Source organism: Amaranthus tricolor, chromosome 6 (assembly GCF_026212465.1).
Source record: "Amaranthus tricolor cultivar Red isolate AtriRed21 chromosome 6, ASM2621246v1, whole genome shotgun sequence".
Taxonomy (NCBI): domain Eukaryota; kingdom Viridiplantae; phylum Streptophyta; class Magnoliopsida; order Caryophyllales; family Amaranthaceae; genus Amaranthus; species Amaranthus tricolor.
This window is the reverse complement of record NC_080052.1, coordinates 28,859,897-29,140,817: the sequence shown is the minus strand read 5'-3', so window position 1 is coordinate 29,140,817 and position 280,921 is coordinate 28,859,897. Positions and strand designations below refer to the sequence as shown.

General features: G+C 32.1%; 28 protein-coding genes, 1 long non-coding RNA gene, 2 other non-coding genes and 3 pseudogenes across 49 annotated transcripts; 17 read left to right on the top strand and 17 right to left on the bottom strand.

The window, feature by feature from the left end:
- Positions 1–9,893: 9,893 nt before the first annotated feature.
- On the bottom strand, positions 9,894–16,050 carry LOC130814644 (ankyrin repeat-containing protein ITN1-like). Of its 2 annotated transcripts, XM_057680775.1 has the most exons (6): positions 15,591–15,971; positions 13,877–14,212; positions 13,727–13,771; positions 12,986–13,132; positions 11,504–11,931; positions 9,894–10,928 (listed from the first exon to the last, which is right to left on the bottom strand). In XM_057680775.1, the coding sequence occupies exons 1-6, from the start codon at positions 15,715–15,717 to the stop codon at positions 10,566–10,568; spliced, it is 1,446 nt and encodes a 481-aa protein (XP_057536758.1). In that variant the 5' UTR covers positions 15,718–15,971; the 3' UTR covers positions 9,894–10,565. The 2 variants fall into 2 exon arrangements, with proteins under 2 accessions (XP_057536758.1, XP_057536757.1); XM_057680774.1 differs by having other exon boundaries at positions 13,727–14,212; positions 15,591–16,050.
- A 709-nt stretch (positions 16,051–16,759) lies between these two features.
- LOC130814646 (uncharacterized) lies at positions 16,760–18,714 on the bottom strand. The gene is made up of 4 exons (XM_057680776.1): positions 18,621–18,714; positions 18,412–18,529; positions 17,249–17,340; positions 16,760–17,090 (listed from the first exon to the last, which is right to left on the bottom strand). Exons 1-4 carry the CDS (start codon positions 18,634–18,636, stop codon positions 17,026–17,028), a joined length of 291 nt encoding a protein of 96 aa, XP_057536759.1. The 5' UTR covers positions 18,637–18,714; the 3' UTR covers positions 16,760–17,025.
- Positions 18,715–22,580: 3,866 nt separating this feature from the next.
- On the top strand, positions 22,581–22,660 carry TRNAL-UAG (transfer RNA leucine (anticodon UAG)). The gene has a single exon. It is a non-coding gene; the product is annotated as a tRNA-Leu (tRNA).
- Positions 22,661–22,707: 47 nt separating this feature from the next.
- Positions 22,708–25,694, top strand: LOC130814642 (pentatricopeptide repeat-containing protein At4g21170). The gene is made up of 2 exons (XM_057680772.1): positions 22,708–24,487; positions 24,613–25,694. The coding sequence occupies exon 1, from the start codon at positions 22,729–22,731 to the stop codon at positions 24,472–24,474; it is 1,746 nt and encodes a 581-aa protein (XP_057536755.1). The 5' UTR covers positions 22,708–22,728; the 3' UTR covers positions 24,475–24,487; positions 24,613–25,694.
- Positions 25,695–25,934: 240 nt separating this feature from the next.
- On the top strand, positions 25,935–31,012 carry LOC130814643 (probable dolichyl-diphosphooligosaccharide--protein glycosyltransferase subunit 3B). Its single transcript, XM_057680773.1, has one exon. The coding sequence runs from the start codon at positions 26,072–26,074 to the stop codon at positions 27,092–27,094; it is 1,023 nt and encodes a 340-aa protein (XP_057536756.1). The 5' UTR covers positions 25,935–26,071; the 3' UTR covers positions 27,095–31,012.
- Positions 31,013–31,882: 870 nt separating this feature from the next.
- Positions 31,883–33,301, top strand: LOC130814641 (nuclear transport factor 2B). Its single transcript, XM_057680771.1, has 2 exons — positions 31,883–32,266; positions 33,124–33,301. The coding sequence occupies exons 1-2, from the start codon at positions 31,964–31,966 to the stop codon at positions 33,196–33,198; spliced, it is 378 nt and encodes a 125-aa protein (XP_057536754.1). The 5' UTR covers positions 31,883–31,963; the 3' UTR covers positions 33,199–33,301.
- Positions 33,302–34,078: 777 nt separating this feature from the next.
- LOC130814640 (syntaxin-125-like) lies at positions 34,079–36,116 on the top strand. The gene is made up of 2 exons (XM_057680770.1): positions 34,079–34,844; positions 35,599–36,116. Exons 1-2 carry the CDS (start codon positions 34,582–34,584, stop codon positions 36,035–36,037), a joined length of 702 nt encoding a protein of 233 aa, XP_057536753.1. The 5' UTR covers positions 34,079–34,581; the 3' UTR covers positions 36,038–36,116.
- An 8,691-nt stretch (positions 36,117–44,807) lies between these two features.
- Positions 44,808–49,098, top strand: LOC130814639 (CRIB domain-containing protein RIC10-like). Of its 2 annotated transcripts, none has more exons than XM_057680769.1 (5): positions 44,808–45,220; positions 45,667–45,729; positions 45,996–46,093; positions 46,224–46,311; positions 48,700–49,098. In XM_057680769.1, exons 2-5 carry the CDS (start codon positions 45,669–45,671, stop codon positions 48,921–48,923), a joined length of 471 nt encoding a protein of 156 aa, XP_057536752.1. In that variant the 5' UTR covers positions 44,808–45,220; positions 45,667–45,668; the 3' UTR covers positions 48,924–49,098. The 2 variants fall into 2 exon arrangements, with proteins under 2 accessions (XP_057536752.1, XP_057536751.1); XM_057680768.1 differs by having other exon boundaries at positions 48,691–49,098.
- Positions 49,099–52,866: 3,768 nt separating this feature from the next.
- On the top strand, positions 52,867–59,887 carry LOC130815759 (lectin-like; annotated as a pseudogene).
- Positions 59,888–85,499: 25,612 nt separating this feature from the next.
- Positions 85,500–96,689, top strand: LOC130814638 (homeobox-leucine zipper protein MERISTEM L1-like). Of its 2 annotated transcripts, XM_057680765.1 has the most exons (13): positions 85,500–85,751; positions 87,343–87,386; positions 87,685–88,005; positions 88,714–88,831; positions 89,704–89,892; positions 90,740–91,192; positions 91,682–91,783; positions 92,209–92,409; positions 92,661–92,835; positions 93,209–93,480; positions 93,631–93,726; positions 94,368–94,762; positions 96,108–96,689. In XM_057680765.1, exons 3-12 carry the CDS (start codon positions 87,776–87,778, stop codon positions 94,719–94,721), a joined length of 2,190 nt encoding a protein of 729 aa, XP_057536748.1. In that variant the 5' UTR covers positions 85,500–85,751; positions 87,343–87,386; positions 87,685–87,775; the 3' UTR covers positions 94,722–94,762; positions 96,108–96,689. The 2 variants fall into 2 exon arrangements, with proteins under 2 accessions (XP_057536748.1, XP_057536749.1); XM_057680766.1 differs by lacking the exon at positions 87,343–87,386.
- A 7,288-nt stretch (positions 96,690–103,977) lies between these two features.
- LOC130814637 (tryptophan synthase beta chain 1-like) lies at positions 103,978–109,071 on the top strand. Its single transcript, XM_057680764.1, has 5 exons — positions 103,978–104,344; positions 104,906–105,262; positions 106,752–107,185; positions 107,703–107,797; positions 108,533–109,071. Exons 1-5 carry the CDS (start codon positions 104,042–104,044, stop codon positions 108,778–108,780), a joined length of 1,437 nt encoding a protein of 478 aa, XP_057536747.1. The 5' UTR covers positions 103,978–104,041; the 3' UTR covers positions 108,781–109,071.
- Positions 109,072–117,745: 8,674 nt separating this feature from the next.
- Positions 117,746–120,539, top strand: LOC130815758 (tryptophan synthase beta chain 2, chloroplastic-like; the record flags this gene model as incomplete). The annotated part of the gene is made up of 3 exons (XM_057682240.1): positions 117,746–118,182; positions 118,698–118,792; positions 119,575–120,539. Coding segments are annotated over 3 exons (780 nt in total), but the record flags the coding sequence as incomplete, so codon positions are not given.
- A 2,101-nt stretch (positions 120,540–122,640) lies between these two features.
- On the bottom strand, positions 122,641–125,331 carry LOC130814635 (uncharacterized). 3 transcript variants are annotated; one of them, XM_057680763.1, is made up of 4 exons: positions 124,348–125,330; positions 123,566–123,911; positions 123,179–123,218; positions 122,895–123,035 (listed from the first exon to the last, which is right to left on the bottom strand). In XM_057680763.1, exons 1-3 carry the CDS (start codon positions 124,771–124,773, stop codon positions 123,208–123,210), a joined length of 783 nt encoding a protein of 260 aa, XP_057536746.1. In that variant the 5' UTR covers positions 124,774–125,330; the 3' UTR covers positions 122,895–123,035; positions 123,179–123,207. The 3 variants fall into 3 exon arrangements, 2 of the variants coding, with proteins under 2 accessions (XP_057536745.1, XP_057536746.1); XM_057680762.1 differs by lacking the exon at positions 123,179–123,218 and having other exon boundaries at positions 122,641–123,035; positions 124,348–125,331; XR_009042467.1 differs by having other exon boundaries at positions 123,179–123,911; positions 124,348–125,331.
- A 3,504-nt stretch (positions 125,332–128,835) lies between these two features.
- Positions 128,836–130,277, bottom strand: LOC130814634 (uncharacterized). The gene is made up of 2 exons (XM_057680761.1): positions 130,118–130,277; positions 128,836–129,283 (listed from the first exon to the last, which is right to left on the bottom strand). The coding sequence occupies exons 1-2, from the start codon at positions 130,218–130,220 to the stop codon at positions 129,081–129,083; spliced, it is 306 nt and encodes a 101-aa protein (XP_057536744.1). The 5' UTR covers positions 130,221–130,277; the 3' UTR covers positions 128,836–129,080.
- Positions 130,278–132,214: 1,937 nt separating this feature from the next.
- On the bottom strand, positions 132,215–132,556 carry LOC130815757 (uncharacterized). The gene has a single exon (XM_057682239.1). It carries the CDS (start codon positions 132,554–132,556, stop codon positions 132,215–132,217), a length of 342 nt encoding a protein of 113 aa, XP_057538222.1.
- Positions 132,557–139,281: 6,725 nt separating this feature from the next.
- On the bottom strand, positions 139,282–147,576 carry LOC130814633 (polyadenylation and cleavage factor homolog 4). Of its 2 annotated transcripts, XR_009042466.1 has the most exons (8): positions 147,045–147,576; positions 146,568–146,669; positions 145,728–145,985; positions 143,117–143,881; positions 141,780–142,679; positions 140,869–141,404; positions 139,704–140,054; positions 139,282–139,588 (listed from the first exon to the last, which is right to left on the bottom strand). XR_009042466.1 is itself a non-coding variant. In XM_057680760.1 (7 exons), the coding sequence occupies exons 1-6, from the start codon at positions 147,330–147,332 to the stop codon at positions 140,877–140,879; spliced, it is 2,841 nt and encodes a 946-aa protein (XP_057536743.1). In that variant the 5' UTR covers positions 147,333–147,576; the 3' UTR covers positions 139,282–140,054; positions 140,869–140,876. The 2 variants fall into 2 exon arrangements, 1 of the variants encoding a protein (XP_057536743.1); XM_057680760.1 differs by having other exon boundaries at positions 139,282–140,054.
- Positions 147,577–155,240: 7,664 nt separating this feature from the next.
- On the top strand, positions 155,241–159,577 carry LOC130814632 (glucose-6-phosphate/phosphate translocator 2, chloroplastic-like). Of its 2 annotated transcripts, XM_057680759.1 has the most exons (5): positions 155,241–156,118; positions 156,999–157,224; positions 157,809–158,031; positions 158,892–159,105; positions 159,260–159,577. In XM_057680759.1, exons 1-5 carry the CDS (start codon positions 155,627–155,629, stop codon positions 159,269–159,271), a joined length of 1,167 nt encoding a protein of 388 aa, XP_057536742.1. In that variant the 5' UTR covers positions 155,241–155,626; the 3' UTR covers positions 159,272–159,577. The 2 variants fall into 2 exon arrangements, with proteins under 2 accessions (XP_057536742.1, XP_057536741.1); XM_057680758.1 differs by having other exon boundaries at positions 158,892–159,577.
- A 7,000-nt stretch (positions 159,578–166,577) lies between these two features.
- LOC130814628 (beta-glucosidase 18-like) lies at positions 166,578–174,833 on the top strand. Its single transcript, XM_057680753.1, has 12 exons — positions 166,578–166,935; positions 167,482–167,548; positions 168,338–168,402; positions 170,484–170,559; positions 170,677–170,751; positions 170,859–170,946; positions 171,332–171,584; positions 171,738–171,853; positions 172,058–172,313; positions 172,785–172,887; positions 172,983–173,088; positions 173,722–174,833. The coding sequence occupies exons 1-12, from the start codon at positions 166,768–166,770 to the stop codon at positions 173,951–173,953; spliced, it is 1,605 nt and encodes a 534-aa protein (XP_057536736.1). The 5' UTR covers positions 166,578–166,767; the 3' UTR covers positions 173,954–174,833.
- On the bottom strand, positions 170,836–181,979 carry LOC130814630 (RNA pseudouridine synthase 6, chloroplastic). Of its 3 annotated transcripts, XM_057680755.1 has the most exons (12): positions 181,426–181,979; positions 180,489–180,617; positions 180,110–180,364; positions 179,954–180,035; positions 179,416–179,531; positions 179,279–179,333; positions 178,869–178,980; positions 177,243–177,412; positions 176,714–177,055; positions 174,830–175,037; positions 171,290–171,563; positions 170,836–171,200 (listed from the first exon to the last, which is right to left on the bottom strand). In XM_057680755.1, the coding sequence occupies exons 1-9, from the start codon at positions 181,677–181,679 to the stop codon at positions 176,783–176,785; spliced, it is 1,446 nt and encodes a 481-aa protein (XP_057536738.1). In that variant the 5' UTR covers positions 181,680–181,979; the 3' UTR covers positions 170,836–171,200; positions 171,290–171,563; positions 174,830–175,037; positions 176,714–176,782. The 3 variants fall into 3 exon arrangements, with proteins under 3 accessions (XP_057536738.1, XP_057536737.1, XP_057536739.1); XM_057680754.1 differs by having other exon boundaries at positions 170,836–171,563; XM_057680756.1 differs by lacking the exon at positions 181,426–181,979 and adding an exon at positions 180,691–181,395 and having other exon boundaries at positions 170,836–171,563.
- A 1,507-nt stretch (positions 181,980–183,486) lies between these two features.
- LOC130814631 (RNA pseudouridine synthase 6, chloroplastic-like) lies at positions 183,487–191,437 on the bottom strand (annotated as a pseudogene).
- Positions 191,438–198,126: 6,689 nt separating this feature from the next.
- LOC130814627 (cytochrome P450 77A3) lies at positions 198,127–203,363 on the top strand. Its single transcript, XM_057680752.1, has 2 exons — positions 198,127–199,128; positions 202,827–203,363. Exons 1-2 carry the CDS (start codon positions 198,127–198,129, stop codon positions 203,361–203,363), a joined length of 1,539 nt encoding a protein of 512 aa, XP_057536735.1.
- Positions 203,364–204,300: 937 nt separating this feature from the next.
- On the bottom strand, positions 204,301–211,818 carry LOC130814626 (uncharacterized). 9 transcript variants are annotated; one of them, XR_009042464.1, is made up of 9 exons: positions 211,271–211,818; positions 210,396–210,517; positions 210,236–210,301; positions 209,210–209,331; positions 208,675–208,853; positions 207,083–207,306; positions 205,434–205,943; positions 204,707–205,094; positions 204,301–204,586 (listed from the first exon to the last, which is right to left on the bottom strand). XR_009042464.1 is itself a non-coding variant. In XM_057680745.1 (9 exons), exons 7-9 carry the CDS (start codon positions 205,903–205,905, stop codon positions 204,498–204,500), a joined length of 594 nt encoding a protein of 197 aa, XP_057536728.1. In that variant the 5' UTR covers positions 205,906–205,943; positions 207,083–207,306; positions 208,675–208,853; positions 209,210–209,331; positions 210,236–210,301; positions 210,396–210,517; positions 211,271–211,637; the 3' UTR covers positions 204,301–204,497. The 9 variants fall into 9 exon arrangements, 7 of the variants coding, with proteins under 7 accessions (XP_057536728.1, XP_057536729.1, XP_057536730.1 ...); XM_057680745.1 differs by having other exon boundaries at positions 205,789–205,943; positions 211,271–211,637; XR_009042465.1 differs by lacking the exon at positions 205,434–205,943 and having other exon boundaries at positions 204,707–204,957.
- A 627-nt stretch (positions 211,819–212,445) lies between these two features.
- LOC130814625 (probable serine/threonine-protein kinase PBL23) lies at positions 212,446–215,038 on the top strand. Its single transcript, XM_057680743.1, has 5 exons — positions 212,446–212,669; positions 213,242–213,420; positions 213,522–213,711; positions 213,987–214,378; positions 214,646–215,038. The coding sequence occupies exons 1-5, from the start codon at positions 212,447–212,449 to the stop codon at positions 215,015–215,017; spliced, it is 1,356 nt and encodes a 451-aa protein (XP_057536726.1). The 5' UTR covers position 212,446; the 3' UTR covers positions 215,018–215,038.
- A 1,158-nt stretch (positions 215,039–216,196) lies between these two features.
- LOC130815756 (uncharacterized) lies at positions 216,197–216,589 on the bottom strand. The gene has a single exon (XM_057682238.1). The coding sequence runs from the start codon at positions 216,587–216,589 to the stop codon at positions 216,197–216,199; it is 393 nt and encodes a 130-aa protein (XP_057538221.1).
- Positions 216,590–218,452: 1,863 nt separating this feature from the next.
- Positions 218,453–228,629, bottom strand: LOC130814624 (phospholipase A I-like). The gene is made up of 18 exons (XM_057680742.1): positions 227,982–228,629; positions 225,423–225,570; positions 225,175–225,253; positions 224,903–225,056; positions 224,600–224,809; positions 224,279–224,524; positions 224,041–224,203; positions 223,703–223,963; positions 223,441–223,562; positions 223,177–223,338; positions 222,598–222,790; positions 222,368–222,504; positions 222,056–222,194; positions 221,633–221,836; positions 220,960–221,431; positions 220,626–220,836; positions 220,456–220,545; positions 218,453–219,145 (listed from the first exon to the last, which is right to left on the bottom strand). Exons 1-18 carry the CDS (start codon positions 228,453–228,455, stop codon positions 218,696–218,698), a joined length of 3,915 nt encoding a protein of 1,304 aa, XP_057536725.1. The 5' UTR covers positions 228,456–228,629; the 3' UTR covers positions 218,453–218,695.
- Positions 228,630–230,743: 2,114 nt separating this feature from the next.
- Positions 230,744–230,815, bottom strand: TRNAW-CCA (transfer RNA tryptophan (anticodon CCA)). Its single transcript has one exon. It is a non-coding gene; the product is annotated as a tRNA-Trp (tRNA).
- A 1,038-nt stretch (positions 230,816–231,853) lies between these two features.
- LOC130814621 (tobamovirus multiplication protein 1) lies at positions 231,854–237,555 on the top strand. Its single transcript, XM_057680740.1, has 11 exons — positions 231,854–232,332; positions 233,203–233,293; positions 233,376–233,428; positions 234,861–234,953; positions 235,090–235,161; positions 235,582–235,654; positions 235,738–235,783; positions 235,935–235,998; positions 236,450–236,503; positions 236,666–236,743; positions 237,027–237,555. Exons 1-11 carry the CDS (start codon positions 232,171–232,173, stop codon positions 237,117–237,119), a joined length of 879 nt encoding a protein of 292 aa, XP_057536723.1. The 5' UTR covers positions 231,854–232,170; the 3' UTR covers positions 237,120–237,555.
- A 146-nt stretch (positions 237,556–237,701) lies between these two features.
- On the bottom strand, positions 237,702–242,749 carry LOC130814623 (derlin-2.2). Its single transcript, XM_057680741.1, has 6 exons — positions 242,487–242,749; positions 240,958–241,057; positions 239,874–240,088; positions 239,711–239,794; positions 239,072–239,125; positions 237,702–238,204 (listed from the first exon to the last, which is right to left on the bottom strand). Exons 1-6 carry the CDS (start codon positions 242,583–242,585, stop codon positions 238,022–238,024), a joined length of 735 nt encoding a protein of 244 aa, XP_057536724.1. The 5' UTR covers positions 242,586–242,749; the 3' UTR covers positions 237,702–238,021.
- A 1,916-nt stretch (positions 242,750–244,665) lies between these two features.
- LOC130814619 (uncharacterized) lies at positions 244,666–252,788 on the top strand. Its single transcript, XM_057680739.1, has 19 exons — positions 244,666–245,516; positions 246,756–247,224; positions 247,317–247,402; positions 247,560–247,673; positions 247,743–247,931; positions 248,111–248,176; positions 248,275–248,331; positions 248,812–248,934; positions 249,029–249,142; positions 249,505–249,612; positions 249,687–249,801; positions 250,076–250,216; positions 250,520–250,896; positions 251,133–251,310; positions 251,429–251,664; positions 251,751–251,940; positions 252,024–252,249; positions 252,361–252,516; positions 252,608–252,788. Exons 1-19 carry the CDS (start codon positions 244,821–244,823, stop codon positions 252,693–252,695), a joined length of 3,729 nt encoding a protein of 1,242 aa, XP_057536722.1. The 5' UTR covers positions 244,666–244,820; the 3' UTR covers positions 252,696–252,788.
- LOC130814620 (uncharacterized) lies at positions 251,309–252,060 on the bottom strand. Of its 2 annotated transcripts, none has more exons than XR_009042463.1 (3): positions 251,920–252,060; positions 251,709–251,804; positions 251,309–251,466 (listed from the first exon to the last, which is right to left on the bottom strand). It is a non-coding gene; the product is annotated as an uncharacterized LOC130814620 (long non-coding RNA). The 2 variants fall into 2 exon arrangements; XR_009042462.1 differs by having other exon boundaries at positions 251,309–251,452.
- A 1,749-nt stretch (positions 252,789–254,537) lies between the features above and the next one.
- Positions 254,538–255,827, bottom strand: LOC130814618 (15.4 kDa class V heat shock protein). The gene is made up of 2 exons (XM_057680738.1): positions 255,257–255,827; positions 254,538–255,109 (listed from the first exon to the last, which is right to left on the bottom strand). The coding sequence occupies exons 1-2, from the start codon at positions 255,396–255,398 to the stop codon at positions 254,847–254,849; spliced, it is 405 nt and encodes a 134-aa protein (XP_057536721.1). The 5' UTR covers positions 255,399–255,827; the 3' UTR covers positions 254,538–254,846.
- A 1,707-nt stretch (positions 255,828–257,534) lies between these two features.
- On the bottom strand, positions 257,535–260,636 carry LOC130814617 (uncharacterized). Its single transcript, XM_057680737.1, has 2 exons — positions 260,368–260,636; positions 257,535–259,867 (listed from the first exon to the last, which is right to left on the bottom strand). Exon 2 carries the CDS (start codon positions 259,815–259,817, stop codon positions 257,922–257,924), a length of 1,896 nt encoding a protein of 631 aa, XP_057536720.1. The 5' UTR covers positions 259,818–259,867; positions 260,368–260,636; the 3' UTR covers positions 257,535–257,921.
- A 1,522-nt stretch (positions 260,637–262,158) lies between these two features.
- Positions 262,159–269,088, top strand: LOC130814460 (polyadenylate-binding protein RBP45-like; annotated as a pseudogene).
- Positions 267,530–271,480, bottom strand: LOC130814461 (mediator of RNA polymerase II transcription subunit 21-like). The gene is made up of 5 exons (XM_057680528.1): positions 271,285–271,480; positions 270,839–271,185; positions 269,059–269,136; positions 268,925–268,976; positions 267,530–268,060 (listed from the first exon to the last, which is right to left on the bottom strand). Exons 2-5 carry the CDS (start codon positions 271,169–271,171, stop codon positions 267,984–267,986), a joined length of 540 nt encoding a protein of 179 aa, XP_057536511.1. The 5' UTR covers positions 271,172–271,185; positions 271,285–271,480; the 3' UTR covers positions 267,530–267,983.
- Between the last annotated feature and the right edge of the window lie 9,441 nt (positions 271,481–280,921).

The following is a 280,921-nucleotide window of genomic DNA, read 5'->3' as shown; positions in this document are numbered from 1 at the left end:
TCAGCTAACAAATAATAAGTCATTTTAAACCAATTTGTTTAAAATTCTAACCCAATCAAAACCTATATTAATAAATATACGGTCGACACATAATTTTCTTTTTGTGCTAAAAAAGTCAAGGTGTAATCTTCAATTTGTAATGTTCGGCCCATTGCACAAGTCTAGTCATGATAAATAAAACCCGAACTAAAGCTCCAAACTAAGCAAGATAGCGACCAACCAAAAGTCCCAAGTCATGCCATCAAAAATAGGCGCCATTGCACTACAAAAATCTTCCAAGCTGATCTTACCATCACCATCCTTGTCGAGCTTCCGAGTAGCGCTATCAACGGCTTCGTCTGTCGGGGATCGGTCGAAGATGGCAGCAAAACTACGGAGATCCGCCGAGGAAAGGAACCCATCTTCGTCTTTATTCATTAATATGAAGAACATTGATGGGTTTTGTTGGCTTAGAGTGTCAGTGATTTGATCAATTCTCTGTTTTCCTGTTAAATTTGGAGAGTATAGTAAATTGTAGAATTCCTTGCAAGAAATATGTCCGTTGTAATCATCACTGATCAATGTTATTAATTGTTGGGCTTCTTTTGGATTCCGTATTGACCATAGATGTGTGAAGGTTTTCACGTCTTTAGTTCTAAGTAAACGGTTGGAGGAACCTCGTAAAACTCCGAGTATGCTATCCATTCCTAGCATCATAAATGGGGCTCCTTGTCCTGATTCAAATATGCAACACATTTTAATATTTCCGGATTTAATTAATTTCGCATCTAATTAATTTCATTTTTTTAGGTAAGATCGGACAATTTCCTATCTGCAATAGAGGATGAAAATCGAAATTTTGTCCTAAGGAAAAAAAAAAAGGAGTCTTTGACCACTAAGTCATATTATATCTATAATTCTGAATCTTATAATCTGTAGTTATATATATTGCACAATTCACCTTAGGAAAATTTTTAAAAGAAAACAATTTAATTATTGTCCATAGTGTAAAATGAAATCAAATATTGTAATTAATTAATCTCAACATAAGTCTTGATCCACTATATTTTTAGCCTGTTTAATTTATACATTAGCATTAAAAGTTATCGATTGCACGGCCCATTTCCAATTTCGCCTTGTATATAAATAAAAAGTAAAACCATAAAAACTACAAATTAAAAGATCCATATTTGTCTATAGATATAGAAGTACATAAACAAACCTAAAAATGAGGCAGTAAGTGGTTGAGAAATGTAGGCAGCAAAATGGAGAGGTGAAAGTAAGCTATCCTGAAAGCACCTGCTTGCATGCCTTAAATTACTTAAAGGATCCTTCATATCACAGAATTTGATAGTTGAGGCTAACAGAATCTTGTTGTTCTGAGAGTTTATTTTGAATGTCCCACTTCTTGTTGGGTCTATTTTATTAACAATCTCCAAAGCACTATCGTTCACAACTCCATAGATGTACAATGTACATGATTACCTCTATATCAGCCACTGCCAGACGTTGGCCTATGTGTTAAATTAGGCTGGACTTATTGTGAATGCCAACACGTTAACGGGGAGACACAAGTGCACACACTTCATAAGCCAAGAAGATATATACCATCCCAAAACCATATGGCGATGGGAAGAAGGTCTCTAATAGCTTATAAAGCGTGCACACCATTTTCAATTTATCGATGTGGGATAACTCATCCTAACACTATGTGCTTTAAAAATATATAATTGATGTTGCCAACATAAAATTTTTGCTTCGATTCTACAACATCAAATAACTTGATATGAGTTTTATTCACTAAATTAAGTTTTTATGCATAACGTACAAAAAGAGCCTACTTGGTACTTCGCTTTTAAATTGATTTTTGGAAAAATCATCTAGAATAATTCAACACTTTTATGATTTCTTATAATAATCTCACTTATTGATTAATCATGAATAATCTCAATTTTATAGGGTATTTGCCTAGAGTAAACTCGGATAACCGGATGACTTACTATAGTAGATTATTTACCACAAAAGTAAATTGAAATTAATATAAAATTAGAGAAAAATCTTGAAAATTTACATAAAAAATTCGACATTTTATTTTAATTTATTTTTAAAAAATAAAACTTGCAATAGCAAGTCATCCGGTTAACCGAGTTTGCTTTAAGCAAATACCATAAAATTGAGATTATTTATAATTAATCAATAGGTGATTTTTCTTTTGACTTTTTGAATATTGTTTTTTTGTGTGGTAAAAAAAGACAAAAATATTAGAAATGCTTAAGTTGGAATTTGAAACAATATTTAAAATCCTGCTCTAATTGGATTTTTTCATTACATATTGATTTGTTAAATCACTTTTTTAATTTAATAAACAATCAACAATAACTCACTAATAGTTAATTTATTTAGGTAGTTTAAAAGATCATAAAAACAAACTGGACTTTTAGCTTGTCAAAAAGTCAACTACATTAAAAATCAACTATAAAAACCAACTAATAATTAATAGTTATTTACCAAGACACCCCAACATATAATAGAATATTGTTTGAATACTATATATTCCCTCGGTGCTATTTAATTTGCAGTATTTTTTATTTTATTCCGTCTCACTTAATTTGCATTATTTCTATTTTTGGAATATGACCTAACACTTTCTTTTAATCTCATCCATACATTTTAACTTTCTTTTAGTTTCATTCACATAATCTTTTCTCTCTTTTTATTTATTATCATTATCCATCTTTTTCTTAAAAAATAACACTTTTTTCTTTAATGCAAATTATTCAGGACAGAGCGTGTACGTAATACTGCCTAGCTACAAGTGGATAATAGTTAGTTATCAGAATTGAAAATAAAGAAAAGGTTGGCCCACCACAAATTGGATCAAGCAGAATGTTATGAAAGACATCCCAGTGTAGCAGACTGTACAAATCTGTAGGCCTCCATCCAGCTTTGCTCCACATACATTACAATAATCACTTCATTATATACTGCTTCAGTTTACATTCAATAAATACTCCCGAACTATATAAATCCTATAATTTGGTCGTTCTTGGAGTATATTTAATATTCTTCCAATGCAATGTTATTGCGTGTTATCATATTCATAATACACATTATGTATTTTAATTTTTTTAATAATTAAGAGTTTAGACTAGAAACAAATAATTATCCCTTTCAATTTCTTATGTCTCATTTGAATTGTATTTATTCTAAGAAAAAAAACCACAAAAGAGAAGCGAGTAAAAGAAAAAATAATAATTTAATGTTAATTGTGTATAAAGATTGATTCCGTGAAAGCATAAGTAAGGAAAACAAGGTTAGCCAATAAGTAAAGAGACATTTAATATAGATATGTCAGAAGAGATTGTGAGTGATTATTTTGAAATTACAAGTGATCAACACATTAAACGTAAATTAGATCAGCCAAAAAAAAAAATTATCTCATTATAAAACCGTCATATTTGAGAATTTGTGATAAAAAATTAGTTCCATATTATAAAGCAAGTTTACCAACCAATTTTAGCATAAAAATTGAAGCCCAACAAAATTAACTATCCAAACTAGAAGTTAATTAAGAAAATGTAGGTTACCTGAGGTCATAATTAGAGCCCTAGTAGGAGGTACAGGGGTAAAACCAGAAGTCGTCATGCCCATGGCTTTGTTGTTTGGGACCCAAGTGGACGCCTTTCGAGCAGCAATGTTTTCGTAGTCGGAATCATGGGACGTCGTAGAAGTAGAAAAACAACTGTTTACAGATGCTATCCTACCAGCAATGTCGGACGCAACTGGATAAATCCCAATAGAAGACCTTAGAATAGAGTCCCACATCGAAGCATTTCGAGGTGCCGGGGAGGTTGATGATCTATACAAGTGATTCGTGTTGGTGTTGTCGATCATGGAAGAGGACCATGTACTACTAAATGCAGGTTGTGGAGGATCGATTGTTGGTGTTTTTGGGAGAAAATGTTGTGTTTTGGAGTTGTAGGAGGTTTGTCGTTGGTAGAGTTTGCGGGTGATACAATTATGAATTTGTACAAGGATAATTATTTGAGCTTAGTATACTTTCTCCTCGCTTCGTGTTTATAATGCTCGCTATAGTACGTTTGATTTTTGTTCTAAACGAGGTTAATAATGCTCGCTATAGTACGTTTGATTTTTGTTCTAAACGAGGTTAATGACTACCGAAAATGATTTGTAAAAATTTTATTAAATGTATCGCATGATAATGAAATACTTTAATCATAAAAAAGTTTATAATATTTTATAATTTTAATATATTTTATCATAATTTTGTATATATATTTTTGATCTTTGAATTCCTTATGTAACTTTAGTGCTTTACTATTATTCAACTCAATGTATATTTTCAAAATTAAATTTGTGATAAACAGTCCCTCTTATTTGAGATCGTCTCACTGTAAGATGATCTTAAAACACAAAGCTTATAAGTTAAAAATTTTTAGTATTAGACTATTTAATCCAAGTATTAAATATGTGTCACTAACGATGATAGTAACGCAACTTAGATTCGTAGTAAGTGTAATAGTCAAAAGTCATCACCATTACGCTCAACTAATCAAGTCTTCACCATCCACCGGCCAAAAAGAGAATTTTGTGGGTGCAAGCGGGAAAATGCAGAATTTTGGGTCAAGATATAAAAGTAACATCATTTTAATTTCTAATTATTAATCAACTCATAAGTCGTCGTGACTATGGATATGATTAATATTTTACATTTTACATATTTCATTTCCAACATTTTACTTTTTATATAATTTAATATTTTATTAAATTATGCATAATTAAAAATTATAAAAGTTAATATCATGAAAAAATTTACGATTAGCCAATTCAAACAAAATCCTACTTAAATGTATTTTTTTTCTTTATAAATTAGCCGCAACATATAAAATAAATTTAAAGCCTTAAATGAAAAATAGTGTCAATAATCGCAATGTAGTAAATATTTCAAAACGAAGGAATTATTATTGATGTTTTTAGATATTTCTTGTTCAACATATTTGTTGCCTCAGAAGTTGTATTCAAGTATGTTTATTTAGTTCATTAATCAATGTGTATTAAGAGAATAAAATAAAAATCAAGTGAGTTAAAAAAACATATAAATGAATTTAAAAAAGGAAATAAGTTGGTGAATGACATTTGGAAGAGTAATATATAAAAGTAAATAAGACCAAAGCCAAAATAACAAAATAAAATATAGCATGAGTTTCTAGCAAAATGAAAGGACAAAAAGTATATAATTTTACCATTATAAATTTGAAATTAACAAACTTTGAAATGTCCATGTTACCCAAAACGAAAAATAATATGTTACATTAAACCATTTTACAAGTCTAAAGAGTCTTCTAATAGAGTATAATACATAAAATGCATTAACTTTTAATTGAATTAGTTTATTAACATTGTATTAAAAACTAACCTCACATCAAGGTTATGATGAGGGCATATGTTGCATCCACAATTCCAACACAAAATACTGCCGTATAAAGAGGTGTGATAAAATATATAAGATCCAACATGAAGTGATCAGGATTAAACAAAAATATCATCCGCTTCTTTTTAATAATGTAACACTCCCATAATTAGGTCAAATTTTTTAAAGGATTTTTGAGGAAAACATAAACCAAACCTAATCATGGGAGTGTTATCGCCAAATCTATTTCTAATAAGGAATAAATGTAAGGCTAAACAACTATAAAATAATTCTATACAATTTAACAACTAAACAACTTTTACAACTGAAAGTGATATTTTAACTTGAACATAATTACTAATAAAAATTAATTTTCTAGGTAAACCTCACTCTTACGATTCACTGCGTGATCAATCACCTGCAAAATAAGAATACAAGAAAAACAAGGGAAAAACTTCCAAAATCAGAAAATTGAGTAATTCCAACTCCATCCCGTAAAACAGTTTAGTGTGAAAATAATTTAAGAAAATAAAATATAATCTAATTGAAAATAATTTTAGAAAATAATATATAGCTGAGTTTTGAAAAAAAAAATTGTTAAAACTATATATATATATATAATATCACATAAACCAATTTATTAATTTGATATTTAATAATGACAAAACACATAATCAATTTTTAATTTGAGGGAACGAGAACGCTAGTAAGCCGAGGCTTCACCCCTATACCTACTTCATCAAGACGTCGTCACCCCAAATAATTCATCAAGGCCAGCAGAGTAGTCTCAGGTAACCCTAGTGTGCACACCCCTTCTACTTAGATCACAAAAAATATAAGGAAGACCAAACATCGTATCAAATAGCAAAAATAATAATACCTGTCGGCAGCTATACTAACCAAACAGGGCAACCTATTCATCACCCTTATACTTGAATCACAACAAATATAAGAGCTTCATTTCTCTCGTGTTACACTTTACGTGATTTAATATATTTTAATAATCAGTCGTGAGCACGCAAAACATTTAATCAAACATACATTATTTATTTTATTTTAGAATCATAATTTTTCCCAAGAACAATATATCTCAAGAATATCCAACTGAAATCTTATTTAACAAATCACCATGTTAACATCGATCAGTGACAACAACAATAAATATCATAAATATTTATCTTTCCAATTATAAATTAACAAATCACCGTGTTACAATAAATATCAAAATAATAATATTATAAATTAATTATGTAACAAAATAGTAGTAAATATCTTTTTGAGAATAAAATATAAAAAGTATAATATCATACAAAATAATATCATATAAATTCATGCATCCCATTTAAACACATTAACTATCACTTATCACACTATACTAATGAGATAACCCTAATTGGATAGACATTGAGAATTACCTTGTAAAACAGCACTAGAATATAAATTTATGCTCCTATCAACTGTAACACCCCGAGATTTTCTGACGTCATTAATTAATATTTTAATAACTTTTAGGGATTTTATAATTATGTTAAATTAATTTAAAAGTAGTTTTAATAAACTCCTTTTATATACGAATTTAAATATTAACATATATTTATATTAAAAATACAATTACGATTTCTAAATAAAGATGTTCGAATCAAAATAATTATTTTATTAAAATGTGTGAGTACTCGATGGTGAGTTTTCTTAGTTAGGCCTTTCAAGAGGGTGAACCTAGAAAATAAATAAATAATAATAATAATAATAATAATAATAATAATAATAATAATAATAATAATAACCATGATAAAAGGGCATGAAACCCTTGTGCAAACCACCAGCCGCCACTCCCTCTCCTCTCCTCTCCTCTTACCTTGCTCTCTTCCTCACTCCTCACGACACCACCCTTTTAGCAGCAGCCGTGACTTCCTCCCACAGCAGCAGCCGCACTTCTCCCTCACCCACGTGCAACCGCATCGAGCTAGCCTTCCCACGTGCTGCTGCCTGCAGCAAGGCTGCAGACCACTCCAGCCGCCAGCATCAGAGGCTGGGACAGCCGGTTTTGGTCCCTCCCTCCAGCCAGTTTTGGTCCTTTGCACCACCACCACAACCTTCATACACCTCTTCACCATTTTTTTTTTGGTAGTTTTAAACCTTGGAAGCCATCTACTCTTCTTCCATTTGATTCTTCTTGTTTCAATTAAAAGTTTTTATAAAGTTTATGTCTGTGATGTTGATTTTTGTGTTGTATTCATTGGATCTTTTTATAGGTAAGAGTTTGATTGATGAATTGAACATATTTATGATTTAGGGTTTGAAGTGTGATTAGAAATTATGGGTTGTGTTGATTGTGTATTAGTTTCTTTGAATTTTACTATGAGTAACAATTAAAGGTGTTATCATTGAAATTAGTAAAAGTGTGGGCTTTCATGTACATTATGATGGTGTATTAGTTTATTAAATCTTGCTATGGGTAATGGTTAAAAGTATTATCTTTGAGCATGAAATGACTAGGGTTTGAATTTAGAAATGAAATTACTAATGATGTGTGTTTTATGCTATATTTTGGTGATAATTGATTAAATAACCTTTAAAGTTGTTTTAAGACTTAGTCGATTGGTTATTGTTGTGATAATAAGTAATGGTGATGATTTTAGTTGACTATGGAAGTGATCTTTGGTTGTTAAATTGGGAATAATAGTTAATAATTGTTGTGGTTTGATTGTTGCGAATTACAACTACTCTTATTAGGTTGTTATTGAAGTCATGATGCATAATGTTAGTAAGCCAAGAGCATAATGTCAACTTATCGTCGATGGTTGCTAAAGTTACTTGTCGTGTTTTGATTATAATTCTTTCTAGCTTTGGAGAATGTAACAAATGATATCGCGATTCGATAACTCTAAAATTTGCCTTATTGTTGTATAAGTGTTATATTAAAATTGTAAGGCTTAGTTGTGATTAGTTATTTATGGGTAACAAGAACCGATATACTCAAAATTAGTTGATAAAAAGGAACAATTCACATATGCTTTTACTTTTAAATTGGTGAAAAGACTTATGTTGTGTTGAGTTATTGATTTTGACTAGTATTGAATGAATTGTGTACGTGCTAGAGTAGTCAAAAAACTCATGTTGAATAGGTGATAGTGGTTACTTTGGTATTTAGTTGGTATGACAAAGTAGTTAAGGGGATTTATTAGTTTTATTCCTAACTTGTATATGTTTCCAATTCATAAGAGGAAAATAGAACCTTAGTTGGGTGAATTTTGTAACTTTTGGTCGTGTAGTGACGCTTACAGGTACGTACACGCAGTAACTAACCCTTATATGCAATTTGCTTTAAGATATTATTGTTTATTGTGATAATATGCATTGTATGGAAACTATGAGGTATTAGTGAATACACTTTATACGAAGAGCTATCGACTATGAAATCCTTGCGCTTAGAATAGTTATAGAGAATGAGAGTGTTAGTAGAAGGCGGGGACCACCCCCTTATTTATTTAAGAATTGGATTATGCCTTACTTGGAGTTAGAATGACTCCTTTATAGGTGAATTTCATATTTTGTTGAATACCTCAGTGGGTTTTGGCGTGCTGCTATCCCAGGGCGCTCATTAATAGTCGAAAGTGGGAGTTATTCCCATCTGATAAAGTATTAGATTATGATTAGCTGGCATGACTCAACTGGATTATGTCCGGTTGATTTAGTAGTCCCCTAGGTGAGATCCGACGGGATCACCGTAAGAGGGGAGAGTGATGAGGGCGAAGCATAACCTGTGTCATACCGTTATCTTTCGATTTTGTAGCTCTTGTTATCTTTTGTAAACTTTGGTTGTATATGTTTTGTAATGGGGCCTTGTGTCCTCCCTTGTATATTTGTATTTCCGCTGCGTAGTTTATAACTCCGTATGGTTTGAGGAGTTAAGTCATTTTAAAACACAAGCGTCGACACTGGAACTACGATCCATACTTGGCATGTTGATTTGAGACGTCGGCGACGTATCATTCCACCGTGGTGTGAGATTTTAAAGGCAATGATGCCTTAGATTAATTTAATGTTTTTATTGTGCTAATTGCTCTACCACATGTTCGACTTTTAGAAGAGATGCTGCCGAAATTCCCACTCACCTTTTTAAAGTTAATATTTAACATTTATCCAAATTCTTTTCCGTTTCTTTTATGTAACACCCGAATTTTCTCCCATCCTTTACGGTTTTTGGTTTCGTACAAGGGGTCGAAAATTCTGGAGTGTTACATCAACTTTCATTTACGAACTTAACGTTTGAAGTATAATTGTTGTTTGTAATTTGTAGATAGAAAATGTCTAAAGATTGAAAAATAATATCAAAAAATGATTTAAGCTAATTTGGAACAATGATTGAGAGCATTTGATAGCGTTGATAAATTAAATGGTGAATTAAACATTTGAGAGAATAAAAATAGTTTAGGGCAAATTATAAAAATAAGAACACTTAATAAGGGTAGAAACGTCAAAATAGTGAATTAAACGGAAATTTAAATGAATTTAACGGAAAATGCTACGACAGTTAGATAAGACATAAATTAGATGCTACCATGTGGAAAAATCTTACAAAAGTGCTACCACCGGCGTTTCATAAAAGTTCGATGCTACCAAGTGGAATTTCCGTAAAATAAAAATAGAAACACAAATTCAAAAGTCACAAGCCATCACTTTGTTGTCCTAACTGCCAAGAGTTAAATGAAGGTGGACCGGATGCTTCAGGGTTTACAATGAATGAAGCTGCTCTATGCCAAGAGAAAGAGTTCCTTGTATACTTCCATACTTTAGAAGCTTCTGGAATCAAAATCGTAAACGGAATATCAATCCTCCGGGAAGTACTCGAATCAACGTTCCGCCCATGAGAAGAAATCGTGCTAGGTTGAGGTGAAAGTTTAAACAATTTTGGTTTATAAGGTTGGAAAATAGACTGAGAATGATAAGTTGCATAATAAATATCAACCAAGAGGGGAAATTGTTGGCAAGCAAAGAGCATAACAGGTAAAGATGCAATAAAAGCAACAGGAATTGGAGCCCATTTTGCACCCTTACCCTGTTGAAATGTTATGAAAAATGTAGCAGTAAAGGCTAAAATCATGGTTGTTATTGAAATAAGAAGCAAGATTACTCCCCTCATAAGCTTTAAAGGTTAAGACATAAGAAAATCTCGCTCAGAATAGCGTGAAGTTAAGATTGACAGGAACATTAAGATTGAAGCGGTTGAGGAGAACAATGATATTGCATTTGCCATGGCGAAAACCATAAATGATGGTTTGTTTACTAAGACGGGACTTCCATTGTCGTTGAGACCTCCTGGAAGTTGAAAAGCTGCGGAGAAAACGACTGTAGCGATTAGAGTTGCTACTAGAGCGCATGATTCGGATGTCTTTTTCATCCATTGTTCCCCTTTTACTCTTAGTCCTTCGTGTTCCTCTGTGAATAAAGCTTGAGGGGTTTTATTGTCTTTGTTTTGAGCTTCAGCGTACTCTGGCCTCACTATCTTTTTGACCGTCTATACAAATTCCCAAACAACGACAATGGATTAACATTTTATAACAATAATGTATTTCAATCAAGAAAAAATATATACTGATTGAATTTCTGATATGGAGCAAGTGCAAGATGAGTTTTTGAATTTTTACAAAGGTTCACTTGGTTCCATGTTTGTCCTTTCTCGATGCTATAAATTTATAGTTCTTTTGTTATGGGTTATAACGGAATATAATAAAATGGGTTATCAAATTATGTACATTTCGTATTTATATGCAACTATATGAAGTTGCAGATGATGTTTACTATCAAGTATTAATCAGAAACAACCTATTAGTTGGAGCAAATCTTTTGGGATTACATCTTTGGCATTGTTGGTGTAGGCTAATTATGCCCTGCAAAGGCGAATCAAGGATCCTAGTATAGGGTGGGTGGATTGATCTATACACATGTGTTGAACAAACTCGACTATCATTCTTCTGATTTATGTTACACAATTCAATATTAACATGGATTTCAATCAAATAACCCAAGGGATTGCTTAGGCGGGTCTGAGCCTAGATGAATCAAAATGAGGAATTAAAAAAGGACACTAACCTCGAACCAGAGTAACTCGCGTTGCATCTGTAAAGCAGCTCCTGATATAGAATTAAGTCGACTAGGAGAGGCCAACTTGCTGGCCAAATGGAGCATGTTATTTCCACGACCATCTTTGTAAGTAGCTATTAAATCCTTGATCGCTCCTATTTCATATATTAGCTTAAAGATTTCTTCATGACGATGAATTACAGCAATGTGAAAAATGCTGTATCGATTTTCATCTACTTTCCAAAGTATATCAGGGTAAGATTTGATGAGCACCATCAGAAATTCAACTTTTCCTAATTGTGCTGCAACAAATAATAATCTCCATGGGAAACAAATCAGTTTTGAAATTTCCTGGTGCTTCAATTTTATGATTTCGCCCCATAGTGTTTCTGTTAGTTCCAACGCTACTTGATGCTCCACGTGATTTATGCTACAACCTGCACGGGAATTTACTCGTTAGCCAATCTAAAAATATGTTGTGATCAGGGGCGAAACTTAGGCTGGGTAGGGTTTCCCCCACCCCCATATTTTCGGCAAATTTTTTTTAATAAACAACTGTCAATTTATATATAGTTTTTTTTATAATATTAGTCCAATAAATAAAAGCAACATAATTAAAGTAAGAGGATAACTGAAACAATAAAAATGAATCTTATAAGTAATATAATGGGCTTTATCATATTTTAACAACTGAAAAAATGAAAAAAAAAAAAAGAAAGCGATTGGGAGAAATCGACAAAATTAAAAAATAAGCTTACTATCTACAATTGAAGGATATAAGTTTGTTTTATATTTTTAATTAATTAAATTTTCTTATTTATTAGTTTGAATAACTGAATACTTGAATCAATAAAAAGTCATACAATAAAATAATCTATTATGAAGATAGTAAAGACAAGACTTCATAACAAAATGGACAATGATTTTCTTGTTAATAATTTAGTAATATATATTTAGAGACAAATAGCAAAGACATACAGTGTCAATGAGATTATAAATAATTTTAAAGTGCTAAAAGATCGTCGAGCTTTATTTTGATTCAAAATGTACATTATAATTTTTGGTTGTATTGATTGGCTATATTTTAATCGAATTCAATTTTTTGTTAACCCCGCCCCTCCAAACATTTTGTTCAAGTTTCGCCACTGGTTGTGATATATAAATGAAAAGGCTTACATCTAGTTAGTGGTGAAGCTAGAGTGGTGTAACATAATTTGCTAGCTAATTGTTTTTTGGATTCAAGATTCACTTAAATTTGCCCAAGAATAGCCCAAAACCGAACATAAACCGCTTTTTTCGATTTGTGATTCGTGAGGAGCTTAGCGAATCATGTGACACTGAGCCAGACTTCTAGGTTGAGGGGAGGGGGAGAAAAATCCTACCATAGTTGTTGAAGGGGACATAATCCATTTATAATCGATAAGGAAAATTCAAAAGTTGAGGGAAGGCATGCATTGATGCATATTTAGATGTAAGATTCAATGAACAAACCTTGCATTTTAAACCTTTGCCACATGCTTAGCTCATATCTATCGTTTTTCGGAGGCTTTCGGGCCAATGCATGCAATGCCGTCTCCTTCTTTCTACCCCGAAAAACAGCCAAATTTTTATTGCACCGTAGAATATGCAATGCTACTTCTGCAGAGCATGAAAATTGTTTGTTAACTAGTTATTGAACCTGTACGATGCATACTTTACAATATAGATTAATAAATGATCTTGTAGGAATTCTTGATTAATTCATATTAGATTGATTTAATAAAAATCCCTCATGTTCCTAAAAACAAGACCCCAAAACTACTCTTAACAATGATCCATTGATATATGGCTTACTTTTGAGTCTTGAGAGTTGAGACATGCTCCTTTGTCCTTTCAAATTTGTTACATTATGGTTTTCAATGTAAGTTATTTTCCTATGATAGCTTATTCGAAAAGATAGAGTACTTATATAATTCACCTACGAGTAAACTCAACTAATAGTAATGGCAAAGAAATATATAACAACGACATAGGACTTCATTCATCGCATTTAGCATCGGTCCTTGTAGGCGTGTAGCTTAATCAAAACACAAACAACATCGCACTATCTTAATGTCAGTAAGTGGCTTCCATCTAGACAGGGTTATTTCCCACCTTGTAAGAGCAACAAAGAGGTTATTTCCGATTGGCCTCCACATAATTTGAAACGTACGTGATTTAATAAATCGAAAAAAGAAGGCTTGAAATACTTACCAAATAAATCAGTATCAATCGCACCGGTGAGTAGCTCAATGCCATCTTCAACCGTCAATAAATTATAGTCAGTGACAGACATAAGGTACCATACCATATCCTGATGACCCAATAAAACAGCCATAAGAAGGGGGATCATTCCTTGACTACCTCTAATATTTGGCAATGTTCTGCATTTATCCACCATTACTCTTGCTATCTCGACAACCCCAGAAACTGCAGCAAAGCAAAGTGCAGTATTTCCAACTCTGTTTACCAAAGTCAGAGATTCATCATCCATAACATTAACCACTTCTTTAACTAAATTAATATGTTTAGCTGCTGCTGCTATGTGAAGAACTGTTTCCCCTCCTTTTGTAATCCTTGTGCTAATCCATCCATTATCTTCTCTGTAAATTGCATTCACAGTTTCCCAGTCACCCATCAATGCGGCTTGGTACAGTTTTATTGTTTCATTTGATTGTTTAAATTCATCTCCAAGAACATCTATAAAATTTAATGAATTAATGCTCCATTAGATTATGATTAACAAGGCATATTCTAAGAGGCAGCCATAAGTATGAAAAACAGTGAAAAGGATCTTAAAATACAGGAATATAATCCCTTCCACCATATATAATCTTGAAGAGAATACAATGGAGAGAATTCTAAGATCTAGGAGAGGTTATGTGTTAATTCTAAGGGTTTAAAAAGCATACATAAGGCTTAACATATAAGCCATTAAACAACAAGAGAAAAAAAAGCAGGCTGTAGCAAAGCAATAGATAGCAATAGAGGATATATGCTCGTTTGAACACACCATTACTCATTCGAGCAGCAGGAAGACAGAAGCTACTGTCTCAAGTTTGAAGGGGCGCTCGCTCGAGCATTTCATGGCTGGGCAGCTAATGATGCATTGGCCATTGTGCATGTTGATGATTGGTGACTCGAATCGAGTATTGATGGTTGTTGCAGATGAATTTAAGAAGGACGAGTGAAGATATGGGTCAGAGGCTAGGCGACGACTCGTCACTTCTAGAGTAGAGAAAGTGACGAGTCGTGGCTTCCTCTCTGAAGTCGCATTTTTGGTTTAGAAACTTTGTCACGAGTCTTGGTTTTTGGAGACGACTCGTCGCTTTTTGCAACGAGTCGTTGCTCACTAGAGACGACTTGTCGCTTTTGATGGTTACGCATTTTGTCTTATTTTCACGTGGGTTTTTGACGGTTATTTGAGTTTCTTGGAGTCCAAGTACCTTTAGTTAGGTTTTAGTATATATATCTCCTTCTATTAGTGCTAGGGTTTGATGATTCACAAATTGAGAGAGATCACAAGAGAGAAAAGAACGAAAAGGAATGGAAGGGAGGGAAGGGAAAAGAAGGGAAGGGAACCGAAGGAAAGTAACACTTATTTGTTTAGAAGGAAAGGAAAAGAAAATGAAAGAAGATAAAGCTTTTCCTTCAAATCTTTTAACTTTGGAAAGATTAATAGCTTAACAAAAATCCTCTATCCAATACCCTCCAAATCCCTTCCCTTCCCTTTTTTTATCCAAAGGATCTCTCATTCCTTCAAATTCATGCCTTTTCTTTCCCTCCAAATCCTTCCATCCAAACACATCCTGAGACTATCTTTATTGGACCGACTCAATATACACTTTTAATCTTAAATTGATCATTTATAATCTTTATAATCTAAGTGACCAAAACCTTAAATTGATCACTAATCTTTTTATGATAGTCTTATATTCCAAATTAAACTGAAGATTCAATGATTAAAAGTGAAAGGTCAAGAGAAAGATCTTACTTAGACTTGGCATAAACATAATAAAATTTAACTATATACTAATAATATAATAATTATACCAACTGTAAGACAGTAAAAACTTGCCAAGCTCTTCTTCTGAAGTCTGAGAATCGTGCAATGGTGATTTTGGGTCGTCTGGAGGTGGATACAGAAAACGATCACTGTTCAAGCTCAACTCCCGATGATGAAGAGCTATGTTTTCTGCTGACATATTTCTGTACTGTTTGTTTTCAATTTCTGAGGTTGTGTTTTTCTAGCTGATAAATCTCTTACATCTTCTTGTTTTCTGGTAACAATATTAAATAACAAACACAAATTAGTTTATGAATTAGTAGTTGACTGAAGGAGTTTTACTTGGAACTGTTTTCTGGGTTGATGTATGACTTTTAGACTACTAATAAATGAGTTGAATAATTGATGATTGCAGAGAATTTCAATTGCTTAAGTTATTCTCTTGTGTGGTCTTTAACAAATAGATTTTCAACAACATGCTTTAGCTTTGAGAGATTGTTATCTAGAGTGTGACTAAGGTATAGGAAAACTTGTGGGGTCAAACAAGTAGAATTATGACAAAAAAAAAAAAGAAAAAAAAGTGTTACAAATTTTATTGGACTTTAAATTCAGTAACACTATCATTAGATAACTTTTCTAAGGAAAAAAAGAGAAGGTATGAAATATCATTGTTGGAAGAATTTATTTTGTCTAAAAAATGAACGAGCTTCTCTTTTCAATTCTTTTTCTTCCATTTTCTTATAGTGTAAATATTATATTACAAGATAAAAAAGACAAAGAAAATATAATGCAAAGAAAACATATACGCGTTGACTGGTCGATTGAAAAAAAAAGTTTGAAATCACATCATAAAATTCATTAAACAGTATCACCGACGCAGAAGCCCACCAATGAGTGCATGATGCTTTGTGAACTCATATATTGATACTCTTGTGCAACTACAAAACAAACTCAACTAAAACTTTTATCACGAAATAAATAAGTTTGCATTACAAAGTTGCTATATTAGTTTATTAAACATTATTTTAACAAGCCATTCATGTTTGTTTACAATTTACAAGAATAAAACCAACTATTTTTTAAAATCTTATTAGGACAAATAAAATTCAAAAACTGCTTGGAGAAAATCTCGCTCATCATTGTCTTTGATGAATTCAGCATTACATCAACAGGCACTAATCGATTAACAAACATATAGAAGTATTCAACATCATTTATATGCAAATACCAGATATCCTTTTGTACTACAATTGATTAAACTGAGAAGTGAATATGTCAGTGAGATCTCTTGAGTCATATTATTCCAATTTCAAAAACTAATATTTTCAGATCTGGAATGTTATCCTCAACCAACGTTCACATAACACAAACCTAGTTAATAGTACATATACACATACAGTTTTCTCCATCAAAGCTCAAATTAACAGAGATGACAGAACAAAGATCCGAATCAGGAAATATATGGTCTGGGATTGAAACTATCGTTCCAGGATAAATCCAATTAGCATTATACATTACTTTGCTTGTAAAACTTGGTATCCAGCACCTGTTTTCCGCACATTGCACATACACCTGGAAACGAACAGCACTTATAAATAAGAACAATTCCTTGCAACAATAAAACATAGTCGTCACCAGAAAAAGATTGTCAAACAATTTTAAAAAACCCAAATGAGTGAGGCTTTTTTGAAGAGGGTATAGAAGTGCACATTAATACAGAGCAAACACACCTTTGCTATATGCACAAGTATGACAATATTTGGCATCCTGGTGCACTTGCTGCTTGCAGATGGTGCATTTCGTGTTTCCATAAGGAGTCCATCTGCAAAAATAGAAAATATATTTTAAATTTTAACGCAGAATGCATAGTAGGGGAGAAAAAGAATGTAATCAATACATCACAAGCCTATTGCAAGCGAAAGTGATTGGTTGTGATATCTATATTAGAAAATAAGGCAAATTAAATCAACAGCATCACCATTACTGCAAGCTTCCAAATGCAATGTAGAGACTGAATTTCATCTAGTATCCAGGGGAAGATGATGTGCAGGCACAGAAGACTGTTATAACGCTGGCCATATGAAGCATAGCCAAGGGAATTTGACATTATTAAGACACTTTTCATGGAAGTATTAGCCCCCACTTGAAACTAGTAATATCAAACCTCTGAGAAAATTTTCCTCCAGAACATCTACTCATACTTTAATACTTCTAAAATCTCAAAGCTCCAGCTTCAAAATATGACATTTCTGACAGCACCTTTGCATACTAAATTTGAAAAATAATTCTTAAGGAAACTAAAATTACCATGATTTAGCTGTAGTTGAGTATACAAAAATATCATCACACTTATAACTCAAGTTATGACATTGTTCCCCAGCTATTACTGTATAAAATATTAAAATTGGACATAATTTACCTTAGATCCATTTCCAACGATTTATGATGGCTCTAACTAAACTATTTCTTTTATGCTCTAATAATGAAGTAGTAGCAACTCAAGCCGCAAGCATCTTGCACAAAGAATCACAAATCTCTGAGTAATGGCCAAGAAGTTACTCAATATCCCATGTAATAAATAAATCAACCATCAACTTTTGGTGGCTATTACAAGCATAAACTAAAGGTCAAATGATATAACAGAGGGAGGAAAAGCTACTCTTACAAAATTCCAAGCCCTAAATTATTAACTTTTAACAAAATAATCTCAAAAACCTCAACTAATCAATCAAAAACATTCATTCAATAAAATGTGAAGTTCCTAAATTTAAAATCAAACAAATATCACCATTGCAGCATCTACTATTTGATTCTACAATAATTCCAAGCATGAATTACTTTAATTTACAAATAGTGTAAATAGAAAAAACAAAAAAAAAAAAAAAAAAGAAACCTGTTTTTCTTGGAAAGAAGTTTGTTTTCATTGATCTTACGACCACCGCTTTCAGTGGTGTTACTAGCACCTGCTTTCCATTTATCTGGAACAATCACCTTCGCTAATTTCTTCTCACCTACAAAATTTATCAAACAAAAAATGAGATTTGATTCACAATAAATAACTTGCAGTTGAGCAAAACGAATGTAGAATAGAGAAGAGCTTACACTTGTCGCACACCATTGAGAGCTTGGTAGGATTAAATTATGACGTTTGTGCTTTTGCTATGGGTCTTTATTTGTTTTTTTTACTGAATTGAACGACACAACGGAACCCTAGAAATTATAGAAAATTAAAAAATTATAAGAGTATTATTAAATTTCGTCATTTTTTTTATTTTGTCCTCACTCTTTATATGTTAAACTTTTAAGATTGCCTTTCGTTACTTTTCAAATCTTCATTCTCTAACATCTCTCTAAAAACTCTCTCCAAATACTCATTGAACTAAAACAAGCTAAAACTAAAAATCGAATTACAATGGCCTACGAAAATGAGCATCAATAGATTGCGAAATCAATATGATTGTGTTAAAATTTGATACATGTTCACTCTTTTGGCTATAACTTTAAATAGAAAAATCATATAATCAATGTTTGCGGCTTAGAACCTAAACTTCAAGATCTTTCCAATGATATATTTTATACTCAATTTCGATAACCGAGCGAGAAATGATGATCGTTTAAAGTTTGTTTGCACTAAAATTTGATATATGTTCAATCTTTTGGGCATAACTTTTTATAGAAATATTGTATTGATACAAGGTTTACGTCATTAAAAACTAGACTTTAGGAGCTTTCCAACGATATACTATATGCCCGATTCCAACAACTAAGCGAGAAATGACGACCATTTAAAGTTTACAAGGATTTTTAACATCTAATCACACTTGACCGGACCGCGGTATGATCGCGTAAAACGCGTGACCGGCCCGCGGTATGGTCGCGTAAAACGCGACTCCACCGTGGTCCGATTGTGAGTTTTACGCGACAATACCACGTTCCGGTCGCACGCGACTAAATGTTTAAAAATCACTGCAAACTTTAAACGGTCGTCATTTCTCGTTCGATTGTCAGAATTGGGCATATAATATGTCGTTCAAAAACTCTTGAAGTGTAGTTTATAATAATAAAAACCTTGCATTAATAATTTTTTTCTATAAACATTTATACCTAAAAGATTGAACATATATCAAATTTTAACACAAGCAAATTTTAAACAATCATCATTTTCGTTTAATTATCGGAATTGGGCATGTAATATATCATTGGAAAGATCTTGAAGTCTAGACTCTAATGCTACAAATATTGCACTAATGTGATTTCCCTATCAAAAGTTTCAGCCAAAAGAGTGATTATGTATCAAATTTCAACACAAAACATGTGATTAGGTTTATTTTCCGATTTGAAAAAATTATTTTCTTTTTTAAAATTAATAATTTTTATTTTAATTTAATTATTATTAATAAATTTAGTTTAGTAATAATATGGTCGCGTAAAACACACGACTCTACCGCGGTCCGGTCGCGCGCGACTAAATGTTAGAAATCACTGCAAACTTTAAACAATCGTCATTTCTCGCTCAATTGTCAGAATTGGAAAGCTCTTGAAGTCTACTTTCTAATGCTACAAACCTTGAATTAATACGATTTTTCTATTAAAATTTATGCCCAAGAGATTGAACATGTATCAAATTTTAACACAAGCAAATATTAAACGATCATCATTTTTCGCTCGATTATCGAGATTGGGCATGTAATATATCATTGGAAAGATCTTGAAGTCTAGATTCTAATGCTGTAAATATTGAAGTAATATGATTTTCCTATCAAAAGTTTTGACCAAAAGAGTGATTATGTATCAAATTTCAACACAAAACGTGTGATTAGGTTTATTTTTCGATTTTAAAAAATTATTTTCTTTTTTAAAATTATTTTATTTTAATTTAATTATTATTAATAAATTTAGTTTTGTAATAACAATGGTTGATTTTATAATTAAATTAGATTTAAGGGCACTTTAGTAATTTTATTAAAAAGGGTGGCGATATAATAAAAAGGGTTGCGAAGTTTAAGAATTGGGTAAAATTATTCGATAGCAGAAGTAATTGAAACTTGATCAATTTGAGTTAGGGTTAGGACTTAGGGCTGGGAGTTAGGGATTTAGAGCAACCTTTAAATTTTCAACTAGTCTCTTGAGAGACTGTCTCTTTGAGAAACGTATCTCAAGTCCAACCCATTAAAGATTAATGTTTACCTACCGTATTCTTAATGCCTACTTATATTATCCTTAATACTTACTTACCGTATCCTTAATGCCTATTTTAAATATCTTAAATGTCTACTTATATTATTCTTGATCCCTACTTACAATATTTTAAAAAATATATAATGAGTCAGCCCAATTAGAGATGGTCTTTCAAAAAGACCGTCTCTCACAAGAATTTGTGTTAAATTTTATGCTTCTTCTCGCTCATTTCATGCTCAAAGTATTTTTTATAAAATAATATTTTTAGAATAATTTACTGATTATAGTTTTAAAGTTTACAATTTTGGAAATTACCGTGTCAATATTTACCTTTTGTGAATTACAGCCACCAAAGTATAAAGGAAAATGGCGAATATTTATAAGCTTTAGCAACTAACTTAAGCTTTTTATAATCAATTTTCAAACTATACTAATCAAAGTTGTTAAAATCGGAATTGTATTAGAATCGTTTAGAGAAGTAGAACCGAATCGTAGGATCGTAAGATTCTACAATAAACCTAAATTTACTATTTAGTCATAATTATTCATCTCAAAAGTTTAAGTTTATGAATTAAAGATTTAATCCATTCATTTTTAAGAATGAAATGGAAAAACAATTAATAATTATTTTTAAAAGTTAGGATGTATAAATTTTATTGCAATTAAAATTGTAAAATTCTACCGACTTACAATTTTACCTACGATTCAAATCTAACCATGATACTAATGTAATATTCAGTTTTAACAACTGATTCAACTAAAAAAATTGTAAGCTTTTATCAAATCGCTTGTGCATTTCTTTGGTATATTGTATTTAATTGTTTAACTTCATCATGCATGACAAGTGGGAAGTAGTAAACAACTTATAATAATTAAGATTTTGTGTTACTTCTTGAAAAAAAAAAACAAAAGAAAGTGATAGGTGAAATGAAAGATATTAGGAGTTCATTAACAGTTAAAAAAAAAAAGAAAAACAATGAAAAAAATAGAGTACAATAAAAAAGCAACAAAATGATTTAATTGTGTCTTGGACATCTCTCCCTCAAATGTATTTCATTAATGATTGAATAATACTATAATGAAATAAAACTCATAAGGCTTGAACAAACACTTCACGCTTAAAGTTTTCACCTTTAATGAAAATACTCACACTAATACATGAAGACACTCAAGCTTCTCTAACCCTATTTTCTTCCTATGTATTAACCTCACTATGTTTAAAGCTTATTAAGGCCCTTTATATAGCCCGATAAAACAGTTGAATAATCCTAGACATAGTACAATACGTGCCCACCAAGAAAAACATCAAACGAAGAAACGCGTACAGTAGGCCCCTGATAAACATGCTCGTTCAAGCATAGTGCAGCAGAATGTTACTATTTGTTGTTGCACGTTGCCTTGTTTAAGGCACTTAACGCCTTGTTCAAAGGGCCTGTTATAACTCCCTCTTTGCTTCTATCAATCCCTTAATCAAGATACCAAACATCAAATTCTCGTGCCTCATTGGTATGGTATCCATTATTCTCATCCAATATACAAGATATGAAGTGAGTAATGAGATAAACAAATCATCTTCTTCATTTTAAAATTATAACTTTTTGATTAAACTTTTAATTTGCTTGCTATCACTAACATGAGCAAATATTTTATTGACATTTTTGATTAAGTAATGCATTGCTTGATGTTGCTAACATTGAGCTAAGCTAAACGAGAGACTTTGAACAAAAAGCCGTCTATTTTGCCAATTAGTTTTAAGAGAATTAAGTTTTCTTATTCAAAAATTTGTTTATTTGTGGGTCTTCATTAATTTCAATATATGGGCCTTGATCATTAGCAATTTTTTTTGATAACAAAAAAGTTTGAGTAGAATAAGCACCAACTGATGACGGTTTGGCCGAGTGGTCTAAGGCGCCAGATTTAGGCTCTGGTCCGAAAGGGCGTGGGTTCAAATCCCACAGCCGTCAATTTTATTTATTTTTTTTAAAAAATTTTTCTTATAATTCGCCATTAACCAACTCAACTTTTCACGAAAATGCCTTCCACTCAAACCCGACATTGCTACCATTTCATCAAAAAATTCACCTCAAATTCATCATCTTCGTCAACAATTTCTTTATCTTGGAGAGTTCGAGCTCAACAAAACCAACTCATTTCACAAATCTCAAATATTCTTCTTCAAAGACACAATTGGGCACCCCTTCTTAAAACCCTTAATCTTTCTCATACACTAACTCCATCAATTTTCCTTCAAATCCTCTACAAAACCCAGGAAAGCCCGCAAATTTCCCTCAATTTTTTCAACTGGGGAAAAACTAATCTTATTGGGTTTCAAGCAGATCTCAAAATTAACTGTAAAATCTTCCAAATTTTAATTGGGTCGGGTCAAATAACCCATTTAAGTAAACCCTTTTTGGAATCATTTATTGGGGTGGATTCACCAACCCATATTGTTTCTTCCATGTGCCAAGCTTGTAAAGGTACAGACTTGCACTCTATTGCTTTTTCCTCAATAATAGAATGCTATGCTCAAAAAGGTTTTTATTTAGATGGTTTACAAGTGTATAAGAAAATTATATCATATGGTTATTTGCCTAAAATTAGATGCTTGAATGTTGTTCTTGATGTTTTAGACCATGCTGGTGAGTTCAGATTGGCTTATTGTTTGTATGGTTCAATGATTCGAAATGGGATTCTTTTAGATATGAATACTTGGACTGTTATTGCTAGAATCTTTTGTAAAAATGGGAAATTTGAGAACATTGTCAAGTTATTGGATTTAGGTGTATGTAATTTGGTGATTTTTGACTTAGTTATTGATGGTTATAGTAGAAATAGACATTTTGAGGCTGCAATTGATCAAGTTAATGAGATGTGCAAAAGAAATGTCCAACCGGGTTTTTCGACTTATGGCTCCATTCTTGATGCAGCCTGTAATTTAGGGAACACAAAGGTCATAGAAATAGTTACATGTGCAATGAGAGAGTCAAGGTTGCTTCCTGAAAACTTGTTTTTGGAGTATAATGATGTTATCAGGAAGTTTTGTGATATGGGAAAGTCGTATGCAGCCGAGTTTTTGTTTAGTAGAGCACAAGTTGAAGGAGTTGAATTGGGAGTTTCAACGTTCGAGGCTATGTTGAGAGCATTTTGTAGAGGAGGAAGAGTAAATGAAGCAATTGGGATGTATAAGATCATTACAAAGGAGAAGGCTATGATGAAGAAGATTTGTTATGAAGAATTGGCGGAATGTCTTTGTAATGGTACTCCATCGGAGAATGTGAATCAATTATTGATTCGTTTGATCATGAAAGGGTTTTGTCCTTCTGTTTCGGGAATTTCCAAGTTTATGATGAAGCTAGGTGGGAAAGATGAATGGAGCGTAGCCGAAGCTTTATTGAATGTAATGTTGCAAGAAGATATATTACCCGATTCTGGTTGTTGTCATTTATTGGTAAAGCATTACTGCTCTATAAGTCAGGTTGATTCGGCACTTTTGTTGCACAATAAGGTCGAAAAATCAGATACACGATGGGATGTCACAACTTATAACGTACTCCTTCGACAACTCCTTACTGAAAAGAGAATTGATGATGCACTCTGCATATTCAAGTGCATGAGGAGGAATAATGTAGTGAATAGGGCGAGCTTTTTAGTCATGATTAGTGGATTGGCTCAAGTTAAGGAAATGCGAAAAGCTATGCAAGTTCATGATGATATGCTGAAAATGGGACTCAAGCCAAGTTCAAAAACCTACAAAAGCCTGATATCTGTTTTTAAATGATGCCTTGAACTAGGTAGTTTAGTTGCTACATTGGTTAAGCGTTGACTATCATGCCTAATATTCATTGATTCATTCTTCTGTAAGCTCTTCCAGGAGAGTTCTTGCTGATTGAGATCTTTATGAAATTTTGAGTTTCAGGTTTACGAGTATTTCTTTTCGACCTTGCTCGACCATTTGTTTAGTGAATTTCATTTTCTGATCGAGGTTATCAATGAAGGTCTTTGTGTTGCGTGAAACAGTAAAAGTATTTAGTGGTAACACTAGAATGTTCTATGAGGAGGATATACCGGATATGATGATGATGATGTAAAGTGTAGAATGGTGGATGAGAAAGTAATACTCGTGTCTCACTCTTTTAAGTAAATGTGTTTGATAACACATATGAGGTTGAGCCGAGGGTCCAACTAGCCCAACTACGTATATCCTTTGATAAGGGTATGGTTTGCTGTATTCCAACCTTCTCCATACCCTGATTATAGCTTCTATGAGAGGGCTATATGGGTATGATGGTGATGGTGATGGTGATGGTGATGGTGATGATGATGATGATGATGATGATGATGATGTTGAGGTTGAGGCAATTAGGATACTGCTTTCATACTAGAACAGAGACTGAAAATGAAGAACTACTTCTATTTGCATTCTGCATACCAGTGCAGTAATCTGTATTGTGCTTATTGTACTATGAGTAGTTGTATACTGCTGATTACAACTGGTAATGGAAAATTTTGATCTGAAACTCTTATTTGGATGAAAGCAGTCTTATTGTAGCCAAATCTTTCTTTGTTATAACCAATGACCATCAATCATAGTAAAAAAGATGGTTTTGGTCATGTTTGAACGTTCATGAAACGGATATTGCAGATGATTTTGCAGTCTGCTCGACCTATATTTCAGTATAAGCTTTATCAGTGCAAATGTACACCCAACATTTAGAGGCCTTTTATGACATGCTTATTTCCATAAACTTTATTAGTGTTAATTTCTAGCTTTGTTTAGTTCACCATTGATGAATTACCAATTATGTACGTGTTTGATAAATGATTTTTTTACCCGACATTTTGATTTATTGACTTTTGGCTATCAACTTGTTGGTTGGTTAAAAAGCCAAAAAAATGTTTGGTAAATGGTTTGTAGTGAGCTAATAAACTAAAATGAAAAGACTAATCTGGTCAGCTTTTTCTTTTTTTTATTAGCGTTGGCCACTTTTTTATAATAAATATACAATATTCAACAATCACTATCTAATTGTACTAAATATTTTCCCAAGTAGTCAACCGATAGTAAAAATTACTATTGTCTCTAAAACTTGTAGTACTATTCCCGTCTCTATGACAAAGTCCCTCGTTCTCTCTGTATTTTAACACTCGTCATTCTTATTATATTTTGACTTGTTTTACTATTATAAATTAGTTTTTAATAAGATTTTGGGTAGAATTTAAAGGTTTAAACCCAAACAATGGCTTTAGTCAACCCACATCCACGACTTCGACCGTGTTGCATACTCCACCTTCCGCGAAACCCATCTATTTTTTTCCAAACCTCCATCTACTAGACTACTAACCCCATCCAGATCTCCAATTGAAGCTCCTCAACAATGGCTTTTCCATCTCACCTCACCACCATTTTCCTCCTCCTTCTCACAATCACCTTCACATTCCCATCCTTCATAATCTCCTCCCCAACCTCAGACCTAATCTCCGAACTCCAACACCTCCAATCTCAATCCTCAACCGGCGTAATCCGTCTCACGGACCATCTCCTTGGCCGCATCAATTCCCTCCCTCGTCCTCGCCCTTTCTCCTTTATCATCTTCTTTGACGCTGTTCAACTCCACGACAAATCTGAACTCCAACTCCCTACCCTCAAATCTGAATATAACATTCTAGCTACCTCGTTTTACCGTAACAATGAAAACTCCCAAAAACTCTTCTTTTTCGATATCGAATTCAAGGATTCTCAACGATCTTTCTCCCTTTTTGGGGTCAATTCTCTTCCCCACATTCGTCTCGTTAAACCCCATGTTGACAATTTGAAAAACTCGGATCATATGGATCAAAGTGATTTCTCTCGACTCGCGGATTCAATGGCGGAATTTGTCGAGTCAAGGACTAAACTCACTATTGGTCCATTGCAAAGACCACCCATGTTTTCTGGTAAGCAAATTGTCTTCTTTTTGATAGTTTTGATGATATGGGCACCGTTTGCTTTCAAGAAGATTATTGCTGGTCAGACATTGTTACATGATTATAAGTTCTGGTTGTTTGGTGCAATTTTTGTTTACTTCTTTAGTGTTTCTGGGACTATGCATAATATCATAAGGAAAATGCCAATGTTTATAAATGATAGGAATGATCCTTCTCAATTGGTGTTTTTTTACCAAGGTTCTGGGATGCAATTGGGTGCTGAGGGTTTTGCTGTTGGGTTTTTGTATACTATTGTTGGTTTACTTCTTGGGTTCCTTACTCATGGACTTGTTAAGATTAAGAATCTCACTTTTCAGAGGATTGTTATGGCTTTGGCTTTGATCATTTCGTTTTGGGCTGTTAAGAAGGTTGTTTATCTTGATAATTGGAAGACTGGCTATGGAATTCATGGTTACTGGCCTTCAAGCTGGTGATTAGATATGAGGGGTTGCAGTTTTTAATGTTGAGTTTGGGTGTATGAATTAGAAAATATTGGATGCAAGAACTATTTGGCTAGATTGTAACCGTGATGTTGTTGTTATTGCCCATAGAATGAAAAGTTTGAGTTTTAGTTTCCTCAGTTTTGTGCTCTATTGATGATTATGAGAGGTATGTTTTCTTGTTGTTAGTTTTGTTTTCAGCTTATTTCCTTTATGTGTTATAGATGTAATGTTGAATATGGTTTCGGGTTATAATGAACAATAGTAAAATAACTCATTAAATTAGGTGTACTCATTCATGTGAAGTAGCACATGAAGTTTGCTACAAAAGGTCTATCGGAATCAATTTCTTTGCTAGTGTTATTAACAAGGGTAAGATTGCGTGGGAGTTTAATGTTGTTGTAGATGCTTGTGATTTTTGTATGTCATCATGTTGAAAGAAATGGATATCCTTGATGAGGTTGGGTTTATGGAAGGGAGCATGTAATATTTTGGTACTCTAAAATTATATAGAGTAGCTGTCCATGATGTGTTGCATATCAAATTTTAACAAGAACACAACCTATCTAGTACACAGGTTTTTCATTTAGTGATGGATTTATGAGAAATTGCGAATGAGTAGTATATATATTTCGTTAGTGTATGATTAGTATATCTATGGCTAATTGTAGTTGACAGAGTGCTGAAGAAATGATATGCAGTGAATTCATATGGTATTTATAAGATTGTATTAATACTTGTCAAACTATGAATAATGTGCTAATATAGGGATGATTATAGATGTGTAATCAGCAAAATAGCTGCTGATATCTGGGAACTGTATCGTTTCATTTACATTTTGATTATGATCCCTTGAATTTGAGGAGGTGTAGAATAGGGAAATTGATGAATTTGATTGTCAATGGGAAAATATCTTTGTGGGGACGGAAACTTGTAAAGGACTTGTAATTAGTACATTTGATCAGACTATTGCACTTGATGGGCTTGTTTGCCAACTGGCTCGGGCATGATGAACCGAACACTTTCAGTGCCATTATCTGTAATGACAAGTGAAAGTAGCTAATCCTTGCTAAAATACCTATACAAAGTGAGTAATCAATTTGAATAGGTTTCTTGAGATCTCTTAAACAACATTCTCGACTTCGCTCTGCATAGTTCTCAGAGTAAGATAGCGAAATATTTGTCTGCTTTCTTTGTTCTGTAGCTCTTGCCATGTTGTAGAATCGAAGCACATTTTGTCTTTGTGGCATTTCAAAAGAGGATTTGGAGTGTCTAAGTCTACCCCTCTAGTTTCGAAATTCTTTTTATTGGGTTAGGTTATGTAAGTTGATGGACTGAAGCTTTGGGATGTTTTCTCATAAGAGATTTAAAGTATCACCTTTGTTGCACAAACACTTGTAAAATTGCTCATATTTACTCACTTCATTAACACATTGTCTAAGATACTCTAAGGAAACACGACACTTATTCTAATTTATCAGTCTATCTCAAGGTGTTTGTTACTCTCTTCTTTTTCCGGTTGTATAGATTGATTATAAGATTGAATATCAACCAAACCAGAAGTTAGCCTTCCTTATTAAACATTAGCATTCTTAAAATGAAGACTTCAATATTAGTCTGTCTGGCTGAATCTTTATCTTTTAAGCCCATTGAGCATACCAAGTGACTGCCACCCATTGAGGTTTCCATGCCTACCCTAGTGAACATTTGAATGTTAAGAGGGCAAATGATATCTGTTTGTTGCCATGAAATTATACGTAAGGGTTTCAAGGACCTAAGGATCAACATGGCATTGTCATGGCTTGGTAAAGTTCGAGATGACTCAAAATGGCTTGGGAGTTGCCTTAGAAAACATAGTGTGGCCGTTGGCCTAGAATACTCTAGATTGTGTCTAGAGTCATTTTAAATCATGTATATACTTCTTATGTAGTCTAGATTAATTTAGAGAACTCTTATGGTCTTGCACCAAAACGAGTTGTATGTGAAAAAGAAGTGTTTATTTGCCCAGGAAGAAGTGTCGTTCCTGGGTCTTCGTATCAAGGATGGCCACATGATGATGGAACATGATCAAAGGAAGCCCATTGATGATCGGTAAGCACTAAAAAATGTGTCGATGATGCGATATTTTCTTGGCATTGCCAATCACTATCAGAGATTTATTTTTGGATGTTTTGCAAAAGCGACGCCACTTATGGACTTAAACAAGAAGGTGTCGTAGCGTTGGGATTGGACCTGCCATCAAGAGTTTGACGTGCTTTAGAAGGTCATCACGAAGGAACTTTGTTCTTGCCTAATTACTTACCTTAAAACCTTTAAGGTTTATGTCGATGCATCCAACTTTAGTCTCAATGGGATTCTGATGCAAGACGGTCATTCGGTTGCATTTGAGTTTCACAAGCTTTGTTACATTGTCCATGACAAAGAGATGATCGCAATTATTCATTGCTTACAAATCTAGAGGCGCTATATGCTAGAGAGCAAGTTTGGCATCTAGATGGATGATGCGGCTAGAGTTACTTTCGAAACTAGAAGAATCTAAGCCATAAGCAACCTGGTTGGCATATTTCTTAGTCGAGTTTGACTATGTGATGGTGTATAAGCCATGACAAAACAAAATAGTCATTGATGCCTTATGTCGAAAATTAACGCTTGCAACATCTAGCTTTGTCACCAACAACTAGCTTGTTTTATCAAGGAGGGCCTTCCTTGGAAGATTATAAATGATTGTGATTCAAGGATCACACAAATTTTGGACGGAGCTATTCAAGATGCTTGGGTCTAGACTCTAAATTACATTTCTCGACTAGTTTACTTCCCAAATTGATGAACATATAGAGGGTGAATCGGGCCAAGATCATGGACATGACTCAATTCTTTTATTGCGTACAACATTTTGAGGCTACTCTCAACAATTCAAGGTTTTTCGTATGGTGCACAAGGGTCTGGTAAGCAAGTATGAGAGGTCATTTAGGGTCCTAGACAAGGTGGACAAGGTGTCCTACAAGCTGTAATTGCCCGGCAAACTTAAATTCCACTAGGTGTGTTATATATGTCAAAACCCTTACATGTAGACGAGGATGATCCAAATAGGGGCGAGTCACAACAACCACCCACAACGGTGGTGGCATCTTTTGATAGGGATATCAGAGAGATTTTTAGCCAACCAAACCATTCGAAAGAGGGATGTCTACAAAAAGTACTTAAAAAAAAGAGTACTTTGTATCAATTGCCTTGCACACCAACGATCAAAGAACCAATTTGTTAACTATTACTCTTTTTCAATTTAAGTGTGTCACCAAAACTTAGTACGCCATTTTTTAGCGTCTAAATTAAGAAGCTTCTAGAAACTAAGTATCATCATGTAATAGCATGACTAAAAATCATTAAATATCAAGCTACACTCTTTCAAGTTAGGTAAAGGTAAATACTAAATAGTGGTAGTTATTAATGAGAAATGGACGGATAAAGTTGGTTGAAGCAGGAATAAAACAAAAACACGAATGAGCATTACAGAATGCAAAAATAAATAAATAAATAAATAAATAAAATAAATACATAAAAGAGATGCCTTGTTCCCTCAACATATAGTCGCTTTTTTCTTTTTTCAGAGTTCCACCATTGCGTAGAACCACAGCAAACAATTTTAGATAGCCTTTCAAGATTAAATCCCATTTAAAAGAATTGAATTAATTAAACCGTATGGAATATAATTCAATTTAATTAATTATATATTAAATTCATCAATGAAATGGAATAAATGGAAAGAGTAGTGAAAATGTTTAGAGTTAAAGTGATTTTTGAAATTGACCAAAGCTAAACTAAATTGCCCAAATAGATAATGAGTTGGGTTCAACCAAGCCAATCAAAAGTTAAGAGAGTTAAATTCCAAAATATTGCATTAAATATATAAGAAAAAGTGTCAAAAAGCACCCGATAATTTTTTTTTTTCAAAGAGTACCTAATAAAAAAAATTTTGTCAAAAAATACCTAATAAAACTTTTTCTTTTCCAAAAAGTACCATTTAACATTTTCCTTCAGTTGACCTTTAAATATATTGGTTGAATGGTCAATATCGAAAATTCTTCTTCCTCATGTTTAATTTTTCTCCAATTCAATTTTTTCACTATTTTCTTTCTCTACTTTTTACTCAAAATTGAAATTAGATTGGAAAAAAAATTAAAAATGAGGAAGAAGAATTTTCGATTTTGACCAGTCAACCGTTATATTTAACGGTCAATTGCAGGAAAACGTTACTTGGAACTCTTTGGACAAGAAAAAGTTTTATTAGGTATTTTTTGGCAAAACTTTTTTTATTAGGTACTTTTTGACAATTTTTTCTTAATATATATATATATAAATGTATATTTTGCCTTCAATACCATGTAAAGAAATTCAACTGAGTTGATTAAAATAACTAGAAATTAATAGTATATAATATATTTTGGAGTCATAATCATGAATTTAATCTTTCAATGGTGTTAGTTTCTTGTTAGTGCAAATATAAGGGACATTTGTGTTGTTGCATCCACATTTTTAATTCAAGTGAAGGGGTATACATGATACTAGAACAGAAACTAATACTTTTTTAATTCACTCATTTTGAAAAAAATTTCACATTATAATTAGAAATAATACAAAATTAAAAATAATACAAAATGAATGAGATATAAGAGTAAAAAATGTTTTTATATTGAAAGATAAAGTTGATGCTCCCATGCACTTTACACTATCTTTTAATTTATATGCCACATTTTATAAATTTTATTCCTTGCTTAATCTTCATGGCAAACGATGTTATTCCTCTATATATAATAATCCCCAAAAATTAAATTTAGGGGCAAAAAAATTCGTAGAGAGGAAAAAATGGAAAATGAATATGAAGGGGTAGGAAATGCATTTGTGAATCATTACTATAATTTATTTGATAATGATCGGGCATCCCTATTTTCTCTTTATCAGCCAACATCTTTGCTTAGTTTCGAAGGGCAAAAGTTTGAAGGGGTAGAAGAAATTGTTAGTAAGATTAATAGTCTACCGTTTGATCAATGTCGTCATTCGATCAGCACCATTGATTCTCAACCCTCGTCTATTAATGGGGGTGTTATTGTCTTTGTAAGTGGTAGCTTGCAGTTGGCTGAGGAGGAGCATCAGCTTAGATTTAGCCAGGTACTACTATTTTATTTTATTTTATTTTTTTAGTATGATCAAGGGAATTTAGGCTTGGACGGAGCGAACATAAACGAGACCCTGTTTTGTTTTTCATGTATTTTTAAATCACAAATTCTCATGAGAGACGGTCTTTTTGAGAGACCATATTTAATTAAACAAATTCATTATATATTTTTTAAAATATTGTAAGTAGACATTAAGAATGATATAAGTAGACATATAAGATATTAAAAGTAGGCATTAATGATACGGTAAGTAAGCATTAATGATAAAGTAAGTAGACATTAAGAGTACGGTAAGTATGTAATAATTTTTAATGGATTGGGTTTGAGATCATCTCTTAAAGATACGAATTCTCAAGAGATTAGTTGTTTTTAAATTGAGTTCGTTCATTAATTACAAAAAGGGTGATTTTTTTAACTGTAATTAAAACTCTACAGATTTCAAATTTTTAAGTTCTAGAAAGAAGAGAATGAGAATCAATTCTTATTTCAATTAGAACGTGTACTACCTTTTAGATCAAATCACGAGTTCGATTCTTAAATAGTCATTCCCTCGCTCAGCCTATATAAGAAAAAATGAATTAATGACTAATAACAAAAATTTAAAAGTTTTAAGAATTGAAAAGTTAAGAGGAGACAATGGTGATTAATGATTAATGATCATTATAGTTTTTAATGACAATTATCGTTAGGTGCACTTCTAAGTTCTAAGTGCCCAAAAAAAGATGAATATATAATAACATATAAATAATAGCACTTAATATAATTATTTAAGCTTTGTTATACATTCTATTAGATTAGAAAGCATAATTTTAATATTATTTTAATTTATGGTGTTTAATTTCGGTGCAGATGTTCCATTTGATTCCAACAACGCAGGGAAGCTACTTCGTGCAAAATGATATATTCCGACTTAATTACTGTTGATTTACTAATATGTCTTTCCACAAATAAACTTTCATTGTAATTGCAAACAGCAAAATCTTTATCTTTGTTATATAAAAGCAAAAAGAATGTTGTGATCTTAAAACGAAGCTTTTATCATGTTTATGTGAATTTGAGAGTCATAATTGTAAATTCATGAAAAAAAAAGTATCATAAGTTGAAATAATATGAATATTGCATAGTATTTCAGAAAAACTAATTAAAAGAAACAAAGTCAAATACAGATTTAGAGTACAATAATTTATTGCGTTCTATTTTTTTTACTCTAGACTCTATTTATTTGCACTCTTTATGTTTCACACTACTAATTCACATTTTTACTCTTCACTTTAGTACTTCACTAATTAAATTTAGAATTAGTGCATGTAATTTCAGTATGAACTAAGTTCATAAAAAATTTCTTTATATAATATATTTTGATATCTCAATTATGAGCTTTAGTATTTAGTTGATTTGATTTTTTAACATAGTATTAGAGGTCAACGTGACAAGAATTTGTGCGCGAAATTCCAACAAGTTGTAGGTATGTTGTAGATAAATGCCAATATAGTTGGTACTTAATAGGAAACTTGTTAGTAAATACAACAATGAAAAATTTTGTGGGGGAATTTAGTGGCGTTTTCCAACAACAATTACTTGTAAATAAAAACTTAATGGTAGATAACATTTTTTGGGTGTAAGATGCACAATTCTCAAAATGAAGGTGAAGGCAATAAAGATCCTACAATTAGCTGTATGACTGAGAAATATAAGCAATCTAATATTGGATTATTGTCTCACTTTAAACCATTCCATATGTTTTTTTTTTTTTGTAAATTTTGAATGGTTGTAAACAATAAACTCAAAAAAAAAAAAAAAAAAAACACACTTACTATATTGAGAGATAAATAAATTATTTTGATTTTTTTTTTAGTAACAAAAGTTTATTTTTACCGTCTTCAATCCCTCTTGTTATCTAGTAAACTTATGATGAAAAATTAAATTTACTAGTGATTTCAAATCCACGTTTCTTTTTTTCATTACACTAAAACGAAAAGATAAAATAAAAACCATTTGAAACCCATAAAACAAACACGCTATAATATAATATTAGGACTTTATCGTGATATTTTTCATCATCCAACATAATATCGAATATATTATTAAAAAATGAATGATTTATTATCGAACTCATTTAAAAAGTACTCAGATACAGAGTTCAAACAAGGATTCCATGGTGTAGAAGCAGGAACAGAAGGGATGAACCTTGATAAGTTCTTTGAAGATGTAGAGAAGGTAAAAGATGACATGAAAGATGTTGAGAAGATTTATAAGAGGCTTCAAGATTGTAATGAAGAGTCTAAGGTTGTTCAAAATGCTTAGACCATGAAACAGCTTAGAGGTCGAATGGATTCGGATGTGTCCCTTGTTCTTAAGAAGGTTAAGGCTATTAAGGCTAAACTTGAAGCCTTAGATAAGTCTAATGCACAAGCTCGTAATGTGCCGGGTTGTGGGCCGGGCTCATCGGCTGATCGGACTCGGACGTCGATTGTAAGTGGTCTAGGGAAGAAGCTTAAGGACTTGATGTATAATTTTCAAGCTTTGCGAGGCAAGATGCAATCTGAATATAAGGAAACTATGGAGAGAAGGTATTGAAGATTGTTGATAAATTTGTTAAAGAATTTGTGCAATTGATTTGTCAATTTTTAATTTCGGATAAGGAGAATCCTCTAGGGACAATTACAAGGATGAACGAAAATCTTCCACCAATCAATAATTTTCGATCAAAAATTTTGGTAGGTCTAATTAAACTTGAGTAATGGGTCAGGCGTATTGAAAGTCTGAATTTAAACTTTAAAATTTGTGGGTCTTAAACGGGCAGACATTAAATGGATTGGGCTTAAACAAATATTTATTATTTTTGTTGCTTGAACTATGATATGTTTTAATTTATAATAGTCAATAATCTAATTATTATAATTGACTAAAGCAGTTAATTTAATTATAAGACATTCTGATGGAAATTTAGAATAACAAAATTATAAATGACTAGGATGAAGATTGATTTAATTTTTACTTGAGCTCGATCGATTTTATCTGACCCGTTGCATATATCTAGTCATAACCTAAAACATTGACTTGTGACTGGAAATACCAGACCAACTAGATAATTCCACTAAATTTTATGTCTCGGATTAATATTTAAATTTAAAGATTTAGAAGTTGTATATTGATCTACTTCTACAAATAATTAATTTTATATTACAAATAAATACTTCATAAATGGTCCTTTGAGAAATAATTTAATAAAAAGAAGTTGAAGTCTACCTATTACCTACAATGCATACATATACTTTGGAGAACATTACACATCTAAACATAAAAGAAATTAACGTTTATTAGGTGCTTCACAATTACCGGAGAGAAGGCGGATGAGAAGAAGATAGAGAATCTAATAGCAAGTGGAGAGAATGAAAATTTGTTGCAAAAGGCAATACAAGATCAAGGAAGAGGCCAAATATTAGACACAATATCTAAGTTACAAGAAAGATATGATGCAGTCAAAGAGATTGAGAAGAATTTGATTGAACTTCATCAAGTTTTTCTTGATATGGCTGCATTAGTTGAAGCTCAAGGCCAACAACTAAACGATATCGAAAGCCATGTAGCTCATGCAAGTTCCTTCGTCAGACGAGGAACTGAACAGCTTGGTGAGGCAAGAGATCATCAAAAGAACTCTAGGAAATGGTATTGTTATGCTATTTTAGCTGCCATTGTGCTTATTTTTGTTCTTTTCTTCCCTGTTTTTATCAATCTTATTTTGCCTCACGTGTTTTATTGAATTCTGATAGAATTATCGTGAATTACACTCTTAAAGTTTAGACTATTGGTGAATTACAACTTTAATGTTTTTTTTTCAAATTGCTGCCGTTAAAGTATCAATATCTACAACATTTAGGCCAAATCGTAGGATTTCGACAATTTTATTAGTCGAAACCCTCTGACTTGTCATAAGTGTTGTAGACATTGATACTTTAGTAGCTGTAATTCGTAAGAAAAAAAATAATATTAGGATTGTAATTCACAGATTGCCTGAATTTTATGGTTGCAATTCACAAATTATTCATCGTGATATAATATACAACATAATTTGAGGTTTCCACCCTCCACTAGGATTAATATAAAAATTTTGAGTTGAGGTTTTAAAAATGTTATATACTCTATTGAGAGACAAATGTAAGAAAATAGAAGCTTATTTGGTTCGGTTTGAATTTTGAGAATTAGTGAGGAAAGACAAAGAGTAAAAGGTCAGTGGGAAAAGACTTTTTGCTTTATTTCCATATTAAATGTTTGAAATTTTGGTTTTAGAACTAAATTTTAGAGAGATTTCGTAGACACTTTTTGGAGTTGTAACTTTTTTTTTTAACTTTTTATTAATTTTTAAGTATTTGAAATCTTATGTACAGTATATATCTATGTATAAAATATGATTTTATAATTACTTTTCTACCACTTGTACAAAGTTACTAGATAAAGTAGTAAGCAAAATTATTGCAAGGATTCTATTAACTTTTAATTGGCAAACCATTTTTATGATGGCTTGCTTGGTTTAGCACTTGTAACACAAATATGTATAAAGCTCATTTGTTTCTATGAGTTAGCTTCGTTCTAACAAATATAATAATAATAATAATAATAATAATAATAATAATAATAATAATAATAATAATAATAATAATAATAATAATTATTATTATTATTATTATTATTATTATTATTATTATTATTATTATTATTATTATATGTAATAATTGTCGGCAAATATAATTAAAACATGAAACTAATTCATTTGTTTCTATGAGTTAGCTTCGTTTTAGCATTGGATCAAATTTAGTATTTGGCAAATAATAAACTTTAAATTTGAATTTAAATCAATTTCAACTTTGTTTTCAAAGTAGTTAAAATTAAGAATTTGAGAATGACTTGCTAAACCTTGTCATTCTCAAATTCCTCATTTATGATTTCATAATTGACATTATGTAGTGTTTGAGAACATATATTTCATTTCAAATTATGGATTTCAATTATAAAATCATTCTTCATTTTGAGAATGACAAGGTCTGGGTAGTCATTCTCAAATTTTCAACTTTAACGACTTTAAAAACAATGGTGGAATTTGATCCAAATCTAAAGTCTAAATTTAAAAAATTTTGATTTGTCAAACAATAAATTTGAGCCAATTTCAAATTTCAAATAAAATTATAATTCTCAAACATGGCATTTGAAGTGAAATATATATTTCCAAACATAACCTAAGTTTATTTGAGTGATTCTAAATCATATCTATATGAGATGATAAAAATGAAATCGCAATTACAATTGATGAGCGGATATTAGAGACCAAAATATACTTGTTGGTGGCACAAAGCAATAAAATTATACACTTAAAAAATGTATATTCCTGGCATAACAATTAAAACGTTACACCTTAACTCTCAATAAGTTTGTCAAATTTTTTTTTAAGTCGCTCTGCATACTTTGTAAAATTTCTATTTTAAATGATATTTCTATTACTTTTATTTTTATTAAAACATTTTTTTAATTTAATTTTTTTCAAGCTTTTCCATTATTTTTAAATTTTTGTGTGATTTTCCATATAAAATTTGAAATTCCATGTTTTTATTTTCTGTGAATTTTCTGGATACTAGCTTAGTTGGAGCGTTTATTTTATAATTGACCAAGAAAGAAAGGGAAAAGTAGCATCATGGGAAGCTGCAAGCATATTGCAAAATACGCGCTTTTGAAATTGTAAGCAAAAATTGGTGGATAATGGTAAACCATATTATCGAAATTAAATGGCCATGTCTTGTTTTCCATGCATGCACTTGAGCTGCTAGAATGCCAGCCTTAGGTTTTTAGTGGCTCGGGGCGAAAGATTATTTTTAGGTCCCTAAACCATTGTATATATAGAAAAGTTTAAATCTTAGTACTAGTTGAAAACTAATATTTTTTAGAGGGTCCTGGCCGTAGGCACGTTTTGCACTTGCTAGCCGGCCCTGGCTGCTAGCTGCTACGTTATATGAACACCTTAGTTTATAAAAGTACAACCATACATGGTGCAAAAGGTGTAAAGTTTAAGCGCAACGCATAAGATGAAGGCGCGAGCTTTCGCTAGATGAAACATAAATTTTTGCTCAAAACTTGTCAAACAATTTTGGCAAATAATTATTTGTTGGATCTGTTGACTAATACTTTGATCAGCTGTAAGTATCAAGTGATCGATTTGCTCATAAGAAATCATTTATAACAACTTGTTTAAAGAAAAGTAATCTATAAAATAACCTTGATTCATATTGACGACTCTTTAGTTTGTTTTAGTTTTTTAGGGAAATTGTACTTGATTATTTACATAAGTGACTCATTCAATAATTCTTTTGGAAATGAAGCAATATATTGTAAAGCGGAAAAATATTATTTAAGGTTCATCAAAAGTGAAAATAGCGTTTTCATGCTCCTCGGGACCTCAAGCACATAGGGAGCAGAGGCAACATGAGCGAATAAAAGTCAAAAGTAACATCATTACAAACCAATTAGTTCCTAAAACTAAAGATAATAACATCATTTACACAAGACAGAGAGAACGGAAGTCTAAAAAATGTAGGAAAAATTTAGATGGTAAAATAGTTAATGGATTTATTTGGAGAGGAAGATGAGTGAATATGTAGAATGAATATTGTTCTTCATTGCACAAAAAATTGATTACATCAATGGGTATTTATAGTGCAAGTTTACTAAAATATCTTAGATATTTTTAATTTTTTAATTACTTTTCTAGGATCTTCCATTATATTATCTTAGATATTTTTATTTTTTAATTCTTTAGTTTAGATATTTTTAAAAATCCTAGATTTTTCTAGATTATTTTAACACTCCCCCTAATCTGAAAAATCTTGAACTCTAAGTCGTCTTCTGAAATCGATAAATCTATCAGTTGATATGGGTTTTGTGAAAATGTCTGCGAGCTGCTCCTCCGTCTTGTAGAATTGTAGTTCAATCTCTTTCTTATCTACTAACTCACGAATGTAGTGATGTCGTATCTCAATGTGCTTTGATCTGCTATGAAACACTGGATTCTTCGTCATTGCTATTGTTGACATGTTGTCGCAGAACATTGTAGTTGGTGTCTCTTGCTTATGTTGTAGATCGATTAATATCCTTCTCAGCCAGACTGCTTCACATGCTGCACTTGTTGCTGCAATGTACTCTCCTTCTGCTGATGATAAAGCTACTGTCGCCTGTTTTTTTGATGACCATGAAACCACTTTGTTTCCAAGCTGAAATACGTACCCGCTTGTACTTTTTCTATCATCCACGCTTCCAGCCCAGTCGCTATCGGTGTATCCTGTGAGCTTGAAATCTTTTTCAGTTTCGTACATGATCCCATAGCTTTTTGTTCCCTTAATGTATTTGAGAATCCTCTTTGCTGCTGTTAGATGATCCTTGCTCGGTTCACTCATGAACCTGGATACGATGCTGACAGCGTTGACTATATCTGGTCTTGTATGTGTGAGATAGATAAAAGAGCCGACCAAGCTTTGATACATTGCTCCGTCGACTTTTGGTTTGCCATCGTACTTTGATAACTTCTCATTGATTGCCATTGGTGTAGCCAGCGGTTTACATTCACCCATGTTGAATTTCTTGAGAAGGTCTTCTGCATATTTCTCTTGTGATAGAAATATTTTTCCTGGGCTTTGTTTGATTTGTATGCCAAGGAAGTATTTCATTGTACCAAGGTCTGTCATCTCGTACTCCTTCATCATAGCCTTTTTAAATTCTGCGATCATCGTTGGGTGTGTGCCTGTATAGATTAGATCATCCACGTACAAGCATAAAATGAGAAAGTTATTACCTTGTGTCTTGATGTATAGTGAAGGTTCACTCGGACTCTTGATGAAACCATGCTGGAGAAGATAATTGTCGATGTTGCTGTTCCACGCTCGGGGTGCTTGTATGAGTCCGTACAGAGCTTTTCGAAGGCGGTATACTTTGTCTTCTTGGCCTTTGATGACGTATCCCTGCGGTTGCTCGACGTACACTTCTTCTTCAAGTTCTCCATTTAGAAATGCTGATTTGACATCGAGTTGAAAGACTGGTAGCTGATGCTGTGCTGCTAATGCCAGGACTGTTCTGATTGTCTCCATGCGAACAACTGGTGCATATGTTTCGTTGAAGTCGATTCCTGGTTGTTGCGCATATCCCTTTGCTACGAGCCTTGCTTTGTACTTGTTGATGGAGCCATCATCATTATGTTTCACCTTGTAGACCCACTTGAGTCCGATGACTTCCTTGTCTTGTGGTTTGTCTACAAGTTTCCATGTGTGATTCTTCTCGATCATTTCCATTTCTTCGTTCATAGCCTCAATCCAGGTTTCTTCTTGTGCTGCTTCTTGAAATGTTTGTGGATCACTAGAGAAGAGAGCCATCATTGCTTGGTCACAATGGTAATCTTGTAACCATGATGGCGGTTGTCGATCTCGTGTTGATCTTCGGGCTTCTTGAGGTTGAGGAGTTGAACGTGATGTTTGGCTTCTTGAGCTTGGGAATGATCTTGTACTTTCAGGTGTACTTGGACTCGGAGATGATGTGTTTGTTGGTTGGTCTGCTCCGTCTTCTTCACTTGGATCTCTTAGGAGAGTATCTCCTTCGCGAGCTTCAGTTTCTTTTTCTTTCCACGTCCATTCGGCTGCTTCGTCGAAAATTACGTCTCTAGAGATGATTAATTGTTTAGATTCAGGCTTGTAAAGGCGATATCCTTTTGTTTCGTGACTGTATCCAATGAATATGCATTTTTCTCCCTTCTCGTCGAGCTTTTCCCGATTCTCCTTTGGGATGTGGGCATAAGCTACGCATCCGAACACTTTGAGGTGTTCTACTCTTGGCTTTCTCTTGTGCTAGGCTTCATATGGCGTTAAATCTCTAACTGCTTTTGTCGGAGATCTATTGAGGATATATACTGCCGTGTGAACAGCTTCGGCCCAGTATCCTTTGGGTAGATGTTTACCCTGCATCATGCTGCGGGCCATCTCTGCTATAGTGCGGTTTTTCCTTTCCGCGACACCATTTTGTTGTGGTGTACGCCTTGCTGTAAGTTCTCTTTTAGTCCCATGCTTCTTACAGAAGTTGTTGAATTCGTTGCTTGTAAATTCTCCGCCACGATCTGTTCTAAGAATCTTAAGAGAATGCCCACTTTGATTTTCTGTGAGGGCTTCGAATTCCATGAAGTGGGAAAAAGCTTCTGATTTTTTCTCCAGGAAATATACCCACATCATGCGGGAGTAGTCATCTACGAACAGAAGAAAATATCTTTTTCCGCCAAGAGACGGATTCTTGGTAGGACCCCAGATATCTGCATGAACAAGCTCTAGAGGAGCCTTGGCCCTCCAAGGTGCGGTAGGAAATGGCAATCTGTGCATCTTGCCATATATACAGCCTTCACAAATTTTTCTTTCATTTTTTATTGATGGTAGTCCAATTACCATTTCTTTTTGTTTTAATAGTTTTAGACTGTTAAAATTTAGATGCCCGAATCTCAAATGCCATAAGGTGGATTCATCATTTATTGAGCTTAAAGCCAATTTTTCTTCAAATGGCAATTTTAATGGGAATATTTTGTTAGGAGCCATTTCAACAGTTGTTATTATCTGACCCTTATTTTTATCATAGATTTGACATTTGTTATTCTCAAATTTAACCATATATCCTTTTTTAATTAATTGACCTATGCTTAATAAATTTTGTGCAAGTCCGGGAACATAAAAAACTTCATGAATTAATTTTGATGATCCATTTTTTGTTTTAACGGCAATTGTTCCTTTTCCGGCGACATCTTCTTTTTTACCGTCGCCAAGTGTGATGTGTGTTTTAACATTTTCGTCAAGAGTGACAAAATAATTTTTATTGCCGGTCATGTGGTTTGAACAACCACTATCAATATACCATATGTCACTTACTTTTTCTTGTGCATTTAATCCAGTGTAAAATATTTGCTCTCCGGAATTATTATTTTCGGAATAGTTTGCTTCTTTTTGTCGATACCAACAATCTTTTTCGAGGTGAGAGTGTTTTTTACACCTCTTACATTTGTACCGACAATCATTAGTATTGTGGTTAGTTTTCTTACATAATTTACAATAAAGGTCAGTTTGATTATTTAATCGACTCCTTTGATTTTTAAAATTTCCTCTCCCCTTGCTACAATTAGTTGATGTTTGTCCTTTTTCATAATTTTTACAATGACTATTTTTATTTTCACCATTAGAAAATTTTAATTTAGCTTGAAATGCTTGTTCTAGTGGTTCTTCGTTAAATCTTTTTAATCTATTTTCATGTGCAAGTAGTGATCCCATTAATTCGGGCATACTTAATTGAGATAAATTTTTCTTGTTAACTTCTTCTATTGTTGTGGCAATAATGTTATATTTTTGTGAAAGACTCCTTAATATTTTTCGAATCACATTTTCATCTTCTATTTTACCACCATTTGATCTTATTTGATAAACTATATTAGTGACTCGGTCAAAAAATGAATGTATTGTTTCATTTTCTGCCATTAATAGATTATCAAATTCTCTCCATAGTGATTGGAGTTTAAAAAGAATTACCTCTTCGGAACCTTTGTATTTTGTCTCCAGGATCCTCCAAGCCTCCGTAGCTATTTTTGCAGACATGATCGTTGTAAGTATTGCCTCGTCGACTCCACGATATAATAGAGATAGGGCATAGTTATCCCTTATCCTATTTTGTTTATATTGTTTTATTTTTGTTTCATCCCAAGATGACTCTTTAGTGTCATCTTTGGGTGGTTGCTCGTAACATTCTTGTACTAATTCCCATAAATCTTGGGAGATAAATATTGACCTCATTTGCATAGCCCATTGTTCATATTTTTCTCCCTTAAATGTGGGAACCCAATTAACTTGGGGGTAATTAGTGGTTGAGGTCATTTTTTATTTTGTGGTTAGAGGTTTATTTTATTGTGGAGTATGTTGGTTAATGTGTTTAGGTTGTTTGGAGGTCTTGGTTTTAATTAGCTCTTGATACCAAATGTAGGAAAAATTTAGATGGTAAAATAGTGAATGGATTTATTTGGAGAGGAAGATGAGTGAATATGTAGAATGCATATTGTTCTTCATTGCACAAAAAATTGATTACATCAATGGCTATTTATAGTGCAAGTTTACTAAAATATCTTAGATATTTTTAATTTTTTAATTACTTTTCTAGGATCTTCCATTATATTATCTTAGATATTTTTATTTTTTAATTCTTTAGTTTAGATATTTTTAAAAATCCTAGATTTTTCTAGATTATTTTAACAGTCTAAGTTGTTAAGGGATTTCAGATCGAGCTTGGTGGGAGCGACAATTAGCAATGTGAACTTCTAGCCTAGTACATGACGCACTTGCTTCTTCGGGTCGCCTTGGGAGATCCCTGCAATATGTACAAAGTAAAGCATAAATGTCACCGATAGGCGGACAACTTGTCAAACTTTTTATGGATATTTTGGAATCCAAAGCAATAGTAAACTCAGTCCACGAGATAAGGTCGGGTACCATTAAGCCAATATAATTGCAAGGAGTTCGGACATGTTCGCATTTACAGCCAGAGCAGAAAGAACAAAGGAATGCCAATAGTCTGGCCGGGAGAAGTGCAAAGGTTAATTGAAAAAAGGAAAGAGGCATTAATTAAGTTTTACGAAGAAGGAATAGAATAAAGAAAACCGGGCTCATTGGAGGCAGGATGCCCCAAATGGGGTTGAGAGTAAAAGAATTTTAAAGCACGAGACTCTGTAAGGTTGAAGGAACAGAATGTTGGGGGGTTAAGGTCTAAGGAAGACTCTATTATTTCGATTAGTCCATATAATCTAAAGAGCAAAACTAAACCAAATTGACCAAGGAGTGAATTTATAGGAGGATTAGAGCATTCATATTGATGATTTTAATTGAGGGTCATATGACCAAATTAGAGGAAAAGTACTATTAATTATGATCTAATATTAGGTGGGTTGGAAAAAATATTGGTAAAATTGGTTATCATGTAACTCATTCTAAGATTTATTAAAAAAATATTAGCTTCTTTAAAAGATTAATATGATTTTAATTAATAAGAAATTAAATTTATTATAATTAAATAAAAAATTATATTAAGTTTGTATATGAGAATGTAATTATGAAAAAAAATAAAGATAAATATTAGATAAATTAAGGGAGAGTTAAATACGATGGAGTAGAGAAAAAATATGAGGAGAAAAGATGATGACCTTTTTAAAGAGGTTATTGTTAATAAGAGTAAGTTGAAAGATAAACTTTTAGGAAAGAGAATTATTATAAAATAGTAGGATGACATTTTTTTTAGGTCACCAAAACAGATGCTTATCTAAGATTTGAAGTGAGCCGGGCAAAAGAATCCTTTCATTAATTTACTTTTTTTTTTTTTGAAAAATCTTTCATTAATTTACATGTTGCAAGGGTAATGATAAACATTGTACTTATACTTTGTCTAAATCCTATGGGGATCAAAATCATTGTCAAAATTTTTTAATTAATAATTTAAATATACCAAAAACATTTTTAAAACAGCTGGAATTTTTTTTTTTTTATATTTTGACTAGTTTCTAATTTCCACCAACTTCAAATTCTCCTCATACCCTGATCCCCTCCTTGTTGACTTCCATTTAAGAAATTATGTTTCTTCACCATTTTCTCTGAACCTGCCTCTTCTAAACTCCCCCCTTTCCCATTCCCCCATTATCCAAACACCAAAAAACACCTGATAAAACCCCCCAAATTCTTCCTTCCAACCCTAAATTTGCCAACATTTCATCACATTTTTTACTCTTTCTTTCTCAAACATACTGAACAAGTTGTTTTGTCTTTTCATGTATCAGAGTTTCAGATTCAGAAGAAAATAGAAAGCAAAGAGAAAGAATTTTTTACCGTTGAATCTCCAACTTTTATAAAAGGTAAATATTAAGTTATTTTAACGACTGTACTAATCTTTTAGAATTAAGGATTTGACAATATGGTAATCACCTTACCAAGTCTTTTTTCATAATAAAGTAAATGTTCCAATAAAGAGAGAATAAGGTGAATTTTAGTTTGAGTCGAATGTTGAACCGCTCTATACTAATATGCTGGATTCGGTCTTGAGAGAGTGATACCAAACCTAATTCATAAAGGAAATCAGTGAGCACTTTTCTGGAACCTTCTACATCACATATTACCTTTTTGAGTGATCAATCTTTTCTTTTGGGTTTGCATCATTTGTATTTAATCACCAAAAATACAATGTTATTAAACAATTATCTAGTTTTTGCCCTGTTTTCTGCAGGACAAAAATGAATTTCCTTTTGTTTGTTTGTTTGTTTGCTACTTTCTCTCTTTAAACCCAATTTTCAATCTTTTTCAGCAATGTCAACCAAGATTAAAGGGATATGCAAAGGATCATTCAAATACATCTCACAAATATTTGGTAAATTTCTCGCTTTTTATCTTTTGATTTTTTTTTTCTGTTTATAGATAGTTTCAACAATTTAATTCCTAGTTAGGATCCTCTCGTATTTAAAATGTAATGGAGAGTCTATTACTCAATTTAAAGATTAAAATTGCTTAATAGAGAGAAATATAAAAATTTAAGATTTTATTTTTTATTTTAAAATAAATGTAAAAATTTTAAGAAAGATAATAGAAAAAAAATAATAAATAGAATACTGATACATTAATTATGTGTAATGACAGTGGTGAAAGAGCGTGAGATGCAAATTGGACACCCAACAGATGTAAAACATGTGGCTCATATTGGTTGGGATGGTCCAGATGGTACAACTCCAAGTTGGGTATGTAATATGTTTGTATTAATTAATTTCTATACTACTAGTATTATATTGTATTATTATTTATGTAAGTAATTAAAGATAATTCAGAGTATAATAAATTCTAAAATTAGAAGTATATTGAACAATGCAGATGAGTGAATTTGGAACAGGTTCAGACTTGACTGTTGGATCAATGGGTAGTGTGGGTGGTTCCAGAGAACAGACGTGGACATCTCAAGGTATACTCTTTAGTCTTTACTACCTCTTGTGCAATTAATTTTCCCACCCACCCTTAAATTGCTTTGTCATTAAGGTAATTTCCCTTAAGATAAGGCGTAAAAGATTCTTAATTTGGTACATCTTAGACAAATACATAAATTAAGCATGCAATGACATGTTAATAGCCATTTGTTTTACTCATTTTGCATCGTTTAAGTGAAAAACTCTTATATAGTAATTTATAGTTTTTGTTGGATGACCTGGTAGGCATAGCATATATGGCTACCAGCCTAAGATTTTAACCTGATAGGCATAGCATATATGGCTACCAGCCTAAGATTTTAACGCTCATAAGTTAATTAATTGTTTTTCTCTTTATTTGCAATAATATAGTGATGTAAATCAATTATATTCTTTTAGCCTCGTATATTATCGTTTTTGTTCTATTTTGATCATACTTTAGTTATTGCAACTACAAATTTAGAGAATATTTGTTCTTTTTACATATTTGTAAAATAATACAGTATATGAAAAAATTTAAATCAACATTATATAAAAACTGATTATACGAATGTAAAATAGTCCTTTTCTATAGTACCAAATTTTGACAAAACAAAACCCATGTGCAGTAAATTAGGACGTGCAATATTTTTATACCAGTCTAAATGCAAAACATAAAAAGGTTGGATAGAACATTTATGAACTTGCTAATGACATTTTCCTAGTGAATGATCTACCACTTCACATGGGTAAGGTGCATCAAATATTTTGTGGCATCTAGATCAGACAGACTTTCAAAGATTCGTTGCCTTGAATTGGAGGCAAATTGGCTTTGGCTTACATGTCACGAGAGATATACAAAGGGACCAACCTATTTTGTCCATGTCAATGCAATTATTGACTTTATATTTTGGATTGATTACCTTTTAAGAAAGTGATATCCATAAATATATAAAACAATACGATCTAGTTATGATACTAGTTATGATACAAGTTGCTAGTATATGAGGATCAAGTCTTATATCAGTTTTAATATATATATATATATATATATATATATATATATATATATATATATATATTATTTTTTTCGATTAAGATTTTGATTTGATTTTCGTTGTCTCATCAGCATATTCATACTTAAAATAAATAAATAAATAAATTGCCACTATATTCTTGCTAGAGTCGTGCCATAGTGGAGGATAGTTTATGAGCTGTTTCCCTTCACATAATTCTAAAATATTGGTCAACTTTGTTTGTTTAGGTCATATGTGGGTCAAAATCATGTTTGATAATCTTTTACGAGCTTATTAAATCAAATTATATTAGACTTAAGTTGGTTTATAAGTCGAATCATGTGATTTGGGTACGATTTTGGCTAATAAAGATTTGTGTAGTTGGTGAAGAAGTATGGGTATTTGGTGGGAAACAAGTCTACCTTGTGACTTTGAGATCATAGGATCCTAACTACAGAATTTGAGGTTAAGATTCCCTCATCTTTTTTCTTATTTTCAAGTGTTTGACATGCTAAGTTGGATTAGGAGAGTTTGTTAATTGATTTCTACTTATTATAATTTAAAATATAAGTCTAACAATCCAAAAAAAAAAAAGAAATTAGTCATTTACAAGTTTGAAGTGTATTTACTATAAAAATCAATTAGAAATAATAGGACGAAGTGATTCACTCTCTTCTCTTTCTTAAATGTGGAACAATACATAGTTATGTTATTTCATATGTGAGACAAGATCCCACACGATAAAATAGTGGGTTGTGGGCTTGCATATATTCAGGGTGAGCTAAACCTTCTAGTACCATATTGTTTTGAGAAATAATGAAACACACCAAATGTACGTGCAATTCAACGCTTTTTGACCTGTAGGTTTGATGTGCTCGAGCCCACGAGTGTCCACACGAGTGGGCCATGGTGAAATTATGTGACAAATTGTTACGGCCTAATAAGTTAGATACTTCAACATGAAAAATATTCGAAGAATTTTAAGCTCACCCGAATTACAAAAATCTCAATAAAAATGAACATTTGATTAAAAGGTCTATGAACTATCAGTTTGGTTAGATAGACAACCAAAATAAGGAGGAGATTAGGAAACCCAATCACTAATTCAAAAGGGTCTATTATTAAAATAAACTAATTTCTAGTAGTATAAGCTACGAATTTTTTTCTCTTTTTCTAATTTAGAACGACTTAGATGTGGATAACAATAAATACTTTAATACTATTTTGTACAAAAGGGTTATATATATAATATATGATCGAAGACTTCAACATGTGAATATTCATAGAATTTTAAGTTGACCCGTAATGTGGTATGTTCTATGTTGGTACTAGGCATGTATAATACACCTTGACTATTACTGATTCATGTTATTTTCTTGTAAGACGTTACAGATTTTGAGCGGGCCTTTGGGAGACAAACATCTACTGCTAAATTAAGCAACTTTCCTCCAACAAATATTCCTACAAATCCAAAGAAAACAAGGAGGAAGAAGACCAAGTCATCAAATTCCACCCCAAAATCAGGCTCAGCAAGATCATCACGATCATCCAAGTCTCGGTTTATGGTAGGGGAGAGCGAAGAAGGAGACAGCAGGCGAAGCAGTGTCAACCTGTAAAGTTTATGGCCGAGTTTAACTTGAACCACTTTTTAAATGTGCATAGCAAAAAAATATGGGTTTTTTAAATTCTACCTTTTGTATAATGTTAAAGGTTAAATCTACTTTTTGTATAATGTTAAAGGTTAAAGTTATTAAAATTGCAAGGTAGTAAAAAGTATAGGAGAATGCAACATGAAGGGATTGAACAAATGAAAGAGATTTGATACTGTTTTAGTATACACTAATCTTAAAAGGTATTTAAATGGTATGTATTTTTACTTGATAAGTACAATCAAATATAATCATTGAAAAATACTTGATATTGCACGTTGGTGTATACTAAATAGTGTCAACTAAGAAATACGTAACAACTAACAATATATTTTAATCAGGAAATGGTTGGTGAAATTCTTTTGTTAGAAATCAAATAAAAACATGCACAAAATAGTGAATTTACTGATGAATGACTGCATTTCAGAAATATTTCTTGTGGTTGTGAATGAAAACCAAGTATAGTGGGAACAATTTTCTGTTAAAAAAACTTTTGTTTTAGGAACACAACATTCACATGCTCAAAATTAAATTACTGCTTTGGTAATTATTTATATAGGTAAATTGAGCAAGGCTATATAAGATGTTTAGTTGCTTATGTACACCATTAGGTCATTTATTTGGCTTAAATTCATTAGTTGGGTTGATTGAACTGGCAATTTATTTTTTATAACTTAAGATTAATTTTAGTCTGAAATCAACTCTATTTCTTTATTGTAATGCAATTTTATTAATTATACAACCTAATATGACTATATTCTGAATACAAGGGCGTAGAGCTCTACCTCGTCCCAAAAAATATATATTATTGGCTCTAGTGACAAGAATAATACAATATTATTAATTTTTTTTCAGTTTGATATCAAAACATGCACATATATGACATAAAAAATGTCAAAAGTAACAACAATATAACGTATACTACTTCTCCAATTCTCCTTCTAAAACCAAACAATTTAATTCTATTTATCTATTATTAAAAATAAAAATTAGTGAAACACTAGTACCACTAAATGCAATATTCATACGGTATGATGATATTGCTTTTTTCCCAATTAGCTTTAAATGCACCATCAAGAACAATATTTCCTCTCACAAGACAAGATACATCAAATATGCCTTTTGTGTCCAACACTTTACTATAAATAAGCAAATGTGAATTGTGATGAAGCACTCTTTAATTTCTTTACCAATCATAAAATGCACTTTTTCTTATCTTACATAGGTGCGTTAGATATGCTCATAAGCCCATATACTTACAAAATCTAGCTTTTCTGATTCCATAATATTAGATGAGTACTCATTAGTGACTTTTATTTAACATCATTTTTTTATTTTAGATTTCCCATTTATTTTTTTTTTTACAATAACTTATTATTTTTTAATTTTATTCATATATTTTAACTTTTTTTAACTTAATACACACAACGTAATTCATTATTTCTCTTTATTTATTTTCAAATATCTCGACCATTTTCAAAAAAAAAACTATTTTCCTTTGTTACTATCCTAGAGACGGTTGTGCAAGCATCCATATTAAAAACAAAATTATTGTGCAAAGAACAAATTGTTGATGTGATATTAGTGAATGATTTGGCGTCAAAGTCACGAGGAAACAGCTGTTTAGATGGATACAATCATACAATATTGCTTGTTGCAACGCTGACTCAGTGACTTATGCTTTCTCATTCATAAAATATTTCTTCAGATGGAGACTCAGCACTCACTTACTTGATTCACAGCATGCAATATAATGCCTAAGTCAAATATTTCAAATTATATTATATGATCATGATCATTCATCACACTTTTTTTTTAAGTATTTGTAATTAATGTCGTAAGAAAACATCTCAAATTCTCAACTATAAATGAAGTCATATTTAATAATTGTAATTGATAGAGTATATTAATAGAGTGCATAACATATTTTGAGGTTCAACCGTTAAAGAACTAACTCAACTAAAAACTTAAGTTGGTGATTGAAGTCTCAGGATAATTTTATACTCCAATACGCCCCCTCATATGAGAGTCATTTGAGCTAAAAGTGGGATGCAACATAAACCCTTCTCATACCTTGCGCAATGTATTCCACTTGAATTAGAGGACTAGTTGAAATTTAAGCTCGTGACCTTTTTGATATTGGCTCTAATAACATGTCAAAGAACAAATTCAACCACAAGATTAAGTTAGTAGTTGAGGTCTCAGAATATGTTATAACTCTAACATGTACTCCCTCCTATTCACCTTAGGAGTCCCATTTCACTTTTCACGGATTTTAAGGAGAGTCAAAAGTGGGACCCTAAGCGTAGGAAAGAGAGTGGTATTATGAGTTTTTTAATGTAAGGGAGGAAAATTAGTATGAGTAATAGAGGGTATAATTGAAAATAGAATAAAGTTACTAAGGGCATAAAAGTCAAAAACCCATACCAAAAATAGAAATGAGACAATTAAGGTGACTTGACCATAAAAGGAAATGAGACACATAAGCTGAATAGGAGGGAGTATTAGTTAAAAGTCAATGTGACAAGAGATTACGGGTTCAAATCTCATGATCACATTAACAATCGTTCGATTATCACAATTGAGCATGTAATATATCTTTGGAATGCAAAATAAATTGTTTGTATTGAAATTTGATGCATGTTTACGATTTTAGATATAACTTTTGATAGCAAAATTACATTAATGCAATGTTTGCGGCATTAGAACCTAGCCTTAAAGATATTTCAAATGATATATTATATACCTGATTCCGAAAACCGAGCGAGAAATGACGATTGTTTAAAGTTTGCTTGTGCTGAAAGTTGATACGTGTTCAATCTTTTGAACATAACTTTTTATAGAAAAATTGCATTAATGAAAAGTTTGCGACATTAGAAACTAGACTTCAAAATTTTTCCAACGATATATTATATGCGCAATTTTGATAACCGAATGAGAAATGACGATCGTTTTAAGTTTGCAGTGATTTTTAGTACATCTAGTTTGAATGTACTAAAAAATCACTACAAACTTTAAATGATTGTCGTATCTTGTTCGATAATCAGAATTAAGCATATAATATATCTTTGGAAAACTCTTGAAGTCAAGTTTATAATACCGCAAACCTTGCATTAATGCAGTTTTTTATAAAAAGTTATGGCCAAAAGATTGAGAATGTATCAAATTTCAACACAAGCAAACTTTAAATAATCGTCATTTTTCGCTCGGTTATCGGAATTAGGCATATAATATATCATTGAAAAGACCTTGAAGTCTAAGTTCTAATATCGCAAACATTAAACTAATGTGATTTTTCTATAAAAAATTATGGCCAAAAGAGTAAACATGTATTTAATTTTCAGCACAATTATATATAAACTAACATTAGTTAATACTCCTATAAACTAAGTACATTACGATCTCATAAATTTTAATCAATAACATTAGAATATTTGGTTAGATTCTAAACTACTATTGAACATAATTAACAAATTTATCTATATGATAACCCTGCCTCTATCGAATTTGTTCCTTAGGGAAAATGGGAAGCATAAGACATGGGAATATATACTTTCTTATCTTTATCACATATCCTAAATTTTTAATTAATTATACACCAAAAATTGGATTATTCTTATAATCAAAATTTAAGTACAGCTAAAAACAAATTCCATACAACTTGTTGATGAATTCAGTCTATTTTTTAGAGTTTGTCCCATTTGATTAAAGCACTTTTACATAAAATGATTACGAGAATCGAGTCTTATTTCAGTTGGAGAATAAGTATCACTTTTTAGAAAAGATTCTTAAATTTAATTCTCACCTACCTCTCTCATTCCCTCAACCTGCCATATAATCCAAAAAATTGTCTAAAAGGACGGATTTAAAGAGTATATAACAATCCAACAAGCCAAGGGGCAAATATAGAGAAGCTAACATGGGAACGAGTTGGTCAGAAGAAGAAAAAGAGTCCTCAAAACATGAATATGAAGCTCAAGCTGAAGATGATTATAAGTATTATCATTCTGAATCTGAACTATTAGATAGCCAACAATCTAATGTAAAAGCTAGTAATATTGTCAAAAATAATCATAATCATACTAAACCGGTACTCAACGGTAACTCTGATACACCCATCGATAAATCGTCTCTTGAGAAGCTTTATCAACAATTATATGCTGGAGTTTTTTTGAATGGAAGAATCAAGGTATGTACATACGAATTAACTCAACTAAAAATTTAAGCCGATAGTTAACAAAATATATATATATATATATATATATATATATATATATATATATATATATATATATATATATATATATATATTATGCTTGTATTATTCATCAAATTTGGTTGATGAATTAAGGTACTAGTAACAATCTTACCATGTATCACATTTTCGATTCTAGTCGTATCATATGCGGGTTTTAAGAAGACGAGCTTTACCTTTTTATGTTCTTATATGGTGTGATATTTAAGATTTAGCTTTAAAAAGAATTGATAGACTACTCATATTTAACAAGGTGCATTTTCTTTTCATGGGAGCCCCTTTGCAAGGAATTCTATACTTAAGCGTGTTTGGTGGGGAGCAATCTTAAGATGGATAACCTCCCCGGAAAGTTTTCCTAGGTGCGCACGAGTGAGGCCAAAGTGCGTTCAAAGTGCACTGAAAAGACTTGTGTTGATGTGTGGGGCTAGTCTACAGTTTTCATGAGTAGTCACCGCTGTTTGAGAGCCGTGGTTTTACATATGGTCAATGGTCAGACTCGAGTCACTTAATAAATACTCAATCAAAATTAATGCTTATGACACGTTACACAAAAACATGACATTCATAATTAATATTCAGTCCATTTTATGCCAATACATTTACCCCTTATAATTCAGTTTCACTTCAATAAGCCTATATAATTTTCAATAAGACTATATACTTTACCACCTTCAAAAAGACTATACACTTTACCAATAATAAAAACATATTTATTTAATAACTTAAAACATATGTATAATAAGTCAAATGTTTAGTCTTAAATGTGGCATCTCCTCAGCTAGCTGTTTCATTTTCATATACTAACGTGCTTGCAACAATTAGCTTCAGTTGCTCACATGATTATTTTTTATTACTTTTAGTTATGTGGTCGTTTTATTATTGTTAATTTAGAATTGGGCTAGACAATTTTTAATGGAAAGAGACTAAATAGTTTTGCTTTTCAAACTAATAAAATGATAGAAATAATATAATAGATTTACAGCTTTTTTATGAAAGGAGGATTTTTTGAAAAAAAAAAAAAAAAGCTTTAATGAATGTTTGAGAGAGTAAAATGCTAATCTTCAATATCTAGATATAATGGCACTTATAACGTACGTACTTAAATGATTTATAAAGGGTTGTATATGGATTGATCATTGGCATAATGAAAATATATATATATATATATATATATATATATATATATATATATATATATATATATATATATATATATATATATATATATATATATATATATATATATATATTCTCACACTACAGGCACAATTTCGACTAAAATTTTCCGACTAATCAAAACAGTCGGAAATTTCCGATTGACAGGCGTTAGTCGGAATTTCCGACTAAAATGCTATTGAATTAGTTTTTGGTCGCAATTTTAAATTGGAAAAAAAAAAGAAAAATTTTAAATTTAATATTTTCAACTAATTTCCGATTGAATTTTAGTCGGAAAAATTCCGACCGAATTCCGACTACAATTCAGTCGAAACCAAAATTTCATTTTCCTTCACATATTTGTTGCAGTTATGTAAGTTGCAAATTTTTAGTTGAAGTTGACTAAATTGTAATTATACTAATACTTTATTAAAATTGTAATTACTAATACTTTATTAAAATTGTAAAATCGTGAAATCGGAAGCTGCTCTCAAAATTGAATCGTGAAATTGTATCGTAAAATCAATCGATTCTACCAAATACGACCAACACTTTATTAAAATTATACTAATACGACTAATACTACTATACTACGACTAAATCAACCGCTAATAATGAACTAATATACAAGTAATTATATACTAATATATACTAGTACATCTAATTAATAACATATTAATTCTACAATAATATGACTAATAATACACCAATATGAGTAATAATATAAAAATACAACTAACAATATACTAATATTATACTACGACTACCATCAAAAACAATACTATACTACGACTAATTATATACTAATACAACTAATAATACGACTAATTTGACTAATACGAATAATTACATATTAATACTACTAACAATACACTAATAGGACCAGCTAATATTACATGAATACGACTAATTACATACTAATACTACACTAAGACGACTAATTACAACTAATACATACTACATTTAATAATAATAATAATAATAATAATAATAATAATTAAAAAAAAATTATACTACTAATATGAGTAATAATATACTAATACAACGAATCATATACTAATATAGATTAATACGACTAATTATATACTAATACTACATTAATCTGACTAATTATATACTAGTACAACTAATATTATACTAATGATACACTAAAACGACTAATATCTGTGTAATAATTATATCGGATACGTGTATAGTAAATTTATAACACATCTTTTGGTTTTAAGAACTCTAAGTAAGTATATAGTAATACTACACTGATCCGACTAATTATATACTTAATACAACTAATATTGTACTAATGATATACTAATACGACTAATGTAGTAGTAGTAGTAGTAGTAATAATAATAATAATAATAATAATAATAATAATAATAATAATAATAATAATAATGGACTAATACGACTATTTAATATATAAATACAACTAATAATACACTAATACAAGTAATAATAAACCAACAAACTAACAATATACTAATATTGTACGACGACTAATAATACATTACTAAGACTAATAATAACTATTAATGCACTAATACGACTACTAATACACTAATTCGAGTAATAATATAATAGTAATGCATTAATACGACTAATAATACATAAATTCGATTACATATATACTAATACTACTCTAATCCGACTAATTATTTACTAATAAAACTAATATTATACTAATGATATACTAATACGATTAATGTAGTACTAGTAATAATAATAATCATAATAATAATAATAAGGCAAAATTATAAAAAACTACCTAATATATACCTCATTTTGCAAAAAACTACCTTATGTAAAACTTTTTGCGAAAAACTACCTTATATAATACAACTGTTTGCAAAATACTACCTTATAACGAATTTTTGCGTTTGACCGCTAACTTTAACCGTTGACCGGCATGTGAGACGCACGTGATACTTTACTGTATTCAATTGGGATTAATATATCTGGGTTTAGAAGAACTAGATTTGGTGATTTAAACCCACAATTTGCTGTTGATTCTATTGGTAATTTGACCAATTTATTGTCTTTTAATGCTTCTTCATTTGAACTTCCTGGTCAAATCCCTAATTGGTTTGGGCAAAAATTGGGTAGGTTGCAAGTTCTCGATCTTCATTCTTGTTCTATTAAGGGGTTTATACCTTTAAGTTTGGGAAATTTGAGTAGGTTAAATACTTTGATTCTATCTCAAAATAATCTTAGTGGTATTGTCCCTTCTACTTTAAGTCAACTTGTGAGCCTTTCAATTCTTGATCTTTCCCACAATTTGCTTAATGGGTCAATTCCAGAATCATTTGCCTCCCTTAGGAACCTCTCGTCGCTCGACTTATCATCGAATTTCCTATCTGGGTCGATTCCTCGTGGTATTGGGGTTTTGCAGAATCTAAGGACCTTGAATTTTTCCAATAATAGGTTTGTGTATGATGTCCCACCTCAACTTGGTGATCTTACTGGTCTGATTGACCTAGACCTTAGTTTTAATTCTCTAGGCAGTACGTTGCCTTCGGATTTGAAGGGGTTGAGGAGTTTGAGAACTTTGGCGGTTGGGAACAATAAGCTTTTCGGTTCATTGCCAGATGGAATATTTGCAGAACTGAAATGAAGAACGCTTAAATACAGTAAAGTATCACGTGCGTCTCACATGCCGGTCAACGGTTAAAGTTAGCGGTCAAACGCAAGAATCCGTTATAAGGTAGTGTTTTGCAAACAATTGTATTATATAAGGTAGTTTTTCGCAAAAATTTTTACATAAGGTAGTTTTTCGCAAAAATTTTTACATAAGGTAGTTTTTTGCAAAATGGGGTATATATTAAGTAGTTTTTTATAATTTTGCCTAATAATAATAATAATAATAATAATAATAATAATAATGGACTAATACGACTATTTATATGTACTAATACAACTAATAATACACTAATACAAGTAATAATATACAAACGAACTACTTATATACAAGCGAAATAATAATATACTAATACAACTAATAATAATATTAATACTACACTAATACGACTAATAGTACACTAATTTAATTAATAATTAATAATAATTCATTAAATAATACATTAGTACGATTACTTATATACTAATAAACTAATAATACACTAATACAACTAATTATATACTATACAACTAATAATATATTAATAATACACTAAAATGAGTTATACTAATAATATACTAATACAACTAATATTATACAAAACATAATAATAATAATAATAATAATAATAATAATAATAATAATAATAATAATAATAATAATAAAACAACAACAATAATAATAATAATAATAATAATAATAATAATAATAATAATAATAATACACTAATTGATACAAGTGTTATGTTATAATGCTAATAATATCACTAATTAACAGGTAGCCTAGTGCTTGGAATCTTGGTGCAATAACCAAGAGGTCAGCAGTTTGAAACCTTTCAAAGCAATTGTGTGGGAGGTATTGTGCAGGTTGAGGTGTAATATTGGTGCTACGTGGGTGACAGGTGGGCGCCAAGTAGGCATGACATGGCACTTCCATTTAAGTTTTTTTTTCAACCAACCAGATAGTCGGAATTTAGTTGGAAAATTTTTAAAAATCTTCTTCTTGTCATTTTGAGATAAATTCTGAAATAGTGTTTTCTAACTTATTTCCGACTGTTTTCCTACTAAAATGAAATTCCGACCATTCTAAACCGACTATTCCAAAATAGTCGGAAAACAGTCGGTATAGCTCTATACCGACTGTTTTGGGTGGTTGGGAATGTGTCTTTTTTTTGTAGTGTAACACCGTAACATGCCTTCTCACGCGAGAGCCTCTGGGCTAGGATTGTGGATGTGACACACGCTCTCCTCATACCTCATGCAAGATATTTCACTTTACATGAAGAATGAGTAAGCTTATCACGTTGACTCTAATACCATATTAATAAACCAACATCTCCCTTATTATAGACCCATTTTCTCTTGAGAAATTCTATTTGCATTCTTATAAACTTGAAAGGATACACAAAAAGGTACACTTGCTAAGAGCTTGAATAGGCCATGTAACAAAGTTTAGAGGTTTAAATTGAAAATAGTGAAATATTGATATCAACGGTCTAGGTCATTAATTATTGTGAGGTAATTTTATATTGGTTGATTTTTAAAGTTAAATACCGTAATATTTAATTTTAATTATTATATTTATTTTTATAATATGAAATTAAAATATTTAACTTTTGACTAATAAAAAGTAATTAAATTAGAAATAGAAAATGACTTTAAAATTTTTTTTGACATAAATTAATAAATATTTCTATCAATGAACTCTAATTTGAAATAAGTATTTTATAAATTTTGGGTTCATTAATTCTATTATAGTAGTTGGCGTTTAAAGACCATCACTGTAGAATTACCCCATTATTATATTTATAATTAGTTTTGTTGATTTAATATAGAATTACGCAATTACCGCATTATTGTGATTGTTTTTGTTGATTTATTTTCAGAAATATTGGGTGGATAGAAAGGGAAACAATTGTTTTATGATATTTGGCAATGGTTTCAATATGGCTTTGAGTGAGGATCCAACTAAATGGTACTTCTATACTCTTCGTACAAGGTATATATGTTACTAGCTAGTCGTCTCTACTGGTTGTAGTACTTTTTGTTCTGTTGATTTTGGTATGTTTTTTGGTTTATTCTTTTTATTTTATAAATTTTATGTTTTATAATGGTCATATATGATATGTTTTAATCACAATTAGAAATTTATTTTTTCTCTTCGTCTCATTTACGTAATTTTTTCTTGAACTTATTATAGTTTGTCATATACTTCTTACTAAAAAATAATTTTCACAACCTTGTGTACATCCATGCAACAAAATAAAAGGGAGAAAAAGAGTAAATATATTATTTTTATCATTAATCATAATTGTTAAGTAGTCTAAAGTGATCTATTAGAGAAATGAGCTAATCCTATAAATTCGTCTCAGATTGTCTTATTATTTTTACTAAAATAAACTTATTCATTGTAATACTTTTTTACTAATAAATAAGTTAGGAGATAATTAATCTCACTAATTTTTTGAAGTGAAAATTAATCTCAATCCTCAATTAATTTTGAATGTTTTTGCTAATTGGTATGAAGGGATGATGGGGCTATAAAAGTAGCCGAAGTAATAAGCGTTGCATGGCTAGAAGTGGATGGAAGATTCCACACAGCAAATCTTACACCAGGAGTTATATATATACCAAGTTGCATTTTTGGTCTTATTTAAAGAGTCTTCTTATGGTTGGAAAATCCCTGTAAACTTCAGGCTTACACTTCCAAATGGTACCAAACAACAACATAAACAAATTCTTAGGGATAAACCCAAAGGTCAATGGGTTCGAATTCCGGTAGGCGAATTCCGGGCATCACCGGAAAATGTTGGAGAAATTAAATTTTCTATGCACGACCACGAAAATGGGAATTGGAAATCAGGGCTAGTCATTTAAGGGTGCCATCATTGAACTAAAGGTTAATTAGTAGGACGTGTTGCGCCTAGAGTGGGAAGATATTGTTGTTTTTAAATTGATCTATGTTCTTTTGAGTTTGCTTCATAATAATAAATTGAATTATGAGTTTGTTCTGTAACATCTTACGAATTTGAATAAAAAATCTAATGAGTTGTTTAACTCAAGCAAGTTTGATCCCTTAGTAAATTGCCCCTTCCGACCAAAATACAAGCAATTAAATAGGTCTTGTCCTAAATTATACAATACTTTCTACTTTCTTTTTTCATTATAATTTGTAACTTTTGATGAATCCGTGATATAAATATATAATTTTTGAATTAGAGAAATAGTGAGTGGATGAAATTATAAAAAATAATATATTTATAGTTGAAATTAAAAGAGCATTGTAAATACTATTACCAAAAATATAATGCAAATTATCGCAAAAACTTGTAAGCATCGACCTCATTATGAGACAATACTAATGTCTAATGGGATGATACAAACTCAAAATTTTAAAAAATAAAAACTTTAATTAAATTGAACCAATTAGACTACTTTTGTAGGAATAATCTCACGATAAGAAGGTCTCTCGCAATATCTGCTGGCAAATTATAGAAAATTTGAAATGTTTAAGTCAAAAAATCAAAAAAAATTGAACCAAATAATCTAACTTTCAAACTTATTCCAAAAATAAGCGTGAAATTCTCAAACCTGAGGTTTGGGGCTGTTCACAGTTACTAACTGCGAACAGGTCAAAAAAGACAAAATAGTTGTTCGCAGTTAGTAACTGTGAACAGCTATTTTGACCTGTTTTTGTGAAGCATGTTGTTCGCAGTTACTAACTGCGAACATGTCAAAACAGGTCACATAGCTGGAAAATTTGAAATACATAAAAGAAAAAATAAAAAAATTAACAAAATAAACTAAGTTTTAAACTTATTCCAAAAGTAAGTGCGAAATTCTCAAACCTGAGGTTTGGGAATTTCACGCTTACTTTTGGAATAAGTTTAAAACTTAGTTTATTTTGTTAATTTTTTTTTTTTCCTCTTATGTATTTCAAATTTTCACATAGCAGTTCGCAATAACCAACTGCGAACAGCTATTTTGTCTTTTTTTGACCTGTTCGCAGTTAATAACTGCAAACAACCCCAAACCTCAGATTTGGGAATTTTACGCTTACTTTTGGAATAAATTTAAAAGTTAGATTATTTGGTTCATTTTTTTGATTTTTTGAGTGAGAAGAAATTAGTGAATATTTGGCATTAAAAAATCCAACCCAGCCTTTCTTATATGGCCATACCTTTGTGGGCCTGGGGCTTGACGCCTGGTGACTAATGAGTTCAAGATAGGTGGGATGTTTATGTTTTTATGTATCTCTCTATTAAAGCCGTTCAAAAGTGATCCGACTCGAAAATATGATCCGAATCAAAATTAAACCGACCCGAAAATGCGTTTCTTTTTTTGGTTTATCGAACCGACATTACCCGACCCGAAGCTATACCCGAAAATGGGAAAACTTAACCCGAGATATAATCGATTTTTCTAACCGACACATAACCGTTAACCGAGATTACCCGAATCTAATAATGACCGACCTGAGTCATATCCGACCCGAATCATGCTCAAGATCGAACTCGATCTGGTTAAAACCGACTTACCCGAATAAAGTTTAGATCGAACTACTGTAAACCTGAACCAACTTTTTACATAGAAGTATGTTCGACTCATATTCAATCATCTTATTAGTTATTTTAATAAAGTGATACATATTTCAATAAAATAAATTTTATAAATACAGGATTTCATATATTTAGAGTTAATAATCAACGGTCAATATTTATTTAACTACTTTTAATCGAATTAGATTAAAATTGATAGAACTTTATAATTTTAATTTCTGGTCAAACAAGTAAAAGTAACAATGTAATAATGATCACTAATTGATTTGTATTTTCACTATTTTGCTTTAAGTAAAGAAACCTTATCATCAATTAAAAAATGACTAACAACTTAATCTGATACAGACTCGATCAATAGTAATTAGTAATTCGCAATTCGTAGCCGAATCTAGTTGAAAAATACCCGAAACCAATATGTACCCGGTTAAACCGAACCAATTATTAACCAATGACAACCCGAGACCGATTGAAACTCGACACGAACTTCAACTGACACCGAATTGATGCTAATCCGATAGCTCGAATTACCGATCTTCAACCGAACCATGAGTAACCGACCCGACCCGAATGTGACCCGTTACAACACGCATCCGAAATTCAATCGAATCGAATAACACCCGTCCGAAACCGACCCGATCACTGAATGAACACCTCTACTCTCTTATCATTATAGTGCAGCACTGACGTTTGAAGTGCATTGTGAAACATGTTTACAAAATCTTTTGTGAGACAAGTCTTTGTGAGATGTTTTTTTATATATGGGATAAATAGTCTATCTAATATAATTATTAGCATATAGAGTATGGACTAGCTTACCGAGAGACAGTCTCTCACAAGAATAGCTCATTTCTTAAATTTTTTTAATTTTTTTTATGTTTCATTAGTATTAATTGTAAACAAGATTTTTTTAAGTGTAAAATGCATGTGTACCATATTATTATTGTGTACCACTCTTAAATTGCCTCTTTACAAGCCTATACTCTTCACTCTACACTTCACTAACCTACACTCTATAACCCATATTCCCTAAGTCTAAGGATAGGTATTTTATTTACATTAAATTCATATATAACTATATAAGATACGGAGCAAAGGCTATACTAGGTTCAAACTATTTTTTAATAAACTGCTCCTATGAAAGACAATCTTTCGGTGAGATGACTTCAGACAAAGAGCTTATATTCTCATACTCCTAATATTAATTAGATGAGTTATTTAACACATGTATAAAATGCGTCTCTTGGTGAGACCGTCTCATACAATAGTATGTCTTTTTAAAATTGATTATTGATGAGAGGATGAGGTGAGGCATTCAGGTGGTTAGACGGCCCTGAGCCCACCTTGATAGCCGGATCTTTATATGGGCCATAGGAATGGTCAAGGCCCAATATTGAAAGTGTGTTTAAAAGTGTTGTTAAATGGCATTTGTTACATTTCTATTTTTAACCATGATTTAAACTTTTATTAAATTTTTTTTAAAGAAATTTTTTCTTTAATTTTTATTTATACATTTAAATTTATTTATGTTTTATCATCAATTATGAATTAAATTCACACAATTTTCTAAGTTCTGCATAAATCATACATATTTTCCTATTTTTCTCCTCTTTTTTGGTTTTCACCTGGATGTGGGATTTTTAAAAGTAAATTTGTTTATGTTTTATCATCAATTATGACCAATTATAATTTTATCATCTAAAATGACTTTATCTTTAAAATGTTATCTCTAAAACATACATCAATCAATATAGTAATACTCTAGTAATTCTTATTAATTTACAATTATATCATCATTTTTTTTATTATAATAAAAATTAATTATAGATGGAGACTACTATTGACTCATAATGCTTGGTATGTATGGGAAATGTATTTGGCTAATAATAGGTGAATAGGTCCTTATCAATTAGGAAGAAGACATTTACTTTACTAACTAAATTCTTATGTGGGTCTCCTTAATGGGTGAACCCAATGCTTACTATTTCATAACTTTTCCATTAATTAATTACTCATTTTATTTCAATAAAGCTTTGCATTCATATTAATTAACAACAAAGTCAAACTTTTGGTTCCATTTTTGTTGGGAATAATAATAACCTACACTTCACCCATCTATTTCCGGGAAACATTTTTCTAAAGAAAATTGTGTGTGATACTAAAAATACTTTCTATAAATACATTAGGAGCAAAATCTTAGAAAAAGAAAAACTACGCTAAGACCAAGATGTAAATATGTAATAACTTACTTTCTCAGTTTTTTTTTTAAATTTATTTTATATATTATAGCTAATGTATTAAAAGAACATTTTTACAATATAAATTTTTTATATATAACTCAAAATATAAATGATAAAAGTAAGTAATTGTATAAAACAGTGAAATGATGTGAGTATATAATATGAGTAAAATAAGACAGATGAAGTACGTGGTATAAAGAAAACAAATCTCATTCATTCATATCGTATGAATTTAAGTGTTGTTTTTTTGGACGCTCTCAACCATGGAATATTACATTAATAATATATGTTACTAGTATAAAAATCCGTGCAATGCACGGATTTTGAAATATATAAATATTTTAATGAAATTTTAGATCAATAAAAATATTTTAACTGAAGGTGGGTGATAAGTATTTACATATGTATATTGTAATTGAAAAAAATTACATATAAAGAAACCCAAAATAGGTTGTTAATAAAGAGTTTATAGGTTCTGAAACACCTCTTTATATACTATATTCTCAGTACGATGACATATTTCACCATCTTTGTCGCATTTGAGAATTCTTAGTCATTACCTACTAGTCACTCTAGAAATGGCGACGTAAAATTGTTCACGACTAAAAACAGGCTTAGGTTGGAACAGACCAACATGGGATACTGTTTGTCCTTGACTTTTATTAATAGTCATTAGTTTTCCATGTCTGAATTTCTTGAATGTAATTTAAACTCATGGTTATTCTAGAAAATATTATTAAACAACATTAAAGATTTAGAGAAAAGAAATTTTATGAGCAAATAATTGAAATGGCCATATAGGGCTATTTATATTGTAATTTTTGTCATGAAGGTGTTTATACATTTTTATTTTTATAAATAATTACATTACAGAAAATCAGACAATATTTTTAATTGATTAATTTTTATTGCACTATATTTGGTAGCTAAGATAGTTTGATTGCCTACACACTAATTGAAGTTGGCTGACTTTTTTGCATAATATATTTGTTTTCATAATTGTATCTGGTTCAATATTTATATTTTTGACATTTTTCCTAAAATTCAAAATTGTAATTATGGTAGTCTAACAATGTAAATGATTGATTTTAATGATCCATTAAATGAATTTTATGTCATTTTAGTTTTTAACAAGCATGGGAAAAAGAGGAATTATGTATTTCTAGTAATTTAATAAATTGCAGTATAATTAGAATGAGTGTTTAGTTTTAGTGTTTTATCTATTTTCCAGTATAATTTTCTAAACTATACATTTTATATATAACCGTATAATTGGAATAATTGTGATTTATTGCATCAATTAATGTATAAATTTTTCCAAAAATGCAAATGTGTAAATATGGTAATTTAAAAAATGCAAATTAGTCAAATTTCATTAATATTGTCCAATGAAAATAAGACAAATTGCATACTCACAATCAAATTGTCTTTTACTATTATATAATAAAATTAATAGAATGTATGATTCCTATATTAGCTCGAATTTAGCTTGTAAATCATGGAATACTGCATCAATAATATTCTCATTTAAATTTCTGAGAAAACACCATAATCATTTCGATATTTTAATATCTTTCAAATTGAAAGAGAGAAATATATATCGTATATATTATTATTATTATTATTATTATTATTATTATTATTATTATGGTACAACTACTTATATAATATATTAATAGGATAATTAATAGGATGAACAATTAAATTACAAAATTATTTTCATCTTCTGAGATAAAGGGGTGTTTGATAATTGACTGTTTGTAATTGGTTATTGGCTTTTGTAGTTGGCTTGTTAGACCAGCTGGAAATGTTGGCTGAAAAAATCAGTTGTTTGTGGAGATGTTAGATAAATTTGAATACTGATTGTTGGTTGTTTATTAAAGAAAAAGTGGGTCAACAAGCCAAAAGTCAACAAAAAAAAGTTAGCTGGAACAGCTTTTCATTTTGATTTAAAAGTTAGCTTTTCAACTGTTTTAAAAGTCATTTATCAAATACTTTTTTGACTATTTAACTAACCTACAAATCAAAAACTAACACTCAATTAAAAAACTAAGCAGAAAGTCATAAACCAAACGCACAAAATAATTTTCATTCTTGCTTGGTGTTATTTTTTATGGACGCAAATCCTCACTTGGTTAAAATTAGTACACATCAATCATAGTTTTTGTGCAATTATGATTAAGTGTCCTTGTCCCTTGATGAGATATGTAAAAGTTTCCACTCTTAAATATGTTGACAAAATTACAACTATGTATAAATAGTGGGGTGCCAAAAAATTTGTCATTTGTGGCGACTTTGAACCAGCATATATTGGGCCTAACCTTTTCTCCTCAACTCCAATAAATAGTGCTCTTATTAATACAGCAGGTCTTGTAACATGCCTTTTTATCGTGAGAGTAGAGCCGTTCAAATGTGATCCGATTTGAAAATTCAAATTGAAATTAAAAGTTAATTGATCCGAAAATATGTTTTTTTTTAGGTTTATGAACTTACATTATCCGAATCGAAGTTGTGCCCGAATCGATTTACGGCCGAAAATTGTAAAATCGAACCAGAACTGTGATCGATTTTTATAACTGACATATAACCGTTAACCGAGATTACCGAAACCTAATAGTGACCGACCCGAGTCATGCCCGACCCGAATCATGCTCAAAACCGAACTTGATCCGGCTAAAACCGACTTAACCCGAACGAATTTTTAATCGAAATGTTGTAAACCTGAACCAATTTTTAACATAGAGGTATAATTGACTCATATTCAATCATTTTATTAGTTAATCTAATAAAGTAATAGAAATTTTAATAAATTAAATTTTTTACATACATGCTTTCATATATTTAGAGTTAATAATCAATGGTCAATGTTTATTTAACTTTTTATAATCAAATTAGATGAAAAATGATTAAACTTTAATTTTAATTTACAGTCAAACAAGTAAAAGTAACAAAGTAATAATCACTAACTGATTTGCATTTTAACCTTTTTGCCTTAACTAAGGGGAATCTTATCATCAATTAAAAAATGTCTAACAACTTAATCTAATATTGACTTGATCTATAGTAATTTGTAATTCGTAGCCGAATTCTACTGGAAAATAATACCTGAACCCGATCTGTACCCGATAAAACTGAACCAATTATTAACTGATGACAGTCTGAGACCGATTGACTACTCGACACGAACTTCAACTGACACCGAACCGATGCTAACCCGATAGCTCAAATAACTGATCTTCAACTGAACCGTGACTAACCGACCTGACCCGAGTGTGACCCACCATAACTCGCATCCGAAAAATAACCGATCCGCAATACAACTGAACCGAATGACACCCGTCCGAAACCGACCCGATCACCCGAATAAACACCTCTACGTGAGACTAATACCTCAAACAGCCTAATTATAATTTTTTAAAAATGCTACTCGTAATTGATCAATTTAAGTTCATATTGATATTTTTAATGTCAAAATTGAATTCTTTTAGAAGTTATAATTGAAAATTTAATTTATCGCTCTATATATAATTGATTACTTTACGGTCTCAATTGATCACTTTAACGTCAAAATTGAAGACTTTAAAAAATAATAATTAATCCATTTACGGTTATAAACTTGTATATAAAAATTGATTACTTTAATATCAAACTTGATCACTTTTAGATCAAAATTTAAATTTATTATTTTACTTGATCTATTTAATGTTTACTTTAATTTGAAATTGATTACTTTAATGTCAGAACTGATATCTTATTTGAATTTTTTTTTTTGGCAAATTTGAGTTTGGGCCAGCCCATTACACCTCATACTGAGGCAGTCTCTTGTGACATTTTGCGTATTAATAAGTACATATTTCCTACGTTTGTTAATTGCTTCCGTGTTGACTTCGGCACTATTCATCAATCATAATGACTTGCTTATTATCAGTATTCTATTAGTTAAAACATAATCATATAGTAAAATTTTATTTGAATCATCTTGATCTAAAATTCATTAACTTTAAGATTTCATGAATTTTTTTATTTGCATATTTAAAAATATCAACAATTAAAAACCTGAGTGATGTTTAAAAGTAAATACTGCAAGTAAAAAATAGAGATTAAAAATTTGTAGTGTACTTATTAAAGATTATGATTAATTTTTTATACAATTTTAACCTAACAATAATTATACTACTTCCATTATAAAATATTTGCACCATCTGGACTTGATACAAATAATATTATCAAAATAATTGAATAATAGAAATATATCATTATTATCCTTAATTAAATAAAGACAAAAGTGAAGAATTAATGTGGTATGAAATAGAAATAAAGTATAGGTAAGTATGACAATCTATAATGTACTTTAATGTATCACGTATTCTACTCAACGGAGAAAAACGAAAAGTATAACAAGTATATAATGGAACAACGAAAGTATAATACAATAGGACAATGATATACTTTATTTCAAAAATTAATCAGAAAAGATGATACTTGTTATAAATATAATTCACAAATTTAGAATATTGTAAGTACTTAAGTACTTATTCGGTGGTTATTAAGTATATTTTAAGTACGCATTAAAGATATTGAAAGTAGGCATTAAGGATATGGTAAGTAGGTTAGTAGGCTAAGTTTCTTGGTAAACATTAAGAATATTATAAGTAGACATTTTAAGAACTTTCTTGTTGGACATTAAATATATATACAACAAGTGGAGATTAAGGTTTAATGGGTTGGGCCTGAGCGACTAACTCTCAGGAGACCGGCTAAGTGTAATTACTTTTTATTTATTATTTTACTTTTTACATGCATTTTAAAATAAATTTTAAGTCTTTATAAATCTAAATTCACATTATAAATAATTATAAAAACTGTATAATAAAAACTATTACAAAAACTGTATAGTAAAAAACTATGTACGTATTAGTTAGAGTTAAGACGAATTTTATAAACATTAGAGAAATATTAAACATAATTAAGAGTAGTATTTAGAAACATGTTTATAGATTATAGCAAGAAATTAAAGAATTAAAAGTGCTTTGATGAGAAGCCAAACGAGAAAGATGAGTAGTCAGTACTGAGTAGAATAGGGGTTGACTTCTATACTTGTGTACCAAACGTAGAACTTCCCTGGAGATGAAGCTAACAACACCATAGATTTCCGTAAACTGAAACTTCAGCAACTTATTTTAATATGAAATTAATGTATTTCTAATTTCTTCATATCATTATTTATTTTACTCGCTTTCTAATTTGATTTACCTTATTTTAATTTATCTATTTTCTTCTATCGTATATATGATTTATATGACCCCCTATCATGTATATATTGTGCCATATCGTTGTTGATCTTAAATTTAAATGACAGGAATTGTAATGATTATTTAAGGTAATTTTAATCCGATATTTTTTTTATAATTTTAATAATCATGCTTAATTTATTTTTATTACAAAGTTTATTTTAATGTATGACCTTTTCAAAATGGGATATCAGCATGTATATGATATAATATATTTTTCCTGAATAGTCTCACTTATTGTCTATCTGCTACGAATAATTCGTATTATTGATTAATTCTAAATAATTCAACCTTTGTATATTTTTTTGCTAATGACACCCAAATAACATATTGAACGCCACCGTAGGTACCTATCACCAAAGAGAAGTAGGGATACACCAATGAAAAAACATGAGGAGGAAGAAAAAGTGAGTATAACGACTAGTGGGTAGTAGCTGATTAAAATGTAACAAGAAGTGTTGTGAGAAAAAAAAATACAAAATTAAATTATTTAGAAATAATTAATAATAAAGATTATTTACGACAGATGACTGATATATAAGACTATTTAGAACAAAATTTCTTAGAATATATAATATATATACCCTGCTATAAAAACGCATTACCATAACATTAATATAGCTGTAGTTAATTTCTGCACTGGAGGTATAAATAAGTGCCGAGTTATTACTACCTGTAATTAAAGTTAGGGACAGATTGATATTAAATGGAACATTCATACATGAGAAATTAAAAAAATGAATCGTGGCATGGTCGTAGGTCAAGTAAACATTAAAAATCAAGTCATTCAAGTGATCAAATGTACTCATGCATTTTTATATAAGAGTTGTTAATAAAAATTTGTGAAAACAATTAAATTATATAAATTTAATTAAATAGAATAATAGAGACAATAACCAAAATAATTAAAATATTGTAAAGTAAAAAGAAGGAACACAATATAAATGTTAAGTACAAACGAAGTATTTCTGAAATTATTTAATTAAATCTAAATTCTAATGCAATGAAATATATGTAGTACATACATCAACTTGTTCAATTAACTGAACCATGTACGAATTGCAAATTAAAACCGCGTATTCTATGTTAAGCAACTGTCAACCGTCATTTTTCACAGTACATATTTTTACAGGTCAAAAGCTTTTTATAAACTTTTATCAAGGATTTTACTACGAAATCTGCTATCAACCTTTTGAGTTGCTTATATTCAATGTCATTTAGCCATTTTAAGGATTCTGAATATATACTCCCTCCTATTCAGCTGAACTGTCCCATTTCCTTTTATGGTCAAGTCAGCTTAAATGTCCCATTTCTATTTTTGGCATGAATTTTTGACTATTATACCCTTAGTACTTTATCCTATTTTCAATTATACCCTTTATTACCCTTACTAATTTTCCCTCCCTTATAATTAATCAACATAATTAAATCTTAATTAATCCCACCCATTTACACTCCCTCCCTTTATAATCCTAAAACCCTACCCATTCCCCATTTGATATTCTGCCGTTTCTCTTAATCCTCCATTGAAACCTTCACCTTCTTCCTTATCGTGCTTCTTGTTCTTCTCTGAAAACCCTACCCATTCCCCATTTGATATTCTGTCGTTTCTCTTAATCTTCCATTGAAAGCTTCACCTTCTTCCTTATCGTGTTTCTTGTTCTTCTCTGAAAACCCTAAATCATGGCAAACTCCAGTTCGCCATTAAAATCCCCCCTGAAGAATCCTAACTCGAAAATCGACTCACCCATGAAAAACCCTAAGTCGCATACTTCTTTACTTCTGAGAATCCCCAAATCTCCTTACAAATCGCCTTCTAAGATAGACTTTAAGGGGTTCGATGATGGAAACCCTAGATCTGGACTGAAATCGTTTGAGGAAGAGTCTTATGATTACAATGATGACTCAACTTCTGTTGAGACTGATCCTAAGTGGGGAAGAGAACTTGACTCTGAAGGTGAACCCATTTACACACCTGAGCCTGATATGTATCCTGATCGTGAATATTCTTCCATTGATGCTGTTTTTTCGAATACTGATTGTGAAGAAGAAGATTGGCTTGATAAGCTTGGTCCTTTCTCAAGTGAGTTTCTGTTTGTGTTGGTGCATGTTCATTTTGACTGATGATGATTTTTAAGTTAAACGTTTTTTTATGCATTTAATTTCATTGCTCTGTGATCTCAAAGTGAGAGCAGTTTTAGCCACCAAAAAATCGAACAAAGGGGGTTTGGATTGTTTTCCAACGTTTACTGCACAAAGATGTTCGATTTTATACTCAATGATTTCAAAAAAAAAAAAAGAACTTTACCTGAGAGTTCTAAAACAACCAATTTTTTTCATTAATGTATATTTGAATAAAAATGTTTCATTGAAAACAACATACAATGTTTGTTGTTTGCTTCTGAAACATTCCATGTTAAAGATCCCAAAAATATGTCCAAATTGAAAAGGAATTTACATTTGGTTAATGAAGCTGTGCTGGTTATGCTTGTGTTTGATTCTGTGCTTCAGTGCTGTTGTTGCTTCTGTGCTGTTGTTGCTTCTGTCCTGTTGTTGCTTTCTTCTGTGTCCCAAAAATTGTTGTTGGTTGCTGTTCTTTTGCTTAAACGAAGGTTGCTGTTGCAACTGTTGAAATTTGATGACTTTGGTTGTTGGTTACTTCTGACATTTCTTCATTCAAATCCCCTTCTTCATATCCCCCTGCATACCCAATGACTTCCACAAGCTGATTCATTTTTTCATTACTTAGCTTTGTGAATAAATATTGAAGTGAATCCACAACCAATTGTTTGTCAATAGTGAGGTAATCTGGTAAAGTCCCTTCCCTTGCTGCCTTTGTTTTGTTCATGTGAGGAATGTGATAGTCAAACCCCCCCTGTTTTTTCATGACCTCTATCATACAAGCTTGTAAAGTTATGAAAACAAACCTTAAACATTGTGGACTCAGATTTTGAAATGCATTATTCACAGCCTTAAGCAACTCTTTAACATTGTAAGCTGATTTTTGATATTGCAAAGCTTGAATTGATCTAAAAAAACCTAAATCTAGCACATTCATGTCAGGGGAATTTGGAGGTTGTTGCACTAATTGTATATTAAATCCATCTTTCATTGCCTCTTCTAAAAACCCTCTGTCATTGTGTGCTATATGAGGTTTGGCATTGTCTTGTTGAATGTAAATACGCTTGGATAATTCAGCAGGCCATTTTGCCCTAATGGTTGGCAGCACATTAGTGATAAGCATTTCTCTAATGTGCTCTTTTGTGATTGACTGTATTGGCTTAGTTTCCATCTCCCCCCTTTTCCTGTTCTTTGAGCTTCTTTTTGCTGGCTCCTGTGTAATAAATGGCCAAATGCCTATCTTTCCATCAAAAAAAACATCACCTTCAGTTGTAAATATAGGCTTTGTTACAGCACACATAAACATTATTTTTGGTATGAACCTTTTTGATTGACATTCTCTATGTGGTTCTACTTCACCCGGAGCTAGATAATAACTTTGTGTCTCTCGGGTTAGATAGAAATGTTTTTCATCTATGTGAACAACGTTAGTAAATGGCTTAAACTTGAACTGATCATTTTGTTCATTGTATTCACATTTAGATAATGCAAAGCTTAACCTGTGTAACTTGTTGTTTTCATTCAAAGCTGGTTTGATTGCGTTTGTGTGCCTTCTTATTACTTTGTTCCTCTTCCACCTACACACCGTTGATTGTGACACTTCCATTTGCTTTGCTACTGAATGCTGTGTACCCTTGAGTTCATATTTGATTGCCTTAAATTTTTCTTCATCAAACTTTATTTTGTTTGCTGCTTCTTTCCCCCATCTCTTGCTGTTGAGGTTAATGATTGTGGTATTGGTTGTCATCTGCTTCTTGACATCATTCCACAATCGTGTAATTGTTTTCCTACAAACCTCAAACTCAATCGCAAGTGCGTTGATTGTGCCTAGTGCTGGTTTGCCCTTCTTATTTAATGCAGACAGTAGCTTCTGCATTATGCTTTCTCTTTGTTGTGTAGTTAATTGTTTTGTAGGAGCCATTGTTTTAGTTGATTGTGTAATAAATGAGCTTTGTCATTGTCTATTTATGCTTTCTGTTTTGTAATGTTATGATTGATTTTTTCTTCTTGTTGCACATTTCATTTTTGGCGCCACACTTTCTGTTTTCTCAAATTTTGGCTGTGTGCTTTGGGAATTTTCTTGAATTGTTGGCGGCAGTTTCTGAATATGTATTCAATTCCTTCTTTTTGGACATTTTCATTTTGGGTTTCAAAATAATGTGGGTACTATGATGATATTTTCCATTTTGAAAAATTAGTTGTTTATAAATTGGAGGCTATTTAAGAAATTATTAATGCATTTTTTTGGGTAATTTGGAAAATCTGAAGTCAATGATCGCAAAAAAATTCGCACTCACATGATCAGTAACGACTGCAACTACACCGAAGCTGTTGAAGAATTGAGAAGGCTCTCCGAGATACCGTAATTGATGTTTTTAATTTTTAGTACTCTTGACAAACTTATGTAATTTCCAAAAATTATTGTAAACGTAATTGTGGCGCAATTTAGGACTTAATTATGTAATTTAGGACTTAATTAAATTATCGATGTAATTGTGGCGCAAAAAAATTTCAAACTTTTGGTGCCAAAAAAAATCAGCTTTTAATTTGGTGGGAATCATTAATTCCTTAATCTTTACAATTAAAAACCCATAATACTACTCTCTCTCCTCTCTTAGGGTCCCATTTTGACTTTTCTTAAAATCCGTGAAAAGTCAAATGGGACATCTCACCTGAATAGGAGGGAGTATTAAATAACCAACTCAATTTAGAAATTAAAATATGTTATGCCTATATATTTTAACACATTCCCTCACACTAGAGCCCTTTAAGGGTAGAAGTGTGACTCCAAACACAAACCTTCGTTATACCTGATGCGAAATATTCCACTTGAATTTGAGTGGTAGTTAAGATTTGAACTCGTGACCTGAAAGAGAATGGCTCGGACCCCACAATGGTAGAACTATGGTAAAAAGATGAGTAGAAAAACAGAGCATAAACAAGAGAAAATCATAAAACAAGCAACAATGTGTTTATGAGTTATCAAATGATACCTCCCCTCAGGTAAAATATCTTATCATTAATATAATCAACATAACACTATTGAATCAACTTACACTAGTTAAGAGCTCACTCTTAACCCATAAAGGTTTCACCTTTAATGGTGAAACTCCACAAATGACACTAATACAAGAAGAAAACTCTAATGGCCAATGCCCTAGTTTCTCTAGTGTATTTGCCTCACCCCCTTGCACCTAGTAATGTTCTAAGCCTCTCTTATATAGCCTAGCACATATTAGAAGCCCTAGCACCAATGGCTTAAAGCCTAAACAAATCCCGCAAATAAAACAGAAAACGCGCGTCAGGGCCTGCTGGGCCTTGCTCGACTCGAGTAGGCTGGCTCGACCGGTCGAGCGTCTTCACAGAAGCCCCTGGTTCAATGTTGCAGTTTGGCTCGACCGAGCCCATCATGCTCGACCACTCGAGCCATCTTCAAAGCCTCCCGATCTTCGTTCCTTGCCTTTGTTCTTCGTCGCACCCTCATCACGGCACTCCAAAGACCCTCCACACAAGGGTGATTTGGTGCTTGCTCTAACATGACCTTTTATCACGCTGGCTTCTGATACTGTATCAAGGAACCGATCAACTCAACCAAAAGCTTAATCTTTTGGTTGAATTAGACCCTTAATATAAAAGAAAACTGAAAATATGAGCTCTTAAAACATAAACATATACTCTCTCCTATTCAGCTTATGTGTCCCATTTCCATTTAAGGTCAAGTCACCATAAATATCCCATTTCTATTTTTAGTATGTAATTTTTACCCTTCTGCCCTTACTTGACTTAACATATTTATATTTATGCCCCCATTAAACTCAACTAAATTACACTCTTTTATCCTAAATAATCAATTAAACCAACCTAATCTAAACACTACTTAATCCTTCTCTCCAATTTAAACCCTAACCCTACCCACCCCAGCCCATCCCCTTAGACTGGTTTCTTCCATTGTTAACAACTCCTTAGAACCCTAGATCTGGGTCTTTTTTTTCCTTCTTTGTGTTCTTCTGGTTTCTTGTTCTTCTCCTTCTTCTCTCTGTTACGTTTTTCTTTGTTTTACCTTGCTCTATCTTCATGGAAAACCCTAAATTGCCCATTTACCTCACCTCTGAAGAACCCTAACTCGCCCCTTACCTCCCCTCGCAAGAACCCTAACTCGCCTAATGTTTCCCCTCTCAAAATCCCCAAATGGCCTCTAGCAAACCTAAGTGTTATGATGATGAGTTTTTAGACTCCTATGATGATGAATGCTCTTCAATTGAAACGGATCCAAAGTGGGGTAGAGAACTAGATTTTGAGGGTAACCCATTTACACTCCTGAGGTTGATCTGTGGCTTAATCGTGAATATTCTTCTATTGATGCTTATTTTTCTAACACTGATTTTAAGGATAAAGATTGGCTTGACAAACTTGGCCCATTTTCAAGTATGTTTGTGTTCTTGTGGTTGCGTTTTGACTGGTGATGATTTTTCGTTTTAGGTTTTTTCGATGCATGATTTTCACATGCTCAATGATCTTTAAGTGAGAGCATTTTTTTTTGCCAATAAAAAACAAACAAAAAAGGGTTTGGATGGTTTTCCAAGACTTCAAGCGCTTAGATGTTCAATTTTTGCTCAATGATTTCACAATGACAAATTTTTGATAGTTTTGTAAAAATAACCACTTTTTTTCATTCTTGTAAGCATGAATACAAATGTTTGATTTTAAACAACATCAAAATTTTTATACTTGTTGTTTAGATCTAAAACATCCCATTTTCAAGATATCAAAAATTGTCCAAAAAATGCATGATTTGTTGTGCTGACATGGTAAGTGGTTTCCTTTTCTGTGTTGTTGTTTTGCTGTGTTGCTTGCTGTTCATGTGGAAACTTGCTATGTTAGTGTTCGTTGTTGCTGTTATGCTTAATCGATCCTGTTCTTCCCAAAATGATGTTCATTGTGGTTGTTTTGTTCATCGTTGTTGCTCCCAAAAAACTTTGTATATATTGTTGTACTTGTTGTTGTGGCTCTTTCTTGCTATTAGATTTATTTTTCATTCATCTGGCTTGCTGTGGTGGTTATGTTGTCAGTGACATTAACTCAACCTTCTTCAATACCTCCTGCATACCCTATAATTTCCACCAATTGATTTATTATCTCTGAATTGATTTTTGTGAATAAATGTTGAAGAGAATTAACAACTAACTGTTTGTCCACACTTAGATAGTCAAGCAAAATCCCTTCCCTAGATGCTTTGGTTTTGTTCATATGTGGGATATGATAGTCAATACCCCCTTGCCTTTTCATAACCTCAATCATGCATGCTTGTAATGTAATGAACACAAATCTTAAACATTGAGGACTTAAATTGTTAAATGCATTACTCACGACCTAATTGTGATACATTGTAGGCTGCTTTCTGATATTGCAAAGTCTGAATTGATCTAAAAAACCTGGGTCTAGTACATTCATCTCACAAGAATTTGGTGGTTGTTATACAAGTTGTATAAAAAAAATCATCTTTCATTGCCTCCTAGGTCTATGTGTGGCTTTGCATTATCCTGTTAAATGAAAATGTGCTTTGACATTCTGTGTGGCCACTTAGCTCTAATGGTGGGTAGGACATTAGTTATGAGCATTGATCTCATATGCTCTCTGGTTATTGATTGTATTGGCTTGGTCTCCAATTCCCCCTCTTTCTGTTCTTTAAGCTCCGTTTGGCAGGCTTTTGAGTAATAAAAGGCCATATCCCTATCTTACCATCAAAAAACTCATCACTATTAGTTAAAAAAAATTAGATTTGCAACAGCAAACATGAACATTATTTTTGGGATGAATCTTTTGAACTGACATTCCCTATGTGATTCTACTTCACCCGGTGCTTGGTAGTAAGTCTGTGATTCCCGGGTTAGATAGAAATGCCTTTCATCAATATAAACAATGTTAGTATGTGGCTTAAACTTGAAATAATCATTTTGTTTATCATATTGCAACTTAGATAATGCAAAACTTAACCTATGTAGTTAGCTGTTATCATTCAGTGTGGGTTTGATTGCATTTATGTGCTTTCTAATTACTTTGTCCTTCTTCCACCTACAAACCATAGACTGTGATACCTTAATTTGCTTTGCAACTAAATGTTGAGTGCCTTTTAGTTCAAATTTTGATGGACTTGAATTTTTCCTCATCAAATTGAATCTTTTTGGGTGCTTGTCTCTCAACCCTCTTATTGTTGAGGTTGATGGTTGTGTTGTTGTTTTCCCGTTGTTTTGAACTTCTTTCCATAATCTCGTGATTGTTTTCTTACATACTTCATACTTTGTTGCAAGTGCATTAATTGTACCTTGCACCGGTTTTCCCTTTTTGTTTAATTTGCACAATAGTTTTTGCATTTTTTGAGTTTTTTGTTGGGTGGAAAGATTTTTGAAGGAAGCCATATTAAGTTGGATGTGAAATTAATGAGGTGGAGGACTTTGGTATTTAATGCACTTGGTTTCTGATTTACATTTTCATTAGTGGCGCCAACAATTGATGAATTTAGTTTCTGATTTGTTTAAGTTGATTTTCTGTTTATGTTGCACTTTCATTTTTGGCGCCTGTTTGTGATTTTTGTTTATAGTGCACTTTCATTTTTTTGGCGCCTGTTGTGTATTTTGGTTTCTATTTGGTTTCTAATTTCATTCTTGGCGCATGTTTGTATATTCTGGTTTCTGATTTGTTTAAGTTGATTTCTGTTTTTTTTGACTTTTATTTTTGGCTTTTTGAAACAAAATGATATGGTATTGTGATGACTTTTTTACAAAATGAAAATTTGGTTATTTACAATTCCGTGGCAATTTATGAAAATATTAATGCGTCAATTTTTTTGGTAATGTGAAAAATCTAAAGTCAATGATCAGAAAAAAATTCAAACCCACATGATCAACAAAGACTGCAACTACACCAAATTTGTTGAAGATTTTTGAGAAGGCTATCCGAGATTAAGTAGTTGAACTATGTAATTTTCTTTATTAGTCAGATTAAATATGTAATTTATTTGTAGGATGTATGTATTTTCGGTTATGAACCCGAACTATGTAATTTTCGATTATGAAAAAAATCAAAGACTTTTGAAAGTGAAAAATATTCACCATTTGTAAAAGCACAAGAGTATTTTCAAATTTAGAGAGAATCATTAATCACTTAGTCAATTCATTAAAAACTCATAATATCACTCTCTCTACAACCCTTAGGATCCCATTTTGATCCACCTTAAAATACGTAAAAAGTCAAATAGGACTCTTGGGCTGAATAAGAGGAGGTATATCTTAATGTTTTTGAGTGACAATAAATAAAGTATTAATTGTATTTCAAAAATCACTAATGTATTTAATTAACCCAATAAACTAAAAAAAAATCCAACAAATTAATAATATCATTACTTATTAGCTACCTAGATTCAAGGATTGTCGCTAAAATAATTAAACCAAAATATATACAAATTATCATTAATCCAAATATATATATAAAGTAGGGATGGTATCTTTCCTAGCTAAGACACAACCAAGCAAGTACCTCATTGATGATGGAGTGTATAAGCAACATGTAGGGGCTCCAATCATTGGTACTTAAGCTTTTAGTTAAGCTCTTAACATGGTTTAGAAGACAACATAACATAAAAATCACGAATCTCATTAATTCACCTCTTTTTTAAAATACAATATTTAATATTATGCATAAGGAGAGTAAGAGTTGCATTCACAGAGTATATATATACTTTTCTCCTCTAGGAAAACCCGCTAGAGAGTGAAAGAGTGGAGAAATCTGGATCCGCCTCCCATGGAGTCTCGGATGGGCTTTAAGGCTGCCGGAGATTTCATGGGAGGAGCTCCTCTTGCTAAGTTTTTATGAGTTTACCATTTCTAATGTTTGCTAAGAACCTAAAAACATTTTCGGGGTTTCAAAATCGATTTGGGGGTTTTAGTTGGGGTTATGCGGGTTTTGTTCTTGGGTTGAAGCCCAGAAACGATCGCCACCCTTGGAGGCTTGGCCTATGAGCGGCGTCTGTTTGGCGTGCTACAGGGCAAAGCTTGACCATCAGTGCTGCGGTGGTCGGAGAATTTGAAGATTCTCTTGATGTTATCCAATCCCTAATGCGGCGTCTGTGGTTGCTATGGGGTGAGTTACGCTTTGTCAGGGATAGGTTGTCTCAACTTGTCACTGTCCCTCCGGGATTTTCAGGTGCCTGGGTATAACCAAGCCCGCACCATCAGGTGTTTTGCCGGCGTCTGTGTCGTATTAGTGGCCGGAGTGCAACTCCGGTGCTATTGCTGCTAGGGCGTTCCTGATGTGGGTGAGGAGAAATATGAGGCGGCTTGGAGAGGTTTTAGAAACTAGAATTTCCTTGTTTTGGGCTTAGCTGCCTTTTAGGGTTTAGTACTAGAATTTTAATTAATTGATTATAAGAAACCTTTATTTCAATCTTAAGAGGCATATTTTATAAGGAAAAAAACAACGTTTAAAAAATAAAGAACAACCGTATTCTTCTTTCTCACAATTAAATTTAATAAAATATAGAATTAAATTATCATTGCATAATTAATTTTTTACTTAAGGCGTGCCAAAACTTTAAATTTGGAAAATTAGAATTTGTCATTGCATAATTTTTCTTGATTTTGTGTAATCGTTATTATCATTTAACGCTCATCAATGTGGAATCTCCATGAATATTCACTTTAGATATGGACATATCACATATGTGTTAGAAAATTCTAGCCTGATCTTTATCCTGATCGTTGAATTTTAATTTTCTGTTTTATTCTTTAATTTTAATTTAGCAGCAAAAAAATAAGGTGAAAACTTAAAGGGGTAAAAACTTTAGACCTAAACTTAGGTCAAATAAAGTGGAGATGAGGATCTGAATTTTTCACCATTAAGGGGTTGCTTGAATTAAGAGTAAATATTTAAGGGGATAAAAAATTCAAACTAATGTAACAAAGGTAATTATATATATAAATGAAGTTATTGAAATAATTGTGATATATGTAGAATCAGGGTAAATTAAAAAAGATGAATAAAAAAGAGATTGATTTTCCTCATTTTAAGGTAAAAAATTCTCTCATCCTTTCCTATGGTAAATTTATATCTCAAAATATGGGAGCTAAGTGCTAATTTCTACATTTTTCATCACCTTCTAATTAATTATTCCATCTCTTTAACAATCAAATTCCTTCAATCATCTATTTAACTGATTTTGTTTTCCTAATTTCACTTTTATTTATCCTTTAAATATTTACCCTCAATCCAAGCAACACTTTAGTTATATAATCCAACTATTTGATTGTGCAGTAACTAAGAAAAGCAATCAAAATTTCTGAATAAAACACAGTAGTAGGAAATTGAGTCAAAAATTTCCGGTTATTTAATCGTAATGTGAATATTTAGTCGGTATATATACAAACTATTTTGTACTGAAAAGTAAGTTTAATTTTGTATAAATTTTTATGTTTGGCGAAAATAACTTTTAAGTTATTAAAATAAATCTAGCTTAAAAATATTAAAGTGAACCAAATAGAGTCACGAGATTCTTCATTTCGTTGTTTAAAATAAATGACAATGATTCCTCCAAATTGATCACGAAATAGCATGAAATAATTTATATTTTATATAATATTCAATTAATCTTAATCAGTTAAGTTTGTAAATAATTTAAGTTAGAAATTATAAAATTTCAAAGCATCTTTATTATCTTGAATAAATAATATACGATGGAGCACATTGTATATACCTAATTTGTCCCGATCGTGGATCTATGTTTGTACGTAGGGCAAACATATAATAATTCCGCACTACAAGTCTACAATAAAATTGACTTTTTAGTGATATATATTTAGTGACAATAGAAATATGTCATTAATTTATATTTTTCAGTGTTATAGTGATATTTTTTTAGTGATATATGTAACTGTCACTATAACTTATAGTGACATTTATGAGAAATGTCATTAGATTTAATGTCGCAAAAAGTTTTAAAATGATTTTTTTATTTTACTGCTAAAGCGTCCAATAAAATGTCACTAAATTCACTACATATATCATTAGAAATTAAAATTAATGAAATTTAAATTAAATGTCACTAAATATATCTCACTAAAATAGTATTATGTTTTAGTGACGCTTAAATGTCACAAACACATCCATACAATATTTAGTTAACATTGTATATAATAATAAGGGATTCAAAGTTAGTCAATAATGTCAACTGACAGCATATAAGTTATGTATAAATTCATATATTTAGAGATACTACGATATATGCTGGTTAAATTGGTTGATATTTTGTTATGTATATAAATACTTAGGTTCAAACCTCTTTAATTAAGCATTTTTTTTATCTATATCATATGAAATTGTTCCAGTAACACATATACAACACATGCACTTAAATTTTTTTATTCTAAATTAGTTCTTCCATCATGATTATCCATTATAGTTGTTATTAATTATTAATTATTCCTATTTATGCCATCTAGTAGGTCCAAATTACATTCGATTATTTAATCCTCCCATTATTGCAAAATTGTTCTTTTTCTCATGACTACTAGACTTTATTTTTGCAAAATATTTGATTTACAATGATCTCTATTTCCCTTCGTGCTTAATTATATTGTCAGTATCCTTGTAAGAATACGAAAAATATTTTAGAATTAATTAGAATAAATTTCGTTAATTTTGGTTACAATATATTTCTAAGAAATATCAATGACTAAGTTTTTAGTTTCATAAAGCTTTTGTTAATAAGCTTTTCTATACATATCAATATTTTAAATAATTTATTGCAAAATTTAACGTAATTAAATGAGAATTTAGTTTTAAAAATATCGTTAGGACAAAGAAAAGATAAAATTAAACCACTAAATTGAATAAGTTCGTTTTAATAAAGCTACATGTAAAGTATTTAAGTTGAGATGGTTGATTATGAGTTTAATATATATTGTAATTATTTTTAGCTAATATAAATGAAGACCGACTTCAAATAATTGGCAAGTCTCTTGCTTCAAAATTGCTTCTAGGACTTTAAGAGGCCTAACAATAGGGTCAGAACTGTCATTAAATTATTATTTCACACAAGTTAGTATTTTGGGAGGTGGTGGGTAGCACCAGACATAGTATACTCGTGCCCCTATAAGAAAATGAAAAAAATGTACGCACTTAATTTATTCCCAAATAATATACCCCAACAAAGAAAAAGGGTGAGTACATATGGTGTAATATGCTTAATCGCATAAGGATTAATTTTTTTATTTCTTTTGTGATTATATGGTTGACCAACACAACAAAACAGGATGATTAAGCGATGACACATGACATCGACTTAAATCGGCCGCACAAAGGTCTTTTCTCGCGTCACTACATAAGTGAACGCTAAATAGAACTTGATGCCGGCGTGCTACCAAAACGGGCGACGCTCTTTTATTTTTTTTGATTACATGGTAAACTCACACCACTTAAGCCATCACCGCTATATGCAGGCAATGGTGACCACAGTTGTCCTTGACAATGTCAGCACCCGCTTTACGATTATGTTATCAATTTTTTATTAAAATATATTATGTAATATATTATTGTATCGTGAGGAAATAATGAGTTTTATCTGAATTGATAAACAAGATGCGATTCTCCAAGTCTAAAATTATTTTACTAAACAAAACATGTAAATAAACAATATCCTATTCTTAAAGGTCCAATATAATAAAAGACGTCAAATACAAGTTCATTTTAAATTTTGTTTTATCTTAATTTCTTATTCTTATACTTAACTTTTAGAAAAAAAATAAAATTGAAGTAAAAAAATTACTGTACATTTTTACCCTGTAAATGGATATTTTCTTAAGGGAGTTTTAAGGAGAATAATGAATATGCTGGCAATCAAACCCCTAAGATTTGGTTTACTTAATTTGCAAGATTGGTAAAAAGCAAAACAGAAATCTCTATACATGGATATTCAAAATACGTTAATAATAATGCACTCGGCAAGAAACTTAAATTAAGGAAGGAGAGAGATGAATGAAGGGGAAAAGGCAGTAAAAAACGACTTAATTATTGGTGAAAAAACAATTTCATAAAAAGGAAAGTCAAAAGTCAAAACAAGCTAACCTAACGACCATAAAATTGATTTACGTAGCATGTTCCACACAACAAATTTCACTAACTAAAATAAAGTTTAGATTATAGGACCGTTTTGGATATTTTAGAGGTCATAAGCGAGAGCAAAACAATGAATTATTAAAATATGAATGTTATACCTTTTTTAAGTGATAATTGATAGTTGATATGCTATTACATTTATCAATTAGTCAATACACTAATATGCTCAATTAACCTATTAACCTACAAAATACTTCACTAACAAATAAATTAAAAACATTATTACTTATAGTTATTTAAACATTTTGATTATCGATGTAAAAAATTTTCAAATTATATCCACTAACAAATAACCCAAATATAAATAATTAATTAGTAATTAACATGGTTACAAATGACCATTAATTATGGAAAATCATTGCCATTTATTATATTATCACTTTTTCATCTATGAAAAAATAATTATAGTAGTTCTTTTTCAATATATAAACAAAAATTACATAAGTTAAAAAATAAAGGAAAATTATCAATGATACTTCTGTATTTTTGCATTTTATCTTTGGTACCCTTGTATATTTTCAATTATTAATGGTACCCCTAACATTTCATGCTAATTACAATACATTATTCAAGTTTTGACCATTATCTTGACATTATTCAAGGTTCAAGAAAGGTTCACACAAACTGACCATAGTTTGTTTTTAAAAAGATTTAACGACAAAATAACGACCTAAACTTAAATAATGTCACAGTTGTAATTAGCATAAAATGCTAGGGGTACCATTGATTATCAAAAAAACACAAAGGTACCAAAGATAAAGTGCAAAAACACAAGAGTGCCATTAATAATTTCTAAAAAATAAATTATAGGGGCCCTAAGCCGTCACTCATGATGGTGATCTTGTAAATGAGTTGACCCTGTTAAATCACAATTATGTTTTGTCTCAGTTAGAGTATTAGGTTTATTTTTACATAATTTTCCCCTTCTCTAGCATATCGTCTTGTAATATAAAAAAGAAAGTTGGGACATTTGAAGTAGTCGGCTACCACTTTTCCAATATAAAAGTTCGGGCCGAATTTTAAAAGAAAAAGTTCGGGCCGAATTTTTTTCTTGCTATCCTTCACTTACTAATTTTCTTCCATCGGCCTATCTTATTCAAACATTTATTTCTGAAAGCTGACAAATCTTATTATTAATTATACAATTTCAATTATACCTTTGTGAGAAACTATATACTTATAAGATAAGATTTTAATTGAACTTTAAATTAATTTTTGATTTGCTATTATATTTAAATTAAATGATTTTTTAATTTTAAGATGATACTCATATATTTTTCAATTTTATATAAAGTATCTAGGACACTTTTTATTAGTGATACTCATTAAGAATAATCTAGTAAAAGTTAGTTTTAAAAATTACTTAAAGTTAGAAAATAATACAAAAAAAAACACACAAACTTAATAAAAAAAAATTTAAGATGAGATTTTTATTATATTATCCTTAATTAGATGGAATTTGCTTCATCCAATAAAATGTAAATAAATAATTTATATATAACTAAGTATTGGTAAAATAATTTTAAATTTATTTTCAATCATGTAAAATCTTTGTTCAACCCTTTTTATTTCAATACTCATTAAAAAATAATCATACCCTAGAAATATATTAAGGATAGAATTGAAAAATATAACATAGCTAACAAAAAATCACAAACAATTACTCTCTCCCTTCTTTTTTGTTTTTCCCGTTTACTTTATGTATAGTTTTCAAAATAATATTTATGCCTAAATATCTTTAATTACACATCATAAAAAATTACAAAAAATGCATAATAATAAGGTATAAATTAATACGAATCCAACAAGATCTCAAACAAATATATTATTTCTTCTATATATCTCTAAAAAATTAAAGTCAAACTTTTCTCTTTTTAAAGTAGAATATTCTAAATGAGAAAAATATTAGAGAACGAAGAGAGTAATTTTCTATGATGAACTTTAATCAAAACTCATAATCCTAGCTATACAATTTCTTATAAGGAAAAAAACCTAAAAATAATAGAGTACATTATTAATTTTCAAAAAAGGAAATTAAATTCATTAAAAAAAAAAGGAAAAAAAAAAGTTTCTCTTTGTATCCCCATGTATGTATATATGTACAGTATATGTATGTATGTATATGCTCTTAATAAGGAGTAAGGAAGAGCAATTACAGCACCTTACTATCTCATCCCCATTCCCCACCACCATAAATGCAAATTGCAACCTACCTCTAACCCATTCTTTCTTTCTCTCTCAAAAACTATACACTCTTTGCAATTACTCCTTTCTGCTTCTACTTCCCTTCTCCACCTGTTTCCAATACCCTTCTTTTTCTCTCTCTCCACCTTAAATCATTTTCAAGTTTTTAACATCAAATTTTGAATCCAGATCTTAATCCTCATCTTCTTCCTCTGGTAAGTCTACTAATTTTCTCTCCTGTTGCTTATTGTGTTTTTTATTTATATCTTCTTATATTAATTCATGCGTGTGTGTTTGTGTGTGCGCATGTAAGTTTTTCTTATAAGAACACAAAAAAAGGAGAAACCATTGCTTTTATGAATGTTTATATTTTTTTTTCGATTGAATAAGGGATTTGAGTCATTTTGTGGTTCACTTATTTTTTTTTCTTACATTTTTCATCAACTTTATATATATTTTTAATGTTATAAGCTTTACATTAAAACCTAAATAATGTAAACCTGAAAATTAAAGGTCAGTTGAAGACTTTCTCTCTTATCCATTTATATATGTATGAGTTCTATTTTCACTATAAATTTATCATCTATCATTAATCCGATTGTCTGTAGAGGATTTTCATTGTGGTAGAAAAACTGAAAAATGTGAACTATTATTTCTGTTACGTATTTTTTTCCTAGAGAGAGAAAGAGAACGAAGAGTTGAGAAGACGTGATCTTCGTTGGCGTTATATTCTGTGTCAAAGGCAAATCAATAATTTGAAATACGAAACTAAAAAAAAGATGACTAATTTGGCATTTGTGCTATGTCAAAGCCCTTTTCACACTGTCAACCCACATTTATTTTTATTTTTTTTTTATATTAAAAAAATATTATTTTCTCCGTCTTAAAAATATATATGTTTCTCTTACATTAAAATATTAAACTCATACAAATATATTAATTGTTTAAAATAGATCCAATAATCTGAAATTTCTTACTTATTTGAACATAACTTTAATCCAACTTCAAAATAAATTTAAAATAATTTTATTATGTTAAAACCGATGTGGACGCAAAACTTAATTGAAATCGACTCAAAACACCTAATTTGAAATTGATCCAAATGGCTCTAAAGCTAACTTTGACAAGGAAATTTTACATCCAGAATGTCCAATAAATATTTAATAAATTATTATTATTCGCAAAAGATAATCTTATATCATAATCAATCTTACATTATATTATATTATTCACGTCGTAATCTAAAATAATACTCCCTTTGGTTCATAGAAAATGAAACATTTACTTTTTGTTACTGTTGATTTGTATTTTATTCTTATAATCTATAAATTAAAATATAGCCAAGTGAGATCTTATTTGACTCGTCTCAATGTAAAGATTATTAATATTCACTTTTTATAATATTTCGTTGAGAGATATTAAGTATTAAATAAGTATATTAGATAGTGTGAAAAAAATAAATATCCGTTTTCTGTGCAAAATAAATGGAATATAACAGTAATTTACTAAATTACTATTTTCACTTTAATTTCTTATACTTAGTAAGACATAAGTCAAAGGGTATATACTTCTAAGAGTGAGAAATAAAAACCAGAAACCACCTCCACGAGTCAATCTAGTAGAGCTAAAGTCATCCCAGAAATTACAGATGAGAGAGAAAAATAAAAAAAACTAAAATAAAGATATCATAAAACGACAAACTTTGTTCTTTAAGACATTAGGGTTTTTTTTTGTTACACTCAGTATTCAACTACTAAATACTGTTTCACTTCAATTATTCAATCCCATTTTCTTCTCTTTTGGTAGATGGAAATATGAAGGTTGAATTCAACAGAATTTAATTTTCTCAGGTATAATAATTCTTCTTTTATGTGAAAAATTTAATAATTTATACGGATAAATAGAGTCAAATAAAGTATTATTTTTAAATTGATTAATTAGGTTTATTGAGTTGGGCATTGTTCTTTAATTTTTTATTATTAAAAAAATAAATTTCATTTCCAAGAAGAAATCTTTTTTTTTTTTACCAAAAGAGGAAAAATATCACATTTTTGTAAACCCTATTGGAAACCCCAATATCTAAAATTATACTAATTCTTATTTTTTAATTTGTTGATATCAATTTCTTATCTATATATATACATGTAGATCATATGAAGTGAAAATTCATCAGCAACAACAAAAGGAATAAGGAAATTAAGAGAAAATAATAATCAAATTGAAGAAAAAATAATAAATTATGTATCAGCCAAATATGTTTGAAACGCACCACCAGTTACTAGACATGGCTGCTGGACATAAAAATCCGGACAATGATTTGGGGAAGATGAGAGATGATGAATTTGAAAGTAGTAGATCCGCTACTGAGAATTTGGAGGGTCTGTCGGGTGATGATCAAGATCCGAATCAACGGCCCAAGAAGAAACGGTATCACCGCCATACTCAACACCAGATTCAGGAGATGGAGAAGTGAGTAAATAATCTTATTTCTTAATTTTATTTTATTATTCTTGAATTGTTGGATGATTTTATTATTAATTTACTAGTCATTTTATGGGAATTTAATGAATGTTTTTTAAGATAACCATTACAATTTTCTCATTCTAAAAATTTAAGCAAGTTTTATTTTTATTACATGGTAGGCTGAAAAAAATAAATAAAGCGAAACTAAAATCTTATTTGACGAAAGTTGAAATTTTCATAATTTTAAAATTTTATTTGCACCATTCGATTTTAAAATAGTTTTAATATAAAATAGCATATCGATCAAACTATTTAGAATTATGGAATTTTGATTGAAATTGATAAAGGCTTAAAAGTAATCAATCATAATTTAATACTTAAATTTTAGGAAAATTTGATTTTAATAATACATTTTAGGTGACCATATTTTCTTTTAAAGGTCTTAAACGTCAAATTCTCTTGAAAATACTCGTACAAGTCACAAATTCCTTTTAAAAAAAAAATGCAAAAGTCGAACTTTTATAGAAAAAATAAAATGTGAGATTTTTATAATTATAAACTAATTACTTAAAAGTGGATTTTTCTAATTACATTTTCTAAATTTTAGTGTATAATTTTTTTAGATAGTTATAGAAATTTAGGTAGAAATTTGTGTGATATTGTTATTTAATTGTATGGGTGTTTTGATATAATTTTTGGTGGTGGAAATTAAAGTTTCTTCAAGGAATGCCCTCACCCTGATGACAAGCAAAGGAAAGAATTAAGTCGTAGATTAGCGTTGGAGCCTTTACAAGTTAAGTTTTGGTTCCAAAACAAGCGCACTCAAATGAAGGTATGAAGGAGACTGAACCTTCTTATCGTATTTTTTATTATGTACCTTATCTTTATATTATCATCTTTATACTTAATCTAAGTTTATTCAATAATTAATTATATAAATGTAAATGTGAATTTAAATTTAAATATTTTCTTTTGTTACTTAAAGCGTGAATTTTGTTGATACGGAATTATTAAATGGCAAATATCTTTGAAATTTAATGAAATAATAATTTTAATATACTCTTAATAATTGACCATAAAAGGTTTATTTGGTAAAGATTCATTGATTAATTAATGGAATTAAATTTATTGTTAGTTCTTTGAAATAAAGCTTATTGTTTTTGTGATGTACGATTAAATTATTAGCAACAATTATTTTTTTACACTTCTATAATTTACAAAGGACCAAATGGCAAATGACAAATTCATTGTGTCACTAGTTTATATTTACTAATTAATTCTCCTTTTCAATTAATTAAGATAAGTTGGGAGTTTAAGAAGAAAATATCTAATAGTCAATAATACATATAGTGATAAACTAAAATATTATAATGTCAGAACATTAATCTCAACAACATAAAATCGACTATAATATATAACTAAAAAGATAAAAAAATAATCACCAATATGAGATTCGCGAAGGATTTATTGAGTTTAAATGTTCACTACTGAAAGTAACCATCAATTAACTTGTTTTGTTATTCACATTTTTCCTTATAACCATTACTCTTATACTCAATTTTTTTTTTTGCTCTCTGTCCCTTTGAATTTGCATTATGACAAATAAATCTAGCAAGTCATTTAACTATCTTATTTTATAATTTTTGTTACATAATATTTGAAATAAATGAAATATGTCATTGGGTTTTGTTTGTTTGATTATAGGCCCAACATGAACGATCAGAGAATCAGCAACTTAGATCTGAGAATGAAAAGCTTCGAGCTGATAACATTAGGTACAAAGAAGCACTTAACAATGCTACTTGTCCAAATTGTGGAGGTCCTGCTGCCATTGGTGAGATGTCTTTTGATGAGCAACAGCTCAGGATTGAGAATGCTAGACTTAGAGAAGAGGTATGTACTTAATTTAATGCTTATTAATACTATTCTATCTTAGGTGCGGTGTTCCATTTAATTTGGCACACGTGTCAATACAGTTTTTCAAGATTTAATATTTGTAAATTTAATATGATTAATAATTATTAATATTACTATTAATAATCTTTGTTTTGAGATTAATCAAATAAAATTTTATCATATAAATAAAGCGTTTGATAAATACTTGACATTTTGGTAATTATTATAACATATTGTTAGATGTATGTTTCACCAAAATATATCAAATGAGAATCACTGTTTTCTACTTAAAAATATTCCTTTATAATCATTCTCATAAGTAATGTGTACAATATATTTACACTATACACACACATCCATATAGAATCAAGACATGATATCAAATGTTCAATGATCTTATTTGATCAATTTCATATTACAACAATTTTAGAGCAAATTAACTCATCCAAAAACTTAAGTTGATGGGTGATGCTTTAAGATATTTTACGTACACTAATATGCCCTCTTACACAAGAGTCACTTAAGCTAAAAGTGTGAATGCAATACATGTTATTTCTTAACTGGCATTGAATACTCAACTTTAAATGAACGATGGTTGAGATTCAAACACATGACTTATTGTCACGTTAGCGCTAATACTAATATACCATGTTAAGGGACTAATTCATCAACCAAAAGTTTAAGCTAATGGTTGAAACCTCAGGAGATGTTATGTTATATCCTCCGACAAATCTTAATCCAATCCCAAGTAATATTTGGGGTCGGTTAAATTAATGAGTTCAATTCTATAATTAAGCTTAATTATATCCTACATTGACTAATTGTCTAAGTATTGTTAATACAGATTGATAGAATATCAGGCATAGCAGCAAAGTACGTAGGAAAGCCCTTAGTGACATACCCTCATTTACAAAACCAAGGGCTACACTCACGTTCATCTCTTGATCTTGGAGTTGGGAGTTTTGGTGCACCATCAAGTATGGTAAGTGACATTTATGGAGGTTCAGCAGGGGATCTCCTACGAACTGTAGCTCCTCTTACCGAGGCTGACAAACCTATGATCATTGAGCTGGCGGTTGCAGCCATGGAAGAACTCATTCAAATGGCTCAGTCCGGTGAACCTTTGTGGGTTCCTAGCCCTGATAACTCTACTGAGATCCTTAATGAAGACGAGTATTTTCGAAGTTTCCCTCGTGGGATTGGGCCTATGCCATTAGGTCTTAAATCTGAGGCTTCTAGAGATTCGGCTGTTGTTATTATGAATCATATGAACTTGATTGAAATTCTCATGGATGTGGTAAGACACTAACTATCTAATTATGTAAAATAATTCGTTTTTTTTGCGACCGTCTAATTATAATACAGATTCATATAATTAATTTATTGATCACATAAACACACATACTAAATATAAATGAGTCAGTCCAATATAGATAATCTCATCATGACACCATCTCATTTAAGAATTTATGAAAAAATCAATATAAGGGGCTAATACATGTGTATTAGTTTAACATACATTTTGGCATGGTTTACTAGTAATAATTCTATAGTTGGATTTTAAGCCCAACCAAAATAATAAATTTAATAAAAGTTTATTATTTTAAATTTCGGTGGCCAGACTTTAAAAGTCAATCATATTATATAGAATTATGTCTCAAAATCCGTTTTGTAGGTGACTATAGGATCACTAATCTTTATTGATTGAGTAATATATTATTAGTTTTAATCATAAAAATCTAATAAGTATTATTGAGTAATGTAACTAATTTTTTTGTGTCTGTAGAATCAATGGTCATGTGTGTTCTCTGGTATAGTCTCAAGAGCAATGACTCTAGATGTTTTGTCAACTGGAGTGGCTGGGAATTACAATGGAGCGTTACAAGTGGTATGTATTCATTATACAGAAAATTATTTTTCAGAATTCTAATCCTAACATGTTACAAGGTAAAGTATGTTTAGAACATATAAAAAGTACAGTATAATTTAATTTAGTTACCTTATTTTTTTTTAGGCTAAAAATTTATAATAGTTATTTGGTTTTAAATTATAATGGATTATAATAAAATGGCTTATTAAATTAATCATGTGTACTCTTTTGATTTATATGAAGTTGCATATGATTTTTGTTACTAAGGAATCGATTAATAGAAAACAACCTCTTTGTTAGGTTATTATCACTAACAAGGATAAGATTGCGTATATTTGACTTTTTTAAACCCCACCTCAAGTGAAAGCTATTGAATGAAATTGAGATAATGAAATATTATTGTTACAAAGACATAATTAACTAACAAGTTTTGATTTTAACAGATGACAGCAGAGTTTCAAGTCCCATCACCATTAGTTCCCACACGTGAGAACTTTTTTGTAAGATACTGTAAGAAAAATGCGGACGGTAGTTGGGTAGTGGTTGATGTTTCATTGGATGGATTGCGTTCTTGCCCTATTCCAAGGTGTCGTAGAAGGCCTTCCGGTTGCTTAATACAAGAGTTGCCCAATGGTTACTCTAAGGTATAGCTAGCTTTATCGATTAATGTACTTCGTCAATTTTCAATAAGTCAATTATTTATAATTTACCAAGAAAAAAGACTCATTAATTAAATCATTTAGAGTTCTTATTTATATATCGTTGATATTAAGGGTGAACTAAAATAATTTCTATGAGTTACAAAGGTTAGGTTTTGAGCATGTATTCTACCTAAGTTTTAGGTAGTAACCCTTAAATGACATCAAGATGATATATATTAATATGATTTGTGTAGGTGACATGGGTGGAACATGTGGAAGTGGATGATCGAGCAGTACATAACATATATAGGGCATTAGTAAACTCAGGACTAGCCTTTGGAGCAAAACGTTGGGTATCTACTTTAGATATGCAGTGTGAAAGGCTTGCTAGTGTCATGGCTACCAATATTCCTGCAACAGAAGGTGGTGGTAAGTATTAGCCTTTGGAGTAACTTTTACCTTGGGTCATTTTCCTAAACTGGGTGAATTGAAAATATTATTATATTATCAGTCAAACACTCATCTAATTGAATACTTACTATTTATAGTATAATATTTTTAATTAAATGATCTGGAACATGACTTAAGTATTATAACCGTATCCAAATTTCCTAATGTAAAGTGAAAGATTGAAATAATATTTATCTATTGAATTTTGATATTTTTATTTTCAATTTAAATTCTCAATTTCTCGAACTAAATCTTTTGAAACTAAGACTTTGACATTATTTTGGCATTACATCTATAATTGATTAGCCAATAGATTTTGCTATAAATTCATTTTGTTTGAAATATTGGGCAGTAATAACAAGTGCTGAAGGGAGAAAGAGTATGCTGAAACTAGCAGAGAGGATGGTGATGAGCTTCTGTGCTGGAGTGGGAGCATCTACAGCCCACACGTGGACAACATTATCAGGTAGTGGAGCTGATGATGTTCGGGTGATGACCCGAAAGAGCATGGATGATCCGGGTAGACCACCAGGCATTGTTCTTAGTGCTGCTACTTCTTTTTGGATGCCTGTTTCTCCTAAACGTGTCTTTGATTTCCTTCGTGACGAGAATTCTAGGAGTGAGGTATTTTAGCACAATTTTACGCCAATTAACATTATTTGCTCTGTCCTATAAAATTAAAGTGGAAGCTTTATCTAAACTTGAGTATTTTAATTTCATTTGTTATATTATTAATATAATCATTATAAAGTTAATAAATTGTCCTTTTTACAGTGGGATATACTATCAAATGGTGGCCTCGTCCAAGAAATGGCTCACATAGCAAATGGTCGTGATCCAGGGAACTGTGTATGTCTTCTAAGAGTGAATGTAAGAGTTCCATTCATTGAAACTTTCAATTAGCTATTTAATTTTACAATTATCATATCCTAATGCGTTCTAAGCAGATTCGACAATTCGATATTCACCAAATCTTATAATTAATTATGACTTAAAAAATGATTTAGAATAAATATGTAAAAACTAATAAAGACACAAGATCCGATTTTGAACCGAACTGAAATTGACTAGTCACCTGATAATCTAAATGATCACCTCTATTGTAACCTAACTTTTTAGAAATAAAGTACTACATAAAGTATTAAAAAATAATATTATTTGACGTAAATTTTTAATAATATTATTCTTTAATTATTAATCACTATAGAATTATCCATTTGTATATGTACTCTTTCTTAAAAACTGTCACACTTTCTATTTGATCTGTCTCTACTTCACAACATTTATACTTCAGACAGTGTTCTTACTATTTTTATCATCCTCACATTTTCTTTTATTTATTAAAACTATCCAAATACTGATTTAGTTGTTCTTACTAAAATTAATTTTTTAATATTCATATGAATCGTTAGTATTGCAATCTCATGTGGGCATATTTTTTGTTATGAACTCATGTATTTTACATTCCACATTATATATGGTAACATAAAATGAGTTGTGGTAAAATGTAGAGTGCAAATTCAAGTCAAAGCAACATGTTAATACTCCAAGAAAGTACAACAGATGCAACAGGGTCGTATGTAATATATGCACCAGTTGACATTGTTGCCATGAACGTAGTTTTGAATGGTGGTGATCCTGATTATGTCGCTCTCTTACCATCTGGATTTGCCATTTTACCCGATGGGTCTGTTGGGTCCATGGAAGTCGGGTCTGGTGGTTCATTGCTAACTGTTGCATTCCAAATACTCGTGGATTCAGTTCCAACAGCCAAACTGTCATTGGGTTCTGTTGCTACTGTTAATAGTTTGATTAAGTGCACTGTTGAAAGGATTAAGGCGGCTGTTGCTGGTGATACTGCTTAATCAAACTTCTCCATTCATCTGCTTTTCATGGATATATGCAGGTTAGTCATCTCAATTACATACTTTTGATTCGTCTTTGTTGGAAAAATAACCCACATGTAATCCCAAATCGAACAATTGGAGGGAAATTGACTAACTTATAAATTTTTTCATGAAATTTATATTCAGCCAACTCTTTTCTTATGCGGGTCTTAATGTATACAAGCTCTTTAACAAATATATCAATGTTTTCCCTTTTGAAATGTTTTACTTGAAATTCTTTTTATTTTTTTTATTCATCGGAATAATTCTATAATGGTTGAGTTTTATCATAAATTTGAATAACATTTCACTTTTAATAAAGCTTTAATCTATTTTTCCTTACTAATTAAATAAATTATAGAAGTAATTGTTAGAAATGAATATAAATAAATACAATCAATTTATTAATATTAGGTTTTCCCTTGATCATAAACATCTTTAACATATATATTATATATTATTATTATTATGTTTATTAATACTTAAATTACGTACTACTTTTTTTGTTTTCTAATGTTTTTTTCATTTGGATTATTCCATCTTAAGGAGAGAAAATTTTAATTAATGTTTTTGACACATGTTTAGAAGATAAAATATATCTATGTGAGATCTCGTTTATGTACATATTTAGATAAAATATATCTATGTCAAAAATATCTATGTTTATTATACTTAAATTACGTGCTACTTATTTATTATGTATTTTTAATAATTTTTATTATGTGTATTCAAAGATATTAAAGTTTAAACTTTGTTTTGAAAATTGTCCGAAAAATAAACGAGAAAAACAAAAAATGACACAAAGAGTATTTAGAACTTAATTTTTATAAGACTTGTTATATATACACCATGTAATTAAGTTGTGCAACCCATCATTTAAAATTTAGATTCGCCCTATATTCGATTTTTTTATATCAAATTCATCATCATCATATTTAGTTTATCCCGCTCATAGAAAACTATGGTTAGGGTCTGGGGAGGAAAGAAAGACGGCATCTCATAGTTATAAAAAAAAGTGCGATTAAAGTGTACCTCAATTCAAAAAGGATCTTCCAAGAAAGAGAAATCTGCAACTACTCAAATACGATCTTGGCCACATTGTATTTTTAAATCGTGCTTCACCACCGAATATGATCGAATTGTGCACTATTATTATTTGAATGCAAATGAAATAATATAGGAGTACGTTTCATGCTGTTTGTTAACCTACTATAGGCGTTTATAGTTTCTACAACACATATTAGTTTACCTCTTTGGATTAATTTATATCAATATCTTCTATTTATAATTTATTTTGCTTTTAATGATTGTTATTTAATTTTCCAATTTATTTATTCATTAATTCTTGTATATGCTCTTTTGCAGTATGCTTGATTAGTACGTAGAGGAGTCGTAAAAATATAAGCCGAGAAGGGGAAGTGTACGTTGTTTACAACTTTTGGGTTTTTATAGTACGATCCATGGAGGAAGTCAAGAACGCACCTTTTGTGATCCTCGTAATGTATGTAGTTATGTTTAAAAAGGCTAATATTTCTCGATTGAAAAGAACTTACCTTGAAACTATCATTACGAGGAAATTGGGTTCGGGTATTGACTTCACCAAAAAATTATTCAGTAAAACAAAGGTAAATGGACTAAAATATGCCACCCTCCCTTAATTAATTGTTTTTGTAGCAAGTAATTTTTGGCTAATTAAAGCCTAAATTAACTTGAACTTTAATTTGTAGTTTGTTGCATAAGAGTGTTTTGGTAAATTAGGTTTATCGTTGTGATCTCCCCCTTCTTTTTTTATGAGTAAATTAATGTAGGAGGACATACATTTGAAGCTTTGTTACTAACTTGTAATTCGTGTACTCCATGTCTTTTATAAAAGGATGTGATCTTCATTGAATTTCTCACACTTAAATACTTAAATAGTTAAAGAATCTATAACTATCATCATTATTTAATATTATTTACACGTCACAACCTTAATAAAAAATTTTCTTTCAAAACTCAATGATAATGTCATTGCTATTATGATTAATATTTATATCTTTGACTTTATTACTTTCTAATAACTATGACTATAATATCATTCATATTGATTGATTTTATACTTTTAAAGTCAAATGTATTAGAAAACTATATATTTTATTTCATCTTTTTAAATTATTTATAAAATCTTATGAAAATTTATTTATTAAATGAGTATTATTTAAGTGTATTGGATATTTTTAATTTATACTATTATTGGTTACTTAAATGCAATGCTTAATTCTAATATGATTTAGATTGTGACTATCTTTATGTAACTCACTTATATTTTTTATGACAAACAATTTTTTTTTTATTTAAACTTTTATAAAATAATTTTACATAGATATTTATGTTAAATCTGATTTTGAAGTGTGTTATTTAATAGTTGTAATACTTTATATAAACAGCTAGTCTCTTAAGAGAAGTATCAAGCCCAGTCCATTAAAGATTAATGTTTACTTATCCTATCCTAAATGCCTACTTTTATTATCTTAAATGTCTACTTACACATTATTCTTAATACCTACTTATAATAATTTAAAAAATAGATGATGGGCAGGCCCAATTAGAGATGGTCTCTCCAAGAGGCCGTCTCTCACAAGAATTTGTGTTATATAAATTAATGTAATATTTGTTTTTGTTAGATAAATTGGTATGTAAACTTTTTTTATTAAACATACTCATAATTTTGTATTGTATACTTTATGTACAAAACATTTGCCCTTTTATTCAAAATAAACAAATAGAAGTACAAATATAAATATATTAAATATATAATCAAATTTTTTGTCTTTTGTTGTGAGTTATTTGTCATGAACTAAGTTTTCAAAATCATCTACGCACACAATACAAAGTAAAATATAAATCAAACAATGTATGTTGTATATAACTAAGAGCGAAATGCGATATAACTATAATGCAAAATTTCGAAAAATTTAATAAAGCCGTGCATCGCACGAGTACTATCTAATTACTACTATTTTGGAAAAATTATTTATGTAGAACTCTAAATATTTTATTGTTAGAATTTATTGCACTTAGAATAATTCTATACGCTTCAATTTAGTTCTCTCTCTAAGGATGACCCGGGATTAAGACATTGGCATTTATAAATATAATATCAAAAGTTATTTTTATCTCTTAGGACGATATAAAAATAACAATTAGAAATATTAAATACTAGTATTATGGATTTTGTATAAGTTCAATCAATACAACGTTTAATGATACTGCATACATACCAGTTAGACCAACGTATATAATCACTCATACTCTCCATAATTCACTCATTTTACCTTATTTTCATTTTAGTTTATCATAATAAATTTATCTCTCATTTCTAATATCTTATTTTTTTTACTCACTATACTCAATTTTTATATTCTTTGTGTCATTCATAATAAGGTAAGTAAATTGGAAGGAATAGTATATACTATTATACAACTAGTGTCTTGAGAGACGGTCTCTTTGAAAGACGTATTTCTAGCCTAGCTCATTAAAGATTAATGCCTCCTTATTGTATTTTTAATTCCTACTTATATTATTCTTAATGCTAACTTACTGTATCCTTAATGTATACTTTAAATATCTTAAATGTCTATTTACATTATTCTTAATGTCTACTTATAATATTTTAAAAAATATATAATAAATCGACCCAATTAAAGATGATCTTTCAAAGACTTCGTCTCTCACAAGAATTTGTACATATTATATTCCTTGAAAATATACTTAATGATTGAATTTGGGCGGTTTCAAATCCAAATTCTGCCCAAGCTAATGAGGAACTAACATCATCATCATATCCAGTGAATCTGGCTTATAGAAAACTAACGTAGCGTTAAAATATTAATTAGTGTTGGAAATATAAAGGAGAATACACTTTATATGAAGAGGGTGACCTTTCCTTGAAAGTAATTGGTGATAAAATATTACGGTAAATACTTTGTCAACCAGGCAACGATATCAATTAAAGCTTATCAGTAAAACTCAACAATAATAAACGCATTGTCCTGCCAACATTAATAGTCCCATCTCCCTCCTAAAATTCCCACTTGAGATAAATGTTACTATCTATAGTATGAGGCCAAATAAAGTGAAAATGTAAATTGTAAATAAAATTATTACGAAAATTTAAGGATCTCAAGAGTTCCAGCTTTGGATCTAAATTTTTAAATAATAAAGAGTAAATTTACTCTTAATGAAAATATTTTGTACCGATGCAAATTAGGATTGCAGCTCTGAAAAAGTGTGTTTTTTGTTTATGCTGATGTAAATTAGAATTGTTTCTCTTATTTTCGTAGTTCAATTTTTTATTGCTTTGTTCTGAATTAATGAAAAATATTTTCATTCTCCAAAAAAAAAATTTACTTTAAAAAAATAATTTTTAAGGATCTGAATATAAATCTTAAAATAAATTTCAACACCTTTAAGATTAGGGTCCAGGCCTAAATTCCACCTGCTAAGTAGACATTGGGTAAGGGTCGAGTTAGACCCAATTCGAATCCTTAAATATTCATCCCTTCTTGAGAGTTGAGCCTAACATCTATAAACAAAAAGAAAATGGGCCTAGCTAAGTCAGAAATCTTAAAAATAAAAATGGGCTTCATGGGCTGGGCCCTTAAATTCGCCCAAACTCATTTAGTACACGGAGCTGTCCCGTATTATAAGTCCTTTCAATGCTCTAGTTCTTATATAAGCCAAAATTAGTAGTTAAACTTTTTATTTTCACACTAATTTATACACTCCTTTGTGTAATTTTTAATATTTTTTCTTGTGTATATTAAAATTATAAAAAGTTAATATTTAGTATAGATTCTATCAATCTTCTTGATAGGGTATAAATAATTAAATATTATCTTCGTCTCAACATATGCGTTTTATTTAGTTTAACAAACATGTCAATACACTTATTCATATCTTAATATCTTTGATCTAACATAATAACAAATTTTAATGTGTTGATATTAATATTTTTGCATAGAAATAAATCAAATAATATTCCACATGACTATATTATAACTAATAGTTTAAAAATAAAATTTAAATTAAAAATAATAAATAAGAAAAAAATTGGCCACATAAACTAAAACGAAAGGATTATTTAATTATGACTGAATTTTACAAACTTTGAAAAAAGTTGTGTACGGTAGCCTACTAGGATAGGACTATCGGAGTGTTGGACAAGGAGTTCAATTAGGATGCTAACTCTTCTTTGTTTCTCCCCGCGGCTTACATTTCCCTTTCTTTACACGTTAAAAATGCCATACATTTTTTTGTACTTTTGATTATGAAAGTTAAATAATCCTTTTAGATGTATATCTTAAGATTTTTTAATGACTAAAAAATATGAGTTTGAATCACATTTATATCTCATTTAAAATGGAATATTTCGCGTTAAGTTTGAGAAAGACATATCTTTATTCATATTTTTAACGCAAAGAGCTATCATGTGGAGGAACGTGTTAGAATATAAAACATATCTTGAGACCTGAATCATTAATTTACGTTTTAAGTAGAGTTGGTTTCTTGACAAATCCCTATTGCTGAGTCAATTAGTACAAGCATGGCCGGTTCTTAAAATAATAAATGGTGTTATTCAAATCCAGTTCCGAACAACACTTTTTAAGTGATTGTAAACCATTTTTATATTTAAAGTGATATATATAGTATTACAATACGTTTTGTCCTAAATAATTATTTTTCTTAAAATGAAAAAACTTTTATCTTTTAATATAAAGAAAAAGCTCCATTTTAAAAAACATCGCAACATCTCTAAAATGAAATTATCCTCCAATCATTTTGATGGATACTTTATAAATATATCTTTGTAGATAATTATTAAAGGTATGACCATTAATATGGATATAGAAAGCGATGGATCTAGGTCGGAAGAATTTTTTAAGGACAAAAATTATGAAAATCATTATTAGTTTGAATTGGATAATCTCAGTTTCTCGTAATTAATGTACTTTATTGCATAAAATAAATAATAGATTATGATATACTGGTATATCTTTTTTCTCTCTAAAATATTGAGTTTGTTTAATAATTTATTTAAGGTTAATTTGATTTGTACAATTACTAATTTACTATGTAGAACTCAAATTTTGGAGATTACGTCAGTTTACCTAACATACTTGTTTTTAACAAAAAACACAAATTGAATACTTTTGCATGGCTGGAAAAACCAAACTTTTTGTAAAAGTCTATATTTGTCCATGAATAGGGAAGTTTAGGTTCGAAACTTTTCCGGCCATCATTTAAATGAAAAATATATTATATTGAATCGTATGATATATAATTAAGAAATAATAATTGAGATTGTTTTGACACGCGTGTAGAGATAAGTGCTCAACACGTACGCTTATACTAGTATTTTGAATTTACCTATATCCGTCAACATAGAATTGGTATATGATGTCAGGTGTTGCAAGAAAAATTTTATTTTGCGTGTATTCACTTTGTTCTATTGAGTTTATAATATAAGACTTAAATAATTATATGTGAAATTTTTTTGAACGTTATAGTGCAAAATTAAAGTAACAAATAGAATAATAATGAAGAATTGGTATATGATGTTTAAGTATTGCAAGGAAAATAAAATCTAGTGTATAATAAAGAAGGGGTAACCGTAGTTGTATTGTTGAAGTTTTGCCTTTGGAGGTTCATATCATATCTAAGATAGGGTGAAAAGCATTAGTTACATGCCTTGTTCGACTACTTAATAAAATACTAAATCTACTTTTCTTTTTCCGTGAAACAATCACGGTATAGTGTATTGATATTAAAATATTATTTTAGTAACTTTGTTTTAAAATTAATATTATAAGTAATTTGTGTGAATCTTTGGTCATTTCATAAAATTAAATATTAGTAATTTTTATTCAATGCATTTAATAAATAGGAGTGAATTGAGTACATTTAAATAACACTGTACAAGCATACAAGCTTTTTCATACCTTTAGTAAAAGGATTGGAAGAGAACCAAGTAACATGATTCAATTCGATGATAAAAAATTCAAAGCAATCAAATGTGAACTCAAGACAACGCAACATTCAGTGGCAAAACAAATGGGGATATCACAATCAACTGTATTTAGATGGAAGAAGAAGAAAATCATAAGGAAGCACACAAATCCTCTAAAACCTGCCCTTATTGAAAAAAATAAGTTGCACAGGTTATTTTTTGCGATTTGTAAGTGTTACTGTGATGAACAAATTGATGCATATAAATTTCAATCACAAGATAACATTATTCACATAGATGAAAAGCATTTCTATCTAACCCGTGAAACACAGACTTACTATCTTGCTTCGGGTGAAGTAGAGCCACATAGGGAAATTCAATCGAAAAGGTTTATTCCTAAAATCATGTTTATGTGTGTTGTAGCAAAACCAATATATTCATCTAATGGTGATGTGATTTTTATGGAAAGATAGGTATGTGGCCTTTTATAAGTCAGGAACCTGCGAAGAGGAGCTCAAACAACAGGAGGAGGGGGGAAATAGAAACTAAACCAATTCAATCAATCACCAAAGAGCATATGAGGGCAATGCTCATAATCAATGTCATACCAACAATCAGAGCTAAATGGCCTAGTATGCTTTCAAAAGACATTATCATTCAACAAGATAACGCAAAGCCGCACATAGCACCCAATGACTAGGATTTTGTTGATGAAGCAACAAAAGATGGATTTAATATCCAACTTGTGCAACAACCACCAAATTCACCTGACATGAATGTGTATAATCTATTAATGACTTCTTCAAAAAAATCCATTAAACGTGCACTTGGTGCATCTAGAACCAACCGTCCTTATATTTTGTGTATTGACACTTTTGGGTGATGTTCATAGACACATAAAAGTAGTACCTGAAAATGATATGACTAAATATTTGGTTCATGCATTTTATCGAAGTCCTAAAATTACTTGGTGCGTTCACACAACTAAAATTTTTTCCTTACATTTGAGAATTGAATTGTACTAAGAATACGAAAAGTTGTCCTTGATCGATCCACTAAGATAAAATCGTGCTTGTTGATATTATTATTATTATTATTATTATTATTATTATTATTATTATTATTATCATTATTATTATTATTATTATTATTATTATTATTATTATTATTATCTATATTTGTTTTCCTCTAACTTTATTTATCATTATTTAATGTTTGTGATTCTTATATTTTTTGACTAACTTTATTTTATCTCCCACACATTCACTATTATTGTTCTATTTGATTTTTGTACGAATGCACACATTCAATCGCAAATATCTCAAATTGTGTCTAATTAATAAAATTATAAAATATTGATTTTAATAAAATTATGAAATGGGACAATAATAGTCAATAGGAGGGACTGAGGGAATATATATTTTAAGTATATGCTCCACTCTTTTTCTCCATTAACATTATTATTCCAAATTATAAATAACATCTCCCCGGCAACGGCGCCAAAAACTAGGTAGGGCAAATTTTAATAACCGCAAGCGCATGGTGTACGTGTAGCTACAGGTCGAACACAAGGAGGCGAGTTAATTAGTTTGTTTGATTTATGACTACGAGACACGGATCAACAAGTAGTTGGGTTGAGAAACTAATACTACAATGCAAATAAAACTAATAATTAAGGCTAAGACAATTATTGATACGAAAATAATAATAATATGACAAATCTAGTATCACCCCCTAACCTAATAAAACTCCGAATTTTACCTTAAATTACATAAAATACATTACTAAGCACATGAAGCAAAAATGTCAAATATTCCCAACAACACTACCTAAAATCCACTAAAACATCACATAAGGAGCATAAAAATAACATGAATAAGTGCAAGTAATGAAATAATTACAACAATCACTCCATCATCTAAAAAATTTTATTTTTGTATAATGCTGTTAGCATTTTTTTTTTATAAAACATCAAATAAAAATGGAGAGTAATGGTACGCAGCACTTTGAAACTTAATAAAAATATGCAAGTAATTATGAATTATTGAAAATATCGGTACATCTCATAAATATGTGGATAGAAATGAGTATATGTCGTTGGACAATACTTTTTGGGTCCATCCCAAGCGTGCCAACACAATTTAGAAGTAAAATATTTAACATGTGCTGATATTAAATCATAAACCATCTTCTCATTTTGTATTTAAGGCCACCCTTTATCAGTTTCTTTAGAACAATAACATATCACCACAATCCCAATCCCAAGTATTTTCATCATATTTAATAATAATTTTATTTTAAGTCTAAAATAATGAGCACGTTTAGCAAAGTTCAATCTTCTTTTCATTTGACACACAAATTATGGAATAATACCCAAGAAAAAAGGAAAGTAGGAATTGTTACTATGTCAAATTCCTTGAAATTAGGTGGGAATTTAACATGTAAGAAAACTGATAAGAATAGTATTAGTATTAATAATAATAATAAAAAAAATAATAATAATAATGGAAGATTTGGGAAATTTGGCGGTAAGTATGTGCCTGAATTGTTAATAACATGCTTAAGTGAACTTGAAGAAGAATTCCACAAGGCTCTTAATGACACCAAATTTCAGGTTGGTCTCTCCTCCAATTATTTTAAATCTTTTTCAATGGTGTTAAAACATGTAGTAAAAATTTAAATTTTTGCTTGACTGTACAACTTATTATAAAAAAAAAAGGTTAAAATATACTTATTTAACACAGTGGAATAGGTACAACATGTAGTAGGGCATACTCCCCCTTATATTCATACTATTGTTTTATTTGTGATTGTACATTTGTCAATACACTAATTAAATTTTTTTATTTTAATTGTGGGTAAAAAGCTTGGTATAAATTTACATTGAGATGGATAAAACAAAATCATATTTTATCGGGTTTTGGATTTATCGATTAAGAATGAAAGAGAAACTAAAAGTAACTAATAATAAATAGTGTTAAATTCTTAATTGGACAAACAACAGGGATACAGTATATTATTTCGTTTTTTTTGTCTGACACAAAAAACTTCTGACTTCTGCAAAATTATGAATGGGTTGGTTGGAGATAACATCACCTTAAATTTTCAACCGAAACACATCAGATATGTTATATACTTTATCAATATTAACACTTTTATTATTGTCTAATGGCAGGAAGAGTTGGAAACAGCCTTAAGGGATTATGTAGGGAGGGAAACACCCTTATACTATGCTGAAAGGCTAACAAATCATTATAAGAACAACAATGGGGAAGGGCCACAAATTTACATAAAGAGGGAGGATTTGAATCATGGAGGTGCTCACAAGATCAACAATGCTCTTGCACAAGCCATGCTTGCTAAACGTATGGGTCGTACAAGCATAGTCACGGCCACAGGTTCGGGCCAAAATGGAGTTGCAACTGCGGCTGTATGCGCCAAGCTTGGTCTCTCTTGCACAATCCTAATGGGTAGCCTTGATATGGAGAGGCAACCTTCTAATGTACAACTCATGAAGCTGCTAGGGGCACAAGTACACATTTTTTTCTTATCAATTTTAGTGAATTGAACTTATTTTTACCGTTTACTATTGTTAGAAAATGATTAAAGATAATACATTAAGTATTAATTGAACTAAAGCTTACAGAATATAAAATTTTCATGATCAATTAATTAAATTTTTTTAACAACCAACAAAAACTTATTATATAAAACTAAAAATCTATGTAATGTACCAAAATCATTGAAATACATGCAAATTATTTCGTTTCCAAAATATTTTTCAGAAAATTATATGTTGTGTTTTTGAGTTTTTTCTACGTGGTAAATAATAAATTCACATGGTGATCTTTGAATTTTCAAATTTTTCATGTGGTATACAAAATATTAAATTTTTTGTTAGATTAAATATTCATTTCGACTGGATTACGAAATATGGGGCCAAATAGAACGATCGCGACAACTATTTTTTGAAAAAAAAAGCCACTATGTTCGGAAAAATAGCGTAAAGTTAACAAAAACACTTCTCTTTTGTCTACTATATGGAAAAGACGGAAGCTTAAGGTCACCACGTGCATTAAAAAAATGTTTTTCTACCGCGTAAAAAATCCGATAATTCAAGATTACCACATAAAATTTCTCATATTTTTTTTATTTTATACTTTTTCATCTTTTAACTATTTTTTCTATTGAACATCTTAATTCGTATTTCTTAATATTCTACAAAGATATTAGGAGTATTATAGTGTTTATTAACCTTGCAATCGAGCCGAAAAATTTGATAAACGCTGAGACTGTCATAAAAATATTTTAAAAAGAATTAAAGACCTTTAGATAAATTATTATACTTCCTCCTATTCCATCTAAGTGTCCATTTGATTGGATACATTTGATAATGTACTATTTTTAATATTCCTAATTGTGTATAATAAAAAATTATAAAAAAAATTGATATTTAATAATCTATGTACTGAGATGAACCAGACGAAATCTAGCATGATTATATTATACTACTAGCTTATAGATTAAGAACAAAATAAAACTTAAGAGTGTGATTGATGAACAGTATCAAAAATCCAATAAGACACTTAAGTTGAATAGAAGGTAGTAGTATTTACGGCCCGTTTAGTTATTGAGACTAAATGATGGTAATTTGGATGACTTATAGTGAAAAATTTCATCAAAAGTTTCATATCATTCCCATGGTAATGAAACTTTGATCATAAAAGAGTTTTTTTGATTATAAATTTTCATTACCACCTAATATCACATCTCCCAATAGTAATTCATTGGAATAAATTTTATGAAGAAAATGAGATGATTATAATTGGACAAGCATGACCATCAAGGTAGCCAAAAGATTTTTCAACCAAAATTACACTAGTTTTTCATTCCGATTACCATCATTTACTACCAAATACCAAACGGGCCGTTAATAGTATCGGTATTTATATTTAATCTTTAACAATTTTTTAGTAGTGCTTTTTTAGACTAATGTGTTAAAAATGTACGATGAAATGAAGGTAAAAGCGGTTGAAGGGAACTTTAAAGACGCAAGTTCAGAAGCAGTTAGAGAATGGGTAGCAAACTTTGAAAGCAGCTATCACTTGCCAGCTTCAGTAGTGGGGCCCCACCCACTACCGACTATGGTGCGAGAGTTCCAGTCAGTGATAGGCAAGGAAGTAAGGAAACAAGCAATGGATAAATGGGGTGGGAAACCGGATGTTCTGGTTGCATGTGTAGGAGGTGGATCCAATGCAATGGGTTTATTCCATGAATTTATTGATGATGAAGATGTTAGATTGATTGGGATTGAAGCAGCTGGATATGGATTGGAAAGTGGTTGGCATTCAGCTACTTTAAGTAAAGGTGATGTTGGTGTTTATCATGGGACTATGAGCTATTTGTTACAAGATGATGAAGGTCAAATTATTGGTCCTTACTCAATTGGAGTTGGGTAAGTATTATATAATTAAATGATTTAGAATTGTCAAGAAACCAACTCACTTATAAGCTTAAACTGATAGTTGACGTCTCAGTATATGTTATATACTATAACACGTCTTCTTAAATGAGATTCCTTTGGGTGACAAATGTGAACGCAACACATGACCTCCTTATATTTGCCGCTACATATTTCACTTTTAAATGAGATGCGATTGAGATTCGAACTAGTAACCTTTTATCACGCTAACTTCTAATACGATGTCATGAAATCAGATCATTTAAAAACTTATGTTATTTACTCTAACAACAATAATATGTAGAACTAGACCAATAAGTATATAATTTATTATAGGGTTTAACCATTGACTTAATTATTTTTAATTAATTTTGTTAATATGATATCAAAGGCCAAATAGAATATAATATATTAGAGCTTCAACAATGTAAACTTATTAAGCATAGTATTAATAAAATACTATAAGTTATAATGAGGAGAAACTAAGATAGTGAAGGCCATGAAATCGCAGGTTGGAATGTCCAGGAGTGGGACCAGAGCTGAGCTTCTTGAAGGACAACGGACGCGCAGAGTTCCACGCAGTCACAGATGAAGAAGCCCTACTTGGTAAGCTTTAATTTGCGTAATTACCTCGCAAGGAATAGGACATGTCATTTCCTTATTGATCCCCTTATCACCACAAATTTAGCACCCGATCAAAAACCTTCACCTTTTTTGATTAAAGTTTCAACTTTAAAAATTAATTTTTTATTAATTTATTAATTAATTTTTGACTTTTTATCTTACCTTTTTATTGATTAAATAACTAAAGAATTAATAAACTAATAACTATTAAGCAATTAAAGTGCCGACTTTTTTTTATTGAACTTTAAGCATTTTTTTTTGCTTAGTTTTTTCAATTATTCGCTTAGCTTGCTAAAAATTAAATAATATCAATCAATAATTATTTTACCGAATATCTATATTTATAGTCAACCTATAAAGATGGATCAAACATTATAAGTAAATTAAATTATCCAACAACTAATTTGCAAACACTGCATAAATTTTTTAAATTAGCCTTATTAAATTTTGATGGCTCTATGAAATTGAAACAATAGCCATTGACACAAAAATTAAGAAATTGACATGAATTCTAAAATTGTTTATATATACTAAAAGTAATTAGAAACAAATAAAAAATATGTAGATAAAAATAATAATATACGATGGACACGTTATCATGAATGACAATATTATAACTTTAAACAAGCAAACCAAAATAGAAATATATTTGGATTGTTATGGTAGAGATAGTTACAAAATAATGTACAAAAAAATTAATTTTTGGAATGCATGCAGCATACAAGAATTTGTGCAAATTAGAAGGCATATTTCCAGCACTTGAAGCATCACATGCACTTGGATACCTAGAAAAACTGTGCCCAACTCTACCAAATGGAACCAAAGTGGTTGTTAACTGCAGCGGACGAGGTGACAAGGATGCTGCCACTGTTCAGCAATTCGATCAGCTGCGCTTTTTTACATCTATGGCTGCTTCCAAAACTATTTCACCAGACCACTCTAAACAACTCTCTCTGCACTCATAAACATTCCAATAGAATTGATACATCATCATCATACCCAGCGTATTTAGTTGTGTTTTGGGAAACATGTATCCCCTCATAAGATACATGATCAGGGTTTTGGGAAACATGTTGTATATAAGAATATGAGTGATTTAGTTGTGTTTATTTTTATTACATAGTAGAGGCGTAGAGCGAGAATAATCGTGTTATTGAATCTTTCTTAAAAGTGATACTTACTCTGTAACCGAGATAAATATGTTTTTCTAGTTGCGCTTCATTATACTCCCTTCTATTCACTATTATTGTTCCATTTGGTTTTTAATCACTATTTATCAATTACTCTTAATTTGTATTTTGTTTTTAATCTATAAGTAAAAATATAATCAAATATGATCTTATTTGATTTATCTTAATGTAAATTTTATTAATATCAGTTTTTTATAGTTTTTACTTAAACACAATTAAAAATATTCAAAATTGAAATAAGACATTGATAAATAAGCTTAAAAAAATGAGACAATAACAGTAAATAATAGGAAGAAACCTAAGTGACAATGGTGAATGAAAGAAACATAGCAATTAGGATTGCATTGGTCATCAATCAATCAAAAACATTATAGCAAGTATTGGAATTTAATTAATATGCAACTCAATTAGCCATGTAAAAATCGATTAGCATTACTATTTAAGATTTGATTTAATAATGTTTATGATCTTCATATGTCTTTTTTTTGACAAACGATTTTCTATTAACACTAAACAAATAATTACAGTAAGGTAGGAAAACCCAGATAATCAGGGCTCTCCTTATCAGTTGCATCAGTGTGAAAAAGAGGTCCACATTTTAGGAAGGGTTTCCTCTCCTCACTCTTCATGTGCAAAGGAGATACCGAGATATCTCAAAAAAGCCACAAACGGCGATACAAAATAATTTAGCTGAGCCAGATGAGCAAGATCCTCATATATCTTTCCCTAACTTTATTTTAACATTTTTATATTTCTTATAGTCTTAACATGTTTTCCACTAATTTTATAAAATATTTTTTATTAGTTGTGTCTCTATATTTTTTCCACTAACTTTCTTTATTAAGTAATATTTTTTCCTATCCAAACAATTCTATTTTATTTAATTCTATGATTTTTTACGAAACTTCAAAGTGATTGATGTGATTTGTGAGGCACCCAATTGTTCCTTCATAGTCATATGGTCCAATTGTTCGTTGGCGGCATTGTAAATTAAGTCCTATTGATATATAGTGGAAAAATAAATAAATAAAAATCATCAGTAGGTTGTTATTCATGTGAAACTTCAACAAATTTTTTTAGTGGAACCTGTGCTTCTACTTTGCTTTTCCGTTTTGAAATAGTAGTTACATAAGAGTTATTGAAATTATTCGTCTTTCAAGTTTTTTTATGTATTGCGACTAATATATTAGAAAAAATATAGTCAAGTGAAATCTTGTTTGAATCGTCTTATTGAATATTTTCATTATATCAAAATTTTATGATTTTTAGTTAAGAGATATAAAAATAGAATTAACAATGTTATCAATAAGGAGGTGAAAGGGAGAAGGGCCACTGAGCTCAGAGTACACAAGCATCGAAGTTTATCTTTGTACCACCCGTGCATAGGACGACACCAAATATGGCTACTGATAATCTTGCTGTTTGCTGGGATATATATATATATATATATATATATATATATATATATATATATATATATATATATATATAAAATAAAAAAAAGGTAATAGGTGGATTAAATGTCTGAATTACAAAAATAAAAGTAAAACAAATTTCATGGAACAATAAAAAAAATATTTAACAATTTTTAATAGCACGAATGGATGGAGTATATTCAGCATGGAAAGTATAACAAATTTTAATGTTTCTCTGCAATTTCTATGATTGTTACTTTTACAAGAACTTTAATGTCTCACAGAAAACCCAAAAAATTCTCTTCATCTACCCCACAAAATTTATCTACATTTTTTAATTTATTCGATTAATTTTACCTTATATCTATCTAGATAATCATTGATAATATCGGTGCAATGCATGACTTTATTAATTTTTCTGACATATTTATATATATAAAAAAAATTAAAAATTTACGGTTTTATATTTTAACCATCTCAAAATATTCTATATTTATTGAATAAAATAACGATTTTATAAATAATTGAACAGAAATGTATGATTTTTTAATAAATTAATTAAATGATGTGATTTAAAAAGTAAAAAATCAATCAGATTGAATAATATTATAGTCATAATTAAAAAGTAGAAACGTCAAATAATGACATCATCATTGAATTTTAAAGGAAAAATTTTAACTGAAAAAGTGACATGTAAACAATTTTTAAAAGTGATGACATCAACTATTTTATTTTAGTAATAGTTATAGATTATAGATAGATTAATTGACACTCCTTATTTTTAATACCAACATTTAGAATTTATTTCGAAAGGATATTTCTTTCAAATTTTAAGTATACTTTTGTTTACAAAAAGACTTTTAAAGTCAATGATTGTATATGGAGTATTATATTCCCTCTTATTTACACTATTTCAAGCAAAAAAATCTCAAAGTATGCGCGAGTAAAAACTATAATATGTTGATATTAATAAACTTTAGCTTATAAATTAAAAATAAAACACAAATTTAGAATAATCGATAGGTAATCAAAAAGAAATTAGGACAATAATAGTGAATAAAATTGAGTGATGTTTTATTTAGATAAAAAAAAGTTTTAAATAAGAAATTTACTTTAAATTATTCGATATGTTAATAAAAAGTAATTGTGAATTTGTGATAATAATATGATGAGCCTAATAATTATATTGATTTAAAATTATGAGATTTTTTATGCATTATTAATTTGCATCAGAAAGCCGGGTGGGGTGATTTGCCACTATATTGTTTTAAAAACTTTTAATGTCTACTTAAAAATATTTGGAGGAAGATTTATAATGAAAAAAAAATCTCATTTCTTTTGTCATTTCTCTTCCCTCTATATCACTCAAACAAACTCAAAACAAAATGATTTATTTTGTTATTGTAACTCCCAATAATTTGAGTAACAAATTTTCAGATTTTTGGTGAAGAGTATTTTTTTGTGTGAATTATATATGCGAGTGTACAAATTTAGACCAAAAGACAAAACAAATATAATCCAATGACTTTGTGACACATATATAGCAAGACTCTCTTACGTTTCTTCATGAAATTAAAAATTGTGTTGGGCTCATTTTCTAATTAAGAAATGAGAAATCTGAGCTAGCTAACACCATTTAGCCAATTTTGATGGTTGGAATTTTAGGTTAAGAAGTCGGAATTCTGTATTTTTTGCCTGAATCTATAAACTTTAATACATTGGTGGTTGTACTTCGCAAAAAATAAACATTAAGGCTGCAATTCGCAGAAGTGCTAAAATTTAAAGCTGTAGTTCGCAAATTTTGTTTGCCCTTAAACATTTTAACATATTATACCATGATGAACAACAAAAATATTCTAAAAAAATTGTATAAGATGAAAACCAAATCATCATCATCATCCAACCCAATATATCCCACACATAGAAAAAAAACTATTGACAGGATCTGGGGAGGGAAAGATGGCGGCAACTCATAAGTCATACTCATAGAAGACAGCGCGGTCAAAGGAGTCTCCCAGCTCGAAAAAGATACAGAGACGTAGGTACAAGGGAAAAAAAATACCTATAAAAGAAAAAAAAAATAGACACACCTACAAAATAAAAGGGGACAAAAAACTTATAAAAACTAATAAACTAATAAAGAAACGAGAGGAGCAGGATGGCAAGAACCTGCGAGGATATCAATAATCTAAAACTTGGATATAACGCCTCTAACTACCCCTATCCCTAATCAGGCTCTCAGATAGGTTTAGCTCTCGTAAGTCAAGTTTTATCTGCTCATCCCAAGTTTTCCTGGGTCTTTCTCGACTCCTATTACCCTCTACTATAATCTAAAACCAAATAATTAAATAAAATATAGTAAAATATTCAAATATGGTTTATTTAAAAATTGAGATTACTCCAACATATTTTATATACAATTATCAACTTAAACTTATCTTACACTACAAACAGAAGCTAATAATTTTTGCGACAAACAGTCATAAGTTCGAGTTTCACATGAAACATACTATTTCTTCATTTTACTACAATTTTTACTAAAGTAAAAGTTTCAATAAGATGAAATGTAGCAAAATGAGTGAAACGAGGGACTATTCCCTAATCTCTAATTAAGGTTGTCCGCCATTGTAGCCACCACGACCTTGGGGTTCAATCACGCTCTTCTTGGCTGGCTTATTATCCATAACTTGTTTTCCGACACCAGGGGGAACTCGAGGACAACGACGATAAGAAGGACAGAGCATACGGCCAATTGGAACTGCAGTACAACAAAACAATAATTAATCATCATTACTTAATAATCTATGACGGTGTATCGTCTCGTTTTACAAGTTATTTATTTTAATATCAATTACTCCGTTTTAGTCAATTGTTATGCTATCTCCGTTTCTTAATAAAGTTTTCATAAGGATTATTCTCGGAAATTAAGAAAAATATTTACTTTTAGATAGTATAGATATTATTTTATTAAATAATTAATTTGATAGAGGAAATGCATGGACCAAAAAAAATAAAAAATAAAAAAATATTAAAAAAAGTTAGTGAAAAAAATACGGGGATCACAACTATAAAAAAAGTATTTTGGTAAAATTAGCGTAAAAGATGTAGGGACCAAAAGAAATAGAAAAATGTTAAAATGAAGTTAGTGAAAGATATATGAGGACCATAAACATTATTAAAATATTAAAATGAAGATGACCAAAGTTATTTTTGTCCAAAATTTATTATATAAATGGAAAAATTCCTTATGAAAACAACAAATAGAACATCCAAAATGAGACATGTAAACTTCTTTAAAGAACGGAGAGAAGAGATACTATAACTATGATTATGAGAGTTTTTAAATAAAGTGTACAAACAAATTAAAACAAAAAGAGTGCTAGATATTTGAAAAAACCAATAATTTACCATACACAACTTTCATATTGATCCATTATTATTTGTGGGTATTAAAATATAGCTTCATCCAGCAATTAATTTTTTTTACCAAAAAAAAATATTTTAAAGTGGAAAAATAAACTGAAACTAATATTAATAGTTTAAGTATAAATATATAAGGAATATGTATCGATCATATATCTCAAAATTAAAAGATAATAAATAAATGAGTAACCTGGACTCCCACGACTACCAACGAAGTCTCTAGCCGATGCCTGAATGTAAGAACAAAAAAGTAAAAGGCTAAGACACAAAAAAGCTTTCATTAGAAAACCCATCTTAATTCTTTTCTTGCCTTTTGGTTGTAAGGATATTTTTGGTTGAATAAATTGATGAGCGACCCATTCCATCCTTTTATAGAGCAATATGGCTATTTTTGTAAAATAATGCAAAATTATTTGATTTGACATTAATTAGTTTGTTCTAATAAATTTACTGTAAAAAGTTTGCTTAGTTTTTTTACTATATTACTAACCGTGCAAGATGTATATGGTGATAATAATTTTTTTTGAGATAAATGCAAAAAAAAAATAAATATTAATTGTTAATTTTAAAATTAAATATAAGATTGATTAATTCAAAATTATATACATCACACTTATGCTTGTTTTATTGGAAAATTTCCTAAGATAATATAACACTTTTCTTTTCAGTGTGTGGCATTTACTTTGCTATAATTTTCTTTTGCAGAAATATCTCCACGACTTTCTTTTATTTTCATCTATATATTTGAACCCTCCTTAATATCAACACACGATTTAAATGATCTCGTCGTTTCTTAATTATTGTGCAATATACTGTGAAAAATTCTTTGCTTCCTAATACATCAAATGCAAGTATATTTTGAAAAGTCAATAAAACTCATTTAAATCACTAATTGTATAAATAATTAAGATATACAATAATAATAATGACATATTGAAGGAAAATTTTTCATAGTAAGATAATTTATAAATTTGAAGATGATGATGTCAAAAGTTTTTTACATTAATCATAGTTAATATATTATAGATTTTGTCATAGGCCTATCCATTTGTCTCTAATCTCAATTATATTACGAATTCATTTTCTTTATGCGATTTATCCGCATATCATTCACTGACTTATTTTTTTTTCTCCCGCTTTTTAATAAATACAAAACTAATAAGTATGAAGGAAAGAAAATTAAAAATAATCCTAATAATTTTACAATTCGAAATGTCACTACTATAATTTATTGCTACCATGTAAGGTGATAATATATCAAGATGGTTTTGTTACGTGTAGAGAAAGACTCTACACATTGATGGATCGAATTAGGAATCAAGAGTTTAGAGACAAATTAGGAGTCGCCTTTATTTCTGGAAAAATGCGCGAAAATAGATTAAGATGGTTTGGTCATGTGCATAGAAAGACTCTCACTGCCCCTGTGAGGAGAGTAGAAAGCATTATAGCAAAGAGTAAGAGGAATCGAGGAAGACCCAGGAGAATTTGGGATAAGCAGATAAAACTTGACTTGCGGGAGCTAAACCTCTCCGAGGGCCTTATCAGGAATAGGAATAGTTGGAGGCGTCATATCTATGTTTTAGATTATTGATTTCCTCGTAGGTTCTTACAATCCTGCTCCTCTTGTTTCTTTATTAGTTTATTAGTTTTTATAAGTTTTGTTGTCCCCTTTTATTTTGTAGGTGGGTCTATTTTTTTTCTTTTATAGGTTTTCTTGCCCTTGTACCTACATCTCCGTATCTTTCTCGAGCCGGGGGACACCTTTGGACGCGCTCTCCTCTACGGGTATGAGTTGCCGCCGTCCTTCCCTCCCCAGACCCTGTCCATAGTTTTTTTCTATGTGCGAGATATACTGAAGCAGACGATGATGACGATGATGACGTGAGGTGATAATAAAAATGTCCTCCTAAGTAGACTAAATAGTGCAAATTCGTAGTACAATAATTTATTTGGTTATTGAAGTCTCTTTCTCAATTTAAAACATTGTCTATTGGTTGAATTTTCAAAATGTTTTTCAAAATATAGAATGTATGATCCTGAAAGTTTTGCTTTAATCATCATCATCATCCTATTCAATGTATCCCGCTTATAGAAAAACTATGAATAAGGTTTGGGGAGGAAAGGACGGCAGCAACTCATATCCATAAAGGAGAGCGCAGCCAAAAGAGTCCCTCGATTCGAAGAGATAAGGAGACGTAGCTACACGGGAAAGATAAAATGAATGCATAGATAAAATAAATAAGTAGAACCAACTACAAAATAAAAGTAAACAAAAACTAATAAAGAAACGAGAGAAGCAAGATGACAAGAACACCAAAAGATAATATAAAAGGACATCAGTAGACTACAACATGGATATGGCGCCTCCAACTATCTCTATTCCTAGTCAGGCCCTCAGAGAGATTTAACTCATGTAAGTCAACTTTTATTTGCTCATCCCAAGTTCTCCTGGATCTTTTTCGACTTCTCTTACCCTCTACTATAATGCTTTTTACCCTCCTCACATGGGCGGCGAAAGTCTTTCTCTGCACATGTCCAAACCACCTCAATCAATTTTCGCGCATTTTTCCGGAAATTGGGGCTATCCCTAGTTTGTCCCTAAACCCTTTGTTCCTAATTCGATCCATCAATGTGTGCCCACACATCCACCTCAACACACGCATTTCTGTAACTTCCATCATAACTAATTAAAAACTTATCCTAAAAGTCCTAATTAACACACACAATTTATGCCGCCTGATGGGATGATAATTTATTCATTTATTAATTAATAAAAAACTGATAATATTGAGAATTATAAATTAATCTAGTAGTTAAAAAATTTCGTTCTCTATTATGATATAAGTTTGATTTTTACGACTTATATTAAAATTATTTTCTGCCTTTGATGTATTTTCTTTACAGGTTATTCGCCTTATTTTAAAATAAAAAAAAAAGTTGATAAAATTAATATTTCTTTTTTTTTTAATTTCATCATCATTAAATGCAAATATATTTTGAAAAGTCAATAAAACTCATATAATCACTAATTGTAGCATAAAATGACATACTTATATTATCTTAATAATAGTTAATGGGTGTATTATAGATTTAGTCACAGTCCTATTGTTTTGTCTCTAATCTCAATTATATTATGAATTCATTTTCTGTATGCATCTTATCAATCCATATTTTTAATTGACTTATTTTTTATTTTATTTTCCCGCTAATTAGTATGTACATTCTTATTATTTAGCAAAAACAAAAGTAATTCTAATATTTTTATAATTCGAATTTTATTACTAATTATTTAATGCTACCATGTGGGATGATAAGTTGAATTTTCAAAATGTAGCTAGAATGGGTCATGATCCATAATTTTAAAAATTTAGAGTCGACTTAAACACGCCATAAAACCTACAAAGACTTGTAGCTCTAACTTTAAGACTTGACTTATAATTAATTAACTGAATTATTTACAAATATAAACCTTAAAGTTTAGGTTTTTTACTATTTATAATTTTAACATTTTTTTGTGAATAATAGTCTTAATGTTTTTTTGCGAATTACAATTACTAAAATATCAATGTTTACAACGTGCAAGCTAAACAAAGAATTCTGAACATTTTACTAGCTAAAATTTTAGTTTAAGTGATTAAAATCCTGTTGATAACGAAATCAACTCAATAATCCAAATAATCAACTCTTACCTTCTACTGAAATATAGATCAAGTTAACCCCAAAGCTATAAGAAAAAAATACTAAAAAATTCAGAGGATTCAATTAAACAATTAAAGGATATAATACATTATAATGTCCCAAATGAAATGTAATCTTCACAACTCCATGACTGGTAATATTGTACCATTAAATATTAAATATAAAATAAAGTAAAGAGTAAATTATAAAAAACTACCTAATTTATACTCCATGTTGTAAAAAAAACTATATTATGTAAAAATTTGAAAGCAGTTAGAGAATGGGTAGCAAACTTTGAAAGCAGCTATCACTTGCCAGCTTCAGTAGTGGGGCCCCATCCACTACCGACGATGGTCCGAGAGTTCCAGTCAGTGATAGGCAAGGAAGTAAGGAAACAAGCAATGGATAGATGGGGTGGGAAACCGGATGTTCTGGTTGCATGTGTAGGAGGTGGGTCCAATGCAATGGGTTTATTCCATGAATTTATTGATGATGAAGATGTTAGATTGATTGGGATTGAAGCAGCTGGATATGGATTGGAAAGTGGTTGGCTATCAGCTACTTTAAGTAAAGGTGATGTTGGTGTTTATCGTGGGACTATGAGCTATTTGTTGCAAGATGATGAAGGTCAAATTATTGGTCCTTACTCAATTGGAGTTGGGTAAGTATTATATAATTAAATGATTTAGAATTGTCAAGAAACCAACTCACTTAAAAGCTTAAACTGATAGTTGACGTCTCAGTATATGTTATATACTATAACACGTCTCCTTAAATGAGATTCCTTTGGGCGAGAAATGTGAGCGCAACACATGACCTCCTTATATTTGCCGCTACATATTTCACTTTTAAATGAGATGTGATTGAGATTCGAACTAATGACCTTTTATCACGCTAACTACTAAAACGATGTCATGAAATCAGATCATTTAAAAACTTATGTTATTTACTCTAACAACAATAATATGTAGAACTAGACCAATAAGTATATAATTTATTATAGGGTTTAACCATTAACTTGATTATTTTTAATTAATTTTGTTAATATGATATCAGAGGCCAAATAAATTATAATATATTAGAGCTTCAACAATTAAACTTATTAAGCGTAGTATTAATAAAATACTATAAGTTATAACGAGGAGAAACTAAGATAGTGAAGGGCATGAATCGCAGGTTAGAATGTCCAGGAGTGGGACCAGAGCTGAGCTTCTTGAAGGACAACGGACGCGCAGAGTTTCACGCAGTCACAGATGAAGAAGCCCTGCTTGGTAAGCTTTAATTTGTGTAATTAACTCGCAAGGAATAGGACAGGTCATTTCCTTATTGATCCCCTTATCACCACAAATTTAGCACCCGATCAAAAACCTTAGCCTTTTTTGATTAAACTTTCAACTTTAAAAATTAATTTTTTATTGATTTATTAATTAACTTTTGACTTTTATCTAAACTTTTAATTGATTAAATAACTAAAGAATTAATAAATTAATAACTATTAAGCAGTTAAAGTGCCGACTTTTTTTATTAAACTTTAAGCATTTTTTTGCTTAGTTTTTTTAATTATTAGCTTAGCTTGCTAAAATTAAATAAAATCAATCAATAATTATTTTACCGAATATTTATATTTATAGTCAACTATAAAAATGGATCAAAGATGATAAGTAAATTGAATTATGCAACAACTAATTTGCAAACACTGCATAAATTTTTTAAATTAGCCTTATTAAATTTTGATGGCTATTATATTAATGAAAATAACTTTGACTTTTCCAAGGGAGTATTCACTCAGGCTCTATGAAATTGAAACAATAGCCATTGACACAAAAATTAAGAAAGTGACATGAATTCTAAAATTGTTTATATATACTAAAAGTAATTAGAAACAAATAAAAAATATATAGATAAAAGTAATAATATACGATGGACACGTTATCATGAATGACAATATTATAACTTTAAACAAGCAAACCAAAATAGAAATATATTTTTATAGTTATGGTAGAGATAATAACAAAATAATGTACAAAATAATTAATTTTTGGAATGCATGCAGCATACAAGAATTTGTGCAAATTAGAAGGCATATTTCCAGCACTTGAAGCATCACATGCACTTGGATACCTAGAAAAACTGTGCCCAACTCTACCAAATGGAACCAAAGTGGTTGTTAACTGCAGCGGACGAGGTGACAAGGATGCTGCCACTGTTCAGCAATTCGATCAGCTGCGCTTTTTTACATCTATGGCTGCTTCCAAAACTATTTCACCAGACCACTCTAAACAACTCTCTCTGCACTCATAAACATTCCAATAGAATTGATACATCATCATCATACCCAGCGTATTTAGTTGTGTTTTGGGAAACATGTATCCCCTCATAAGATACATGATCAGGGTTTTGGGAAACATGTTGTATATAAGAATATGAGTGATTTAGTTGTGTTTATTTTTATTACATAGTAGAGGCGTAGAGCGAGAATAATCGTGTTGAATCTTTCTTAAAAGTGATACTTACTTTTTAACTGAGATAAATATGTTTTTCTAGTTGCGCTTCATTATACTCCCTTTTATTCACTATTATTGTCCCATTTGGTTTTTGATCTCTATTTATCAATTATTCTTAATTTGTATTTTGTTTTTAATCTATAAATAAAAATATAATAAAATAGGATCTTGTTTGATTCGTCTTAATGTAAATTTTATTAATATTGGAGAGGGCTAGGTGCATGTTAAAACAAGCAAATTTGGGGAAACAATTTTGGGCCGAAGCGGTGGCTACGGCATGTTATTTGATCAACCGTTCACCTCATATCACCTTGAAGTTCAAGTCGCCACAAGAAGTATGGTACAACACTCCGGTAAACTATTTTAGTCTTAGAATCTTTGGTTGTCCAGCTTATATTCATGTAAATGTTGGTAAGTTAGAACCTAGGGCTAGAAAATGTATTTTGTGGGATATGGAATGGGTGTAAAGGGATATAAGGTGTGGTGTATATTCAACAATTTTTAATACGAATGGATGGAGTATATTCAACATGGAAAGTATAACAAATTTTAAATTTCTCCGCAATTTCTATGATTGTTACTTTTACAAGAACTTTAATGTCTCATAGAAAACCCAAAAAATTCTCTTCATCTGCCCCACGAAATTTATCTAATTTTTTTAATTTATTCCATTAATTTTAAGTTATAACTTATATCTATTTAGATCAGCATTGATAATATGCGTGCAATGCACGATTTTCTTAATTTTTCTAACATATTTATATATAACAAAAATTAAAAATTTACAGTTTTATATTTTAACCATCTCAAAATATTCTATATTCATTGAATAAATAACGATTTTATAAATAATTGAAAAGAAATGTATGAGTTTTTAATAAATTAATTAAATGATGTGATTTAAAAAGTAAAAAATCAATCAAATTGAATAATATTATAGTCATAATTAAAAAATAAAAACGTCAAATAATGACATTATTATTATTGAAAAGGATATTTCTTTCAAATTTTAAGTATACTTTTGTTTACAAAAAGACTTTTAAAGTCGATGATTGTATATCGAGTATTATATTTCCTTTTATTTACTATTATTATCTCATTAGATTTTAAAACATTGTCAATACACTATTTCAATTATAAAGATCTCAAAATATTCGTGAGTAAAAACTATAATATGTTGATATTAATAAAATTTAGCTTATAAATTAAAAATAAAACACAAATTTAGAATAATCAATGAGTAATCAAAAATAAATTAGGACAATAATAGTGAATAAAATTGAGTAATGTTTTTTTTTTTTGAGATAAAAAAAAAGTTTTAAATAAGAAATTTACTTTAAATTATTGGACATTGGATAGGTTAATATGCAACCTACACAAAAAGTAATTGTGAAGAGTATTTTTTTGTGTGAATTATATAAGCAAGTGTACAAATTTAGACCAAAAGACAAAACAAATATAATCCAATGACTTTGTGACACATAGCAAGACTCTCTTACGTGTTTCTTCATGAAATTAAAAATAGTGTTGGGCTCATTTTCTAATTAAGAAATGAGAAATCTGTTTAACCAATTTTGTATGCTATTAAGGCCAACAAATTAAATAAATCCCACGCCTTGCATGGTGAGCATATTAAATTTAAGAATAATCTGCGAATTACAGTCTTAAAGTTTAGCATTTTTGCGAATTACAATCTTAATGTTTTTTTTGGGAATTACAGCTACTAAAATATCAAAATTTGCAGATTCAGCCCAAAACACAGAATTCCGACCATTTTGATAGTTGGAGTTCTGTATTTTTTACCTGAACCTGTAAACTTTCATACATTAGTGGTTGTGATTCGCAAAAAATAAACATTAAGGCTGCAATTCGCAAAAAATAAACATTAAGGCTGCAATTCGCAGAAGTGCTAAACTTTAAAGCTGTAGTTCGCAAATTTTGTTTACCCTTAAACATTTTAACATATTATACAATGATGAACAACAAAAATATTCTAAAAAAATTGTATAAGATGAAAACTAAATCATCATTATCATCCAACCCAGTATATCCCGCACATATAAAAAAAACTATGAACAGAGTCTGGGGAGGGAAGGACGGCGATAACTCATACCCATAGAGGAGAGCGCGGCCAAAGGAATCCCGCGACTCAAGAAAGATATAGAGACATAGGTACAATGAAAAGAAAACCTATAAAAGAAAAAAAAAATAGACACACCTATAAAATAAAAGGGGACAAAAAAACTTATAAAAACTAATAAACTAATAAAGAAACAAGAGGAGCAGGATGGCAAGAATCTGCGAGGACCTCAATAATCTAAAACCTGGATATAACGTCTCTAACTACCCCTATCCCTATGCTAGTCAGGCCTCAGAGATATTTAGCTCCCGCAAGTTAAGTTTTATCTGCTCATCCCAGCAGGATGGCAAGAATCTGCGAGGACCTCAATAATCTAAAACCTGGATATAACGTCTCTAACTACCCCTATCCCTATGCTAGTCAGGCCTCAGAGATATTTAGCTCCCGCAAGTTAAGTTTTATCTGCTCATCCCAAGTTCTGCTGAGTCTTCTTCGACTCCTCTTACCCTCTGCTATAATCTAAAACCAAATAATTAAATAAAATACACTAAAATATTTGAATATTGTTTATTTAAAAATTGAGATTACTCCAACATATTAGATATGCAATTATCAACTTAAACTTATCTTACACTACAAACACAAGCTAATAATTTTTGCGACAAACAGTCATAAGTTCAAGTTTCACATAAAACATACTATTACTTCATTTTACTACAATTTTCACTGAAGTAAAAGTTTTAATAAGATAAAATATAGCAAAATGAGTGAAACGAGGGACTATTCCCTAATTTCTAATTAAGGTTGTCCGCAATTGTAGCCACCCAATCTCGCTTTTCTTGGCTGGCTTATTATCCATAACTTGTTTTCCGACACCAGGGGGAAATCGACAACGATTATAAACAGTACAGCGCTTACGGCCAATTGGAACTGCAGTACAACAAAACAATAATTAATAGTTTAAGTATAAATATATAAGGAATATCTATCGATCATATATCTGAAAATGAATAATTAAGTATAAATATATGTACTAATAATATGTCGAAGAAAATTAAAAGATAATAATTTACCACGATCACCAACTTGTTTGGAAATGTCTCTAGCCGATGCCTAAATGTAAGAACAAAAAAGTAAAAGGCTAAGACACAAAAAAGCTTTCATTAGAAAACCCATCTTAATTCTTTTCTTGCCTTTTGGTTGTAAGAAAACCCATCCTTTTATAGAGCAATATGGGTATTTTTGTAAAATAAAGCTAAATTATTTCATTTCACATTAATTACTTTGTTCTTTCTTTAGTTTTTTACTACATTACTAATCGTGCAAAATTATTTGATTTGACATTAATTAGCTTGTTCTGTTATAGCAGAGAGTAAGAGGAGTCAAGGTAGACCCAGGAGAACTTGGGATGAGCAAATAAAACTTGACTTGCGAGAGTTAAACCTCTCCGAGGGCCTTACCAGGAATAGGGATAGTTGAAGGCAAAGTATTAGGTGAACTCGTGGTAGAGGACCACGAGACAGTTGGAACTGTTGACACAACAGGCGAAGGAGCTCTTACTTCAAGGGAGTTAAAACCTGACGAAGCAACTCTAGACATAACATTAGAGACCTCACTAAGCTGCATTGGGACTGCAGAAAATTGATTAGCTGAATGAGGTTTTTCATCAAACAAAGATGAAGACCCTCCATTTGCATTTATATTTTCTCTGCCAGTAACAGCTGCAGGTACAGAAAGATTAGCATGCAACTTCCAAGCTCCCTGAGAATGATTCATCTCATTTCTTGGAACACGAGATAATTTACCCTGCAAGTAAAAAGAAAAATAATTTTGAACTACTATTCATAGTAAACTAATCATGAAAAGTAAGTATAATCTACAAAAGGTCACTCTCTGTCTCCTTAGTGCACTAGGATCAACACACTAAATCTTAAGAGTAACATGAAAAACCAAGGCAAAAACATGCTGTAAAGATAGGCCGCATAACAATGAGCACAACGGCACTAATGCTGAGTGAGACTCTAAAGTGCAGAACAAACATAATAGACATGGTGAAAAGGGAAGGGTTATTTAAAAACTTGTATTTTATTTTTATTTTTAAAATCACTCTCTGTAAAGAAGATAATAGCAATTAAAGACATTGATGATTTTCCATCATTGAGGAACATGCACTCCACAATCACAAACTAATAACAATTGGACATTAAAGAGGGTATATAACAAGCAGGTTGGGGGATCATACATCTTCAACTGCTTTTAAAGAATCCCCTAGCCCAGATATCTGATTAGACGCTGCCCCATTCCTTCTGAAAATGGGATCAACATGCCTGGAGCTGAGAGAACTAATATCAGGCATAGCTCCAACAACTCTGGGCGGCAGAGTTGCATTCCTGGTCTTCCCATCAGCTAATGTAGGGTTCATATCTTCCCAGTTAAATTCTTCTTCTTCTTCAGTGTTCTGCCATGAGGTTTCAGGAATTTTACTAAATACACCATTCACATTCAGGCCATTCATACCCAGAGGTTTCTCATTCAAAGGCCTTTGCCCATCGTCATGGCCATAAGCATCAATCAAAGCCCTTGGCCTGTCATGTTCATAAATGTTGCTAAAACCATAGTTAACAACATTTTCAAAACCACGATAAGAATCGTTGGTTGGAGATAACATCAACTTAAATTTTCAACGGAAACACATCAGATATGTTATATACTCTTTCTATATTAACACTTTTATTATTGTCTTATGGCAGGAAGAGTTGGAAACAGCTTTGAGGGACTATGTAGGGAGGGAAACACCCTTATACTATGCTGAAAGGCTAACAAATCATTATAAGAACAAAAATGGGGAAGGGCCGCAAATTTACATAAAGAGGGAGGATCTGAATCATGGAGATGCTCACAAGATCAACAATGCTCTTGCACAAGCCATGCTTGCTAAACATATGGGTCGTACAAGCATAGTCACAGCCACAGGTTCGGGCCAAAATGGAGTCGCAACTGCGGCTGTATGCGCCAAGCTTGGTCTCTCTTGCACAATCCTAATGGGTAGCCTTGATATGGAGAGGCAACCTTCTAATGTACCCCTCATGAAGCTGCTAGGGGCACAAGTACACATTTTTTTCTTATGAATTTTTTTCATGATCAATTAATTAAATGTTTTTTAACAACCAACAAAAACTTATTATATAAAACTTAAAATCTATGTAATGTACCAAAATCATTGAAATACATGCAAAGTATTTCGTTTCCAATATATTTTTCAGAAAATTATATGTTGTGTTTTTGAGTTTTTTCCACGTGATAAATTCACATGGTAACATTTGAATTTTCAACTTTTTCATGAGATAGACAAAATATTAAATTTTTTGTTAGATTAAGTATTCATTTCAACTGGATTACGAAATATGGGGCCAAATAGGACGATCGCGACAACTAGTTTTTGAAAAAAAAAAGTCACTATGTTCGGAAAAAATAGCGTAAAGTTAACAAAAACACTTCTCTTTTGTCTACCATATGGAAAAGTCGGAAGTTTAAGGTTACCACGTGCATGAAAAAAATGTTTATCTACCGCGTAAAAAGTCCGATAATTCAATTACCACATAAAATTTCTCATATTTGTTTTATTTTATACTGTTTCATTTTTTTACTATTTTTTCTACTGAACATCTTAATTCATATTCTTAATATTCTACAAAGATATTAGGAGTATTATAGTGTTTATTAACCTTGCAATCGAGACGAAAAATTTGATAAACGCGAGACTGTCATAAAAATATTTTAAAAAGAATTAAAGTCCTTTAGATAAATTATTATACTTTCTCCTATTCCATCTGAGTGTTCCATTTAATTAGACACATTTGATAATGTACTATTTTTAATATTCTTAATTGTGTATAATAAAAAATATTAAAAAATTGATAATTAATAATCTATTTACTGAGATGACCCAGACAAAACCTAGCATCATTATATTATACTACTAGCTTATAGATTAAAAACAAAATAAAACTTAAGAGTAAAAATCAAATAAGACACTTAAGTTGAATAGAAGGTAGTAGTATTTACGGCCAGTTTAGTTAGTGAGACTAAATGATGGTAATGTAAATGACTTATAATGAAAAATTTCATCAAAGGTTTCATGTCATTCCCATGGTAATGAAACTTTGATCATAAAAAAGTTTTTTTTTTTCATTACCATCTAATATCAGATCTCTCAATAGTAATGCATTGAAATAAATTTTATAAAGAATATAAGATGATTATAATTGGACAAGCATGAACATTAAGGTAGCCAAAAGATTTTTCAACCAAAATTACACTAATTTTTCATTCCGATTACCACTATGTACTACATATACCAAACGGGCCGTTAATAGTACTAGTATTTATATTTAATCTTTAATCTTTAACACATGACCTCCTTATATTAGCCGCTACATATTTCACTTTTAAATGAGATGTGATTGAGATTCGAACTAGTAACTTTTTATCACGTTAACTTCTAATACGATGTCATGAAATCAGATCATTTAAATACGATGTCAAACGATTTTCTATTAACACTAAACAAATAATTACAGTAGGGTAGGAAAACCCAGATAACCAAGGCTCTCCTTATCAGTTGCATCAGTGTGAAAAAGAGGTCCACCTTTTAGGAAGAATTTCCTCTCCTCACTCTTCATGTGCAAAGGAAATATCGAGATATCTCAAAAAAGCCACAAACGGCAACACAAAATAATTTGGCTGAGCCAGATGAGCAAGATCCTCATATATCTTTCCCTAACTTTATTTTTACATTTTTATATTTCTTAAAGTCTTAATATGTTTTCCACTAACTTTATAAAATATTTTTTATTAGTTGTATTCCTATATTTTTTTACTAACTTCCTTTATTAATTAATATTTTTTCCTATCCAAACAATTGTATTTTATTTAATTCTAAGATTTTTTACGAAACTTCAAAGTGATTGATGTGATTTGTGAGGCACCCAATTGTTCCTTGATTCCTTCATAGTCATATGGTCCAATTGTTCCTTGGCGGCTATTGTAAATTAAGTCCTATTGATATATAGTGGAAAAATAAATAAATAAAAATCATGAGTAGGTTGTTATTCATGTGAAACTTCAACAAATATTTTTTAGTGGAACCTGTGCTTCTATTTTGCTCTTCCGTTTTGAAATAGTAGTTACATAAGAGTTATTGAAATTATTCGTCTTTCATGTTTATTTTATGTATTGCGGCTAATGTGTTAGAAAAAATATAGTCATGTGAAATCTTGTTTAACTCGTTATATCGAATATTTTCATAATATCAAAATTTTATTATTTTTAGTTAAGCATAACTTAAAGATATAAAAATATAATTATGAGATTTTTTATGCATTATTATTTTGCATCAGAAGGCCGGGTGGGGTGATTTGTCACTTTATGGTTTTAAAAACTTTTAATGACTACTTAAAAATATTTGGAGGAAGATTTATAATGAATAAAAAAAATCTCATTTCTTTTGTCATTTCTCCTCCCTCTATATCATTCAAACAAACTCAAAACAAAATAATTTATTTTGTTATTGTAACTCCCAATAAATTGAGTAACAAATTTTCAGATTTTTGGCGAAGAGTATTTTTTTGTGTGAATTATATAAGCAAGTGTACAAATTTAGACCAAAAGACAAAACAAATATAATCCAATGACTTTGTGACACATATATAGCAAGACTCTCTTACGTTTCTTCATGAAATTAAAAATAGTGTTGGGCTCATTTTCTAATTAAGAAATGAGAAATCTGAGCTAGCTAACACCATTTAGCCGATTTTGTTTGATATTAAGGCCAACAAATTAAATAAATCCCACGCCTTGCATGGTGAGCATATTAAATTTAAAATAATTTGCGAATTACAGTCTTAAAGTTTAGCATTTTTGCGAATTACAATCTTAATGTTTTTTTTTTTTTTGCGAATTACAGCTACTAAAATATCAAAGTTTGCAGGTTCAGTGCAAAACACAGAATTCCGACCATTTTGATGGTCGGATTTTTAGTTTAAGTGGTCTTAGTTCTGTATTTTTTGCCTGAACCTGTAAACATTGATACATTGGTGGTTGTAATTCGCAAAAAATAAACATTAAGACTGCAATTCGCAAAAGTGCTAAACTTTAAAGCTGTTATTCCCAAATTTTGTTTGCCCTTAAAACATTTTAACATATTATACCATGATGAACAACAAAAATATTCTAAAAAAATTGTATAAGATGAAAACCAAATCATCATCATCATCCAACCCAGTATATCCCGCACATAGAAAAAAAACTATAGACAGGGTCTTGGGAGGAAAAGACGGTGGCAACTCATACCCATAGAGGAGAGCGCGGCCAAAGGAGTCCCCCGACTCGATAAAGATACGGAGACATAGATACAAGGAAAAAAATACCTATAAAAGAAAAAAAAGTAGACCCCCCCTATAAAATAAAAGGAGACTAAAAAATAATAAAAACTAATAAACTAATAAAGAAACGAGAGGAGCAGGATGGCAAGAATCTGCGAGGACATCAATAATCTAAAACTTGAATATAACATCTCTAACTACCCCTATCCCTAATTAGGCCCTCAGAGAGGTTTAGCTCCCGCAAGTCAAGTTTTATCTGCTCATCCCAAGTTCTCCTGGGTCTTTCCCGACTCGTCTTGCCCTCTACTATAATCTAAAACAAAATAAATAAATAAAATACACTAAAATATTAAAATATTGTTTATTTAAAAATTGAGATTACTCCAACATATTAGATATACAATTATCAACTTAAACTTATTTTACACTACAAACACAAGCTAATAATTTTTGCGACAAACGGCCATAAGTTCGAGTTTCACATAAAACATACTATTTCTTCATTTTACTACAATTTTTACTAAAGTAAAAGTTTCAATAAGATGAAATGTAGCAAAATGAGTGAAACGAGGGACTATTCCCTAATCTCTAATTAAGGTTGTCCGCCATTGTAGCCACCACGACCTTGGGGTTCAATCACGCTCTTCTTGGCTGGCTTATTATCCATAACTTGTTTTCCGACACCAGGGGGTTCAACTCGAGAACAACGATGATAAACAACACAGTGCTTAGGGTTAGTTGGAATAATACAATCATCAAAACGACTACTACGTATACAGCGCTTAGGAATTGGAACTGCAGTACAACAAAACAATAATTAATCACCATTACTTAATAATCTATGACGAGTGTATCGTCTCGTTTTGCAAGTTAATATTTATTTTAATATCAATTACTCCGTTTTAGTCAATTGTTATGCTATCTCCGTTTCTTAATAAAGTTTTCATAAGGATTGTTTTCGAAAATTAAGAAAAATATTTACTTTTAGATAATAGAGATATCATTTTATTAAATAATTAATTTGATAGAGGAAATGCGTGGACCAAAAAAAATAAAAAATAAAAGAATATTAAAAAAATTTAGTGGAAAAAATATGGGGATCACAACTATAAAAAAAAAAATATTGTTTAAAAGTTAATGCAATAGATGTAGGGACCATAACAATTAGAAAAATATTAAAATGAAGTTAGTGAACGATATATGAAAACCATAAACATTATTAAAATATTAAAATGAGGATGACCCACGTTATTTTTGTTCAAAATTTGTTATATAAATAGAAAAATTCCTTATAAAAACAACAAATAGAACATCCAAAATGAGAAATGTAAACTTCTTTAAGAAACGGAGGGAAGAGATACTATAACTATGATTATGAGAGCTTTTTAAATAAAGTGTACAAACAAATTAAAACAAAAAGAGTGCTAAATATTTGACAACTTTCATATTGATCCATTATTATTTGTGGGTATTAAAATATAGCTTCATCCAGCAATTAATTTTTTTTACCAAAAAAAAATATTTGGAAAAATAAACTGAAACTAATATTAATAGTTTAAGTATAAATATATAAGGAATATGTATCGATCATATATCTCAAAATTAAAAGATAATAAATAAATGAGTAACCTGGACTCCCACGACTACCAACGAAGTCTCTGGCCGATGCCTGAATGTAAGAACAAAAAAGTAAAAGGCTAAGACACAAAAAAGCTTTCATTAGAAAACCCATCTTAATTCTTTTCTTGCCTTTTGGTTGTAAGAAAACCCATCCTTTTATAGAGCAATATGGGTATTTTTGTAAAATAAAGCTAAATTATTTCATTTCACATTAATTACTTTGTTCTTTCTTTAGTTTTTTACTACATTACTAATCGTGCAAGATGTATATGGTGATAATAATTTTTTTTGAGATAAATGTAAAAAATATTTAATATTAATTGTTAATTTTAAAATTAAAATAAGATTGATTAATTCAAAATTATATACATCACACTTTATGCTTGTTTTATTGGAAAATTTCCTAAGATAATATAACACTTTTCTGTTCAATGTGTGACATTTACTATGCTATAATGTTCTTTTGCAGAAATATCTCTACAACTTTCTTTTATTTTCATCTATATATTTGAACCCTCCTTAATATCAACACATGATTTAAATGATCTCGTCATTTCTTAATTATTGTGCAATATAAAACTGTGGAAAATTCTTCGCTGCCTAATACATCAAATGCAAGTATATTTTGAAAAGTCAATAAAACTCATTTAAATCACTAATTGTATAAATAATTAAGATATACAATAATAATAATAATGACATTATCTATTGAAGGAAAATTTTTCATAGTAAGATAATTTATAAATTTGAAGATGATGATGTCAAAAGTTTTTTACATTAATCATAGTTAATATATTATAGATTTTGTCATAGGCCTATCCATTTGTCTCTAATCTCAATTATATTACGAATTCATTTTCTTTATGCGATTTATCCGCATATCATTCACTGACTTATTTTTTTTTCTCCCGCTTTTTAATAAATACAAAACTAATAAGTATGAAGGAAAGAAAATTAAAAATAATCCTAATAATTTTACAATTCGAAATGTCACTACTATAATTTATTGCTACCATGTAAGGTGATAATATATCAAGATGGTTTTGTTACGTGTAGAGAAAGACTCTACACATTGATGGATCGAATTAGGAATCAAGAGTTTAGAGACAAATTAGGAGTCGCCTTTATTTCTGGAAAAATGCGCGAAAATAGATTAAGATGGTTTGGTCATGTGCATAGAAAGACTCTCACTGCCCCTGTGAGGAGAGTAGAAAGCATTATAGCAAAGAGTAAGAGGAATCGAGGAAGACCCAGGAGAATTTGGGATAAGCAGATAAAACTTGACTTGCGGGAGCTAAACCTCTCCGAGGGCCTTATCAGGAATAGGAATAGTTGGAGGCGTCATATCTATGTTTTAGATTATTGATTTCCTCGTAGGTTCTTACAATCCTGCTCCTCTTGTTTCTTTATTAGTTTATTAGTTTTTATAAGTTTTGTTGTCCCCTTTTATTTTGTAGGTGGGTCTATTTTTTTTCTTTTATAGGTTTTCTTGCCCTTGTACCTACATCTCCGTATCTTTCTCGAGCCGGGGGACACCTTTGGACGCGCTCTCCTCTACGGGTATGAGTTGCCGCCGTCCTTCCCTCCCCAGACCCTGTCCATAGTTTTTTTCTATGTGCGAGATATACTGAAGCAGACGATGATGACGATGATGACGTGAGGTGATAATAAAAATGTCCTCCTAAGTAGACTAAATAGTGCAAATTCGTAGTACAATAATTTATTTGATTATTGAAGTCTCTTTCTCAATTTAAAACATTGTGATCTATTGGTTGAATTTTCAAAATGTAGAATGTATGATCCTAAAAGTTTTGCTTTAATTATCATCATCATCCTATTTAATGTATTTCGCTCATAGAAAAATTATGGACAGAGTTTGGAGAGAGAAGGACAACAGCAATTCATATCCATAAAGGAGAGAGTACGGCCAAAAGAGTCCCCCGGCTCGAAAAGATAAGGAGACGTAGCTACACGGAAAAGATAAAACGAATGCATATAGATAAAATAAATAAGTGGAACCAACTACAAAATAAAAGTAAACAAAAACTAATAAAGAAATGAGAGAAGTAAGATGGCAAGAACACCAAAAGATAATATAAAAGGACATCAGTAGACTACAACATGGATATGACGCCTCCAACTATCTCTATCCCTAATCAGGCCCTTAGAGAGGTTTAACTCATGTAAGTCAACTTTTATTTGCTCATCCCATGTTCTCCTGGATCTTTCTCGACTCCTCTTACCCTCTACTATAATGCTTTTTACCCTCCTTACAGGGGCGACGAAAGTTTTTCTCTGTACATGTCCAAACCACCTCAATCTATTTTTGCGCATTTTTCCAGAAACTGGGGCTATCCCTAGTTTGTCCCTAAACTCTTGGTTCTTAATTCGATCTATCAATGTGTGCCCACGCATCCACCTCACCATACACATTTCTGTAACTTCCATCATAACTAATTTTCCATCATAACTAATTAAAAACTTATCCTAAAAGTCCTAATTAACACCCACAATTTACGCCGCCTGATGGGATGATAATTTATTTATTTATTAATTAATAAAAAATTGATAATATTGAGAATTATAAATTCATCTAGTAGTTAAAAAATTTTCGTTCTCTATTATGATATAAGTTTGATTTTTATTACTTGTATTAAAATCATTTTCTGCCTTTGATGTATTTTCTTTACAGGTTATTCATCTTATTTTAAAATCAAAAAAAAATGATAAAATGACATACTTATAAATTTTAAAATAACAATGTTAATAGTGTTTTATCTTAATAATAGTTAATGGGTGTATTATAGATTTAGTCACAGTCCTATTGTTTTGTCTCTAATCTCAATTATATTATGAATTCATTTTCTCTATGCATCTTATCCATCCATATTTTTAATTGACTTATTTTTTATTTTATTTTCCCGCTAATTAGTATGTACATTCTTATTATTTAGCAAACCCAAAAGTAATTCTAATATTTTTATTATTCGAAATTTTATTACTAATTATTTAGTGCTACCATGTGGGATGATAATATAAATATCCTCGTAAGTAGATTGATTAGTCCAAATATGTAGTATAATAATTTATTTGATTATTGAATTCTCTTTCTCAATTAAAAAGTGTCTAATGGTTGAATTTTCAAAATGTAGCGAGAATGGGTGATGATCCATAATTTTAAAAATTTAGAGTCGACTTAAACTCGCCATAGACCTACAAAGACTTGTAGCTCTAACTTTAAGACTTGACTTATAATTAATTAAATGAATTATTTACAAATAAAAGCCTTAAAGTTTAGGTCTTTTACCGTTTATAATTTTAATATTTTTCTGTGAATAATAGTCTAAATGTTTTTTTTGCGAATTACAATTATTAAAGTACCAATGTCTAAAACGTGCAAGCTAAACAAAGAATTCTGACCATTTTACTAGTTGAAATTTTAGGCTAAATGATTGAAATTTTACCTTCTACTGAAATGTATTTTTTGGCGAAGAGTATTTTTTTTTTTTTGTGAATTATATAAGCAAGTGTACAAATTTAGACCAAAAGACAAAACAAATATAATCCAATGACTTTGTGACACATAGCAAGACTCTCTTACGTTTCTTCATGAAATTAAAAATAGTGTTGGTTTCGTTTTCTAATTAAGAAAAGAGAAATCTGAGCTAGCTAACACCATTTAGCCGATTTTGTTTGATATTAAGGCCAACAAATTAAATAAATCCCACGCCTTGCATGGTGAGCATATTAAATTTAAAATAATTTGCGAATTACAGTCTTAAAGTTTAGCATTTTTGCGAATTACAATCTTAATGTTTTTTTTTTTTTGCGAATTACAGCTACTAAAATATCAAAGTTTGCAGGTTCAGTGCAAAACACAGAATTCCGACCATTTTGATGGTCGGATTTTTAGTTTAAGTGGTCTTAGTTCTGTATTTTTTGCCTGAACATGTAAACATTGATACATTGGTGGTTGTAATTCGCAAAAAATAAACATTAAGACTGCAATTCGCAAAAGTTCTAAACTTTAAAGCTGTTGTTCGCAAATTTTATTTGCCCTTAAACATTTTAACATATTATACCATGATGAACAACAAAAATATTCTAAAAAAATTGTATAAGATGAAAACCAAATCATTATCATCATCCAACCCAGTATATCCCGCAAATAGAAAAAAAAAACTATGGACAGAGTCTTGGAAGGGAAGGACGATGGCAACTCATACCCATATAGGAGAGCGCGGTCAAAGGAGTCTCCCGGCTCGAAAAAGATACAGAGACGTAGGTACAAGGGAAAAAAAATACCTATAAAAGAAAAAAAAAATAGACACACCTACAAAATAAAAGGGGACAAAAAACTTATAAAAACTAATAAACTAATAAAGAAACGAGAGGAGCAGGATGGCAAGAACCTGCGAGGATATCAATAATCTAAAACTTGGATATAACGCCTCTAACTACCCCTATCCCTAATCAGGCTCTCAGATAGGTTTAGCTCTCGTAAGTCAAGTTTTATATGCTCATCTCAAGTTCTCCTGGGTCTTTCCCGACTCCTCTTGCCCTCTACTATAATCTAAAACCAAATAATTAAATAAAATACAGTAAAATATTAAAATATGGTTTATTTAAAAATTGAGATTACTCCAACATATTAGATATACAATTATCAACTTAAACTTATCTTTGACTACAAACACAAGCTAATAATTTTTGCGACAAAAAGTCATAAGTTCGAGTTTCACATAAAACATACTATTTCTTCATTTTACTACAATTTTTACTAAATTAAGAGTTTTAATAAGATGAAATGTAGCAAAATGAGTGAAACGAGGGACTATTCCCTAATCTCTAATTAAGGTTGTCCGCCATTGTAGCCACCACGACCTTGGGGTTCAATCACGCTCTTCTTGGCTGGCTTATTATCCATAACTTGTTTTCCGACACCAGGGGGTTCAACTCGAGAACAACGATGATAAACAACACAGCGGCCAGTAACGACCCTTGGAACTGCAGTACAACAAAACAATAACTATGATTATGAGAATTTACCATACACAAATTAAAACAAAAAGAGTGCAAGATATTTGACAAAACCAATAATTTACCATACACAACTTTCATATTGATCCATTATTATTTGTGGGTATAAAAATATAGCTTAGCATCCAGCAATTAATTTTTTTTACCAAAAAAAAATATTTTAACGTGGAAAAATAAACTGAAACTAATATTAATAGTTTAAGTATAAATATATAAGGAATATCTATCGATCATATATCTGAAAATGAATAATTAAGTATAAATATATGTACTAATAATATGTCGAAGAAAATTAAAAGATAATAATTTACCACGATCACCAACTTGTTTGGAAATGTCTCTAGCCGATGCCTGAATGTAAGAACAAAAAAGTAAAAGGCTAAGACACAAAAAAGCTTTCATTAGAAAACCCATCTTAATTCTTTTCTTGCCTTTTGGTTGTAAGAAAACCCATCCTTTTATAGAGCAATATGGGTATTTTTGTAAAATAAAGCTAAATTATTTCATTTCACATTAATTACTTTGTTCTTTCTTTAGTTTTTTACTAGATTACTAATCATGCAAAATTATTTGATTTGACATTAATCATGCAAAATTATAGCAGAGAGTAAGAGGAGTCGAGGTAGACTCATGAGAACTTGGGATGAGCAGATAAAACTTGACTTGCGGGAGCTAAACCTCTCCGAGGGCCTTATCAGGAATAGGAATAGTTGGAGGCGTCATATCTATGTTTTAGATTATTGATTTCCTCGTAGGTTGTTGTCATCCTGCTCCTCTTGTTTCTTTATTAGTTTATTAGTTTTTATAAGTTTTTTTGTCCCCTTTTTATTTTGTAGGTGGGTCTATTTTTTTCTTTTATAGGTTTTCTTTCCTTGTATTTACGTCTCCGTATCTTTCTCGAGCCGGGAGACACCTTTGGCCGCGCTCTCTTCTATGGGTATGAGTTGCCGTCGTTTTTCCCTCCTCAGACCCTGTTTATAGTTTTTTTCTATGTGCGAGATATACTGAATTAGACGATGATTACGTGAGGTGATAATAAAAATGTCCTCCTAAGTAGACTAAATAGTCCAAATCGGTAGTACAATAATTTATTTGATTATTGAAGTCGCTTTCTCAATTTAAAACATTGTCTATTGGTTGAGTTTTCAAAATGTAGAATGTATGATCCTAAAAGTTTTGCTTTAATCATTATTATCATCCTAATCAATGTATTCCGTTTATAGAAAAACTATGGATAGGATTTGGAGGAAAAGGACGGCAGCAATTCATACTCATAAAGGAGCGCAGCCAAAAGAGTCCCCCGTATCGAAAAAATAAGGAGACGCAGCTACACGGGAAAGATAAAATTAATGCATAGATAAAATAAATAAGTAGAACCAACTACAAAATAAAAGTAAAGAAAAACTAATAAAGAAACGAGAGAAGCAAGATGGCAAGAACACCAAAAGATAATATAAAAGGACATCAGTAGACTACAACATGGATATGGCGCCTCCAATTATCCCTATCCCTAGTCAGACCCTTAGAGAGGTTTAACTCATGTAAGTCAACTTTTATTTGCTCATCCCAAGTTCTCCTAGATCTTTCTCGACTCCTCTTACCCTCTACTATAATGCTTTCTACCCTCCTCACAGGGGCGGCGAAAGTCTTTCTCTGCACATGTCCAAACCAGCTTAATCTATTTTCGCGCATTTTTTTAAAAATTGGGGCTATCCCTAGTTTGTCCCTAAACTCTTGGTTCCTAATTCGATCCATCAATGTGTGCCTACACATCCACATCAACATACACATTTCTGTAACTTCCATCTAGGGATGGTCATGGGGCAAGTCTGGAGCGGGTCTGGCCAGACCCGGACCGGGACCCTAATTTTTTTTTTGTAATCAAGACCCGGATCCGGACCCTAAGGGTCCAAAATTTTCAGACCCAGACCCTACGGGTATGACAGGGTCTAGGGTCCTTAATGGGTCCTTAATGGGTCTTATACAAAGCCTCTTTGATTTGTCAAAATTGGACGTAGACTGTGATTGATTTTCATCCATTATCTATACGACTATAAGACAATAAATCTAAATTTAAACACCTATCTAATCAATAGATTTCATATCAAAATCATAACAATAAATCTAAATCATAACAGAAATCAGAAACTAATTGAAAATAAAAATTAGAAACTAATTGAAAACAGAAATTAGAAACTAATTGAAAACAGAAATCAGAAATGAAAACAGAAACAGAAATGAAAACATAATTGAAAACAGAAATTGATATTGATATTGATATTGAAAACAGAAATTGATATTGAAATTATTTGTGATTTTTCTTCAACACAACATATATTGATATTGATATTGCTTCAAATTAATGGCGGTTCTTCAACACAAAAGATATTGATATTGATATTGCTTCAAATTAATGGCGGTTCTTCAACACAAAAGATATTGATATTGATATTGCTTCAAATTAATGGCGGTTCTTCAACACAACAGATATTGATATTGATCTTGCTTCAAATTAATGGCGGTTTTTCAACGCAATAAAACCACAAAATACATTGAAATTACTACCAAATTAAAGAAAAATTAAAGAAAACCAAAGGTATGGAGTACCTGGAGTCTCGAGTCTTGACTGAAGTGCAGAAGATGGCGATGGCGATGGCGATGGCGATGGCGATGGATGGGCAGATGGCGAATGGCGCAGAGATGAGAGATGTTAGAGGAGAAAGAGAAATTAAGGTTACTAAAGTAGTGGACTGTGGAGTTTAGGGCTTTATCTGCGCAGAGATGTTTTCAACTCTTCATTATATTAGAAATAAATTAAGAAATTAGAAATTTAAAATAAAAAAAAATAGTTTAGGGTCCGGGTCCGGGTCCGGGTCTTCACCTTTGGACCCCGACCCGGACCCGTCAAATTTTTTTAAGATCCAGAACCGGATCCGAATCTGATGGGTCTAAAAAATTAAGACCCAGACCCTTAAAAAAGGGGCGGGTCCGAGGCGGGTCCTACAGGGTCCTGAACCCATGACCATCCCTACTTCCATCATAACTAATTTTCCGTCATAACTAATAAAAAACTTATCCTAAAAGTCATAATTAACACCCACAATTTACGCCGCCTGATGGGATGATAATTTATTTATTTATTAATTAATAAAAAATTGATAATATTGAGAATTATAAATTCATCTAGTAGTTAAAAAATTTTCGTTCTCTATTATGATATGTTTGATTTTTACTACTTGTATTAAAATTATTTTCTGCCTTTGATGTATTTTCTTTACAGATTATTCATCTTATTTTAAAATCAAAAAAAAATGATAAAATGACATACTTATAAATTTGAAAATAATATTGTTAATAGTGTTTTATCTTAATAATAGTTAATGGGTGTATTATAGATTTAGTCATAGTCCTATTGTTTTGTCTCTAATCTCAATTATATTATGAATTCATTTTCTCTATGCATCTTATCCATCCATATTTTTAATTGACTTATTTTTTATTTTATTTTCCCGCTAATTATTATGTACATTCTTATTATTTAGCAAAACCAAAGTAATTCTAATATTTTTATTATTCGAAATTTTATTACTAATTATTTAATGCTACCATGTGGAATGATAATATAAATATCCTCGTAAGTCGATTGATTAGTCTAAATATGTAGTATAATAATTTATTTGATTATTGAATTCTCTTTCTCAATTAAAAATTGTCTAATGGTTGAATTTTCAAAATGTAGCTAGAATGGGTGATGATCCATAATTTTAAAATCTAGAGTCGACTTAAACTTGCCATAGAACCTACAAAGACTTGTAGCTCTAACTTTAAGACTTGACTTACAATTAATTAACTGAATTATTTACAAATATAAACCTTAAAGTTTAGGTCTTTTACCATTTATAATTTTAACTTTTTTTTGTGAATAATAGTCTTAATGTTTTTTTGCGAATTATAATTACTAAAATATCAATGTTTACAACGTGCAAGCTAAACAAAGAATTCTGACCATTTTACTGGTTAAAATTTTAATTTAAGTGATTGAAATCCTGTTGATAACGAAATCAACTCAATAACCCAAATAATCACCTCTTACCTTCTACTGAAATATAGATCAAGTTAACCCCAAAGCTATAAGACAAAAAATACTAAAACAGAGTTAAATTTAGAGGATTCAATTAAACAATTAAAGGATATAATACATTATAATGTCCCAAATGAAATGTAATCTTCACAACTCCATGACTGGTAATATTGTACCATTAAATATTAAATATAAAATATAAAATAAAGTAAAATACAAGTCCAATAAATATTGTGAAACATTTTCCAATCACTAAAATAACAAGGCAAACTCTTCCATTTCACGTCTTCATGCCCTCACAAGATAAGCACAGCTCGCACCAATGGAGTCAAGCTAGAGTTGCTTGTTACAAACCTTACCTGCAGTCGACATACAAGATAACACTATGTTTGCAGAATAAACGTCCATATTTTCCGACTCAATTTTAGCTCGGTCTAAGCAAATAAACATATGGAGAGGTAAAAGGAAACTTACAAAACGTAAAGAAATAAAACTCAACAGAGGTTGCATCTGGGAGAAGTAAACCTATCGTTCAATGGAGAAAAGTAAGCAAACGAAAATTTCTTGAGCCAAAGCATTTTGCTTCCCCAAAAAGGGATTATGGATTGGTATATCTCCGCTGTATGTACATAATTCTGGCATGATTTCACCACTTGAGCACCAAGGTACGAAAATCACGAAACGAGGGGGGGAAATGGGAAGAAAAAAAATGCAAGATCCTAACACTACCAAGATTAAACTCATAATAATGATACAGAAAAAAAAGGCATCTAAATTTGACAGTAAATTCTCATGTGTATCCTTTGTGAAGCCTCTCGAATGCCCCTGTTTAAAAATGCAAAGAAAAACACAAAATTAAATAAACATCGAAGTCTGAAGTAATAGATATTAACTATTCAAGGAAGACCTCCATGAGGCCAAGCTGGCCTACAACACAACTATAACTCAACGCTTCTACCATTCAACGTATAAGCTAACTAGCAATTTTCAGTTTATATTGGGACAAAGAGTAGTAATGCTAGATACTAACCAACCACACAGATACCACACCCCAAGACTTGACCCCACAACACAGGTAACACAATCCAAGAGAACTACCAACTATTGACCAAGCATAAGAGAACAACAACAGCTCATTATCAAAATGGAACCCAAAACAATTCATGAGCATATTGTACTTGAATTCGTCCTAGCCCATGCTATATTCTACTTCACATCTAATACATTCTTTGCGTAGCATCTGTTTTCAACGTAGAATGTACTTCTAGAATGTAGAACGGCCATTTTCAATGAGGAAAGATTTGTAGTTCTTTGGTTTTAAATTATCATGGGCTGTATTAAAATGGCTCATAAAATCATGTGCACTTTTTATATATGTGAAATGGCACATTATGTCTGCTACTAAGGGTTAAATAACCTCTTAGTTATTAAGATATGTACACACCAACCCCCGAATCCCACCTAGGTGGATGTCACTTAATGGCATTGGGGTAATGAAATGGAAATGTAGATGCATCCACACTAGCTTATGCCAAATAAGCTTGCAATAATTATGGGACAAACGACAGTATCCTACAACATTAATATTGGGAGTGATGAAGATTAAACAAGACACTCATAGAAAAAGTAAGATGCTTACTTGGTTCTTCAGGTCGGGGCACCACTAGTATCAGATCTACATTTTGCGTGCACAATAGGGCCAAGCTGTGACCTGTCTATACCTAAAGTTGACCCGCAAGGTGCATTCAGGTACACAGCTCCTTTGTACATCCATTCTTCAGTTTCATCACTATAAAAATCTTCAAAAGGTTCTCCACACAAGGCACAGGTATTCTGATCCTCATCTGCTGGAACTGCCATCTCTTCATCATCTTTCTTTTCAACAACACTTTCAGTTGGCAAAAATCCAGGCGCTGCATCAGTCCCCAGCGCTTCCGCACCACTGAGCCACATACTCACACTGACAAACCACTTACGAGAAGGATTGTGTTTACGGTTTTTTGATATTCGATTCTTAGTCACGTGCCAATCCATATGCTTACTGTGTTCTTCTTGAGTCTTGAAACGCAGGCCACATGTGGTGCACTGTCTGGGTAGATCATCATACAAAGCCTTTATGGCTGAATCATAACGCACTTTAAGAAGGTCGGGGTTAAACTCCAATCCAAGAGAATCCTGAATTTGAAAAACATTCAAATGAAGAATCAATATGGCAAAAGCAAGAAGATAAAGCAAGAAAACCAGATTCTGTTACTTTGTTTCTTATTTTTACTCTTATGTTTACCTTGTTATTATTATTATTATATTTAAGGAGGACAGTAGAATAAAAGAGGAAAAGGTTCAGAAAATAAAAGTCCTCCATGTAACGAGAGAGATAGAAAGAAGCTAAGGGCAAAAGGATCCTACTGACTTCCGACTTCCATAAATAGTTGCAAATAGATAAAAAAAAAGGGGGAAGTATCAGTCATTAAAGGCTATCCTAACTCCTAAGATCTATCAAATAAAAGATAAAAAACTGAACATCACACAATAGCATTACTGCTCATTTACCTGTACAGGAGTTTGTTTCAATAAACCTTGGGAAACAAGAGAATTAAGTAAACCAGAAATAGCAGCAGCCGGTGGTTGGTTAGTAAGGGGACCAGAACTCTGTGGAAGCGGTAGAAATTGAGTGACAGGGCGAGGGACTAGAGGGAGTGGTGCCATAGGTGCATGGAAGTGCACAGAACCATTGGGCACATTTAAAATGGGCATAGCAGGATGAGGACCAGATACTGGATTGCGGATGATATTATTAGAGCCAAACCCATGACCCACTGGTGTATATCCAAGGCTAGCAGATGGCAGTCTCATCTGCGGTGGTAGAGGAGAAACAGTAGGGACAGCATTCTGTCGAGGCTCTTGAGGCCGATGCAATTGCTGCTGAAATGATGGTGGTTGCTGTGTTAAATGGGGCAAAGGAGTAAAGCTAAACTGAGGGCGCTGTGCCGGCTTTACAGGAATCAAATTTCTTTTGTCATCAGTTTCAGAGTGTTGATGGCCTTGATTGATTATACTATAACTATGGTTTCTAAAATCAAAAGATGCTCTAGGATGTTTTTGTGGTGGATGCACAGGTGGCAAAGGCAGCATATTAGGTGAACTCGTGGTAGAAGACCATGAGACAGTTGGAACTGTTGACACAACAGGCGAAGGAGCTCTTACTTCAAGGGAGTTAGAACCTGACGAAGCAACTCTAGAGATAACATTAGAGACCTCACTAAGCTGCATTGGGACTGCAGAAAATTGATTAGCTGAAAAAGGTTTTTCATCAAACAAAGATGAAGACCCTCCATTTGCATTTATATTTTCTCTGCCAGTAACAGCTGCAGGTACAGAAAGATTAGCATGCAACTTCCAAGCTCCCTGAGAATGATTCATCTCATTTCTTGGAACACGAGATAATTTACCCTGCAAGTAAAAAGAAAAATAATTTTGAACTACTATTCATAGTAAACTAATCATGAAAAGTAAGTATAATCTACAAAAGGTCACTCTCTGCCTCCTTAGTGCACTAGGATCAACACACTAAATCTTAAGAGTAACATGAAAAACCAAGGCAAAAACATGCTGTAAAGATAGGCCGCACAACAATGAGCACAACGGCACTAATGCTGAGTAAGACTCTAAAGTGCAGAACAAACATAATAGACATGGTGAAAAGGGAAGGTTTATTAAAAAACATGTATTTTATTTTTATTTTTAAAAATCACTCTCTGTAAAGAAGATAATAGCAATTAAAGACATTGATGATTTCCCATCATTGAGGACCATGCACTCCACAATCACAAAGTAATTACAATTGGACATTAAAGAGGGTAAATAATAAGCAGGTTGGGGGATCATACATCTTCAACTGCTTTTAAAGAATTCCCTAGCCCAGATATCTGATTAGACGCTGCCCCATTCCTTCTGAAAATGGGATCAACATGCCTGGAGCTGAGAGAACTAATATCAGGCATAGCTCCAACAACTCTGGGCGGCAGAGTTGCATTCCTGGTCTTCCCATCGGCTAATGTAGGGTTCATATCTTCCCAGTTAAATTCTTCTTCTTCAGTGTTCTGCCATGAGGTTTCAGGAATTTTACTAAATACACCATTCACATTCAGGCCATTCATACCCAGAGGTTTCTCATTCAAAGGCCTTTGCCCATCGTCATGGCCATAAGCATCAATCAAAGCCCTTGGCCTGTCATGTTCATAAATGTTGCTAAAACCATAGTTAGCAACATTTTCAAAACCACGATAAGAATCGTTGGCGTGATGTCTTTTCTGCCAGTCGCTAATTTCTTCGCCTCTTCCTCTCTTACGCCCATGATTATATCCTGGACGAGATGGAGACACTCTATCAAACACCCTTCCTGGTGAGCTGGAGACAGAAAATTCTTCAACTGAAGGTGATAAAGGCCGAGCCAGACCACTCACAGGTGTGAGCAACTTATCTGTTGACAATGGAAAAGATGAACGGCCACCATATCCCGTATAATTTAACCTTTTAGAATCAACATGAGAGGTTGTGCCTTCTCCTTGATAATATTCATAATCTTCATGTTCAATAGAATGCTTCTGACCCAGTGTCTTTAAGTTGGACCCCCCCCTCTCAAATGAGATATTCTGCAGAAAAAAAAGAAGTCATTCACGAGTCAGTGTCAAACAATAAGCATAAAAATGCTTCTCTTGCTAAATAATTCCTACTACCAAGCCAATTTATGCCTTCATAAGGAAAAGTAGTTAACCAAACAATTGTTTTCCCTTCCATGTGACAAAAAATCATCAAGTTACGGGAGTAAAAGGGGTATAGAAACACAAACAAGGAAGATCAAACAAGTTATGAGTAAGCTAATAAGAAAAAGAGATAATATTTGTGTCAGAGTGAAAAGAAGATAACTAGCCTACTTAAATTTCATGTATGTCCAATACACACTTAAGGATAATTAACAAGTTTAATACTTCAATTACCTTCGAATGGGCTGCACAGAAAAGGAAACAACAAGCAGATAAGGGGGTCAGGTGAGGAAAAGAGAAACGACCATTACAACTTGACATTAAAAATGTTAAGCTTATCTAGAATTTATAATAACAGTATGGATTTCATAATTGAAAGGGAAAAAAGGACGAAGACCTAATCAAGGTAAGGTCAAAGATCAATATATTTCAAAATATCAAGATCACTCTAACCAACAAAAAGCAATAATGTCCCATCACTGGGTCATGTTTATTAGGTATTTAAGAATAGCAGAGATGAGGATTTTGAACTTACCGAACTGCAAAACCTCGTCACATAAACCGTGATGGAATTTACAAGATATTATTCTAACATATTAGCCAATATAATATCTTTTTGAAGTGTGTTAGGTTCTAAAAAGCCTATTAAATCTTCAATTTCAATCGCTATTCTAGAAAACATGAATTGCTATCATAAAATAGATTTTTTCGATTTAAAAATTAACATTACGAAGTCCAAGAAGCTAGTTGTAACAACACGAGGTGCCACTTCTGCGACATGAAGAATTTTACTGCAATCGCAACGACATGCGTGATTTTTATTCAACGTGTCAGGCAGTAAAGTAAATACTTTCACAGAGAAAACCTAATTCATTATACCTAAAAATTACAAGTTCCAACCACTTAAAAAGTTCAATAAAGCTGAACAAGAAACAGGTTACTCATTAAAGGAAACAAGTGAAGCAAATGAGAGAAGGATTGAATATTGAACCAACAACAAGCACACACAAAACAGCCTTTCAACCACACATATACACTGTTATCATTATGCAATAAAATTGCTTTACTACATACAATTGAATTGCAATCAAAACTATTAAAGATTGTGTATAGCAACTATTATCCTCTTTGATAAATAGTTTTGCCTTTTTGCACATCAAAGTGCAAAATATCGATAATAACACCGCATTGTAAAGGTTTTTTCGAGATTGTGGTGACTGCAACATAGGTCCCAATCCCAACTCCTAAACACAATCATTATCGCAATTACAATCCATTCAAGATTTAACAGTGTTTATTACTTTTAAATGCTTAATTCCCCAATTATCAGCAGAATTTGAGCCTTCAAGAGAAAAAATCTCACCGGTCCAAGTTGGCAAACAGATGACAACTTCCCAAAGAAGTTTTGACATAGTAAGTGAAAAAGCTAGCCTAAAGTCTTTCCAGAAGGATATGCTATAGTTAATGCAACAAATGATCTGCTATTTGGTTTCAATTTTTTTTTAACACATTCAAATTTTGTAATGGATAAGGAAAAAACAATCGCATAGACTAATATACTAGATATCTGATTATTGAAACGGCATCCCAATAGATGCTCTTAAAGCAAAAAGTTAATACAACAAAGAGTGTAGATTAACATAATTTCATTATTCCAATCCTACCACTGTCTAAATCGAATATAGAAGATGCATGGAAACAAAGGAATGATACGGAAGTTCATATAAAAACTTACTTTATTAATTGTTGAATCATCAAAATGTCGTCTTGCTTCCAAATATTTGGGATTGACATGTATAGAGGGCCGAGGGGATTCTGAAGCCCTTATGCTAGCTAAGTTGGAAGGTGGTTGATTTACCCTTGGGGAGAACTGCAATTCATCTTCTATCTTTAGAAGAACAGTTGATGGAAAGACAGTGGACCAGGTTCCAAATAGATGTCGCATTGAAGTATGCAAATTTGGAGGGATTTGTCTATAAACCTCACAGAACACCTTACCAAACAAACAAAAAAGAAAACAAAACATACATCAATGAAATGCACAAAGTAGGTAATCATCACTAAGCTCCACATGTTACAACAACTCAGGCGATACTTTCGACAATCGCAACATATCAAAGTTCGAAATTTATCCACAATTGTATAACTTTGGCCAAATGCAAATGTTTCGGACGAATCTGGAAATATATTACATGATCCTCATCTAATATCAGGTGAACATATCATAAACATGACCCTTGTTTGATGATCCAAAGATTTATAGTGCTATGGTTTCGAAATATGATGGATTACAATATAAAGGCTCATATGATATTTGATACTAAGGGTCAATCCAAAACAACCTATTTGCATACATGGGTCTCCCCAAACCCCTCCACCAAAATGGGAATAGAATGTTGTAAGAAGCACATCATAAATGGAAAATTTGAAATAAGTTTCACATCTTTTGGAAAAACCCAAAAAAAAGCACACATAATGGGAAAATCCGAAAAACAAACCAAAGAATATACATGGACTATAACTATGTACTGCCACTAAATGTGATGTGAAGTTAAGAACTCAAAACACAACTAACCTCTGGCAAACGAGAAGCAAAGTGCCTAGCATATTCACGACCAATATTCTTGACAATGCTATCCAATAAATACAAAGAGGGCAACTTTTGATCTACAGGAACCTGCATAATATGCATAACCACCCATGTAACATCACCACAACTAAATTCTAAAATTGTCCATCATTGTTATCCTCTATCATACTTCTATTATATTGTGCAGAAATATATATAAATCAACAAAAAAAAACGCATAAAAAATTTAACAATTGAAATAATGAAAGTGAAAATGATAGAGAAGTCCAAAAATCTGACTAAACCAATCAACTAATAACTAGTAAACTTGATTACACTGTACAAAAGCAATCATTTTTATACCAAAAAAGGAACTAAAAGTAAAAAACTCATATGAATTTAGTTACAAATTACACTTTTTCCCCGAAAAAACCCTAACCCTAACCCTACAAGAATCCGGTGATTGAATTTATAAATCGGTACCTCTAATACCCTAGCACAAATAGCATCAGCAATACCCTCAGCATGTTCTCTTTGTTCACCAGCAATAATAGTAAGATCTGTGATTATTGGCTTCGAATTAAAAGTTAATTCAGCGAGGACATCTTCGTAAAATCTTACAATCTCATCAGTAGATGGTGGAGGAACTGAAACGACGTCGTTGAAGCCATTAGAAACCCTAAAATCTGCTTCTCTTTCCTTAAGAAGGAGCCGAAATCGATCGAGAATCGGCGAAGGAGCAGCCGGCTTTGGAACGGCGTCGATCGGCATCAGGTTGAAGGGATGTTAAGGGAGGAACTATTGACGACAGAAACCCTAATTGAAAAGTTCAAGTATTAGGGTTAGGGTTTAAAGTCTCATCTTCCATGGATGAGATGAACTATGTCGCCCGCCATCGAACAACCATTTTGAGAGAGTTGTCTCGAAGGATGTAAACAAAGAGGCAAAGGTAAACAAGAGATTCCAGCTTAGTCTTCTTTCCTTTAGAAAATAGCTTTTGCCCGTTTGTATTCAATTTTTAAACTTTTTTTAAAATTGTTTTATGCAGCTTTGTATTTATACTTCCTCTTTCTTAATTAAGTTTCAATAAAATATTCATATGAATTAAAAATAATGAGATTTTTTATATAATAAAAATATTATTATATTGAATAATAAATTTAATAGAGAAAATTTGGGAATTATAAACATTTAAAAAGTATTAAAAAAAGTTAGTGAGAAAAATACGAGGACTACCACTAATAAAAAATAGTTTTATAAAGTTAGTGGAAAACATGTGAAACCATAAGGAATATAAAAATGTTAAAATAAAGTTAGTGAAAGATATATAGGTACCATAAACATTATTAAAATATTAAAATGAAGATGAACAATGTTATTTTTGTCTAAAATTTGTGATATAAATAGAATGATTCTTTATCAGAACAATAAATGGAACACTCAAAAATGGTAAAATGAAAACTTCTTTGAGGAATGGAAGAAGTATTTAACTACTCTCTATAATTTATTTCAAATATTTTTATATTATTTCACTCTTTAATATTTTTTAAATCAAAAATAAATATCTCAACTTTGTATATTTAAAATTATAAAAAAATAATATCAATAAAAATTACATTTAAATTAACTCATTTGACAATATTTTAACTTATGAATCAAAATAAAAATATGGATTAATAGTGACGGTCTATTGTTATAATTCAAATAGACATTATGATATGATAAAAGTAGAGGCGTGATCTCACATATACAAGATGAGATGTATCAAAGTTCCAAATTTTTAAGCCTAATTCTATATTATTTTTTTACTTTTAAGATAAGCCTATCTTGTCCGATCCTGAAGCACTTGATCAAAAATTTTAAAAAAAATTATATTCTTCTAAAAAAATGAGATTTTTTATATAATAACAAAAACAAAGGAATAATAATTTTTCTTTTTTTAAAATTTTACTTTTTAATAAAAATTACAATCAACACTTATTCGCTGTTGCTAATAGTGAATAAAGCTCTACCTGACTTTTTGACCAAATCCCTTTTGTTTGCTCTAATAAAAGCGAATAAATCCTTACCTTAAGCTCGAATAAGAGACCCTTTGAAAAAAAGTGTTTCTCAAACATGGTGTCCAAAGAAATCGTTGTCATAGACAACGATTTTGGGTTCTATTGGCCTGGAGGTTGGGTTTCAAGGAAAGCTAAAAAATGCTATTCTTGACAACAATATTAAAGTTGTTATTTTGAAGGTCAAGACAAGATCAAAAGGTAAGGTTGGATTTTAGGGAACTATAAATTATTATTTTTATCAGTAATTTTCTGCTTTTTTTGAAACCTAGCTTCTAACTCAATAGAATCTAAAAACAGTATCCTTGATAATGATTAAATAATAATTTTCCTAAACATGTAATTGAAATATACTTTTTTTTGAAATTTAATTTGAATTTTTTTTATAACAAAAGGTTTGTTTTTTACAATTTTTCGCAATGTGGAGGGACTTAGACACACTTGGGCTTTGTATGAGGACTTCTAAATACCAAGCATGGGTATGTAATTGGCCCTATAAGTGTTCAGAATATCCAAAGGGCTATATAAGAGTTTGGAGCATCAATCCTTACCTACATCTACATTTATATATCTATATATTAACATCAAATTTTGTATAAGATCGTTTCATCATAAGATAGAACTATACAATCAATTTATTTTTCTAATTGATTTTTTTAAGATTGTAAGTGATCACTAGCTCTAAGCTTATAAGTCATCACTTAAAGATTATAAGTGTACATTAAGTAGCCCAATAGAGATGTACAAAAGAAGATGTACCTTGCCCCTGTTAGTACAATTGTCAAATCTCCAAGTGTTAGAGATGATTTTGATCACCATCTCATGGCCCACTATATGACTTGCACATTGGAAGATAAGTTGGGTGTGCAAGGAAGTTTGAATGGTTGAGGTTTGGATCACTTTATGAGGCAATTAAGGAGGTGTATGTAGAGTACCTTGAACAAGGCAAGAAGGTGTACAACGGAGTCTTGGTTCATGTCTTGAATGAGGCAAGAGGAAGGAACGAAGGTACCTTGAACGAGGACAACACACGAAGAAGTTAGAGAATGATTTGGAGGTGGTGCTTGTTCGAACACCCTGGTGCAGGCCAAAATGTCGATTTATGTTTTATGCTTACTTGGTGGCCAAATCATGGGCATTTAAGCTAGGGTTATTCTAATTTGTTTAGGGGCTATAAGGACGCTAAATGATATTAGAATGCATGAGGGAAAGCTTATACATAAAGAGAGACTAGGATTGAGTGTCAATAGGGGTTTCTTCTTCGTATTAAAGTACCGTGTTTCCATAAATGTGAAATTTTGTGCTTGAGCGGTTGTTCTCGAGGTTTGTGAGTTGTGAGGGTTGTTTTATTAATGTGATGTTGATTAGTTAATGAAATACAATCTTGTTTAAAGGGGAGGTATCCAAAATGAGCTACTCTTGTGAGAGACTGTCTCTTGATAAGACAACCTCAAAATGTAAAGTTCATATGCTAGTAATTTGTATTATTGACCTATTTAACCCATGCATTAAGTGTGTCTCACAGTAGAACCGTCTCATGTAACAATTCGTGATTCAAGATATCTCATTAATCATCTTTATATTCTAGCTCTTGTTAGGTTGTTTCCTTATTGCATGCACTATTTTTCTCTATTATTTATTTTCATCTTGTTCTTCATCATAGAGTTTCCGTAAGCCTTTTGATTGTAGTCACCTTTTGGCGTGCAAATATTTCATCATTGTTCTAGTATGCTCGTTCGAGCACTCCACTCTAAAGGCTAGTGCCTTGCTCTTCTCAATGCCCTCGTCAAAGCTATTAGATTGCTCGTCTAAACAAGCACCTCCACAAAGCATTTGACAATCTCCTTGCTTATGGCTCGTTTGAGAACTCATTGCATTTAAACAACTGTAATAAAAGATAACAAAAAATTACATGTGTTATCATTGTACTTTAACGGCCGTTTGATTAGTGGTACTAAATAGTGGTAATGGAAATAATTTATAGTGAAAAATTTCAACAAAAATTTCATATCATTCTCATAGTAATGAAACTTTGATTACAAAAAAGGTTTTTTATTTATAAATTTCCATTACCACCTAATACCACCTCTCCCTTAATGATAATGCATTAGAATGAATTTTTGAAGAAAATGGGATGATTTAAATTGGACAAGCATGACCATCAAGTTAACCAAGAGATTTTTCAACCAAAATTACACTAATTTGCATTTTCATTACCACCGTTTATTACCACCTACCAAACGGGCCGTTAAGGTCTTAAAAATAAGACAATATTAAAATAATCAAAATTTAACATCCTTAACTATAGAAAGTTGGGCGTTTTAGTTGTAGCTAAGACAAGTTTCAATTGCTTTATAGTAATACTTCGATTTATAATTAATAAATCTTTATCTTTTGTAGATATCGTGTGCCTATTTTAAATTTTCATCTTTTTAATTAATAATTTCGATATAGATAATAATATGTCTCATCACTCTTATGATTCTTATTTTCAGGAATTTAACTATAAATGCACAACGACTTTAATGATAGATATTTGAAGAAAAAAATAAAATTGAAAATGAAATTGAATAATTGACTAAACTGATTTTGTCCAAATATGAATCAATATAAATAAAAAATCCCTATGCTCATGATGTATACATCTCAATGTAGTAAAAACTAAAAGCATGCAACAAAATGAAAGATCATTTTAAAACAAAAATCTTTGCTAAGGCCCACAACTCAAGGGCACACATTGTAGCCGTGAAATTTATCATTATTGTTTGCTGTAATCAATCAAGGCATCTTTTTATTGCCACCATGGGATTCTCAATTGAATTTAGACCGTTATTTACATGATGTTAAAGTGGGGTTCAATCGTGTTATACTTGTGTGTTTTGGTATTTTTATACACCAAACACAACTAAGACATGAAAATGCTCCAATAAATTGATCAACTTTCGTTACATATCAATTACTCATAAGAGATGTTCTGAGCATGTTTAATTGTTTAGGACTTTGAAAAATTGGATGCCTCAATGTTAAATTAAATAGTATATATTTATTGTCTAAAGATATAAAGTTATTAGAAAAAATATTATAATTTTTTAAGGGCCTTCAAAAATTTTTTCAATTTTTGCTCCACGCGCCCCTGATTACTCACCATGTCCCTTTCATTTTCAGCTAGTGTAAAATGAATAAAATTTAATGGAAAGAAAAATTAAGTTGGAAAATGAAAAAGAATAAGTAGAGGATAAAAATAAGTGGTTATGATGGAGAGAGAATATTAATTTGTGGATGAGATTGAAAGAATGAGAGTGAAATAATTACCAAAAAAAATGCAAAATCAATTAGACAAATTAAAATGAAAATGGTGCAAAATATTTAGGCTAGAGGGAATATATGACACAAGAATACATGCTAAAGTTCGGAAAACTCAAATAATGAATTCAACTTGCATATCAAAGTTTTAGGACATGAATAATCTCAATTTATCTTGATCTAGAACTTAATCTTGAAAGTGAGTCAAGTAACAAACAAAATATAGAAAAAAAAATACGCTACAAAGTTATTTGTAAATATATATTTATGAAAGTTAAAGTTGTGGGTTCAATATATAATAATTGTTTGCGTTTTTTATGAATAATAAATTATCTTATTTTAAAAATATTATCGTTATTTTCAAATAGTGTTTTGCTCATTTTACACTATACAGTGCTTCACTATTTAAATCGTTAAAGTAGAGGAGTTCGTAAGCACGTACAGTGCTCACAAGAGAAATGAAACACACAGTAAGCAAAAATTGTAAAGACATATTGCTCATATATATGAGCTACCCAATTACTTGTATGTCCAAGCAATTAAGGGCTCGAACGAGCAAATGGTTCGGTAAAAAACAAAAATACATTATTTTAAAAATTATATTTATTTTTCAATTAAAATAAAATTTGACTTTTTAAATTAAAAAGATTTTTAGATACTCATCAATTATACTCCCTCCTATTCAGTTTATGTGTCCCATTTCCTTTTATGGTCAAGTCACCTTAATTGTCCCATTTCTATTTTTGGTATGGGTTTTTGACTTTTATACCCTTAGTAGCTTTATCCTATTTTCAATTATACCCTCCATTACCCATACTAATTTTCCTCCCTTATATTAAAAACCCATAATACCACTCTCTTTCCTACCCTTAGGGTCCCAGTTTTGACTCTCCTTAAAATCCGTAAAAAGTCAAATGAGACTCTTAGAGTGAATAGAAGGGAGTATATATTTATCATTTTTACTCGAAAGGAGCAAAATCAAAGCATAAATATCTAATCATCATAAAGTGATTTATTTGGGGTCCAGAAGAAATATAGGCCGTACGTAATAATATTAGTGACACGTGAACGTTCATGCATAGCAAGCAATTGGCATAGCAATAATTGAAGAGATATTGTTAATAAAGAATGCATCAGGCAACATCCAAATTCCAAAGCTCCAACATGATCATCAGTGTGGCTACATGGAATGGGCTTTGCTGAAGCTGGATTTGGACCATTTTGGTTTGGTTTTTCTCAAACAATTGTCATTTCTCTATAAAAAATTAGTTATCATGAATTCATGAATAAAACTTGAACAACAAAGTACCCTTTGTGCTAGAAAGGCAAATAAACTAAAATGAACGTATATCTACTTGTAAGCTCTATTTGTGTCGTACATTGAAATAAAAGATATTACAAATAAAGTTATAGCTAGTTTCTTGAGAGATCGTCTCTTTGAGAGACATATCTCAAGCCCAACTCATTAATGGCTACTTATAATATTTTTAATATCTACTTATATTATCCTTAATGCTTACTTTTCGTATCACTTTCAATATCTTAAATGTCTACTTACATCATTCTTAATGTCTAATTATAATATTTTACAAAATATATGATGAGCTGACCCAATTAAAGATGGTCTCTCAAAAAGACCTTCTCTCACAAGAATTTGTGTTAAAATTATTGGTGTCTTTTACTACAATAAAAGATACAAGTAATTGTTATTTGTATCGTTTATTTTAACAAATGACACAAATATTATTTGTAATTCCAAACAAATAGCCTTAAACTAAAGATACAAATCTGGCTATTTATTTGTAGAGTAAATAACTTTAGGCCTCATTTGCGTTATTCTTTTTCATCATTTTCGTTATATAGACCATAATTATTTTCTCCTAATTTTTAGAAACCTAAAGCTAAGTTAGTTGAATAATTTGTATAAAACACAAATTTCAAACAAACCTGAATCGTTAATGTTTGGACCAAAAGTTTTTGTAGGACCAAACCTTGAGGAATCAGGAATGCTGAAAACAAGAAAATGACCTATGCCGTCTGCACAACAACATTGAATTTTAGCCGTGTATTTGTAATGGGTGTTGCTTCCTTGTACTATTCTTGAGGAGAAAAAGGAAATGATGGGGAAGAAACTCGCATAATACTTTCCTCAATAGGTGAAATCTTGTTACTATGCTATCTGCTGGGTGGTGACTCGTATACTTCTTATTGTGTTTAGCCGGAGGAGGAGCAAAAATATAATAAAAAATTAAAATATTAAGGCTTTTTTTATTTATACTTTTTATTTGATGTTTTAGGACTAATTCTACACATAAATGTTAAAATGGGAACGACGAATCGATAATGACGATGAACAAACAACAACAGTCTCATAACCATTGGAATTCTGGAAAAGAGCCATGGCAAGTCAAGCATCTCAAGTGTACTATTACTACCTCATATCTAAGGACAAGACAAAATTTGAGTTCTATACAGTCATAAATTAATGTTTAGAGCCTTTTTTATTTTGAAAGTTCTACACAATCAAATATCTTACACATGTTCAAAATCAAACTTGATTTTAGCCATTATTTCGTCATGTATAGAATTAACTTTTTAGTAGTTTTTATAGTAGTTTTTTTAATATATTATAAGTAGTTTTTTAAATAACTTTTAAGTTTTAAAGTGACAGTTTCTCAATACTAATAAAATTAACTTTTGAGATAGTATATCACAAACATAGTAGTATAATATAATTAGCAAAAGACATTTTAATATTTTTGTAGCTATTCAAATTATTTTGTCGCCACTTTTACGATACCTATTTCTACCACTAATAACTATTCTCATATCTAACTAGAGTCTAATCACAAATCACAACTAATATCTATCCTTACAATAATTTTTGTTGAATATATTTATTTTTTGTATAGTTAATAGTTTCTTCATTTTAAAATATTTGCACCAATTAACTTTTTACGCAGTCCAATTGATTAATTCAATTTTTATTAATATTTGATATTAATAATCTTTATATTGAGACGAATCAGATAAGATTTTACCTAATTATATTTTAACTTATAAATTAAAAACTAATCGCAAATTGAAAATAATAAATAAATAATGCATTATTATAATATTACAAGTAATATGAAACGAAAAATTCAAATGAAAAAAACAACTTAATAAGACAACTAGAGCACCAAAACCGACTAAGCACTAAGCAACTAGTAGTAATACAACTGAACTTTGTGACCCCATAAAATCAAGCAAACCATAAAAATGAGTCATATTAGTAGTAATACATGCCAATTACGTTTAGAATATGCCCTTAGATCTAACCCAACAGCTGGTACCAACCTTTTCGTATGTCTGACGAGCCGACTTAACCGTAAACGTCAAATATTTCTCTTTTTTACACATTTTTGATTCTACTATTCAAACCCAAGACCCATATTTCCATTTTTCAATAGTCAAAATTCTACAATTATCTTTTCATTTCTCTATATAAACCCTCCTTTAAAATTGCATTCCCCAAACCATTCTCTAAAACCCACCCTAGAAAAAAAATAACCATCTTAGAATTCAAGAAAATTCTAAGAACCCATAAAAATCTAACCTTTATTTGGAAATTTTTGAGCCTAAAAAGCTTCATTCTTTGATTCAAAGTTCACTTTTTTGTTTAAAGATTCAATCTTTTTGCTTTAAATTAAGATTTTACACAAAATGTTTACTACATTACATCAACCAATACAAACCCAATCAATAATCAAACTTTCTATTCAAAAATCTGCATTTCCTAAAGCAGAACAATGCCCTGTTCCTTCATTTCCTTCTAAAAAGCCTGAAATTTCCACCATTTCTATCACAAAACCTCTGCATGTTTCAGCCAATTCAATTTCTTTGGTTAGACAAAGGAAATCTTTGGTTGAATGTAATGCATATGAAGCTAATCGTTCCCAACCTATTGATATTAATATTGAGTTACCAAGTGAGGCAGCTCAAAAGGTTAAAATTGGTATATATTTTGCTACATGGTGGGCTTTGAATGTGGTTTTTAATATCTATAATAAGAAGGTTTTAAATGCTTTTCCTTACCCTTGGTTAACTTCTACACTTTCTCTTGCTGCTGGGTCTCTTATGATGTTGATTTCTTGGGCTACTCGGGTTGCTGACCCACCCAAGACTGATTTGGAGTTTTGGAAGACATTGCTTCCTGTAAGTGTAAATTTTGACTGTTGTTTTGGTTTTTTGGTATTTAATTTTGATGGGTTTTTGATGTTTTTGTTAAATTAAGAGGATTTGATGTGGGTTTTATGTGTCAAAATTGTTAATATGTCGATCAGAATTGTATTGCCCCTAAAATCAGTAGCGAATTCCCTAGAAAAATAGGAGTAACATAGATTTGACTTTTTTATACATCCTCTCGTATTAGTTGTATTATTTCACACTTAATTTGCAATTAATTTTTAATCTATAAGTTAAAACATAGTCAATTGAAAGTCTTGCAAAGGTTATTAATATCAAATTTTCATAATTTTTTATTATAAATAATTTGAAATATTAAGGATTGAATAAGTGCATTATACCACGAAAAAAAGCAAATGTTCCAAGTAAATTAAGTAAATTGGAACCGAGAAAGTATGTCTAAGTGTTTGACAAATAGTTGGTTGTCGGCAGTTTTAGTTATTTTGTTTGGCTAGTCAGAAATTGCTGATTTTTTTTTTCTTAAAGGTAGCTGAAAATGTTTCGCTATTTATGAAATCTTAGCTAAATTTAGATATTAGCTGTTAATTTTTTATTAGAGAAAATGTGGGTCGATCAACTGCCAAATTAGCAATTTACCAAATATTTTTTTATTTTTTGATCAACAAAAAACCAAAAGCCACCATAACAAAAAGTTGAGCAACAGACCATGAACCAAACACCTCCAATGTTTTTCTTTGGGATCTACTGCAAATTTGTATGTTTTGGGTTTGCATGTTAAGTATTATTTGATAAGCTTTTGGTGTTTGGATTTTCATTTCTAATGGCTTTTTGGTGGGTGCTAAGATTTGGTCTGGTAGTTTACTAAATTGGGTTAAACTGGGTTATGCAGGTAGCAGTGGCTCATACAATTGGGCATGTAGCAGCAACTGTTAGTATGTCTAAAGTTGCAGTTTCTTTCACTCATATCATCAAAAGTGGTGAACCAGCATTCAGTGTGTTGGTTTCAAGGTTCTTGTTGGGTGAAACTTTCCCTATGCCAGTTTACTTGTCACTTATTCCAATCATTGGTGGTTGTGCACTTTCTGCTCTCACTGAGCTCAATTTTAACATGACTGGTGAGTTTAAACATCTTCATACAGCATTTTGGTTGTTATTAGTATAAAATAGTTTTTTAATGCCCCACCCAATACCCATAGTGCAAAAATGCCACAGCATTTTTAATGACACGCTGATCCAGTAAGGAGAGTGATGCGGTTCTCCTACCGCCAACGCCAAATATAGGTGGCAATCACGAGATATCCCTTAAACCGGCCAAATGTGAATTTTTATGCTAGGGACGGAGCAAAGAGAATAGGGGTCTTCGTCAATCACTAATGGTAAATTATGTTTTGAACCCCTAACCAACAATATCACAGGCTGGTACATCACCAACTAAGCTAGATGAACTATAAGGAGTTTGTTAATATATGAGACTCATGGTTTCTGGGCTCTGGGCACTGGGCAGTCGGGCACCTTGAATGGGCCTAAAACCACCCCTGTTTTACACCTTGATCAATCGGATAATATTAGCTCATTAAATTTAAAAATCATCACAACACAATTGATACAATTACGATACACCGCCTTGTTTTTGCTCAATGCCACATACTATTCATTTTGCACATTCAAATTCTAAACGTTCTTGGTTTGTTAATAATAGGGTTTATGGGAGCTATGATCTCCAATTTGGCTTTTGTATTCCGGAACATATTCTCAAAGAAAGGGATGAATGGGAAATCAGTTAGTGGGATGAACTACTATGCTTGCCTCTCAATGTTGTCTCTTCTGATCCTTACACCCTTTGCAATTGCTGTGGAGGGACCTCAAGTATGGGCTGCTGGATGGCAGACTGCAATCTCTCAAATTGGACCAAACTTCGTATGGTAAATACATATAAACAACTTTTGCTTTCGTCGCTTTCTTAGCACTGCATTGATTTTACTCTTCACTTGTCAATTCTATTTGTTCTCATGTGAATGCACTAGCAAGTATTAGCATTGAAGTTCTAAAAGTTATGAACTTTATTAATAAATAAAAACTGACTGATACAACAATGTCAAAGCTTTAATCTCAGTAATATGGGTCGAATACATGAATCAAAACAAATTAGCATGAGATTTTGTTGCTAACGAAGATTATGCTGTTTTTGTTACTATTATTTTTATTAATCTACAACTTCATTATTACCGATTGTCATATGTTCATATAATCGCATAAAGAATTAAGAAGAAACAAGAAGATAATTGGGTTACAATGGTAAAGTTGCCAACTAAATTTTACTCATTCAATGTTTAAAAAATTAAGGCCATTCGTCAACCTAATGGAAAAATGGGGACTAAAATTTTCGCAAAAAGTTAACATTGGTAGGTTGTTAACCCCTAACCAACAACTTCACAGAAAGACACGCCACCAACTGAGCTACGCTTACTTGACTAATGAACTATAAGAAGTTTTTTAATATATGAGGCCTCTGTTTTTTGAGGGCCCTAGGCTGTTGGGCACCTTGAATGGGCATAGAACAAACCTTGATAATAACCATTGATAATGTATTGGACTTAGCTTGTAGTTGTCGGAGTAACGAACTTTTGCCCAGTCTTTGAAGTTATAAAGCATAATTCTTGGGACCAGCTAATTTGAGATTTGAGAAGAGATTAGTGAATAATACGATAACGTTTATGACCAAGTATATAGTGTCAGCATAGGTTCATTTCGCTAATTGAAAGTCTCATTTGATTTTGAATAGGTGGGTAGCAGCTCAAAGCATATTCTACCATTTATACAATCAAGTGTCATACATGTCTTTGGATCAAATTTCTCCCCTGACTTTTAGTGTCGGAAACACGATGAAGCGAATCTCGGTTATAGTCTCATCCATAATCATTTTCCACACTCCTATTCAGCCCATCAATGCTTTAGGAGCTGCCATTGCGATCCTTGGAACTTTCCTCTATTCACAGGTAAAACAAGTTAAATATTCAAGCTTGAATGTTGTATTTTACAATGAAGTATAAATATACATATATTGATCGATCAAAAGCTTTTCGAAAAAATGATGATCGAATGGACATGCTTACGAGAAAGCTAAACTGGTTTCTGAACTTTGTTTTGCAGGCAAAACTTTAAGGCAATAGAAGCTTATAAGGGACTAGTAAGGAATGTGAATTAGTGAAAGCGAAGGAATCAAAATCTTGATGATCGCTTCCTTAAGATATAAATCAACATCGAATATGAATATATTGAAACCAGATTAGCGAAAGGTCGTGTTTACACCCGAAGTTTAATCTTTTTGGGTAGATTATCGTATGTATGTTAAATCGTTCATGTTTTGGCTCCGCAAGTTTCTTGAAATGCTGTGTATATTTAGTCCTTGAAACCGAGATCTTTGTATAAAATCTTGTGGAAATGGAAATGACAAATTTTGAGCTCTAATTGCTTTGATGAAAATAGTGATTTGTATGTTGAGTTTTTTCCATTCTTGTTTAATTTCAACAATATGTGATCTTTTCGCAAAGAAAAAAAAAAAAAAAAAAAAAAAACCATATAAGCCATAAGTTTCTTCAACCTTAATATTTACAAATCTTTGAAATTAGCACAAATTTTTATATGAGATGGTCTCTTTATCATGAGACACTCTTTAAGCATGAGTTAATAGCCTAACTATTACAAACTATTAGCATATGGGCTCTTTGTTATGAGATCGTTTTACCGAGAGACGGTCCGGTGAGACGATCTCTTACGAGAGTAGCATTGAAATCAAATCTAACGGTGGGCTTTCTTACGTTCTAGAATGAATTGTGGCCATTAATGAGAGTATACTGAGACTCATATAGTAAGTATCAAACTACAAGTTGGATAGTAACTACACAAAATGCACACTCAATTTCAATCTTTCTAAACATACATATCCTTTTCCAATAGATTTTTCCCGCTACAATTTGCTTGATTCTTGCATATCTCGTTTTGTTCACTTTCTCCAATTGGTAGTGGTTTTGTTTTTTTTTTTTTACTAAGAATTTATTATCAAGAAAGGTTGGTATTTTAGATTTAGTAAGCGGTGTAGCTATAAGCCTATAACGTAGGGGAGGGGCAGGGGGAGACCTTTTATACATGTCTTAGACTATTGATATTTTAACTTTATATGTTGTTGTTTTTATTCCTTGCTTTTCATATATGGATCTTTTCTTTGTTCTTCTTTACCTAGTTTGTTCCTACTATTTATACGTTATTAGATTTATTTGTTAATTATTGTTTAGGGTCAAGCGTATAATGTAAGATGTAGGTTTATGAATACTTGCAAGAAATACCTTTTCTAGTGATCTTTTTCGAGTCGAGGAACTCTTTGGTCGCATCCTTCTCATGGGTATGGGTTGTTGTCTTCCTTCTCTCCCCAAACCCTGATCACAATTCCTATGATCGGGATACACTAGATATGATGATAATGTAGCTAAAACTTGCATCTTAATTTAGACAATTATGATTATCTTTGATGAAAGTATAAGACCATTTAGTCATATAATTGTAAATTTGGTTAAGTAGTCGAGTATTAAGTCAATCTTTATATGTCTAAGTCGTGTTGGATGCTTAATTTGAAAGGTTTGAGATACGATGAGTTAATTTTGAGCATCTCGAGTGTGAGTCTAGCTAGAGTCAAAAGCAAACCGTGTCATGTTAGGTGCTTATTTGCTAAGATGGCCTAAGGTTTTACAACTTTACTCCTTAACAAAGAGGCCCACATATGTGCGGGTGTAATTAAGGAGTATTTGAAAAAAATAAGATTTTTTAATAACTTTAATCAAAAAATAAGCTTTGTTCAAACTTTATTCCTAAAATAAGCGTCCTTGCCTCCGAAGTTAGGTTAGGTGTATACTCGCACTTACTAACAACGAGTATAATGACATGGTCAAAATTTTAGTCAAAGTTTATTTCGCTGTTACTAATAACGACCTATTGTTTAACTGGTCAAACATAATGTCACCATTAGTAACAGCGAAATAAACCTTGACCTGGTTTGAATTTTGTTGATCTTTTTGTATGATTTAAACTAACCGTTGTAAAATTGAAAAATAGCCCTTAAGAAGTTGAAAATAGTCGTTGTTATTATGTTCTATAAATAACTATAAAGATTGGAGCGACGTCGATCCTGGCCGTGATTTTGTTGCTTGTCCTTTCTACTTGGATAAAGGATTCGGATGCACGTACTTTAGGTGGGTTGCTCCGAAGGGTACCAAATCGCTTGAAAAAGAAAAATAAGAGCTTAATGATTCATCGTTGAAAACTCTGAGTACTTAACATCATTTCATTCATAATAAACGTGTGATAATACGATAAAAATATATACATCTACATATATATTACAAATTATATACAAAAGTCCAAATGTTACAAATATTGAATATGTACAAATGTTCAATATATACAAAATGTCACTAATGTTCAATATAAACAAACAGTATACTAATGCTAATCCTCCTCCCGTACCTTGTCTAACTGTGACGGTTTACGACGCCTCCTACGATAGTAAGAGGTCATCGCATGACGCTCGGGTAGGGGAGGTGATTGATACTATGATGATCCAGCACCCTGTGAGGACACGGCACCATAGTCAGGGCACGTTAAGTCTATCTCCTCAAGATGAACGTTGGCTTGATGAGGAGATGACCCCTGCTCGTCCATATTGGTGTCGGGCACAACGACTTCTGGAATGAAGTGCTGAAACTGTGTCCCTAAGAGTATGCCTTGGGCAATCTCCCGTACAGGCTCCTCTTGGGTGGAGCTGATGACAGATGCAATGCCCTGTGCCTGCATAAGACTGAAGTATTAATGAAATGTATAACATGTAAGTTCTATCAACGTTGAAGAATACTTACAAAGTGTGTCATCGTCGGTGCTGCGGGAGCGTACTGGGCTTCCGTGATGATACCTCGTGGTGTCATCCATCGACGAGTGATGGAGACGAACCACGGCATGTGATCCACCGAAGTAGGTGTGCTTACAGCCTCGATCGGCGCACCTTGGGCCAACAGCTCCAGCCTGTGATCCCAACGAGCTATATGGCGCGAGAAGTTCTGCGCAAGCCATGTTACGCGCAACCACTCCCTTTGGCTACCTGGGGGTGGTCGGACTCCTAATAACCTATGGACTTTATCTTGCCAACTTTTGAGTTGGCGTCCAACGGTGCAGACGGTATGTCCCTCGATGGGAAGCCGTGTAAGCTCAGCTACGTCAAGTAAAGTGACAGTAGCCTCACCTAGAGGTAGGTGGAAGGTATGTGTCTCTTGGCGCCACCGCTCGACTAAAGCCGTGACTAGCGCCCGATCGACTTTCCCATAAGTGATGAGGTGGAAGTCGTACAACCTCGCTCGCTGAAGGTAAGGGAGGATCCGTGCATCAATCTCCCACGGAGCAGAGTCGGGATGCCTGGTGTATATGGTCTCTACGTCGGACACCTAAACGCAAAGATTATATTAGCATAAAGTTAAAGTATAAAGGCATGTACATTCAAAATACTAAGTTGACTAACCTGGACATCTCATAGTACACTGCTCTTGTGATCCGCCTGCATCGTCAGCACACTAGGGTCTCGAGGGCCTGGAGCTGTTGGATCCATCTCTACTGTAATTCAACAATAACTTAGTTACTGTAATTAGAAGGAGAAGAGGAAGATGGCATAATGGAATTTTGGCTTTCTTGGGTAGGGAAGGGCGTATGAGAAGGAGCAGAAGAAGTTACATTTAAGAATGCATTTGTTTCTACAACATTGACATCTTGATTCCCTAGGGGTACCTCTTCTACATATAACTCTAAAGAAGGAATAGAGTTAGACTTTGAATACTCCCACATTGCATCTATAGCCTTCTCATCCTCAACCGGAAGAGCTAACAATTCTCCACTCATATTGTATTTAAAACTTACATTAACAGTACTTCTTGTAGTGTCAATGCCAATCTTAGAGCATATAAAATGTTTAAATTCATTCAAGTCCATGTTTGAGTTGCATGCAAACAGTTTATCGTCTTCCCCCAACATACTTAACATTGCTACTACTTGATCGAATTGAACCATTCCAAAAACATACAACAGTCATACGAAATGAAGCCATTTCTACAACAATACGTACAAAATCAACATCACCATCAAGTTCATAAATATATACATATATAACAACATTGATTAAATTTAGGTTTTACATTCAAACATTCTCTAAATTAAATTCAAATTTAGGGTTTTCATTCAAATATTCTCTACATTAAACTCAAACATATTCTCCATTAAATTTATGAACAAACAACTTCATTATGAAGATCATGGCAAATAACAAGTACATTCGACATATTCATAGAGTTTAAGTGTAAATGACCACTATAAATGACACACATTTTAAAATCAACAACAAATAAAAAATTAATAATAAAAACGTATCTTAATAAGCTGTAGATCAACAAGAAGTAGTAAGTGCGAAATAAACTTGACCAGTTGACCAATCAAACAATAGGTCGCTGTTAGTAACAGCGAAATAAACTTTGACTAAAAGTTTGACCATTTCATTATACTCGTTGTTAGTAAGTGTGAGTATACACCAAGCCTAGCTTCGGAGGCAAGGACGCTTATTTTGGGAATAAAGTTTGAACAAAGCTTATTTTTTGAATAAAGTTGTTAAATTCTCTTATTTTTTTTCAAATTTTTGTAATTAAGTCCAATAAACATATAACAGAATACAGGCTTTGCCTTTCAGAAATCCAAGATCCTAAATCTGTCAGATTATACTGGTTTAACCTCTCGTTTCTGAAATTTGTCTTGATTGGCTTGTATGAATTGATCTATTTGGGGATAATACTACTTCCATTCTTCGGTAACTTTGAATTTGTAACAAAGAATAATAAATTATTTTTTAAGAAAAAAGTGGATATTTAATAATAAATAAGAGAGAAAAAATTACGTGGAAAACAGTGGACTATACTCTTATCAAAGGGAGTTGCGGCCAAAACAATTCTTTACTCGAGAAAGAGCTGCAAAAGAAAACAAAAGGGCCAAAATACACCATAGGCAAGACAAATATATAAACCTATAACAATTTTTTAAGAAATATAAATAAATAAATAACAATCATACAAGCACAAACAATAATATACATGGCAAAGCTATAGTTAGAAACATGAAATTGATATCATCAACTAGTTTTATCTTTAGTAAAGTTCTCAGAGATAGGGCTACACACGGTCCGGTCTGGTCTGGTTTGACAGAAAAATCAGACCAGACCAGAAATTCCGGTCTGGAAATTTTTCAGACCAGACCAGAGCAGTCAAAAGACCAGACCGGACCAGACCGGACCGTAACGGTCCGGTCTGGTCTGGTCTACGGTTTTTTTTTTTGTATTTTTTTAATTGAGTGAGGATAGTTTCTTGCATTTGAACATTCAGAAGTTCAACAACATTCAGAATTCAACAACATATCAACAACATTCAACATTCAACATAAATAACAATTTAACATTCAAAATTTCATTCAACATTCAGAATTCCAAATTCCAATCAAACCCTAAAACTGATAAATTCCAACAAATTCCAATCAAACAATTTAACATTACGAGATTCATTCAACATTCAACTGAAAATTAAGCAATTACACATGTTTTTTTCAGAGATTCATTCAACATTACGACATTCATTCACCAGATACTTGGCATTTTGACCAGTAAAAACAGAAGGCTTTCCCCATGGCTTTCCCAGTAAAACAATCGGTTAAAGATCTTGAAAAAACCCTAAAAAATCAAAAAATCAACCAATATACTTACATTACGAGATTCTACACTTGATTCCGTGGTGAATGCTGAGATTGGAGAATGAAGATTGGAGGAGGAGCATTGAAGCGTCGAAGAAGCACACAAGCACTGTCGATTGTCGATGGGTTGAAGGCGAGGAGGCGATTATCAGAGAAGAACAGGAGCACAGATGCACAGAAGCCTTGAAGAAGGAATGAGAGAGGAGGCGAGGATTCAACTTACCGGAGAGAAGGCGAGGAAGGGAGGAGATTAGGAGAATGTCGCGATCTGAAATGGAGATGGAGATTAGAGGCAGCCAGCAGGATTTCATGAGTAGTTGCCCTAATCCCCTAAAATATGATTTTAATACGGTTTTCCGGTCCGGTTTGGTTTGTAAATTTTAAAACCGGGACCGAACCGTAAACCGTTTAAAAAAAAAAAAAAAAACCGGACCAGACCATTTAGACCGTAGACCAGACCAAATATTTAAATTACGGTTTGGTTTACGGTTTAGACCAAACCATGTTCAGCCCTACTCAGAGAGGTACAACTAGCTCATTTCTTTCTCAATTTGCTCCTCCTACGTCTTCTTAAGCTTATCATTACTTTGCTTTCCATCAATCATGATGCTTTACCCTTTCTCACAGGTGTGTAGGTATTCCTTTGTACAAGTCCAAAACATTTTAATCTACTTTCGCTCATTTTTGTAAAAATGGATGCAAAACTTAGCCTTTCTCTCATAAAAACAGGGGATTTTACTTTTAGTCGATAAGATCTCCATGTTTGATCAATGATGTGAGCAATAACAGTAATATCAAAGTCTTTATTTCAAATATCGAAATTAGCTACATAAACTAACTATAGCTTTGAAGATTCCTACAAGAGAATCTTAATGAGATAGTGTTAAATAGGCACTTAACTGTCTTTTTAAGTCTTAAAAATCTGGGGAAATGGAGGCGAAAAAAGCTCAACGTGATGCTGCAAATTGGCGTTCCCCCCCTCCCCCGGCTCTATATATCTAAGCATTTAATAAGTATTTAATTAAATGATACTCCTTTCGTTTCTAAAAGAAGTTTTTATTTGTCATTTTAGGTGTTTTATTTGTTATTCTCATAAAAAATCTTTCTATTATATCACAAGTTTTGGAAAAAAATAACTTTATTTCTCATTTTTATATTTTATTGAAATGCATTTTGTCCTTTAATAGAAATAGTCTCTCATTCAATTTTTTTAATAATTTTTCAATATCATAGAATATAGAATAAGTATGATCATAAACTTTGTTAACTTCTTATCTAACTTATGTTATAGCACTAGTACTTTCATTGATGCTCACACAAAGTAATATCAACACCTAAACATGTCGTAATAGAATGTAATATGGACTTTTTTGCTTGTTGATTAGTCAATAATTTAAAAAATATGTTTGGTAAATAACTTTTCAGACAGTCAATTTAAAATATTAAAGATGACTTGATTTACTCAGCTAATAGTCCATACTTAAATTAACCTAATATCTATCTAAATAGTTAATTTTTAATTTGCTTAAAAACCCAAAAACACAAGAAACAATTTCAGCTAATCAAACAATACTCCACTCAACACCAATAATTGCTAAACCTCGGACATAAAACACGTTTTGTATCCTTTTGTTACACTAGTAATTGTCAAAGAAAAGGTAAGAAACATAGATGTCCATGTGAAAAGAATAGAATAGGGAAAACTGAAAAGCATGCTCATTTCAAAGAATAGTTGGAATAATGAGTAATGAGCTAGTAATGACTACAGTATATGCACATTGTCTCAACTATTTCTATATAACTGGTAATACCAGCATAGTCTATGACTATCAGTTCAAAACATGAAAATGAACCCCAAATTCCTGTTCCTTCTTATCTTTTTTAATATAATATATTTTTGTTATGCTCATCTAAATACACTCCATTCACCAAACACCACAACTGCTTTATCTTCTTCATTTGTACTTCCTTCCAACTTTCTCTTTGGTACTGCCTCTTCTGCATATCAGGTACTCATCATTGTTCTCCTTACTTTCATACTTTCTTCGTTCAAAAATACTCGCACCCGATTGTTACATGTTATGTGGAAAAATATCGTAATTAGTAGCAAGTATAATAGAACAGAGAAAGTAGTTAGCTTAATTGCTTACTTCTATGGTAGGAGGTGAATTTAGAATATTAGTATAAAATAAGCCGAAAATTTATTTTTAACTTTTATAGTTAATTAGCTCAATTGCTTACTTTAATTTTAGTGGCGAATTCAAAATATTAATATAGAATAAGTTGAACAATTGTGCCTACATATGTATAGAACCAACTTCATTGTTCTTCTTATCTACCTGTTTTTTTATTTCGCAACATTTTATTATTTTGAATGATCAAAATAAATTCAAAGTGAATAGAAAGGGTAATCTAGTCATGCCATTATTTTTGGCATGAATTACCTAATTACTAGCATACATGCTGACATGCCTTTATTAAAGCATGAATTTGTGACCTTATTTTATCATAAACATTGATAATTGTTTTTAATTGTTTACATTTTTTATTTTCAGTATGAAGGAGCCTACTTAGTTGATGGCAAAGGGCTCAACAATTGGGATGTCTTTACTCATGAATCAGGTGATTATTTGCTTTTTTAACAGTTTTTAAGTATAAATTTAAACTTTAATATATATATATATATATATATATATATTAAAACTTTGTATATCAAAACGAATTTAACAAGAAATATATATTTTAACTTTTTTATATTTATGAAATATATCATGTTTAAATCTAATATCTCCGTGTATGAAATATTTTTAAATGAACCAACAACATAAAAAAAATTGAATAAATTCATTTATTAAAAGAAAAACATTTCGGTCCCACAAATTTCAAGGTGCGATCTTATTTGAAAATGATAATATCTAAAAATATGTGGATGTGGTGTTTTGGCAAATAAAACCAACGTCCTTATACTTATTCTTGGTTAAAAAAAAAAAAAAAAGTACATACATGGGCATGCCTTTATTAAAGCATGAGTTTTTGACCCTCTTTTACTTTTTTTTTTAATGATAATTGATATATAGTGATGGCAGAATAATAAGAAAAAAAAAAAATACAAGAAAGTTTTAGAGTCTGTAGACTAAAACAATAATAAATTTGTAAAAAAGATTACAAGAATATTAATTCATGGAGTATTAATTTTAAAAACATAGCAAAGTAAATAATCCATCTTAAAATGATATAAATAACAATTACATCAAAGTGTTTGAAAGAATATAATTAAATTTAATGGTGGAAATTATATCAAAGGAAGCTATGAAATAAGACATCTTACATACAGTCAGAATCTGAACTAGTTTTGGCCCCTTTCAAATTATTCATTTAATTTTTGTTGTTGACAATGTGTTTATTCCTTAGGAAAAGGTAAGATTGCGGACAAAAGCAATGGAGATATAGCGATTGATCACTACCATCGGTATCTGGTAATTGTCGATATCAAATTATGGAAGCTAACAAGTTTTATAGTCATATATTTTCTACTTTTAACCTTTTTATTTTTCTTTGTAAAATTTACTCTAATAAATCACGATTTAAAAAGGTAGTATTAGATAATAACAAAATTTTTTGACCATCGGAATGTCATGGTTTACAGGGAAGATTTTTGAGCATGTTTAACATGGTCGACCGCATAGGGCACCGAAAAATTGGAGGCCTTCATACTTAATTACATAGTAAATATTTATTGTCTAAAAATTCATGGTTGTTAGAAAATATCATAATTTTTGAAATTGTTCGGGGATTTAAAAAATTTATCAATTTTTACTCCATCTCTGACGAAATACATAAATTATTGAATATATAAAATAATACTCCCTCCTATTCACCCAATAAGTCCTATTTAATTTTTCACTATTTTTTAGGTGGTCAAATGTGACCACATGTAAAAGAAAAAAGTATAGTGATTTTAAATTTTAATAGGGGAAAAATGGGGTTAATAGGTGTAAAGGTGTGAAAAAATTAAGTTTAGTAAAGATAAATTGGTAAAATTAGCATATCTAAAATAAAAATAAGACATTTAAGGTGACTTAACCAAATAAAAAAATGAGATTTTTAAGATGAATAGGAAGGAATATTTTTTAATAACTTTCACGTAAATATATTAATGTCATGGAAAAAGAAAAATTGAAAGTGAAATTGCATGCATGTAACGTGTGCAAGTAGTCTATTACAAGTGTTTTTTTTTTACATTTTATTTTATACATGTAACAATTACGAGTTACGACACATTAAAAACATACTGCCAAATAAGTTTGAACGAGCGTCATCACAGTCACTAGCTTTAGGACCATGATTGTAAGTTTGTAACAATCGGTAGGTCTCTTATGGAAACAAACTATATATTAATTGATACTTTCTCAGTTATTTTTCGTTTGTTTATTTTATTTTTTAAAAAAAATTTAAGCTTTTAAATCACTAACTATACACCATAGAAAATTACTCCATAGGATAAAAATTATGCATTAAGACAATTTTAAAAACTTTCACATGAATTCATTTTATTTTTAATATCACTAAAAAACCTTATTTAACACAAATAATTTTAAAACGAACAAACAAAAAATAACAGAGAATACATTTTACAAAAATTAAGAATCAATTTTTCAGAAAAAATTGACTACATATATAAAGAATGTTTAGAGGGACGTATTCTCTATTATCTCATCATTGAGCTAAGCTAGGAACGTTTAGTAGGGGCAAATAACTGATACATTCACAAAGTAATAAACTAATAATCGTAGAATGATATATAAATTAGCAAAATAATTACATAAAAACAAGGTAAAATTGTTACTCCCTCCGTTCTTTTTTGATCTTCCACACTATTATAACGGGTAATTTCAAAAGTTCTTCCACTTTAGAATACTTTCTATTTTTAGAAAGTTTTTATCCCACTTTTACCTCTTAAAACCCTCCTTTTCTTTTAATGTACCCCTTTTCTTTTATTTATAATTATTTTCTCTCTTATACTTTCAATACAATCATTACTTCACACTACTATTTAATTAAAATAATACCTACTACAACCTCATACTTCCAATACAATCATTACTTCACACTACTATTTAATTAAAATAATACCCATTACAATCCAAATATTCTATCTTCCTTAATATGTGTGAAAAACCCAAAGTGGAAAATCAAAAAAGAACGGAGGGAGTAATATGTTTTTGTTTAATATTAATATATTATATACATGACGAATTCTGATCCTACCACAACACAAGAAACAAATTTCTGTGTAAAGCTTATCTATATAAATTTTAAAATTCCTAATCAATCACCGTGATTTTTAATTACCATAGCAAAAAGAATAGCAGTAAAATAAACAAAATAAAAAAATAAATTAAAATAACAAGACTCACACCTTTTCAGATCTTACTATATAAGATTGATTTGTTAATCTTACAAATAACCGTCAATTACTTAGACCTCTCATAAAAATCAAATCAACAACCGGAGCAAACCATGCCATTTTTGAGCATTAACCACCCTTGCGAAACAGGAAGATGTCATGTTCATGGCTGATCTCGGACTCAACAGCTATCGCTTTTCGATTTCATGGGCGAGAATTCTACCCAGTAAGCCTGTCAATCTTTTCCGATTGCGCTTACCATCATCCGTTATTTGTGAACAAAGTAGAATGCTTTCATGAGTAAGAACTGATATAGCTTAGTATGAATGAAATTATGCAACAGAAGGAAGATATGGGAACGTCAATTTAGCAGGCATATTATTCTACAGCAAGCTCATTGACAATCTACTTGCCAAAGGTTAGTCGTTAAAAATGTCGAAAATGCACGAACATTCACGCCATGCTATGCAACTTATCTCCTCGCATCCGCTTTAAAATCTGGGCTTTCTGATGCTGTATGAGCAGGGATTCAACCTTTTGTGACATTGTATCACTATGATATTCCACAAGAACTCGAAGACAGATATGGTGGAATGCTTAGTTCCGAGTTACAGTAAGCAATTTTTTATGCTTCTATTAAGTTTGATACGAATGTTGGTTTCGATTTCCACCTTTCGTTGAAGCATAAAGTTCAGAGCTCTAAAAGGATGTGTTCCACTCCTTTTATTTTCACAATCCGAACTTGTTGGCCCTAATCAAACCTTGTAAGTTGAACGTATCACCCTTTGTCGGCCTTTTTATTATTTTGATTCGGGGGTATAACCGAAGAGTCCCATACGAGCAAGGAGAAGGGGCAATCAATCTTTTCTATAGGTGGTGAGAATCGAACCCTCATTACCTCATCATAAGGATGAAAGACAAGAAACGATATCAAAGAAAGGTTCAGAAATGCTTACAAATTAGTCCTGAATACTGATCGGTAAGTCCATTGATTGCAGGGAAGATTTTATATATTATGCGGATATCTGCTTCAAATACTTTGGGGACAGGGTGAAATATTGGGTTACCTTCAACGAACCAAATGTTGCGATTTATTATGGATACGGTACTGGTGATTACCCACCAGCACGGTGTTCAGGCATATTCGGAAATTGTTCGAAAGGAGACTCAGAGGAGGAACCTTTCATTGCAGCACATAATGTTATCCTTGCTCATGCAGCTGTTGTAAATCTGTACAGAGCCAAATATCAGGTAATGGAAATTCGTAACTCAGTACAAGCATCTGCATTTTTTCTCATTTCAAGCCTTAAATATGGAAATGTACACCTATTTTTAGTGTCATCAGTTTCGAACAAAACTGAAAATGCAAAAACCGGCAGCATTTTGACGCATTAACTGCTGCAGGAATCACAAAAAGGTATCATAGGAATTGTTCTACAAGCAATATGGTATGAACCTTTCAGCAACTCACCATTAGACAAGCTTGCTGCAGAAAGAGCTCACTCTTTCTTCCTCAATTGGTCAGTTTTTTCGTTTCTAGTCATAAAATGGTTATAACTCTCATTAATATTATCATATTCATCATCATACCCAGTATGTCTGGGGAGTCTTGGATGATGGCCGACTATACCCTTATCATAAGGGATTAGGAGGTTGCATTACTGTCATTGATAGAAGAAAAGGAAACAAAGCATAACAACAAAAGCTGTATAAAAAATATGCAGGTTTTTAGATCCAATCATGTTTGGAGAATACCCGGAAGAGATGCGAAAGATTCTGGGATCAAATTTACCATTATTTTCAAAAGATGAACAAAAGATACTAAAAAAAGCAGTAGATTTCATTGGCATCAATCATTACACTAGTTTTTATGCAAAGGACTGCATGTTTTCAAGCTGCGAACCTGGAATCGGAGTTACCTGGACAGAAGGTCTATACCAGAGAACTGCTTTGAACGAAGGCATACCCATTGGCGAACCAGTAAGCAGTCTTTGCGTGACACCTTCGGTTTTTCACCTTGCTGCAACTCGTGTATTAATCAATAAGAAATGGCTCAAAAATTCACCCTAGTTATTTAAGTAATCTTTGCTCTAGATTGTTCAAGAATAATCCTAAGTTTAAGAAATACCTTCTCGAAAGTGTTTGGGGTAAATGATTTTTTGAGTTCTAAGGCAACCTAGCTTCAGGGTTAATCAAGAACGACCTTTTTGTTACAAAGAAGGCAAGGTTGTTTATGTCCAACTAAATCTTGCCTAAGTGAGAGCATAAGTAATTAAAATAATTCAAACCAAGACAGCATAGAGGTTTGCTTGGTTCATGAAAATCTTGGGCCAACTTCAAACAACACACAAGTCTCATTATCGACCTATCTACCTATGAAAAGATCAGAGTTTTTGTCCTTGTTTGCTTGATTGATTGAATCTGGTCGTTTTCTTTTCCATATTGATGCAGACAGCAATGGATTGGCTGTTCATCCATCCGCAAGGAATGGAGAAAATGGTTACTTACGTGAAGAAGAGATACAATAACACACCCATGTTCATAACAGAAAACGGTAAGTTGGCTAAGATTATGCTCTAGTAGTGTGAGAAGCTACTCATACACACGTTCTATCCAATCTGTTTCCTAACACACATTTGAATCTGGCAGGGTTTGCTCAAGAAAACCAGAATTCCAATTTCAATGACTTAATCAATGATTCAAAGAGAGTGGAATACATGGCTGGTTATCTAGATTCACTCCTAAAGGCTATTAAGTAAGTCCTCTTGACAAATTGGAAGTCTTCATTACTTTTCTCCCTAAGAAAATTAACCACTTTTTATAGTTAACCTTTGAATTTTCCAATGTTAACAGACGACTCGTTTGGTTATTGATATTAGGGTGGAAATGGTAATGAAAATATAATGACTTTTTCCTTGATTTATTTGTTGGCTTTTTACTTTTTGGTAGGTCAAACAGCTAAAAAAAGTGTTTGGTTAATGACTTTTACCTATTTTTTAACTAATAAACAACCAACCAACAATGAAGTTTTACCAAATACCTACATTCAGGTGACTAATCAACTAATATTCCAAGCTGGTTTGCCTAGCTAATAACTTCAGCCAATAGGCTCTTGCTAATTGCCAAACAAACCCGGTGTATTTAGCTTGATAATTACTTAGGAAGTTGGTTTTAGGCAGTAATGAATATATTATGAAGATTGAACATGTTCAAGGATGAAAGCTTAGTTACAATAGAATGACAAGCAAATTTCATCAAAATTAACACTTTTTTTCATTACCACCCTTTAATATCATTAATCAAACAGGGGTGTTAATGTAATGATTAGCAAAGAACTGGTTGAACATGGATGGATACTTTGCGTTCTCATATTATAAATGAATGACAGGAAAGGAGCGGATGTGAGGGGATATTTCGCATGGTCATTGCTAGATAACTTTGAGTGGTTACATGGATACACCAAAAGATTTGGACTATACCATGTTGATTACGATACATTAAAACGAAGTCCGAAATCATCAGTAGCATGGTACAGAAACTTTATAGCTAAGCATACGAGACGGGCAATACTACAGCAGAAAGGAAGTGAAAATGTGGTTCAATTATCTCAAGACTTGTAAAAGAGGACAACAGAACAATAACCTATTTGTGTTCATATGAGATGATTTTATCGAGTCAAAGTTTAGTAGAGTCCAAGTAATAAAGAATACTAAATCGAGAACTAGACTAGAATATAGTGTTAGATAAGCTTCTCTCAATCCCAGTATCTGTGCAGTGTTTTTCCTATGCTCTTGTAGTCGTGTAATTATTCGCAGAAAGCGTACCTTCAAAACATTGTGAAGGTTAAAAAAAACCATCATTAGGCCTTTTAACAGGACATCTAATGATCTTAGGTGTTATTTAGCGGCACAATAATCACATCATCCCGTTACCACATCACATTAACCATTACCATTTTGCCACAATAGTAACAGATTATGACCTATGTAAGCAAAAAATATGAATTGACCTCAACTTAAACCCAGTCTATTCACCTAAATATCAGCTGCATTGGGCACAAGTTTGAACCATGGTGCAAAAATGTGGTAACTGAAAGATGATGCGGTAGCAGAAGATGCAGTTCTCGTAACGTCAACACAAAACGCGGTATTTTACACCTTTACGGGGCAAAAAAATATCGATTTGTTTTTTTCTGAAAACCTTTACAACATGGTCATGTGATGCGGCCTTATTTTTGTAATATGGTTTGCACAGCCACGAAGGTGGCTGTACTTGTATATAGGGTTTAAAGCCGTAGTATTCATGTAGATCTAAGTATTAGCAGAAAGCAGCCATCAAATTCTGTTTGAGCTCTGAATTCTAACTAATGCTTACAAAAATCATGCACAATGACTTGCAGAAGGAAGTGTGTTTCCATTTAAAACAGCGATCACAAAAATCTGTTTCACTCCCTATTCTACGCAAAACTAAAAGCTTTTTAAGATTGGACATCAGACCTTAATCCAGAAGAACTTTTGAATAACATCTTTGAAAAAATGTACTTCTCTTGGGGATGAATGATTCTACAAATTGTGCTTCAGTCTCATATTCTTTGAAAGACCAGGCGAAGAATTGGATCCCACCACATGAGCCATATATCTATACTATTAATGGATAATGCAGTCACCATACAACAAAATATCCGCTCATGGACCAGCTGCACATCTGTACAGAAGAGAAAAAACTGGATATTAAGTGAAACTATAACGTCCAGCAATTTTCATTGCTTAATTAGTCTCAATCTCTCAACTTATACCATGTTTTACAAATCACAGCATGACAAATGAAAATCCCCAGCAAAGTGGTCTAAACCATGGTGCAAAAATACGATAATGAACGCGGTTGCAGTGACGGACATGGCAATACGATAACAGGATGATGCGGTTATCGTATCACCAAATTTTGGCCTAAATCAAGAAATATCGCTTGAAACAACCTAAAATACGGTTTTTTGACACTTACAATATGGATAATATCGTTCGGTAAATGTGAAAACCTTTCCAATACGACCAATACGACAACGATACAGCCTTGTTTTTGCATTATGGTCTAAACTGGATTACTGAACAAACTAATTGAGCTTTTTACCTTGATATACTGCCTTAGCTAAGTGTTTATAAATGCATGGATGTCCAAATAATTTGATACCTTCTCAGTATAAAATATAGTTTTTAGCTAGATTTCCGAATAGACCACTACTTATAAATGTAATAATTCACTATCACAAAGAGTCTTAAGGAAAAACCATGTGATATTATATTTGAAGGCTTGGAAGATATAATTATATTGGACAGAGAATGTATCATGAGATTTAAGCAGCAAAAATTCCAAAACCTCAATTCCAATACAAGGAATTGGCAGCATGAACCAAAAATCTATCTCATGTGGCCATCCACAAAGACCCCTTCCTCCATTTACTTCTATGTAGTGCTATATGCTCCTAAAATGCATTTTCATCGGATTCATTTTTAGATTTTCCTCTATCTAAGTCACTTTTAATCTCCATTGAGTTCTCTATTTAAGACCACTTTCCTTACTAGTGTGCCTAGTATTTAACTTCATAAATTCCCTAACCATTTCGAACTAGCCAAAATAATTAAAATCATTAAATAACCAGGGGCATTAAAGTGCTCTCCAGAAGTGTTGCATGTTAACAGTTAACACTGTACTCCTGGCCATATATGCATCTAATTACAAATTGTATATTCAAGAGAAGGCAGAAATGGTGCCTCCTCAAGTATACAGCAGACCATGCTGAAATGCCTTGAAAAGTCCCCAACATGGCTCGTATAGAGAAAATCTCGATTAAGTTACGAAGACATACATGGATTCCAAACCTAAATAAACTCCAGACTCCAGAGAGAAATACATTGGAAAGTTTGAACAAAGTGAGGGTGGGTTTAACCGTGTCTCAAGAGGGGTCTTAAGCTGGGTCTTACGGCCAGACTATAGGAAAAGCAAAGGATAGAAGCTAAATCTAGGGGAATGTCTTGGGGCAAGTCTCTTCACAAACCAAGATTTCATATGGGACAATAACCATGTATTCCCATTAAGCATTTTATAATTGCTCGTACATTTGGCTTATTTTGGTAACAATAAATAGATAAAATGGGTGTCTGATTTAAAACAAAGGGATAATGTTTGAAGTATGGATAAAATATACTAGTCTGTGATGAGTTTGAGCAATAAAAAGGGTTTAAATGTTGGTTGGCAGCACCAAAATTAAAGAATTTTCAGTTTTGACCAGAATATTTATACGTCCCAGAAACAGTTTCGAGTTTTACGACAATCACACTACTCCTAGGAGAAAGTTAAAGTAATATAATGAAACATAGACCTACCTTGATTCCAGTCCTGCAGTTGATATTCACCCATTCAATTGCAAAGAATTCGTTAGTCAGAAAATAATTTCATCTCCACCATGGTGATCCGGCATTGTAGCTAAGCTCACCATTGTCCCAAGATATTTGACAAGCTTGAAGACCAATAGCAACAGTAGGCTCCTTTCCATGCAAGGCAATCCAATTATCAATAGCAACTCTTTTTTCCACCTCACTTGTATAAGCTCCTCTAAATTTTCCTAGTGGATTAACTATGGGAGTGGCTATTTCAGCAAGAGACGCTGGCATATACATGGAGTCACCAATTATAGGCGCCCCAAAAGCAGCAAATTGTGCTCGAATCTGCTCAGCCAATTAGTTAAAACATTAGCATATTATTGATGAGAGAAAAAAAGATGACAAATAGAGAGCGCATTATTAAGTAGCAAAGATTTATTTGTGTTTCATAAATCGAGCCTTAAGAGGGATTTTGAAAACTAAACCTGATCCAATTCCTAGCTGTAAATAACGTAGAAGATCTTATTGATACCTGATGAGTTCGACCAGTCAGAAGATTAACAGTGCACTCATAAGCATTATTTTGCACAGGCCATCCACAGTCTTCAATACAATACCTTTCTCTGGTCAAAGAATTTGGCCAAGGAACCTTCTTACAATCCAAAACTTCCAGCTGACACAAGAGCCATCTATCAATATATTCTGCATTTGGGAATATTAAAAAGTTCAGTTTCTATGACGAGTTTTCGCACTTGTCATTTCTGATATATTATTGAAAATTCAGAAAAATGCAAATAATGCATGTTGATATATTACTTATATCTGAACATTGTATTAGGACATTTCAATCAACCTATCATGTCAATGAAAAAATAAAGCTTCACTCGGTCAAAGCGCGATCAATGGTCACTTCAAGTTGACTCAAACTCGAACTCGACTTGCTACATCAACGACTCATGTTGAGCAAGACTAAACCAACCTTATAATCTTTTGACCAACTTGTTAAATTTTCAATCATAACAAATATCACAAATTTCAAGTTTTCACAACAAAGATATAGATCAAGAAGTTACGCATAGCATTCTGTGTGGGTGGCTCAAACAAAATTGCGACTGGAATACTATGCGAACGAGGTGTGGTACTAAACTTGAAGGAGAAAATTTTATTCGACTAACTATATGGGTTAGAATGTTGGGCTCTCAAAAAATATTATAGTAGGATGATGCAAGTAACTTATATGCGTAAATTAAAATAGTTGAGTTGACATGCCCTAAAGGGCAGAATTCGAAATGAAGGCATAAGAGTTTGGGAGTCACTGATACCAAAGATAAAATGAGAGAAAACCATTTACGTGCAAAGAAGCCCGAAAAATACATTAGTTAGAAAAGTGAAAGGTTTGAACTTTGAAAAGCTTAGAAGAGCAGGAAGTGGTGGGCAAAGATGGTTTGGAAATTTGAGAGAAGATTAAAAAGAATAACTGAGATTCAGCAAAGCATAGAGCAATATATAGGAATAGATAGGAATGAATGGAGAAGGTAAATATATGTAGATGACCATTCAAATTCAGTTTTGCCGCTGTAGACCGGCATTATATTAGAACCAGTATAATCTTTGTTAGACATGATTTCCCATGATTTATTTTAGTTCATGTAGCCAATTTTATATCTTTTGGAATCAATAACTTTGGCATTATTGCACTCTGCCTACCAAAATTAAGAACCTTGCTTAAAAAATGAAAAGTAATAGATTAATAAAACATATAGGAAAGTTTCTTTTGAAAGGTTTTGGGGAAGCAACAAGTAACTTAAATTGTACTCGAAACCATAGTGCAAAATATTGTATCATAGTATAGTGAAAATATAGGTCATAACACATGAACATTTGTTGAGCGCGAAACCCATTTGCAACCGTTGTCGCGACCATGACCAAAATCACAATTCTATCCTACGCTCGAAAGCTTAACAAAGTAGAGTAAAGTCAAAGAAATTTTTGCTCCAAAAGAAATTGATCGACTCAATAACTCAACGAGTCGAGTCAAGCATGGTAAGCTGGTGACCAATGCGCTCAATAATCAGCAGATAACTAATATCGCAATGTTACTAACATCAATATACTCCATAAGTAACAATCAACGACACCAAAAACAAGGGTTGGTTACCTTCTGATATGAGTCGCGGTGCAAGATTAGCAGGACGCATGTAGTGGGTAAGTATTCCACGAGGAACTGGAGCTGCAGTAAGTGCAAGGTAGAGCTTCTTAACCATTCTATCCTGATAACCATCCAAAAAACGAGGTATTATTTAAATGTAGATATCAAATGCCAAAAGAGCTGTATATTCTGGAGATCAAACAACTAGGAGCTTGGAGCCATGCCCATGGACATAGAAATGCACTATTAGATTTTGGCTTTGCTAATTCCTAAACTCTTCATCCCTCCCAATTTAGCCCCATTCAAATTCCTAACGTGAGAGCTTTTGAGAAAGTAAGGGCAAACTCAAAGGGATAGAGAGCATTCACGAAAGAGTCATTTGAGAGTAATTGGTATGAGGTCAATGTTTTCAGACTTACTCTGATTTTTTTGTGAAAAACTGAGCAGTACTCCTTAGTTCTAGCCAGCACAACACTACAAATGAACATGATTAATAAATACCTACATTAGTACTTTCAACACAAAATTAAGTTTCAAAAAAAGTACAGAACATTACCACCCTTCTGTACAATTATCAATTTGATGTGTGGTAAAGAGTGGAGAGGTTAATCCCAGGGCACGAGTTGTAAAATTTGCACAACTTTCTTCAATGTTGTCCGAAGCTCCTCCAACCTGAACAACAGATATTAGCAGAGAGCAGTCACAAGTCACGACACTACTTTCCTTCTAACTGATATTGATGCTTGCATGGCAGGTAGCAGACATGAATTCCAATTGAATCTTATAAATTTATTACAACATGAAAAGTTATTCGTTCTCTCGGTGTCTCTCCTGTTCTCTTCTTTCCTTTTTTGCAGGCGAAAGTATTTTCAGAGAAATAAAACCTAAGCATAGAACAACACTAAATTGCCAAGTGCCAACACCATTGAAGTAACGGGGGATAAAATGCAAGAAACCTAACCCTTGGTTTGCCCCTATTGGTTTGAGAAATATAGCATTGAAATGCTGCCATTTAAAGCTGGAAAATATTTCAATTTTGGAATTTAAACATTAGAACTTTAGAAGGATAGAGTATCTCTTCAGAATGTACTTACTGAGGTACCAGCAGGCTTGTCCAGAACCACATAAGATTCAGTAACAGCTATTATTCTTGACTGCCAATCAATTTCGTAGCACCTGATGAGAATTTGAGGCTCAATAGCATGTATTAAAGAATTCAGGGTATATACACGTAATCACTCCTCAATCACCTTGGGAAGCGTTTCGGGTGGACATGTACACGTAAATATGTTCCTGCTTCAAAGCACATATCTGGATCAGTCACTCGGAAGGTTTTCTGAGCTTCTCTGAATGTTTTCCCTTTAATGGAACGCCTTTTTTTCAGAAGTTTGGGTGATGTAAAAAGATTATATAGTTGAACTTGCTCAGGAGTGGCTGTCGGGGGAGGATCTGGACAAATAAGTGCATAATAGACAGCTCCAAAACGAATGAGATCCGCAACATACCTTATACAAAAAATCACATCTTTAGTCATGTCATCCAATTTATTACGATTTACTCATCAGAAATCAAATTTGAGATAGGTCATCAAAAAAATATATAAGATCAGAAGACATTAGTATCACTTACGAATGTGGTAGATCCAAACTTTTGCTAATGTATTTACAAGCAGGACTTTCTTTTTGGACAACCAAATGTTCTACTCGTGGTGGAAGACTTGTTGATGGACAAGGTAGTAAGCGGCTATATTCAGGGTAGCTGGAAAACACCAATGTCCACAGTTACATAATAGATAAGACAAAGCAAAGAGCGAGGAAGACAAGAGCCCTACATCATTATACAAAATGTCCATTGCACTAAATCATAACCCGACAATCTCTCACGTTGATTTGTTTTGGTTCATGTAGCGGACGCCCGTATGTTGGGATTAAAGCATTGAAGTTGTTGTGTTATTAGAGTAATTGCCACCCTGCATAATGCGTATGATTTACTGTTATCCATATCCCCTCTTCATACTACTTTTTCCTAGTCCTTCCTAATATTAAACTCGTAAGCAGCGGAGTTATTTTTGGATGAATTCAGATCGTGGCTCGTCCTAAAAGATCAGTGAAATATAGTATAGGTAGGGTGTTTGGCACATAAATTTAATTTAACTCGACTTTCATGTCACAATTGTAGCTGGTCTCGAAGACAACATAACAAAACTACTCAAATGCGTAAAATTCCTTCAATTTTCAAAAAACTTTCTGGTGATGTTGATATGAAAACTTTCGGCCGCCCCTCACCTATTGTCCAGACTCCAGACTTCCCTTCTAAACCCAATAATTTATATTTAAATTTTTCTCAATCAGCAAACTCAATCATACTAACGAATAGGGTAAAATTAACATATCAAACGTCTTAATAATTCAAATGCAAAACTCAAAAATTAAACACCTTAACAGTCTGAATTTTTAAAAAAAAAAAAAGAAAGTAATGGTCAAGCATAAAAAATATATCAATAAAGCCAAAGAAATTACAAGAACCCTACAATATAAACAACAAAAAGATTGAAAATTTAGAGTACCCATTAACAAAGGAAGTGGGAGAAGAACAAGTTGAAGTATCAACAGCTTTGCTTCCAAAGCTTGAAACAATACAACTGTATTTCTTTCTCGAAAGCTTCTTCTTTCGAACAGGATTGTTGGTGGATAATTTGCGCAGGTGCGGAGCCGGAGCTCCGGTTACTCTAAAATGGGTTCGCCGCAGAGAGGAAAACAAAGCATTGAGTAAGTTGGATCCGAAATGTGTAGTTCCGGTTGTTATGGGATTTCCGGGCATTCTTTTGGTTTTGCTCTGGTCTCTTCTTTCAACGTGAAAGACAGAAGATAAATGTATTAAGGTTGGTTACGGCGGGGAGGAGACGGAATTTCGCGATTATAATTTTTGTAATAAACCAGCTTTTTAAATCATGGGCATCAATCTGGACCCGATTCGCCTAATCATTTGAATTTTCCAACCCATAAAGCTAGGGGCGTTCAAAACCAAGTATCAAATCGATTCAGATTCCAGAATTCAAATATTCGATTTTTCGGAGAGTGAAAATTGTGCTATTTTGTGTAGGTCACAATGTTACATGTTGGGTCACGTTCAAAAAAACAAGTTGTGAATGTGGGATGCCAATAGCCTACTTAAAGGATCTTCAAATTATTTTTGCAGAAAAAAATATGTTTTTATTCTTTACCATTTAATTGCGCCAGACAGGTCTTTTATGGGACATTTGTTATAAGAAAAACTTGTAATTTTGAAGGAACATAAATCACGTAAGAGTGTCTCAACTCTCAAGAATCTCATGTTCAAATTTTGGAGGAACATTACTACCTACGACAAGAAGGTTCTAAACAACCAAAACAACATACTATACAAATGTTTACTTCCTTGCAAGTTGGATGAAGCTTTAACTGCTCGACCTTCATCCTCGAACAAACACAAACTCTACCCAGAAAGTATTGTCGAAATTCCTTCCTGATGCAACTGTCTAAGATGCACATAAACCTTTAACTTCTGCACACTCATGCAAATCACTGATTTCTGCCCAGAATTTCGGTATCCCACAGCCAAGATATCGTCTCTGTCAACGACACTAGCATTATCAGCTCAGCCTTTCAGTTGTTTCAGGGGCAAACAGGTTTAAGGAATAACCGCACAAACAAAAACACGGACAAGTAATTTGGTCTCTAGCTTTGATAGTCGATTAAGTCGAGCTTCGAGCATTCAAACCTTCTATTTTACAGTTACATTCTTTTCTCTGTAACAGCAAAAAAGAAACTATGAGCCAAAACATGAAGATCTTGTTTAAATTCATTTGTGATTAACAGCTAGGTATCAGATTTTCGTACAAAGTACATCATTTCTATGGATTTTGAACACGGGTAAACAGCACGAACATATTACTTTCATGACCAGAGAAAGCATCCATACATTACTATAAGCCAACGGAACAGCAAACTAAGCAAATATCAGAAGACATAAATTACCTGAACATGTAGTATGTGAGCGATTGGAAGACGTACATACAAAATCAAAATTTAAAAAAAAAAAAAAAAGCGTAAAGGAAATACATACATACAACTAATGGAACATAGATATCAGAATAAGAATCCTGTGGAAAAAAAAAAATTTAAAAGCAGCTAGATAAAACGAAGGTTTTACAACTATGTTAGTCGAACTCAAAAACCATAATTAAAACGCCCAAGTGTCAGGCTCGGCTAATTTATGAAAAAAAATCTATAATAGGTTCAAAATGAAGTGTCAGTGTTGAGTATCCAACACATGTACTCGAGGTCAAATGAAGAGTTCGAGTAACATAGTTTGACAAAGGCTTGAACAAAAACCGGGAAAAGATAACTTTTACTCAACCATTGATATCTGTGCCAAAGACTACAAGTCCAAGCATTATCAAATTTTGCTGTATAATGGATATGATTCCATATTTTTGGTTAAGAAAAATAAAGTGTCAAGTGTCCATACCCATGCCAGATTAATAAGAATGTAACAAGGATAATTGAGGTACAACAAAATAGCAAGTTGCAAATAAAATTAAGAACGAAGGAGAGAAATAAGTCATATGACATATTGACAGGCTTACCATGCTGGTGTTATGCAACCACGAAGACAGATGCAAAGGGAATAAGTCAAACTCAGTTCCACTGAAATGAATCTCGTTGGTTCTTGGCATGTACGAGACACCAGATATGTACTTTATCTCCACCAAGGTGATCCAGCTTCATAGATATGTTTATCATCGTTCCACGAAATCTGGCATGCTTGAAGACCAATGGCTAAACTAGGCTCCTTTCCATGTAGAGAAATCCAATTATCGACAGCAGTTCTCTTGTCATCCTCGCATGAATATTCACTTTTGAATTTACCAAAGGGAAAAACTCCAGGCTTGTTTAACTCTGCAAGTGCAGCGGGCATGTACATTGAATCACCGATTATAGGAGCACCGCAAGCAGCAAGTTGGGCTCGGATCTGTCCAGAAAAATAGGGTATCAAACTGAAAAGTAAAACCAAAGTTTCAGCATTTGTTGCTTTATCTTAAGCAGTCTCGTTCACCGGCCAATAGAATTTTTTTTTCTCTTATATGAGTCTCAGAAAGTCTAGAAGCAGCCTCTTATAAAAATGCATGATAAGGTTTTACACCTCTGTGGTGGGACCCTTTCCCCAACCCTCGCTCTGCGAGAATGCTTTGTGACCGAGCTTCCCTTCATAATTCTCAAAAAGTAGAAAATCCAACAGTGTACTTTAGAAATTTTCAAGGAGATGATTTGGTGAAGGTTGTCAGAGCCAAAGTGGCCGATGGAACATATAGAAGAACATATCATTGCAGACATAAAATGGAACATAAAAGCATTTATACGGCTGAAAAATAGGTCTTACTAAGCACCATTTGGATGATCGTTTAATTTGCATCTCAAAGAAAACTAACGAGAAAAGTTGGAACCAGATACTTGTGTAGAACACATGTATGTGCCAAATGTCAAACTCAGATATCTTAACAGAAATTTGTGTTTTCGGACTAATAACAGTTGTCTATCCATCAAATTGTCAAGGACCCAACACCGATACACTATCTGAAATGACAAGTTCAGCCAACATAAACAATAAGAGTAATACCTGATGAGTTCGCCCAGTCAAAAGATTGATTTTACATTCATAAGCAAAATCCTTGGTAGGCCATTCACAATCTTTGATTTGATACTTTTCTTCAATGATAGAGTTTGGCCACGGAACTTCTTTGCAATCCAAAACTTCTAGTTGACATAATTGCCATCCTTCTACATATTCTGCATTCATTGATCTGTCTCAGCTGAATAGAAAAGTTCCTTCAATATCACATAGCTTTATTCAACACCAAAAAATCCATGTTTCTCATCATAATGCATGAAATAAAATATACATAACATATGATTAATGAGCTTTGATAAGTGCAATTATTTGCGCTTATTGACTCTATTTTTATGCTCCTTTGATGAAGTTTAGTGGTGGTTTAGGATTGTTTTTAGTCCATTTACTCCAGTTTGTAATATTTTAATCCTTTGGGAGTAACTAGGTCAATTTTGATGATATTGGGATATATTCGTGCAAGAATTGTGGCTCTTTCAATTGCAGGGTACTTTGAGAAGGAGATCGATACTCACAAGTCAAAGAATGAATGAAAAAGGCCGCAAAACGATCCTACATATGAAGTCCCAAGCCCCAAAGGAAAGCCAACTCGGCTTTGAGAAGCCTTCAAAGTAAAGCCTAGTCGTCTTTAGCATTCGGATACAAGAATTATGGGTAGAGAGTAAAGCTGACTCGGCTTCCTAAGAAGACTAAGCCACCACCGAGTCGGCTTAATGTTCTGGAAAATTGACAATTTTAGCAGTGACAAAAGCCGACTCGGCTTTTGTGGAAGAAAAGTGACCGCCGACTCGGCGGTAGGTTCCGGAAAAATCATTGTCTTGTTCCATTAAAAGCCGACTCGGCTTTCTGCTGAGGTCCTTGACCGTCGAGTCGGCGTTTTCCCTGTAGTGCCAGCAGTTACGTTTTTTTTTTTAGTAGATATTATAAATAGAGTTAGTTATTTTGGAGAAGTTAAGTTTCATTCTTGAGTAGTTTTCTGTATTCTTCATTTTTGCTTTCAAGTTCTATTCTTCATTTTTGCTTTCAAGTTCTTCTATTAGCCTTTTGTGGAGAAAGACTCCATTGTTACATTTGATTTCTTGGTTATTTTCATCTACGTTATTCTCATTAGTAAGTTCTCTTTGTTAATAGCTCTATTATTCGCTTTTGTGCACTGAATTTATCTATGACCTTCATGTTTATAGTTCTACTTGAGGATTTATTTATCATTTACTACATGTTCTTCATCGTTATGTCTAGAAAGTAGTTTTCCTCTCTAGGGTTAGGGCGCAAATCTTAATTCGAAGCATGTGATTATAGTTTATCGATTGATTATGTGAATTTGAGTCTATAATTGAATCTATGCTTAATGAATCTCAGTTTAAATATCTTTATTAACCTTTGTAACAAGACGGAAGTTTGAAATTAGGATTAATTTAGGATTGAGATATACTTAAGTTAAATTCCTACTACTAAGCTGATAAAACGGAAGTTTGAGGATTAACATTAGTTTGGTCTTAAACCAATATTAATCAATAGAGCGGAAACCTGAGGTTAATTGGATCACATTTAATTAAGCTAATGACTCAGTTTCATACAATCTTGAGAGTGATCGGTTCCCATGTTAGAATTAGATGATGCCCGACACCCTAGAGTTTGTTGCATCATTGTTATCTTCATATTAGTTATTGTTTTAGTTTCAGTTTTTGCATCGTAGTATTAGTTTCCCCGACCATATTATTTTCTTGATCCGTGTCTTGTAGTCATAAAACAACAAATTTGATTAACTCGCCTCCTTGTGTTCAACCCGCAGCTACACGTCAATCGTACGCTTGCGGTTATTAAAATTTGCACCTATCAAGCTGCAAAGTCTAATGTTGCTCATCATCATCATACCCAACACATCCTGCTCATGAAAGTTATGATCAGAGTTTGAGGAGAGATAGAAGACGGGAACATAGCAAACCATAGTCCATACTCTTATCAAAGGAGATTGTGGCCAGTGAGACCCTCGGCTTGATAAAGACATGCAAAGTCGTCTTATGTTGCTGAAGGTGCAATTGTACAAGATATGCAGTTTTTACAGTTCCATTTATAGATTTACAACATTCTATCATCTGAAAGCCATTACGTGATACCCACCTAGGTTTTTTTTGAGTACATCGTATGCTATCTTACAACAACACAAAACAATAACAACAATGTCAGAGTCTCACTCTCAAATGATTCAACTTGTGGCACAATTATAGAAATTTGATTGCGTAGTGTTTTAATCAGGAAGAAGATTAAGGTTAGGACTTGGACAGTTGGACCTCCTTCAATCTCACTAATGGTGATATCTATAATGGATCAATTCGTATCACTGAACTTTGACAATTCAAACTAAAAGTTCCATTTTCCAAAAGAGACTTCAGACCAAATTGTATTCAACAAATAACGAAGCTTTAGGCCTAACGTGCTAATATAATTACCTTCAGAAACTATACGTGGAGCAAGCCTTGCCGGCTGCATGTAATGGGTGATTATTCCACATGATACTGGAGCAGCAACAAGCGCTAGATAAAGTTTCTTGACCTTCTTATCCTGATGTAAAGCAACATAAATGAGATACTAGACATCAGATTTTAGTCAGAGACATATTCCTGGGATGACGAGCTATTAACCAGTCAAGATATGGTCCATGTAATTGGTTGTATACACCAAGTATCAAACCAATAATTTTTGTATTATGTAAAGAATCACTTGTAAGGCACAATAAACTTACTCTAAGGGTTTCATGAAATAAAGAACAGTACTCCTCAGTTCTGCCGAACACAACACTGCAAAGATTTAAGTGTTCAAAATCAAAGCTTATCTCAGGCATTCAGAAAATAAATGCAAAAGTATAAATGTCTTGTGCTTTACCATCCTTCAGTACAATTATTGATTTGATGTGTAGTCAAGAGCGGGCTGGTCAATCCCAAAGCACGAGCAGCAAAATTTGCACAACATTCTTCAATATTGTTAGAAGTTCCTCCGACCTAGAAAAAGACGGATATGCATCATAGTGACATCATCTTAATATTGGTGCACGTGCATCAAAAGATAATCACGAAGGCTGATGACTCAGACCCCAGACATAATCAATATTCAATAATAATAAAAACACATTGACTTCTCTTAAGCATGAAAAGCATTCACTCAACAAAGCAAAGGGTTAACATTAAAGCAAAAACATGACTGGAAACAACTTACTACAGATACAAGAGGATTTAAGAGCCTTAGAGCTTTAACTTCAAACCTTAAAGCAGTTGAACAATAATCTCAATTTATCTAATTTATAACCTCCTCTCACTATGCGCAGCACCAAATGCTTTTATGAAGAAGAAATTCTTTCAACTCCTCGAAAAATTATATCTAGTTTCTAAATTCAAAAACGCATACAACTTTCCATTAGAAGACTGAGGAACCATCGTGAGAAGCAGTTCCAAGAGTTACATACAGATACACCTGCAGGCTTGTCTACAACCACATATGATTCAGTAATAGCCACAATCCTCGACTTCCAATCAACTTCATAGCACCTGAATTTAAAAAGTGAACCTTTAACTTACATGTAGAAAAAATGGGGAGCAGGAGTAGCTTGGTTATCAAAAGTCATAAACCTTGGGAAGCGTCTAGGATGCACATAAACACGCAAGTTCCAACTTCAACAATTTCATCAGCATGCATTATTCGAATAGTTCTTTGTGCTTCCCTAATAGTTTTCCTTTTGAGTGATTGTCTCTGTTTTAGAAGACGGGGTGATGTGAACTTCTCGTATGCTTGAAGTTGCTCTGAAGATGCAGTTGAGGGTGGCTCAGGATGGACAAGGGCATAATATACAGCTCCAAATCGGATAAGATCAGCCACATACCTGCATATGACATTAACTCAAGATCAGCTCATCCAACTTCATCATTATGAAAGATAGTATAACAAATAAATAAGGAAGCGGTATATCCTCCCTTACAAAAGTGGAAGGTTCAAAGTCCTGCTAATGTAATCACCAACAGGACCTTCTTCTAAGACAACCAAGTGCTCAATTCTTGGAGGATAGGTTGTGGAAGGACAGGGTAATAGACGATCATACTCTGGGTAACTGAAAATAAACAAAGAAAGTCAGTGAAGACATTGAAAAGGGATTTGCAAAAGCCTAAACCCAAAAACACACATCTACCATGCTGAAATCAAGGTCTGCAGTTATCACATATAAAAACCTGCAGAAACTTAGAAGAGATCTAAGAGACACTTCCAAATACACCTCTGATTGAAATGTAAGGTTCGCTAATTTAATCTTACCAAAACCACTTACGGCCCATTAGGGTATTGGTATTAAATGGTGAGAATGGAAATAACAATTTAATATAGTTTAGCTAGAAAATTTAATGCAATTGTTATACTATTAGGTGAGTCTGGCTAGTAGTTTCTCGTGTACATGGCTGTGAATGAAGGAAAGAATGTATCAGTAAAATGTAAATGGAGGAAAGGAATGTATGTAGCAGTGAATAGGCAAAGAAATAGAATGTAAGATAAGCGAGAGGAAAGATTGAATTTATTATGTAAAAGTTAATGAGTTATTGGAGCTACTCAAGCTCCCACTGTGAATAATCACTTTTAACACTTCTCGCATGATTCTCCCTTCCCCTTTCCCTTGCTTATATACAACTATAGCATGACCAAAAAGACTCCCTATTAACAAACTATAAAAATAACTCATTAGCTGCAAAATAGCAGAAATGTAAAATATCCCCTTCTATAAGCTTACTGAATCACTCGACTATGATGCCCTTTTCTATCTTTTGCCATACGTAACCGTTCATTATGGTAATTTAGCAATGTAACTAAGGAATACGCAATACCATCAACCTTTCTTGAGACCTTTACCTCTCCATATACTTCAACCTTATAATCAGTTCCAACAACCTTTCTTGATCATGATTTCACAGAACTCGTATTACTTTACGTTTGTTGTGCGACAGCGGAAGCGAAGATCGAAAACAATAATGAAATAATAAAGATTCAAACAAACAATAAAGAAAATCACACCGAGAAATTAACGTGGTTCACTATCAACGTGATAGCTACATCCACCGGCACCGAGAATAAACTTTTCACTATAAACCGGGAGATTACAAGATGAACAAGAGAAACCACAACAATGGCTCTCCAAGCTTTTTCTCTCTTAGTTTTCCTCACTTTGTGTTTTGCATTGCATCCCTAGTGCTAACAAGAGAGGTATTTATAATTAAACCAACTTGAAAGACGGTTTGGGCTCTAAGTAACCACAAATAAAGGTAACCGTCCCAAAAGACGTTTCCCGTGAAAAGAAACTTCAATTACACGACCCGTGTAAAACTACGCGAGCCGAAGAGTGAGATCAGAAGCAACTCCGCGCCCCGCGGAGTTTTACGCGCCCCACGGAGTAGATCAGCAGGCACTCCGCGCCCCGCGGTCTTCTACGCGCCCGGAGGTCTCTTTGACCCATTTCCTCTTCATCCCATATAACGACTTGTTCGAGTCACTATATTTCAACAACGTTAAAGGGATATATGCTCAAAGGATATTTGGGATGGGAATGAGACCTTTTGAGAAAATGACAAAAGTCTCTTGTTTGTTTGGTTAAATTAAGGAGGTAAGGGATGAGACATATAAGTCTTAAGTACTCAAATCTCACAATTTCATGTCTTGGGTTAAGGACATTGGTGAGATTTGGAATGGGAAAGGTGATTATCATACTTTTCTTCATCACAACTCACATACTTGTTCAATTCACTCTCTTTAAAATTAAAGGGCACTGTTATGGGGTCAACAAGCCCCAATCTGATGGGCCAAGTCAAATGGCCCAAAACCCAGAAAAGTCGGTCAAGACTTTAAGAGAGCCCACCTCAAGGGTGAAATTACCAAAATACTTCTGGAACAGTCAACTCAAGTTATTTATTGCCCTGTAAATACCCTTATTTATTACCATCTAAGGTAAGTCTTTCTCTCACCAAAAACTCTCCCTCTCAATTACTCACATTTATTTCTTGTTTTACATTTCCGACCACTTACTTGAGCGTCGGATGAGCTTTCCGGGAAGCAGTACCCGGATAAATGACACTTTGTTCGTTTTGCAGGTCAATAGCCGAACCGAATTCGGGTATTCGGACTCTCCAGCAGCAGGATCCATTTTACAAACGGTCCCTTCCTTCTCGGATTAAGTTGACCAGTTTCTGTGCAGAAACAGGCACCTTAGTCACTTTCTTTGTGATAACAAAATGTCACCAAACAATTTAACCTCTATTCCAAACAAGAGATTGAGCCATTGAGGCATATATCACTTAATTCCCATTTCCCACCATCAATTCTTACTTCTAATCTCAGTCAAAAGTTCCATAATTCCCATTTCCACTTTCCAAACTAACATGGGACCGAGACCCTATTTACTCCCTTCGTCACAAAGAATTAGCCCAATTTTCCTCTTTGAAACTCAAGACTCAAGGCTAAAGCCAATATATAACAACTACCAAGTAAATTTCATCAAAATGGGTTGCTCAATTTTCCTCCAAATCAATAAAATAAACGGCAATTTTTGTTATATACATGAGTATAACATTATAGCTGAAAATTTGAAAGTCATGAAATTGGGAATAAAATGATATAGTGAAATATAGAAGTTGAATTACCCATTAATACAAGAAGCAACACAGCAAATAGCCCATTTGCGCTTCCTAATGAAGGTGTCAGCTAATGTGGGTCTGACACTCGCCGGAACTCCGACTAGTTGGATATGGTTGTTCCAATTTCGGGAACATGAGATTGTTGAATTAGTTAGTGTTGGCCTCAAGTTCCCAATTGCAACCGGGTTTCCGAGCATGCTTATCCAGAGAATCGCCCAATTCGTCTAGTCTTTCCAATGGGTCACAACAAAGGCCAAAACCACTAATATTACATTTAGAATTATTTGCGAATTACGGTTTTAAAGTTTACGGTTTTACGAATTACAGTTTAGATGTTTATTTTTGCGAATTATATCCAGTAAAGTATTAAAATTTACAGAATCTGGCTAAAACACAGAATTTCGACCATTTTATTGGTCGAAATTTTATGTAAAGTGGTCAAAGATCTATGTTTTTTTATTGAACTTGTAAACTTTGATACTTTGCTCGCGGTAAATTACAAAAAATAAACATTGACACTTAATTTGCAAAAGTGTTAAACTTTAAGGCAGTAATTCGCAAATTATTTTTAAATTAATATATATTTTTATTTTGAAAAATTTGTCCAGAATAATCTCAACTATTGCCCGTTTCCTGTGAATAATCTCTATTATTAATTATATCTAAATAATCCAACCTTTGTATTATATTTTCTGACAGCATCCTTTTTCATTTTTTAACCAACTATTATAGATACCTACCATCATATAAAAGTGAGTGTGTAACGACTAGTAGGTATTCATAATAGTCGATTAAAATGTGAGAAGGGGTACTGTCAGCAAATAATGTGTAAAAGTTGGATTATTTTGAAATAATTAATAATAGAGATTATTAATAGCAGATAAACAATAATTGAACAATTTTTCCTTTTATTTATGTGAAAACTATGAGACATTTGCTATCAAAAATCAATTGAATACAATATTTTATTAGCCTCATCAATAATAAAGATGAGTTTGCTTACATTTAATCCCTGGCTTCACCTTAGATGTTAATCAGTTGATAAATTTGGGTATTAAAATGCTCTTGTTGGAGAGACGTAATCTCTATCTAACGGGATTGCACATCTCCCAGAAAAAGGGAGAAAATGGGGTATTGGTGGGGTACTAAAAACACACAAGTGTGTAGATTCTAATATAAGAAATAGAAATAAATTTGTGAAATTCAAAGGTGATCTCGAATTTTTGTCTTTTTTATATAGTGGACAAATATTTTTTATTATGGATGGTAATTTTAAATTTCTAACTTTTCCACTTAGTAGCAAAATGTTAAGAATTACAGTGCGTCTTGTATGAGACCGTTAGGGATGCGAGCGGGGCGGGTCTAATAGGAGACCCGCCCCATCAGGGCGGGGATGGGTCCCAGTTTGATGGGTCATGGGGTAGGTACGGGTATAAAATTCATACCCACCGCGGGGATGGGGAAGGGGATGGGTTTTAGGTGATACCCGCCCCGCCTCAAGATATGTACAAATTTTGGGACTTTAGATTGATTTACTTTGGATGATTTTGAGTTGATGTTGAAATACTTTGTTTTAGACATGTATACTTGTTTGAAACTTTGGTTATGTGTTTGTTTGAGACTTTGGATATGTGTTTGTTTGAGACTTTGGATATGTAATTGTTTGAGACTTTGGATGTGTGTTTGTTTGAGACTTTGGAGTTTGGATATGTATTATGGGTTTTAAAGCCCAAATGATTGAATATAAATATGTGGCACAGATGGGTATTAAGCGGGGATTTGACGGGTGGTGGGGCGGAAAAAATGGGTATTAGACGGGGATGGATACCCAGATGGGTGGTGGGGCAAGGATGGTTTTAGGTACAAACCCATCGGGGAGGGGACGGGAGAAAAAATTATACTCGCCGCGAGGATGGGTATTGCATTAACAGATGGGGATGGGAATTCCAATCCCCGCCCCGCCCCGCCCCGTTTGCATCCCTAGAGACCGTCATGCTATGAGACAAGTCCATACAAGCAACGCAATTAATAATTTTTTTAAAGAAATTAATTAATTAAATGAAGAACTGTTTTTTTAGTTTTTTTAAAACTAAATATTAAGTCAGTCAATATTAAATCGTTTCATGATGAGACAGTCTTAATAAAAACTTTGTCTTGCTAATAAAGGGTTGGATATTTGGGCCTCCATTGGAATTTCGACGCGTTGCAGGCTATTTTTTAACGGGCATTACTATTTGTTGCCACTCTTTTCATTTTATCGCCACCCCCCTCCTAATGAAATTACGAATTTGCCCTTGAACTTTAAAAATTTACAAATGTGCCATTGGAATTAATAACTTTTTATTTTCATTTTTAAAATTTTTTTATTATTATTTTTATTTATATTATTATTGTTATTATAATTATTATTATTTATGTTATTATTATTATTATTATTATTATTATTATTATTATTATTATTATTATTATTATTATTATTATTATTTAAATAAAAGTAACTTAAAAATAAATTAATTAAACAAAAGAAATTTTATAAGTTGAAATTCAAAAAAAAAAAAAAAAATTAACAGTCGCACAAAACGTGCGACTCGACCTAGGTACAGTCGCACGTTTTGTGCGACTGGTATTTTTTTTTTTTTGAATTTCGACTTATAAAATTTCTTTTGTTTAATTAATTTATTTTTTAAGTTACTTTTATAATAATAATAATAATAATAATAATAATAATAATAATAATAATAATAATAATAACAAAAATAATAATAATTATAATAACAATAATAATAATAATAATAACAATAATAATATAAATAAAAATTAAAAAACAAATAAAATAAGAAAATGAAAAGTTATTAAATCCAATGGCAAATTTGTAAATTTTTAAATTTCAGGGTCAAATTCGTAATTTCATTCGAAGGGGGTGGCGATAAAATGAAAAAGGTGGCGACAAATAAGAATCGGGTTCTTTAACTAGGCCATTTAGTTCCTCATGGACCATGGTTCTCAATGAAAGCTACTAACAATTATACAAAAAAGCGTGAAGGTAGGGAAAAAGATAAGAAATAAAAGTGATCGTATATCTTAGGTCTCACATCAAAAAAAATAAATAATTATTGATAAGTATATAAATAATCTAACTTTAAATTAGTATGAGATATTTTAAGAAGGCGTTCTAAAATAAATATGTGTAGATTCAATTCAAAGTGAACAATATGATATTAATGTATCTTCACTCTAAAACAAGTATAGACTTGATGGCATAGTTGAGAGGCTAAAAAGATGGTTGATTATTAGAGGTGATTTTCAACTAAAAGGGAAAGTAAATTATTAGAATAGCATATATCCAGTAGCAAGGTTCACCATATTTGATTTATGATTGCAATAGCTATTAGCTACCATACTTCGAAGCACCTAGTAAACATTAATTAACAATGTCTTTCTTCACGATGGCAACTGGCAATAGCTACTATAACATAATCATCTGTTGAAGATCAATAAATGTACATATCAAAGTACTAAATTAAGCTTTTATTTAAGAAAGTCATGCAAAGTCGATTGAGTTAGAATCAGGAATCCAGTATTTTGCACAAGTCAGGATTTTAGGAAGAAGAATAGCGGATAAATTATATCCGTGCCCTTCCAAGAAGTGGAAAAAGAGAAATACACGCACTCAGATTTGTTAGAGTATATAACATATTCTGGAGCCTCAGCCATCAGTTTAAGTTTTTGGTTGAGATGGTTCCTTGACATAATACTAAAGTCAGCGTAACAAGAGGTCACGGGTTTGAATCACAACCACCCCTCATTTAGAAGTGGAATATTCAATGTATGTGTCATGTGTGGATCCACACTTCTAGCCCAATGGGCTCTCGTGTAAGGGGTGTGTAAGAGTATTTCACTTTAAATGAGGGGTGATTGAGATTCGAATCCGTGACCTCTTGTCACGTTGGCTTCCGATACCATGTCAAGGAACCATCTCAACCAAAAACTTAAGCTGATGGTTGAGGCCCCAAGATATGTTAGATACTCTAACAAGATTATCCCCACAAAATAAGTTTTTACAAAGAGAAGGATGAGTAATACACAACGCATTTGAAAAAACACTTACAACTTACAACTCACAAGTCACAACTCATGTAGAAATATGCAAAAAAAAAAATATATAGTAGTACTAGTATACATTTTACATATCTATAAAATTCATTTGAAGGAATTGACATTTATTAATTTCTTCCTAATAATATTAGATTTTTCTCAACTATATTCCTTTGGAATATTGATCAATAATAGATTTTTTTGTATTTTCTCTTATACTTATCTAATGTCGCATTTGTTTCTTGTTATAATTGATCAATTGTTCTTAATTTACATTTATTTTTATTTTATAAGTTAAAATATAGTCAAATAAAATTAGAGACTGATCTAAAAAAATAATGTGAATTAATAACTCAAAAAATACAAGGGTTTGTTCCTAACACCATGTGTAAAAGGTGACTACACGATCAATTCAACCAAATTTATTTTTTACTCTCCATTGCAATACTATTATATTTTTAACATTTTATAAGTGTTGTCACTTGCCTAATCGGATTATCAATTAGATTCGCCCATGAGTAGGATCGTGTTTAATTCGTTTCAACATAGGATTTATTAATAAAATAATCTGCGAATTAAAGCCTTAAAATTTAGCATTTTTGCGAATTACAGCCTTAGTGTTTAATTTTTGCGAATTACAGCCATCAAAGTATCAAAGTTTACAGATTATGACCAATAACACAGATTTCCGACCACTTAATCTGAAATGCTAACCATCAAAATGGTCAAAACTTTGCGTTTGGCTTTAATATGCAAATTTTGATACTTTAATGTCTGTAATTTGCAAAAGAGCTAAACGTTAGGGCTATAATTCACAAATTATTCTTATTAATATTAATTTTAAATAAATTTTAACCAATATCTATTAAACATATTTAAGATTAAAATAGTCATCGATAATATGTAGTACTTCTAATTAAAAGGAAGATTGATTAAAATAAGAGGAAATATTTGGCATTTTTAATTTCAAATTCGGTCTATGTTGGTTCTTTGAGTTGTCGACACTTTATTGACTTAAAAAATATCTGGACAAAAGTAGAAAAAAACCTAGTAACACTTTTAAAGTAGTAAGTGCACCCTATATCTATATGATGTAACGCTTCAGAAGGCTAATTTCAAAACCATGCCTATAATTTATTGCTCGCCTGTACTTCTCTTTATGGTAATACTAATCGGCTAATCGTACATTTCATTAACATGAATACTCCATACTTTTGGCTTTTATTATGATAATATTTTATTTTCTTTGTTTTTAAATGTTCTTTTTAGTTGCTTTTTTTGCAATCTAAATTTTAAAATTAAATAATTTTAATTGTATATTTTAAAAATTCTAAAAATTTGTATTTAGAAACTTTATATTGAGACAAATCTAATAAGATTTCACATAAATATATTTTCTCTTATAAATCAATGAGAAATCATTGTCAAAATTTGACATTAAAATTCATAAACTCTATTTATGAAAAGTATATAAAAACAGAGAGAGTACTCTACTTCCTACTTTCATTTTCATTAAACAAATTAATACGCTATTTTAATCAATTATATTTTGTGTTATCCATAATTAAAAATTCTAATTAGCTAGTTATTGTAAATTTTTTCTAATTAAAAACGCGATTCAACTAATATCTTTTTTAATTGTACTAAATTTTTTCTTTTATATATAGAATAAAAGTAAATTTTAATGATAAATGATATAAAAAAAAAAAAAAAAACTTGCTTAACATGTATTTCAGATTAGAGGAAATCTAAATTGCAATATCTATAAATTGATGTGGGAGAAATATATGTTATGTACATTAGATAAAAAAAAAGGTAAATTACATTGATAAAAGAATAATTTAAAAAGTAATAATTTATAGCAAAATACAAATTCTATGAGATGAGCTAAAGATATTTATTGTAAATCTTTTGGGTAGAGCCGTAGAGGGAGTATTTCTACAACGATGTACACCTAGCAAAATAGAAGTATTTGTTTTTTATTCAATCTATTTAATTTGCATTTTGTTAATTAAATTCAACTTATGCAAATGTTTCCATTGATATTAAATTTTTATCAACAAAACTAAGAAACTACTAGTATTTAATATTTGTTTCAAAACCATTAATAGCAAAAAAAAAAGTATGTACTTTAGTGCGTCTTCCTTGGTACCTCTATTCTAAAAACTAATAAACAACCATAAAAGAGTATTAAATGTGTGACAATTAATTATTCTAAAATCTAGTAGTTTAAACTAATTGTTTACGTTAGTTATTACGAAAAAATAAATTATTAGATGTTCATTGTTTATTAGAGAATATATAAGTTAAAAAAGTCAAAAATTAATGAAAAATTATTTAAAGTAGAGTTTTGGTTGACTTAAAATACAACTTTGTAATTGACTTAAAAACTATCCAAATATTTTTTAATTTGACCAACTAAAAATTCAAATACCAAAAACCAACCAAAAAATCACTTCTTAAACACACTTTATAAGATACTTCCTTTTTTTTTTCTTACTTGTAACACTTCTTAAAACACTATACTATGTGTCAATGCTCATTTTTAATTATTTAGTTCAAGTAAAAACTTTTTTTTATCTTTTTTTCTTATTTTTTCCGCCAAATATCTATATATATATGGGACAAATTTAATGTTATTCGTATACTCTACTTTCATTATCTTTATTCATTTATTCCGATTAAAAAATAAAAATTTGAAAAGAAAATTCCTTTAGTTCTTCCTTTATAAGAATCGTATATTGATCAATGATCACTCACCACCTACAAGTTACACTACTAACATTATACATACATATAAGCATTAACAAATTTTTTAATTGCTAGCTCCACTAAAATTAATAGATATGGAAACCCTAGACATATTTCTACAACTCCTTGCACCCTTTTTTCTTATACTATGGTGGCGACGATGGTTCATAGTTGGCCGAGGCCCGAGGAATCTTCCTCCGGGCCCACCATGTTGGCCCATCGTCGGAAACCTTTTTCAAGTCATCCTCCAACGTCGATCCTTCATGTACGTTGTACGTGACCTAAGAAAACTTTACGGGCCTATTTTCACTTTGCAAATGGGCCAAAAGACGTTAATTATCATCACAAGCTCCGAACTAATCCACGAAGCACTAGTCCACCGGGCCACAGATTTTGCAACCCGCCCGCCCGAGTCCCCAACCCGTTTGATCTTTAGCCGTGGAAAATGCGCCATCAACTCGGCTGAGTATGGCCCGTTATGGAGGATCTTACGGCGGAACCTCGCCACTGAGGTGGTGGGTTCGGCTCGAGTGAAGCAATGCGGGTGGATTAGGAAATGGGCCTTACAAAATCACATGGGTCGGGTCAAAGATGAAGCTAATAAGAAAGGGTTTGTAGAGGTTATGAGCCAATGTAGGTTAACAATATGTAGTATTATTATATGTATTTGCTTTGGTGCTAATTTATCTGAAGAGTGGATAAAAGACATTGAAAGTGTTCTTAAAGAAGTTATGCTTATGACTTTACCAAAACTACCCGATTTTCTACCCGTATTGACCCGGTTTATGGCGTGTGGGCAGCTAAGGAGGGCTAGGGAGTTGAGGAAGAAGCAGATGGATATTATAGGCCCGCTAGTTCAGGCCCGGAAAGAATTTGTGGAAAGTGACGGAAGCCCTAATAGCTGCTCAGTCAACATGGGGAGCCCGGTTGGGGCGGCTTATATTGACTCCTTATTGGGCCTTTATCCACCGGGATGGCCCAATGGGCTTGGGGAGGAAGAGTTGGTGACTTTGTGCTCGGAGGTGATTAATGCTGGAACTGATACTAGTGCTAATGTGCTTGAATGGGCTCTCCTCCATCTTGTGATGAACCAAAATGTAAGATTTTTGATTGTCGCAAAAATTCAAGTATTCTTATACTCCTTTTGTTTTTTTTTTCTCTTTTATTTTTTACACATTTTTTAAAATAATTTTTAAGTCTTGATTTAATATGTCTAATTATGTACTTATCATAAAAAATTATAAAAATATATAGTAATAAGTGAAATAGAAAAGAGTATTGATTATATTAGCTGAACAAAAGGAGTACAAGATTTAATGAAGATAAAAATCAATTAACATCAAGAATACATTATCTTCGTTTGCTTCTAATTACTACAGTTTGACTTTAATAATGTTTGCAAGTCTTTTTTTAACCTACGTTAATGAATTATTTTCAATCAAAAAACTGATATGTAAAATTTTGTTATAAATTCATTTCAATATAATTTCAATAAATTTACTTTTATAATTTTTGCTTAGATGCATAACTAGAAATATACATATGCATGAATATTATAAAAAAAAATATGTCCATTAAAAAGCACAATATATATAGTACGTCGTATCCTAATGCAAGAAGTTTTTATAATCAGTGTTATATTTTATAATAGCATTTATAAATTGAATTTAAATATTTTTTAAAGAAAAAAAAGTAAAATAAAAATTAATGAATAATATGCATGAAAGACGTACATAAAACAATTTGCTTATTAATTATCTAAGACATACGACGATGAATTAAAGGTATGACGTTAACGTAGCTCTTTTAATATCATATTTATTTAATTAAGTAAATATTGCTTAGGAAGTTGTTCTTAAATAACAAATCAAGTAGAAGTCTTTCCTTGCAAATTAATTAGTTTTAGTTACACTTTTTCTAAAAAGAGTTGTCATGAATTGTATGTATTAGAATTTAGAAGTTATGATATTTTTTTCTATTATAGAGTAGTCTAAGAGGTGAAAAGAACTAGTATGTGAGAATTAAACTCGCGTTACCCAATACTTATCTTTTTTTTGATGGATACTTACAAGTTACAACTTATGACTGTCTATAACAGTCTGTTTGATTAACAGTATTAATTAGTGGTAATAAAAATGATTTATAGTGTAAATTTTCATTATATGTATTACGTCATTTTCATGGTAATGAAAGTTTGATCATAAAAATATTTTTTTCTTCACATTTTTCCATTTCTATTTACCACATGTTCAAATTGGTAATATATTGGAATGAATTTTGTGATAAAAATGAGATTAATGAAGGAAAATAAGCATAGCCATTAAATTCGTCAAAAGATATTCTTATTAACTTTAAATTATCATTCCCACCATTTAATACCAATTACCAAACGAGCAGTAAGGAGTATTATATATAATATATGAAATATTGATTATTACATTTTTTTTTTGAGTAGTTTAATTATTTATTAAAACAAGTTTTTTTTTCCAATCGTATTATTGTATAGATTTATGCTCAATTAGTACTGTAACACCAGATTATAATTATTTAAATTAACCATTATCCTAATTGTCAAGGTTATACTTACACAATTAGTTTTATTAACTACTAGCTCCTATATCTTAAAACAACTTTCTTACAATAATGAATAATTAACATATTTGATAGCATGAATTATAATGAAAATAGCTAGTAATATATTCCCATATTAATGTAATGTACTGTTTTGGAGAAGTTTTCAATGAACTATAATGGGACATGGGAGTACTACTCCCTATACAAATATATTCAAATTTTATAGTACTTTCTTATACTTCCTCCGTTGTATTAGAAGTTTAATTGGTATATTTTGACGTGTTACGCAATTTAATGTGTTATTTTAATTATTTATATATTAAATTATATATCTTTAAACATTCTTAAAAATTAATATTATGAAAATATGCTATTAGACGATTGAAATAAAATCCCACTTGACTATATTTTTTCTTACACATTAACCGCAATATATAAAATAAGCATGAACTATAAATAATTTCAATAACGATAATATGACGGATATTTTAAAACGGAAGAAGTATTTTAATTAAATTTCTTATTTGATTTGACACAAGTTTTAAGAAAAAGAGAAGCAAGGCCACTTGGGAGGGATGAATAAAGTAAAAAATAAGGCCAGTAATAATTTAATGACAATTGTGTAAATAAATGAATCCTATAAGAGTTGCCGTCTTAAATTACTGATGTCTTCTTAGTCTACTTTTTAGTGTCTTTAACCTCTTGCTTTTATCGTTTCCTTTCTATTAGTTCTTTGTTTTCTTTTGAAGTGGTTTTACTTTTTATAGGCCTTTAAGTTACCTTGTATGTGTAATTACGTCTTTTATTTTCCTTGAGTCGGAGGAGTCTTTTATTTTCCTCCCTAGATTCTAACCTTAGTTTTTCTATAAGCGGAGTATATTGGATAGGATGATGATGCTTTTGCTCCCGTGTCTGGCCATTCAAATTGTAATCCATTGAACGACATTGGTTTATTTATTTTGAACTGTCAGCTTTTTTTAAAACTCGATGTACTTAATAAGTTTAGGGTTTCACTTCAAAGCCTTACATTTTGTCACTATCCTATTTATTACTTTATGATATTTTAACATATTAAAATTAAGTTGAACTAAATACTTTTAGAAAAAAAAATTAAACTAGAAGTATATATGCATGTTATTTTTTTCATAGATTTAATAATGAACACAAGATTACAGCCTCTTACAAATGTTACAATATCTTTTGGAAATTCAAATGTGTAAAATTATGCTTGAAAAAATTAAATGATAATAATTTTAAAATAGTATAAATTTTTTATATTATTAATAGTTCACAATTTAATTTGTGATTTCATCTATGCTACTATGCATGTGTGTTGAAGCGATTTAACTATTAGGATGAAGGGATTTAACTATTAGGAGTATTTTTTATATTATATATTTTATAATTTAATATTACTAAAACTTTTAATTAAATAATTTAACAATGAACAGAAGATTATAGTTTCTTACAAATGTTACAATATCTTTTGGAAATTCAAATGTGTAAAATTATGCTTGAAAAAAAATTAAATGATAATAATTTTAAATTAGTATAAATTTTTATATTATTAATAGGAGTAGTTTACAATTTAATTTGTGATCTCTTCTATGCTACACTATGTTGAACCGATTTGACTATTATTTTTTATATTATATAATTTTACAGAAATTTCACATGGTAGTATCGAATTTTTATAAAATGCTTGGGTAACACTTTTGTAAGATTTTTCTATATGGTAGCATTCAGTTTATGCCTTATCTAATTGTCGTAACATTTTCCATTAAATTCTTGTCATTCTCCGTTTGATTTACCATTTTGACGTTTTTACCCTTATTAAGTGTATATTGTTGTCTTTGTAATTTGCCTAAATATTTGAGAGCATTGATGAATTAAACGGTGAATTAAACGTTAAAATGGTGAACTAAAAACTTGAGAGCATAAATATATTTAGGGCAAATTATAAAGACAACAACCAACACTTAATAAGGATAGAAACATTAAAATGGTGAATTAAACGAAAATTGACAAGAATTTAATGGAAAAGTTTACGGTAGTTAAATAAGGCATAAACTGAATGCTGTCATGTGGAAAAGTTTTACACAAGTGCTACCGTTTCATGAAAGTTTGATGCTACCATGTGAAATTTTTACTGTATTTTATAATATAATATTAATAAAATTTTTAATTAAATAATTTGTGCGAGTTTTGTGGCATAATACAGCTTCAGCATAAATTGTATGAAGAAATAGTGGAAGTGATTGGAAAAAAGGGCGAGGTTTGCGAGGAAGACCTTGAGAAGATGGCGTACCTCAACGCCATCATCAAGGAGACGATGCGGCGACACCCACCGAGTCACTTTCTTCTCTCGCATGCCGCCACAGAAGACACCGTTTTAGGTGGCTACACCGTCCCAAAAGACGCAAATCTCGAGATTTACACAGCGTGGATTACCCAAGACCCGACCCTATGGACCGACCCGGATATTTTCCGACCCGAGAGGTTCTTACCTGGGGGAGAAGGATATGAGGTGGATTGGACTGGAAATCGAGGGGTTAAAATGCTGCCATTTGGGGCGGGTCGGCGGATCTGCCCGGCTTGGAGTTTGGGTACATTGCATGTGGGTCTTTTACTTGCTAGAATGGTGCATGATTTTCGATGGGTTCCTATTCCGGGTAGCCCGCCTGACCCGACTGAAACTTTTGCTTTTACTATGGTTATGAAGGACCCACTCAAGGCTGTTATCTTACCAAGGTGTTGATCAATAATTATGAAGAAAAACTTTTACGAATTGGTTTTTTAACTACTTACTATTAGTGTACTTTTTAAGTAATTATTAATGGATGAATTAATGAATTTGCTATACTGGTACTCCCTTTAAGCTCTTAGATGAAATAAATAATGAAGTTATTAGTACTAGTGCGTAACTATAAGAATTTAGTTTTATAGTATATTCCAATTCAGAAAAGTTCATATAATTCAGCAAGATTTTCTTTTTCAGTTTAGTTACGTTTTTAATTGTTTTGTTTTAAAATTTAGTCATATTTTAACTTTTTAAATACTAAAAAGATTGCTATAACAAATTTAAAATGACTTGTAGACTGTAGATGTAATATGTGGCAAATATTAGTGTTAGAAAAAAAATAACACTTTACAAAAAATAAAAATAGTAACAATGTAGTTATTTTTTTATTCTCTTCTCTACTAATCTCAACCTACACTAAGATTAACACCCACCAAGTTCATTTACTATAAGATGAGCAACCCTCCCGACAAAGTACAAATGTGATTTTGGACACTAAGGAGTTTCAGTACAAAGGTCTTTTAAAATTAGAAAAATTATCTTCAATAATTTTATGTAAATTATAATTAATTTTATGTCATTAATGAGTAAGCCCTATAAAAATAATTATATCCTAATCATTAATAATAATAAGATTTTAAAATTGAATAAAGTTGCATTTGGAAACAAGTATTTCATTTCAAATTGTAGATTTTAATTTTAAAATTATTAATGAACAATTTGAAAATGACAAGGTTTGAAAATCATTCTCAAATTCTCGTCTTTGACCACTTTTAAAACATTGGTGGATTTGACTCAAATTCAAATGTAAAAACTTTTTAATTGCCAAACACTAAATTTCAGTCAAATTTATATTTTCAAATGAAATCAACATTTTTAAACATAGCATAAAGAATTTTGGTAAACTAAACGATAAATTAAAAGACCACAGACATCATAATTAAAACCACACCCATATGTAAAGTACAAGAAACATGTGTTATGAGTCAAAATTAGTCTGATGTCTGATCTTAGTTTGTGTAAGATAGACTACAGAGTAACATCTAAGAGAAGGCCAATTTGAACACGATAGGCACCATCAAAGACATCTAATCATGAGGAATGGCCGGAATTTCTATAATGAGGTGGATGTAAAACACCGTTTCGGCAGATTGAGCAGTGATCATCCAAATCTTCAGTATCTGAAACAAGGAGCAATCAAAATTGAAAACCATAACATTAAGAATTTAAGAAATCAAAATAAAAAGGGATCATATTCATTTAAAGTTCAATTTATGAGATTTTGTAGTGATCAATCTTACTTTCTAATATGTGAAACTCCCCTTCAGTAGAGAGAGTTGACTTTATGATATCACCAAAAAATAAATACTTCTTATGAGAATCATCATCAGATTCAGAGCTGTCAGTGTTCTCATGCTTTGCCTTGAAGTTCCAGTGAAATTTATAGACACCATAGCTCACAGGTAGAATACTGCTTCTCAAAGATTTCACCAGTTTAAACTTGGTGCCATGTTTCTTGTTTAAAAAATCCAAAGCCATCTTTGCATAGATTCTGTTTTTCAAAGCATTATATTCCTCTAAATTCCTTGCAAACAAGCTAAAAATTTTATAGCGCCAACAACGTCGAGTAGAATGAGCAAGATCGGGGGGGGGGGGGGAACTCACAGCACATGTAAAATGCTGTAGCCGCTGAAAAACAATCAAACAACAAATCCAAAGTAAGATGACTTGAACTTGACTACTACTCCTTACGTCCTAAATAAGTAAGTTATCACATTGTCCCAAACTCTCACGATTAAAGATAACGATGCAAAAAGGAAACCTTCAAAATTAATAAGTCGTGCCATTTGATTAATTTCCATCATCCCCATTACCTAATATTTTAAGAAAGGTCATTCTAGAGATTTCAACAACAAAACCTAACATTCAGCTTTATCAGACATCCTAACTAAGTACAAGCGATTTCTTTTACTCTGCAGAGTGTCAAGATTTCAAGCAAATGTACAGAAAAAAGGTAGAGAAACGCACATTCATAGCAATAAGAGGAAATCAATGAACTTAAGGCTAATGATGTTGCAATGAATATCAACGATTTTATTTGTACTCAGCAAAATGAACCCAAGAAAAGCTTTGGTCGAGTCCAAGAGCCATTCTCCTTCACCTTTGAAGCAAAGAAGTTGCAATCGAAGCGAAGAACACTTTCCAGATACCGACAACTAGACTAGGTTCAAAAAGCTTATATCTGTACCACGTTTATCATTGTAGAATTCCAAGGCAGTTTTTGCACAAAAAAGGCTTTGAGCAAAAAGAAGCCCTTCTGGAAAGATGCAGTTTGGAATAAAATCATTAATAATACTTCTAAAGCCATTCTTGTATTTCTTGCCTTCTGAGGATACAAAGGCATCATCATTTTCTGGAGGCTTCCTCCATGAAACATTGGTGATGTCATATATAGCTTTATCTTCAACAAGGTCTTTAGTTTCAGAGCTACATCCTTCATTGAAGTTCAAGTACCTTTACTTTACTTCAAGGCTGATTCTGATTCAGAATGGACCAGGGAAGCATTACAAAAAGTCAATTAATTAGTCAAACACGTACTAAATTACTAACAAAACATATTCTTGAATGTGTTTTGCGTGTAATAAAAAGTTCCAGGATAAAGAAATTGGATAATTCAAACCACAAACTTAAGATTAAATAGAAAAATCCATCCTCTAGTCTACGGATACTACTTTACAAAATGGCACTTGTCCATTTGGAAGTAGGTTTCTAATTTCCACGTCCTTAACGGCCTGTTTAGTAACCAGTACTAAATTGTGGAAATGGTAATGAAATGTTAATGTAATTTTGGTAAGAATATCTCTTGATAAATTTAAAGACCATTACCACTTAAACATGTGGTATTAGGTAGTAATGAAAAATTGTGAAAAAAAAAAAATTTATGATCAAACTTTCATTACCATGGTAATGACATGCTATATATCATGAAAATTTACAATACAAATAATTCTCATTACCACCAACTAGTATTATTAACCAAATGGGCTGGAAACTGTCAAATGTTCAAAATTTTTAAGATTCAAACTTTCAACAAAAATACCCTTAGTTGTATAGTTCTTCCGTTCTAAAGTACTTGCAACACTTCTCTCTTTTGGATGTTTCACAATACTTGCAATATTACCCTTTTTTTGTCAAAAAGCAATTACATCATTCTCTATTTTACCCTCAATTCTTACTCAATACCTCATTAACTTTTTGCCTAATATTACTGGGGGTATTATGGACATTATGCACTTAAAAAAGACATTTCTTAAAACTTGTGCCAAAAGGCAATGTTGCGAGTAATTTGGAAAGGAGGAAGTAGTTCTCTAATCTCTTATTCATACAACCACTCATAGGTGACAACATCTCAACTGACACACACTGAGAATATGTAAAATTAAAGTAATTGCAGAACAAATGAGCTTAAACTGTAATGATGTACATGCAGCTGCTGCAACAAACAGAAATTCAAAACGTTTTCATGGAATATATAGAAGAGAACATTAACTTAAAAACTTAATATTATCAAGGTGGAAACTGAATGTTAATACAAAATTTGAGGATCACTGGACAAAAAGAGAACCATAAGCTACAAAAAGCTGCAAGGTATGTGAGAAAATTTTTCAAAAACTAACCTTTGGAAATGACTTATAATCTGATATCTGGCGTCTGGTGTTAGTGTGTTTACATAAACATTCAAGACGTCGCTTCACAGCATCATACAGACAAAAATGGATACAGATCATAGTTAAGCAAATATAATTTAAAGTTAAAGAAGGAAAGTATAGAGAGATTCACAAGAAAAGTCGCTGTAGGATATTGGAGTCGTTCAGGACGTTGCTGCCATCGAGATTTTTCCCTACAATAACCAGATTTAAGTATGCAAACTCATAAAGATCTGAAGGTTCAACTAAATTCATAAAAAAATTAACAAAAATTCTTAATTAATTTGTAATTCACCACAAAAAGACAAAAAGAATAATATTAAAATAAACAAAATCAAAAAGATATTTTAAAACAACAAAACTCTCGCTCTATCACGTCCTACCAAATAAGGGTGATTAATTAACCTTACAAATAATCGTTACTCCCTTCGTTCTTTTACGTTTTTCCACCTTACTATAACGGGTAGTTTCATAAGTTTTTCCACTTTAGAATACTCTCCATGATAATCACATCAACATAGATTATGAGAAATTTAATGATGCCTGCTTGTTCTTTTGAGCTTTGGTTCAAATACACTTGATTGACCAACCAACTGAGATAGTTACCTATTTTCTCCCCCGACGTCGAAGTTGGCTGTAAAAATAGGTTGATTCTATGAAATCAAAAACCATAGTGATGTAAGATGATTTGTAGTAGGGTCAAGACACCTATATCCTTTTTGATGTACTTCATATCCAACAAACACAAATTTAATTCCCCTGGGTATAACTTTGGTACGTTGAGTTTTTGGTAGATGTACATAGACTGTACATCCAAATACTCTAGGATCTTTTGTGCCTCGGTGCGCCTCACGTTTTTTTAAATTAAGGGTTAGGTTTCATGGTCGTAGATGGACATATTCAACTGATGGTTTGAACATAATCAGGAAAAAACTGAGTTGATATCCCCATCCTTTACCTTCGTATAATTTTAGATTTTATTTGAAAAAGGTCATAACTGAGTAATTGAATTTGAAGTTTGTTTGAAAAAGCTAGGATATGCCAATTTAAAAGGTCAAATCTAAACTTTTAACGCTAAATTCAAAACTAAAATGACCAAATCACTTAAGTATTGAAATTGGTCTTTTATGCCTAAAATTTGGTACTACCTCCTATTCACTATTCAGCTCAATGTCCTATTTACTTTTTCACACTTGCCAAGATAACATTTCAATTCTTAATATCTCTTATGTGCATAATTAAAAATTATAGATTGTTGATTTTTATAATCTTTGCACTAAGTCAAAACAAACAAGATCCAACTAGGCTATCACGGCAGCTACAAACGAATGGAAATCAAATCCTTTCTCTATAACATTGTCATGTTTTTGCCTTGCACGATTCTGCCATATCTCATACCTAAGTTAATTAGCATCGAACTTTTCAACACCTCTTACAAGGCCTCTGCAACCTTTTAGCGAGTATATATTAATTAGCAGTGACATGCTATAACAAGAAAGGAAGAAGATTGTTACTTCCAAATTCAAAATCAATTTAATGTAGGTAGACAAGAGGGTAAAAACCTGAACAAGATGTTGACGATTCATTCTAGAACACTAATACTTTTTGGCAAGAGAAATAACAAGCTTTATGTTGATTTTATCATTGTCTTTGCATAAAAACATCATGGTTTAGACGCTTCCTTTAATTACTATCTACATAATCATCCACCAAATCCTTACTGATCACGAAATCATCGGACCTATTCGAAGAAATAAAACTTTGTAAGTAGTTAAGTCATCAAATCAATTCCAAATGTCAATTCCAAACGTTTAATATTGATTTCCATGCTAGAATTAGGTGATTTCCGATGTCCTAAACTTTATTTAATATTTATCTTCACATAAATTTAATGTTCTTGCTTTAATTTATTTACTTTATTTGTATCATTTTAATTATTTGTCATAGTAGTATTAAATTAATTATCAACTACATTTGCTTGTTTGATATCTCGTGATTATAAATTGAATAAATACATTAATTCGCTTCCTTGTGTTCGACCCGCAGCTACATGTACACCATGTGCTTGCTGTTTAAATAAAATTTCCTAGCACATACCATAACACTCGACCACGAGCACCTATGTGGTTCCTTAGGGCGTTTTCGCCAGAACACCTCATCTCCAATTTGCCAGACCCACCACCAATTCGAACACCAATGACCACCAATTCGAACACCAACTGGCCACCAATTCATTGAAATTAATCAATTTTAGGAAAGTATTTAGGGTTTTAATTCGAAATTGAAATTAGGTAAAAGATGTACAATTCACATGAATTTCATCAATCTAATTGTATATTCATTCAATTGAAACAATATAGCATCAAATTTTCAAACCCAATTGTCACCCAGCAATGCGGGAAACCTAGTTGATTACACTTTGCATTCTGATCTTGAGGGAGCAGAGACTGACTAAATTTCAGTCTATAACACTAATCTTTCCAAAAAAAAATCGATTATGAGGTGATGGGTCCAGTTTTTAGTGGCTTTTGGTGGTTCTGATGGTGGTATGGGGATGTAAAGGTGGCAGTGTTTCAATAGGCAGTTCTGGAAGTTGAGGCTTTTGGTGTTTCTGATGGTGGGCTGCCATTGATTAGGACAATGAGCTTTGGAAATAAAGAAGATGATGATGAAAGAGGTGGTGGTTGCAGCTAGTTGCACGGAGGGGGGTTCATTGGCGGTCGTGGAGAAGGAGGGATTGGGTGGAGGTTGGTGGGGGTGTAAAGGTTGGTGGGAGGGTGAGGGTGGCGTAAAGGGTGGTTGGGGTTATTTCTTTTTCTTTGGAAAATAAAATCAAATAATTAAAAAGTCAATGGTCATTAAGGTTGGATAACAGTCAGGAGCAGGTCATTTCATTGAAAATTATTCTTATTCTTGTTATTATTATTGTTATTCTAATATGGGTCTCCCACTCTTAATTTTGTACCCAAAATTGAAGGTAACACTTTGCGTAATATTGTTTATTTTTAAACAAAAAAAATACCGAGTATATATATTGTAATAATTTATCTCTTAATTTTAACATTATAATAGTAAGGTAAATTGTAATTTGGATCAGGAACGGTTATGAAAAAGAGATAAAACCTTCGGAGGAGATTGAGATATCGTTTTTTGCCTTGGCATGCATGCTTGACTGTATACTAGGTAGAGCTTCAGAAAGTAACAACAATTTAGCTAAGCATATTAATCAAACTAATAAAATTGAAGCCAAAGAAGATTAAAAGTGAGGGATCGAAAAATTCACCTATACATACAAAACAAGTAGTCAATAACACTGCTTTGGTCTCCCATGGATCTGTAGCAGGGGGGAGAAAGAGAGGTTTCTAGGTTTGGTGCACTATGATTAATTTCTTTAGGCTGCATATTCTGCATTCAGAAATTTTGTGATTCCTTTTTATTATATATTGGTAATTTTAAAGCAACAAGCAATAACAATCAAAAAACATCACAAAGAAATACATTTTTTCATTCATCACAACATTTCCACGTAAATATAACCACATTCATCTTCCATAATTGAATCCTAAATAAACTTAGGTGCTTTTCATTGTTTAAGGAAATCATTTGGTGATATTTGTTATGTTAAGGACATTAATGCGTGGCTGTAAAATCCACTATTCAATAAAAAAATTAGCATTTCATAGCATGGTGTCTTTCGACGAAAGTGGTCTTCATTATCTTGCTTCATTTTTGTTTAATTACGGTACCATTCTAAAGATTTCAGGGTTAAGTTGAAATTTTGTTTACCCAATACATAAATTTATCTTAACGGGTGATGGTTTTCTTAATTTTTCCTTTTAAAAATCAATATAATCGGATTAATCTTCCACAACGGACTTCAAATCTCATGATCATCACAAAGAAATCGTCAGCGTATAAACATTATCAATCATCAAGTGAAACCTTTGCATTCATCACAACATTTAAAATCAATATAATCGCACGCAGTAATCTTTCACACTCCAAAACCAACCAAACTTCCAATCGAAAACAATTTTCACTCTAAATTAACAAATACAACAACATTTGTGAGTAAGAGAAACCCTAAATGATCGCAATAGAAATTGATCAAAAATAAATGAACAGACAAAAAATAGGGCATTTATAAAGAGACGATACCCTGGATTGAGTAGCGTAAAACTGCGAAATCCAGGCTTCCGGTCGGCTTACTTTGTTCATCTTGGCGATGCTTCTTTCCATCTCTCTGGCTCTCTTTTTTTTGTTTCTCTTTTTGTGTGGACTATGGAATAATTGTGAAAAGCCCCATTGAATGCTCTTTTATAGGTTTGGATACGCAAAAATGCAAATTGACTATATATGGATTAGAACATAATGTATATTTAAGAGGATCAAGTTAGCAAATTAGTGAAATGGGTTATACACTGATTACTGGTGTAAGAAGGTAGCTTCTTTCATTTAAGTGTATGAAGGTGAATGTGGGTTCAACTAAGAATTCAGAAACACATTGGTAAATCAAATGGATTTGTTCCTCATGTGCTGCATTCCATATGCTGCTGTTAAACCTCTTTTAGACCAATATTTGACCTTGACTCAAAATTTTGGTTCTTATTTTCTTATACCAATGTGTTTAGATTCAAGGTCTTAGTCTAACAAAAAAACGTTTCAATGGGTCTAATCTTTTCAGATTAAACCCAATTTGAAGGACTTATACTAACTTAGACCCGCACTCATTTTGAACTCTAAAATTATAATAATAGTGGAGTAAAAACTGTATTTGTAAACAAAAGTCATTTTTGTGTTTTTAGAAACTAAAAACAAAAAGTCGAAAATGATACCAAATAAGCCCTAAGTTCGTTATAAGTTTTTAGCTGTTTTACTTATTTATATATATAATTACTAATGACAACATTGCTTTTAAACAAATAAAATTAAAGTTAAATTCAATTCTACATGAACAATGATTAAAATTACATATTTAATTTTTTAATAAATAGATTAGCAAATAATTAGTGTTATAGTAGTTTTTTCTTTAAAAACTTAAACTTGTCAACTTCAGCACTTTCATGGTCGTGCATCCAATACAGGGATGTATAATGTATTGTACCGACCTATTAAAAACTTGCAGGCTTATAATGCCAACTGTGATTTCAACAACTTAAAATTAAACAAGATTTAAAAATTAAAAAAAAAAAAAGAGAGGAGAAAATAGTGGGTTTTAAAGGATGTGAATTATGCAATGTATGGTTGATGATCACTGCTAAAAAAAGGAAAACTTAAGTTTGGGTTGCCAGCTTTTCGGAAGGTAATAAGGAGGAAGGCTTATCCAAAAGTAAGATGACCTTTTTTGCTTGCTGCAGGGCTGATTTCCTCCAAGAGGAAGGCCGTAGCAGCAGCACCGGTTCAACGCCTAGGAAAAGCAGCAAGAGGAGGAATAAAAGAAGGTTTATTAACAGGAGATTACACAGTATTAAGGCCAATAATTTTACTGATCATTCCAAAATGATGTCCATTGCTACCGTTGTTAAGACCCTCTCTTTAAGGAGTACCGCGACCAAAGGTTCGTATAATCATATACTCGATCTCCAAACTCTGTTTAGGTGGGAGTCGGAGCCATTTTACGTTAGAGTAATGACATATTGTTGAGTCATGTATTATATTGCCAAAATGATTTGAGTCTTATGTGATGATTCGAGCATTATGATTAAATTCCTAAAAAATGATGGTTATTAAAGGTGATGAATGAATGAGTCGTTTGAATTTTGAGATTGGTTTTGGTCATATCTAAGTTGGTTTAGGTCATATTCGAGTCTAAATTATTGAGAAAATGTTTATGGAAAAAGGATTTATCGATTATTAGTTATGATTTTCGAGTTGGATCATCGGGCTAACAATGTTGTTTTCACATATGTTAGGAAATGGCACATGATATAGAGTATATATAAAATGAAATATTGGGTTTCGATTATTAGCTTAAACTTTTTGTTGAGTTGGTTATTCGACGTGATATTAGAAGTCTAAATCATGATTCTATAAAGTGTGCACGCCATCTTTAATTCTGGGACAAACAATCCCAACATCTTAAATGCTTGTAGCAAATTTCTTTATTGTTATCGTGTTTCTATGTCACAGGAAAGAAACAGCAGCAGATGATTGAGCATGAGAGATCAGTCGCAGGTCAGAAAATTTCAGCTCAGACATTCACATTTCGACAAATGGCTATCGCAACCAATAACTTCAGCATCGAAAACCTTGTGGGTGAAGGAGGATTTGGCAGGGTATACAAAGGCTACATTGAAGGTGTAGATGAGGTATACTTGTTTGTTTACTCTAATATACCAGCTTCATTGAAAACAAATGACTTTTCGATGCTCTTAGCGTGTTTTCTTATGTTTTGTTTCATTTCAAACAGGTTGTGGCCGTGAAGCAGCTTGACAGGAATGGAATGCAAGGAAATAGGGAATTCCTTTCTGAAGTTTTCATGCTCAGCCTTGTCGATCACCCGAATCTGGTCAATTTGATTGGATATTGTGCTGATGGTGATCAGAGAATTTTGGTATATGAGTACATGGCTGGTGGGTCATTGGAAGATCATCTTCTAGGTAAATATAAAAGAAGAAAACCTTTGATCTTGCACTAATTCATGAACGCATCTAACGTTGAACTAGACCAGTTAGTGATTGACCCGACTCGAAATTGACCTAAAACCTGATAGGAAATTAGTGGGTCATAACTAAAATTTTTTGACTCTAACCCAAAACCCGACCCAAATATGGTGGATAAAAAATGCGTCAATCGAACAAACAAACAACACAATTTTCGGATAATATGACATAAATTACTCAATTAGCATTTGTTTTGGATGCATATACTATAGATCTTCCACCAGACGCAAAACCGTTGGATTGGTATACTAGGATGAAGATAGCAGAGGGAGCTGCAAAAGGGCTTGAGTACTTGCACGAGATTAGCAAACCGCCAGTGATCTATCGTGATTTCAAAGCATCAAACATCCTTTTAGATGAAGAATTCAATCCTAAACTCTCTGATTTTGGGCTTGCTAGAATAGGTCCAACCGGAGAAAAGGATCATGTCTCAACTAGAGTCATGGGGACCTATGGATATTGTGCACCTGAGTATGCAATGACTGGTCAGCTCACCACCAAATCTGATGTTTACAGCTTTGGAGTTGTCTTTCTTGAGCTTATCTCGGGGAGGAGAGCGATCGATACTACTAAACCAACTTCTGAACAGAACCTGGTTAGTTGGGTAAGTCACAATTTCTCTAACTTAATTCACCGAGATACAATATATAACATATTTTGGGATCAAAACCATCTGGGGCGAATTCGGAATACTAGTATGCCTACTGTAAAAACTCGGGTGTTTTTTAATCAAATGATAGACTGGGGCCTAGATTCTCCCTGACCATTAGCTTAGCATGTATCAAACACCTAGATTCTCCCAAATTTCGCGTCTTGCACATAATTCTTGATTTTTCTTGTTGAAGGTGTAACAATGAGTTTGATCATGCAGGCAGAACCAATGTTCAAGGATAGGAAATTGTTCACGACAATGGCTGATCCATTACTAGAAGGGAACTATCCTGTCAAAGGCTTGTATCAAGCCCTTGCAGTCGCAGCTATGTGTCTTCAAGAAGAGGCTAGCACACGGCCTCTGATAAGTGATGTTGTAACTGCTCTCGAGTTCCTAGCATCACCAGAAGACGATCTTGGCAACCTTAGATCAGATTCACTCATCATTAAAGCTGTCGAGGAAGCCAACAGACAGAGCGATCAAGAGGAATATATACAAGACGATCAACAGGAAGACGAAGAAGAAAATAAAGAGGAAAATCGAGATGACTACACAGTAGAAGTAGATTCATTACCCGAATATACACTTTGATGCACAAAGGTTATGAGGTCACCCCGTCCGACATCAAATGAATCTGTGCGAGATAAATTTTCGAAATGTAGATTTTGGAACTTGTCTTTATATTTATAAGCTAGAGTATGTAGATTGTAGCGAAAATTTCTTCTTCAATGACGAGAAATTAGATTCGAGGTGAAATTCTTTTCTTCTTCAAGGGACTTGTTTTTTGAGCTCCCTAAGAGGCTATCATTTGTCTGAAATCAAGAACAATTGTTTAAAGGCTCAATCAATATAAGCATGGTGATTGAAAGAACTTCCTTTTTTTTCTTTTCCGTGATCAACATCCAACAATTGATTAAAAAACAGACATTTTACGCATAACTTTGACCACATTTAAATGACTTAATATTATGTGCAGTTTTTATTTATATGGAGTTGCAGATGAAATTACAAGGGTAAGGTTGCATATATCTGACTTCCAAATCTGACCCAAGTGAAAGTCAGTTAATAGTAATGGGTAATAGAACTATGTTCGATCTGCCACCCGAAATTCATTTGAGGATAACACTTGATCGGATCAATCTATATAATGAGGAATAGCCAGTATTTAGCTTCAGAATCATGATGTTTGAAAAGACTAATAATGGTGGGCAAGTAAAATAGAGATTTCACCATCTCTCCTCACTTTGGTGATTTAAAATTTTTTTTCTTAATTTTAGGATATATACAGGAAAAAAATGGAGCTTTCAGCCTTGCCACTAATAGTAGTTGTGGCCTATATTATTGTAAGGTAATTATCATACACTTATAATAGATTATTATATGGGATATAGTATAGGATCTTCCTAATGAGCGTCTTAAAACGTTTATTAATAAGGATATGTATTTATTTTTAGTAGTAAACTAGAATATATTTTAAACTTTGAATTACATAAACACTAATTATATCATCTAAAATAACATAAAATTTGAAATCTATATATGATCATCTGGAGCTTCTAACACTATCAAGAAACCAACTCAACCATCAGCTATCCATCAGCTTATGCTGATGGTTCTAGCCTCGAGATTGGTTCTATACTCTATCCAACACTTGTACAATTACTTACAAATTGGAAGATCTATATACACCAGATTAAGAAGAAAAAAGAAGCTGTTCTGCCTTGCACAATAGCTTAAAACTTGAAAATTAAACATCAAATTGAACACTAATCATATATTCATATCTGATTTAAGATTTCTATAACTAAACCCACCAAATCTCTTACTTTCTGAAACATCCACAGCAGAACACATACTAGGAAGAAAACTACTGTTATTGTTGTTACTGCTGCTGCTGTTTCTCCGCTTCTTTCGCCAACTCAAACTCAGCAACGAGCCAAACGTAGCTGTCTTAGCTCGAGTAGTTGAAAAGCTAGTCGCGGGTTTTTTGACAGAGGGAAAACTAGCAGTATGACTAGCAATTCCTACACGAGTTTTTGACTCGCACTTGTTAGAGGTTTCACCACAATCTAACTCGAGCCTACGAAAATACTCGATTTCCTTCCTGATAAGGGATCCTACTGTGCCTCTGGTGCCTATTGCTAATGGAGCTGTTGTGCCCATTTTTTCTGTGATGAGTATGTTGGTTGAGGTGCTTCCCTTATATAACATAATTTAAGCAAGTTGTGGTTTGATTTTGGACAAAAAAGTGACTGTTTAAGGGGAAAGTTAGGCTTGTAAATGAAGCACAGTATGATGACTACTTGGTCTTTTTCTGTGTGGGAAGATTGCTTTAGGCTTCAGGCATGTTTGATCCTTTGCTTTATAGAGTAGTACTTGTCTGCTTTATCTAAAGTGGGCAAGTAACATGAGACATTCCTTTACATTTGAAAGGGACTTTGGTATACCATAAAATTCATCAAAATAGTATTTTAGCGGTGGAAATCATGATTTCAATTCGGATCTTAATTGAGTTAAATTCAATTGATGAGTCATTCATAATACTCGTATCAAGGTGTATATTTCAAATTGAGTTGGTTTCCGATGTCTAATGTAATTTCGGTTTTATTCAAGTTTGAGTTGGAGAAAAAATTAATGTCAAGGTAAGGGTGATTTCGTACAAGCAAGAGAGGAGAATTGATTCTAATTAAGGCGGTGAGAATTTAAGTTTTATTAAAATTCGAGTTAGATAAAATTTTTTGATTTCGGGTAAGGATAATCCCTATAGGCAAGAGGGGGAATTGATATTCATGTAGGTAGTGAGAATTAAACCTTTATCAATTATCACAAAGCCTTCAATTCAACTATTAAACCAACTAACGATTCTTAACTAAATTAGATAATTAAGATTGATTATAGTTTTACCCTATTTTTACAAATCTAGTGATATTGGAGTACAACTTTTCACTATGATCATAGTATTTTAGAGCCGAAAATCACGCCTCTTTCAACAAGTAATTTGGGGAAATGAGTAATAGCTAGCCAAGCAAAGATACAAAAACAAAGAAAGCAGGATTGATTATATTTGGGAAATGTTTTTTCAGAGTAAAAGTTAAGTAAATGATTAAGGTGGATGAATTAGTATGATGAATGATACAAACGTGAATGGCTTTGAGTGGGTGGCCGTAATGAGCATTACTTTTTTGGTCTGCCTTATTCTATTCATCTATTCCTTTTGCCTAATGGCCAATATCTTAAGTGGGTAGATAAACACTGGTATAGTTTTGACCTAGCTAATGAAGGACCATACTATAATACTCTTAATAATAAAGTTTAATATCCATAATTGTAATAATTCATTGTGCTAATCGCTAGTGCCCACTCGAATCATTTCTACAATAGTAAGAGTATTATTCAATTGCAATTCAATTTTTCATATCCAACATATAGCTACCAATATATTTTATTATATGATATGAGTTGACCATTTTTTATATTTATCTTTTATTGGTTTATAATTTAATCCCTAATTTTAGTTCTATTTAAATTATATATATATATATATATATATATGTAATTGCCTTTTGATTTTTTATTTAGTCCCTAATCAATAATCATCAATCACCCACTTAAAATGTTTCATATTATGATACGTAATTAGGTACCCATCATAAGTCATAAGTTTTAACCCTAATTTGAGGTAGCATATAAAAATTTAATTTTAGTACAACATATGTATACCTCTTACATAAAGAAACATATTACAGTAATTCTTTATTTTATATTCTGATTTATACAATCTAAAATTTACATTCAGAAAGATGATGAGTACTACATTTGTAAACAACAAACAAAATCTTCTCACTTTTTTAATAAGTTTTGCAATAATTAGGTTGATTTTGCTATACCAATTCAAGTGATAACTACTCGAAATTTTTGAACATAACCTTGATAGTCAATGTGACACTTCAAGCTTCTCAAACGTGCTTAAAGTAAAATTAAAAGTGACGTAAATATCAAAATATAAGAATACTTGAACAAAAAAACTGTACCTGCATTTCTCTATAAAATGCTTCAAATTTACACTTAACAATAATTTCCCTCAATGGACAAAATTGGCATTTGCGTAGGTGTAATATAGACTAGCCAGGTAGCCTTATTTCAAGTTTATGACATGAATATATAACTTATTGGCTTATTTTAATCACCTAATCTTATTAGTTAATGAAATTCATCCTGCTTTATGAATTTGCAGAACGGTTAATAAATGTTGTACTATTTGATAAACAATTAGAGCATACTATTTGGAAGATGGCTTGAATACCTCAACTTCCGATGTGAAGCAAGAGCACATTGTAGCGCGCTTTTCACAGTTGCCCCTTCCCTAAACAATGCTTCGTATAAGTGGCATACGAAAGAGGTCAATTCTTCCTCCTCGTGGTCACAAAAAACCTTGGATGATTCCGTGCTATTCTCAAGGTCACTATCTTCCCAGTCACTTGTAGGACTCAATGCTTCGGGTGGTTCTTCATCTTCTGCTTCCTCTTTGAGGCTGAACTTTCCGTTCTCCAAAACATCAAAATCATTAGTCCCAGGCAAAGTTTCTGATTGTGTATGACGAGGTTCCCTAGTTGGACATATAACAGCTTTCGCACCTGAGTCTAGTAAGGCCTTGATTAATGGTTTAACTAACCCGAATCTTCCTGTGCTGATTACAATTCTGTCTCTCCAGGATCCAGCCTGAGAGAATATGGTATCAGACTTATTACTCCAAATGATGCATAAAAGTGAACCTTGAGGATTACAGTTTTTACGAACTTTCATCGTTGCAATATCTTAGTTTAATCTCAAAATAATCATAACAGCTTCATCAGTAGATAGATTACAGTTAAATGAGAAAGGGAATACAAAAAAGTACGATTCATAATAATAGAGGCTAGTAATACCTTCATCGTAGTTAAAAGAGCTAGTAGCTCCATACCATATCCTTTAATCACATGTCAAATACAAATAACTAACCTAAGAAAGGATGAAGTCAAATTAGTTATTTTTCATGAAGTTGGTGACTTGTTGATTACTTGCATTACTTTCCTCTTATTACTTGCATTATTGTCCATCTCATTAGTTCACCTTCAAACCGCAATATCCAACACGATTCTTTGTTGCTCATCGCTTCCCCTCCTTAGCTCGTATTATAACATACATGTACAGGGGAAAACTCACAAAGGTTTTTTCTAGTCAACAAGGTATCTAATGCCTTTCTTTATCAGATATGGAAACTAAGGGGATTCTTCTTGGTCAATAAACACCAAGCTTCTATCCTAAAATCTTCTGTCTAAGTGAAGCAAAGAGGGAAGATCTCACTAATATTATTAGTTACTATTCCATTATAATAAACTTTTAGAATCTTTTGATCTTGTACGAAAACTTCTAATTTGACACTGGACCACAAAATTCAGCAAGCACCCAGCCATCCAAAGACAAGACATATATCCTATTTATGATACACAAATTCTTGTGAGAGACGGTCTCTTTGAGAGACCATCTCTAACTAAGTCGGCCCATTATATATTTTTTAAAATATTGTAACTAGGCATTATGAATGATGTAAGTAGACATTTAAGATATTCAAAGTAGGTAGTAAGAATACGGTAAGTAAGCATTAAGAATAATGTAAGTATGCATTAAAAATACGGTAAGTAGGCATTAATCTTTTAATGGGCTGGGCTTGAGACATGTCTCTCAAAGAGATGGTCTCTCAAGAGACTAGCTGTTTATGATAAGGTTGATAGCTTCAAATTAGGCATCTCTTCTCTAATTTGATATTCTTGTTTTCCTAATGAACATGTTGCTATTTTGGAAAAGGCATTTGACACTACATCAGTTTTCCAACAAATGCAGATGTGCATACAAGGAACATAATTTCCAATCAGCAAATTCGACTAAACTAAATACTTTATTCAAAGTCTTCAAGAATTGAAGTATTCTCTTAGATTATATGGAAATGAATCGTGAAGCTCAAAATGGACACGCATAAAATGCAAACATACCATCCAAGGAACATCCTCAGCTGTTAGACGCATGGATGGAACAGTCCTCCTAAACATATATGCTCCAACTTCACGGTCATCTTCCATAACCTTCAAAGACAAGCAAATTAATGAACCCCCAATTTTGGAAGAAATAAATTTGCAACGGAGAAAAAAAAGGTAAAGCATACCTGAGTTTGGCGCCCAATGTACCGATGGACAACACAACCAATTTGGAAATAAGGTTTATATGCCACCAAGTCTGCAATGGTTGAGATGGAGTTGAGTTTTGACATTTCCTTTCTACCCTTAACAGACGATAAAACGTTAATACGAACACTCTGTAGAAACTTTTCAGCAAGCTCCCCAGGTTCAGCGACCACAAATACATCATTCTGCCAACTACAAATTTATTTTACCACAACTTCAGTTACTAGTCAATAGCACAAACTTCAGAAAAAAAATGCAAGGAAGTAGACCTTGGAGATGGAAGACTATATAATAAAATAGGTCAAAGGCATTAACCTTATTACAGAACCCATTGTGTCACTTTGGAGTGCTAAATGAACAATACCCGCTTGTGGTGAACTCTTCAGCTTATTTGATAATGATTGCACAGGCAATGAGAGCTGTCTGGGTCCTGGCGAAGATTTTGGGGGCGAAGAAGTCAATCTTAAAGGCTCATGGTCATTCAAACACATAGGTGGCACCAAGTCAATTCGGCCAATCCTTTGAACAACATCTGGACTATACAACAATGGACTTGATGGGAAGCTTCCAGTAAACATAGGAGAAGTAAATGGGGAGGATACTGAGGTACCAGCCATTGCCTTACTAGAATTTGAAGTTCCTGTTAAGGTAGACAATCTAACTCCACTACGAGAACAAAGTGTTTTGAGTGCCGTTGTATGATGCACAATTCTTCCAGAATCTGGACTATTCAAAGCTTCCACAAGAAGTACATTACGTCTCCATCCCAAAGAAGGACTATTATCATCTAGCAATGCAAAAGAAAAAAATCGTTGAAGACACATTTAGTTCTTTATAAAGGCCTTTCTGATTTAGATCAAAAGGCAAATTAGATCCTCTGTATGTGTGCAAGTTGAATAGAGGATAGAAAAGAAGAAATACAATAGGTCACAGCAAAAAAAGAAGTGCTATAGGTTTTAATCACTAACTTAAACATCAAAACTAGTACCATTTGCAGACTTTGTGTTAGACGAAATTTGAGATTTTACACCATCCGGCAATCTCTCGTCCTGTTGGTATGGCCACATAAGTCTCTGACAAACACTTTTAAATGCCTCAGAATTATGTTTGATGTACTCCTCTGCAGCAGTTTCTAACCTCAACCAACCCACAGGGTCTGTTTCATCAAGGTCCATGTCACATCGATCATCAACTGTAAGGAAATTCGACACAAATGATTTTGCAGTGAGATTCTTTGTCATCTGAAGGCAGAAAGAAATATACAACACAGTCCAAACGAAAAGCAAAAGCTCCTAAGAGATAAAGTGCAACCCCGACCTTAGCATCAACAAAGTTTTTACAACCCAACAATAAAACAAAGGCACATTAATTGGCATCATAAAGGATTTCAGAAAGTCACTCAGAGTTCTACCAGGATTAAATCGGAAGTAATGTATGTCAGGAAGCAATGATAACAGTGTACTCAAAGCCTCCTCAACTCGTTCCACAGAACATGCACTCTCAATTAACACAGGTACTGTGTCCAAAATTGCCCATCCACCCTTCCTGACCTGTAATATTAATTTGTTTGTAAAAATTTCTTCATTCCACTTAGTTTACTTAAACTTCCATTTGAAATTAAGGCCATCATCAAATAATGATATTGATATCAACATCTAAGTAGAAAGAAAGAACATGTTGATATATTATCCTTCAAAGAATAAAAGGCAAATAAATTTATAACCTTTGTTGGAACAGAGCCACACCCAATAGAAACCAAACAATCAATTTTAGTGTCAGGCCACAAAAGTTGGGCTTCCCGTATGGCAAATATGGTTGGGTTATTAGCCAATATCGCACCATCTTGCCAGCGATTGACATCTGCTTAAGACAAGAAATATCAAAATCATGAGAAACTAAGGAAAGGAAAATTGAGAAATTAATAAGAAAAAAACTAAACAGCATACTAATTACCATCTGAAAAATCATCTAAATAGTATGGCGCGGCAGATGACGCTCTTATAGCTTGCCAAACCATGTGTTTGCAACTCCCAATAAAAGAATTGTATTTGTATCCATTTTCCGCACTTGTGATATCTCCACCTGACAAGCTGATTGCCGAACTTTCTAAAGGTGACATATACATCTCTGGCGTTCCAGCTGGATACTGAAAATAAACTTTCAACATTTAATGGGTAAACAAAGAAATGGAATGATAAAAACCACATTGGATGTCATTTTTATTTGGAAAAATATCAAATATGTCCACCAATTGAAGTTTTTTAATATTCTAAATTGCACATGAATGATAGTCTCATCATTGTCTTTAGTCCACAAAATGATGAATTAATATAGATAAAGAAAATTGCTTCTCAGCTCAAAGGTGGTTTTTGCAAAGAGAACATGAAAAAAGATGGTTTTGAGGGGAAAAATAAGATGTGGGTATTCCTAATTTGATAAGCATATATAAAGGTAGTTATTCGATTCTCTTATTACATGCAAATTCCCGCGATAATGTCATGAAAAGAGTGGAAGGATAATTATTATAGTAACCTGGTAATTCCGAAATACAAACGGCTGTGCAGGAACTACACTAACAAGAGTAGAGACAACAAAAACTTTAGGTATTCTTTTCACAGCAGAATCTATCAGAAGGTCTCCATCTTCGTCAGCACACATCTCTTTCAACAGTCTCTCAAACTGATCTGCACTGTGCTGCAAGAAACTATTACTAGCATCTTACTTTGAGCAGGGTATGAGTTCAACTTTACAAGACTAGTTTGCAGGGACAACGCAAAAATTGAAAGAAATTCATACTTTTGCTCCATGTACAGCGACTCTGAATCTCTGAGATGAACTTTTATACAGATGATCCAGCTTCTCCCTCCAACTTGCTACCTCATTGTCTTTTGAGACGGGTTCAGTAAAGACAAGTTTGCCTGATCAAGCAATTGAGATCAATTCAGATTTCAAAAACAATATTATATATATATATATATATATATATATATATATATATATATATTGAAAAAAATAATAATAATTGGAACAGAATAGTAAATGAAGTGCATACACTCACCAAGTTTCTTGTATATTTCCTCACACTTATCTAATGTCATTGACTTGATACCAAGAGCCACAGCTAGCATCCCACCAGTTGATGTACCACATATGAGGTCAAACATTTCATGTATTGGTTTCCCTGTCCCCTTCTCCAATTCTTTCAGGATTTTCACAGTTGCAAGACCTTTCATTCCACCCCCATCCATTGCGAGAATCCGAAGCCCTTGTTTTGTTATTGGTCGCCCCTTGACCGCACGCCGTAAAATTTCATTCTCTCCTGAATCAAATAAGAAAAAGAGAATCACTGCAATGAACCTCAAAAAGTAGAAAAGGATATCAAGTCTCCGAACAAACCAAGAATTGCCAATGCCCGAGCAGCAGCTTTATTGACCCGTGGCTCAGCTGTTGATGTCAAGTGCATAAGAAGTTCCTGCAGACTTTCAGAAGTAACTAGCTGTTGTCGATTCTCCAAACAGAAAGCCAAATTTCCAACCACCAATAGCGCTAATCTTTGGACCTAATAAAAACATTAATCAGCTTCCAGAAAAGGCATTCAGGACAGAAAAAATAAGCTGTCATACTTATAAATTACCTCTCGATTCTTATGAGCACATAACAATTCTAGAGATTTCAATACATCCTTGGTGAATATCTTTTGAGCGACCGCATCAGATGAAAAAGCAAGGTGTTTCACAACTTGCAGCACAGAAATTAGTTCTTTCTCAACAGCTGACTTTAAAACGGCTTCGATGGGCTTCATAATGTCACATTTCATCAAAAGCATCGCAACAGATACATCTGCAGCAAAAGATGATAGAGCAAAGCATGCTTGTTCTACCTACCAAAATGAATCAAGATTTAACAATATCTAAAATGGTAGTATAAGAGAAAATATCACAAGTGCCAAACATACCACATGATGGTTGTCAATGCTAATCATACTTATGATCTGTCGTACAGCATTTTCGTCTTTACCAACAAACACACGATTATCGTGATCCAGCATAATTTTTGACATTGCAGATGCAATCAAGGGGTGTCGACAGGAAGAAAAGCGGAATACAAGAGAGAAAAAGGCACTCAGCCTGTGTCTAGAAGCACCAAAGTAGGACGTTGCCTCATTCTGTAACATTCAAGTTCCCAATTAGAGCAGAAGGGTGCACTCATCTAACAGTGTCAACTTGAAAACAAACAATGGCACGAAATTCTTTAGTACCTCAATTTGGATATCAACAGATCGCAAATTTTCATCAGCAACAATTCTGACATTGGCGACGGACAAGTGGCACAGTTTTTGTAGCGGCAAAATTTCAGGAAGGAATTCAAGAGGATTTCCAAACAACCTTAAAATACGCAATTCAGCCATAGCCCTGCCATGAACTGAGCACAACTTTAGGTCTCTTGCAGCTTCCAACACTGATATTTTACCAAGAAGCTATAAAGGTTTAATGGTTTGAAGGTAGCAGATGTTACTCAGGGGAGGACAACCTGAAATCCAATATTGGGCGGACCAGCTTGTTGTGTTCTAGTGACAGCTCCACTAATCCAACGCACTGCTTCAATTCAACTGCAATTGAAGTCCATGAAATCACAAGAATGAGTCATCAGTAGCAACCATAAAATCAAGAAAATGAGTAAGCAGTTGCAACTTTCAAACTTTCTAACAGCTTTTGCACTCAAAACTATAAGATTATTTATATGCATGTTAATAAGTACAGTACAAATATAGCACTTGCCTGGAACAGAAACTAGCACATTATCATCAGCTCTTAAAACTTTCAAATTTTTGAGTCGACAAATTTCAGGAGGCAATACTGATAGCTTGTTGTTATTTAGGTAAAGCTTCTCGAGTAATGGAAATTTTGTCACTTCCACGGGCAGCACCTGTCAGTTGCACAGAGCAGTTGCATCACAGAGCTGCCAAAACTAGGCCGGACCAGCATAGTATAGAATCTAAATTAAAAGCCTTCTTAAAGCTTAAATAAAAGATTCATAGTTAGTCGCAAAATCAGGGGCTGAATCGAAATTTTTATTGATGACGGGCTAAAAACATGCTTTAAAAAAGATTTTATTGTCACTTGGAAATGTATCCCTAATCCAAGAAATATAGCTCACAAGTGAGAGTGTAGAGTATTCTGAGGTAAGATATGCTTTAACACCAAATCATTCATTCAATCATCAAATTCTGAATTGGCCGTCCTATTTTTTTCCCTGTGTTACAATGGACTACTCATAGTTGTTCACTAACACAATGCATTTAATACATATATCCACCATAAAGAAATATCATTGGTCCTTTATCCGTTTTCATTTTTGTTACCATGAGTGTTTGTCAAATAGGTCAGTGAAATTGTAGCTATAAAGAAAATTTTTATCACCTCTAAAAAGAAGCATAAAGAATTCACTTATAATTTGACCTACACAGATCATAGGATCGGCAGCATATATAATGATGACAACTATCTAATAAGTACTTGTATTTATCAGAATTGAATCTCTTTTTGGCTAAGCTTTCTCATTAATCTGTGAGTCCAAATTCTACCCTTTTTTTTATCACCCCCATCAAGTGGCTTTCATCTAGGCAGGATATAGGGGTCAAATGTACCCAATCTTAGTTTTATCATATAATTAACCTTTAATAGCAAACATCATCTAAAACTTCACAAAAAAGTACACATGATTGATTGAATCATTTTACTAATGTCTATCATAAATTGAACTCGAAAAACTATAAATCTTAGGCTGCATCGAGAGTGGACATCGTTTCAGATTCCTTTGTACACACAGACAACCTGACCTTACCACCAAATCCGTACCATATTTCAGGTTGCACACTCAAACAACCACAGTCCACATTAAATTAGCCTTGTTGATTTCATCATGAGAGATACTACACTATATAAAAATTTCACCAAAAGCTTAAGTATACAATCAATTTCCTTTGATAAATAATTTGTTAAGGAAACAATTTCACATCTATTGCCTAATCTTCAAGAAAAATTCTTGAGCTCATAATTAGTTCATTCAACCACCTTACCACCACACGCTGGTATGCATAAATCATAATGCTGTGCGCAGTTTGCACATATGAACAACAGCACGATTCGTTAACTTCAACATATAACATCTATAATCTTCCATTTGACTTTTTGGTTCCAAGAAAAGACTACTCTTGTGACTTGTCCAATGTAAAAATCAAACCAAAATAAACCTAGTTCTATATACTTCTATACTTGATGTAACCGCGATTTTACACTTTCATATGTTTATCTTCTATTTTCAATCAAAACACTGAACAATCGCCAAATGTTCAAATAACCTCAATACCTAACTAACTATCCAATTGTTGAGTCAAGACCCAATTCCCATGAGGTTGGTGATGGGTTCGATCACTTGATTGTGCATGCTCTATCCTGCACTCTTGAGAGTGAAGATGAGATTGTTATGGGTTATGAAAGCATATGCTTTGGATCACTAAATGAAGTGATGAATGATGATGTTTTGGTGTGTCATGGTGAAGACAAGGCACAAGTGAAGACATGCCCAAGAAATGCACCTGCTAGCTCGAAGTTCAGTGGGTGCTGAAGCCTGCTCGACAAGCAAGGTGGCTCGGTCGAGCAGCTTCATCAGGGAAGGCAGTATGTTCTGTGAGTATGCTCGACTGGTCGAGCAAGGTTGCTCGGGTCGATTGAGCCCCAGTTCGCGTATAGGGGAAGTTTCTGTTTTGTTGCGGGAAAATTGTGGGCTAAAAGTCATTTGTAGTTCTCTAATATGTTGTATGACTATATAAGAACTCTTAGAGCATCATTAGGGTTATGAGTGTGAAGCTAATACACTAGAAGCAACTAGGGTTCATTCCAAGAGAGTTCTTCATTGTATTAGTGAGTTTGTGAGATACCACCATTAAAGGTGAGATCTTTGCTTTGAGAGGTTGTGTTTAAAGCTTGTGCTTAAAGCTTGTGTGGGTTGCATATTGTTGAAAGCTTGTGCTTAAAGCTTGTGTGGGTTGCATATTGTTGAGTATATTAATGAAAGTAATTCTTATTTGAGGGGGAGGTATCTTAGATACCTCAGAGTATATTAATGAAAGTAATTCTTATTTGAGGGGAGGTATCTTAGATACCTCATATATCTTGTGTTTCTTGTTCTCCATTGTTGTGCTCTGTTTTTGCTTGTTTTATTTACATTTGTTTTTGTTTTTATTCTTTACCATTATCATAGCCCATTCAGGCATTCACAACACCAAAATTTAAGCACCAAATGTATACAAGATCATAAGATTGTGAACGACTTACAGAAATACCACAACCAGAAAGACTCAATGCAGTTACACTATTCCAATGCTCAGTGAAACTCAATACGCCATCATCAAGACCAGATACGACCTCAGAATTCGCAACCTTAGAATTCAACAACTTCATTAAGACACCACTACCATCACTCTGGTAACCAGAACCCACAGCTCTCGACAATGTAATCGCTCGCAACGGCTCTCTTCGCCGAACAATTTTCATCGACATTGAAACTCCTGCATCATTTTTTCTTTCCGTTAACTCAACGACAACAGAATCCTCTAGCGGAGGCATCTCCACCATTAATTTCGACTGTAGTTTCAATGCAACTTGATCTTCATCATCTCTTGCTGTCCATTCCATCTCCACAATCTTCTTCGAAAAATCTCCGTCTTCTTCATGCTCATCTTCTTCGCCGAAGTGGAGCCGTAAATGGAAGATTTCTAATGATCTCTTCCACCCTAATCCCCATGACATTTCGCCTTCTCGTTGCTCTAATTGAGAAAATCAGGTCGAATTCGATTGGATTTAAGGTTAGAGAAGATGGTATTCTGGAAGAAATTCCCCAAATTGTGATCGGAAAAAATGAAGAAAAATGAAGACGTTAATAAGTTTGGTTATGTATTTCGGTATTTATAGGTTTCATGTAGGGAAAGATGATGTATGAGAATTGTGAAATTATAGAACGAACCGTATAATTGGGTGTTTATATAATTTAATTAATTAATGAAAATGATCTTAAATATAAGCTTTGCAAAGAAATGATCAAATAAGTATTATTTTTTTAGAATAAAATTATCATATAAGTTTGAGACCAAACGAAAATCGAATTTTGTCTTTGTTGAAAATCGTCTTTCTCAATTAAAATTTTGAGATTAAACTTCATCTATCTCTTATTTTCTCTCAACCGACCCTTTAATCCCAAAAAAACTATTTTTCTAACAACGTAAAAACTATAAATAAATTATAATTAATCGATTAATATTTATTTTTCATCAAATATGAATACATTTAGTATCTTATATATATATATATATAGTGCGACTAGTAACAGACAAATGACAATACAGTCTTAAAATATATAATCCATCATTATATTTACAAAAGTCATTTTATTAAAAACTTGATCAATTACGTTGGACTTGGACAACGAAAATGATGAGAAATGATGTTTATATAATCTTAATTCTTAAAATTTAATTTAATAATTTATTTATAATATAAAATATTAATTATTAACTATGGTCTGGTAAACTCGTAATAGTCCCTCCGTTTCTTTATGGTTGTCCACAATTGACTTTTGGATAAAAAGTTGGAGGAGGAATTTTTACTTAATACTCCATAAAACATTATGTTAAAAGAGAAAATAAAAAATTTATTCATATTTTGAAAAGATAAATTAGAAAAATAAATAAAAATATGTTAATTATTACTCATCATCAATATGGTAATTCATGTCTTACAATAATCTCACTTTTTATTGGTTAATTGAATGCTAAAATATATTACTTAAACATAGAGTACAATGAGTACGCGGATAATTTTGGAAAAATTTATATAAAAAAAGAAAATAATTCTAAAGTGGATAAATTTATGCAACTAGTATTATATTACCCAATGCCATTGGGTGTTTTCCACCTAGGGTGGGGTTTAGGAGTCGGATATATGCAACCTTATCTTTATCAGTGATAACACTAAAAAAAATGTAATTTTTGATTAATACTTGTTAGAATAGGATTGAAGGGTCAGATATACGTAATCTTACTTTCAGTTGAGTTAATTTGAGCTCTTTAGTTCAATTGATCCAGATCTAGTTAGTTCATTATTTTTACACTCACATTTCACTATTCACTCAACTCTTCATTTAGTTAGGTTCATCTGTATTCAGTTCTCTTCATGACTTATTGACTTTACACTTGTATTCACTATTCATTCAACTCCTCTAAAAGTTAAGTTTGATTCCATTCAGTTCAACTTCAAATCAAAAAAAAAAAAAAAAATATTATCAGTTGACTTCAATGCAGCACCAAAACTAAATTTTAAGTTAAACCCACAATTAACTCACATCATAACTCAATTCATCAATTTGCAAACCTAATCATCTCATACATCCAAAACTAAATCATGTAACAAAGCCACATTCAACTTCATCAAATACAGTTCAAAACCCAAATCAATCTATAAATTTGCTACATCCTTATCTCAATACCAAAACTAAATTATAAGTCAAACCCATATTGAATTTGATCAATCCAACTCAAAACCCAAATGAAAGAAACTACCTTATCAATTTTTCACAACTCAAGTCATACACAAATTCTTAATTTGCCCACTTAATCATGTCAAACATCAAAAACTATTATTCAACTATATTAAATCAAAACAATCTAAAACCCAAATACAAGAAGTTATCTTTCTTTATTTCCACAAAACCATGAGTAAAACCTAATTAGCAGAGATGATGATCATAACATTTTATACCCGCTTGACCATAACAGAGTGAGAAATAAACGCTCATTTCGCAAATCAGAACGAGCGGATATCCTAAAAGTAACCAAACACGGAAGCTCAGAAACAGCAAGGGAAAAGCAAATACGATAAAGATGAAATTCTGGGGTTAAATCTTGCAAAATGTGCCATTGAAATGAACATAAAGGATTGAAGAAATTATTAAAAGAGCAAGGTGAAAGTGGGGGTTCTGCAGAATTACAGATTATAGAATTCCAGGAGGATAACAAAAAGGAATCCGTAATAAACCGGGGGTTTGAACCCGACGTGAATCGAACACGCAACCTTCTGATCTGGAGTCAGACGCGCTACCATTGCGCCACGGATCCGGTTGGTGATATTTCTTGGTCAGCATTTATCCTATATTTTTGAGCATTTTCCTGAAGCTATAAAATCTTGCATTATATTGATATTTTTTTAATTTATAAAAAATATAGTCAAATGAAATTTTATTAGATTGATTTCAAATAATTAAGATTGCAGTCAAAATTTACTTAAAATTTTTATTTGAATTATAATTAATTAGGCTTTGTTTTGTATAAATTTATCTAAAGTTAGGTGCTATGTAATTCATCATAGTTTATATATTGTTATTTGATTTAAAGTCAGTTTGATGATATCTTATTTGCTCATTAATTGACTTATATGACTTAATATTAATAACCAAAATATGCACTATAAATCCTAAGTTGAACTTATCTTAACTAATTGGCCGTTACATAAACTTATCTACACTTGCCTGAATTTAATAAAAACTAATCCAATTTTTGTTTTATCACAAAAAACAATTTACTAACCAAATTATATTTCAAAAAGCTTCTAATTTAAGAATAACTAAGAAGAAACCTTAAAGAAAAAAAGTCTTTCCTTGATGGAAGAACAAATAGCACTTTATTTCATTTTTACCTAGTCTTCCTTTCCCTAATAAAAAAGAAAGAATTAATAAGAACATAGTGTTTTGCAAATAATTTCATTATCATCATCATCATCGTGCCCTAATATATTCCATTTATAGAAAACTATGTTCAGAATCTGGAGATGGCAAAAAGGCGGCAACTCATACCTATAAAAGAAGATGCGGCTGAAGAGCCCATCGGCTCGAGAATGTTTTGCTAAATAGAAGAGTATCGTACCCTAATTTTTAGCTTATTTGACACAAATAGAAGAGTGAGTGTTCAAATCATTTAATACTAGTATTTTGATAAATTATTCGATTGAAATTACTTATTGTTATGAATGAAATATCTTTAAACAAAATGCTCATAACAACAAATTTAAAAGAAACAAGTCAGAATAGTTAATACAATCAATCACTTAACCCGATCATTCTAATCAGCTATAAGTTATCCCATATGTTTGCCAAAAACACTCATTGTGTTAAGTATCAACCGTTCACATCCCTTATTCAAACTGTCTTGACTTTAAAGCCAGCCTTATAGGCACAGACCACATTCCTAGTCCGAGATTGACTGGTAGTATGCTTTCTATTTTCTCAATTTTCAATTTTCAATAGCGCTAGCTTCTTCTTACCATTTCCCATCAAAGACCCAGTATGTTTTAGCTTGAGATTGTCATCGATTTTCAAATTTTTTTAACTATTTTAAGACAGATTAAGTTCTGGGCAACTCACGAAAATCCCGAAAAAGCAAGAAAAGGAACTTAAGAGGAAGAATAATTTGCAATCATGGCAGCTGAAATTGATGAGTGGGTGAAGACAGTAAGAGATGGGAGAGTAAATGTGTTGATTACTAGTTGGTGGCAAGAAATAAATGATTCAGTTTTGTGGCAAGATGCTATCTTTTTTACTCTTTCTGCTCTTTTTGCTATTGTGTCTTTTGCTGCTTTGGTAACTTTCTTTCTCTTTTAAACTTTGATTTTGCATTGTTAATAAGTTTTGAGCTTGGAAATTTTATGCTTTTGTTGTATTTTTAATGGGAGTTAATTTTTTATAAAATTGTGCATATGATTTTTGCAAGAAATAAATTGTTCGGCAGTGATAAAAGATTTGATTTTTTTTGTTTTTCTTCTACCCTTTAGTTATAGTTTTTATATTGTGGGTATATTAGGTCATAATTTTTTGATGGTTGAAAAATGAGTTGGGATAAATAGGGGTTGTATGATTTAGTATTCAATTCCTACAAATTTGTGTGAGCTAGGATATTCTTTATTGATTTTCTTATATTTGTAATGGGGTTTGTTATTTTTATGTAGAAACGTGCATTTGATTGTTGCAAAGATGAAATTGTTGTGTTTGGATATTTTCCTTCCTTTCAAATTTAAATTTCAATGTGTGTACAAGGTGGAGATACCCGATAACCCGATATTTGCCCGACTTTGGAACTGAACTCGACTTCAGAATGAATTTAAAATTATATTGAAATCAATGTAGACACAAGACCCGATTTTGAACCAACCCGAAAATCTTGACCCAAAATTGACCTGATGACCCGAATGTATACCTCTAGCGTGCTTGTAATAACATTTTTGTCTTTAATCTATGATGAGCAAGCCAGAGAACGAGCTTGGATAATACATTGTTCATTGTTTTCGAATTAGGCTGTGGTATTTGTGGACCTGAAATCCTTTCTTCATGTTGTTGAGGAGTATAGATGGACAAAGAAACAGATTATAAATTAATGGGAGATCAATTTATTGGATGTTGGCAAAGAAATTGATTTTTTTTTTTTGTTCTTAGATATGAATTTGTATGATGTAGGTACAATTAATAAGAATTGAGTGGAGAGTTCCAGAGTATAGATGGACATTACAGAAGGTCTTTCATCTTATGAACTTCATTGTTACTGGAGGTGACAGCCAGATTCTTTATTTTAAATTTTCAATATTCCTTTGTTTACGACTTGTTTTGACTCGGAGCTTTTTTGTTTCTAGTTCGGTCTATTGTATTTGGATTGCACAAGCAAGTATTTCTTTTGAGCCCCAAGGTAGGTGCTCTTCAATTGCCTTTAAATCCGATGCAACGACAATTAGTCATAATTAGGGGTGATAATTGAGTTGAGACGCTCGCAATCTGCTCGTGATCAATCAGTCAATGATCAGCTCATTACTCATGAAAGTTCTAGCTAATGTTTTATCATAGATTTTTTAATCAAGTCCTTTAAAATAATTTAGTTTATTTGTTGCCTCAAAAAGCAACAAATAAACAAGAATCTTACTTTAGTACTTAAGGTCATAAAGCAATAAGAGATAGAGAATGCTTTATTACTGAATATATACGAAAGCTTATAAAAATTGGTTGCTCACAAGCAACTTATTGATTCGGAACCTTAACGAGTCAAATTTAGCGCGAATATTTTGTGCTTGATAAAATTACACCCGAATCGTGACTCGTAATCGACTAAAAAACCTTAATGGGTTGAATCGAGCATAGGCTAGACCATGTTCAAGTCGCTTGATTAGCATCCTTAGTCATAATGTGATTAGCAATTAAATAATTTTTTTGGATCATACATGCTTGGAAACTAAATGCAATCAAACAATTAGTTTGTAGGAAAATAAGTCTTCCATCAATGAATATATGTTTCCATATATTTCTTTCTTCCATCTGATGGATTGGCATCACCATCACACTGGAAGTTACTTGAAAAAAATTAATTTCTTTTACAAAGTACATATTTCCATTGATCATTTTTATTGCATGGCAATTTAGTGGTTGCAATGTCACATTCATTGAAGGTTTTTTCTTAATCAGGATAATTTTTACTACCAAAAAGTGTCATAAATTCATACCCTTGCTTGACTAATTTGTCCAAGTCTAACTAGTAACTACAATGTGCTTGTTTAGTTATTGATGGCATTTGTTTCCCTATTAGATGCCTAAATATGTAAGCAAATAGATTATTTTTTAGGCTTTATTACAAAGGTAAAGGTAAAAAAAAAGGTAAAGGACAATCCCAATATTTCGCACAAGGCAGGGTTCGGGTGGGGAGTTTTTCTTTTTCTTTTTCCTAAAAGAGGCAGACAAACCATACCCGGTACCCTCAAGGAGGGAATAAAGAGGGATGCGCGCAGTCAAGAAACCCCCCAGCTGATACCTGTGCCCGGTAGGGGTCGAACCCCAAACCTTACATGCTCTACATGCAGATGCTCTATCCATTGAGCCACAAGTGTTTTCGAATTTTGTCATTTTGGGTTTTTTCAAGGTGGCTTATTTCTAGCTAAGCATTATTTTTCTGTTGTAACAACCCTTTGGTTGATTTGCGTATTTGAGCTCCAATTTCAAGTGGCAATCTCTTTCAATATAGTCGAGTATTCCTAGAGCTTGGAAAATCTAATGCAGGATGCATCAGACTATATCTATTAGTTAAATTAGTGGATAAATCTGGATTAATGTTCATCGTGTCTATCTTGTGACAGGCTCTAATGCTGGTGCTGTTGGATTTTCCCGGGCTTCTATTTTTCTCAACATATACTCTCCTTGTCCTCTTTTGGGCAGAGATCTATCATCAGGTGGACTTCTATCGTAGTTTGATATTACCATTTACCACCATGCTTTTGTTTGGTTCCTCAATGAAACAGGAGCGGGATGGTTTCTTTACCCTTTTATGGGTCGTGCCTAAAGTGTGATTACTTGTTTTATGACCAGGCTAGATATTTACCAGCTGATAAACTGAAGCTCGTTTATATATTGGTCAATGCTGGAATTTACTTGATACAGGTTTTGCTTCTCATGTTAACTCGAATATTTCTTTTCATTGAGGTTGTCATGAGCGACTTTTTCAGAAATTAGATGTGATAATATAGATGGCTAGTCTAGGTTCGGATTGATTTTTTCATACCATATTGTGACTGGTTCCAAATTCATTATCAGGCTTTTTTTGCTTAAGCCTCCCATTTAGTCCACCCCATGATGGGATCGTTCTGCTTCATAACACATAATGACATAACAACCACTTTTTGAGCATATCGTTTCATGAAACCCCATTACTTAAATGGACAACCGTTAAAATTTGTTATTATCATAATCTTTTTTGAATAAGCATTAGGTTCTAGAAGGTCTATATCCTTTAATTTATGTGTTGTAGGAGGTCCATAAGCATTAGGTCTATATCCATGATGGTAACATTCTGTGCTTCAGGTTTGCATTTGGATATTCCTCTGGCTGGACGACAATGAAACGGTGGAACTAATTGGAAGAATCTTTATTGCAGGTTTGTTTTTGTTTTTCATATATTTTTTGAAGGACCAGTAGCACACTCTCTCGACCGTCTAACGTGTTCTAATTCGCTGACAGCTGTCTCTTTTGTCGCTGCAACCAGTTTTGTGGTTTATGGACGAAGGTTAGTTTCTCAGACTTTGATATATAATACTCTTATGACTCTTTGAATCTGCTACAGTTCGGGAATCAAAATGAGAGATTAATCTACATATCAACTTATTTGTGTTTTCTTGTCATATTTTCCATTTGGGTCTCTTATACAATGAATCCAGCTTATTTAAAATGCTGAGGCAGTTCCCGATTGAATCTAAAGGAAGAAGAAAGAAGTTGTATGAGGTTTGTGTTTTTTCCTGAAAAAAGCTTTCATACTATAAATCTTTAATCCCGTACCTAAGACCTTTGTCACTAATTATCGTATAGTTTAAAAAGTGTGAAATTATCTCTAGTTTCTACAATTAGTGGTACGCTTGATAATTGACATATATGTTTTAGTCTAATCATCTGCTGCAACTTCTGAACTAGAGTTTCTTATCGTCTGTATCAGTGTAACATGATTCGCCAGTTAATTTGCTTTTTGAATTCGTGATTTGCTCAAAATGACCCTAAAATAGCCCAAAACCGTCCACAGTTCGCTTTTTTTATTTGCAGTTTGCAAGCAGATTAATGAATCATGTGAAGGTGATCTGTCTTAATGCAAAATTTTACTTTCACTCTCCCCATTTCCTCCGTCTAAGAATCTAACTTTAAAAATATGTATATCTTGACTTGGAATTGTTTATATCATCAGGTTGGATCAGTTGCAGCTATATGTTTCACTTGCTTTCTTGTAAGATGTCTTATGGTGAGTTTCGTTGTATTATGCTGGAATGCTGATCTTTTTGTTGAATTTCGACGTTTGAAGTTGAACTTATATGCATGATTGAAATTATTACCCGATTCTGAGTAATATAGTATTTAGGCAAGTTGCATTGACATTCACCTGAATTTTTATCGTAAACTGCAGGTACTTGTATCGGCATTTGATGAGGATGCTTCCCTTGATGTGTTGGATCATCCAATTCTGGACTTCATTTACTACATGGTAGTTTTTTTCCCTCGTGTTGCTTTTTTATGCATCAGGTGTTGTTCATTTCGATTTCCACCTGAGAACACTCTTTGAACTTGTATTTTTGGGTACCCGGATAAATCAGGCCGGGACACAGGCCGTTAAAATAGGTACCCGATTAACCGGGTACCTGGCCCCTAGTTGTGGCTTTATATTGCTTTTTTCCACCTCGATTAATTCTTGAGTGTTGCCTAAGTATTTTGTTGAGATCTTTTTTTCAGCTGATTAGATTCTTTTTCATTTGTTCTTGCTGATGCAGATTGTTGAGATCTTACCCTCGGCTCTAGTCCTTTACATCTTGCGGAAGCTGCCACCAAAACGAGTTTCAGGCATATATCACCCCATCTGTTAATCCAGGCGCATCTAAAACGCTAGACCCTTGCTGTTGAAAGTACTCAAAATTGAACAGGGAAAATTAAGCTTTTTCGCTAGTCAGACTCAGAACACACCCCTTAATTTGACAAGGAAAGTCTAGGATTACTGATCTAGTGTGTCCATTGATAATCCAGCGAAATGTTTTTCAATGGCAAATAATAGCTCCTTCGAGCCTTTTGTAGGGTGTGATGGGATTTCGGTAAACCTAGATTTGCTAATGGCATCTTTTTTCTTGCTTCAACGGTAAGCCGATAAGCATAGTAATGAAGGAGATGTTTCATGCACTAAACAACGAAGTTTTGTGCCACGCTTTCTGAATGCAAATCTTGAGTAATTATTTTAGATTCAAAGTCTCTTCTAGACTTGTTTTGATATTTTTATCTTGTTTCCGGTAATGATGTGTTTCCTCAGTTAAATTTAAAAATCTAAACTAAAACCGTAAACATATCATTGGGACGGAAGAAGCAATTTCACTTACCTTGCAATAGCAATTTTGATTTAAAGTATAATGTGTACAAAAGAGGGTAAAAACGAAACTGGCTAATTCAAGATAAGCTGATTTCAGAGCAAATTCACAAATAATGAGTGAAAAAATAAACAAATTTGCATAGAATCACCCCTGTACTATGGATTCATTCTGTTTAGACTTGTTTTGACTGCACAAAAGCCAAATTGGCAAACTGGAATTTTACATTAGAACTAAACCCCAACAAAACAGCAGCATCACAGTAATCCTTTAGCCTATAGTTAGATTTATCAGTTAAATTGAATCTTGCAACGGTAACAACCTCATTCTTGCCCCAACTATACCCGCACATAAATAATTACAAGCAAACACAAGGCTATTAGTTTCAAGTCTTGGTTTCGCGACGAGGCTGGCTAATCTTGATGGAGATCATCTGCTGCTGGGGCAGCAAATCTTACATTTCCAGGCTGCGCCATCACAACAGGCTCTTCTGCAAAGAGGGCCTTGATGAATGAAGGAGTTCTAAGAGGGCGGCGACCTGTCATTCTTGGATAAACGTCTTCTAGGAAATAATATGCGTGTCCAGCAATCATTCCCTACACACCACAAATTAACAAAACAGGGGGGTTTTTATCAATCACCAAAACCAAACACGTTAAAAAACAGTTTCCGACAGCCTCAAAACAATAACATTATTTAGGAGTGTTTGGCAAATGGTTGTTAGTTGTTGGCTTTTTTTTTTGGTAAAAACAGCTTTTTTGTTGCTATTAATGGAGATATTGGAAGAATAACTTTTTGGTTTTGGCTTAAAAGCCATTTTTTCAAATAGCTTATAAAACCATTCATTAAACGCGTTTTACCCACGGGGCTCACTTGATCACCCCATAGGCCCACTTTTGTAGACACACCCATGGGGCACCCGTGGGCTTGGGCCCACAAACCCACAGGTCATGAGCGTTGATTTGCATACAGCACATGATGAGTTTCACGCTTTCCCAAACCATATGTATCAGGAGGATTACACACCAAAACTTATATACAAGTCTACAACCCACTATTTTAGTGATGTGGGATCTTCCTCACATGTCCAACAAAAAGTATATATGACTATTGATTTCGGACATTGGCCATACAAGTCAATTTCATGCAGTGAAAGGTATTGTGGTGATAATATAAAGAATGCTGGTACAAATTAAGCCAGAGATCAAAGCTGTCTTGGTAAATCATAAGCACAAAAGGAACAATTATAAGAGTATTTCTAATAGTTTGTGACAACCTTTAACAACAAGAATTTGTGAGTAAGATGTAAAAGAGAGCGATTTCAATTGAGGCACAGTAACCTTCTGAGAGTGACGTCTCTCAGAAGAATACCCACGAGGTACAGGAAAAGTGCCCCGAGTAAATGAAGCCTAACTACTGATAAGTGCGCTAAAAATAAAGCAGACAGAGACAGTTAAGTTTACCAGAAGGTCGACCCAGGGGCTGGCACCAACCAGGATAGAGAATCCCAAAAGTACCTGAAATCAGAGCAAACAACATGAGTTTTTTTAGATAACATATAACTAGACATCACTTCGAGTATCATTCACTTGACATGCTATATGTGAAGTTAAATCCTAAAAATAGTTAATAATTGATGAGAAGGCAAACCACATTTGCCATAATCAGGAATGAGCATCAAATAGGGCAGTCAACAGTGTGACAACAAAGTACTCCCTCAATACCAAATAATCTTTACACTTAAAAGGGTATTTTAAAATGCTCTTCACACTTCATATGAAACAAATTTACCAATTTCTCTCCGGTCTCTACCTCCCGTCAATCTTTCTCTCTCTTTTCAACAATTTCTCTTACCTTTCTTCTCTCTGCTACCTTTCAGGCTTAGATTTTACATATAGATTACTACTCTTAAAGCTCATGGCAATCCCAAGAGTGTAGATAGTTTTGGGATACAGTACATGTCAGCTAATGTCTATGCCACAAAGAAAATCATTCTCCAGCCGAGACATCTGGGCTTCGAGGTTTGTATGTCAAATTTTTCAAGAGGACATGCAACACAAATAGATAACTCAACAAGGTAATCAAGTAAATTCAACACTTACCCAGGGTAGATAAGCCGCTGTAAATGTAAAAAGACCCAAGAAACTCATATGGATAAAAGGATTTTGCTTGCTCCACACGTACACCTACACATTAATCAAAATTTAATTTTGAGCATCACAGAAAACAATGCAAAATTTGACGTGTAAGGCAAAAGAAACTAACCATCATGAATGTCAAGGAATTGCTCAGGAATATGATTTTTGCAAATGACTCTGACACATATGGGATCATTCCTCCAACAAGCACAATTCCCGTTAAAACAGAAGCACCAAACAAAAGCATGTAAAAGAAATCCGCAGTTCTTCCACGGAAGGAGTTTTCCTCAAGAAGTTTACAATACCGAGCAAGAAAGAACATGTGGAAGAGGAAGTCCAAATCTGACAAAAAGAACAAACCACAACAAAATCATAGAAGTCAAACTTCTGCACACAAAACCCAAATAATCAGAAAGAAAGAAAGAAAGAGAAAAAAAAGTTTCAACGAAAAAATTTTCCATTAAAAAAATGCCCATAGTAATATCATTGTATCAGAGTATAAATGCTTTGTAGCCGGGAGACTTCCTACTTCCCTTTCTCCAACAATTCAAATTGAATGTTTACTTATTTACTATTACTCTCTATATAAGAAGTGCATGACTCCACTGCAATTTGCTAATATTTTAATGTGTGGTTAGCCTTCTAAGATATTCTAAGTGTAACGGAGGCATGAGGGTTTACAAATTTTAAACCCATTAAGATACCAAAGCATAAACAGGTAGCAAAAACGCAGGTTTATAGAAATTATCACTTCATATAAGCATTTGTAGGAGTCTTAAACTCTTACAGATACTGTCATCATGATCAATCAGAAATATAGACCTTCTTAATCAGATTATACGCATCAAGTACAATTCAAAACACAATTCAAATATATGAAGTATCTACAAATCTACCACTTCTCTTCAATCATTCTATGAGATATTGACATCCTGTAAAATTTATATTTAAAAAGTATTTCTCGATTCCTCTCATCCAACAAGCTTATGTGATTCGATCTTTAAAGAAGCAATCGGATGGCATCCAATGGCATATTGGCATCCAATACCATCCAATAATATTAAAAATATGTCCACAAAAGATAGGATCAGAAGTCATAAGCCCCACATAATAATCAGTTACAAAATTAAAGGACCGCTTCACATTGAATAAACTGGTTAAGCCCATGTCTCCAACCAAACAGTCCCCCGAGAAGAAATGATTAAACTTACCCATTTTGCGGAAGTACAAGAAATTGGTGACAAGCCGCCAAAATTGATATTGTTTCATTACAAGACGAGGATTCAAGTACAGATTATATGGTGAAATGATCTGTAAACATTAAAGAGCATATTAGTTGCATTCTGAATAGAGCATATTAGTTGTATTCTGAATGAGTTTAAGCATTAAAGAGTGTATTAATTAGTTACAAAGCAAAGGATTAATTGACTGGTAGAGTTGGAGAGCTAAAGGCCTTAGGCTTAAGAAGACATTGATGATTGTACTTAGAATCTAGAACTTATTTGATGAAAAATCAATGCCAGGATATTAAAAAAATCACAAAAATTACAGTGACCAGCTCCTGGAAACATATACATGACCATCTGTCTCTCAAAACAAAACAAAAAGTTACACCAATAATATGTTTGGATAGCAATATAGGAGGGAAGGGAGAGGCAAGGAAAGGATATCCTCATGTGTTTTTCTTTAAATCATTCTATTGTTGAAAGGATTTAGCATATTAAAAATGTGAATAGCTCCTCCCTCCGATTCCTTCCTATCCATTTTACTCCCCTCCCGTTTAGCTTTCCAAATGAGGAACATTTTTCCCTCCACTTCCCGCCCCTTCCAGTCCCCTCATTTCCTCACATCAAAACATAGCATAATATGAGATATAATCAATGCAAACAATTGAAATACCATAGCTATCATAGCAAGTTGCAAGCAAAGATGAACTAGGCAACCACTGCAGCAAAATCATCCCCAAACATTACATGCTAATTCCTAACTAAAAACTAGAATCTTAATCATAAACGGAAAATTCCACACTACAAAATATCTTCAGACCATCTGAAAGTGATAACATCCCAAAAATGCCACACAAGAGGTTACCCAAAAGACCAATAAGTTCTCCCCACAGTTCTCTTCCAACCCCAACCCATGAAACGCATATCAGAAAACTGAACACCATGCCAGATATCCAAAACTCAATTCATCATAATCATCAACACCACACGTCCACACCAGTATATCCAGCTCATATAATAATCGGAATATGGGGCGGGATGGAAGACGACCTTATCTAAGGGGATAAGTTTGGTTATTGGTATTAATCTTATCTAAGGAGATAACTTAGGTTATTGGTATTAAATGGAATGAATGAGAATGAAAAATTAAAGTAAACTAGCTTATTTCTTGACAAAGTTTATGATCATACTCCTACACTCTATTGAAACAATTCAAATTCCAATTTCCAACTCAAAACTAATCCCTTCCCAAGTTGTAAACCCAATTCAAATCATCAATAAACAAACCAATTCCAAATGCCCAATTCAACGTAGAGAAAGTTTTAATTCATGACCCAAACACAATAAAACTGATTCCTACCAACCCTAAACCACCGATCACCAAAAACCCACATCAATATTTGAATAATAGACAAAAGCCCAGATCATACAATCCAAAAACAACTTATAATATTAATTAAGATAATATCAATTGAATTTAAAGAGAAGAAAACAAAGAGAATGGTGCAACATACCTCAAGAGAACATCCGATGGTGGTGACTACAGCAGCAGTAAGATAAGATCGAGTGATGATTGGCATCTGTTTGTACCATTCTTCCACCGCCTGAGCCATTTTTCTCACACTCTTGATGAAATTCCTTGATTGCAACTCTCTGTTTGATGACGATTTATTAAAACAAAAAAAGAAAAAGAAAAAGAAAAAGGTTTTTCGTGTTCGGACTATGGAGACGAATTCGTTTGATTTACTTTATTTATATCTAGTCTAGTTATTTATATAAAGAATATCAGATAGGGGCAGTTCATTATATAGCGCCTGGAAAAATCAGATGACAATAACTACACCAATCATGTCGCGAGTGGATTTCACGTCCCAATTGCATCACCGACTTTGCTGTACTTGCATCCGTTTGGTTATTAGAAAATACAAAAATTACTAATTAATAATGTAAATCACCATAAAAAAGACAAAGATAAAAAGTATAATCATAAAATAAACAAAATAGAAAAGATAAATTAAAATAACAAAATTGTCATTCTATCAAATTATACACATTAGAGTGATTTGTTAACTTCACAAGTAACCGTTATTTACTAAGAACTTTTCCAGAAAATATTAGTCAATAACGGTTATTTGTAAATAAACATAAAAAGACAAAAATAAAAATAATCAAATAATCAAAGTAAAAAAAGAAAAAAAAAATTATAAAAATAATGGCCCTATGACATAGTGCCACATACCAGTGATTTACTATTAATATAAATCACGGTTATTTACCTAGTAAAGTTCATTTGGTTATTACTCCAATAATTTCTAATCAATAACCGTGATTTATAAATCACCACAAAAACACAAAAATAATAATAAAAAAAAATTAAAAAAAGTAAATTAAGATCACAAAACTCTCATCTTATCAATTTCTACCACATAAGGGTGATTTGTTAATTTTACAAATCATCGTTATTTACTAAGACATCCCTGTTATTACTCTCTTTGCCACTTAGAAAAAGTTTTTATTTGTTATTTTAAGTTTAATTTGTTATTTTCATAAAAAAATCTTTCCTTTTACATTAAAAATTTTGGACAAAAATGTTCATCCTCATTTTAATATTTTAGTAATGCTTATGGTCTTCACATACCTTCCATTAACTTTATTTTAACATTTTTATATTCTATGGTCCCTACATGTTTTTCACTAAGTTTATAAAATTATAAAAATATAGTTATAACGGGTAAAAAAACATTAAATATTTTTTCAATCTACGTGCAGAAAAATAGTGAGTAAGTACTTGTTTCGATCAGATTTCCAAAATAGTTACCCCAAAAGAATAACTGTGACGTCCATTTTTTGAAAAAAATATTATGGTGATGGGAAAAACGACAATAAAGTGCAAAAATACAAGGATGCCATTGGTAATTAGGAAAGCCAAAGGTGATTAGGGATGATCAACAAAAATCAAAGGTGATTAGTAATGGTCAACGGTCATTAAGATTGATCAAAGGTCATTTTGGTTGGTCAACGGTCACTTGGCTTGAATGGCGTAGACTTTGATATTTTGATGACTGTAGTTCGCAAAAAAATAAACTTTGAGACTGTAATCTAGGAAAGCCCAAAACTTAAAGGCTATAATTCGCAAATAATTCTTTTTTACATTTAATGGTTTCATTAGTACTAAAATAGATCTTTGGGTTGTATGAAGGTCTAAAGTGAGTCCTAGTAAATGTAGAAATGAGTTTAGAACGAACTTAAAATTAATTTTGAATTGTATGATAACTTGGGTCTAATGAGGCTGAAACGGGTCTGAATCTTAAATGGTCCATAGAGAAGGTTTGGGTTGGTATAGGTTTGAAAACCCAACTCATTTAGTTTTTAGACACGAAATCAGACTCGAATTCATTGGGTCTACTAGGGTAATGGATTCGGACCCATAACTATCCCTATTAGTAATACACATATGAATATGTGTAGGAAATAACGATTTTATTTAAGAAAATACTCTAGAAAATTAGGCTTACATGTCCTTATTTTATACGAGAGGTTTTGAAATTTTATATATCTTTTTTTATTTTATTTATTTTAATACTATATATTTTGTTTTTTTTTTTTTTTTTTTTTCTTATTTGCAAATAACCGAAATTTTTTATACTAAAGTTATTATACCGCTGACTCTCCCCAAAATTCAAATTCAAATAAACGGCTATCTTCATTTCATATTCAATTTACCACTCTCCAGTCAACTACTTTTACACAAACTTCTCTTCTCTGTTCTCCCATTACCAGCAATTCAATTCACCTTCAGGCTTCAACATCGAACCCAATTGCTAACGATCTCAAATTTATCCTCAACAATGGCGTCCGAAAATCGACCACCTTCATCACCATCATCAACACCAAACATACCTTCATTTTTTTCTTCTTCATCTCTCTTAAAAGACATTTCCAATTTCAAAACTCCTAAACCCGAATTCCACTCATCATCATCTTCCAGAACTTTCCAACCAACCACTCCCAAATTCTTCACTGCTTCTAAACAAATGCAAACTCCTTCATCATCTTCCAGAACTTTCCAACCAACCACCGCTCGCCGTCATCGACGTCTTCAATCATCTCCGGCGATTAAAAAACTCCGTCAATTCGAGCTTGAGATGTCGCAATCGTCCCGAAAGGAGGAAATTAAGAAGGAGAGATCGATGAAGTCGTTAGCAAAATCGCTTACTGTTTGGTTGAATTTTTTGTTTGAAAACCCTAGATCTTGTGGATGTGAAGATGGTGGTGAAAACGAAGGAGAGAGGAAAGTAGGGAAGAGAGAGAATTTTATGGTTGAGAGTGAATGTGTTAGTGTAAATGGTGGATTGAGGTTGCCGAAGAGGCAGAGAGAAAATGAGGTTGGGGTTTTGATTTCTAGGTCGAAGAAGAAATTTGCGGGTTTGTGGAATTCTTTAAAGGATATTTGTAGTTTTGATGATTTGGAACTGAGATTGAGAGAGTATCTGAGTTATGAAGCTTGCATGGAGGTTTTCACTGTAATGTCTCAAGTTACTAAGGTTTGGAGTTACATTGATATGTTTATGTAATAGAACTTGTTGATTGGCCAAAGATTTATATTTATTTGGTTTTGGAATTTGGTAGATTATATTTAGATGGATTATATTAAGATAACTTATCAGGTGGACTTCTTATTTATTTATTCATGAAGTTGTAGTTTGTTATTTAGAATCAATCGAAAACAACCTATTTTAGTATTCCTAACAATGTTAATGTTGCTTACATTCGATGCTCAAATCCTGCCTACGTGGGTGTTGGAAAATAACTCTCCTGCATCGAAAAATTCGAGAGAGAGGTTTTAGTTTGTGGAAGTTGATTGAACTAGGTAGTATTAAATAGGGTGGAATTATATTTGTTGTGAAAATTTTCTACGTGAATTTGTTTTGGTTTATGTAGCCCATATTGTTGGGGTTAAGGAATTTACATCATTGTTTGTTGGGTGGTAGAAGTCTTGCTTGCCTATACAATGTGCATGTGTTTCTTCCAATGTCACAGTTAGCTCTGTGGATTAGCTAGAAACAAGTCTGAGTATTTATTTCCGCTGGAGAGTATTTTGAACAAGATTATCCTTTAGTGAAGTGTTGAGATCTTTGAGATTTTTTCATTAGATTTCTATATTAAGATTGGTTGAGAATGAGTTATCTGAGCCATTAAGATATCAAAACACCAATGGAAGTATTAGAAATTAATGATGTTAAATATTATTAGTATTGTGTGTGAATGTATCTAGAAAAAGGATCCTTACCTAGATATAGAGAAGCAAAGTTCAAGTGCAATATATTAGAACTTTTTTGGTTCTTGATGTCAATTTCTATATCAAAGTGTTATATTAGCTTAGTATATTCTTTGTTTAGCCATGTTGCCTTTGATGTTGAAGGCATATTTTCACAGAAGTATAGATCTGCCTGGAAGTTGTATGGATTTGAATTGTGTTCATGAACATATACAAAACACAATTAGGAAAATTGCTGCATTTGGAAATACAGCTGAAATAGTATTTTTCAGTTTAGATGGATTGTTGTAATAATCTAGTAGTTATGTTCTGGATTTACTTCAATTGGGTCAAAAGCTATTGATTTTATGATTACTGAAATTTAACATTCTCAATAAGAATAAATTTTGTTAAGCATGCCACATGAGCAGGAATTTAATTTATCTCCAATGAATCAGTCAAAGTGCTTGCTTGTTTTTGCAAAAAAATAAGTCTCCAATTCAATCATTTATTACCCCTGTTTCAGAGTATTGACGAAGGAAGGCTTAAAATGAAGGCACATTGCCCCATAGTTACTGATGTTGGAATGAGAGAGAAAGCTGTCAAAATTCTCATGTGCTATAATCCAGTTTGGCTCCGGATCGGATTATACATTATCTTTGGCGGCGACTCTTTGATACCCAAGGAAGATTCTTGTAGAGAGGAAGATATTGCTTTCCTGAAAATGGTGATTGAGAAACAGTTCTTTTCACATGCAAGTCTTGCAAAGGCCTATGCATACAATAAGTTGGTTGATGGCTTATACCGGCCAGGTTATTTTGAGACATTAGGCAATATCATATTAAAGAGAATATTGTTACTTGTTCTTATACTTGATAGAGGTAAAAGTCAGAGTAGCTTGCCTATCAAATATGGCATTGATGGGCTAGATGGAGGTTCTCCCTTATTATTCAATGTAAAATCAAATGTCAAATCAAGTCGACAAATGATAAATGGTAATGATAATATATACTGCTCTTTCTTCTCTGAGCTAATGAGCTTGACGTCCTCCCTAACTTGATATTTCATTGTTTCTGGTGAAAAATAGATTTCTTATCATCTGAAGTTATGCATGGTGAGGGTAATCTTCTTGCTCATTTGGTGATTGTGGGGTACAAAGTATCATATCAACAGGTAAATAGTTATGTCTATCATCATGCATGTTCAATTGCTTAGCCTGCATATAACATCCTATGTCACTGAAAAAATTGATTTGGTTTATCTTGGGTTGACAAAACCAATGCACCATGTCAAGTAGGCTTTACAATGAAGGATTTTTTACCATGTGCAGAGTCCCCTTATTGAGTATGACTTCAGAATCACAGATTTGTTCCAAGATATTCAGGATGGAGTGAGACTATGTCGAGCTATTCAGCTTTTACAGCATGACTCCTCTATTCTAATGGTTAGTTTTTAAACAATATTTGAATTATTTGATTTGAAATTTATGCTTAACATGTCTTCTATTGTGCAGAAAGTAATGCTTCCATCAGATACTAGTAAAAAGAAACTGACAAATTGTCGAACTGCGCTGCAATACCTCAAACTGGCAGGCGTTCCCCTGAAGGATGATGATGACATGGAGATAGTTGGAGAGGATGTTGCTAATGGAGACAAGGAACTTGTAATTTCCTTGTTGTGGAATGTATTTGTTTATCTGCAGGTCTGTGTTATCTCTCTGCACCTATAGCAAAATTGAAATTATTTCCATGTTGACTACTGTGCTTTAATGTCCATCAGAGACGTGCCTTTTTTAAAAAAAATGTAATTGTAATATAACATATGTTAGACTATTCTTCACTGACATGTTAGCTGTTTCCGTTTTCTTTGTTCATCCTATAGCTACCCAAGCTTATGACAAAGAAGATCCTCTCTGATGAAATCTCAAACATTTGCAAAGCTCACACTGTATGTATACTATATCTCATCACTTGGATATACTCCAAGTTTAGTTCTAAGAACAATAGTCATGTTTATGATCCAAGTTTTTGCCTTCCATTTCACAGGAATTCATGGATATAGATAATAGCTCCCACTTGGATATGCTCCTCCACTGGGTGAAGGTATGGCACCATATGCCTTTTGTGTAACTGTAACCATAGTGGTTAATTCAGGCATACATTTTTTTTTTTTGCTGTATTTTAGGCCATACTTTTAAGAAATCCCCTTCTTTCTGTACAAAGTTTGGTCGAGTATCTGTTTTACAAAATGAGATAAATTTTATTATGCAATTTTAAGCATGTTGTGAAGTTTTTTTGTTGAAGACTTTCTGTTGCAACACATTAGCACAAATGTGTTTCAAACAAGTAAACAATTGATAGTGGATCATTTTACCCCGATCATGCTATCAGAGGTTATTATGATCTTTCTTTGCACCTTATTTGAACTCTTAACTTATTCGTACTGAAAGGAACTCACTAGAACACAAAGAAAGTTGGAAAGAAGTCAGGCCCTTAAATTCACTATTTGGACTGCTAACTCCTTTTTTTTTTGATGTTATGTGAATTGTTTGAGGCCCTGCCTAACATTTATTTATGTTGCAGGTTATCTGTGGAAACTATGATGTCAAGATGGAAAGTTTAACTTCTTTGGTTGATGGGAAAGCTATGTGGTGCTTGTTGGATTTCTATTTCCGAAAGGAACTTCATTGTCCTTGTTCACTGAAGGTATCTCTTTTTTATTGCAGATGTTAGTTTTATGATGTTTTGCTTTGAGAATTATGCGTTCTTTGGTTACTTATCTCATTAGAACAACAAACAGGACCTCAATAACACAAATGAAGAATCCATTGTGTCGATGAGAGATACTACTGATGCAGTACACAACCTTGTATTATCTCAGAAGTTAACAACATTGTTGGGCAATTTCCCTGAGGTAAAAGCTTTACTTGCATTTGTCAATTGTCTCATTTACAGTTGGAACTTGATTCCTGCTAGTTTTTTTAAGTTTGAAAGTAATGACTGAATGGTGATTATAATACTAATTGCCGACATTAATCAAGGTAAATTATATAAATATCAAAACAGAACAGAACAGAACAATTTTCAAAATTGGAATTTAGTCCAGCCCAGGGTATCTTGCACCAATTTGGTTCCATTCAGGTCCAATATTATCATTTCTGATGCCATATTTGTAATTCCGATTAAACACAGGAAGCACACATTATTTTATATTGTTAACGGTTTTGTACTTGTGTGCATACACTAACTTGTTAAGCTTTTCTACTTTTTTACTAGGTTCTACAAATATGTGACATACTTGAATACAATGGCGCCTGTAACGATAGGAGTGTGGTCATACTGTTGGTCTTCTTGTCCTCCCAATTGCTTGTCAAGAAAAATACGGTAACATCAGAACCTTATAAACTCTGTTTCTTTTAGCCATAATTTGTAACATAAGATGAAAATGCTTCTGACAGGATAAGCTCAACTTTCACAAGCTCATGGGTTGTCATTGCCAAAATCCAGAGAGGATAAGGGTGTCCATGAGTTCTGAAACTGCATATCATAAAGAAAAAGAACAATCTATCGAAGGTTGTTTTATCTGTTTAATGAGTACTTTTTGATTTAATTTGCCTGTGAATCTGTTATAAGATATACTTTTCGAAATTGTATTGTCTAAGCTGATAATTGTGTGCTTGAAGTATCTGTTTGAATAATAATTTATCTTGGTTGGAACCTTTGACAGCATGAATTTTTTCAAATGTTATTTTCTCTAATCTTTGTGTATGAAAATCTTGTGGCAAGACATGAGCAATTACCTTTGTGTATCAATCCTTTTAACGTATATGGTTGGCTCTTTGTTTAGATGGTGCAATGAAGTTTAAAACAGTTCAGGCCTGGTGGCAAGAGATGGCCAAACTAAATACTTCTAGCGATAATCTATCATCTGGCCTTGCTATCCTTCCCTCCTCCGCAGATAATTGCAGCTCTGAATGTTACAACAAAGGTAATCACAAGCGTGTGCAATCCTTCTTATTACCGCCACTTGCTATCAGTTTCTTCCACATACTGTAGTCTCAGTAATGGAAATGCTAGAGATGCAACTTCTTTAACAGTTTCATGCTGAATTTGTTTCCAATCTTCTACTTGTCAGCATTTGCTTTCATGAGTTATTTTGATTGTTCTTTGAGCATACCCATTATTGTTATCTCCACATGGTAAAACTCATCTTAACTGCTGTGTATTATTTCAGTATATACTTCTATTGCCGAACTGTTTGTCTTAAACTGATATTTTTGACAATTTGCAGTTAATGCAACTGTAATTATACAGTGCCATCTCAGGCGAGTAATTCAGCGCAGAAAATATTTAAAGACAAAGCAAGCAGTATTGAAAATACAGCTTGCTTGGAAGAAATTTCTTGCTAGTGAATACTGGCAAAATCGTTGCTCATCTGCTATAAGAATTCAAAGCCATATTCGTGGTTGCACACAGAAAAGAAAATTCCTGAATCTAAAGCAAGCTGTACTGAAGATCCAAAGTGTTCTTCGAGCTCTGAGATACTTAAAGGACTTGCATGAATATAATATGACAACTAAATCAGCTATTATAGTTCAGTCTCATGTCCGGGGGTGGATTGCTCGTAAAGAAGCCTGTAGACAATGGAAATGCATCATTGTGGTGCAAGTAAGTTGATCTGAATGGTTATGCATTTAGCAGAATATTTTGAACAGTCTCAATAATATACTTAATAGCTTTCTGTTCACACGATCTCTCGGTAACATGCTGACCATACATCATTTTTAGAATCTTTTACATTCTTCTACTTGGTTCATTTGATGTGAATTTGCAGCATCTTCAAATTTCCTTCCTTTACTGCTGCTAACTCGGTAAAATCAATTTTTTGTACATGTAATGAACAGAGTTATTCCCGTAGTTGGTTGGCCAGGAGGAGCTTTCTTTGTCAAAAACAAGCAGCATTACGACTACAAAATGCCTTTAGAGTCATGATGTGCCGGTCTGAATTCCAATGCTACAGGCATGCTGCTACTGAAATTCAACGTTTTGTCAGGGGAAAGATATCACGAAATAGGCTTCTAGGTTTCTGCAACATTCTTTCTTTGACTGCCTCTGTTTCCTTTGTAAATCTTCACAAGTTTCTTTTGACTATCCGAGTCAGCTTATTGTTGCTCATTTCAATGATTTATACGCAATGCAGGTTCTTCCTCTCTTCATCTCCATGCTTCAAATCACAACCTTACATTAGGCCACAAATTGTACAGCACTGAATTAAGTATAGTTTTACAAGCAATTGTGAAGCTACAAAGATGGTGGAAGAGTGCGTTAGAGTTTAGATTGAGAAAAGAAGCAGCAGTTGCTATTCAGTCTCATATTCGTGGTTTTATTTGCCGGCAAAAAGCAATTGAACAGAGACAATATGCCATTGTTATTCAAGTAAGATTTTAAAGATCCTGCATTTATTCACTAATAAATCATACCTATGTTTTAGCTCAGTGACCAATAGTGTATATATGTTGTAGGCACATTGGAAGGGATACATCGCCAGGAAAAATGCCAAAAAGCAACTGGTTGATCTGCGATTAAGAATACAGAAGTCAGCTGCTACCTTGGAAGATAGCATGCGTATTATGAATAGGCTAATAGCTGCATTGAAGGAGCTAAAAAGCATGAAAAATGTTAGCGGCATACTCTACAATTGTGCAACTTTGAGTGAGTTTCTTCGAGTCTTCTCCATGCTTCTTTAGTCACATATTTTTCGCAAACTCAATGTTTCATATTCTGCATTTTCACAGACATGGCAACTACACACTCTCAAAAATGTTGTGAGAGGCTTGTAGAAGAAGGGGCAGTTGAAATATTATTGTGTCAAATATCTGCTGTCACCCGTAGCATACCAGACCAGGAAGTTCTTAAGCACTGCTTATCTACTCTCAGAAACCTAGCCCGATACACCCAATTAGCTGATGTGCTCATTGATCAGCGTGGATCCATTGAGACCATCTTTCGTGAGTTGTTAAGGTCTGCATCATACTACTTACAACTTCAAACTTTCATTTGTTTCATTCCTTTACTGTTTTTTCGGGCCTTTTCAACCTGTCTAATAAGTTAGTATAACCGAATCTTGATCAGGAACAAGGAAGAGGGTTACTTCATTGCCTGTGAGCTGCTAAAGAAGCTATGTACACGTCCAAGAGGCATTGCAGCAATACGTAGTTTGACTTCAATGTTGAAGCGACTGCAAAGTCTAGTTGAGGATCTGACCAGAAAAGCGAATCATGAGAAGAGGTTAGATTTTTAAGTCCATGCCTCCATCCAAGTTCTTAAGTGTCTTCGATAACTTTCAAGGTTACTAAGAATTTATTTTTCTCAAATGCAGGAATAATCGAGGTGTGACTCCTCGAGATATCACAGAGCGAAGGCTAAGAGAAGCCATCGAACTCTTGAACTTGATCACATTTGTTTGATTAGCTGAATTAGTACTAGATGTCTTTTTTTAACTTTAGGTTCTAATCCTATGCACTTTTTGTGCATATATATATATATATATATATATATATATATATATATATATATATATATATATATATATATATATATTCTGTTTTAGGATTTACTCTGCATATTTAGTTATTTACCATATGTATTTGACCTAAAGTAGGGGAAACTAAGAGACACATTGTTGCATATCACCAACTTTAAGTTAATCTAATGGTATATGTCCTTGCGCATAATTGATGATTTTTTTTTAATTACAAAGCATGTTAAAGAGAATAGGAGGACTAGTTAAGAATTGAACTCTTAATCTCTATCGGGAAAAATGATATTTACTCCAATTGAGACAAAACTCGATTTTGACTCGATGTCCTTGCATATAATTGATGAATTTTTTTTTTTTTATTACGGAGCAGGTTAAGAGAAGAGGCAAGTTAGGTGGAAAACAAACACAATCTTTACCGGAAAAAGTGATATTTACTTTAATCGAGACAAAACTCAATTTCGAATTGATGATTTTATGTTTAGCAGGTGGTTTACAAAGTTATATAAAGTGCAAGTGGGCAACTTTAGATAATTTTTTTCACTAGTGGGGTACAAGTACAACCAAATTGTTGAGAGCTTGAAATATGACATTTTTAGGCCATTGACGGCTTAAATTGGTGGCCACAACGAATTTCATGATTCAAGATTCTATCACCAATAATGAATAATATCAGCCGTAATGCATTAATCATATCTATTCCGGCCCCAATTGGATTTCTTTCTACCATCACATGTTTGGTTTGACAAGTAACGCATCTAATTAAAGTTATGCACGTTTGTTTTTTTATTTTTTCAATTATTATTAGTATTCTATTTAGAATAGATATTTAGTGGCATTGATAATTACTCGTAAAAAATATTTTTGTTTTGAGGATAAATTAAAAAAGCTGTTTATGGCGATAATCGAACATTCAATCCTTATTATGAGGATAAAATTGTAAAAGGTAAAGTATTCAACCAATAGATCAATTTAGATACGACTAGTATTATTGTATTACTCTTTTTTATTCTCATCAAATGTCCAATTTGATTTTTTTCATTATTCACCAATCAATTTTAATTTGTATTTTATTTCAATCTATAAGTAAAACATAATCTTTTTTATTTGTTTAATAATATTAATTTTTTAAAATTTTTTAACCAAGCATAATCAGAAACGTTTAGAATTAATATAGAAAGTGTAAAAAATTCAAATGAGACATTTAATTAGAAATTTAGAATATACTCCTAAGATGAAGTATACCATCAATCATTATTATTAAATTACCCACACTTAAGTGAAATTTGTTACATAATTAGGCATTCAAAATAATAATTTGGATTTTTTCGAATAAATAATACTTCATTTAGGTTAAATATTGACCTTGTGTAATAAATCTTTATTTTCTAAAAATTCTAAATTATTTTTAATCATCTATTTTAAAAGGACAAAATTATGTTCATTATAGCTATAAGTTACAATATTTATACTGAATAGTCTTTTTGATTAGTAAATCTAACCTCTAAACCTAACATAAAACCACTTATAATATTAAGATAATAATGTATCTATAATTCAACTTGACAATAAATAAAATCAATGATTTCAAGTGGGAAATCCAATCAATTTAGGATGGACCACTTGATCTATATGAAGATTTTCATTTGTCAAAATATGCTCCATTAAATATGTTTATTATCCTCAACCATATTCAGACTTTTCCTCATGAGAATAAAACCAAAAAGAGGATGAAATACAACTAAATAAAGATATTAAGAAAACTAAAAAAGAGTATAACCAAATTTCATGTCTACTTTTGAGGTAATTTTTATACAAATGTTGATCAATTGAGCTTAATTCCCCAATAACATAGCTAAACAAACACAATCAAAGGCAAGAATTTTCTAAAACAAATGCTTAATGATCATGATAAGTTAAAACTAACCAACAATTATGTAGGGATCAAATGATCTAAGTAAAATATACCGCTCCGTCCATTTGAATTTGGTATACCAAGCAAATTGAAGTGAAAGCTTTAGTTTTTAGGCGTATACGCGGAATGTAGCAGATTCAAAGGAAAGGAGACACTGATAGAGTATCAAGCAGCACTAGCAGTAGCAGTAATATGCAGGTTTTCAGGCAAATCAGCAGGATCAATGAAAAATCCCCTCCTAGGCACAGTTACAGTAAGAACACCATCTTCATACCCAGCTGATATTCCATCAAGATCAACTCTTCCCGGAAGCCGAAATTTCCTCATGAATCTCTTTGCAGGTTCTACTGACTCATAAACAGCTTCAGTCCTTATTATTAGGTACCTTGAATCCTCTAGTTCTACCTTGATTTCCTCTTTCCTTACCCCTGCCACAACAAAATAAGTGCTTAGTATTCATATAAATAGAGTTCGTTGAGGGTCAGATATACGCAATCTTATGTAAGACCCATAATTCGTTATTAGAGAGTAATGTTGCGTACATCTGACTGATTGAATGTAAAGTTGGGATATACCTGGAAGATTAGCAGAGTAGATATGAGATTCAGGAGTTTCTCTCCAATGCACATAGTTTTCAGGGACATGGTAGTAGGGTAAGAACATATAAGGGTTATAGAGAATGTCCATGGAGTAAGATCGGAGTGGGGAAATCTCCATTCTTCTTGGTTTTTTGTGGGATTTAGGAGAAGGGAAAAGGTTCCTAAAAGGTATGGAAATGCTGAGCAAAATAGGAGGGAAGGGGCAAAAAGAGTTGTGAAGGCTTTGTTTTAAAGGTCAAGTTGAAGGCTGCGCCTTTCCAATTGTAACACTTTATTTTATGGGAAATTTCACGCACTAACAGGTTTATTTTCAATATTTTATAGGTAAAAAGGTTACGGAGATTTATTTAGGTAAACTTTAAGATTAACACATAAATTTTAAAAAAGCTTTGGTTATAACGAGGAAAACCCAATACCTTAGAATTACCACGTGAAATTTTCTTTATTTAATTTTTTATGTTATGTTTTATTGTTGCAATTTCTAACAGACGGAAGCTGCATAAAGTCTCACCATTCATCATCAAATCTTACAATCAAAGATAATTAGTTGAGTATTATAATTTTAAAAATAGATTTATACCTTTATTTATTTGAAGGAAAACAAAATATTCAATGCCCACCTATCTAGGTAAGATATTTTGTGAGGTGAGAATAAAAAAATTGTACAAAATGACATATTTGCCCCTAGATATCAATTCCAATATTTTAACTAAATAAAATAAAATAAAAAAAGAGGCATCATGTGAACCTACTATATTTAGTGAAGAGTAAAGGCTAAAGTTCAGGATTTGAGATCTTTGCTTAAGGTGTGTAAAGGCTGCTGCTATCAATGGTCATGTAACATACAGTAAAAGGGAGTTCAGGCAGCAAGAACAGACTGCTACAGACAAACAAACTAGTTTATGTGTAATCAATCACCGAACGTTATTAAATGACTTCCACTTAGACTCCCATCTCGAATGGAGTCTGAAAGGATCGAAAATCCAACCTTTGAAACATTTCATTTTCCCAAGGCTATTTAATAAATCCCACATATAAAGGGTGTCGGGGGTCGGATATATTCAACCTTATCTTTCGTAAAAACAAAGATGGGACAACCATACAATGTTTGAAGGATGAAAAGAAGTTCAAGAATATCAGTAAAATCTCTGACAAGGTAGTACTTAAAAATGTATTGTTTTCAACAAGCCAGTTAACAGCAAGATAACAGAGATGTCAAATCTCAAAAATGTTCACAGCTTCTCTGTTTCTGCTCCTTTCTTTTTCATGTGATGCACAACTTGACAAGAAACAGTTATCAACTTGCCAATTGGTAAGGGGAGAAATAAAAATAAAAGCAAATTTATCCAAAAAGAAAAAAAAACAATAATAATGCCATTAAGTGGGATTTGGAGGAGTCAAATGTACGCAACTTAACCCTTATTGGTAATAACAAAAAGGTCGTAACTTATTGACCTTTAGCTGCAAACATTACTTACAACTTCACATAAATAAAAAGGGAAATTAGTTTGATGAATCATTTTTATACGGTCCATTATAATCCGAAACCAAAAACTATAAATCTTTGGCCCCGTGAAATAATAGACGAAAGGAAAAAAACAAATTCACTAACTGAAAGTCTCTAACAAGTGGCTGATATCTAAACTTGTTTTTCTTCTCATGGTCTAGTTTGGAGTGAAATAGTGACAGTTACAAATAAAAGGTCTTCATGCAAAATAACAAGAAAGAAACTCAATATCTATAGCTTAGAGCATATCTACATAGTCGAGGTGAATCCAGGCCTTGTGCGTGCCTAAGCCATGGCCTACGTCATTTGATTAAAAATCCTATTAATATTGAATTGTAAAATACATAACACCGAAAAATGCTAGTCAAATTGATTAAGCAAATATTTGGAGGTAAGTGTTCAGCCCATTGTCACATGATTCACTAATTTTCTTGCGAATCACCAATATAAAAAAAGAACTATAGTTAGTTTTGAGCTATTTCGGGATCATTTTGAGCGAATCGCGAATTCAAAAAGCAAATTATATGGTGAATCATGTTACACTGGTCCAGCCCACCTTATACTAATGTCCTAAATTTGCCCCTATTAGCATGGTGAAGGGGAGTGTAATTGTATAGGGTTGCCACCTTCTGAGAATCAATAAATCCTAACTTTATCACTACATGAAAAATGAAAACATTGCAGAGGATGCTATGTTCTTTCCATAAGATTACGATTCTAAAATTACAGAAGAACAAACTCCGTGTAAAAGATGAAGTTAAGTTGATGAAAGGGTCCAATATAGATCAGATTTCAAACATTAATGGAGTCTCCTTATAACATTTACAGAGGCACAATGAACACATCAGCACTTGGTAATCCACACCTTGCATGCAGTAAATCAATCGGTAATCTGCCTAATGAATTGATAAAGTGAAATCATATAGAGTACTGAGCCTATGGGATAAACTACAAGATTTAACACTCAATATACAGTTGTAAAATCACAGCATAAAAACAATGATTTCAAAATCAAGTTCCATTACATGTGCAAAAGACTTTAGTTTGTTGAGCAGATACCTATAAGCTTAAATCTTCAAGATAGATTTCTCCGTCATATACTGAATATGCCGATCCAATTCACATGATTGGTGATCATGTATTCACTCCAAGCAAGAAACAATTACTGTAAGAAGGCATATTTGTTGAAGGCCCATAGTTCCGCACAGGAGAACGAAAAGGATTGGGAGTGACAGGATGAGTGATATGCAGGCCAGCAGAACGAAGAACTTGCTTAGCATTTGTGCATGAAACCTCCGACTGATCAGTGAAAAATGCAGGGATACCCATCGACTTGATTAGCTCCAGAGCTCCGCCCCAACTTGAATTGTTCTCTAATCCACAGTTCAAAGCGACAATAACGTGAGGAGAAGGCAAGTAGGTGGCTTCTTCTTGATAGATACCCCTAGCGAGATTTATCCTCACTCTGCTCCCAATTCCTGAAGTGGTTCCGGATAAATTTGTAGGAACCTCTGGCCCCACCATGACAATCTGTATGTTGCCAATACCATTAAGCAGGTGACCCATTTCAGCAAAAGCAGTTATCCAGTCTAACTCTCCTTCAGGACCCAAATAATGAACAATGACCTCTTTTCCTTTTAGCAAACGATTCTTTGAAGTGATGCTCAATGCCGTTAGTATGTAATATACTGTTAATGGGTGCGAAAGAATATCCGCAACAGGGCTAGACAGTGGCAATGATCTCAGGTTGTAGTACTCCGACCAGCCAGAAAGAAGGATAGGACTTGAGATCCCATCAGTCAGATGACTCGAAAATGGAGAATCTTGTGGGTATTCATCATCATCAAGTCCGCCCCAAGATTCCGAAAGACCAGCTTTGACAGGAAGAAGACCAAAGGGCCTATTAGAATAGCAGCCACACTTCCTTCTCCACATTCCTTTATGATGGAGGTCAAGAGACTCAAGCCACTTGCAAGGATGATCAGCCGATGAAGGAAACGAAAATATATTTATCGCAAGCTCCTCTTCTCTCTCCATCATGGCTTTGTACAAACCACATATGCTCTTGTGAGATTCCTTCCAATGCTGCTTTTGGCAATTCGGGCTGCAGTAAACTATGGCACGACACTTACTGCAAGGAAAGGACTGATCCATGTGAAATTCTCGATCACACATAGCACATCGCCTCAAAGAAGCATTTGAATACATTTTAACGTCACCAAAACTATCTTCTCTAGCTGCTTCTGAATACTTGTTGGGAGTTGAATTGGCTGATGATATGGTTTTTTCTTCATATGCTTGACCAGGTGGGTGTGAAATGGTAACCGCCACAATGTCATTGCTCTTAGCCATTACCGCTGGCCATTGAACATCCACCGTCTCAATGAGTGGCTCGAAACACATCAATTGTGTCGGATATGAAGTAGCTTGCACATCTTGGAGCAAAGGGTGAACTAATGTTATACCCTTCATGGCAGCATATGCAAACCTAAGTTCTTCATACGTCGGATTCCTATATTTAAGCTCACCACTCGAAGTGCAACAGATAACATCGAAAATTGGATAGCACTCAGTTCCAGAAACTTCTAAGGCCAAAAATTTGACCATTTTTCTATGAGAAGGAAACATCAAATTTTCTAGCTCAAATGTCACCCTCATAACCTCAGTGTTCGGTACAGGAACCGTCTCTCTTGGCTTGGTTGCATTCCGAGCATCATCAACAGATCGAAACAAATAAAATGCCACATCCCCACCATCCCCACCAATGGTTTGGACACATGGAAACAGCTGCTTCCTTCCAGACCATTCCAATTCTCTGCCCACCCGGACACCAAAGAAGTGTCCTGGGCGCAATCTTTTCCATGGATCAGTCCTATATAGAGCTGCAGCAGCTCCATATAATGCCTTGATGAAGGCAGCATCTACACCGTCCACATTAAACAAACAAGTTGCAGATGCAGGACCAAGTCCTGGTCCACATCCAAATTGCTCATGGAATCTACCAAACAATTTTTTCAAATGCAAATCCATGTGAACTTCAGATCACAAACTTCCAATCAGAAAACACAAGAAGAAATCCCCTGAAAATTCAACAGTAAGTATACCCTCAATTGCAATCCGCTTCTCAATATTCAACAAAAAAAGCAGATCTTTGTAAGGAATTATCATAGTTGAGGGAAAGCCCAGAAAGCTAATTGCAAGAATTACACTTCCCAGATGCCAAAAAGATTATTTTCTTGATTTGAGCATGTAAATCATTCAAGAATTGTGCATACCAGATGTAAAAAAAGTCCTACTTAAAGTTAAGCAGCATACATTTTTAGAAATGATAAGATTGATTTGATGGAAAACCCAGAAAGCTAATTGCAAGAATTACACTTCCCAGATACCAAAAAGATAATTGTTCTTGATTAAAGCATGTAAATTGTAAATCTTTCAAGAATTGTGCGACCCAGATGTAAAAATAAACATATTGTAAAGTATAGCAGCATACATTTTATAGTGATGATGAGAAAAATTATGCTAAACTGCTACCTAAATGATACACTTTGAATAAAAAGAGAAAATGTGAAATTATTACCAGATTTACTTGCTTAGAAGTTGGAGTGAATCAAGACTTGCATTTGTCCCGAAGTGTATGAACATTGAACTCTAGAAATAGAAAGTAGTAGATAAAAATCTGGTGTGTTGAATGATTGAATCTGTGACTAACTGCAGACAGCAGTAAATTGAGAATTGGACATTAGAAGAAAATGGAAGACTCAAGTCAAGAAAACAAGCCCAAGGGTCAAAATTTCTCGCTTTGGCAAGTGAATTGTTAGGGTGAAATCTTGGTCAGTTTCACTCGACGTGTTTAACATTTATGATACGATTTATAGTAGTATCAATTTTTGTTAATTGTTAAGTCATATGAAATAGAAGTATGTGAGATATTCGTTATAAAATATTTAGCATATTTATTTTGTATGAGATTGTTTTACTATGAAACAGATTCATATAAAAAGCTTATATATAAAAAATATTAAAAAAAACAAAGAAAACATTTATATACAAGAAGTGGTTATTTTTTAAAAATAGTTTTGGCTAATTCAATTAAAAATGTCTCATAGTGGGACAGCTTCAACTAAGAATTTGTGTAAAAAAATTTGTTGGTTGTTCGTTGTTTATCAACGCACAATTTCTTATATGACACGGTCTCATACAAGTGGGGATGTTATCAATAATATAAATGATCAATAAAAACATTGTAAGTAAGGTTGTCAAAAGCTGACTTAATCAACATTTTAACCTGATCTAAGTCTAATCCTATTTAAGTGGGTAAGATTGAGATTTTTATAACCAAAAAAGTTATTAGATCGACTCAACCTGATCTGTTTATTGATTGATTGGATTAAGGTTAGAATTCTAAATTTGAAAAAAAACTATATATAACGCATTTAGTTAACAAGTTAATTTCAATTCGGATGAACCTGTATAATATATGAACTAAACCCATTTGATATATTTCTAATTCTGTAGTTAAATGCAACATAATGCAACATATTAACTCATGAATCCAAAAAGTTTAAAATTGAGGGAAAAAAATATGCTCAATGTACTATAATTTGTAATTTGCTTACTTTATTTACTAGACAAAATCATTATTGGGTAAGTTTGACCTCAATTGGTCTTCTCAAATGTATTAAGTCATATCCTCATAACGTGTGAACAACCAAAAATCAGTATTTTGATATTTATTTAAAGTATTTATTTTTTTAAAAAATTTAAAGTGTCAATCTTATCTTAAAATTAAAATTATAGTGTTAAATATTAAATAAGTATTTCAAATACACAAAACCTTCTATGAGACGATTTTACTATATAGATTAAATGACTAATTAATCCCAATTTTAGCATATAAATTTATTATTTTGAATTAGTTTCACTGTAACACTTGAATTTCCTCCAAACTGCAATGAATTTCCTCCAAACCGCAAGGGAACGGAGGAAATTCAGGTGTTACATTCACCAAGAACCAGTCTCTCACAAAAATCTGAAGGCCTAAACCACAAACCCACTTATTTTAGTTGAAAGACATATATCTCCGAGTAAAAATTTCCGATCAATCATCGTGATTTGTAAAATTACTACTTCTTCCGTTTTAAAATACTTGCACTATTTGACTTTTCACGCAGTTTACTGCATAAATTCAATTTATAATATCTCTAATTATGAATAATAAAAAATTATAAAAAAATATTAATAATCTGTACATTGAGAGGAATTAAATAAAATTCCACTCGATTATATTTTAACTTATAAATTCAAAACTAATTATAATCTAAAAATAACGAATGAGGAAGTACAATTACAAAAAGCCAAAAAAAAGTAAAATAAATAAAACTAAAAAATAAATTAAAATCACAAAAGTCCAACATACTAGTAAGAGTCCTCCATCATCCTATCAGCAATCACCTCACCAATCACAACAATTCTTTCTTACCCCTTTCTCCTCTTGATCTTCCTATTTCCCTCCTTTTCATTTTTAACCTCTCAGGGTTTCTCAATTGTCATCGATCAACGACAATGATGCAACCAGGGCAACAACAAGACGGTATGGTTGCTCCCAACCTTCTTCAATGGCGGCACAACCTCCTATAGATCAACAACATTATTATCAACAGTCTCAACAACAACAGCAATTGATGATGGAGCAACAGCAGCAGCAACAACAACAACAACAACAACAACAACAGATATGGTCTCAACAACCTCCAGAACAACAGTATCAACAACAGCAGCCTCAACAACAACAAGCGCCTCCGAATTCTGATGAAGTTCGTACGATTTGGATTGGGGGTCTTCAGTATTGGATGGATGAGAATTATATTAGCTGTTGTTTCGCTCATACCGGCGAGGTGTATATCTATATTTCATTATTTTTTAAAATTGTTGGTTTTTATATGTGTTTTTTTTTGTTCGTTTTGTTTTTTCGACTCTTTGATTTGTTTTTACACCATATCTTTTGGAATGGATTTTATCTTGAACCCGCAAGGAATATATCAGTTTTCCAATTTTTGAGTTGATGATTATTATTTGTGGATTGTTTATTCGATTACTTTTGTCGTTTAAAATCTTGAAATTGTCCGAACATTTGATGCTTTGATTATTCGTTTGTTAATTGTGTGTTTTAGGATGGACTTTAGTCTGAATCTATTGTTATCAATTTTTCAAGATTCTTATTGAACATTATACGTGTGAGAGGAAGATGTCGGAGATCTGAAAGGGACGAAGAGAAATTAAGATCTTGTGTCTCCCTTTGTTCCATAATGTTTCTCACGTACGCCTACTCTACGTTTTGCTCAAATTTATAAAACTTGGAATTGAAGAAGACTTTACAAGAAAAAAGAATTAGTTAGAGAGAATCTTGTTTGATGTTTACTTTTAAACTAGGACCTTTTAAATTTTACTATCAACATGTGCAATGTAGATCCCTTGAATAATATGAATGGAGAGGGTATGCTTCTTTTTTGATTTTTTACATTTGATAGTTTTGAGTAGTATTTGGGATGTTCTATTTTAGGTGTTTTGGAAAGTTTCGATACATACATTTTTTTAGTATACAAGGGGGATAAAAAAGCAACATAGCTCTGTACCTTCTTTACTGATTTTTGAAACCTTGATATTGGCATTTTGGATTGCTCATATTTGAGGTGATTTTCTACCATGTACCTGATGGGGTTTTTGGGGTGGGAAGTTAGTATCAATCTTGTGTTTGGTTTTTCTAAATGGAAAGCTGTTCTTTCTTACATTAGTTTTATGCATTGTATACCGCAAACGTTACATAGCTTTATGTATGAACGGTGTTCTTTTATGACCCCTCTTTAATGCGTCTAAGAGGGAATTTGCGATCTCTGTAGCAACTAATTCTGTGCTTGAGTCTTGCAGCTTGTCAATAGTAGAATCATTCGTAATAAGCAAACCAGTCAGTCAGAGTGCTATGGATTTATTGAGTTTCTAGTCATGCTGCCGCTGAGAGAATTTTGCAGACTTACAATAATACCTTGATGCCAAATGTTGAGCAAAATTACAGATTAAATTGGGCTTCCTATGGATCTGGTGAGAAAAGGGGAGAGGATGGTTCTGATTATAGAATTTTTGTCGGAGATTTAGCTTCAGATGTTACTGATTACACTTTGCAAGAGACTTTTAAAGATTGCTACTCGTCAGTGAAAGGTGCCGTAGTTATGATGGATAAGCTCACTGGTAGAAACAAGGGATATGGATTTGTTCGTTTTGGAGATGAGAATGAACAAATTCGCTCCATGTCAGAGATGAATGGTGCGATGTGCTTAGGCCGTGCAATGTGTATTGGAGCAGCTGCTAACAAGAAAAGTGTTGGTGGAGCAGGTATGTACATGAATGGGTTTGCTAAATTTAACTTTGGTAGCTAGATATGCATAATATGATTCTTGTGATCATGCACTTGTTTGATTTGCTGGCCTTGTGTTCTGGTTCAATGCCTTCATATTTTATTAGAATGTATAATTGCTAAGGTGGAAAGCAGGTTTTCGTTTTGTGTTGTTTACCTTACATTTTTATGGCCTTTCTATATTCAGATGTACATTCGAGATGCATAGAAATTCAGTTCCAGTGTTTTCGTTTGAGAATTTGGGAACAATTAATGAATTTTGAACTGAAAAACTTATAGAACTCACATTGTCTCAAAGCAGGGTGTCAAGAGGCTCTATCATTTAGGGCCTGGGACTGAATTCAGCAGAAATGGTTACCCCCTTACTACGTTGCCTGGCATAGGTCAGTAATGTCGTAAAATTTCCATTTACAGAAGTTTTCAGTGCTACAAGTTATTCTTCCTTTCAGTTTCATTTTTATCCTTTATTTTCATCCATCAAATTCGGTTCAGTTTAGTTTCACTTGTGTTAGGGGATGCCATTTATACTATTCCTTTGCTTTTATTTTTCCTCAATGTTCCTTTTTTTCCTCTCTTTTATCATTTTCATTTTCTACGCTGTTGAGTTCTTGACTCTTTCTTACCTTACAATTAAGAAATACGAGTGAGTTATATCTTGCACTCTATTCATCATATTAGCAGTAAAATGGACGGGTTGCATCAGCACTTAGCTTGTTTGATCACTTTGATATTGAGGTGTTTTCTATAATTTTTTAGCTATAATCCCTTGTTTTTTTTTTGTGTGCTCATTAATAATAGTTTTGAAGTTAGAAAATTTTGGCTAACTGCTCATTTATGTTCCTTGTGTCCCTTTGATTTTTGTCCCTGACCAATTTTTTTAGAGATAAGGCATTATGTTGGCGCTAGAGCATGTTGGAGGAGAGATGTGGGTATGTTTAATGTTGTAAATGGGAAAAATCAAAGGGACATTTAATCATCGCAAGTGGAGCAAATTCATAGGGATAGTGGGAGATGTTCACATGCTTTCTTTAGTAGGTGTGAGATGTACCTTGGTTATCATTTGGTGGAATTATTGAGGCTACGACTTTTTGTCTCGTGCAAATTTGTTAAACCTTATGTTGATATGGTTGTCTGTAACTTGGTTGTTGTATGTGAACTCATTTAATTGTGCTTGTGATGTGAATCTGGGTTCTAGATCCTTCATCTTTTTTGGATGATGAGAAAAAATAAAATGTTCTTTTCCAAGTTTTCGGAGAAAGGGGTCTCTACTCAACAATTGCTGAATGCTAGATGGATGCGCTGACATAATTGGGGTGTTTGGTTGAATAAATTATTGGGCAGCTTTATCTTATTTGGTGCATTTAGATGGTTCAGTATCCAAACCATCTAATCAAAGTGTTTGGTAAATTAGTTGGTTGAAACATCTTGTTATGAATAAACTTTTTTTGAACAAGCTGCTTCTAGCTATAAGCTAACAGCGTTCCTAGCAGTGTCTTCGAAATTAGTTGATTTTACCAGTTGATAAAATCAACAAGTCAAATCAATCACTCCAACTAGCTACCAATTATAAGCTAACAACAGCTAGCCAAACACCCCCATTGTGTGTTGACTTTTTTTGATTTTTTGAGATAGGTATCTGATTGTGATAATAATATCTATGTAAACTATTGTATTGTAGATTTCAGGGGTATATGCTCTTGTTCTGTGCTAATTTGCTCGAGTATTTTTTGAGTTTTTTTTTACTGATGATTAGGGGTTTTGCTGAGCTGTATTGCAACATTATTTAGACCTAGTTTTATGTGCACTTTTTACCTTCAGACTATAATTATAGGCCTTGTGGCTGTTTGTATTTGTTTTTCTGATTATATTTCTGCATTCAAGAATGTTTAGGATGTACCAGTTGCATCATCTTGTGAAGGAACACTAGTCTTAATTTGTCAGTTCTGTTAGATTTTTGTTGCCTTATCTTTATTTTTTCAATCTTGAATGCAGCTTCATACCAGAATACTCGGGGAATTTCAAATGATAGTGATCCTAATAACACAACTGTGGGTGATTTGGATTCCGAATGAACTCGTTTTTTTGCTTTTTATCTGATGATGCCATAACTTGACAACTCTGTCCAGATTTTTGTTGGTAATTTGGGTCCCAATGCGACTGAAGAAGATTTGGGACGAGCATTCCGTCTTTATGGGGAAGTGGTTCACGTAAAAATACCAGTGAGCAAGAATTGTGGATTTGTGCAATTTACCAACAGGTCTGCATGGTTTTGTGACCCATCGTTGGTGTTATACTGAAAATTTTTTCAAGTCACACATGTGTGCAAAACTTAAATTTATTTTTTGTTGTTGATGTTTCGGTAGGATTAGCGCTGAGGTGGCCTTACAGGCATTGAATGGAGTGCAGTTGGGCAGGCGAAATCTTAGACTTTCTTGGGGCCATGGCCCTAACAATAAACAAGTAAATCTTTGTTGACATTTCTGTAGGGATTTAGAATTTCTTCGGGGTTTCTTACTGAACGTTTCATTTGGGTGCTTTATTTTGCAGTCACAACCTAATCTGAACCAGTGGGACCATGCTGCTTATTATGGATATCCTCAAGGATATAACTCATATGGATATGTGTCTGCTCTTCAGGATCCTAACATGTATTACGGTGGTTATTTGGGATATGGTGGGTACGCAATGCCTTAGCCAGTTAGCTGGCTCAGATGCCAGTACAACTGCAACGGGTTAGTTGATGTTATGATATTTTAATTTCGCAACTGCTCAGCATTGTTTGCTGCAGTGATTCATCCACCTACGATGACAGGAGAGGTGTTTGCCTTGGTGCAGCATGATTCTACATGGAGCCTCAAACCTTTTCGAATTTTTGGTCAACCTAGAGATTCCCAAATGTAGTATAATAGATTTTGTTGGTCAGATTAGTTTCATTTGCTTTGCTTGGAGATTCTTTATGTAGATTTGCTTTAGTTCAGCCCTTATTAGGTTAAATTTCTTAAAATTGGAATTTATATGGCTGTAGAAAGTTTTGCCTGCTTTTTGTGAGGTTTTAGACGCACTTTAATTTTGAAATTTATGGTGTTCTCTTAGATATTATAGAATGTATGATTCAAGCTGATTCCGTTGGCGATCATGTATTCCTTGGCTGCTCGAATTTTGAAGGCATTAAAACATTTCTTAATCAAGTTATTAAAAAGCAAAGACAGAGTTGAATGTTTAGCAACATATATATCTTTCCTTTAAATAGCAACCTTTTAAAGAATCATGAATTTTTTCATCTAGTAAATCCAAATCTTTAACCTCGCAAGATACATTTTTGCACTTTATGTGTGAAAGAACTGATTGCGCTGCAGCAAATGTTGTTAACATAAACATCTAAATGAGTTGTTTTTTGCAGAAAACTAGTGAATCCAACTGGAAGTTAAAACATGATAAGCATCATCGGCATCTAAATACCAAATTGCCAATGGTTCTACGAGTTGCACAGCAGCAATCACTTGTACTTCGAGTTGCTAATTGCACAACCAAAGAGATCAACTATTTCAACTTCCAACTATAAGTCAGATTAACGACGATAGAATTCAAAATAAAACTATACTGTCTATTGCTATAGTTCATTCTACAACATTGAACTAACTGTGCCGATTCCAGGACAGCCAATGGACTATACAAAGACAACAGAATCTTGTTGAGAAAAAGGCTACGTTGAGCATACTTCAAGATTGACTAGTTTGAGTAAAACTCCAGAAGAACAATCATGGTCATCATCAGCAAATAACTCATCAATATGGTCTCTTCATATTTAAGCAATTATCTGATGCTTGGCTGAACAATTCCTGGACTTGCTTTAACTCTTTATCTGGGTGTAAAAGAAAGGATAAAAGATGCAAATCAGTGATTGCAAATCAATTGTCACTCTTGTCCATTTAAATTGCCAACAGAAACGACGGAGAAAGAAAGGGGCAGGGAGCTGCTTTTACCAAGAACCTCTCCGCACTAAACTAATGTTACCAATCTCAGAAATGTATAAACGGGAGCTAATTTCAATTTTAAGAATTTTGTTTATACTATTCCATATTTTGGGCTCAACTCATTTGGAAATGAATCCCTTATTCAATTATTTTGCCCGTCTTAAAGGGGTCATGAGGTCATCACGCAATTGTACTAAGTACTTGCAAAACGCCTAGTAGGATGCACCAGTAAAACATAAATGAGGTAGAAGAACACAAACCCCCTCATTATCAGAGTAACTACACATTTTATACATAACCACTAGCTTTTCACAAGTAAGAAGCTAAGTCTATAACCAATTTTTCCAGCCACAAAACTGTTCACAACAATGTCAGGTCCTTAATTCCGAAAGGATGGGGTTGGCTCAGCCACAAAACTGTAAAGTAAAAATATTCAGTGGGGGAAAAGCAATTAATTTTTTTTTACTTACAGTTGTAAAGTACTAACTGACCCAGTATCTATTTTCAAATCAAGGGCCAACATTCATAAAAACCAAGTAACATAAATTTGTATCGGTATGGAAAATCTAGCCACATACCAAGTGCGCAATTCAGTTTTATTACAAAGGAAACTAACTGAAACTAAAAGGTTATTTATGGAAGGAGCTTTGCTTCACACACGTAAAATTCTAAGGAAAATGTTGCATGCAGAAAACATCAAATATATGTATAATAAGGGGGAAAAACAGAGAGAGAGAGAGAGAAGCCATTACCAGCAGCTTCCAATTGCCTCTGCAATTCTTGGCCTATTGCATCATTTTCTGCCTGGGGAATACAAGAGATACAGCTTTAGTGGGCTCCACAAAGTAAGGATGGAGATTTCATAGCATATCAGCTACTGGAATACCTGAAGCTCAGCTATTCTTTTCAATTGGGCTTCCTCACCTCCCTCATCCAATGGTAGGGCATTAACTAAAGCATCAAACTGCAAATGACCAAGTTTGAATAAGAAAGGACACATACCAGTCAAAAAAAAAAAAAAAATACAGAAGAGAATACTAATCAGGTAGATAAGGTAAAGCCCAACATTTACAGATTTATACCTAATAATTCGCAAATAATGTGAACACAAGTAGCATCATGAAATTGCATACTTGTTTAATTGTTTTCATATTAATTCACTTCTACAACAACATTCTATTGTTTCAAATTTTTAATAATATTAAGTGGCTCCCACCTAGGTTTTGGAAAAGATATACGCAATCTTACGTTTGCAACGTCAGAGGTCATCTCAACTGATAGTCAATGCAATTTACATAAATAATAAGTGCACAAGAGTTACTGACTTCACATCAACATCACCTGACTTGTAATGGTACACATATCAAGAAATAAATCCCTGCTTAATAATGATGTTTTATTATTGTATCACACAAAGCCTACAATATATATCTTGTACCTCGAGGACAACTTTTTTGCTGCTTAATAACTCCTAATGAGTAAATATAATTTATTAAATTATAAAAAATACCTTGAGATCACATTGCTAATTGCTATAGGTACAAGCAGCTGTAAGATAGTCTTTTATGGTGGACGGATGAATTCCTAAACTTGGTAAAAAAAAAACAACGCAGTCCAAACACGCATATGCAATTACTATCAACAACCCGATAAAACTATTTGGTCTCAGAAGGTCCAATAAGCATAAGCAATAACTATCGACAACGCAACAAGACTGTTTGGTCTCAGAAGATCTCATTACAAGCAATTGCATAAGCTGGTTGAGACTGATAATAGAGTTTCATCAACCAATGTTGAGGAATGACAATAACACCATGTATGGGAAGGGGGAATTGGAGGAAAGGAAGGGATTGAATTTGAAGGGTTATAATTTCCTTTGTTCGGTTAGAAATTTTGAAAGGGAGAAATTTAGAAAAAAGAAATTTGAAGGGAGCAAAAGTCTCTTGATTTTTTATAACCAAATCTCTCAAACACTTTGTTTTGATTGATGGAAAAAAGGGAAGAGATTAAGAGGATATATTTTTTTCTGTTTGGGCAATGTTTTTTGAGAGAAGGAATTTTTGAAAGAACAGATTTTGGAAGAAGGAATTTGAAGGGATGAAGTCCTTTATTTTTGTTGGTAACCAAATCCCTTCATATGTGGATAGATTTAGAAGGAACAAATTATTTCTCTTCCTTTCCTTTCCTTTCCTCGTCCTCCTAAACAAACGAGAGAGACTTCTCATGCTATTCTCACCCCTTCCTTTCCCTTCCTTTCATTTAATTTCTCTCCTTAACTATTATCCAAACCAAGTGTAAATGTGGAAAGATTTGGAAAAAAAAAAGCTAGTTCTCATGCTCTCCCTTCCTTTCCTAGAGACTTCTATTATTTCCTCTTCTTTTTCCTTCCTTCTCTGCCCTTTACCTTCTATTCATTCCCTTTCCCTTCCAAATTCTTATCCAAACAGTGTATAAGTATGTTTTCCTTCCAATATTGGAAGGATTTGTTTTGTACAACATGTAAATAAGTTCTTCCCTTCCCTCTAATTTCTTCCTATTCCTTTTGATATCTAAACAAAGGAAATGCAATCCTCCCATCCAAACATAGCGTAGATTGACACTATATACAAGAATTTAAGCAAAAATCATATATAAACCAAATGAAAAAACTCCCAACAAAAGATTACCTGCTTAGCAGCCTTTACAAGAGCAGCACTAGCGGTTTTGGGTTCATCAGCAAAATTGTTGGAAGTATCAGACTGTTGTTGGGAAACATTAGGATTAGCATTTGGATTAGGATTTGCATTTGAATTAGCATTAGCATTAGCATTAGCACTAGCATCAGAGTTAGGATTAGGGTTAGGATTGGAATTAGAATTAGAATTAGGGTTAGGAGGAGGTTCAGGATAATTGGGGGAAAGGCGAACAGGAGGAGCATCTCGTTGAAGAGTACCAAAAGTATTAAAAGCAAGAGATGCAATCAAGTTAACTTGTTCTTGCAACTGTGATATTATATCCATTGATCAATCACTTCCTTCCGAATGCAACATAATCAAGACAAAAATTGAGTATCAGAAATGAGAAATCAAAGGAATTGAAGACGGGTAAACAACTATGAGAGTGAGAATCTTACTAGGGGATAATCTGACGTTGGTAATGACGGAAATCAGCAACCCAACCCAACCCAAATACTTCGACACTTCCAGAGTATGGTAGAGCGCTCCAACAAAAGACCATTAATTTGTTTTTCTTTGTCTTTTATTTTTCTGTCAAAGCTCATGAACTTAAAAAGAGGGACTGTGTTGACTCTTGAAGAATTGAAATTACACAAATTCTAAAATGAGAGTTCAATCTCTATTAGACTGAATTTTATAATCCAGACTGATTACTTATATTTATTTACAATTTCACGGTGATCAATTAGACATTTTATAGAGATACCGTCTCATATAATATTTTTCGTAATTAGGGGTGTTCAAACCCAAATACCACATTGATTTGAATTCGAGAATCCGAATTGTCAATTATGTTACAATTCAGAAAATTGAATATTGGGGTTTTTTTTTATTTTTTAAAATTATATTTTTGTACACATAAATATTTAAGCCCATTTTATTTCTTTCTTTAATGAAAATTACTCTTTTTAGTTTGAAAAAAAATTATTTTAGGAATATGTTAGGATTTTTAAAAGTCTAATCTAACTATTATTGATTATTTATACAACTTAGTTGTAGTTAAGAATTGAAAATATTAGTATGTTCAGCAGGCTAAATACACTTTTTAATATGTATGAAGTATATGATATAACACATACAATTCCTTAAACTTATAGTAATAAAGTAATGAAAGTATGAGAATTGGGTCTCTCAATTGGAATTAAGTACTACTTTTACTATGTTCGATTTTAAACTAATTTTTTCCCTAGGTTGTGATAAAAAAAAAATTAATGAAATGGAAAAAAAAAAAAAAAAAGCAAAGTCATAAGTCTTGATAGATTTTAAAGAGATGAAAACAGAAATTCCCTTGCATTGTAGATATGATGGGCCTCAATTTTTAGAACTAGTGTATTTCACCTTAAAATTCTTTTACTTCTATTCAGTTTCCATTGGTTCAACATCACTAAGAAGTTCAGACAAATCAATTGTATAATCTGTATTCTCCACACTGATTTGTAATCCTGCAGTGCAACAAACTTCTTGTGCGGCCATTGCTGCTGTAGCTAATGATGAGTCTTTCACAGAAAGGACAGTTTCGGATGGAATAATACTCACTTCATTGGATTCAAGACCTATATTTGTTGCATCATTAGACTTGACAGCATCTTCAGAATTTGCATCTGTAACATCTTTACATTGTATTGAACTGACAGTCACCTGATCAATCTTTTGCCGTTTCCTAGGAGACTCTGACGAGTCAATCAGACCCTCCGATTTTTCATCTCTTTTTAATAACTTCTCCTGCTGAAACTTATCGTCTAATAACTTCTCAGATTGCTCTTCAGCTTTGTCATCCGATAGCTTCTTGTCCTGTTCCATATCATCTGATACCTTCTCCTGTTTCTTTGAATTATCTGATATCATTACATGTTGCTCTTCATCTATGTCATCCAATAGCTTCTTGTCAGGTTCCTTATCATCCAATAGATCATCTGATAACTTCACATGTTGCTCTTCATCTATGTCATCCGACAGCTTCTTGTCGTGTTCCATATCATTCGATACCTTCTCCTGTTCCTTTGGATCATCTAATAACTTCACATGTTGCTCTTCATCTATGTCATCCGTTAGCTTCTTATCCTGTTCCTTATCATCCAATACCTTCTCCTGTATCTTCGTATAATCTGATAACTTCACATGTTGCTCTTCATCTAAATCAGCCGGTAGCTTCTTGTCCTGTTCCTTCGGATCATCTGATAACTTCACATGTTGCTCTTCATCTACGTCATCCAATATCTTTTCCTCCCGTTCCTTATCATCTAATACCTTCTCCAATTTCTTCAGATCATCCAAAAAATTCTCCTGTTGCTCCATATCATCTAATTTCCCAATTGCACGTAACTGATCTTCATTTCGGGTGACATCCTCAGACAAAACCTTTTGTTGTTGATTTTCAATATTTTCCGTTGGATTCAAAGAAATATCAGCAGTCTGCCCTACTATAGAGCTAGAGTTCACCATAGGGATCGGATATTCGGTTCTCTTATACATCTTAGCATCAGGAGCAATATCATTTTCAGGGGTAACAGGAACAACACAACCTTCCTTAAACACAACACCTCTCAAACATACATTGTTGTCCCCAGCTCTAACATTTAGGAGATACCCTCCATCAAAATCATTCTCGATAATTCCTGTAACCATCTGCCCCACCATTTCATCATTGTTACAATCATCTTCGCCTTCTTCAACACGCTCTTTGAAACTCAATGGGATGTTTGTTGTGGGTGTGGTTGAACCCGATCTCTCCCCTTGTATAGCAGTAACTGGAGGTCTAGACTTCCTAGGACGGCCACGTTTCCTCTTCGGTGGCATCTCTGTTGATGATGCTGTGTTTGTACCTTGCTCCATCAGTTGCCTCAAACTGCACATCAAATCCAAGTTCTAGTACTAAGTTTAAGATGTTATGCAAATGCTTGTAAACTACTACAGAAACCAGAAGTAGATTATGCTCTAATTTTCTAGAAAACAAAATATATCAACAGAAGGATTCAGATCAAAATATACTAATACATAAATTGGCAGTACATCTTGTTCTTTCTACATAAGGAAAAACATATTCGAGTGAAATCCCTTTTTTTTACTTGTCTGACGACACACAGATCAAGGACAATAACAATATTATTTGCTAGATTAGCCAAATTTCCATGCAGAAATTTGTGCTTTACATAGCCACTATTGAATTTCCTCTTACACTACACTGGCTCAGACTGCAATGAACAAGTTCTAAATAAAATGAACAGAAAGTTCACATGCCATACTAAAATATTCTTCAATAAACCACTCAAGAAACTAGTTTCAACAGGGTGATTCTAAATATGAAAATTATGTTTGACCGCAGCAGCTATAAATTAAAGAGTTCTAAATTTTAATTTTACTCAAGTTAAAAAGGACAATGCCCTAAGGTTGTGTTTGAGGACAAATATTTCATTTCAAATTATAGATTTTAATTATGAAATCATTAATGAAGAATTTGATTATAACAAGGTTTGAAACGTCATTTTCAAATCCTCATTTTATAATAATGGTGGAATTGATTCAAATTCAAATTTCAAATTTTTTATTTGCTAAACACTAAATTTGAGTCAAATTTATATTTTCAAATAAAATTATCACTTCTAAACATAGCATAAAAGAATTACATGTTCATGTTGTGTTTGCTAATGTTAGCTTTATTGCTAATGATTTTGAATATTTTATTTTCATTTGTAGAACGTAACAATGTACGTAGCTCACTAAGTCACTGACTTGTTAAACTGGCCTCGATCAAAAGGGGTTAGTGATAGGGTTTGGTACGTTTGATGATGTGTCAAGGAACCAACTCAACTAAAAGTTTATGTTGATGGTTGAGGCTCCAGAATATGTTATATATTCTAACACATCTCCTTACACGAGATTTCACTGGGCTAGAAGTGTGGATGCGCATAGGCGCTGAATATTCCACTTTAAATGAGGGATAGTTGAGATTCGAACCTGTGACCTCTTGTCACGTTGGCTTCTGATACCATATCAAGAAATCAACTCAACCAAAAGTTTAAGCTAATGATTAAGCTAGGATATCTTATATATAACATAATGTAATTTTTTTTCTCATATTTCATAAATAGAACCTATCTTTCATATAAAAAAAAATTCAACTACTTGTTTTTAGACCTAAATTAAAATTACGAAAAAATGTTATAATATCGGACCTAATTATAAATTGTTATGTATTTGAACCGCCACTCAGTTTCGATCAAGAATGTAATTCAAGAAACTTGCACCAAGTTCTTTCGACTGAACCCTAATACTGTCACTGTAATTTCACTGAATTAACTGTTCATCTAAGAATGGATTCGCAGCGAATATTCTGACGGAATTCATAGGATAATCATGCATCATAAATTATAATACCACAAATTAAGCAAGATGAAATAATCCTATACAGATAAAATTTGTATGTAATGATACAATTGTATCAATGAAAATGATGAGAAATTGTTTTAGATTACTATTATATCCAAGAAGATCAATGTAAAATTGTTGTTAAATCTTGAATCAAGCAACAAATGATTTATTAATATGAATCAAAATCACAGTAGAGATTGCACAATACATACCTGGAAAATTAAAGTTGGCTTTACTTTTGCATTTGGTTTTGATAAATTGCTGTAAATTTTTGTTGAAAGAACAGTCACGAACGAAGGAACGCGCAAGGCAAGTTGCAATGCAGTTATGCAAATAACGGTTTATCTATTAATTAAGGAAAACCCAAAAGGTGTAAGTAAATGGGAATAAGTTTCTTTTAATAGATAAACCCAAAAGAATAGTATATGCGCATATAGGATAAATCTTCCATCCTTAAATAGTTTTTTTTTTTATTATTATTATATAGTTAAATAGGAAACTTATTCCCATTTACTAACCCCTTTTGAGGCCAGTTTAACAAGTCAGTGACTTAGTGAGCTACGTACATTGTTACGTTCTACAAATGAAAATAAAATATTCAAAATCATTAGCAATAAAGCTAACATTAGCAAACACAACATGAACATGTAATTCTTTTATGCTATGTTTAGAAGTGATAATTTTATTTGAAAATATAAATTTGACTCAAATTTAGTGTTTAGCAAATAAAAAATTTGAAATTTGAATTTGAATCAATTCCACCATTATTATAAAATGAGGATTTGAAAATGACGTTTCAAACCTTGTTATAATCAAATTCTTCATTAATGATTTCATAATTAAAATCTATAATTTGAAATGAAATATTTGTCTTCAAACACAACCTTAGGGCATTGTCCTTTTTAACTTGAGTAAAATTAAAATTTAGAACTCTTTATTTATTTTATCATCAAATTGGACAATTATATGATTATATCTAAAATAATTTATTTTACAACTAAATTTTTTTTTAAAATATGAGTAATTCATTGATTTAATGGTTTCTAAATAAACTTCTTAATTTTAATAAATAAACCTCTTTCTTTCTTATTTCTAAAATATATATATATATATACTTCTAATTATGCAACTATTATTTTATTTGCCAAAAAAAAACAATGTTATAATGTTATTGGTATTTATATAATTCTATATTGAAATTGAAAAGTCTATAAATTACACCCAAAAAGATAATCGTTAGAATAATTCACGAGTTGATTTATCAAATAGAAATAATTAACATGATATGATCAAATATATTAATTAATTATAATCGATTTATCAAGTTGAAATAACCAGACCTATGATCAAACATATCAACGTAGATGGATTTACATGTTAACTTGTCATGATTGACTTAGATAGGACGAAATAGAATGAAAAACCAATCAATTAACTTAGATCGCTGGCAGCTAGATTGATTAGATAGATTGATCACATTAGCTTAAAATAACACACCCCATGGACAAACGAAGGTCAATTCAATCAGTGATGAAGATATATTATTAAGACAATCTAACAAACTTACATTGTGACATTAATAACATATTATTGTTGTAAATTGTAATTGTCTAATTGATATTAGATAAAGTCGATCAATTAACATGTTATGATCTATTAATTAACTTAGACGGAGTTGATTAGTTGAATTTGATGTCATAAAACTCATAACCTAACGACATCTATAAAACTTGATGTGAGGTTCCACCTTCTATATATCATTCCCATCATGGATAAACGCATGATCAATGACATTATGAGGCAACACGATGCGATTTTTTACCAAATTGGAACAGAATAATTGGAACATAATTGAACTGAATTAAATCATGGTTTAAATGAATTGAACTGAACCGATATCAACCAAATTAACCGGAATATCGGTTTAACTGAATTGAACCGAACCGATACCAACCAAAACTGAACTGAACAGAACTGAATCCCGGTTCAACTAAATTGAACTGAACCGATACCGACCAAAACCGACCGATTGTGACCGACCGATTCTGACCCGCATACCGATTGTGACCGACCGATTACCGATTTTGACCGCCCGGTTATGATCTGTATACCGATTACGACCTGCAAAAAACCGTTTTTGACCGACCGAATGTGACCTGTTTCCGGTAATGACCGGACCGATAAATACCGGACCCATACCGACCGACACCCGCCAAGGAAAAAAACCGGATTCGACCGGATACCGAATAAACCGACCGATACCGAAAGACTTATACGACCTGCTTTTGACCGACCGTTTTTTACCGAACCTGTTTTTGACCGACCTGTTTCCGACCTTTTAACCCGTTTTTACAGCCCTAACAAAAACAAAGAGTTCAACAAAAACGTGTAGGTTCCAATCAGAATTGTACAAAGTAGGTTTAAAGTGAGTTTAAAAAATTGATTATGAGTTGATTTATTGATCGGATTTAGGTCTTGGGTAGGTTTCAGTTTAATTTGAGTTTGAAGACCTTGAACTCAAACCTAAAGTCTTTTAATTTTTTTGAACCAAGAAACAGACTTGGTCCACATTTAATCTCAAAAAATAGAACCTAAATTTTTAAGTTAGAGTTTGAGACGAGTCCAATAAAATAGGTTATAAGTCTATAACCACCCCAGTTCAAAAAAATAAAATTAAAGTGCTTCACTAATGAAACTAAATGAACGAGCAAGTTCCCACATAGTCATAGACACTTAGAAATTGTTATATTCACCGCCCACCCTTCACGAATGGCATGTAAAATTTCATACATATGCTTGCTCACATGGGTATATGAATCAAAATCATCCTCAATATTCACTATCTCATGAATACAACACTATGCAACTATCTTTATCGTACTCACCCTATTCCCCATGCCCGATACACGAATTGTATGCATCACATTGTTAGAGTATATAAAATTATATAACATGTCAAGGAACCAACTCAACCAACAATTTAAACTGATGGTTGAGGTCTCAGGGTATGTTATATACTCTAAATTTTTAGCCTATTGTTAAAATTGTTGTGAGCTTAATTCTACATATATTACAATTTCTTGGAGTAGGCTGAGTCATAACCGACCTTTGTTTACGAATAGCTTCACCCTTGATTGCTTGCTAGCTAATCTTATCCTTTAATTAGTATAAAGAACAATATTAAAGACTTGTCCTAAGGTAGCTTTTACTTTACTTTGAATTGACTTAGGTTGTTGCAAAACTCAAATTATGGAAAATAATTGAATTAAGACTTTTATGTTATTCTTGTAAATATGGTTTTTGCTTGAGTTTGAATCCAAAACTTTACATTGAACCCAATAACCCGGGTATTTGAGTGTTGATAGTGCAAACATCTAATATATCATGAATGAGTAGAGTGAGTTTTTCCTGGATTTACACACATGATTAGGTGATGATGCCTTGGAGAGTTTTGTAGAGTGATTCTGTCACTAGATAAGCCCATTTTATCCTATATTCTTTGTTCTAGGTTTAATTTGTACCCATGTAATTATAATTTGACTTTGCATATCGAATAAAGTTTAAGAAAAAAAATATGGTCATACAGGAAAATACCCTCTAAAATTGGGATTATTCATAGTTAATCAATAGGTGGGATTATTGTAGAAAAATCATGAAAAACTTGGATTATTCTAAGTAATTTATTCTTTTTTTATTTTGAGATTGTCTCAATAAAAGACGATATCTCAACAGAACTAGTTGAGCACTTAAGCTTGACTAGAGTTTGTGTGAGCCTAGCTAACGGCTTACAATTTATAAATTGGCTAGTGACGTTGTTTGGATTATTTTTGTTATTTGAGATGGATACTACAGGAGGGAGTGAGGTTGAATTGTTGTATAAGCTAGTTATAGCGTTTATAGCGTTTTTTAAATCTTTTGCGAAATTAAAGACTTGAACTTGTAAAATATAAATGAATGAGACACAATATTTTACTTGGAAACCTTCTAAGCCTAAATAGAAGGAAAAATCACGACCCCTCGAGATTTCAAATTCTCTACTATGTTTTAGACAATTTATTACAATTACATAAAACAAACACGAAACTAGACCAACTTTTCTTTCTCTTTCTCTTGCTTCACACAAAGCTTCTCTCTTCTCTCAGCTTCACTCTAGCTATCACGAGTCACTAGCCTCCTATTAAGTTCCTCTCCAAACTTAATGCCCCTGGGAACAGTCCCTTATTCCCAGTCTCTCAGCTTCGAGCAAGCTAACACGAGATAAAGCCATCTTGAACTTAACTCTAAGTTCTCAGCTTTCTTTTGTGGATTCACTTAAATCCCTCTTCTCCAAATTCCCTCTTCTCCAAATTACAAGAGTTCACTCAAACTCTCTTCTCCAAATTCTCTTTTCTCCAAATTACAAGAGTTCACTCAAATCTCTAGACTTCTCTCGAAATACAAACTCATCGTTGGATGAGCATGAAACTCTACGCATGATGAAACTTTAGAACATATTAATATACTTGTGAAACGGAACATTTCATTACATGACAGGAACTTTAGGAATAGATCACTTCAATTATGTATTTAGGATATTACGTGAAACTCAATATTTATGAAATCCATCCTTTAATGAAGTAAACACTCTTGAGGAGTGAATACCCCATGGTGGAGTTGTGGAGACTCACATTCTAATTGATTAAAGGAAATCTTTATATAAAAATAAGAAAAGCTATTTTTGGCAAATTAACTTCCCACTAATTCCCATTAGTTATATAACTTCCATGACAATTTAGTTTAGAAAAGTGGAAATATAATGTTGGTTAATTAATTCCCTTCAACACTCATTTTCCTATGTTTAAGGGTGGTGCTTATGACTTTTACTTTTTCAATAACCGCTTTTCCTAATTTAATTTACGTAAAACATAATTTTGTTTTATAAAAAATTCTTTTCAAATAATCCAATTTTATGTAACAACATTTAATAAAAACATATTTTGAAAATATATATTTTTTCTTATAAAACAATTAGATAAAATAGTATTTAAAAAATGAGATATTTTCTCCTAAAAAATAGCAAACTTAAATTAAAATATCTCCATTAAACAAGTCCCACGCGTTTTCTCTAGTGGAGTAAAACTCTTCTATTTTCATTCCACTTTTTAAGAAATTATTTTACTAAAGGAGTTGATTATTTTAAACAAAAACCTCTTAGTAAAACATGGAGTAAAAATCTCCTATTTTCACCCTATTTTTTGAGGGACAGTTATTCTAAAGGCATTAATTATTTCAAATAAAAAACCTCTTAATAAAATGTGATCTACTTATAGCAAATTTTATCCTTTTAACTTCTTATTTAAAATAATCATTTTAATAATAAATAAATTATTAAAGAAATGATTTTTATCATTTTATACCTTATTGTGTTTTACGCAGAGCTGTTAGCCATATATTCATTAGGGTGTTCCTAAACTGACTTATACTCGTTCTATTAGGGACAGTGACATGTTCTTAAACTGACTCGTTCCTAAACTTACTTGTTCCTGGACAGACTCTTGTTCCTTCACGTGTATTAACATATTCTATGTTTCATCATACTTACATGAAGCCTAGTACACTCATACTTGAATCTTCATGTCTCTGGTGATTGGCTTCGGCTCCGAAGCTTTTCTTCAGAATTTCTCAGTT

What these genes read in the sequence shown, in the direction of transcription:
- LOC130814461 (XM_057680528.1), bottom strand. Translation starts at nt 271,171, where the DNA reads ATGGATATAATATCACAGTTGCAAGAACAAGTTAACTTGATTGCATCT. An exon ending in TTGTAAAGGCTGCTAAGCAG is followed by an intron (nt 269,137 to 270,838) that starts GTAATCTTTTGT and finishes GGTCATTTGCAG; the next exon opens with TTTGATGCTTTAGTTAATGC. An exon ending in GAGGCAATTGGAAGCTGCTG is followed by an intron (nt 268,061 to 268,924) that starts GTAATGGCTTCT and finishes TTTTACACCCAG; the next exon opens with ATAAAGAGTTAAAGCAAGTC.
- LOC130814625 (XM_057680743.1), top strand. Translation starts at nt 212,447, where the DNA reads ATGACCTTTTTTGCTTGCTGCAGGGCTGATTTCCTCCAAGAGGAAGGC. An exon ending in AAGGAGTACCGCGACCAAAG is followed by an intron (nt 212,670 to 213,241) that starts GTTCGTATAATC and finishes TCTATGTCACAG; the next exon opens with GAAAGAAACAGCAGCAGATG. An exon ending in ACATTGAAGGTGTAGATGAG is followed by an intron (nt 213,421 to 213,521) that starts GTATACTTGTTT and finishes CATTTCAAACAG; the next exon opens with GTTGTGGCCGTGAAGCAGCT.
- LOC130815757 (XM_057682239.1), bottom strand. Translation starts at nt 132,556, where the DNA reads ATGGAAGTTACAGAAATGTGTATGGTGAGGTGGATGCGTGGGCACACA.
- LOC130814637 (XM_057680764.1), top strand. Translation starts at nt 104,042, where the DNA reads ATGAGCACGTTTAGCAAAGTTCAATCTTCTTTTCATTTGACACACAAA. An exon ending in CCTTACTCAATTGGAGTTGG is followed by an intron (nt 107,186 to 107,702) that starts GTAAGTATTATA and finishes ATGAAATCGCAG; the next exon opens with GTTGGAATGTCCAGGAGTGG. An exon ending in AGATGAAGAAGCCCTACTTG is followed by an intron (nt 107,798 to 108,532) that starts GTAAGCTTTAAT and finishes GAATGCATGCAG; the next exon opens with CATACAAGAATTTGTGCAAA.
- LOC130814628 (XM_057680753.1), top strand. Translation starts at nt 166,768, where the DNA reads ATGAAAATGAACCCCAAATTCCTGTTCCTTCTTATCTTTTTTAATATA. An exon ending in GCATACCCATTGGCGAACCA is followed by an intron (nt 172,314 to 172,784) that starts GTAAGCAGTCTT and finishes ATATTGATGCAG; the next exon opens with ACAGCAATGGATTGGCTGTT. An exon ending in TCACTCCTAAAGGCTATTAA is followed by an intron (nt 173,089 to 173,721) that starts GTAAGTCCTCTT and finishes AATGAATGACAG; the next exon opens with GAAAGGAGCGGATGTGAGGG.
- LOC130814619 (XM_057680739.1), top strand. Translation starts at nt 244,821, where the DNA reads ATGGCGTCCGAAAATCGACCACCTTCATCACCATCATCAACACCAAAC. An exon ending in ACAAAGTATCATATCAACAG is followed by an intron (nt 247,403 to 247,559) that starts GTAAATAGTTAT and finishes TACCATGTGCAG; the next exon opens with AGTCCCCTTATTGAGTATGA. An exon ending in TGCTCCTCCACTGGGTGAAG is followed by an intron (nt 248,332 to 248,811) that starts GTATGGCACCAT and finishes TTTATGTTGCAG; the next exon opens with GTTATCTGTGGAAACTATGA.
- LOC130814640 (XM_057680770.1), top strand. Translation starts at nt 34,582, where the DNA reads ATGAAACAGCTTAGAGGTCGAATGGATTCGGATGTGTCCCTTGTTCTT. An exon ending in AAGGAAACTATGGAGAGAAG is followed by an intron (nt 34,845 to 35,598) that starts GTATTGAAGATT and finishes AACGTTTATTAG; the next exon opens with GTGCTTCACAATTACCGGAG.
- LOC130815756 (XM_057682238.1), bottom strand. Translation starts at nt 216,589, where the DNA reads ATGGGCACAACAGCTCCATTAGCAATAGGCACCAGAGGCACAGTAGGA.
- LOC130814646 (XM_057680776.1), bottom strand. An exon ending in CTTCTTTCCAAGAAAAACAG is followed by an intron (nt 17,341 to 18,411) that starts GTTTCTTTTTTT and finishes CTATTTTTGCAG; the next exon opens with ATGGACTCCTTATGGAAACA. An exon ending in TACTTGTGCATATAGCAAAG is followed by an intron (nt 17,091 to 17,248) that starts GTGTGTTTGCTC and finishes GTTCGTTTCCAG; the next exon opens with GTGTATGTGCAATGTGCGGA.
- LOC130814642 (XM_057680772.1), top strand. Translation starts at nt 22,729, where the DNA reads ATGCCTTCCACTCAAACCCGACATTGCTACCATTTCATCAAAAAATTC.
- LOC130814634 (XM_057680761.1), bottom strand. Translation starts at nt 130,220, where the DNA reads ATGGGTTTTCTAATGAAAGCTTTTTTGTGTCTTAGCCTTTTACTTTTT. An exon ending in TGGTAGTCGTGGGAGTCCAG is followed by an intron (nt 129,284 to 130,117) that starts GTTACTCATTTA and finishes GTTGTACTGCAG; the next exon opens with TTCCAATTCCTAAGCGCTGT.
- LOC130814641 (XM_057680771.1), top strand. Translation starts at nt 31,964, where the DNA reads ATGGAAAATGAATATGAAGGGGTAGGAAATGCATTTGTGAATCATTAC. An exon ending in ATCAGCTTAGATTTAGCCAG is followed by an intron (nt 32,267 to 33,123) that starts GTACTACTATTT and finishes ATTTCGGTGCAG; the next exon opens with ATGTTCCATTTGATTCCAAC.
- LOC130814630 (XM_057680754.1), bottom strand. Translation starts at nt 181,679, where the DNA reads ATGCCCGGAAATCCCATAACAACCGGAACTACACATTTCGGATCCAAC. An exon ending in ACAAGCCTGCTGGTACCTCA is followed by an intron (nt 179,532 to 179,953) that starts GTAAGTACATTC and finishes TCTGTTGTTCAG; the next exon opens with GTTGGAGGAGCTTCGGACAA. An exon ending in GATAATTGTACAGAAGGGTG is followed by an intron (nt 179,334 to 179,415) that starts GTAATGTTCTGT and finishes GTTCATTTGTAG; the next exon opens with TGTTGTGCTGGCTAGAACTA.
- LOC130814627 (XM_057680752.1), top strand. Translation starts at nt 198,127, where the DNA reads ATGGAAACCCTAGACATATTTCTACAACTCCTTGCACCCTTTTTTCTT. An exon ending in ATCTTGTGATGAACCAAAAT is followed by an intron (nt 199,129 to 202,826) that starts GTAAGATTTTTG and finishes GGCATAATACAG; the next exon opens with CTTCAGCATAAATTGTATGA.
- LOC130814644 (XM_057680774.1), bottom strand. Translation starts at nt 15,717, where the DNA reads ATGTCAGCAGAAAACATAGCTCTTCATCATCGGGAGTTGAGCTTGAAC. An exon ending in GATTGATACTGATTTATTTG is followed by an intron (nt 13,133 to 13,726) that starts GTAAGTATTTCA and finishes CATGCTCTGCAG; the next exon opens with AAGTAGCATTGCATATTCTA. An exon ending in GCAAAGGTTTAAAATGCAAG is followed by an intron (nt 11,932 to 12,985) that starts GTTTGTTCATTG and finishes ATTCCCGTGCAG; the next exon opens with GTTGTAGCATAAATCACGTG.
- LOC130814618 (XM_057680738.1), bottom strand. Translation starts at nt 255,398, where the DNA reads ATGGAGATTTCCCCACTCCGATCTTACTCCATGGACATTCTCTATAAC. An exon ending in CTACTCTGCTAATCTTCCAG is followed by an intron (nt 255,110 to 255,256) that starts GTATATCCCAAC and finishes TTGTTGTGGCAG; the next exon opens with GGGTAAGGAAAGAGGAAATC.
- LOC130814643 (XM_057680773.1), top strand. Translation starts at nt 26,072, where the DNA reads ATGGCTTTTCCATCTCACCTCACCACCATTTTCCTCCTCCTTCTCACA.
- LOC130814635 (XM_057680762.1), bottom strand. Translation starts at nt 124,773, where the DNA reads ATGTTATCTCCAACCAACGATTCTTATCGTGGTTTTGAAAATGTTGTT. An exon ending in CTTTAAAAGCAGTTGAAGAT is followed by an intron (nt 123,912 to 124,347) that starts GTATGATCCCCC and finishes TTTTACTTGCAG; the next exon opens with GGTAAATTATCTCGTGTTCC. An exon ending in TTCAACTATCCCTATTCCTG is followed by an intron (nt 123,036 to 123,565) that starts GTAAGGCCCTCG and finishes GTTGTACTGCAG; the next exon opens with TTCCAATTGGCCGTAAGCGC.
- LOC130814623 (XM_057680741.1), bottom strand. Translation starts at nt 242,585, where the DNA reads ATGGCTCAGGCGGTGGAAGAATGGTACAAACAGATGCCAATCATCACT. An exon ending in CCATCGGATGTTCTCTTGAG is followed by an intron (nt 241,058 to 242,486) that starts GTATGTTGCACC and finishes TAATGTTTACAG; the next exon opens with ATCATTTCACCATATAATCT. An exon ending in CTTGTACTTCCGCAAAATGG is followed by an intron (nt 240,089 to 240,957) that starts GTAAGTTTAATC and finishes TCTTTTTGTCAG; the next exon opens with ATTTGGACTTCCTCTTCCAC.
- LOC130814624 (XM_057680742.1), bottom strand. Translation starts at nt 228,455, where the DNA reads ATGTCATGGGGATTAGGGTGGAAGAGATCATTAGAAATCTTCCATTTA. An exon ending in TGTGCTAGTTTCTGTTCCAG is followed by an intron (nt 225,254 to 225,422) that starts GCAAGTGCTATA and finishes CTTCAATTGCAG; the next exon opens with TTGAATTGAAGCAGTGCGTT. An exon ending in CTGTTGATATCCAAATTGAG is followed by an intron (nt 224,810 to 224,902) that starts GTACTAAAGAAT and finishes TGAATGTTACAG; the next exon opens with AATGAGGCAACGTCCTACTT.
- LOC130814639 (XM_057680768.1), top strand. Translation starts at nt 45,669, where the DNA reads ATGTCAACCAAGATTAAAGGGATATGCAAAGGATCATTCAAATACATC. An exon ending in ATACATCTCACAAATATTTG is followed by an intron (nt 45,730 to 45,995) that starts GTAAATTTCTCG and finishes GTGTAATGACAG; the next exon opens with TGGTGAAAGAGCGTGAGATG. An exon ending in ATGGTACAACTCCAAGTTGG is followed by an intron (nt 46,094 to 46,223) that starts GTATGTAATATG and finishes TGAACAATGCAG; the next exon opens with ATGAGTGAATTTGGAACAGG.
- LOC130814626 (XM_057680748.1), bottom strand. Translation starts at nt 205,905, where the DNA reads ATGAAGGATGTAGCTCTGAAACTAAAGACCTTGTTGAAGATAAAGCTA. An exon ending in TGCCTTTGTATCCTCAGAAG is followed by an intron (nt 205,095 to 205,788) that starts GCAAGAAATACA and finishes ATTGTTTTTCAG; the next exon opens with CGGCTACAGCATTTTACATG. An exon ending in GGAGTTTCACATATTAGAAA is followed by an intron (nt 204,587 to 204,706) that starts GTAAGATTGATC and finishes TCCTTGTTTCAG; the next exon opens with ATACTGAAGATTTGGATGAT.
- LOC130814638 (XM_057680766.1), top strand. Translation starts at nt 87,776, where the DNA reads ATGTATCAGCCAAATATGTTTGAAACGCACCACCAGTTACTAGACATG. An exon ending in CAGATTCAGGAGATGGAGAA is followed by an intron (nt 88,006 to 88,713) that starts GTGAGTAAATAA and finishes TGGAAATTAAAG; the next exon opens with TTTCTTCAAGGAATGCCCTC. An exon ending in TCCTGCAACAGAAGGTGGTG is followed by an intron (nt 92,836 to 93,208) that starts GTAAGTATTAGC and finishes AATATTGGGCAG; the next exon opens with TAATAACAAGTGCTGAAGGG.
- LOC130814617 (XM_057680737.1), bottom strand. Translation starts at nt 259,817, where the DNA reads ATGGATTTGCATTTGAAAAAATTGTTTGGTAGATTCCATGAGCAATTT.
- LOC130814633 (XM_057680760.1), bottom strand. Translation starts at nt 147,332, where the DNA reads ATGCCGATCGACGCCGTTCCAAAGCCGGCTGCTCCTTCGCCGATTCTC. An exon ending in TTGCTTCTCGTTTGCCAGAG is followed by an intron (nt 145,986 to 146,567) that starts GTTAGTTGTGTT and finishes TTGTTTGGTAAG; the next exon opens with GTGTTCTGTGAGGTTTATAG. An exon ending in CTTTAAAAGCAGTTGAAGAT is followed by an intron (nt 142,680 to 143,116) that starts GTATGATCCCCC and finishes TTTTACTTGCAG; the next exon opens with GGTAAATTATCTCGTGTTCC.
- LOC130814621 (XM_057680740.1), top strand. Translation starts at nt 232,171, where the DNA reads ATGGCAGCTGAAATTGATGAGTGGGTGAAGACAGTAAGAGATGGGAGA. An exon ending in TTTGTGGTTTATGGACGAAG is followed by an intron (nt 235,784 to 235,934) that starts GTTAGTTTCTCA and finishes CAATGAATCCAG; the next exon opens with CTTATTTAAAATGCTGAGGC. An exon ending in TGGACTTCATTTACTACATG is followed by an intron (nt 236,744 to 237,026) that starts GTAGTTTTTTTC and finishes TTGCTGATGCAG; the next exon opens with ATTGTTGAGATCTTACCCTC.
- LOC130814632 (XM_057680758.1), top strand. Translation starts at nt 155,627, where the DNA reads ATGTTTACTACATTACATCAACCAATACAAACCCAATCAATAATCAAA. An exon ending in TTTGGAAGACATTGCTTCCT is followed by an intron (nt 156,119 to 156,998) that starts GTAAGTGTAAAT and finishes TGGGTTATGCAG; the next exon opens with GTAGCAGTGGCTCATACAAT. An exon ending in ATTGGACCAAACTTCGTATG is followed by an intron (nt 158,032 to 158,891) that starts GTAAATACATAT and finishes GATTTTGAATAG; the next exon opens with GTGGGTAGCAGCTCAAAGCA.